The sequence below is a fragment of the Manis javanica genome, chromosome 10 (genome assembly GCF_040802235.1).
Source record: "Manis javanica isolate MJ-LG chromosome 10, MJ_LKY, whole genome shotgun sequence".
Taxonomy (NCBI): domain Eukaryota; kingdom Metazoa; phylum Chordata; class Mammalia; order Pholidota; family Manidae; genus Manis; species Manis javanica.
In genome coordinates, this window is record NC_133165.1 from 60,868,004 (window position 1) to 61,156,361 (window position 288,358).

General features: G+C 40.2%; 1 protein-coding gene, 1 long non-coding RNA gene and 1 pseudogene across 3 annotated transcripts; 2 read left to right on the top strand and 1 right to left on the bottom strand.

The window, feature by feature from the left end:
• Nucleotides 1-8,041: 8,041 nt before the first annotated feature.
• LOC140843741 (uncharacterized) lies at nucleotides 8,042-132,297 on the top strand. Its single transcript, XR_012121755.1, has 3 exons — nucleotides 8,042-8,326; nucleotides 130,527-130,593; nucleotides 131,163-132,297. It is a non-coding gene; the product is annotated as an uncharacterized lncRNA (long non-coding RNA).
• On the top strand, nucleotides 64,167-67,008 carry LOC140844102 (F-box only protein 28 pseudogene; annotated as a pseudogene).
• Nucleotides 132,298-209,928: 77,631 nt separating the features above from the next.
• Nucleotides 209,929-215,494, bottom strand: AVPR1A (arginine vasopressin receptor 1A). Of its 2 annotated transcripts, none has more exons than XM_017668491.3 (2): nucleotides 212,730-215,475; nucleotides 209,929-210,511 (listed from the first exon to the last, which is right to left on the bottom strand). In XM_017668491.3, the coding sequence occupies exons 1-2, from the start codon at nucleotides 213,706-213,708 to the stop codon at nucleotides 210,225-210,227; spliced, it is 1,266 nt and encodes a 421-aa protein (XP_017523980.1). In that variant the 5' UTR covers nucleotides 213,709-215,475; the 3' UTR covers nucleotides 209,929-210,224. The 2 variants fall into 2 exon arrangements, with proteins under 2 accessions (XP_017523980.1, XP_073071665.1); XM_073215564.1 differs by having other exon boundaries at nucleotides 210,282-210,511; nucleotides 212,734-215,494.
• Nucleotides 215,495-288,358: the final 72,864 nt, after the last annotated feature.

Below are 288,358 nucleotides of genomic sequence, written 5' to 3' on the forward strand. Positions count from 1 at the left end.
AGTATTGACTACAGAGGCCCTTCTGCCCTTCTAAGCTCAAGCCCAGAAAATCCTGACACTGATGTTCCTTCTTTACATAGGGGCAGATTTCTTGGGGCAAAGTATTAGTAGGTTTAAAGAACAAGGTTTATCGGAAGAGAGGGAGAGCCCAGGGGGCAGCATGTGTAGGAGGGTTCCCCTTTCTCCACAGCATAGCCAACATTTGTTGTTGTTTGTCTTTTGGATGGCAAAAATTATACACATTTTTAATACATTTTGCAAGTTATTTCTATTACTTCAAAGTGTGGAATGAAAAGACTGGACGGAGACCTAGTTATCATCTTGGGTGGAAGTTTTTCCAACTCTTTTTTTAAGAAGAGAAATTTTTTCCCCAAAAAAGAAGCCCAACAAATAAGAGCAGTGTTTCAGAGGTGTTGGAGACCCATTTCTTTGGGACTCCTCCCCTCCTTGCTCTTGACTTTGGGGCATCCATTGTAGGATGTGGAAGTACTGAATCTTTACTCAAGACAGCCTCAAAGCCAGTAATCTGGAAAACCCTCTCATTTTATAGTCAAGAAAGCTGAATCCAGGAGAGTTTAAATTACTTTTTGATAACTGACACAGTCAACTAGTTGCTAAACTGCAACTAGAACCCAGGTGTCCAACACAACAAACTGACCCTGGTCAGTGTCCACGTCTCTCCTGGAGCAGGCTGCTAGAAGCCAGCCTTTTAAATCTGGGTAAAAAGGTTGTAATCTGCTGCCACCTTTATTGCCCAAAATATTTTTTTTGCCCAATAAATTTTTATTATATAATTTGTTATAGCAGTTAATGAATGTCTATCAAACCACAACCATGGGATTTCTTCTGTTAAAAACAAAACTTCTGATTATTCACTATAGCCAGGATGTGTAAACAACCTAAGTGTCCAGCAGACAAATGGATAAAGCACATATCACATACACACACACATACACACACAGTGGAATATTACTTAGCCATGAAAAATAAGGAAATCCTGCCATTTATAAGAACATGAATGACACTTAAGGACATTTATGCTGAGAGAAATAAGCAAGCAGAGGAAGACAAACACTTCATGGTATCACTTATATGTGCAACCTAAAAATAAATGTCAAACTCATAGAAACATAGTTCAAAAGTGGCCAGGGGCTAGGAGGTGGGGGAACAGGGAGAGGCTGATAAAAAGAAAGAAAGTTTCAGCTATAAGATGAATAAGCTGAGGATCTAATGCAAAAACATGGTTATTATGGTATAAAAAAACATGACACTGTATTATATAAGTGAAATTTGCTAAAGGTAGAACTTAAATGTTCTCACCATATAAAAAATAAATAAATATGGGAGGTGATATATGTGTTCATTAACTAGTTGGGGGGAATTCTTTCACCATGCATACATGTATCAATTCACCACAATATACGTTTTAAATATCTTACCATCTTATATGTCAGTTATACCTCCCTGAAGGTGAAATTTAAAAATTAAAAGAAATCAACAGAATTGCTATTCCACATAACCTATCACTGTGGAGCTCCAATCAAGGAAACACTCTAGTTGTCAAATTTGTGTTATGAACAACTAATAGTGATTTTATATTTTTTTCAATGCTGCATAATTTAGACATATGAATATGAAGTATTTCCTGAAAATAAGAATGTGAGTCTATGAGTCTTGCTCCTAAACCCTGTATACCTCTCTCTGTAACAGTTGCCTACTCAGGATATCATTGATGTAATGTCACAGATGAAATAGGATAGCAATGATGGAAGGAAGCAAGCATGGCCCAAAACTGACATGGTCTGTACAGGCAGTCAGAGCTCAGAGTGGCTGCTGGCTGTAGGTGCACCTGGTTTGTTTTCTACAGTAACTTTATTTTTCTCTCCATTTACATCAACCCTGAATTTAAGATAACCATCTCCTGTTACTGTTCATTTTACTTTGTCCTCAGAAAAAGAAAAGGAGGTAAGGTATTTCCCATACAGTATACAGTGATCAGACCAATTAAATGCAGTAAGGGCCAAGTGATGGATTAGTCATTCATCCCATTATCCCATGTGCATAAACCAAAGTCATAAACATTTAGTAAGTTTTTTGTCATTTATTTTAATGCTTTTCAAATGAGCTAAGGAGAAAAAATTTATGATGTGTTTCTACAGCATTCTGCTTATGAAGGTTCTTTTCATCAATAACTGATTTATTTCTATAATGGGATACCAGTTTACAAAGGACGCTTCACATAATAAATGTGAGGAAGTAAGGTACAAGTCTACAACTGACGAATAACATAGGCAAGAATATAAGCAGTTACTACTGAAAAAAATTGTATGTACTGCATCTGCAAAGAAGAATATAAGGAGGAAAAAAGTGCTAGGTATTTAGGGGAAACAAAGATTTTTAAAAAATCACATAGGACAAATACCATATGACCTCACTTACGTGTGGAATCTTAAAAAGTCAAAAAAAAAGAGCCCAGAGATTCAGAGACTAGATTAGTGGTTGCCAGATGTGGGGGGCAAAATGGGTGAAGGGAGTGAAAAGGTTCAAACTTTCAGTTATAAAATAAATAAGTCATGGAATGACATGTACATCATGGCAACTGTAATTAGTAATACTGTATTGTATATTAGAAAATTCCTAAGAAAGGACATCTTAAAGGTATTCAACATAAAAAATAATCCTATAGCTACATTTGGTGATGAATGTTAACTAGACTGATTATGGTCATTTCACAATCTATATAAATATCCAATCATGTTATAACCTGAAACTAATATAATGTTATATGTCAATTATGCCTTAATAAAAAAATGAATAAACTTAATTTAAATTTTAAAAAGTCACATAGGTTCAAAATTGTACTGTAAAGCAAAGAGCTCCAAAGTTCAGTCTACCACCCACTCGTTAAAAACCCAAATTCCAGTCCAAAGAATTTAGCATCAGCCCCAGGAAGATTACTGTAATAAGATTTAAAGGGTTACTAACATATGGCTATATAACATAAAAATAAATGACTCTATGGCACACTTGCTTGAAGGTTTACTGTAGTAAACCCATTAAATCAAACATTTATTTATTTATGCTTAATATTTATTATTTATACTCCCAATACAAGTGAATTTTCAGTTATCACCAGCAATTTGCTGAAATTGGTAAATTGACCTGGCATTCAGTTACTAAAAATACTTTAACAGAGATAAAATTGTAAGTAAATTTAAATAGTCCACCTGTTTTCCATATTTTATTGCTTTAGCTCTGTCCCAGCTAAGCTTCACTGGATCTCATGTTACACAGCCTGGTTTCTATACATAAGGTGGCTGGAACTCATGGACAGTTTTCTCTCGGTCACAAAGAGCGATCTTACAACTGGCTACACAATTCCTTTGCTGTGACCACCGAATTCAGGTTTATTTCAGTGATTATGTGGCCAATGCATAATGACCAAAGGAAAAAATGTAGAAATGGAAAATACTTGACATGTGTTGGGGAATATTAAACATACATATTAGTGCAATTCACAGTATTTCTTTATGTTGCAAGGCCCACCCACCCCCAGCACCACAGAAGATCCTAGGGATGTCCACAAGAGAAGGTGCTCCTTTATCAGCCTTTTCTAAAGTGAATAAACTGAAAATGGCTCACAAAAAAGATATTAATAACCTCAATCCCCAGGCTTAATACTCAAAGGCCCTCTTTTGTGTTCCCTTCTTTAAAACAATGCAGTTCAAGTCTTCAAGTATGCCTTGATGCCTGTTATGTGTGCTAAACATCGCAGGAAGAAGACTAGGTGGTATGGGGTATAGTCTTCAAATTAAAAAAACTCAGAATTCTGTTGAAGGGATGAGGTGCGTACATGAGCTGTTTCAGCAGGCGGTGATGTGTTGAATAGACACAGCAAGGTCCACAGGTCATGGTGGAGCTGGTCAGTACTAAGAAATCTCAAGGAGATTGGACAGTCTGAGAAGGCCTTCTGAGGAAAGAGGGTTTGGCTGGCCCTTGAAGAAGGGAGCCATCAGGAAAGGTAGAAAAAATAGGAGAGCACGTTCCAGGCTGGGGAATCAGTAACAGCAAATCTACAGAGAGGGTAGCACTCAGATCTCATGAAGAAGAAAACAGGGTACTTTTCTGGAAGACAGAGCACCTGTCAAGGTGTTGATGTGAGGGTAGAAAGTAGGCAGATAGTGAAGGGTCTTCACTGCCACAGTGATGAGTCTGAGCTTCATTTAGTAGGACAGCCAATAAAATAAAATATTAAATTATGTTAATTGTCCCATTTATGATTGAAAAATAGACATAGGTTTGTATCTACATATACAAATGCTCAAAACAAACTAGAATGATACCCAAAAAACTATTATCAGTAATACTATCTCCAGAGTAGGAGGGAGAGTTGGAAAAGATAAAGAGGAACTTTAGCATTTTATTGTAGACAGTTCTGTGTTTCATGGGGCTTTTTTTTGTACAGCAGTTTATATTACTGTATCACCTGCACACTTTTTTATTGATGTATAGTTGACATAATGTTATAATAGTTTCAGAAGTACAACACAGTGACCATGATAAGTGTGTCTGCCTTCTGTCACCACACAAAGTTGCTGCAATATTATTGACCATATTCCTCATGCTGTATCTTTCATCCCTGTGACTTGTTTATTTTATAAGTAGATCCCCTTCATCTATTTCACACATTTTCCCAACTACCCTTCCCTCTGGCAACCACCAGCTTTATGAGTCTCTTTCTGGGCTTTTGTTGATTTGTTTTATTTTTTAGGCTCCACATATAAGTGAGATCACATGATGTTTTTCTCTGACTTATTTCACTTAGCATAATGTCATGAATTAGTGCTTTCATTTTCTTTGGAAAATATTGAGAGGTGAAATTGCTGAATCATGGTATTTGTTTTTAATTTTTTGAAGAACCTCCATACTGCTTTCCATAGTGGGTGCATCAGTTTACATTCCCACCCATAGTGTACAGGGTACCCTTTTCCTCACATCCTTGCCAACACTTGTTATGTCTTCTCTTTTTGATACTTGCCATTCTGACCCATGTGAGGTGATATCTCCCTGTGGTTTTGATTTGCGTTTCCCTGATGATTAGTGGTGCTAAGCATCTTTTCACGTGTCTGTTGGCCATCTGTATGTGTTCTTCAGAAAAATATCCTTACAAATGATCTATCCTGGAGAACATTCCACATGTGTTTGAAAAGAATGTGCATTCTTCTGATTTTAGATGGAATATTCTATAGATAATCTGTTAAATTCATATGGCCTAATGTGTCATTCAAAGTCCCTGTTTCCTTATTAATTTTCTGTCTGGCTGATCTACCCATTGATGCAAGTGGGGTGTTAAAGACCCCTACTGTTATTGTATTAATGCCAATTTCTCTCCTATGTTGGGTTAATATTTATAATGGTTATATCCTCTTGTTGTATTGATCCCTTTATCATTATGTAATGTTCTTTTTTGTCTTGTTACATTCTACATTTTGAAGTCTATTTTGTCTGATATCCCCAACTTTATTTTTACTTCCATTTGCATGGAATATCATTTTCCATCCCTTCATTTTCAGTCTATATGTGTCTTTAGGTCTGAAGTAAGTCTCTTGTAGAAAGCCTACAGGTGGGTCTTGTTTTCAGGCATTCAGTCACCCTATGTCTTTTGACTGGAGCATTAGACCATTTACATCTACAGTAATTATTGCTAGGTATGAATTTACTGCCATTTTCTTAATTGCTTCCTGGTTGTTTTCTAGTTCTCTGCTCCTTTTTTCTTCTCTTGCTCCCTTCCCTGTGATTTGATGGCTCCCTTCAGTGTTGCGCTTGGATCTCTTTCTCTCTACTTTGTGTGTGTGTACCAGAGGGTTTTGGTTTGTGGTTACCATGAGGTTCGCATTATAATATTGACTTTTATGAAAGACTTCAATGCTTTTCTTTTCCTTTTTCTTTTTCGCTGTTTCGCCCACGGGTCTCGGGCTGAATAAATGGAACCCGCGGCGGCCGCGCAGCCGAGCTGGCTGGGGGGCCACCGTGGCCTGGGGGGTCCTGAGCCGTGAGCCCTAAGCAGCCTGCCATTCGAGCGCCGTCCCCCAGCAACGTGAGAGCGTGCGCCGCCAGCGAACAAAGCCTGCCCGCCTCTAGCCCAGGCGCGCTGGGGAAAGGAGTCAGTCTGGCAGAGAGAGCCGCGGAAGCCGCTCGCCCGCCATACAGAGCTCACTGATCTTTCCAAATGGGAGGGGTTTAGAGCAAGCGTCGCTGCACGCAGCCCGCCCACGTTCCGGAGGCCAGGAGCTGGCGCCCTGTCTTCCTCGGCAGCCCCGCCCGCCCCAGAAGCCAGGCAAGTACCGCGGCGCCGGCTCCCTTGACCCGCCGCGATCGCATTCCCCGTTCAGTCCCCACTCGTATCCTTGGGTCGCCTCGGAGGCCTCATCGCCGGTAGGATACGCTGACCCTCCCCAGACCGAGGACGACTTAACTTTGAAAGTTTTTTTTTCTTAAGTCCTAAGTGGGTTCTGTGCCCTTTTCACCTCTTCAAACACCATGGTGCGCGTCCAGCTGCCTCCCTTTAGGCTTTGCTATGAGATGTGCTCTCAGAACTGTTCCCTTTTTCAGTTCCTATTTTTTGGGTCATTTTTCTATTCCTTTTCTTTTTATTTTTTATCTTTTGTGGTATCATTAGTTTACAGTTACATGGGCAACACTGTGGTTACTAGACTACGCCCAGTATCAAGACCCCCCCTCAGCCCCCATTACAGTCACTGTCCATCAGCGTAGTGAGATGCTATAGAGTCACTGCTTGTCTTCTCTGTGTGCTATATGCCATCCACGTGCCCAGCCCCCTACGTCAGGTATGCTGATCCTAATGCCCCTTATTCCCCTTCTCGCTCCCTTCCAACCCACCCTTCCCAGTCCCTTTCCATTTGGTATCTGTTAGTCCATTCTCGGGTTCTGTGAGGCTGCTGCTGTTCTATGCCTTCAGTTTTTTCTCTGTTCTTATGCTCCCCAGACGAGTGAAATCATTTGATACCTGTCTTTCTCTCCCTGGCATATTTCACTGAGCATAATACCCTCTAGGCCCATCCACGTCGTAGCGAATCCATCTTTCAGTTCTTAAAGCTCTAAACTTTAATACAGAATGGGTTTATCAGTATACTTGGTAAATCAGTTCAAATATACCTACTTCAGGTGAGAATACCCCCTGTCTGTTTATTGCAGCACTATTTACAACAGCCAAGATATAGAAGCAACCTAAGTGTCCATCAGGAGATGAATGGATAGAGAAGAGGGGGCACACATATACAAAATGTTACACTATTCAGACATAAGAAGGAAGCAAATCCTACCCTTTGCAAGAACATGGATGGAGCTAGAGGGTATCATGCTCAGTGACATAAGACAGGCAGAGAAAGACAAGTACCAAATGATTTCCCTCATTTTTGGAGTATGAATACAAAACAAATCTGAAGGCACAAAACAGCAGCAGGCTCACAGACCCCAAGAAGCGACTAGCGGTTGCCAAAGGGGAGGGGTATGGCAGGGAGAAGAGGATTCATGGGTATTATGATTGGTGCACATGGTGTGTGTGGGGTCACGGGGAAACAATGTAGCTCAGAGAAGACAAGTACGGACTCCGTGGCATCGTGCTACGCTGATGGACAGCGGCCGGCAAAGGGATATGGGGGGACTCAATAATATGGGTGAATGTAGTACCCACATTGTTTCTCTTGTGAAAACTTCAGAGCAGTGTATATCAATGAAACCTTAATTAAAAATAAAAAAAGAAAAACGTTCATATTATGCCAATTGGTATTTATGAAACACTTCAATGCTTTTCTTTCCCTTTTCCTTTTTCTTTTTTGTTTTCTCGCCAACGGGTCTCGTACTGAGTACCTGGTGCCCGCGGCGGCCGCGCTCTCGAGCTGGCTGGAGGGAGCTCTGTGGCCATGGCGGGGCCTGAGCTGCGAGGCCCGAGCTGCCATTCACGCGCCGTCTCCTGGCAACTTCGGAGCGCGCGCCGCCAGCGCAAAAAGCCCGCCCGCCTCTAGCCAAGGCGCGCTGGCGAAGGGAGAGCGTCTGGCAGAGAGAGCCATGGAAGCCGCTCGACGCCAGACAGAGCTCGCTGATTTTTCTAAATTGGAGGGGTTTTGTTCAAGCTCCGTTCACCGCAGCCCACCCCCGTTCCGGAGGCCAGGAGCCGGCGCACGGCCTTCCACGGAAGCCCCGCCCGCCCGGCAAGCCCCGCCCAGCCGCCTCCCTCGGCCCGCCGCGATCGCATTCCTTCAGTTCCACCTCGTTTCTTCGGGTCCCCTCGGAGGGCTCATTGCAGGTAGGACACGCTGACGCTCCCCAGACGGAGGAGGACTTGACTTTGAAAGTTTCTTTTTCTTAAGTCCTAAGTATGTTCTGTGCCCTTTTCACCTCTTCAAACACCTTGGTGCGCGTCCACGAGCCTCCCTTTAGCCTTTCCTATGAAATGTGCTGCCAGAACTGTTCCCTTCTTTCAGTTCCTTTTCTTGGGTCATTTTTCTATTCGCTTTATTATTAATTTTTATCTTTTCTGGTATCATGAGCAACACTGTGGTTACTAGACTACCCCCATTACCAATTCCCCCCTCATCCCCCATTACACTCACTGTCCATCAGCGTAGTGAGATGCTAGAGTCACTACTTGTCTTCACTGTGTGCTGTACTGCCCTCCCCGAGCCCACCCCTTTACATCCGGTATGCTGATCCTAATGCCCCTTATTTCCCTTCTCACTCACTTACCAGTTCCTTTCCCTTTGGTATCTGTTAGTGCATTCTCGGGTTTTGTGAGGCTGCTGCTGTTTTTTGTCTTCAGTTTTATCTCTGTTCTTATGCTCCATAGATGAGTGAAATCATTTGATACTTGTCCTTCTCTAACTGGCATGTTTCACTGAGCATAATACCCTCTAGCCCCATCCATGTTGTTGAGAATCCTTCTTTCTGTTCTTAAAGCTCTGAACTTTAATACAGAATGGGTTTAGCAGATACTTGGTAAATCACTTAAAATATGCCTGCTTCAGGAGAGAATCCCATCTGTCTGTTTATTGCAGCACTATTTACAACAGCCAAGATATGAAAGCAATCTAAGTGTACATCAGGAGATGAATGGATAGAGAAGAGGTGGAACACATATACAAAATGTTACACTCTTCAGCCATAAGAAGGAAGCAAATCCTACCATTTCAACAACATGGAGGGAGCTAGAGGGTATTACGCTCAGTGAAATAAGACAGGCGGAGAAAGACAAGTACCAAATGATTTCTCTCATTTGTGGACTATGAATACAAAGCAAATCTTAAGGAACAAAACAGCAACAGGCTCAGAGACTCCAAGAAGCGACTAGCGAATACCAAAGGGAAGGGGCATGAAAGGGAAAAGAGGATTCAGGGGAATTCTGATTGGTGCACATGGTGTGTGTGGTGTCATTGGGAAGACAATGCAGCTCAGAGATGACAACAAGGACTTACTGGCATCCAGCTACGCTGATTGACAGCGGCCAGCAATGGGGTATGGGCGGCCTAAATAATATGGGTGAATATAGAACCCACATTGTTTTTGTTGTGAAACCTTCAGAGCAGTGTATATCAACGATACCTTAATGAAAAATAAAAAGGAAAAAAATGTTCATATTATACCAATTAACATTTATGAAAGACTTCAATGCTTTTCTTTCCCTTTTCCCTTTTCTTTTTCGCTGTCTCGCCAACGGGTGTCCTCCTCAGTACCTGGAGCCGGGGTGTCCGTGCTGGCCGAGCTGCGTAATGGTGGGGGGGGGGGGCACCGCGACCTGGGGTTTCCTGAGCCGTGAGCCCCGGGTTAACATTCGCACGCCGTCTCCTAGGAACTTGGGAGCCCGTGCCAACAGCACACAATGCCCACCCGGCTCTAGCCCAGGCACGCAAGCGACCGCAGGCATTCTAGCGGAGAGTGACGCGGAAGTCGCTCGGCCTCTGGCCAGAGCTTGCTGATCTTCCCAAACGGGAGGGGTTTTGAGAAAGCTCTGCTCGGCCGCCGCAGTCCGCCCACGTTCCGGAGGCCAGGAGCCGGCGCCCGGCCTTCCTCGGAAGCCCCGCCCGTCCTGCAAACCCCGCAATCCCCGCCCCGCCGGTTCCCTCATCCCGCCGCGATCGCATACCCCCTTCAGTACCCTCGCGTTTCCTCGGGTCCCCTCGGAGGCCTCATCGCCAGTAAGACACGCTGACCCTCCCCCGACCGAGGAGGACTTGACTTTGAAAGTTTTTTTTTCTCAAGTGCTAAGTGGGTTCTCTGCCTTTTTCACTCCTTCCAGCATCTTGGTGCGCCTCCACCCGCCTCCCTTTAGACTTCGCTATGAGATGTGCTGGCAGAACTGTTCCCTTCTTTCAGTTCCTTTTTTTCGGTCATTTTTCTATTCCTTTTATTTTTAATTTTCACCTTTTTTTGGTCTTATTAAGGTACAGTTACATGAGCAACACGGCGGTTACTAGTCTCCTCCCATTATCAAGTCCACCCCTCAGCCGCCATTACAGTCCCTGACCATCAGCGCAGGGAGATGCTATAGAGTCACTTCTTGTCTACCCTGTGTGCTGTGCTGCCCTCCCCCTGCTCCCCGCCTACATCATGTATGCTGATCCTAATGCCCCTTATTCCCCTTCTCCCTCCCTTCCCACCAACCCTTCCCAGTCCCTTTCCCTTTGGTATTTGTGAGTTCATTCTCGCGTTCTGTGAGTCGGCTGCTGTTTTGCGCATTCAGTTTTTTTTTTTTTTTTTTTTGAGAGGGCATCTCATATTTATTGATCAAATGGTTGTTAACAACAATAAAATTCAGTATAGGGGGGTCAAAGCTCAATGTACAATCATTAATCCATCTCAAGCCTAATTCTCGTCAGTCTCCAATCTTCTGAAGCATAACGAATAAGTTCTTACATGGTGAACGAATTCTTACATAGTGAATAAATTCTTACATGGTGAACAGTACAAGGGCAGTCATTACAGAAACTTTCGGTTTTGATCATGAAATATGACCTATAAACAATCAGGTCAAATATGAATATTTGTTTGATTTTGTACTTGATTTATATGTTGATCCCACATTTCTCCTATTATTATTATTATTTTTATTTTTAGTAAAATGCTGAAGTGGTAGGTAGATGCAAGATAAAGGTAGAAAACATAGTTTAGTGCTGTAAGAGGGCAAATGTAGATGATCAGATGATCAGGTGTGTGCCTATGGACCAAGTATTAATCCAGGCTAGACAAGGGCAGCAAGACATACACGGATGCAGAAGATTTCTCTCAAAGCAGGGGGGGTGAGGTTCTGAGCCTCACCTCTGTTGATCCCCAAATTCTCACCTGATGGCCCCCCTGCAACTGTGCCTGTCTTAGGTTGTTCCTCCATTGAGGAATCTTACCCGTCTCTGGCTAACCAGTCATCTTCCGGGGCCATACAGGGAAATGTAAAGTTGGTAAGTGAGAGAGAAGCCATATTGTTTGCAAAGGTTAGCTTTTTACTTCTTTGCAGATTTATGCCCTGTGGCTTCTCTGCCCAGCACTTGTCTCGAGGTATCTTTACCACCTGGAGGAATTATAATACTCGGTAAATTCGATATGAGGCACGAATTCTATTTAAGGGTTGTAATTAGGAAGAAAGAAGAAAAGCTATAGATGTAGCATATGAAGGAAACTTGGGAGGATTGATTATTTCTTTGACATATCTTCTTGTATAGTACCTTAAGTATGTATAGGTTTTAAACTACTAACTAATTTGCACACACATATTAACATAATAGGAATACGGTGACATAAACAAAGCAAATCTATAATTACCATCCATCTCCAGTGAAGCCAAGAAAACCATTTAGGCACCCTAGGCATTTGTGAAAATTTATCTATGATATGATGGATATTGTCCAACTGTACTTGAACCATCAGACAAATTAAAGCAGCCCATTTCTGGGATCTGTTCACATCCCATATGTTCCTTTAACCATAGATAGTCTATAGTCATGAGATTTTGGAGTGCTACAACTTGCACCCCTCCCAACTCCTGGTTGAGTTCCAACAGTACAGATCCGGTCAAATTCGTTGTCTCACTGTATGCACATGCCAGCCTAGACATCTCCCTCCTCATTCTTATGGCAAGTCCAGGAGACGGTGGGCTGGATGCAGCCACAACCGCAGCATCGTACGGATCCCTGTGGAGGCTTTTGGATGATCATCCCCCGGCACAAGTCCTCCAGAGAGTGCTAATGCCGGAAGCTCCTCCTCATATCGTATCTTAGTTCATTTTCTGGGTATCCAAGCTAGGCCTTGATCTTCTGCGTAGAAACAAACAGACCCTTTGCCCACACTTTGACATGCCCTCTATACCACTGTGCAGAACTCATTGGAGGTCAGCACACAGTAACTGCTTTTTTTTTTTTTTAAATTAAGAGAAAGGAATATTATCAGAAAAGAGTACCTCCATAGCTGATCATCTGACACCCTTTAAGTGATCAACATTAAGGATATTTAAAGCATGCGTTGATCTTAGATTTACCAATAGTTTTATCCTGTTAAGGAGTAATCCCCCTTTTCTTTCTTTCTTTTTTTTTTTTTTTTAAATTTTTAATCTACACTTACATGAAGAATACTATGTTTACTATGCTCTCCCCTATATCAGGTCCCCCCTAACAACCACATTACGGTTACTGTCCATCAGCTTAGCAAAATGTTGTAGAGTCACTACTTGTCCTCTCTGTGTTGTGCAGCCCACCCTCCCCTTTCTCCCTCCCCCCCATGCATGCTAATCTTAATAACCCCCTTCTTCCCCCCCCTTATCCCTCCCTGCCCACCCATCCTCCCCAGTTCCTTTCCCTTTGGTACCTGTTAGTCCATTTTTGGGTTCTGTAATTCCGCTGCTGTTTTGTTCCTTCAGTTTTTCCTTTGTTCCTATACTCCTCAGATGAGTGAAATCATTTGGTATTTCTCTTTCTCCACTTGGCTTATTTCACTGAGCATAATACTCTCCAGCTCCATCCATGTTGCTGCAAATGGTTGGATTTTTCCACTTCTTATGGCTGAGTAGTATTCGATTGTGTATATGTACCACATCTTCTTTATCCATTCATCTACCGATGGACATTTAGGTTGCTTCCAATTCTTGGCTATTGTAAATAGTGCTGTGATAAACATAGGGGTGCATCTGTCTTTCTCAAACTTGATTGCTGCGTTCTTAGGGTAAATTCCTAGGAGTGGAATTCCTGGGTCAAATGGTAGGTCTGTTTTGAGCATTTTGATGAACCTCCATACTGCTTTCCACAATGGTTGAACTAATTTACATTCCCACCAGCAGTGTAGGAGGGTTCCCCTTTCTCCACAGCCTCGCCAACATTTGTTGTTGTTTGTCTTTTGGATGGCAGCTATCCTTACTGGTGTGAGGTGATACCTCATTGTAGTTTTAATTTGCATTTCTCTGATAATTAGCGATGTGGAGCATCTTTTCATGTGTCTCTTGGCCATCTGTATTTCTTTTTTAGAGAACTGTCTGTTCAGTTCTTCTGCCCATTTTTTAATTGGGTTATTTGTTTTTTGTTTGTTGAGGCATGTGAGCTCTTTATATATTTTGGACGTCAAGCCTTAATCGGATCTGTCATTTTCAAATATATTCTCCCATACTGTAGGGTTCCTTTTTGTTCTATTGATGGTGTCTTTAGCTGTACAGAAGCTTTTCAGCTTAATGTAGTCCCACTTGCTCATTTTTGCTGTTGTTTTCCTTGCCCGGGGAGATATGTTCAAGAAGAGGTCACTCATGTTTATGTCTAAGAGGTTTTTGCCTATGTTTTTTTCCAAGAGTTTAATGGTTTCATGACTTACATTCAGTTCTTTGATCCATTTTGAGTTTACCTTTGTATATGGGGTTAGACAATGGTCCAGTTTCATTCTCCTACATGTAGCTGTCCAGTTTTGCCAGCACCATCTGTTGAAGATTCTGTTATTTTGCCATTGTATGTCCATGGCTCCTTTATCAAATATTAATTGACCATATATGTTTGGGTTAATTTCTGGGGTCTCTAATCTGTTCCACTGGTCTGTGGCTCTGTTCTTGTGCCAGTACCAAATTGTCTTTATTACTATGGCTTTGTAATAGAGCTTGAAGTTGGGGAGTGAGATCCCCCCTACTTTATTCTTCTTTTTCAGGATTGCTTTGGCTATTCGGGGTCTTTGGTGTTTCCATATGAATTTTTGAACTATTTGTTCCAATTCATTGAAGAATGTTGCTGGTAATTTCAGAGGGATTGCATCAAATCTGTATATTGCTTTGGGCAGGATGGCCATGAGCATGGGATGAGTTTCCATTTATTAGTGTCCCCTTTAATTTCTCTTAAGAGTGACTTGTAATTTTCAGAGTATAAGTCTTTCACTTCTTTGGTTAGGTTTATTCCTAGGTATTTTATTCTTTTTGATGCAATGGTGAATGGAATTGTTTTCCTGATTTCTCTTTCTATTGATTCATTGTTAGTGTATAGGAAAGCTACAGATTTCTGTGTGTTAATTTTGTATCCGATATCAGTTCTAGTAGTTTTGGAGTGGAGTCTTTAGGGTTTTTTATGTACAGTATCATATCATCTGCAAATAGTGACAGTTTAACTTCTTCTTTACCAATCTGGATTCCTTGTATTTCTTTGTTTTGTCTGATTGCCGTGGCTAGGACCTCCAGTACTATGTTAAATAACAGTGGGGAGAGTGGGCATCCCTGTCTGGTTCCCGATCTCAGTGGAAATGCTTTCAGCTTCTCGCTGGTCAGTATAATGCTGGCTGTGGGTTTATCATATATGGCCTTTATTATGTTGAGGTACTTGCCCTCTATTCCCATTTTGCTAAGAGTTTTTATCATGAATGGATGTTGAATTTTGTCAAATGCTTTTTCAGCATCTATGGAGATGATCATGTGGTTTTTGTCTTTCTTTTTGTTGATGTGGTGGATGATGTTGATGGATTTTCGAATGTTGTACCATCCTTGCATCCCTGGGATGAACCCCACTTGGTCATGGTGTATGATCCTTTTGATATACTGTTGAATTCTGTTTGCTAATATTTTATTGAGTATTTTTGCATCTACATTCATCAGGGATATTGGTTTGTAATTTTCTTCTTTGGTGGGGTCTTTTCCTGGTTTTGGTATTAGGGTGATGTTGGCTTCATAGAATGAGTTTGGGAGTATTCCCTCTTTTTCTATTTTGTGGAACACTTTAAGGAGAATGGGTATTATATCTTCTCTGTGTGTCTGATAAAATTCCGAGGTAAATCCGTCCGGCCCCGGGGTTTTGTTCTTGGGTAGTTTTTTGATTACTGTTTCAATTTCTTTGCTTGTAATTGGTTTGTTTAACTTTTGTGTTTCTTCCTTGGTCAGTCTTGGGAGGTTGTATTTTTCTAGGAAGTTGTCCATTTCTTCTAGGTTTTCCAGCTTGTTGGCATATAGGTTTTCATAGTAGTCTTTAATAATTCTTTGTATTTCTGTGGAGTCTGTCGTGATTTTTCCATTCTCATTTCTGATTATGTTGATTTGTATTGACTCTCTTTTTCTCTTAATAAGTTGGGCTAGAGGCTTATCTATTTTGTTTATTTTCTCAAAGAACCAGCTCTGGGTTTCGTTGATTTTTGCTATTGTTTTATTCTTCTCAATTTTGTTTATTTCTACTCTGATCTTTATTATGTCCCTCCTTCTGCTGACTTTAGGCCTCATTTGTTCTTCTTTTCCCAGTTTTAATAATTGTGATGTTAGACTATTCATTTGGAATTGTTCTTCCTTCTTCAAGTGTGCCTGGATTGCTATATACTTTCCTCTTAAGACTGCTTTCGCTGTATCCCACAGAAGTTGGGGCTTAGTGTTGTTGTTGTCATTTGTTTCTATATATTCCTTGATCTCTATTTTGATTTGTTCATTGATCCATTGATTATTTAGTAGCATGTTGTTAAGCCTCCATGTGTTTGTGAGCCTTTTTGTTTTCTTTGTAGAATTTATTTCTACTTTCATACCTTTGTGGTCTGAAAAATTGGTTGGTAGAATTTCAATATTTTGGAATTTACTGAGGTTCTTTTTGTGAGCTAGTATGTGGTCTATTCTGGAGAATGTTCCATGTGCACTTGAGAAGAATGTATATCCTGTTGCTTTTGGATGTAGAGTTCTATAGATGTCTATTAGGTCCATCTGTTCTATCTGTTGTTCAGTGCCTGTGTGTCTTTACTTATTTTCTGCCCGGTGGATCTATCCTTTGGGGTGAGTGGTGTGTTGAAGTCTCCTACAATGAATGCATTGCAGTCTATTTCCCTCTTTAGTTCTGTTAGTATTTGCTTCACATATGCTGGTGCTCCTGTATTGGGTGCATATATATTTAGAATGGTTATATCCTCTTGTTGGACTGAGCCCTTTATCATTATGTAGTGTCCGTCTTTATCTCTTGTTACTTTCTTTGTTTTGAAGTCTATTTTGTCTGATATTAGTACTGCAACCCCTGCTTTCTTCTCACTGTTGTTTGCCTGAAATATGTTTTTCCATCCCTTGACTTTTTGTCTATGCTTATCTTTGGGTTTAAGGTGAGTTTCTTGTAAGCAGCATATAGATGGGTCTTGCTTTTTTATCCATTCTATTACTCTATGTCTTTTGATTGGTGCATTAAGTCCATTTACATTTAGGGTGACTATTGAGAGATATGTACTCATTGCCATTTCAGGCTTTAGATTCGTGGTTACCAAAGGTTCAAGGTTAGCTTCTTTAGTATCTTACTGCCTAACTTAGCTCGCTTATTGAGCTGTTATATACACTGTCTGGAGATTCTTTTCTTCTCTCCCTTCTTATTCCGCCTCCTTCATTCTTCATATGTTGTGTGTTTTGTTCTGTGCTCTTTTTAGGGGTGCTCCCATCTAGAGCAGTCCCTGTAGGATGCCCTGTAGAGGTGGTTTGTGGGAAGCAAATTCCCTCAGCTTTTGCTTGTCTGGGAATTGTTTGATCCCACCATCATATTTAAATGATAGTCGTGCTGGATACAGTATCCTTGGTTCAAGGCCCTTCTGTTTCATTGCATTAAGTATATCATGCCATTCTCTTCTGGCCTGTAGGGTTTCTGTTGAGAAGTCTGATGTTAGCCTGATTGGTTTTCCTTTATATGTGACCTTTTTCTCTCTAGCTGCCTTTAAAACTCTTTCCTTGTCCTTGATCCTTGCCATTTTAATTACTATGTGTCTTGGTGTTGTCCTCCTTGGATCCTTTCTGTTGGGGGTTCTGTGTAATTCCATGGTCTGTTCGATTATTTCCTCCCCGAGTTTGGGGAAGTTTTCAGCAATTATTTCTTCAAAGACGCTTTCTATCCCTTTTCCTCTTTCTTCCTCTTCTGGTATCCCTATAATACGAATGTTATTCCTTTTGTATTGGTCACATATTTCTCTTAGTGTTGTTTCATTCCTGGAGATCCTTTTATCTCTCTCTATGTCTGCTTCTATATGTTCCTGTTCTCTGGCTTCTATTCCTTCAATGGCCTCTTGCATCTTATCCATTCTGCTTATAAATCCTTCCAGGGATTGTTTCACTTCTGTGATCTCCTTCCTGACATCTGTGATCTCCCTCTGGACTTCATCCCATTGCTCTTGCATTTTTCTCTGCATCTCATCCCATTGCTCTTGCATTTTTCTCTGCATCTCTGTCAGCATATTCATGATTTTTATTTTGAATTCTTTTTCAGGAGCACTGGTTAGGTCTGTCTCCCTCTCAGGTTTTGTCTCTGTGATCTTTGTCCGCCTGTAGTTTTGCCTTTTCATGGTGATAGAGATAGTTTGCAGATCTGGTACAAGTGACCGCTGGAAAAGCTTCCCTTCTTGTTGGTTTGTGGCCTTCTCCTGGGAGAATAGCGACCTCTAGTGGCTTGTGCTGGGCAGCTGTGTGCAGACAGGGCTTCTGCTTCCCGCCCAGTTGCTTTGGGGTTTATCTCCGCTGTTGCTGTGGGCTTTGCCTGGCTAGGGCTGTTCCTCCAAAATGGTGGAGCCCCGTTGGAGGGGGAGCGGCCAGGAGGCTATTTATCTCCGTAAGGGGCCTCTGTGCTCCCTGCTGCCCAGGGGGTTAGAGTGCCCAGAGATCCCCAGATTCCCTGCCTCTGGTCTAAGTGACCTGTCCTGCCCCTTTAAGACTTCCAAAAAGCACTCTCCAAACCAAAACAACAACAGCAACAATGAGAGAGGGAACAGAAAGAAAGAAAAAAAAAAAAAAAAAAGGAAAAAACAAGCGATTTTTTTTTTTTTTTTTTGTCCTCAGGTGCCGGTCCCAGGCACCCGCTCACTGGTCCTGCTGCACTGTCTCCCTAGCACCAGGGTCCATGTCCTTTCAAGGCTTCCAAAAAGCACTCATCCACCGCTCCCGCAGGGAAGGAACTCTTGATATTCTTTGTCCTCAGGCACTGGTCCCAGGCACCCGCTCACCAGTCCTGCCGCCCTGCCTCCCTAGCACCAGGGTCCCTGTCCCTTTAAGGCTTCCAAAAAGCACTCGCCAAAAAGAGAGAAAAAAAGGGGAAAAACGCGCAATTTCTTCCGTCCTCAGGTGCCGGTCTCAGGCACCCACCCACCGGTCCCACAGGGAGAAACGTGGGATATTCTTTGTCCTCAGGTGCCGGTCCCAGGCACCCGCTCACCAGTCCCGCCACCCTGCCTCTCTAGCACTGGGGTCCCCGTCCCTTCAAGGCTTCCAAAAAGCGCTCGCCAAAAAGAGAAAAAAAAAAAAAGGGGAAAAACGCCCGACCTCCTCCGTCCTCAGGCACCGTCCTCAGGCACCCGCCCACGGGTCCCGCAGGGAGAAACGCGGGATATTCTTTGTCCTCCGTCGCCGTTCCCAGGCACCTGCTCACCGGTCCCACCACCCTGCCTCCCCAGCAACGGGGGCCCGTCCCTCTAAGGCTTCCAAAAAGCGCTCGCAAAAAAAAAAAAAAAAAAAAAACCGCTCCGGTTTCTCTCCACCCGCCGGGAGCTGGGGGGAGGGGCGCTCGGGTCCCGCCGGGCCGGGGCTTGTATCTTACCCCCTTCGCAAGGCGCTGGGTTCTTGCAGGCGTGGATGTGGTCTGGATGTTGTCCTGTGTCCTGTGGTCTCTATTTTAGGAAGATTTTTCTTTGTTATATTTTCATAGCTCTATGTGTTTTTGGGAGGAGATTTCCACTGCTCTACTCACACCGCCATCCTGGCTCCGCCCATACACGCTCCTCTCCTCGACCCGCCTAAACTGAGGCGCTTGGGTACCTTCTGGGAAACTGACACGGGAGGTGCAGGGGGTTTCCGGCCGCGAGCGTCCAGGCGGTCTGCGCAGCGGCCCTGTGCATTCAGTTTTATCTGTTCTTATGGTCCGCAGATGAGTGAAATCATTTGATACTTGTCCTTCCCTGTCTTCCATATTTGACTGAGCAAAATACCCTCTAGCCCCATCCTCGTTGTTGCAAATGTTTCTTTCAGTTCTTAAAGCTCTGAACTTTAATACAGTATGAGTTTTGCAGAATACTTGGTAAATCACTTAAAATACACCAGCATCATGTGAGAATAGCATCGGTCTCTTTATTGCAGCACTATTTACAACTACCAAGGTATGGAAGCAACCTAAGGGGCCCTCAGTAGATGAATGGATAGAGAAGAGTTTGCCCATATACCAAATGTTCCACTATTCAACCATAAGAAGGAAACAGATCCTACCATTTGCAACAACGTGGATGGATCTAGAGGGCATTATGCTCAGTGAAATAAGCCAGGCGGAGAACGACATGTACCAAATGATTACCGTCATTTGTGGGCTATTAAACCAAAGCAAATCTGAAGGGACAAAACAGCAGCGGACTCACAGACTCCAAGAAGCAACAAGCGGTTACAAAAGGGGAGGGGTATGGCAGTGAGAAGAGGATTCAGGGGTATTATGACTGGTGCACCTGGTGTGTGTGGGGTCACGGGGAAACAATATCGCTCAGAAAAGACAAGAACGGACTCCGTGGCATCGTGCTATGTTGATGGACAGCGACGGCAATGGGGTACAGAGGGGCTTGATAGTATGGATGAACGTAGTACCCAGATTGAGGGTTTCTTGTGAAACCTTCGGAGCAGTGTATATCAGTGATACCTTAATGAAAAATAAAAAGGAAAACAATGTTCATACTATACCAATTAACATTTATTAAAGACTTCAATGCTTTTCTTTCCCTTTTCCCTTTTTTTTTCGCTGTCTCGCCAACCGGTGTCCTCCTCAGTACCTGGATACGGGGTGGCCGCGCTGGCCGAGCTGGGTGGCGTGTGGTCGGGGGGGTGGCGGGGGTACCGCGGCTTGGGGTTTCCTGAGCCGCGAGCCCCTGGTTACCATTGGCACACAGTCTCCTAGCAACTTGGGAGCGCGCGCCGTCAGCACACAATGCCCACCCGCCTCTAGCCCAGGCACGCAAGCGTCTGCAGCCTTCTAGCGGAGAGAGCCGCGGAAGTCGCTCGGCCGCTGGCCAGAGCTGGCTGATCTTCCCAAACGGGAGATGTTTTGAGAAAATTCTGCTCCACCGCTGATGTCCGCCCACGTTCCGGAGGCCAGGAGCCGGCGCCTGGCCTTCCTTGAAGCCCCGCCCATCCTGCAACCCCCGCAAGCCCCGCCCCGCCGGTTCCCTCAGCCCGCAGAGATCGCATTCCCCTTCAGTACCCACGCGTTTCTTCGGGTCCCCTCGGAGGCCTCATCGCCGGTAAGACACGCTGACCCGCCCCAGACCGAGGAGGACTTGACTTTGAAAGTATTTTTTTTCTCAAGTGCTACGTGGGTTCTCTGCCTTTTTCACTTCTTCAAGCATCTTGGTGCGCCTCCACCTGCATTCCTTTAAACTTTGCTACGAGATGTGCTTCCAGAACTGTTCCCTTCTTTCAGTTCCTTTTTTTCGGTCATTTTTCTATTCCTTTTATTTTTAATTTTTACCCTTTTTTTGGTCTTACTAGGGTACAGTTACATGTGCAACACGGCGGTTACTAATCTCCCCCCATTATCAAGTCCCCCCTCTCAGCCCCCATTACAGTCATTGTCCATCAGCGCAGGGAGATGCTATAGAGTCACTACTTGTCTCCTCTGTGTGCTGTACTGCCCTCCCCATCCTCCCCGCCTACATCATGTATGCTGATCCTAATGCCCCTTATTCCCCTTCTCCCTCCCTTCCCACCAACCCTTCCCAGTCCCTTTCCCTTTGGTATTTGTGAGTTCATTCTCGGGTTCTGTGAGTACGCTGCTGTTATGTGCATTCAGTTTTATGTGTTCTTATGGTCCGCAGATGAGTGAAATCATCTGATACTTGTCCTTCTCTGTCTTCCATATTTGACTGAGCAAAATACCCTCTAGCTCCATCCACGTTGTTGCAAATGTTCCTTTCAGTTCTTAAAGCTCTGAACTTTAATATAGTATGAGTTTAGCAGAATACTGTGTAAATCACTTAAGATACACCACCATCATGTGCGAATACCATCTGTCTGTTTATTGCAGCACTATTTACAACTACCAAGGTATGGAAGTAACCTAAGTGGCCCTCAGTAGATGAATGGATAGAGAAGAGGTTGCCCGTATACAAAATGTTCCACTATTCAGCCATAAGAAGGAAACAGTTCCTACCATTTGCCACAACGTGGATGGGGCTAGAGGGCATTATGCTCAGTGAAATAAGCCAGGAGGAGAAAGTCTTGTACCAAATGATTGCCCTCATTTGCGGACTATTAAATCAAAGCAAATCTGAAGGAACAAAACAGCAGCGGCCTCACAAACACCAAGAAGCGACTACAGGTTACAAGAGGGGAGGATTACCGCAGGGACAAGAGGATTCAGGGGTGTTATGATTGGTGCACCTTTTGTGTGTGGGGTCACGGGGAAACAACGTAGCTCAGAGAAGACAAGAACTGACTCCGTGGCATCGTGCTATGTTGATGGACGGGGATTGCAATGGGGTACAGAGGGGCTTGATAGTATGGGTGAAGGTAGTACTCACATTGAAGGTTTCTTGTGAAACCTTCGGAGCAGTGTATATCAATGATACCTTAATGAAAAATAAAAAGGAAAACAATGTTCATATTATACCAATTAACATTTATGAAAGACTTCAATGCATTTCTTTCACTTTTCCCTTTTCTATTTCGCTGTCTCGCCAACGGGAGTCCTCCTCAGTACCTGGATACGGGGTGGCCTCGCTTGCCGAGCTGGGTGGCGGGGGGTGGGGGAGGCGGGGGTACCGCGGACTGGGGTTTCCTGAGCCACGAGCCCCGGGTTACCATTCGCGCGCCGTCTCCTAGTAACTTGGGAGCGCGCGTCGCCAGCACACAATGCCCACCCGCCTCTAGCCCAGGCACGCAAGCGACCGCAGGCATTCTAGCGTAGAGAGCCGCGGAAGTCGCTGGGTCGCTGGACAGAGGTGGCTGATCTTCCCAAACGGGAGGGGTTTTGAGAAAGCTCTGCTCCGCCGCCGCAGTCCACCCAAGTTCAGGAGGCCAGGAGCCAGCGCCCGCCTTCCTCGGAAGCCCCGCCCGTCCTGCAATCCCCGCAAGCCCCGTCCCTCCGGTTCCCTCAGCCAGCCGCGATCGCATTCCCCCTTCAGTACCCTCGCGTTTCCTCGGGTCCCCTCGGAGGCCTCATCGGCGGTAAGACACGCTGACCCTCCCCAGACTGAGGAGGACTTGACTTTGAAAGTTTTTTTTTTCTCATGGGCTAAGTGGGTTCTCTGCCTTTTTCACTTCTTCAAGCATCTTGGTGCGCCTCCACCTGCCTCCTTTTAGCCTTTGCTATGAGATGTGCTGCCACAACTGTTCCCTTATTTCAGTTCCTTTTTTTCGGTGATTTTTCTATTCGTTTTATTTTTAATTTTTACCTCTTTTTGGTATCATTAGGGTACAGTTACATGAGCAACACGGTGGTTACTAGTCTCCCCCCGTTATCAGGTCCCCCCTTCAGCTCCCATTACAGTCACTGTCCATCAGTGCAGGGAGATGCTATAGAGTCACTAATTGTCTACTCTGTGTGCTGTACTGCCCCCCACTGCTCCACGCCTACATCATGCATTCTGTTCCTAATGCCCCTTATTCCCCTTCTCCCTCCCTTCCCACCAACACTTCCCAGTCCCCTTCCCTTTAGTATTTGTGAGTACATTCTCGGGTTCTGTGAGTCCGCTGCTGTTTTGTGCATTCAGTTTTATCTGTTTATTGCAGCACTATTTACAGCTACCAAGGTATGGAAGCAACCTAAGTGGCCCTCAGTAGATGAATGGATAGAGAAGATGTTGCACATATACAAAATGTTACACTATTCAGCCATAAGAAGGAAACAGAAAGTCTTTTCTCCTAAGTGCTAAGTGGCTTCTATGTCCTTTTCACTTCTTCAACATCTTGGTGGGCGTCCACCTGCCTCCCTTTAGCCTTTGCTATGAGATGTGCTGCCAGAACTGTTCCCTTCTTTCAGGTCCTTTTTTTTTCGGTCATTTTTCTTTTCCTTTTAATTTTAATTTTTCCCTTTTTTTGGTCTCATTAGGGTACAGTTACATGAGCAACACGGCGGTTACTAGTCTCCCCCCATTATTAAGTCCCCCCCCTCATCCCCCATTACAGTCACTGTCCATCAGCGCAGGGAGATGCTATAGAGTCGCTACTTGTCTCCTCTGTGTGCTGTACTGCGCTCCCCGTGCTCCCTGCCTACATCATGTATGCTGATCCTATTTCCCCTTATTCCCCTTCTCCCTCCCTTCCCACCCAGCGTTCCCAGTCCCTTTCCCTTTTGTCTTTGTTAGTTCATTCTCGGGTTCTGTGAGTCGGCTGCTGTTTTGTGCCTTCAGGTTTTTTTGTTCTTATGCTGCACTGAAAGATGGGAACAGTTCTGGCAGCACATCTCATAGGAAAGGCTAAAGGGTGGCAGGTGGACGCGCCCCAAGATGTTTGAAGAAGTGAAAAGGGCACAGAACCCACTTAGCACTTAGGAGAAAAGACTTTCAAAGTCAAGTCCTCCTCGGTCTGGGGAGGGTCAGCGTGTCTTATCGGCGATGAGGCCTCCGAGGGGGCCTGAGGAAACGAGTGGGTCTTAAAGGGGGAATGCGACCGCGGCGGGCTGAGGGAGCCGGTGGGGCGGGGCTTGCGGAGCTATCAGTGCGGCATGGCTTCCGAGGAAGGCCGGGCGCCGGCTCCTGGCCTCGGTATCGGCGGCGGCCTGCGGCGGACAGAGCTTGCTCAAAACCCCTCCCATTTGGGAACATCAGCGAGCTCTGTCCGGCGGCCGAGCGACTTCCGCGTCACTCTCCGCTGGAATCCCTGCCTTCGCTTGTGCGCCTGGGCTAGAGGCGGGTGGGCATTGTGCGCTGACGGCGCGCGCTCCCATGTTGCTAGGAGACGGCGCGCGAATGGTAACCGGGGGCTCACGGCTCAGGCACCCCCAGCCGCCGTTCCCCACCCCCCAGCCAGCTCGGCCAGCGCGGCCACGCCGGCACAAGGTACTCAGGAGGACACCCGTTGGCGAGACAGCGAAAAAGAAAAGGGAAAAGGGAAAGAAAAGCATTGAAGTCTTTCAGAAATGTCAATTGGTATAATATGAACATTTTTTTCCTTTTTATTTTTCATTAAGGTATCATTGATATACACTGCTTGTGAAACCTTCAATGTGGGTACTACCTTCACCCATATTATCAAGCCCCCCTGTACCCCGTTGCCATCGCTGTCCATCAACATAGCAGGATGCCACGGAGTCCGTTCTTGTCTTCTCTGAGCTACATTGTTTCCCCGTGACCCCACACACACCAGGTGCACCAATCATAATACCCCTGAATCCTCTTCTCCCTGCCATACCGCTCCCCTCTGGTAACCGCTAGTCGCTTCTTGGAGTCTGTGAGTCCGCTGCTGGGTTGATCCTTCAGATTTGCTTTGATTTAATAGTCCACACATGAGGGCAATCGTTTCGTATATGTCGTTCTCCGCCTGGCTTATTTCACTGAGCATAATACTCTCTAGCTCCGTCTAGAGGAGCTAGAGGGTATTATGCAAATGGTAGGATCTGTTTCCTTCTTATGGCTGAATAGTGTTGTATTTTGCACATGTGCAATCTCTTCTCTATCCATTCATCTCCTGAGGGACACTTAGGTTGCTTCCATACCTTGGTTGTTGTTCATAATGCTGCAATAAACAGACAGATGGCATTCCCACATGAAGCAGGTATATTTTAAGTGATTTACCAAGTATTCTGCTAAACTCATACTGTATTAAAGTTCAGAGCTTTAAGAACTGAAAGAAAGTTTTGCAGCAACGTGGGTGGAGCTACAGGGTAAATCTGAAGGAATATTTTGCTACATTCCTTATCCTATACATTACATCCCCGTTACTTATTTATTTTACAATTGGAAGTGTGTATTTTTTTTTTCGTGAGGGCATCTCTCAGATTTATTGATCAAATGGTTGTTAACCACAATAAAATTCTGTATAGGGGGATCAATGCTCAATGCACAATCATTAATCCACCCCAAGCCTAATTGTCATCAGTCTCCAATCTTCTGAAGCGTAATGAACAGGTTCTTACATGGGGAACAAATTCTTACATAGTGAATAAGTTCCATGGTGAAGATTACAAGGGCAGTCATCACATAAGCTTTTGGTTTTGATCATGCATTATGAACTATAATCATTCAATTCAAATATGAATATTCATTTAATATTTATACTTGATTTATATGTAGATACCACATTTCTCTATTATTATTTTTTTTAATAAAATGCTGAAGTGGTAGGTAGATACAAGATAAAGGTAGAAAACACAGTTTAGTGTTGTAAGAGAGCAAATGTAGATGATCAGGTGTGTGCCTTTAGACTGTGTTAATTCAAACTAGACAAGGGCAATAAAACATGCACGTATGCAGCCGATTTCTCTCAGAATGGGGGGGGGGAGGTTCTAAGCCTCACATCTGTTGGTCCCCATTTTCTCACCTGATGGCCCCCTGCGACTGTGCCTGTCTTACGTTGTTCCTCCCTTGAGGAAGATGGCTAACCAGTCATCTTCCGGGGCCATACAGGGAAATGTTAAGTTGGTAAGTGAGAGAGAAGCCTTATTGTTTCAAAAGGTTAGCTTTTTACTTCTTTACATATTTTATGCCCTGTGGCTTCTATGCCCAGCATTTGTCTTGAGGTGGCTTTACCACTTGGAAGAATTATGATACTCGGTGAATTCGATATGAGGCATGAATTCTACTTAAGGGTTATAATTAGGAAGGAAGAAGAAAAGTTATAGAAGTAGCAGGCGGAAGAATACCTGGGAAGATTGATTATTTCTTTGACATATCTTCTTGTAGAGTAACTTCAGCATGTATAGGTTTTAAACTACTAATTAAATTGCACACACACATTAACATAATAGGAGTACAGTTATGTAACCAAAGCATACCTGTAATTACCAGCCCTCTCCAGTGAAACCAAGAAAACCAGTTATGTACCACATCTTCTTTATCCATTCATCTATCGATGGACATTTAGGTTGCTTCCAATTCTTGGCTATTTTAAATAGTGCTGTGATAAACATAGGGGTGCATTGGTCTTTCTCATACTTGATTGCTGCATTCTTAGGGTAAATTCCTAGGAGTGCAATTCCTCGGTCAAATGGCAAGTCTATTTTGAGCATTTTGATGTACCTCCATACTGCTTTCCACAATGGTTGAACTAATTTACATTCCCACCAGCAGTGTAGGAGGGTTCCCCTTTCTCCACAGCCTCGCCAACATTTGTTGTTGTTTGTCTTTTGGATGGCAGCCATCCTTACTGGTGTGAGGTGATACTTCATTGTAGTTTTAATTTGCATTTCTCTGATGACAATCGATGTGGAGCATCTTTTCATGTGTCTGTTGGCCAACTGTATTTCTTTTTTGGAGAACCGTCTGTTCAGTTCCTCAGCCCATTTTTTAATTGGGTTATTTGTTTTTTGTTTGTTGAGGCGTGTGAGCTCTTTATACATTCTGGATGTCAAGCCTTTATCGCATGTGTCATTTTCAAATATATTCTCCCATACTGTAGGGTTCCTTTTGGTTCTATTGATGGTGTCTTTTGCTGTACAGAATCTTTTCAGCTTAATATAGTCCCACTTGTTCATTTTTGCTGCTGTTTTCCTTGCCCGGGGAGATATGTTCAAGAAGAGGTCACTCATGTTTATGTCTAAAAGGTTTTTGCCTATGTTTTTTTCCAAGAGTTTAATGGTTTCATGAGTTACATTCAGGTCTTTGATCCATTTTGAGTTTACTTTTGTATATGGGGTTAGACAATGGTCCAATTTCATTCTCCTACATGTAGCTGTCCAATTTTGCCAGCACCGTCTGTTGAAGAGACTGTCATTTCGCCATTGTATGTCCATGGCTCCTTTATCAAATATTAGTTGACCATATATGTCTGGGTTAATGTCTGGATTCTCTAGTCTGTTCCATTGGTCTGTGGCTCTGTTCTTGTGCCAGTACCAAATTGTCTTGATTAGTATGGCTTTATAATAGAGCTTGAAGTTGGGGAGTGAGATCCCCCCTACTTTATTCTTCTTTCTCAGGATTTCTTTGGCTATTCGGAGTCTTTGGTGGTTCCATATGAATTTTTGAAATATTTGTTCCAGTTCATTGAAGAATGTTGCTGGTAGTTTCTTAGGGATTGCATCAAATCTGTATATTGCTTTGGGCAGGATGACCATTTTGACGATATTAAGTCTTCCTAGCCACGAGCATGGGATGCGTTTCCATCTGTTAGTGTCCCCTTTAATTTCTCTTAAGAGTGACTTGTAGTTTTCAGAGTATGTGTCTTTCACTTCTTTGGTTAGGTTTATTCCTAGGTATTTTATTTTTTTTTTGATGCAATTGTGAATGGAGTTGTTTTCCTGATTTCTCTTTCTGTTAGTTTATTGTTAGTGTATAGGAAAGCCACAGATTTCTTTGTTGATTTTGTATAATGCAACTTTGCTGTATTCCGATATCAGTTCTAGTAGTTTTGGGGTGGAGTCTTTAGGGTTTTTTATGTACAGTATCATGTCATCTGCAAATAGTGACAGTTTAACTTCTTCTTTACCAATCTGTATTACTTGTAGTTTTTTGTTTTGTCTGATTGCCGTGGCTAGGACCTCCAGTACTATGTTAAATAACAGTAGGGAGAGTGGGCATCCCTGTCTAGTTCCCGATCTCAGAGGAAAAGCTTTTAGCTTCTCGCTGTTCAATATAATGTTGGCTGTAGGTTTTGCATAGATGGCCTTTCTTATGTTGAGGTACTTGCCCTCTATTCCCATTTTGCTGAGAGTTTTTATCATGAATGGATGTTGAGTTTTGTCAAATGCTTTTTCAGCATCTATGGAGATGATCATGTGTTTTTTGTCTTTCTTTTTGATGATGTGCTGGACGATGTTGATGGATTTTTGAATGTTGTGCCATCCTTGCATCCCTGGGATGAATCCCACTTCGTCATGGTGTACGATCCTTTTGATGTATTTTTGAATCCGGTTTGCTAATATTTTGTTGAGTATTTTTGCATCTACATTCATCAGGGATATTGTTCTGTAGTTTTCTTTTTTGGTGGGGTCTTTGCCTGGTTTTGGTATTAGGGTGATGTTAGCTTCATAAAATGAGTTTGGGAGTATCCCCTCCTCTTCTATTTTTTGGAAAACTTTAAGGAGAATGGGTATTATGTCTTCCCTGTATGTCTGATAAAATTCTGAGGTTAATCCATATGGCCCGGGGGTTTTGTTCTTTGGTAGTTTTTTTATTACCGCTTCTATTTCGTTGCTGGTAATTGGTCTGTTTAGATTTTCTGTTTCTTTCTGGGTCAGTCTTGGAAGATTGTATTTTTCTAGGAAGTTGTGCATTTCTCCTAGGTTTCCCAGCTTGTTAGCATATAGGTTTTCATAGTACTGTCTAATAATTCTTTGTATTTCTGTGGGGTCTGTTGTGATTTTTCCTTTCTTGGTTCTGATACTGTTGATTTGTGTTGACTCTCTTTTCCTCTTAATAAGTTTGGCTAGAGGCTTATCTATTTTGTTTATTTTCTCAAAGAACCAGCTCTTGGTTTCATTGATTTTTGCCATTTTTTTATTCTTCTCAATTTTATTTATTTCTTCTCTGATCTTTACTATGTCCCTTCTTCTACTGACCTTAGGCCTCATTTGTTCTTCTTTTTCCAATTTCAATAATTGTGACATTAGGCCTTTCATTTGGGGTTGATCTTCCTCTTTTAAATATGCTTGGATTGCTATATACTTTCCTTTTAAGATTGCTTTTGCTGTGTCCCACAGAAGTTGGGGCTTAGTGTTGTTGTCGTTTGTTTCCATATATTGCTGGATCTCCATTTTGATTTGGTCATTGATCCATTGATTATTTAAGAGTGTGTTGTTAAGCCTCCATGTGTTTGTGAGCCTTTTTGCTATCTTAGCACAGTTTATTTCTAGTTTTATGCCTTTGTGGTCTGAAAAGTTGGTTGGTAGGATTTCAATTTTTTGGAATTTACTGAGGCTCTTTTTGTGACCTAGTATGTGGTCTATTCTGGAAAATGTTCCATGTGCACTTGAGAAGAATGTGTATCCTGTTGCTTTTGGATGTAGAGTTCTGTAGATGTCTATTAGGTCCATCTGTTCTAGTGTGTTGTTCAATGCCTCTGTGTCCTTACTTATTTTCTGTCTGGTGGATCTGTCCTTTGGAGTGAGTGGTGTGTTGAAGTCTCCTAGAATGAATGCATTGCATTTTATTTCCTCCTTTAGTTCTGTTAATATTTGTTTCAGGTACGTTGGTGCTCCTGTATTGGTTGCATATATATTTATAATGGTTATATCCTCTTGTTGGACTGAGCCCTTTATCATTATGTAATGTCCTTCTTTGTCTTTTGTTACTTTCTTCATTTTGAAGTCTGTTTTGTCTGATACCAGAATTGCAACACCTGCTTTCTTCTCTTTGTTGTTTGCCTGAAATATCTTTTTCCATCCCTTGACTTTAAGTCTGTGCATGTCTTTGGGTTTGAGGTGAGTCTCTTGTAAGCAGCATATGGATGGATCTTGCTTTTTTATCCATTCTATTACTCTGTGTCTTTTGATTGGTGCATTCAGTCCATTTACATTTAGGGTGAATATTGAAAGGTATGAACTTATTGCCATTGCAGGCTTTAAGTTTGTGGTTACCCATGGTTCAGGGTTCGCTTCTTTACTATCTAATTGTCTAACTTAACTCGCTTTCTGAGCTATTATAAACGCGGTCTGATGATTCTTTATTTCTCTCCCTTCTTATTCCTCCTCTTCCCTTCTTCATATGTTGGGTGTTTTGTTCTGTGCTCTTTTTAGGAGTGCTCCCATCTAGAGCAGTCCCTGTAAGATTCCCTGAAGAGGTGGTTTGTGGGAGGCAAATTCCCTCAACTTTTGTTTTTCTGGGAATTGTTTAATTCCTCCTTCATTTTTAAGTGATATTTGTGCTGGATACAGTATCCTTGGTTCGAGGCCCTTCTGTTTCATTGCATTAAATATATCATGCCATTCTCTTCTGGCCTGTAGGGTTTCTGTTGAGAAGTCTGATGATAGCCTGATGGGTTTTCCTTTGTAGGTAACCTTTTTTTTCTCTCTGGCTGCCTTTAATACTTTGTCCTTGTCTTTGATCTTTGCCATTTTAATTATTATGTGTCTTGGTGTTGCCCTCCTTGGATCCCTTGTCATGGGAGTTCTGTGTGCCTCTATGGTCTGAGAGGTCATTTCTTCCCCTAGTTTGGGGAAGTTTTCAGCAATTATTTCTTCAAAAACACTTTCTATCCCTTTTTCTCACTCTTATTCTTCTGGTATTTCTATAATGTATATATTGTTCCTTTTCAATTGGTCACTCAGCTCTCTTAGAATTCTTTTATTGCTGGAGATCCTTTTATCTCTCTCTGCATCAGCCTCTCTGCATTCCTGTTCTCTGTTTTCTAGACCATTAATGGTCTCTTGCATCTCATCCAATCTGTTTTGAAGTCCTTCCAGAGCTTGTTTTATTTCTGTATTCTCCTTCCTTAGTTCTTGCATATTTCTCTGCAAGTCCCATCAGCATGGTTATGACTTTTGTTTTGAATTCTTTTTCAGGAAGACTGGCTAAATCTGTCTCCCCAGGTTCCTTCTCAGGGGAAGATGGAGCAGATGCCGAAGCTGTCTGCGTTAGTCTTGTCTGGATCATATTTTTTTGCCTTTTCATGTTGACAGGTGCTATTGACTCTCACCTGGGAGAGCCAAACTTTTCACTTGCTACTGGCCTTTCTTTACTGGTACAGCTGCGACCCCTAGTGGCTTGTGTTGGGTAATTGCGTGTAGGCTAGGTCTTTATGTCTTGCCCGGCGGAAGTGTAGGAATTTTCCTTTCTGTCTTTCTGTGTGTGTTTTGCCTTAGGCTGTTTCTCTGCTTTTGCAGCGCATGGAGGGGTAATGGATGGTGGGGGAGGGGGGTTGTTTGGCTGTTTACCTCTGTGAGGGGTCTCAGAGCTGTTGCCTGGGTGGTTAGTGCGCCCGGTTGTCCCTGTAATTTCCAGCCACTGGGCTGTGACCTGTGTTGTTTCCGTCTAGCTGTTAAATCCCTGTCCCTTTAAGACTTTAAAAGAGCACTGGCTTTTCTTTGTCACAGAGGCATCAGCTTCGGCACCCGCTCAGAGGTCTTGCTGCCCTATTTCCCTAGTTTCCATCCCTCCACGCATGTACTGTTTCTGCGCTCTGGTGCGGGTGGCTGGGGCTCGGTGTTTAACAGTCCTGGGCTCCCTCTCCCTCCTGCAGGGAGCTAGGGGGAGGTGTGCTGGGGTCCCGCCGGCCAAGGCTTGTATCTTACCCCTTCACCAGTCGCTGGGCTCTCACACGTGTCGATGTAGTCAGGCTGTTGTCCTGTGTCTTCTGGTCTCTCTTTTAGGATTAGTTGTATTTGCTGTATTTTCAAAAATATATATGTTTTTGGGAGGAGATTCCCACTATCCTACTCACACCGCCATGTTGGCTCCACCTCTCATTGTAGTTTTAATTTGCATTTCTCTGATAATTAGCAATGTGGAGCACCTTTTCATCTGTTGGCCATCTGTATTTCTTTTTTGGAGAACTGTCTGTTCAAGTCCTCTGCCCATTTTTTAATTGGATTATTTGTCTTTTTTTTGTTGAGGCATGTGAGCTTTTTATATATTTTGAACGTCAAGCCTTTATCGGATGTGCCATTTTCAAATATATTCTCCCATACTGTAGGGTTCCTTTTTTTTCTATTGATGGTGTCTTTTGCTGTACAGAGCTTTTCAGCTTAATATAGTCCCACTTGTTCATTTTCTCTGTTGTTTTCCTAGCCCGGGGAGATATGTTCAAGAAGAGGTCACTCATGTTTATGTCTAAAAGGCTTTTGCCTATGTTTTTTTCTAAGAGTTTTATGGTTTCAAGACTTACATTCAGGTCTTTGATCCATTTTGAATTTACTTTTGTGTATGGGGTTAGACAATGGTCCAGTTTCATTCTCCTACATGTAGCTGTCCAGTTTTGCCAGCACCATCTGTTGAAAAGACTGTCATTTCAGCATTGTATGTCCATGGCTCCTTTATCAAATATTAGTTGACCATATATGTCTGGGTTAATGTCTGGAGTCTCTAATCTGTTCCACTGGTCTGTGGCTCTGTTCTTGTGACAGTACCAAATTGTCTTGATTACTATGGCTTTGTAGTAGAGCTTGAAGTTGGGGAGTGAGATCCCCCCTACTTTATGTTTCTTTCTCAGGATTGCTTTGGCTATTCGGGGTCTTTGGTGTTTCCATATGAATTTTTGAATTATTTGTTCCAGTTCATTGAAGAATGTTGCTGGTAATTTGATAGGGATTGCATCAAATCTGTATATTGCTTTGGGCAGGATGGCCATTTTGATGATATTAATTCTCCCTAGCCATGAGCATGGGATGAGTTTCCATTTGTTAGTGTCCCCTTTAATTTCTCTTAAGAGTGACTTGTAGTTTTCAGGGTATAGTTCTTTCACTTCTTTGGTTAGGTTTATTCCTAGGTATTTTACTCTTATTGATGCAATTGTGAATGGAATCATTTTCCTGATTTCTCTTTCTATTGGTTCATTGTTAGTGTATAGGAAAGCTACAGATTTCTGTGTGTTAATTTTGTATCCTGCAACTTTGCTGTATTCTGATATCAGTTCTAGTAGTTTTGGGGTGGAGTCTTTAGGGTTTTTTATGTACAGTATCATGTCATCTGCAAATAGTGACAGTTTAACTTCTTTACCAATGTGGATTCCTTGTATTTCTTTGTTTTGTCTGATTGCCATGGCTAGGACCTCCAGTACTATGTTAAATAACAGTGGGGAGAGTGGGCATCCCTGTCTAGTTCCTGATCTCAGAGGAAAAGCTTTCAGCTTCTTGCTGTTCAGTATAATGTTGGCTGTGGGTTTATGATATATGGCCGTTATTCTGTTGAGGTAATTGCCCTCTATTCCCATTTTGCTGAGAGTTTTTATCATGAATGGATGTTGAGTTTTGTCAAATGCTTTTTCAGCATCTATGGAGATGATCATGTGTTTTTTGTCTTTCTTTTTGTTGATGTGGTGGATGATGTTGATGAATTTTTGAATGTTGTACCATCCTTGCATCCCTGGGATGAATCCCACTTGGTCATGGTGTATGATCCTTTTGATATACTGTTGAAATCTGTTTGCTAATATTTTATTGAGTATTTTTGCATCTACATTCATCAGGGATACTGGTCTGTAATTTCTTTTTTTGGTGGGGTCTTTGCCTGGTTTTGGTATTAGGGTGATGTTGGCTTCATAGAATGAGTTTGGGAGTATTCCCTCCTCTTCTATTTTTTGGAACACTTTAAGGAGAATGGGTAGTATGTCTTCTCTGTGTGTCTGATAAAATTCCGAGGGAAATCCATCCGGCACCAGGGTTTTGTTCTTGGGTAGTTTTTTGATTACCATTTCAATTTCTTTGCTCGTAATTGGTTTGTTTAACTTTTGTGTTTCTTCCTTGGTCAGTCTTGGGAGGTTGTATTTTTCTAGGAAGTTGTCCATTTCTCCTAGGTTTTCCATCTTGTTGGCATGTAGGTTTTCATAGTAGTCTTTAATAATTCTTTGTATTTCTGTGAAGTCTGTCATAATTTTTCTATTCTCATTTCTGATTCTGTTAATTTGTGTTGATTCTCTTTTTCTCTTAATAAGTTTGGCTAGAGGCTTATCTATTTTGTTTATTTTCTCAAAGAACCAGCTCTTGGTTTCATTGATTTTTGCTATTGTTTTATTCTTCTCAATTTTATTTATTTCTACTCTGATCTTTATTATGTCCCTCCTTTTGTTCTTCTTCTTCCAGTTTCGATAATTGTGATGTTAGACTATTCATTTGAGATTGTTCTTGCTTCTTCAAGTGTGCCTGGATCGCTATATACTTTCCTCTTAAGACTGCTTTCGCTGCATCCCACAGAAGTTGGGCTTTGTGTTGTTGTTGTCAATTGTTTCTATATATTCCTTGATCTCTATTTTGATTTGTTCATTGATCCATTGATTATTTAGAAGCATGTTGTTAAGCCTCCATGTGTTTGTGACCCTTTTTGTTTTCTTTATAGAATTTATTTCTAGTTTTATACCTTTATGGTCTGAAAAATTGGTTGGTAGAATTTCTATAATTTGGAATTTACTGAGGCTCTTTTTGTGGCTAGTATGTAGTCTATTCTGGAGAATGTTCCATGTGCACTTGTGAAGAATGTATATCCTGTTGCTTTTGGATGTAGAGTTCTATAGATGTCTGTTAGGTCCATCTGTTCTAGTGTGTTGTTCAGTGCCTCTGTGTCCTTACTTATTTTCTGCCTGGTGGATCTATCCTTTGGGGTGAGTGCTGTGTTAAAGTCTCCTAAAATGAATGCATTGCAGTCTATTTCCCTCTTTACTTCTGTTAGTATTTGTTTCACATATGCTGGTGCTCCTGTGTTGGGTGAATATATGTTTAGAATGGTTATATCCTCTTGTTGGACTGAGCCCTTTATCATTATGTAGTGTCCTTCTTTATCTCTTGTTACTTTCTTTGTTTTGAAGTCTATTTTGTCTGATATTAGTAGTGCAACCCCTGCTTTCTTCTCACTGTTGTTTGCCTCAAATATGTTTTTCCATCCCTTGACTTTTAGTCTGTGCATGTCTTTGGGTTTGAGGTTAGTTTCTTGTAAGCAGCATATAGATGGGTCTTGCTTTTTTATCCATTCTATTACTCTGTGTCTTTTGATTGGTGCATTAAGTCCATTTATATTTAGGGTGACTATTGAGAGATATGTACTCATTGCCATTTCAGGCTTTAAATTTGTGGTTACCAAAGGTTCAAGGTTAGCCTCTTTAGTATCTTACTGCCTAACTCAGCTCACTTATTGAGCTGTTATATACACTGTCTGGAGATTCTTTTCTTCTCTCCCTTCTTATTCCTCCTCCTCCTTTCTTCATATGTTGGGTGTTCTGTTCTGTGCTCTTTTTAGGAGTGCTCCCATCTAGAGCTGTCCCTGTAAGATGCCCTGTAGAGGTGGTTTGTGGGAAGCAAATTCCCTCAGCTTTTGCATGTCTGGGAATTGTTTAATCCCGCCATCATATTTAAATGATAGTTGTGCTGGATACACTATCCTTGGTTCAAGGCCCTTCTGTTTCATTGTTTTAAATATATCATGCCATTCTCTTCTGGCCTGTAGGGTTTCTGCTGAGAAGTCTGATGTTAGCCTGATGGGTTTTTCTTTATTGGTGACCTTTTTCTCTCTAGCTGCCTTTAAAACTCTTTCCTTGTCCTTGATCCTTGCCATTTCAATTATTATGTGTCTTGGTGTTGTCCTCCTTGGATCATTTCTGTTGGGGGTTCTGTGTATTTCCGTGATCTGTTTGATTATTTCCTACCCCAGTTTGGGGAAGTTTTCAGAAATTATTTCTTCAAAGACTCTTTCTATCCCTTTTCATCTCTCTTCTTCTTCTGGTACCCTTATAATACAGATATTGTTCCTTTTGGATTGGTCACATAGTTCTCTTAGTATTGTTTTGTTCCTGGAGATCCTTTTATCTCTCTATGTCAACTTGTATACGTTCCTGTTCTCTGATTTCTATTCCTTCAATGGCCTCTTGCATCTTATCCATTATGCTTATAAATCCTTCCAGGGTTTGTTTCACTTCTGTGATCTTCTTCCTGACATCTGTGATCTCCCTCCGGACTTCATCCCATTGCTCTTGCATTTTTCTCTGCATCTCTGTCAGCATGTTCATGATTTTTATTTTGAATTCTTTTTCAGGAAGACTGGTTAGGTCTGTCTCCTTCTCAGGTGTTGACTCTGTGATCTTTGTCTGCCTGTAGTTTTGCCTTTTCATGGTGATAGAGATAGTTTGCAGAGCTGGTATGAGTGACGGCTGGAAGAGCTTTCTTTCTTGTTGCTTTGTGGCCTTCCTCTCCCCCTTCACGAGGTGCTGGGTTCTCGCAGGTGTGGATGTGGTCTGGATGTTGTCCCATGTCCTCTGGTCTCTATTTTAGGAAGGGTTGTCTTTGTTATATTTTCATAATTCTATGTGGTTTTGGGAGGAGATTTCCTCTGCTCTACTCATGCCGCCATCTTTGCTTCGCTCCTGGTTTCATATTTTTATTATTTTTTATTTTTATTTCATTTTTGGATTATTCATTGTTAATGTGTAAAATATAATTGATTTTTATGTGTTGATCTTGCAATGTCGAATTTGGTCAATTAATTTATGAGCTCTAATTGTGTATGTGTGTGGATTTCTTAGGATTTTTTATGTAGAACACCATCTCATTTGTAAACGGAGATAATTTTAATTCTTCTCTCCTAATCTGGATGGTTTTTATTTCTTAATCTTGTGTAATTACCATGTCTAGAACTTCTGGTATACTTAATGGAAGTGGTAAGACTGGATATCCTTGTTTTAGGGAGAAAGCTTTCAGTCTTTCACCATTAGTATAATGTTAGCTGTGGGTTTTTTGTAGATGCCATTTATCAGGTTGAGAGAACTCTCTTCTATTCCTGGTTTATTGAGTGTTTTTATTATGAAAGGGTGTTGGATTTGTCAGAGGCTTTTTCTGTGACTATTGAGGGAATCATTTAATTTTTGTCCTTTATTCTTTTAATGTGGTGTATTACACGTTGATGATTTTCATATGTTGAAACAATCTTATATTCCTTTGATAAATGCCACATGGTCATTTTTAAAAATATAGATTTTATTATTATTCAAGGATAGTGAGGCCAACAGATCAGGACACAATTGCCATTGAAAGGATAGTTTGTTCCTCATATGACCCAAGAAGGGGATCCATGCTATTCTATGGGGTTGGGGAATACAAAGGGGAAATATGGTCAGTCAAGGGTCAGACATAGTGAGGGGAAAATATGTGCAGGAGTCCTGTAGTTTCTGCAGGAAGGAACCAGAAAAGCAGGGTAAGCAGGTTTAGGGCTGGCTCACTGAAGTGATTTCAGTTGGTTCTTGGGTGTACAGGTTGTCTCTAGTTCTCTGGTACCTGGCTGTGGGTGTTTAGGGTAGGAGGATAGTGGCCCAGTGTATGAGAGCCCATGGGTGTCTGATACAGGAAATAGTTGAGGTTTGGATTCTGAGTTGGTTGGCTTGTATATGACAGGAGAACTAGCAATGAGTTGTCTGCTATCTCTAGGATGTGACTTGTTCTGGGAGGGGCAGTCTCTCTGGGGTCAGCATGGCCTTGAATGTCAAAGCATCAGGGTAAAAGGACTTGCTTGAAACAGTTGTGGTGTGTAATTCTTTTAACATGCTGCTGGATTCAATCTGCTAGTGATTTGCTAGGGGTTTTTGCATCTATATTCATAGGGGATATTGGTCTGTGGATTTTGTCTCTTGTGATGTCTTTGGTTCTGGTATTAGCATAACCCTAGCCTGAGATCAGAAAGGTTCCTTCTTTTTTTTGGAATAATTTGTAAAAGATTGATGTTAATTAATCTTTAAAAGTTTGGTACAATTCACCAGCGAAGCCAATTGGTCCTGGGGTTTTGTTTGTGGTGAATTTTTTTACTACTAATTTAGTCTCTTTGTCTGTTAAAGGTCGCTTCAGATTTTCCATTTCTTCTTGAGTTAGTTTCAATACTTGTGTCTTTCCAGGAATCTATCCTTTTCATCTAGATCATCTAATTTATTGGCATACAATTTATAATTTTTGCTTAGATATGCAATATGATGATTTATTAGAAATACAAATATTTGGTCATTCAGATAACCAAAATATTTTTCTCATATATATTTGGTCCTCATCCAAGTTTTCCTGGCTCACAGCTCCCCACAGACCTGGAATTCCCTAAGAGATAAGAGCAATGAGAGTGTATTTTGTTAAAATATTTGGTCTCTTGTCCTCAGTTCCTGGGATCACTTCAGAGCCGTAAAGGTGAAATATAATTCATAACAAGCTCCTTTCCACAACAACTGGTTTTATGTTAATGAAGGTGACATTTGGGAGGCACCTAAGGACAGAAAGCACCCGAGTTTGCCAGGGCAACCAACCATGAGTGGATGGGGGGAACCCTCAGTCTCACACCCATATTTCCAGGAAGGGCAGAGGGGCTAGAGGTTAAGTCAGCCACCAACTGCCAATGATTTAATCAATCCTGCTTAGATAATATAACACCCATAAAAGCCCCAAAGGAGGGGTTTAAGGGAGGTTCCATGTTGGGAGCAAGAATGCCTCCATAGGTTACTGTGCCAGTTACCAAACTCAGTGAGGACAGAAGCTCCTTTGTTTGGGACCTTCATCTGGCTGTTGATTTGTATCCTTTAATATCTTTTGTAATAAACCAGTAATCTAGTTAGTAAATGGGTTTCCTGAGTGCTGAGAATGGCTTTAGTAAATTAATTAAATCCAAGGAGGAGATTTCTGATTCATAGCCAGTTGTTCAGAAACACAGATAACAACCTGGACTTGCAATTAGCACGGGGTCTGGGGGCTGAGGGGTGAAGTCTTGTAGGAGTAAGCCCTTATCCTGTGGAATCTGATGCTATCTCCAGTATCAGCATTGAGCTGAACTGTAGGGCACCCAGCTGGTGTTGGAATACTGCTTGGTGGTGTGAGGAAATCCACCCCCACATTGGAATTGGGTATAGGACCCTTTATGGTACAACTTTACTTCAAAACAGTATTTCATAAAATGATGGAAAACCACATGAAAATCCATTTTAAAGTGCTTGGGGTATCATCTCAAAATAAATCCTACTGTTAGGGAGGCAGAAATACAGATATTAATTGCTCATAGTTGAATCCATCTTTCAGGGTCATTTGGTTATCAGAAACCCACTCAAACTGGCTCATGTGAAAAGATGAGCTATTGTAAGTATGAAAGTATGTTAAAATGGGAATTCCAAACATTAGAGGATATAAAGGGTTAAGGGGTTGAAGATGAAGAAGGCAGCATTTGCAAAAGGTATTTTTCAGAATTGTGCTGTGTGCTTTGTCCCTCCCTCCCCTCAAAGGGTAGAGGTGGGTGGTACCCCATCCTCCCCTCAAGCCTGGGAAGGGGGATTTCAACAGGACTGCCCGAGAGAGCAGGTGGAGGACACTAAGTGGTGACCTGACTCACACGAGCAGATTGAGAGGAAGTTGTTTGGCGGTGAGTCTGCTCTCCTCAAATCTGCTAGGGCAAAGGTGGCAGATACCTCCTGAGGATTAGGGGGCACCATACGGGAGGATGGCAGTGTGGTGCTGGGTTAGGTTCTGTTTAATAGGGCTGTGATTGTGATCTATAACAGGAAATATGTGTTTGGTCTTTGTACTGGGAGTGATCAAAGTGTCTTTGGTTTTCCTAAATAATGTTACTGAGGTAACTTTGGTAAAGACCCTAAATTACCCAAGTATGGGAATGGTTGCCAAAGAAAATAAGCATGTAATTAGAGGGTTGGAACTTTCAGCCCCATCCCCAACCCCACCACCTCTGGAAGAGGAGAGGAGCTGGCGATTGAGATCAGTTACCCCTGGTCAGTGATTCGATCCATCATGCCTACATAATGAAGCCCCCATGAAGATCCCAAAGGACAGGTTTTGGGGAGCGTTGGGTTGGTGAACCCATGAAGGTGCTGAGAGAGTGGAGCACAAAGAGCACATGGGAGTTCTGTGACCCTTCCCACATGAGCTCCACTTCTGTCTGACTGTTCCTGAGTTATATCCTTTAAATGGAAATTTTAGTAACTGAAATGTTTCTCTGAGTTCAGTGAGTTGCTCTAGCAAATTAATTGACCCAAGGAGGAAATGTGGGAACGCTTAATTACATCTTGTTGGTCAGAAGCACAGGTAACGGTTGGGACTTGTGACTGGCATCTGAAGTGGGCTGTCAGGGGAGGGCAGTATAATGGGATTGCCTGTGGGTCTAACATTATATCCAGGTAGATAGTGTCAGAATTGAGACAGTTGCTTGGTGGTATGGAAAATAAACACATATATCAGAAGGCCTATCAGAATAGGAGATGGGGTCGCAGCAGCTAGAAGCTAAAGATGGGCCACAGGATTCTTTGGATCAATGAGAGGAATAATGGGGTCATCCTATTGAGAGATGCATTCATCCGAGTTAGAGGCATTTCAGGAAGGGATGTCTAGCAATGGATTCTTTAAAGAAACCGTAAAATAACGTAAACGCATGTCAAGCTCCCAGACAGGGAGACACCAGTTTTTGATAAGTAAGAACCTTCTTTTCTTTTGCCTTTGCCTCCTGCCACTGCCCTCTCCCCTAACCCTTTAGGAAGCAGAAAGTAGCCAATGAGTGAAAGAGAAGGTAGAGAGAACTAATAAAAAGGCTACAACCATACTTTTCCTAGGGTAGAAGTTTCTATCTGGAGGGAAGGAAGCGTCAAGGACTGAGAAGGGTCTGAGAGTTTATTCTATTTGCAAGTTAGCCTGCCACCATTTCATGGATGCTAGTAGAAAATGAAAGACTTCTGAGCCAGAGACAAAGAACAGTTTACTACTTACAGCAATGGTATTTTTATACCATTTCCCTGAGCCTCAATTCCCACAGGGTGATGCAAAGGGGGCTAGGTTATACCTGCATGTGCAGTGGATTATGCTATAGTAGAGGAACACTACATGTATAGAGAACCTAGATGTTTTTTATGGGCAGTAAACATGCCTGCCCTTTTCTCCAGAGGGAGACAGTATCTTTGTTATACTGGACACCAAAAGTCTGCTCTTTCTTCCTGAGGGGGGTACTATCTCCATCTTCCAAGGCTGTTCACTATACAAAGATACTTGAAAAGATGAGATCGTACAGAATGAAAGAATGGGCCATGTGGCAGGATGGCAGCATGAGTGGAGCAGCGGAACTCTCCTCCCAAAACCACATAGAATTATGAAAATATAACAAAGACAACTCTTTCTAAAATAGAGACCAGAGGACACAGGACAACATCCAGACCACATCCACACCTGCGAGAACCCAGCACCTCACGAAGGGGGAGAGGAAGGCCACAAACCAACAAGAAGGAAAGCTCTTCCAGCTGTCACTCGTACCAGCTCTGCAAACTATCTCTATCACCATGAAAAGGCAAAACTACAGGCAGACAAAGATCACAGAGACAACACCTGAGAAGGAGACAGACCTAACCAGTCCTCCTGAAAAAGAATTCAAAATAAAAATCATGAATATGCTGACAGAGATGCAGAGAAAAATGCAAGAGCAATGGGATGAGATGCAGAGAAAAATGCAAGAGCAATGGGATGAAGTCCAGAGAGAGATCACAGATGTCGGAAGGAGATCACAGAAGTGAAACAATCCCTGGAAGGATTTATAAGCAGAATGGATAAGATGCAAGAGGCCATTGAAGGAATAGAAGCCAGAGAACAGGAATGTATAGAAGCTGACATAGAGAGAGATAAAAGGATCTCCAGGAACGAAACAACACTAAGAGAACTATGTGACCAATCCAAAAGGAATAATATTCATATTATAGGGATACTAGAAGAAGAAGAAAGAGGAAAAGGGATAGAAAGTCTCTTTGAAGAAATAATTTCTGAAAACTTCCCCAAACTGGGGGAGGAAATAATCAAACAGACCACGGAAATACACAGAACCCCCAACAGAAAGGATCCAGGGAGGACAACACCAAGACACATATAATTGAAATGGCAAGGATCAAGGACAAGGAAAGAGTTTTTAAAGGCAGCTAGAGAGAAAAAGTTCAGCTATAAAGGAAAACCGATCAGGCTAACATCAGACTTCTCAACAGAAACCCTACAGGCCAGAAGAGAATGGCATGATATATTTAATGCAATGAAACAGAAGGGCCTTGAACCAAGGATAGTGTATCCAGCACAACTATCATTTAAATATGATGGCGGGATTAAACAATTCCCAGACAAGCAAAAGCTGAGGGAATTTGCTTCCCACAAACCACCTCTACAGGGCATCTTACAGGGACTGCTCTAGATGGGAGCACTCCTAAAAAGAGCACAGAACAAAACATACAACATATGAAGAAAGGAGGAGGAGGAATAAGAAGGGAGAGAAGAAAAGAATCTCCAGACAGTGTATATATAACAGCTCAATAAGCGAGCTGAGTTAGGCAGTAAGATACTAAAGAGGCTAACCTTGAACCTTTGGTAACCACAAATTTAAAGCCTGAAATGGCAATAAGTACATATCTCTCAATAGTCACCCTAAATGTAAATGGACTTAATGCACCAATCAAAAGACACAGAGTAATAGAATAGATAAAAAAAGCAGGACCCATCTATGTGCTGCTTACAAGAAACTCACCTCAAATCCAAAGACATGCACAGACTAAAAGTCAAGGGATGGAAAAACATATTTGAGGCAAACAACAGTGAGAAGAAAGCAGGGGTTGCAGTACTAATATCAGACAAAATAGACTTCAAAACAAAGAAAGTAACAAGAGATAAAGAAGGACACTACATAATGATAAAGGGCTCAGTCCAACAAGAGGATATAACCATTCTAAATATATATGCACCCAACACAGGAGCACCAGCATTTGTGAAACAAATACTAACAGAAGTAAAGAGGGAAATAGACTGCAATGCATTCATCTTAGGAGACTTCAACACACCACTCACCCCAAAGGATAGATCCACCGGGCAGAAAATAAGTAAGGACACAGAGGCATTGAACAACACACTAGAACAGATGGACCTAACAGACATCTATAGAACTCTACATCCAAAAGCAACAGGATATACATTCTTCTCAAGTGCACATGGTGGAACATTCTCCAGAATAGACCACATACTAGATCACAAAAAGAGCCTCGGTAAATTCCAAAATATAGAAATTCTACCAACCAATTTTTCAGACCACAAAGGTATAAACTAGAAATAAATTCTAGAAAGAAAACAAAAAGGGTCACAAACACATGGAGGCTTAACAACATGCTTCTAAATAATCAATGGATCAATGAACAAATCAAAATAGAGATCAAGGAATATATAGAAACAAATGACAACAGCAACACAAAGCCCCAACTTCTGTGGGATGCGGTGAAAGCAGTCTTAGGAGGAAAGTATATAGCGATCCAGGCACACCTGAAGAAGCAAGAACAATCCCAAATGAATAGTCTGACATCACAACTATCGAAACTGGAAAAAGAAGAACAAATGAGGCCTAAAGTCAGCAGAAGGAGGGACATAATAAAGATCAGTGAAGAAATAAACAAAATTGAGAAGAATAAAACAATAGCAAAAATCAATGAAACCAAGAGATCGTTCTTTGAGAAAATAAAAAAAATAGATAAGCCTCTAGCCAAACTTATTAAGAGAAAAAGAGATCAACACAAATCAACAGAATCAGAAATGAGAAGGGAAAAATCACGACAGACCCCACAGAAATACAAAGAATTATTAAAGACTACTATGAAAACCTATATGCTAACAAGCTGGGAAACCTAGGAGAAATGGACAACTTCCTAGAAAAATACAACCTCCCAAGACTGACCAAGGAAGAAACACAAAAGTTAAACAAACCAATTACGAGCAAAGAAATTGAAATGGTAATCAAAAAACTACCCAAGAACAAAACCCTGGTGCCGGATGGATTTCCCTCGGAATTTTATCAGACACACAGAGAAGACATAATACCCATTCTCCTTAAAGTGTTCCAAAAAATAGAAGAGGAAGGAATACTCCCAAACTCATTCTATGAAGCCAACATCACCCTAATACCAAAACCAGGCAAAGACCCCACCAAAAATGAAAATTACAGACCAATATCCTTGATGAATGTAGATGCAAAAATACTCAATAAAATATTAGCAAACAGAATTCAACAGTATATCAAAAGGATCATACACCATGACCAAGTGGGATTCATCCCAGGGATGCAAGGATGGTACAACATTTGAAAATCCATCAATATCATCCACCACATCAACAGAATGAAAGAACGTCAGTGCCTCTCTAGCAAGAAATGCACAAACATAGGAGACCCATGGAGAATCATCCTCCATAGGAAATAGCTATAATTTTGAATGAAGTTGGAAGCTTTGTCTCTAACATGGAATTGGACCACCCACATAGTAAGATTTGAGACTTTTCTTCATCATTTAAATTGACTATAAAATGTTATGTTATATGAAAATGACCAGAAAAGAGACTTTAAATAGGGGCAGGGAAAGAACTCTCCCACCCCAAATAAAATATAAAGGGAGAGCAGGAGAAAAAAAATCTAAGCTTCTTTATAATTCTTTCTTAACAGTTTATGATTGTTTGTTTTTTATTCAAGTATAATTAACATACAATATTTTAGTTTCAAGTATACATCACAGTGATTTGATATTTTTATACATTACAAAATGACCCCCACAATAAGTCTACCATACAAAATTATGACAATGTTATTGACTGTATTTCCTATGCTGTACACTACATCCCCGTGACTTATTTTATAAGTGGAAGTTTGTACCTCTTAATTCCCTTCACTTATTTTCCCTGCCTCCCCAATTACTTCCCCCTCCATTTAAAACCCAACAGTTTATTTCCTGTATTTGTGAATCTGTTTCTGTTTTCTTTTTGCCTTTTAGATTTCACATAAAAGTAAAAGCATACAGTATTTGTCCTTCCCTGTCTTATTTCATTAGCATATTACCTTCTAGGTTCATCCTTGTTGTTGCAAATGGCAAGATTTCATTCTTCTTTATGGCTGAGTAACATTGCATTGTGTATGTATATGTACCACATTTTCTTTATCCTTTCATCTATTGATGGACACTGAAGTTGCTTCCGTATCTTGGCTGTTATAAATAATGCTGCAATGAACAGAAGGGTGCATATATTTTTCAAATTGATGTTTTTGTTTTCTTCTTCTTTGGATAAATACCCAGAAGTGGAATTGCTGGACTGTTTCGTAGTTCTATTTTTAATATTTTGAGGAACCCTCATACTGTTTTCCATAGTGGCTGCAACCAATTTATATTCACACCAACAGTGCACTAGGGTTCCCTATTCTCCACATCCTCACCAACACATTTTTTTCTTGACTGTTATGTTTGGTTAACATATCCATTTCATAAGAATCTGATGAATGATCTTAAAGCCATCTCTGGCCTGGAAATATGGAAGTAAAGTATAGTTAAACCTTCTGTCTATACTTCTGAACTGGACAGGAGAGTTGCAAAGTCTGGATTAAGTAAATCCTATTTTCTCTCTTCTTTCCTTTTCTCTCTCTGTTTGGTCTCTCATTTGTGCTTTTTCTATTTATCTATTTTATTCTACTTTCTGTAAATCAACTTCCTCTGCTTACTCTCATACTTTGCAATTCCCCCACAATCTCAGTGTGTGCACTGCTCTGAATTGCCACTCCCCTGACTCTGGCATGGCCTCTGCATAAGCTTTTAGCTCTAGAGCCCAGTACCATTTGACAATAGTCATTTTGCCTCTTGGTTCAGTTCTCCAGAGAGGGAATCATGTAGTTATTACTCAGCCAGTAGATTAACTTCCCTTAGTCACCTGCCCAGTCTGGCCCAATACTCTGGAGGTGGCACTTGGAGTGGGGTCTGGTGAGGTCATGAGGCAAAAACAAGGCCATAGTAGCTACAAATGTGGGTATGTTCTGAAAAAAGATAGCTGAGGAAGGAGAAGCACCCCAGAGTATACACTTCTAAATCCTGACTTGCATATGATCTGAATTCAGAAGAATTTCCAGGTGTAATACCTATATGATTTGAAATAAAAGTCTGAATTATTTGTTGGCAATGTCTATAAGATTTCAAGGAAATTGTAATTGGATTCTGTAAATACCTGATAATTGGTTGTAAGAGCTTGGTGAGGAGAGCTTAGTTAGGCCAAGCCATCCTGCTCATAGACAAACTAAAACATGTTTAACTGATGGGAGAGAAGCCATCCCTGCTGACAAAGAGCAAATAGCTTAGAGTGATGGGGGGGGACGAATAGCCACCATCCCTAAAATGCATAAATTTTTCAAGGTAGTTTTCCTATTGCGGATTAATTCAATGCCATTGTGCTGTTAATGTTATTTTAATTATTACAGAAATTTAAATGACTCTGCCACCATTTTAAGGGTCACTTAAGATTTTAGTTATTGATATAGAATCTTATATTGGTTTCCAGTATACAACACAGTGGTTCAACCCATGTTATTAAATCATCACCCCCTCTAGTGTGGTTAATATCTGTTAACATATGAAGATGTTACAGAATCATTGGCTGTATTCTCCATGCTATTCTACCATCTCGGTGACCAATTTATATTATGTTTGAGAATTTTTGTGCCCCTTTATCCTACTCCCCCTCTCCACTCACCCACCCCAACCCTTCCCCCATGGTGACCCCCGGTCACTTCTCAGTGTTTATAAAGGCCTGTAGCTTTTTTAAGTGACACAAAGCAATGGTCCTTTTTAACAGAACTAGGGGTAAAGATCAGGCTATGGGTGAAGGAAGAGAATGTGTCAGTTTTGCTATTTCTTTTTAAAACTTTTTTCCTTCTCTGTTTGTAATTGCCATCTATACCTTTATTTTCTGTTATAACAAATCAACCTTGAAGATTGATCTAAAAGAAAAAAAAAAACTTTGGAAAGCTCTTATAAATTTGCAGATGCTGGGTTGTATCTCCCCATTCTCTTTTTTTTTTTTTTTGTAATCCCAGAGAAGACTTCTTCTTATAAGGGGCTATGATTGACATCATTATCATAATTATAAAGAAAATAAACATTCCTTAAAACATAAGAAATCCATTCTCTGGTCAATGCTTTTTGGGTAATGCTTGCCAGAAAAACATTTGTTTTCATGTCTCCCTGAAGAGCCTACAATAAGGTTTTTCAGAGGACTGATGATCAATTATGCAGACACTTTCTAAAATGGTGAAATGTGTATTTAGCATGTATTTTTTCCTGTGGGAGAATTCTTTTGTTGTTTGTTTTTTCTTTCCATGAAAACTTAGCTCCTTCTGTGGCATCATTTTAAGATTACATAAGATCAAGGTGATTGAGGCTATCTTCCACTTTCATGAAGATTTGTTGGCTATTTTGTTTGTTCAGAAGGAGATTCTGTTCTCTGTCCTAGGGCTGACTTTGAAAGGGAAGCTAATCACATAAGTGAAAATAGTCAATTATACTCATTGGCTAAATCCAGTATACTAGTGGTTTCCTCACTGCTCAGCCTGGTTCTGAGACCCCAAATCAAGGGCAGAAATTCTTACAGGATTTTGCTTAGCTCTGGTGTGTATGTGTGTGTGTGAGAGAGAGAGAAAGAGAGAGAGACAGAGAAAGAGACTCTGCTTTTCAGAAAACTGCAGAGTGGGGAACAAAGCTACAAATGTGTAACCTGGCTTATAAACCAACAAATAAGTAAATAAAGATAGTAAAGGGTGCATCTATACACCTCAAATATGGTGAATTACTAATCAGTCCAGCAATGCAAAATGGTACAGACACTTTAAAAAGTCTGGCAATTTCTTAAGCAGTTAAACATACATCTACCATGTAATCCAGCAATTCCACTCCTAGGTGTGTACCTTAGAGGAATAAAAACATATGTCTACACATGCACTGGTTTGCAAACATTCATAGTGGTACTATTAAGAATAGCCTTGAACTGGTATCAACTGAGTGCCCATCAACTGGTAAATGGATCAGCAAAATGTAGGTACACCTATTTAATGGGATAAAAGGAAGTAAACCACTGGCGCATGCAACAACATGCATGATCTCAAAAACAGCAAGCTAGAAGAAATACACCAGATACAAAAAGACTGCTTAAAATATGTCAGTCCGTTCAGGCTGCTACAGCAAAATAAAAGGGATTGGGTGGCTTATAAACAACAGAAATTTTTTTCTCACAGTTAGGAGGGCTGGGAAGTCTAAGATCAGGGTGCCAGCACGGTTAGGGTATAGTGATGGCCCCCTTACTGGTTACAGACCATTGAGTTCTTGTGTCCTTCCCACCGTGGAAGGGGGTGAGGAGCTCTCTGGAGCCTCTTTTGTAAGGGCACCAAGCCCATTCATAAGGGTGGTGTCTCATGAAAACTCAAGCAGTCATTTGTTGGTTGGCTTGTTTATTCATTTTTCTTGGCTCCTTCACCATCAATAGAATCAATTTTGCAGTATGTCTAAGTGTCTGATATGTTGCATTTTTCAGAATGCATGCAAAGAAAGGTTGGGAAATGTCACTTCACTGATGTAAGGATTAGGAAGAGCTTATTTGTTCATTTATTCATATTTTTTTGCCACTAAATTATTCTTTTTCAGAATGCTTATGCTTGGAATCTTTACTATTATTCCACATAGTTTCTTTCTAATACTAGTTACCTTCTTGCCTTCTGGTGTTTTTGAAGTCATATTCTACCCTATCAATGCTTCCAGATAGAGCCATATTTCATTTTGGAAGTTAAAATAAAACATAATCCTCTAAAATTGAGATATGTCTTTGGCCTTATCACCCTCATCTCCCTGATGAAAGGTGACAGCCATAACTTAAATTCTAAATTATTTATAGATGAGGAAACTGAAGTTCAGGAAAGGTAATGGACTAGCTCAATGGCCTGTGGCTGGCCCAGCTGGCACTCCATCCTGCTCTAGGCTGATCCATATGCTCTTTCCACTGTACCCTGCAAGGCATTGCTTCTTCCAGCTCCCTCTAACTGAACAGATTACTCATTTTTTTAAGATGAACTTATTCTTATATGTATGCATTGTTTTGGCCCCAAACTGTAGAACAAAGCAACAAATACAAATTTCTTTTAATGAAGAGAAACTCATCGAAGTACTCAGTGAACAGGGTGATTCTCTGAGTGCTGCGCTGTCATCAGCGAGAAAGAATGATCAGAGCTGTATACCGGAAGCAGGGCCTCATTCTAGCATGGTGGCAGGGCTGCAGCAGGCGTGCGAGGACGGGCATGTCAGGGCCTTCCCCTGACTGCCCGCTGCTTGGTCGCCGTCTGCCACTGCGGTCTGTGCCAGGTACCGGGCTCCCTGGGCCCACACCCACTTTTCTAACACCCTGTGCCCTTGCATGTGGCGCTGTCCGTGCCTCTGCTTCACCTCGTCCCTTCAACCTCTCATTCTTTCTTTGAGTTTCAGTTCTGAGAAACCTTTCCTCCCTTGCGCATGCAGAGTTCATGAGTTTTTCTGCAGTACCCCATGGAATCTTGTATGATTCTCTATGTATCACTTTTCCCTTACTATTGTGTCTATTGACTTGCTGCCCATTTGTATTTGTAGCACTGGGAGCAATGGTGGGCAAACTGTAGGATCCTGAAGGAGCAGATGGATTAATTAAAACCTAAAGCAATGCACTTCGTCATAGGTCCAAAAACATTTATGTGATCCAGTTTTTGAATTGATACTAAATATGCAAAACAGAGTAAGTATTGCTGTCAGAAAACAATCTAGGCATTAAGTGCATAACTGATGCACTTACTAGTTTACTAGTTTGAGGGCACAGAATGTTCACTTTGCCTTTAGTATCAAATGACAATGACTTGTAGACCCCAACTGCTGAGATTAACAAGAAGTTTAGGATTTCTTCAGGTTCTCCTCTTCAGATGTTTCTAAAACTCCATGAATCAGTCTCCTATTTGTCTTTTGTTCCTTGAGCTGAGTTGAACTCAGAAACACCCTTGGAGGTCAGTTTCTCAGGCTCTTGGCCACGGGAGGGACCCTGATTCCTGGCTTCCATTATTTCGGCTACACCACTGGGCTGCTGAGCAAAGAGGTCTGGGTTACCCCGAGGGTTACGAAGTGGTCCCACTATTCTGAAAAATGCCCAGAGCATTTGCCTCCATGCCCCAGATTGCTTATATACCAAAGGAGGATGGTTGTTCCAGTGTAATGCTCCTGCAGGGGTATTCTCCCGCTGAAACTGTCTGGGATCCAAGCATTGCAGTCATGATAGAGCAGACCTTTCAAGTCATACATTTACAACTATGTTTGCAAGGCTCACTCTTGGGACCAGGATGGCCAAGGGAGGAGCAGTTAAAGCATTAGCCACCTGCTTTGCCCAGAGTGAGCTCATCTCCTCAAACCTTGGAAGGCTAATCTGCTCTCCTACCTCTGAAGGCTCAGTTCATGTTCTTGCAAGGCCAGCCAGTGCCATTGGAACTCAGACACATCCCCTGAAACTGGAGGTCTTTGATGAAGAATGGAACTCCTTTAATGAGAGGACTGAGGTTCCTGCTATGGTTCCATAATAACAAGGCCTTTCTGCAGTATGCAAGTAAATGTGAATACAACTCATCACAGCAAGGAAAGCAGCTGGCTTTCTAAAGTCCAGAGTTAGGTGCAGCTGAAGGCAGTGATCTGCTAGCAGCCTGCCCGTTAAAGAGTGGGGTAGGAGCAAGCTCGCTAGTGCATGATCCAGGCCAAGCAGATCAGAGAGTAAGCAGAGAGAAGAGAAGCTCCTTAAATCTTCAAAGAGCGGATGAAGGCTGACTCCAGCACCCAGAGCCTTTGTGACTCCGGAGGAGGGACAATGCTGGTCACGGTGAGTTTGTCAGTGAGATGCCTGCAGCCTTGGGCCCTGGCTGCTCTATCCTATTGTAAGAAAGACTTGACAGTGCTCTAAAAATGCCATGTCTTTTCCTTGTCATTCTCATTTTATAATAAAAACCTTCTTGGAATTACTATGGAAAATATTTACAATGACAAGAATCACTTTTAAACATGAAAATTCCAGGCCTAGGCATATTGATTTCTTAGTATTTTGTAGTAATACCTAATTTTGCAGTAATACCTAATTTGAACATCCAAAGCTGATTACAGGATACTGAAATAACTCATAAAATTTCAGTTAAAAAAATGGATAATTGTTTTTATTATTCCTTATTTGGTCAATAAAGAGACTAAAGATCAGAGAGGCTGCATATGTGAAGTCAAACAGCTGGTAAGTTATGGGCACATGATTTAAATTCACATCTGTGTGACTCAAGTCTGTGTTCTTTCAAACCATCTTAGGCATACTATAAGTATTAAGAAATTAAAATCAAACTGATATATCGAAGAAAAATGTCTAGCTACATGGTTAGAAGCAAATGATTTTTTCCAGATAATGAGAAAAATTAATTCATTATATTATTATAGTCACTGAAGGTCCTATTTTACCAATTATTGTATAAAACCCACGGACAAGATTATCCATATTGCTAATCATCAGGGAAATGCAAATTAAAAGCACAATGAGATATCACCTCACACCAGTTAGGATGGCCAGTATCCAAAAGACAAGAAATAGCAAATGCTGGCGAGAATGCAGAGAAATGGGAACCCTCCTATGCTGTTGGTGAGAATGTCAATTGGTGCAACCATTGTGGAAAGCAATATGGAGGTTCCTCAGAAAACTAAAAACAGAAGTATCATTTGACCCAGTAATTCAACTCCTAGAAATTTACCCAAAGAAAACAAAATCCCTGGTTTGAAAAGGCATAAGTAATCCTATGTTTATCACTGCACTATTTGCAATAGCCAAGATATGGAAGCAGCCTAAGTGTCCATCAGTAGATGAATGGATAAAGAAGAGGTGGTACATATACACAATGGAATATTATTCAGCCATAAAAGGAAAAGAAATCCTCCCATTTGCAACAACATGGATGGATCTAGAGAGTATTATGCTCAATGAAATAAGCCAAACAATGGAGCATAAAAACAAAGCAAAACAGAAGGAACAAAATAGCAGGGAACTCATGGACATGGAGAAAGGATTAGTGGTTACCAAGGGGGAGGGTTTGGAGAAGATGGCGGGTTGGGTGAAGGCGATAAAGGGGCACAGTAATTCACAAGCACAATATAAGTCAGTCACAGAGATGGTACAGCAGAGAGAGTACAGTTAATGATTCCGTAACATCATACTATGTTAGTAACTGCACTAATAATATGGGTAATGGTTGAACCACTGTGTTGTGTATTTGAAACCAACATAAGATTGTGTATCAATGGTACTTAAAAAAAGCAGATAACCCAGAGTTAAACTACATCTTCAGTAATGAGTAAGGCTATGATTTTAGATTCAAAACACTTCATCAACAAAAGAGAAGTGTGAAAAGGGGAAACACACTAAGCATTTCAAAGCATCTTTAGTAGACCTGACTGAAAAAAGAAATAAAAACAGATTTTTTGTTAATTTTTGTCAATAATTAACCATAATAGCTAATATATATCAAGCATTTATATTTGGCAGGCACTGTGTCAGGCTGTGAGGATCTCGTTTAATCCTCATTTGAACCCTCTGCACTGAGAACACTCTTCATCACTAAGACCCTATTTACAGACAGGGAAGGCGGAAGTTACTAGCAGAATCTCACTTAATGGCATGCACTGGTGTGTAGTGAGGCCAGGGTTTGATGCCAAAACCTGCTTTCTCAATTGAAAATTTACTGTAGGAATATATTGGCAATAGAGTCAACTAATATTTGTTATTTACACTTCAAATAAGTTCTTTTTTTCCACACTGAGAATGTGTTGTTACAAACAGTATAGCACCAGGATGCATGCTTAAGATGAAATAAAAATGTCTTTGTTTAATGAACTGTTGTCCCCATCTAACCTCCTTTTTTCCAAATGAAACTGGTGGACCGCTGCTCTTTGTGCATTAATGGAAGCTAAGAAACAAGACTTGGTTTTGAGTAAAAAAGACAAATTAGACATATGCTATTCAGTAATTAGAAGAGAAGAACCTCCAGATACTGCCACCTGAAACTTCCAAGTACAGCAGGGTACCTCGAACATTTCCATATAAAAGACAGGACCAGGGGCTGGAAGCCAATAGCTCCTTTTCTTTGGAGAGAAAAACGGTAGTATTTGCAGGCTGATAAAAATCTGAGCAGGGGAAGAGGGGCCCCTGTGCTTCCTCCAGGCAGAAAATGGTCTGTGACTCTTGCTCTGGGCTCGAGATCTTCCCATATCATGCTGTATGTCTAGAAGATGATGTCACTGGCCTCCAGAGCAAAAGCAACTAAGAGCACCAGTAGAGTTGCATGGCGTGACCGCATCATTTGTGTGTTCTAAATTTGCATTGCTATGGTGTTGGCCACGTGCTCACCTTGTTATGCATTTTTCTGGATGAATAGGGCCGGGTTGACACTGGAGTTTGGGAGCTTCCTAGTTACTAAGAACTACAAGGCAAAACACTGACACAAGAAGCCACATCACACAGGACTTAGGGATGTGAGTTCAAGTACTTCACTGGGATCCCAGTTCCCCTTCTGTGAGGATAATGGTGTTGAAAGGGTTTTTAAAATGAAGATTGGATGTGTTATATATGTAAAGCAATCAGAATAATACACAACTCATGTTAGCTTCACACACACACACACACACACACATACACACACACACACACATTCCAGGCCAATCCAATTCAGTTTCTTAGTGTTCTAGATTTTCATAAAAGAAATGTATCTTTTATGATAGGCCCTTTGTAAGGGCTTAACTCATCCTGACCTGCAACTCTCCTGCCAGCCGCAGCTCTGCCTTCTGTCCCCATCCTGTGTCATCAGGAACAATACAAAGAAAATGTATTTTTCCACCTAAGAGTTTTGTTTTTTTTTACCCTGTCCTTAGTTGTGGGGCTTTTATCTTGGTTTGGTGCCTTTAGCTTTCTAGGCACATTTGTTTTATTAGAACTAGAATTTATTCAGCTCATACCTGCTATATGTTAGACACTGTGTTAAGTGCTCTGCAGACATTATTAGTAATGTGAATAACATAGGCAAAAATCTCTTGAACAGAAACATGAGCAATTTTTTCCTAAACACATCTCCTCGGGCAAGGGAAACAAAAGCAAAAATGAACAAGTGGAACTATATCAAGTTAAAAGCAAAGGACACCATCAGCAGAACAAAAAGGCATACCACAGTATGGGAGAATATATTCATAAACAGCATATCTGATAAGGGGTTAACATCCAAATATATAAAGACCTCACACACCTCAACAGCCAAAAAGCAAATAACCTGATTAAAAAAAGGGCAGAGGATCTGAACAATCTCCAAAAAAGAAATTCAGATGGCAACAGGCACATGAAAAGATGTTCCACGTCGTTAATTATCAAGGAAATGCAAATTAAAAGCACAATGAGATATCATGTCACACCAGTCAGTATGGCCAACATCCAAAAGACAAACAACAACAAATGCTGGCAAGTATGTGGAGAAAGGAGAACCCTCGCACACTGTTGGTGGGAATGTAAATCAGTTCAGCCATTGTGGAAAGCAATGGAAGTTCCTCAAAAAAAGCAAAATAGAAATACCATTTGGCCCAAGAATTCCACTCCTAGGAATTTATCCAGAGAAAGAAGATGCCAGATTCAAAAAGATATATGCACCCCTATGTTGTTCACAGCACTATTTACAATAGCCAAGATATGGAAGTAACCTAAATGTTCATCAGTAGATGAACGGATAAAGAAGATGTGGTACATATACACAATGGAATACTATTCTGCCATAAGAAGAAAACAAATCCTACCATTTGCAACAACATGGATGGAGCTAGAGGGTATTATGCTCAGTGAAATAAGTCAGGCAGAGAAAGACAAATACCATGTGATTTCCCTCATTGTGGAGTATAAGAACAAAGGAAAACTGAAGGAACAAAACAGCAGCAGACTCACAGAGTCTAAGAAGGCACTAGTGGTTGCCAAAGGGGAGGGGTGGGGAGGGAGGAAGGGAGAAGGGGATGGAGGGGCATTATGATTGGCACACCTGGTGTGTGGGGCGAGTCACAGGGAAGACAGTGTAGCAAAGAGAAGACAAGTAGTGACTCTGTAGCATCTTACTATACTGATAGACAGTGATTGCAATGGGGTGTGGGGGGTCTTGATAATATGGGTGAATGTAGTAACCACAATGTTGCTCATGCGAAACCTTCATAAGATTGTATATCAATGATAACTTAATAAAAAAATAGTAATGTGAATAGTATTATGTCCACTTTACCTAAGGAGAAGCCATGGCCCAGACTTAATAAAAACCTAGGAAGAACTGAAAAATAGTAGAACAGGAGTTCGAATTTGGGTTGTCATGACTCCAAGCCCTCTACTCATAGCCACAGAACTGTCTTACCAATCAGCTTTGTTTTGTTCGTGGGCAAAAGATGGAAGTCCCAGCCTAAGCTGGCAGTCTTATAAATACAAACTATGGTGCACAAGGAGAACAAAATAAACATGCCCCTGGATGGCTGTAGCTTATGACCACAACTAGAGACACAGACCAGAGCCCACTTCTCTTTAGTCCAAGCTCAGGAGTGAGGCCAGGAGGTCATCTCCTGGTAAAGGAGTATGCCTTAGAGCACACATTGGCACATTATGGGGGTAACAAAGGCAAGCTGTAGTGCTGCCTCCCAGCCTCTCTAGGCTTACTGGTCAGGAAAGGGGAAAGATTTAGCAGTGAGAGTAAAGGACTGTGCTTTCTTAACCCCATATATCAGCATCTGTGTGCAGCAGAGAGGGAAATTTTGTCATGTTTTCTGGTGGGCATCCAAGGAAACTGGGAAGACTGTCCTCACTCTCAGGAAGAGCAGCTCTTCTTCAGCAGGTCTGAACCAGTACAACAGCCACCGGAGGCCCTGAATACGTGCCCTGTGTCTCAGGCCGCCCTTTCAGGAAAGACCTCTATTATGGGGTAGCTGGTGCTACCTGATTAATATCAAGACTAGCTAGGTGTTTTGAATCTGAGAAGTCTAGGTAAAAATGACCCATCCATTTTTCAAAGTACACATAACTCATTCTTGCATTTTGAAATCTAATTGGTGCTTGAATTCAAACTGTTATTATCAGATTGCATGGGAGAGGTTTGTACATAGAGCTTCAAAATTTAAGCTAATTTATAAAACAGTCTGATAATAAAGTTAAGACAAACATCATTACAAAATGGTTTTTGTTTGGTGGCACTTAAGCCCTAAAAATAATTTTCCCAAGAGCCAGGAATCTTTGTGTATGAAGTATGGCATATGTGCTTTTACATATATTTGATTGGAACCAATAGAATCAAACATTGGCTAGCTTGCTGTGCATGGCAGTCTACAGTGTGCACCCTGAAAATATTTATATCAAGTAGGAATTTCAAAGCACAGGCTCAGGTGTAAGAAATATAATGTTTTTCTCTTTAACTGTGCTTTTATTATGTGAAAACCATAATCTCAGTCATTTTGTGGTTCCGACCTTCCTCCTGGAATTGTATCTAATAATTTCCAGGGAGGCTTATGCAATAAGGTCTGAGGCAGTGGAAGGAGGGAAGGTAGAAGAAATGGACTCTCAGTATCATGGAGGTATCAATGAGTCATCCCCTCTCCCATCTGTCCTTGCATTGATCTATGCTGACAGGGCCTTCCTGTGTATAAGGCCTGGGGCAACTCAACTAGTGTGGGGCAGACAAGCCTAAGATGCAGAATTTCCTTGACTTATGATGGGGTTATGTTCTAATCAACCCATTGCAAGTTGGAAATATCAGATGTCAAAAATTCATTTGATGCACCTAAGCTACTGAACACCGCAGCTGAGCCTAGTCCACCTTGAATGGGTTCAGATCAGTGATATTAGCCTGCAGTTGGGTGAAATCATCTAACACAAAGCCTATTATATAATCAAGTGTTGACTGTTGCATGCAATTTATTGAATACTATACTGAAAGTGAAAAACAGAATAGCTTGCATGGCTACAAGACGGCTGTAAATGCATCAGCTGTTTATCTTTGTGACCACATAGTTGATAGGGAGCTGCCCAGCACCATGAAAGAGTGTTGTGCTGCCTACATTGCTAACCCAGGAAAACACCCACATTCAAGGTATGGTTTCTACTGAATGCACTTTCCTTTGCCCCATTGTAAAATCGAAACGTTGTAAGTCAAACCATTGTAAATGGTGGGCCATTTGTAATTGCAGATGGAAGTAAACTACATAGCTGGCATCTTCTAAGACCTTTGGGATATTATTAAGGACAGACATGTTGAAGTTTAAATTATGAAAAACTTTAAACATATACAAAAATAGACAGCCTTGAGCTCCTATTCATCACCCAGCTACAGGAATCATAAAATATTGCTCCACCTATATCCTCACTACACTAGATTATTTTGAAGGAAATCCAAAACAATATACAATAGCACTGAATTTTAATGATGTTCAGAAAACAGGGGTAAGGAGCAATGTGCTCTGACTTCCTCCTCATTGCCAAACCCAAGGGATGGGCCTGGAGCAGGTTGGTCCCCAGAGAAGCCCCGCCCCCTTCAGGATCGGAGTCTCTGTCTCCCTCAGTGCTGGATTCGAGGTTTGCAGAATCCCCCGGGACGTGGTAATTTTTCAAAATTCCCTGTGATCCACATCTACTTGGGAACCAAATGCACTTACCCCCACCTCAACCTTAACTGTGATGTAGGGCCCCTCTTGCAGGTGTGCCCCTAGGTCACAGCTCTCCCTGCTTCTCTCCTGATGGGCGCCTTCCTGATCGCCTTTTTAAATAGTGGGCAAGTGGGAGGGTGGACGGAGGTGCCGAGGGAGGGAAGATCTGTTCCTTCTCGTGAGTCTGTTGCAAACATCCAGTTTATCCCAGCTCCCCCAAAAATCACAACTGAGAAGAGTCTCTTCACCAGTGTTCTACTTTTGGGTCTCTTGACTCTCCCCAGTAGGCTAGTATTTCTGCAAATGGAATGAAAAATACTGGGAGAAGGGAAGAAAATAACATTTCAAAGATATTGTCCTGCCAAATATTGGTTGAAGGTTCTGTTTCAGAAAATAAGCGAAGCCAGCAGAGCATAACCTTCATAGCCTTGCAAGATGTGACAGGGTAGGGCTGTGGTTCTGCAGTTACACCTGGATTTTTATTACAATTCAAATTATTTTGTGTCTTTTCCTCAGTTTCCTCATTTGTGTAATAGGGATGTTAACACTTTAATGCCATTATTAGGAGGCATTTATGTTAATCCTAGCACTATTTATGTATTAAGCACCTAATAACATGAAGTATTATCACTATTATTACAGATGCTGTGCAAATAAGAATGAATTCTCACTGACGTCACATAAGATTTCCTAGGGAAGGTGGACTCACTTTGGGTCTTGAGTGTGTACGTCTTCTGTAGACAAATATGGGGGTGTGAGGCAGGGAGCACGTTCTGGGTAAAAAGAAATACGTCCAGCAGGGACAATGGCTAAAATCCCTCGTCATGGTCACACAAAATTATTAGCCCCTAAAAATAATATTAACTAAAGATGTGATGGGCTTTTTTTTCTCATATAATGAAGCCCCATCTTTATCATAAAGAAAAGACATTCATAGAAAATATCTAGAGAATGCAGAGAAATAAAACAAGAAAATTAAACTACTTATATCTTCACATATACAATTTTTAATTTTATAAAATTAAAATGTAAAATAGTAAAATATATAGAATCTTAACCATCTTTGAAGTGCATGGTTCAGTTGTGTTAAGTATGTTCACATCGTTGTGCAAAGAGCCTCCAGAACTCTCTTCATTTTTCCCGGCTGAAGCTCTGTACCAGTTACTATTATTAAATACTAGCGCCCCATTCCTCCCTACCCCCAAGCCCCTGGCACCCACCATTCTACTTGTTCTTTCTCCGAATTTGTCTACTCTAGGCACCTCATATAAGTGGAATCATACAGTGTTTGTCTTTTTGTGACTGGATTATTTCGCTTATAATTGGTATTTTACTACAGATTTATCTATTTTTATGTGGAAATGTTTGGATCCACCATCATTTATTTAGCTCTTTCCCCGTGGTAGGATAGTTAGGGGCTTATAATAAAATAAAGCACAATAACACTGCAATTATTATCCTTATAGTAAATATTTAGACACATTCAGTGTTAGTTCTTTAGAATAAAATTTTAAAGTCTATTTGCTGGGTCATAGGATATGCACCATTGGGTTTTCGATAAATACTGCCATCTGCCCTCTAGAAATGTGGTAGCGATTTCTACCCCTATCAGTGGTGAGAGTGCTGGTTTCTTTGTCTCTTTCACTTTCCTTTTTTTCTACAGTTTAAACTGGAACTATTTTGGATCCTTCATCAGTCATTGCTTAAAGCCTAGTGGAGCACAGACTTTGCAGTGGATATTCCAAACACTTCACTTCTCTAGCCCAAAGAGCCAGGGAATCAAACTGGGGGCTTTATGCTTCAAGAAGTTCAAGGCAGTTAACCTAATTCTGCTTAACTATGAAATCTCAGGCTCCTGGTGTAGGATTCTCTCAGTCTTTGAAGGTACAGTTTTCAGTTTTATGCCGAACAACACCTGTTGCTGGGAAAACTCAGCAAAGAATTTGATTCGAGTTAAAATGCCAGAATAAGAGGAAGCAATGTCTATTTCCACAGGAGACACCTGTCAAAAAGAACCAATATACAAATAATCTCCTCGAAATTTGATCTGGGTGGGTGCTTCATCACTTCATTAAGAAAATAAGAGTATGGGCACATTAATTACCTATGCTTAAATTTTTTTAAGTCATGGTATAATTATATTTTCAAATATGCACATACAGGTACTCAATTTTCTTGATTAAATGTCAAGTGGAGATTTAGCACATCCTTGGAGGATTTGCTCGTTATGTCATTTCCTAAACAATCAGGTTTAGAGATTTAGCAAGGTAATAAAAAATTAATAAGCTTGAAGATCAACAAACAAACAAAATGTTGCTTCTGGAAATTCGATTGACTGGAGCATATTATTGAGTGAACTTAACAAAGCAAAAGATACTACGATTCTAAACATGCATCAGGAACGTGCACACACACATACAAAGAAAGATCAGGAAAATGTGGAACAATATTGGTTTGAAAGTCATTTTCTTTGCAATCTGTATGTTGTATTTCTGCAAGGATGGGAATGGATTTGTTCTGGGTTTGATAGTTCTGGACAGTGATTCAGTCTTTAGTCATAACTGGTGATTTTTTTCCCCTTTGGCTAGTCTCTCTCAGTAAGACCTTATTTATGAAATTCCACTTGACTTTTTCTCCTGTCTTCCTCTTTTTATGGTTTGTCACGTGAAGGCAGATTCACTGGCATCAGAAGCTCCCGACTTATGATTAAAGCTGAATATAGGCCAATCCTGGCCTGATTCTGTGTAACGGTAGGGAGGGCAGGGGTGGTTGGGACCTGGAAAGGAACTCAGAACATATATTCCCAATGACAGCGCTTTTGTCTCCATGGGGTGAAACCTGGGACCAAAAAACCCTTACTCACTTTATGTGTAAAGCACAGATATATAGTAAATTTCAGGTGGGTGATGATTAGGGGGAAAATGTCTCAAAAGCCTCAGGGGGAGGGACAGTAATGCAAAAAGGTTGAGAAATAGTGACTTACAGGAATAGCAGTAGTTCTTTACAAGGCACTCAGCTTCCTAGGAATGATGAAATGTAAGAACCCCTGCTCTTAAAGAAATGCTCACCTTTATAGGATCCAGGGATTGTGCTTTGGGGTGGTGATTACAGACTAAGGTTCTCTCAATTTGTTTTCTACTCCCACCTTTCTGGGATTCTCAGTACAGAGAACAGCACAGGATAAAGGTCTGAATGAGAAATGATAGCCTGCTTACATCTGTGAAACTTGAACTGCTTGAAAAACTTGAATTGCTTCAAAATGCTGACCAAAAGGTTTGGGAAGGGAGCTCATAGTCATCACCTTGTATTATGTGTCAGGCATTTGACAGGCTGGCTGATAGTCTACACTGGAGGTAACTCTGAAAGATTGTTTGCAAACATGACTACAGTTATTCCTACAGCTGTGCCCTCTGCAGTGGCACTTTGTGGTGAATCCAGTCAAGGGGAAACCCTGTCTCTCACCCTTGCAAGCGGAGGCCTCAAGAGGCCCATTGCATGCTTTTGCTCTCTTTAGGGATCTCTGCTTCCAGGCTGTGAAGAAGCCTGAGTTAGCCTGATGGAGGATGAGAGACTGGAGCAGAGATAGGACATCCCAGCTGAGGCCATACTGTCATTTAACTGACCCAGCATCGGACCACAGACACAGGAGTAAATCCACCCGAGTAAAGAGCTGCCCAATTGAGCCCAGCCTAAATTGTTGACCCGCAGAACCATGAACTAAATAAATGGTTGGTGCTTTCAGCCACTAACTTTTGGGGTGATTTGTTTATGTGGCAACAGCTAATTCATAGGACAATTCAAATGTTGCATTGACAGGTGTGGGCAAGGACCACCTCCAAACAAACAAAAAGCCCAGGAGCACAGGTTAATAATATTAAAGAACACAAAAACCTACAAGAAAGTGGATGTCACCTCTCCTCACACAGTAAATGTAATGGTCAACTTTGCCTGTCAACGTGGCCAGGTTATAGTGCCCTGTTCTTTGGTCAAGAAAAACAGATGCTACTGTGAAGGTATTTCTAAAAAATGTGATTAACATTAAGCAGGAGACTTGGAGCAAAGCAGATTACCCACCATAAGGTGGGTGGGGCTCATCCAGTTAGTTGAAGGCCATAGAACAGGCTGAGGTCCCCCCGAGGGAAGGATTCTGCCTCTAGATTGCCTTTGGACTCAAGATGCAGCATCAGCTATTTTTGGAAATTCCAGCCTGCTGGGCCACCCTGCAAAGTTTGGACTTGCCAGCACCCACAATTGCACAAACCACTTCCTTAAAATAAGTCTCTCTCTGTGCATCTTATTGGTCCTGTTTCCCTGGAGAACTCTGACTAATATAATAAGAATGAGAATGTTATTTAATTCTCAGGCCATTTGCTTTGTTCAAAACCTAGTTTGGGCCATACTAGCTGGTAGAATCCAAGTACCAAGTTTTTCCTGAGATCTCCCCTACTGTGCTGTTTCACGGAGAGGATCTGGTGCCCAGGGTCAGTGAGGACATGGTTTAGTCTCTGCTCTTTACTTCTATCCCTTGCAGGTCTCTGAGGCCCTCCCACAATGTTAGTGTTGTCTCTGCTCTGGCAGAAAAGTCCTTGGCTGTGGTGTCCCTGAACAGTGTCAGTGAAGGCAAGCATGTTCCTGAATGATTCTGGTGCTGAAACAGACTTAGAGGGGTGTTTGCATATAAATGTGTGTGTGTGTGTGTGTGTGTGTGTGTGCGCACATCATGGTAGGCATGGAAAGGCCCCTCATGAACTCTGCTGGGACATATACTATAATCTCTACACAGTGACACAAGCTTTGCCAGGCCCCAAGGCTCTGCAATGGAGCACCTGATCCTCTCTAATGTCAAGAATTCACTTAAGTCCCTCAAATTGGCTGGCATCCCAGTTCAGTTTTTCTAACATCTTTTCAGTCATGATACTCTTTCTTTAAACCACCATGAAAGTCCAAAATATGAACAGGAGAAAAGTAGAGTGGCTGTGTTGGAATAGGTTAGGAAGTCCACAGTATTTCCTCTTCCTCCCCTCTGGGCAGTTCCTGAGCAGCCCTGTGGAACACCTGGGGCTTTGAGGAACTATTTGAACACTGCTGAAGCTCCAGAGTGGTTGGGTTGAGTCTCCAAACCTACATCTCAGCTTTCTCTAGAAAAGAATGATGCTACACAAAGTGATTTCTGTGGATGCCTCCAATTCAAACATTTCACATGTCAATTTCTTGCCTCTACTAATAATACTAAGCTTAACTGGGTATGGGATACATCTTAGGTACTTCATCTGTGGTTACTACCTCAGTTAATATAATCACCCTGTAGAAGAGATACACTATCCCTATTTTACAGAAGAGAAAATGAAAGTTCAAAGGTAAACAGTAATTGGTGGCAGAACCAGAATATGAAGCCAGGTCTGCGTGGTTCTGACAATGCCCTTTCCTGTCCTGCTCCTCAAGAAGCAAGCAATTCAGGTGAAGGGTCCCTGGAAAGCCAGCTTTGAGTCCTTTCAGAAGCTTTTTGGTTTTGCTGCCATTTTGACCCCTTGGGGCCCATTAGGTGCTTTGTTAGTCATATAACTCAAATGGCTCAAATGCAAATGTCTGAAGTTAGTAAGACTTTTCATTATTACTTACCTTTTATGGGATAGACTTAAGATCATAAAGGAAGGTACTTAACTCTCCCCTAGAAGGGCCTGTATCCTAGAATTAGGTAACTTCATTTACTAAACAATTGGTAGATAGTAATTTCCTGGTTGCCCTGCATTGTACTTGGGCAGCCATTACTGTCCATAAGTCATTTCTGTTTCCTTTTAAACCACAAGATGCCATTTGGAAATATGTTAACATGTCTTTCTCTGCCACAGTGGTTTTCAAAGGATCCTTCTCTACAAATTTCTTTCTGAAAGTCATATGTTTATTTCTTGGTTATATTTCTGGTTACATTGATGAAACACAGACTGAACATGAATACCTTCATTCAACAAGAAAGAAAGTCAGTTTTTTTATCGCAGCTTGATGGAATGACTGTGTGGGGAGATTTAACATAATCCCACCATGATATGGGGCTGCTTCATCGTATTCTTTTCAGAACTCTTCCTTTGAAATACTGCCATATTCGGCTTCTCTTTTATTCTGTTACTCTCCTCCGATAAATACTCCACAGTTTTCATTTCGCTCCACATCATTACTACTCTGAGATAGCTGAGCCTCACACTTGTGGCATCAATTTTATTTTTCCAGTATGAAATGTCAGCAGGTTAAGGGATCAGGCACTCGAGAGCTACACATCTTTTGTAACATGTACTCTCTTATTTAAGGGGCAATATTATAGCAATCTGGAGATGAAAGCAGGCTGTATTTTCCATCTTCTTCAACCCTCTTTTCCATTAATTTTTAGGTTAGGGTGGCCTCACTTCTGTCATGTTTAAAAAGCAGCTGATAGGATAAAACCACCAAGATGGCGGCGGTGGCGGCGGGGGCGGGGCATATGGCTGAGGAAGGAGGCGGTGGCCACAGCGATGGCGGCTCCTCTTCGTCAGTGGGCTCTACCCAGAGACTTCCCCTTCAGCCCCCACCGCAGGCCCCGCAGCCGGGCTCCCAAGCGCCCCCCGCCCCGGCGCTGGCTCCGGACCAGCTGCCACAAAACAACACGCTGGTGGCGCTGCCCATCATAGCCATCGAGAATATCCTCAGCTTTATGTCCTACCACGAAATTAGCCAGGTCCGCCTGGTTTGTAAAAGAATGGATTTGGTTTGCCAGAGAATATTGAATCAGGGATTCTTAAAGTGGAGAGATACCATAATTTATGTCAGAAACAAGTTAAAGCACAACTCCCAAGGAGAGAGTCAGAAAGGAGAAACCATTCATTAGCTCGTCATGCAGACATTCTCGCTGCTGTTGAAACAAGGCTGTCACTTTTAAACATGACTTTTATGAAGTATGTGGATTCCAATCTCTGTTGCTTCATCCCAGGAAAGGTAATTGATGAGATTTATCGCGTGTTGAGATATGTCAATTCTACCAGAGCCCCTCAACGAGCTCATGAAGTACTTCAAGAGTTAAGGGATATTTCCTCCATGGCAATGGAGTACTTTGATGAAAAGATTGTTCCAATTCTGAAGAGAAAGTTACCAGGATCAGATGTATCTGGAAGACTCATGGGCTCTCCTCCAGTTCCAGGACCTTCTGCAGCTCTTCTCCAAGCAGAACCCTTCAAGACAAGAGGTTACCAAACTCCAGCAGCAGGTTAAGACAAATGGTGCTGGTGTGACTGTTCTCAGGCGTGAAATTTCTGAGCTTCTCACCAAAGTGCAAGAAAAGCAGAAGCAGCTTCAATACCAGGACCAGAAACTGCTAGAGCAGACCCAGATCATAGGCGAGCAGAATGCACGCTTGGCAGAGCTGGAACGCAAACTACGAGAAGTAATGGAAAGTGCAGTAGGAAACTCCTCAGGGTCTGGGCAGAATGAAGAGTCTCCTCGGAAGCGGAAAAAGGCAGCAGAAGCCATAGACTCTCTTAGGAAATCTAAACGTCTCCGGGACAGAAAGTAAATTGGAACGTGGTTCAAGCTTCAGAGGAAGACATCTTAGTAGCTTCAGCAGTTACGCGTATCAAGATACTGTGAGCAACCTGGTGTCCCTTAGGCTCCGAGACTTTCAGAACAGAACTTAAACTTGAACTCTCATGGTTGGGACATTCTTTCCCTGCTTTCCTGGTTGAACTGATGCACAGACCTTTTACTTTGCAATAGATTTATACTAACCAGACCTGTCCTATCATGTTTTGAGGAGTTAACTTTTTTTCTGTGCAGGTAATGTTTAAAGTAAGTTTGTTTCTGCATATATGCACATTACATAAGGAAATTAAAGCAGTCTTGACAGACTAGAAGTTAAGTTTAATACAGAAAATGTCCTGTTCACTTGAAAAAAAAAGACCTACTTTTTAAATGGACAGTATCTTGTTTTTTAAAGAAAAAAGTTGGCTTTTTGTTATAAGTGACCTTTGTCTGGAATGTCTGAAGAGTAGTAAATGCTTTTTGGTATTGAAGTAATGGTAACTAAAACAGACTTTCATAGTATTGACTGTAGAAGGGCCTCTACAGTGTTGACTATATATTTTTATAAACTACTGGCAAGGGACTTAACCCAGTTGTTACATACATTTTCAGTTCTCTTCTGGAGCCATGTCCTACATTTGCATGGATAGATGCATGCATTGCCTAGTCTGTCACTTAAAGGCTCTTGCACTGGTATTGACCTTGAACCTCTGTACTTCTCCACTTTTAGAGCAGTGTCTTAGTTTAAGTGCTTAACATCTTCACCACAACAGCTTGCCTCGGGTGTGTGGAAGGGATTTGTTAGTCCATTTGTCCTCCAGTTTCACAGGAATGAGAGAATATTAAAGCCTGTTGATTTATCTGTTCTCTGTAGGGTTCAGGTACACTGGCTAAGTCAGAACCCCAAATTCCAAGGCTCTTTGAATCAGTATTGGACCTCTGATAACTAGTACTATTCCAGAGTACCATGTGCTCACTGATTGATCAAATGTGATTACCAGTGGCAACACAGTTTTGTCATTGAAAGAAATCTCATTGGAGAAATTTGTACAAAAAAAGCATTGTGATCATTGTGTTTCTGGGGGGGTGACCTGAGGGAAGCTTTTTAATATTAACTTCAAGCTTTCCTTATCCTGCAACCTTAAACAAAAGCTTTAGTTTTATTTGCACTCTTGTGCTTGTAACTGGAAAAGCATGTCTTGTACTGTTCAACCTTCTAAGTGGTCACTTCAACAACAAATTATACACAGTGGTTATTTTCCCATTGTATGTGTTTGAGACACTCAACTGATACTGTCTTAGTTTTATTTTAATGTACTAAATTATGTAGTTATTATTTGTTAAATTCTCTTAAACTGTTGCCTTGGGCTACAGTTACTCAAATTTAGGTGTAATTAGAAAACTGTCCTTTTCCAGGTGGGAGTTTGAAATCTAAGGTTTTGGTAAGTACCTTAGTTAAAAGCACAAGGTTACCACCTTTTTTGTCCATTCAACATGACATGGTTATGCATCTCTAGGTTAACCTCACCAAATGGAACTTTTTCTTACCCATTTTTAATATTGTCCTTAGATTTTGAGCAATTCTATGTCTAACTTTGAAACTCCATTTACAATGTAGTATGTTTTCAATGAAAAAACCATAAAATAATATCCAAGTGTTTCATGGTTTGTTGGGAAGGTAATTTTAAAATAAACAATTTCCAAAAACATTTGTCAGCCAAGGTCATCCATAAAAGTCCCCGTCTGGAACTCATTTTCTCAGCAGGTCTCATTTTTATAACCATAGGAATTAGCCATGTTGTCATAATTCTGGAGGAGGCCTACTGAAATACTCATGGCCTTCAATAGCCTGCTTTCCTGGTAATAGGAAGACTTTTTTCAGTAACAGAAATACATTTTTCCTGGTTTACAAAGTATGATCCTTATGTATCAAAGGGATATATAACCTCAGATGATTTCTTTAGCAGTTGTTAATTACTTAAAGTTTCCTGGGTTTCTTTTTAAACTGCATCTAGATACCCTAAACATACCTGTAGTCTCCCATTAGTTAATATATTTGGCTGCATAATAAGCATTCATACTATCAGAAAGTAGATTTCTTGTTTTAAAATCCAGATTTCTACAGTACACCTGTCATCTCCTGTCTGTAAGAGTAGGGGATTGTATCTGTTACTGCATGAATGTTGCATAACAGGAGGAGAGTAAGCTCTATGGTTCAGTGTTTTTTAAGTCTTCAATCTCATTTAGACTATCTGGCTAAAACATGTTAGGATATACTGCCTTGACCAGTTGATAACTGTTAAACTTGCTTTTGAATAGCATAATGGTATTTAAGGTTCAACAAATCACAAGTTATTTTGATCAGCTACAGTTGATATATGCTAGAGGAAAACTGTAAATAAGGTAACTGAGAGAACCATCCTGCCCTGAATTATATATACTCAGTGATTTTAATGCTGTGTGTTAATACTGTTGTTCTAGAACAACCTTTCATAAAATATTCTTGTCCTCTTCCTTGGCTGTTTTTCAAGGAGACCTCTATGTAATGGGCCATTCCCACTGGTACAACACTACAGACAAAGATAGAATGTGAAAAGGCCAGGTAAGAAATGGGAAGGACTGCCCCCCTACCCCTCAGGCCAACAGGACCCTCTGCTTATCTCCCACAGGGACCTGGCTTGGTTTCCACAGACTCTGAAATATGAATTATTTCAGAACATGAGGTTATGGAACCTGTTGTTTTCCAACCTCATCTTGTACAGAGCCTGAAGTTAATGGGATGAACACAAATGTGTTTACAGTAATCATACTGTTTTAAAAACTATTGGGGTGCCATCAGGTCTAAAGCCACTGGTTTTGGAAACAACTTTTTTTTGTAGAAATGTGTTTTTTGGAGTACTGAACTTTACAGGGACTTGCCTTAATCTCTATTTAGTAGTTTCAAGATATATGTGGTATTATTCTACTTGTTAAAATGTTAAAATATTCTATGTAGCCCCAAAGGTGGGTAAAACAGTATAAGTAATGCCTAGATAAATAAGCTAAAAGGTGTCACTACAGCGGATTTTTTAGAGAAAATGGACATATGAACATAGGCTATGTGTAATAAAAATAATGGCACCTTAAGATTGCACTATTTTATATGCCATTTCATAGCCTGCACTTTAATCTCCAAAGAAACAATGTATGATGTCCCAGTTGTTCCTTATTATTAATGAACTTTTTCCTAAGACAGGGCACTTAATTCTATTTTGCTATACTGAATTAGTTTCTTAGAGGGGGATACATTTTTTGAGTTCTCTATTTCCTTAGCCATAATATTTGTAGGATCTAGGAACTCCCTATCTTGTCTGTTTCCAATAGCATATAATTTTAATTTAATGTAATATAAAATCTCATACCTGGTGATCAGCACATTCTTATATCCTGCTCTAAGAATGAGTACCCATTTGTTAACACTTATCAAACCCTCTAAAAATAACATGCTGTAAATAAGACTTGAAGCCAGGAATAAAAGACATTCTGAAAGGAAATGTATAATGCAGTCTCTTGAATGACTGTTTCTAATATAAAATCCGATTTGATATGCCATCCAATTCTTTAACTTGGGATCTATCAGAAGTTCTTTAGTCCACAAAGGTTAATAAATTAAAACTACTTAATAACAAACTTCTATAACCTTCTATCTGAGGTGATCTACTTTCAAAAAATACTAATTTACAAAAGGGAAAACCAATTGACTGCTGCCTGCCATAATTTTACTTTTAATAGCAATATTTATACTTGTGATAAACATGATAGGCTTAAGTAATGTTGGCCTTTTCCAGCTTCCTAAGCATCTCTGTTAACAAATTCTGAAATTCCAAAGTTAAATACAAATTTTTCTCTGGGTCTGAAGAGAGAACCATGAGATTTGGAAACATTGGTAATCTGTTAGGTCCACTGCCAAAGTATACTGATCCATACTCAAGCTATAGCAAAAGTTTAGAGGTGTTTATACTCCTTTATGTGGTACCATGTCTGTTTACTTATGCTCATGAGCATCAATAAACCAGCTTACCTTCTGGGGAAAAAAAAAAAAAGCAGCTGATAGTGGAGTTAGCTGTAGGCTCTTTTGAAAGGAGACTCTTACTCCCCTCCCTTCCTTTTTTTAATGATGGGAAGATTATTTTCTTGGATATCCATAGTGTTTTGTTATTTTAGAGAGAAATAGAAATGAGGCCCTTCTTTGTAAAGGTGTGCCTCTAAAATTGTATTATTCCATAGTTATCAAATAAGTAAGTGGTTTAATTAAAAGACAACTCCAGGTTTTTAAAAATACATATATTTTTCACTTTGAGGTATAATTCATGAATAAAATTACATTTAAAGTGTAAAATGTGATGATTGATATATGTATACATTGTGAAAGGATTCCCACAATAAAGTTAATTAACACATTTATCACCTCAGTTACCTTTTTCCCCCCTTTCTTCTGGTGGGATGCTTAAGTTCTACTGTCTTAGAAAATGGCAATTACACAATACAGTGTTACTAACTGTAGTCACCACATTATATACTAGATCCTCTGACTCCATTCATTTTAAAAATGGAAGTCTGTACCCTTTGATCAACATCTCTGCTTTCTCCCATTCCCCAGCCCCTGGAAACCACCATTATACTCTGTTTCTATGAGGTCAATGATTATTTTTCTTTAGATTCCACATATAGATGATTCTATTCAGTATTTCTCTTTTTCTGCCTGGCTTATTTCACTTAGTATAATTTCCTGCAGATTTATCCATTTTGTTGCAAATGGTGGGATTTCTTTCTTTTTATGGTTGAATAATGTTACATTGTGTGTATATATACCACATCTTCTTTACTCGTCCATCAACAGATATTTAGGTTGTCTCCATTCCTTAGCAATTGTGAATAATGCTGCTATGAACATGCAAGTATAGCTCTCTTCTTGAGCTAACACTTTCATTTACTTTGGATGTATACCCAGAAACAGGGTTTCTGGATTGTATGTCAATTCTACTCTTAAATTCTTGAGGAACCTCAATACTGTTTTCCAAAATTTATTGCATAGGATTACAATGAGAATGAAATATAACAATGTGTGAAGTTTTTCCATTATGAGTGGCACATTGCATGTGATTCATAAGTTTTCTTCATCTGATCTTACATGTACATAGGAAGATTGTGTGGAAATATACCCAATTCTATACCATTTTTACAGTGAAAATGACTTACCTAAAGAAGGTAATCTGAAATATTAGGTCAGAGAATAAATGAATGAAGGGAAAATATCTTGAACCCAGGGAAAGTGAAGTGTTCTGTGAGTGTTTCTTTGGCTAGTCTTTGAAGTGGTCTAATTTGTTACCTAGGGTAGATTTCCAATAAAAGAAAGAGGTTATATAAGTGATTAGAAAGATAATGAATCTTTCTAATCTTCAGGGTATTATACAATATAAAGAAGTAAAAGCAACATTATTTTAATTAGAAGGAGGAGTGTGAATAGAAATAGGCAGAGGATTTGTTTAAAAATATAAATGTAATAACTCTAATATAATAACATAAACTAGTGGTGATTAAGATCAGGACTTTGGAATCACACAGATGTGGGTTCCATCCTAGCTTTTCCATATGCTATGTAACATGCACAGGTAATCAACCTCTAAGATGTAATATCTGTATAACGATAGTAATATCTATGCAGTTGAATCATATGAAATTGCCATTTTGGTAGGTCAAAACCCAACACATACTGGATATTTCATATAATTCAATCTAGTTGTGGGAATAAAAAGATACTATATGAATGTTTAGGACTCCTGGTTTCTGATCCAGTAGGTAAGAAGCTTAGAAGTTGTCACTTCATCCTAATAAGTAAAAACCTGAACAAGCTGAAAAAGCAACAACTTTTCTTAGACCCCATAAGAAAAGTAAGGTCACAGGGCAAACCACTGTCTCCAAAATTGAAGAGACACACAGGTAAATACAGAGTATCATGATTTACCAGAGCAGACACCCACAAACAAAAAACTCTGAGGGAATAAGTGCCAGGGTGGGAAAACCTGAATTATAATTGATGAATTGCCTAAGACAAAAACTCTGGGAATTAACAGCTCAGAGGAGATCCAGTCATAAGGGAGATCCCACATTTTTGTGAGTTTTACTTCCAGAAGTTTGACCTGGTTCTGACAGGGAATATCAGAGGAAAAATCCCTTTATGCTTCTGGCAGGGTGAGGGGAAAAGAACCCATTTCAAAATAAGCCAGAGCATTTTGTTCTTAACAAGTTGGCTCTCAGGTATATAAAGCTGGTTCAACATTTGAAAATTAGTTAATGTAATCCATCAGCAACAGGCTAAAGAAGAAAAAAAGAAAATCAGATGATCATATGAATAGATACAGAAAAGGCATTTGACAAAATCCTATAAAAATACTCATGAAAAAACATTCAGTAAACTAGGAATAGAGGGGAATGTCCTCAACTTGATAAATAATTACCTACAGAGAGGCAGAGCCAAGATGGCAGCGTGAGTAGAACAGTGGGAATCTCCTCCCAAAAACATATATATTTTTGAAAATACAACAAATACAACTAATCCTAAAAGAGAGACCAGAAGACACAGGACAACAGCAAGACCACATCCACACCCACAAGAACCCAGCACCTCACAAAGGGGGTAAGATACAAGCCCCAGCCCGGTGGGACCTGAGTGCCCTTCACCCCAGCTCCTGGTGGGAGGAGAGCAGTTGGAGCAGGGAGGGAAAGGTAGCCCAGGACTGCTAAACACCCAGCCCTAGCCATTGCACCAGAGCGCAGACACAGTGCATGCATGGGGTGCTGGAAACTAGGGAAACAGGATAGCAAGACCATAGAGCAGGTCCCAAAGCCAGCTCCCCTGTGACAAAGAAAAGTGAGGGCTTTTTGAAAGTCTTAAAGGGACAGGGATGCCACAGCTGGACAGAAGATTCCTGGGTCAAAGTCCAGCAGCTAGAAATTCCAGGGAACCCCAGGCACACTAACCCCCTGGGCAACAGCTCTGAGACCCCTCACGGAGGTAAACAGCCAAACAGCCCCCCATCCATTACCCCTCTGGGGCCCCGCCATAGAAGAGCAGCAGCATGAGGCTGGCCAGGCCCACAGCAAGGGAGCTTCCTCCATACTGGCCGCACAAAATACAGAGACCCAGTCTACATGCAATTGCCCAACAGAAGCCACTAGGGGTCGCAGTTGTCCCAGTAAAAAAAAGGCCAGGAGCTAGTGGAAAGCTTGGCCCTCCCAGCTGACAGAAAGTAAATAGCTCACCATTGCACCTATCAACATGAAAAGGCAAAAAAATGTGATCCAGACAAGACTAACCCAGACAGCTTCGGCATCTGCTACATCTTCCCCTGAGAAGGAACCTGGGGAGATAGATTTAACCAGTCTTCCTGAAAAAGAACTCATAACAAAAGTCATAACCATGCTGCTGGACTTGCAGAGAAACATGCAAGATCTAAGGAGGGATAATACAGAAATAAAACAAGCTCTGGAAGGACTTCAAAACAGAATGGATGAGATGCAAGAGACCATTAATGGTCTAGAAAACAGAGAACAGGAATGCAGAGAAGCTGATGCAGAGAGAGATAAAAGGATCTCCAGGAATGAAAGAATTTTAAGAGAAGTGAGTGACCAATCGAAATGGAACAATATCTGCAATATAGGGGTACCAGAAGAAGAAGAGAGAGAAAAAGGGATAGAAAGTCTCTGAAGAAATAATTGCTGAAAACTTCCCCAAACTAAGGGAGGAAATGGCCTCTCAGACCACAGAGGCACACAGAACTCCCATGACAAGCGATCCAAGGAGGGCAACACAAAGACACACAATAATTAAAATGGCAAAGATCAAAGACAAGGACAAAGTATTAAAGGCAGCCAGAGAGAAAAGAAAGGTCACCTACAAAGGAAAACCCATCAGGCTATCATCAGACTTCTCAACAGAAACCCTACAGGCCAGATGAGAATGGCATGATATACTTAATGCAATGAAACAGAAGGGCCTCGAACCAAGATTACTGTATCCAGCATGATTATCATTTAAATATGAAGGAGGGGTTAAACAATTCCCAGACAAGCAAAAGTTGAGGGAATTTGCCTCCCACAAACCACCTCTACAGGGCATCTTACAGGGACTGCTCTAGATGGGAGCACTCCTAGAAAGAGCACAGAACGAAACACCCAACATATGAACAAGGAAGGAGGAGGAATAAGATGGAAGAGAAATAAAGAATCATCAGACCGTGTTTATAATAGCTCAATAAGCAAGAAAAGTTAGACAGTAAGATAGTAAAGAAGCTAACCTTAAACCTTTGGTAACCAAAAACTTAAAGCCTGCAATGGCAATAAGTACATATCTCTCAATAGTCACCCTAAATGTAAATGAACTGAATGCACCAATCAAAAGACACAGAGTAATAGAATGGATAAAAAAGTAAGATCCATCCATATGCTGCTTACAAGAGACTCATCTCAAACCCAAAGACATGCACAGACTTAAAGTCAAGGGATGGAAAAGATATTTCAGGCAAACAACAGAGAGAAAAAAGCAGGTGTTGCAATACTAGTATCAGACAAAATAGACTTCAAAATAAAGAAAGTGACAAAAGATAAAGAAAGACATTACATAATGATAAAGGGCTCCATCCAACAAGAGGATATAGACATTATAAATATATATGCACCCAATACAGGAGCACCAACATATGTGAAACAAATACTAACAGAATTAAAGAGGAAATAGAATGTAATGCATTCGTTCTGGGAGACTTAAGCACACCACTCACTCCAAAGGATAGATCCACCAGACTGAAAATAAGTAAGGACACAGAAGCACTGAACAACACACTAGAACAGATGGACCTAATAGAAATCTACAGAACTCTACATCTAAAAGCAACAGGATACACATTCTTCTCAAGTACACATGGAACATTCTCCAGAATAGACCACATAGTAGGCCACAAAAAGAGCCTCAGTAAATTCCAAAAGATTGAAATCCTACCAACCAACTGTTCAAACCACAAAGGCATAAAACTAGAAATAAACTGTACAAAGATAGCAAAAAGGCTCACAAAAACATGGAGGCTTAACAACACACTCCTAAATAATCAATGGATCAATGACCAAATCAGAATGCAGATCCAGCAATATATGGAAACAATTGACAACAAAAACACAAAGCCCCAACTATTGTGGGATACAGCAAAAGCAGTCTTAAGAGGAAAGTATATAGCAATCCAGGCATATTTAAAAAAGGAACAACAATCCCAAATGAATGTTCTAATGTCACAATTATCGAAATTGGAAAAAGAAGAACAAATGAGGCCTAAGGTCAGCAGAAGAAGGGACATAATAAAGGTCAGAGAAGACATAAATAAAATTGAGAAGAATAAAACAATAGAAAAAATCAATGAAACCAAGAGCTGGTTCTTCGAGAAAATAAACAAAATAGATAAGCCTCTAGCCAGACCTATTAAAAGGAAAAGAGAGTCAACACAAATCAACAGAATCAGAACCGAGAAAGGAAAAATCACAACAGACCCCACAGAAATACAAAGAATTATTAGAGACTACTATGAAAACCTATATGCTAACAAGCTGGGAAACCTAGGAGAAATGCACAATTTCCTAGAAAAATACAACCTTCCAAGACAGACCCAGAAAGAAACAGAAAATCTAAACAGACCAATTACCAGCAACGAAATCGAAGAGGTAATCAAAAAACTACCAAAGAACAAAACCCCCGGGCCAGATAGATTCACCTCGGAATTTTATCAGACATACAGAGAAGACATAATACCCATTCTCCTTAAAGTTTTCCAAAAAATAGAAGAGGAGGGAATACTTCCAAACTCATTCTATGAAGCCAACATCACCCTAACACCAAAACCAGGCAAAGACCCCACCAAAAAAGAAAACTACAGACCAATATCCCTGATGAACGTAGATGCAAAAATACTCAACAAAATATTACCAAGCGAATTCAAAAATACATCAAAAGGATCGTACACTATGACCAAGTGGGATTATCCCAGGGATGCAAGGATGGTACAACATTTCAAAATCCATCAACATCATCCACCACATAAACAAAAAGAAAGACAAAAACCACATGATCATCTCCATAGACACTGAAAAAACATTCGCTAAAATTCAACATCCATTCATGATAAAAACTCTCAACAAAATGGGTATAGAGGGCAAGTACTTCAACATAATAAAGGCTATATCTAATAAACCCACAGCCGACATCATACTGAACAGCGAGAAGCTGAAAGCTTTTCCTCTGCAATCGGGAACAAGACAGGGATGCCCACTATTCCCACTATTATTCAACATAGTACTGGAGGTCCTAGCCATGGCAATTAGACAAAACAAAGAAATACAAGTAATCCAGATTGATAAAGAAGAAGTTAAACTGTCACTATTTGCAGATGACATGATACTGTACATAGAAAACCCTAAAGACTCCACTCTAAAACTACTAGAACTAATATCGGAATTAAGCAAAGTTGCAGGATACAAAATTAACACACAGAAACCTGTGGCTTTCCTATACACTAACAATAAACTAATAGAGAAATCAGGAAGACAATTCCATTCACAATAACATCAAAAAGAATAAAATACCTAGGAATAAACCTAACCAAGGAAGTGAAAGACCTATACCCTGAAAACTATAAGACACTCTTAAGAGAAATTAAAGAGGACACTAACAAATGGAAACTCATCACATGCTCTTGGCTAGGAAGAATTAATATCATCAAAGTGGCCATTCTGCCCAAAGCAATATACAGATTTGATGCAATCCCTTTCAAATTACCTACAGCTTTCTTCAATGAACTGGAACAAATAGTTAAAAAATTCATATGGAAACACCAAAGACCCCGAATAGCTAAAGCAATCCTGAGAAGGAAGAATAAAGTGGGGCATCTCACTCCCCAACTTCAAGCTCTACTACAAAGCCACAGTAATCAGACAATTTGGTACTGACACAAGAACAGAGCCACAGACCAATGGAACAGAATAGAGACTCCAAACATTAACCCAAACATATATGGTCAACTAATATTCGATAAAGAGGCCATGGACATACAATGGGGAAATGATAGTCTCTTCAACAGATGGTGCTGGCAAAACTGGACAGCTACATGTAAGAGAATGAAACTGGATCACTGTCTAACACCATACACAAAAGTAAATTAGAAATGGATCAAATACTTGAATGTAAATCATGAAACTATAAAACTCTTAGAAAAAAACATAGGCAAAAATCTCTTGGACATAAACATGAGTGACCTTTTCTTGAACATATCTCCCCGGGCAAGGGAAACAAATGCAAAAATGAACAAATGGGACTATATCAAGCTGAAAAGCTTCTGTACAGCAAAGGACACCATCAATAGAACAAAAAGGTATCCTACAGTATGGGAGAATATATTCGAAAATGACAGATCCGGTAAAGGGTTGACATCGAAAATATATAAAGAGCTCTCACACCTCAACAAACAAAAAACAAATAACCCAATTAAGAAATGGGCTGAGGAACTGAACAGACGGTTCTCCAAAAAAGAAATACAGTTGGCCAACAGACACATGAAAAGATGCTCCACATCGATTGTCATCAGAGAAATGCAAATTAAAACCACAATGAGATATCATCTCACACCAGTAAGGATGGCCACCATCCAAAAGACAATAAACAACAAATGTTGGCGAGGTTGTGGAGAAAGGGGAACACTCCTACACTGCTGGTGGGAATGTAAATTAGTTCAACCATTGTGGAAAGCAGTATGGAGGTTCCTCAAAATGCTCAAAATAGAAGTACCATTTGACCCAGGAATTCCACTTCTAGGAATTTACCCTAAGAATGCAGCACTCCAGTTTGAAGAAGATAGATGCACCCCTATGTTTATCGCAGCACTGTTTACAATAGCCAAGATATGGAAGCAATCTAAATGTCCATCAGTAGATTAATGGATAAAGAAGATGTACATATACACAATGGAATATTACTCAGCCATAAGAAAAAAACAAATCCTACCATTCGCAACAACATGGATAGAGCTAGTGGGTATTATGCTCAGTGAAATAAGGCAGGTGGAGAAAGACAAATACCAAATGGTTTCACTCATATGTGGAGTATAAGAACAAAAGAAAACTGAAGGAACAAAACAACAGGAGAATCACAGAACCCAAGAATGGACTATAGTTGCCAAAGGGAAAGGGCCTGGGGTTGATGGGTGGGAAGGAAGGGATAAGGGCTGGAAGAAAAGAAAGGGGGCATTACGATTAGCTTGTATAGTGTTGGGGGGGGCACAGGGAGGGCTGTACAGCACAGAGAAGACAAGTAGTGATTTTACAGCATCTTACTATGTTGAAGGACAGTGACTGAACTTGGTGACTAGTAGTGATTTTATAGCATCTTACTATTTTTATGGATAGTGACTGTGAACAGGGATGTGGGGGGAACTTGGTGAAGGGGAGAGCCTAGTAAACATAATGTCTTTCATGTAATTGTAGATTAATGATACCAAAATAAAAATAAAAAATAAATAAAAAATTACCTACAAAAACCCTACAGCTAACATTATATTTAATGATGAGAAACTCAAAGCTTTCCTATTAAAGTCAGGAAGAAGGCGAAGATGTCCTCTTTCACCAGTGGTTTTTTTCTTTTTTTGGTATCATGAATCTACAATTACAGGAGGAACATTATGTTTACTAGGCTCCCCCCTTCACCAATTCCCCCCCACACACCCCATTACAGTCAGTGTCCATCAGCGTAGTAAGATGCTGTAGAATCACTACTTGTCTTCTCTATGCTGTACAGCCCTTCCCGTGCCTCCCCCCACATTATAAATGTTAATCGCAATGCCCCCTTTCTTTTTTCCCCTCCTTATCCCTCCCTTCCCACCCATCCTCCCCAGTCCCTTTTCCTTTGTTAACTGTTAGTCCATTCTTGGGTTCTGTGATTCTGCTGTTGTTCAGTTCCTTCCGTTTTTTCTTTGTTCTTATACTCCACATATGAGTGAAATCATTTGGTACTTGTCTTTGTCCACCTGGCTTATTTCACTGAGCATAATAACCTCTAGCTCCATCCATGTTGTTGCAAATGGTAGGATTTGTTTTCTTCTTATGGCTGAATAATATTTCATTGTGTCTAGGTACCACATCCTCTTTATCCATTCATCTACTGATGGACACTTAGGTTGCTTCCTTTTCTTGGCTATTGTAAATAGTGCAGCAATAAACATAGGGGTGCATCTGTCTTTTTCAAACTGAAGTGCTGCATTCTTAGGGTAAATTTCTAGAAGTAGAATTCCTGGGTCAAATAGTATTTCTATTTTGAGTACTTTGAGGAACCTCCATACCGCTTTCCACAATGGTTGAACTAATTTACATTCCCACCAGCAGTGTAGGAGGGCTCCCCTTTCTCCACAACCTTGCCAACATTTGTTGTTTATTGGCTTTTGGATGGTGGCCATGCTTACTGGTGTGAGGTGATATCTCATTGTGGTTTTAATTTGCATTTCTCTGATGACAAGCGATGGGGAACATCTTTTCCTGTGTCTGTTGGCCATCTGAATTTCTTCTTTAGAGAACTGTCTATTCAGCTCCACTGCCCATTTTTTAATTGGAATATTTGCTTTCTGTTTGTTGAGGTGCATGAGCTCTTTATATATTTTGGATGTCAAGCCTTTATCCAATCTGTCATTTATGAATATATTCTCCCATACCTTTTGTTCTGTTGATGGTGTCCTTTGCTGCACAGAATCTTTTCAGCTTGATATAGTCCCACTTGTTCATTTTTGCTTTTGTTTCTCTTTCCTGTGGAGATATGTTCATGAAGAAGTTGCTCCTGTTTATGTCCAAGAGATTTTTGCCTTTGTTTTTTTCTAAAAGTTTTAAGGTTTCATGACTTACATTCGAATTTACTTTTGTGTATGGAGTTAGACAGTGATCCAGTTTCATTCTCTTACATGTAGCTGTCCAGTTTTGCCAACATCAGCTGTTGAAGAGGCTTTCATTTCCCCATTGTATGTCCATGGCTCCTTTATCGTATATTAATTGACCATATATGTTTGGGTTAATGTCTGGAGTCTCTATTCTGTTCCACTGCTCTGTGGGTCTGTTCTTGTGCCAGTACCAAATTGTCTTGATTACTGTGGCTTTGTAGTAGAGCATGAAGTTGGGGAGTGAGATCACCCCACCACTTTATTCTTCCTTCTCAGGATTGCTTTAGCTATTCAGGGTCTTTGGTGTTCCCATATGAATTTTTTAACTATTTGTTCCAGTTCATTGAAGAGTGCTGTTGGTAATTTGATAGGAATTGCATTGAATCTGTAGATTGCTTTAGGCAAGATGGCCATTTTGACAATATTAATTCTTCCTAGCCAAGAGCAGGCAATGAGTTTCCATTTGTTAGTGTCCTCTTTAATTTCTCTTAAGAGTGTCTTGTAGTTTTCAGGGTATAGGTTTTTCACTTCCTTGGTTAGGTTTATTCCTAGGTATTTTACTCTTTTTGCTGCAATTGTGAATGGGATTGTTTTCCTCATTTCTCTATTAGTTTATTGTTAGTATATAGGAAAGCCACAGATTTCTGTATATTAATTTTGTATCCTGCAACTTTGCTGAATTTTGATATCAGTTCTAGTAGTTTTGGAGTGGAGTCTTTAGGGTTTTTTATGTACAATATCATGTCATCTGCAAAAAATGACAGTTTGACTTCTTTACCAATCTGGATTCTTTGTATTTCTTTCTTTTGTCTAATTACTGTGGCTAGAACCTCTAGTACTGTGTTGAATAGTAGTGGGGAGAGTGGGGATCCCTGTCTTGTTCCCAATCTTAGAGGAAAAGATTTCATCTTCTAACTGTTAACTATGATGTTGGCTGTGGGTTTATTAGATATAGCCTTTATTATGTTGAAGTACTTGCCCTCTATACCCATTTTGTTGAGAGTTTTTATCATGAATGGATGTTGAATTTTGTCAAATGCTTTTTCAGCATCTATGGAGATGATCATGTGGTTTTTGTCCTTCTTTTTGTTGATGTGGTAGATGATGTTAATGGATTTTTGAATGTTGTGCCATCCTTGCATTCCTGAGATGCATCCCACTTGGTCATGGTGTATGATCATCTGGATGTTTTTTTAAATTCGGTTTGCTAATATTTTGTTGAGTATTTTTGCACCTATGTTCGTCAGGGATATTGGTCTGTAGTTTTCTTTTTTGGTGGGGTCTTTGCCTGGTTTTGGTGTTAGAGTGATGTTGGCTTCATAGAATGAGTTTGGAAGTATTCCCTCCTCTTCTATTTTTTGGAAAACTTTAAGGAGAATGGGTATTATGTCTTCTCTGTATGTCTGATAAAATTCCGAGGTGAATCTATCTGGCCCGGGGGTTTTGTTCTTTGGTAGTTTTTTGATTACCTCTTCAATTTCATTGCTGGTAATTGGTCTGTTTAGATTATCTGTTTCTTTCTGGGTCAGTCTTGGAAGGTTGTATTTTTCTAGGAAGTTGTGCATTTCTCCTAGGTTTCCCAGCTTGTTAGAATATAGGTTTTCATAGTAGTCTCTAATAATTCTTTGTATTTCTGTGGGGTCTGTTGTGATTTTTCCTTTCTCGGTTCTGATTCTGTTGATTTGTGTTGACTCTCTTTTCCTCTTAATAGGTCTGGCTAGAGGCTTATCTATTTTGTTTATTTTCTCGAAGAACCAGCTCTTGGTTTCATTGATTTTTTCTATTGTTTTATTCTTCTCAATTTTATTTATGTCTTCTCTGACCTTTATTATGTCCCTTCTTCTGCTGACCTTAGGCCTCATTTGTTCTTCTTTTTCCAATTTCGATAATTGTGACATTAGAACATTCATTTGGGATTGTTGTTCCTTTTTTAAATATGCCTGGATTGCTATATACTTTCCTCTTAAGACTGCTTTTGCTGTATCCCACAATAGTTGGGGCTTTGTGTTGTTGTTGTCAATTGTTTCCATATATTGCTGGATCTGCATTCTGATTTGGTCATTGATCCATTGATTATTTAGGAGCATGTTGTTAAGCCTCCATGTGTTTGTGAGCCTTTTTGCTATCTTTGTACAGTTTATTTCTAGTTTTATGACTCTGTGGTCTGAACAGTTGGTTGGTAGGATTTCAATCTTTTGGAATTTACTGAGGCTCTTTTTGTGGCCTAGTATGTGGTCTATTCTGGAGAATGTTCCATGTGCACTTGAGAAGAATGTGTATCCTGCTGATTTTGGGTGCAGAGTTCTACTGATGTCTATTATTTCCATGTGTTCTAGTGTGCTGTTGTTCAGTGCCTCTGTGTCCTTACTTATTTTCTGTCTAGTGGATATGTCCTTGGGTTGAGTGGTGTGTTGAAGTCTCCTAGAATGAATACATTGCATTCTATTTCCTCCATTAATTCTGTTCACCAGTGCTTTTTAACATTGTATTGGTAGTTTCAGCTAATGCAATAAGTAAATAAATAAAGGTATAAATTGGGAATGAAGAAATAAACTGTCTTCATTCAAAGATGACGTGATCTATGTAGTTAATCCAAAATAACCGACAAAAAAACCAAAAGCTGATATTAATAAGCAGTTATATCAAGGTTGTAAGACAGAGATTAGTATGTAAAAATCAATTGCTTTCCTATATACCAGCAATGAACAAGTGAAATTTTAAACTAAAAACACAATATCATTTACATTAGCATCCCCCAAAATGAAATACTTAGGTAGATATTAAACCAAATATAAACAAGGTCAATATGAGGAAAATTAAAAAATTCTTGGTCAACAAATCAAAGAACTAATGAAATGGAAAGATATTTCATGTTTGTGGACAGGAAGATGCAATATTGCCAAGATCTCAGTTCTTCTCAGTTTGATCTATAGATTCAATTCAAAACCAACAAAAATTTCAGCAAGTTTTTTTTGTGGATATAAGCAAATTGATTCTTCAGTTTCTATAGAGAGGCCAAAACCGCAGAATAGTCAGTGCAGTACTGAAGGAGAAGACTAAAATTGGAGGGTTAACACTACCCAACTTCACGACTTACCATAAAGCTGCAGTAGTCAAGACACCATAGTACTCTGAAAGAAAAGACAAATAGATCAGTGGAACACAATAGAGAGCCCTGAAGAGATCTCACATAAATATAGTAAAGTAATCTTTGACAAAGGAGCAAAGGAAATACAATGGGGTGAAGATTTTCTCCTCAAGAAATGGTAATGAAATGGTGCTAGTTATCCTCATGCAAAAAAATGAATCTAGACCCAGACTTTAGCCCTTTCACAAAAAGTTTAAAGATTGGATGGTGTTTTGTATGTATTGGGAGGACATGTTTGAAAAAAAATGAAAATGGGGGCACAAAAGCAGAGTTAGAAAAATGAAAATTTATGCTGATAAGATCTGGGACAAAGGTATGTAACTTAAGAAAGAAGTGCTGCAACGAATACAAAAAATCCTACAAATGCATGGAGGCTAAATGCCTTGTTTCTAAATAATCAGTGGATCAATGGCCAAATTAAAACAAATCAAAGAATACATGGAGACAAATGAAAACAACAATTCAACAGCCCAAAATCTGTGGGATGCTGCAAAGGCAGTTCTAAGAAGAAAATACATAGCAATATAGGCTTGCCTCAAAAAATAAGAACAATCCCAAATAAACAGTCTAAACTCACAATTAAAGCACCTAGAAAAGGAAGAACTAATGACACCCAAAGTTAGTAGAAGGAAGGACATAATAGAGATAAGAGCAGAGAAAAATAGAAGAGAATAAAACAAAAGAAAAAAAAAACAATGAAACCAGGAGCTGATTCCTTGAGAAAATAAGCAAAATATATAAACTGCTAACCATACTTATCAAGAGAAAAAGAGAGTACACACATAAAACAAATCAGAAATGAAGAAGGAATAATCACAGAGAATACCACAGAAATACAAAGAATTATTAGAGACTATTATGAAACATTATATGACAAAAATTCAACAACCTAGAAGAAATGGACAACTTCCTAGAAAAATACAACTTTCCAAAACTGACCCAGGAGGAAACAGAAAATCTGAACAGACCAATTACCAGCAATGAGATAGACTTGGTAATCAAAAAATTTCCCCCCAAAACAAATGCCAGATCCAGACCACTTCACAGCTGAATTCTACCACATGTATAAAAAAGAGCTAATACACATCCTTCTTAAAGTTTTCCAAAAATTACAAGAGGAGGGAATACTTCCAAACTTATTCTGAGGCCAGCATCACTCTAATACCAAAACCAGACAAATATACTACCAAAAAAGAAAATTATAGGCCAATGTCCCTGATGAACATATATACAAAAATCTTCAACAAAATATTAGCAAACCAAATTTTAAAATACATCAAAAAGATCACCCATCATGACCAAGAGGGATTTATTCAAGGGGTGCAATGACAGCGTAATATTCATATATCAGTTAATATCATACACATTAACAAAATGAAGAACAAAAACCACATGATCATCTCAAAAGATGGTGAAAAAACATTTGACAAAACTCAATGTCCATTGGTGATAAAATCTCTCAACAAAATGGGGATAGAAGGTAAGTACCTCAACATAGTTAAGGCCATAAATGACAAATACACAGCCAACATCATACTTAATAGTGGAAAGCTGAAAGCTTTTCCTCTGAGATCAGGAATGAGACAAGGATGTTTTCTTTTACCACTTTTATTCAACATAGTACTGGAGGTCCTAGCCATGGCTATCACACAAAACAAAGTGATAAAAGGCATCCAGATTGGCAAGGAAGAAGTTAAACTGTCACTATTTGCAGATGACATGATTATACATAGAAAACCCTAAAGACTCCACCCAAAAACTACTAGAACTAATAATGTAATTCAGCAAAGCTGCTGGATACAAAATTAATACACAGAAATCTGTTGCTTTCCTATATACTAAAAACAAACTAGCAGGAAGAGGAATCAGGAAAACAAATCCATTTAAAAGTGCATCAAAGGAAACAAAATACCTAGGAATAACCAAAACCAAGGAGGTGAAAGACCTATACTCTGAAAACTATAAGACACTCATGAGAGAAATTAAAAGAGACACCTATAAATAGAAAAACATCCCATGCTCATGGATAGGAAGAATTAATATTGCCAAAATGGCCATCCTGCCCTAAGCAATTTATGGACTTAATACAATCACTATCAAAATACCAAAAGCATTTTTCAATGAACTAGAACAAATAGTTCTAAACTTCACATGGAGCCAAAAAGACCCTGAATAGCCAAATCCATCCTGAGAAAGAAGAACAAGCTCAGAGGATTATGCTCCCTGACTTCAAGCTCTACTACACAGCTATAATAATCAAAACAGTTTGATACTAGCAAAAGAACAGATCCATAGATCAATGGAACTGAATAGAGAGCCCAGATATAAACCCATGCACATATGGTCAATTAACATATGATAAGTGAACCATGAATATCCAATGGGGAAAAGACAGCCCCTTCAACAACTGGTCTTGGCAAAACTGGACAGCTACATATAAAAGAATGAAACTGGATTATTGTCTAACTCCATACACAAAGTAAAGTTGAAATGGATCAAAGATCTAAATGTAAGTCATGAAATCATAAAACTCATAGAAGAAAACATAGGGAAAAATCTCTTGAACATAAGTATGAGCAATTTTTTCCTGGATACATCTCTTGGGCAAGAGAAACAAACAAACAAAAATGAACAATTGGGACTACATCAAACCAAAAATCTTCTGTACAACAAAGGACACTTTCAGCAGAACAAAAATGCATCCCACAGTTTGGGAGAATATATTTGTAAATGACTCATGTGATAAGGGATTAAAATCCAAAATATATAAAGAACTCACATACCTCAACACCCAAAAAACAAATAGCCTGATTTAAAAAATAGGTGAAGGGCCCAAACACATTTTTCCAAAGAAGAAATATGAATGGCCAATAGGCACTTGAAAAGATGTTCCACATCACTAATCATCAGGGAAATGCAAATTAAAACCACAATGAGATATCACCTCAACGAGTTAGAATAGCCATTATCCAAGAGACAAAAATTTTTAAATGTTGACAAGGATGCAGAGAAATGGGAACCCTCCTACACTGTTGGGGGTAATGTAAACTAGTGCAATGGCTGTGGAAAACAGTATGGAGGTTCCTCAACAAACTAAAAAAGAGAAATACCATTTGGCCCAGTAATTTCAATCCTAGGAATTTACCTGAAGGGAACAAAATCTCTGATTTGAAAAGACATATGCACCCCTATGTTTATCACTGCACTATTTGCAATAGCCAAGATATGGAAGCCACCTAAGTGCCCATCAATAGATGAATGGATAAAGAAGAGGTAGTACATATACACACTGGAATATTATTCAGTCATAAAAAAGAAAGCCTGCCATTTGCAACAACATGGATGGATCTAGAGGGTATTATCCTCAGTGAAATAAGCCAGGTGGAAAAGGACAAATACCATATGATTTCACTTATTTGTGGAGCATAAAAACAAAGCAAAACAGAAGGAGCAAAAGAGCAGAAGACTCCTAGACAATGAGAAGAGACTAGTTGTTACCAGTGGTGTGGTCAGGGGTTGGAGCAGATGGGGGGAGGGTAAGGGAGATAAAGGGGCACAGCAGTTTGCAATCACAATATAAGTTGGTCACAGGGACAATAGTATAGCATGGAGAATATAGTCAGTGATTCTGTAACATCTTTCTACATTGATAGATAATAACTGCACTAGTGGGTGTGAGGATTTAATAATATGGGTAACTGTTGAACCACTTTGTTGTATATTAGAAACTGAGAAGATTGTATATCAATAATACTTAAAAAAAAAAGAAGTGGCGATTAGACATGGAATTAGCAGGCAACAAAAACAACTTTTTGAATATTTGAATGTTCTTTGAGAATTATGTTATCCTAGTTTTACATAGCTTTTCTATGATTATGCCTTTGGAATGCCATATAGGTGAAAGCAAACACTTCCTGAGGTATACAATTCCTGGAAACTCCTTGGGATGTGACATCTGTTAGGTGTGTCCTACACTTAATGTCTGCCTTATCACAAGTACATCCTGATAGTAACAGACTAGATTTCTACAGTGCTCATGTTTATAAACTACTTTGACAATTCTTATCTCCTCATGAGCCAGTGAGATAAACAGGGCATGGATTATCTTATCTATCTTGCAGAATAGAAAAAGAAAACGGAGACATTGAATCATCTATATGCCATAACTAGAGGGCAGTAAGGATTAGAACCTAGATTCTTCTCTCCCAAGCCTAAGCTTATTCAGGATTTTTAAAGGTATCTTGTAATATAAACAAGAATACAGGGAAGAGAGAGTAAAAATGAAAAAAAGGAGGAAGGATAAATGAAAATTGTGATGCTCAATTACATTTTGTATTACTTCCTCTGTCTGAGAACACACTGAATTAAGGCTATAAAAGAAAAAGGAAATATTCAAGTCCTGATCAGTTACTCATGTACAGATATGTAATGTTTGGCTTTTTAAAACCACTTGAGGAAAAAGTAGATAATGGGAAGAGCTTTATATATAATTATAGCTGTGCTTCCTGCAGTAATACCTCTACAGTTAGAGGTCTGACAGCTTTTCCTTTTAGTTGTATAGAAATACAGGCCGAAGTATAGGATTGATTTTTAGAAATGAACATTTACTAATATTGTGAAAAGATTTTACTTTCAAAGTATTTTCAGCATTAACCCTTTCCAACTAAAATCAGCCCTTCTAAGGGACTATTAAATGATAGAGCACTGGATATCTCATCAGGCCAGGTAAGTTCTTGGCCACTGATATCTGGGACATCCTAGACAAAGAACGTCAGCTCACTTTGCCTGAGTTTCCTTTTCTTTAAAGTCAGGGGTTTGAATTAGGGTAGTAGTGCTTGATTCAGGGTGCATGACGAGAACATAGCATTTTACAAAAGCTACGTTGGCCCAACGTTCAGGGATTCTGACTGAATTGATCTGGGTGAATCTTTGTAGGTAATGCTGACACCAAGAACCCCATGTTTAAGAACCACTGGGTTAAGTGGTCCCTGAGATGCCTGTAGCTCTCAGCTTCTAGGATAATGTGGCTCTATTTTCTTTCCCATAGCAAACCAGGAGGTGACATATATCCCCACCTCTTGCCCCCTCCACTCTTAGAATAACTTTCTGCCTGTGCTTGGGGTAGTACTTTTTAAACTTTAGTGGTGAGTATAGTAAATAGCTAGTTAAAAATACATATTCCTAGGAGCCATGCCATGAAACTCTGATGGAGCTGACCTGGGGCATTGCCCAGGAATCTGTATGTTTCCCAAGCACCAAGATGATTCTGAAACTATGGGTTGAGAACCACATTTTAAGAAACATTGTCAAGGTATAATCTGTAACTTCAAGGATGGAGTTTTGTCTGGAAAATCTTTGGGACTCTGGTTCACTGTGGAATACAATTCTCAGCTAAATTATGAAGTAGATGCAGTGACTCAAAACCCTGAGCCTCATAGCTCTGAGCCCTACTCAGGTAGCCAGGAATTCTAACTTTCATCAAAACCTTCTCTGAATAGGTAAGAGAAAGAGGATTGTAATCTAGAATAGATAAATTATTTCTGTAAATAAATAGAAACAGAAACATCATAGTGGAAAAATGGGCAAAAGATAGGAGCAGACAACTCACAGAAGAACAATCCCATGGGGAATAGCATTTATACTATCAGACAAATAAAAAATAATGAAAGAATGAAATATCATTTTTCAACAAATTGGCACAAATTTAAAAAGTCTGATAGTGGCAAGTGACTGTTAGGGAGACTGGTGCTGTCAGGCATTCATGGGGGGAATATAAACTGGATGAGCCAGTTTAGAGGACAAGTTCATAGTATCTATTAAATATGTTTATACCCTACAATGCTAAAAATGTAATTTCATTTATTGGTATTAACCTTAGAAATATTGGAACATAAACAACAATAAGTATGTTCAAGAATTATTTTAAAAGAAGAAAAATGGAAACCACCTAAATGTCCCTAAAGGAGCAAATGTTTAAATAAATTGTGGTATAGTCTTAGTAAATATTATGCAGCAATTAGAAGGAATAAAGTACATCTGTATGGAAGAACGTGGGTAGTCTCAAAGCCTTATTGCTGAGTGAAAAACCTAGCAATAGAATGCTAATCACTGTGGTAATTCGTATGCAAGGTGGCACCATCAATTCTGTCCCTCTGCTCATTCCATTCCTCCAGCAAGGGGTTGAGTCTCTTCCTGCCCTCCTCTTGAATCTGGATTCGCTTTAATAATTTCCTTTACTAATAGCATATGGTAGATGTGATTCTGGGCCTTCTGAGGTTGGGTTTTAAAAAACTTTGCAGCTTCCTCCTACATCTCTTGGAGCTAGTTATTGCACCTCTTGCTTTGGGGAGAAGTCATCTGCTATGGAAGAAGTGCAGTTGTCCTGAGGATGGCATTTGTGGAGAGAGGAAGATGCCAGCCAACTCTGTTCTAGCCATTTTAGCCATCCCAGCCAAGACCACAGCCAAGCAAATGAAGATGCCACTTGGACATCACGTAAGAGGGGTTTGGATTCAGGTAATTAGGTATTTGTAAAAAGGGTGGGAAAAGAGAAGGTAAGGTAAAGGTGACACTAGTGCTCAGGTGTGCCACTAACTTTGAGAGTCAGAAGTTGCAGGAACTGCAGGAATGAATTTGGGATGCCAAAGGAAATGCTTGGAGGTTTGCTGCAAAGCCTCACAGCCACAGATTATCTGCCTACACAGTCTGGGAGTAAGTGTGTCTCCCTTCTGCCTTCTAAACCTTAACTGAGTGCCTCCTATTGGTTAAATTTAATCCAGAATCTTGTTGGCAAAGGTTAGCAGGAAATACAGCATAGAGAATGTAGACAGTTGTGCTCAGTGCCAGTAGAAGAATCTGCTCTGAAAAAAATTGTGAAACACTAGCCTTTTAAAGAGTGTATATTTGAAAATTGCTTCAACTGATAACTCTTTTATGGAGGTGCAGATTTTAAGCCTAAAGTCATAGGAAAAACTAGTAATTTTCAGTATTTATTTTTAAATCTTTTCCCCTTTGCCAGCAAATAGTGATTTGGCAAGACAGACTCTGAAGGGTCCCATGATCCCCAACTTCTGGTATTTTGTATGGTTCCCTATCACTTGTGTGGGTGAGACCTGGAAATTGCTTCTAACTGATAGGGTGAAGGTGATGGAGGGACATGATTATGAGTTAGTGATCATGTTTATGTTACATAAATGTGTGGCTCTGGTCTTGCTGGATTCTCTCTCACCCTAGCTGGCTGCGAGGAAGCAAGTAGCCATGTCAAGGAACCCCATGTGTCAAAAAACTGTAGGCAGGCTGTAGGAGCTTAGGGCAACCTCTGAACAATATCCAGTAAGAGCTCGAAGCTCTCAGGCCTGCAGTCACAAAGACCTGAATGCTGTCAACGATCTTGTGAGTGGGGAGGTGGGTCCTTCCACTGTCGGACCTCCAGATGGGAATGCAGCCCTGAGCAGCACCTCCACCGGAACCTTGTAGGAACCCAACCAGAGGACATTAAGCTAAACCATGCCCAGATTCCTATTCCAGAGAGTGTGAGACAATAAATGTGTTGTTTGAAGGCACTCAGTTTCAGGTATTATTGTCATGTAGCAGTAGAAATCTAATACTGACTTTTTCAGCCTCTGGTTGTGCCTGGCCATTTGTGGATCCATGAACTTTACTGTGCAGTTTCTGTATTTAATTGAACCCCTCTTCTAACACTGGTCACCAAAGTAGATGGATTGGAAGGTGTCAGCCTTAGGTGTGGACAAAATGATTCTTTGACATTTGAAAATAAAACATTTGAATTATTATTTTCTTTATTTCTAAAATTATGAGAAGGAATTTAAGCTTTTAGAATATTCAATATATAGATTGACACTCATATGTTTACTTCCAAGGCCATAGGGTCACAAACTGTGGAGGTGGAGGCAGTACTTTAGAGCAGAGCAGGAGTCCACAGGAAGAGGCTCAAGTGGCTGTCTCCTCTCTTCCCTTTTAGTGCATTGTGACATGACAGGGCAGGGGAATTAGGGATTATTTTATTTAGTTTAAGTAAAATAATCTCCAGTAGACCAGTGGCTTAAAGAGATTTTTACAGAGACTGTAAGAAACTATAAGTTAATACTAACAATGCAAGCGTAAATGATCTACAAGCAAATGGTAGTGCTGACATTTTTATTAGTGTGAACTTCTTTCGCATTATGAGATTAAAAACAGTGACAAGATAATCGTACATAATAATATGCAAAATTATTAAATACATTATTTGAAGTATGGATAGATGCAACTATTACTCCATGATTTTTGTGGGGTTACTTTTCTAACTTCTTCAGCCATTAAAACCAAGTATTCAAAGAAATTCAAACTTTTAAATTACAGTAATCTGAGAAGAAAATTATGTGAGAACAAAAAGCTGTTTTTGGAGCTTTAAAAAGAAAATACAAGGGGCGGAGCCAGGATGGCGGCGTGAGTAGAGCAGTGGAAATCTCCTCCCAAAAACACATAGAGCTATGAAAATATAACAAAGAAAAATCTTCCTAAAATAGAGACCACAGGACACAGGACAACATCCAGACCACATCCACACTGGCAAGAACCCAGCGCCTTGCAAAGGGGGTAAGATACAAGCCCCGGCCCGGCGGGACCCGAGCGCCCCTCCCCCCGGCTCCCGGCGGGTGGAAAGAAACAGGAGCGGTTTTTTTTTTTGGTGAGCACTTTTTGGAAGCCTTAAAGGGATGGGCCCCCGTTGCTAGGGAGGCAGGGTGGCGGGACCGGTGAGCAGGTGCCTGGGAACGGCGACTGAGGACAAAGAATATCCCGCGTTTCTCCCTGCGGGACCGGCGGGAAGGTGCCTGAGACCAGTGCCTGAGGACGGAGGAAATCGCGCGTTTTTCCCCTTTTTTTTTTTTTTTCTCTTTTTGGCGAGCGCTTTTTGGAAGCCTTAAAGGGACAGGGACCCCAGTGCTAGGGAGGCAGGGTGGCGGGACTGCTGAGCGGGTGCCTGGGACCGGTGCCTGAGGACAAAGAATATCCCACGTTTTTCCCTGTGGGACCAGTGGGCGGGTGCCTGAGACCGGCACTTGAGGACAGAGGAAATCGCGCGTTTTTCCCCTTTTTTTTTTCTCTTTTCTGCGAGTGCTTTTTGGAAGCCTAAAAGGGACAGGGACCCCGGTGCTAGGGAGGCAGGGCGGCGGGACTGGTGAGCGGGTGCCTGGGACCGGCACCTGAGGACAAAGAATATCCCGCGTTTTTCCCTGTGGGACCGGTGAGTGGGTGCCTGAGACCGGCACCTGAGGACGGAAGAAATCGCGCGTTTTTCCCCTTTTTTTCTCTCTTTTTAGCGAGTGCTTTTTGGAAGCCTTAAAGGGACAGGGACCCCGGTGCTAGGGAGGCAGGGCGGAGGGACTGGTGAGCGGGTGCCTGGGACCAGTGCCTGAGGACAAAGAATATCGAGCGTTCCTTCCCTGCAGGACCGGTGGGTGGGTGCTTTTTGGAAGCCTTGAAAGGACAGGGACCCTGGTGCTAGGGAGACAGGGCAGCAGGACCAGTGAGCGGGTGCCTGGGACCGGCACCTGAGGAAAAAAAAAAAAATCGCTTGTTTTCTCCTTTTTTTTTTTTTCTTTCTTTCTGTTCCCTCTCTCATTGTTGCTGTTGTTGTTTTGGTTTGGAGAGTGCTTTTTGGAAGTGTTAAAGGGGCAGGACAGGTCACTTAGACCAGAGGCAGGGAATCTGGGGATCTCTGGGCACTCTAACCCCCTGGGCAGCAGGGAGCACAGAGGCCCCTTACAGAGATAAATACCCTCCTGGCCGCTCCCCCTCCAACGGGACTCCACCATTTTGGAGGAACAGCCCCAGCCAGGCCAAGCCCACAGCAACAGCGGAGATAAACCCCAAAGCAACTAGGCAGGAAGCAGAAGCCCTGTCTGTGCACAGTTGCCCAGCACAAGCAACTAGAGGTCGCTAGTCTCCCAGGAAAAGGCTACAAACCAACAAGAAGGGAAGCTCTTCCAGCGGTCACTTGTACCAGCTCTGCAAACTATCTCTATCACCATGAAAAGACAAAACTAGAGGCAAACAAAGATCACAGAGACAACACCTGAGAAGGAGACAGAGCTAACTAGTCTTCCTGAAAAAGAATTCAAAATAAAAATCATGAACATGCTGACTGAGATGCAGAGAAAACTGCAAGAGCAGTGGGATGAAGTCCGGAAGGAGATCACAGATGTCAGGAAAGAGATCACAGAAGTGAAACAATCCCTGGAAGGATTTATAAGCAGAATGGATAAGATGCAAGAGGCCATTGAAGGAATAGAAGCCAGAGAACAGGAACGTATAGAAGCTGACATAGAGAGAGATAAAAGGATCTCCAGGAATGAAACAACACTAAGAGAAATATGTGACCAATACAAAAGGAATAACATTCGTATTATAGGGATACCAGAAGAGGAAGAAAGAGGAAAAGGAATAGAAAGTGTCTTTGAAGAAATAATTGCTGAAAACTTCCCCAAACTGGGGGAGGAAATAATCAAACAGACCATGGAATTACACAGAACCCCCAACAGAAAGGATCAAGGAGGACAACACCAAGACACATAGTAATTAAAATGGCAAGGATCAAGGACAAGGAAAGAGTTTTAAAGGCAGCTAGAGAGAAAAAGGTCACCTATAAAGGAAAACCCATCAGGCTAACATCAGACTTCTCGACAGAAACCCTACAGGCCAAAAGAGAATGGCATGATATACTTAATGCAATGAAACAGAAGGGCCTTGAACCAAGGATACTGTATCCAGCACGACTATCATTTAAATATGATGGTGGGATTAAACAATTCCCAGACAAGCAAAAGCTGAGGCAATTTGCTTCCCACAAACCACCTCTACAGGGCATCCAACAGGGACTGCTCTAGATGGGAGCACCCCTAAAAAGAGCACAGAACAAAACACACAACATATGAAGAATGGAGGAGGAGGAATAAGAAGGGAGAGAAGAAAAGAATCTCCAGACAGTGTATATAACAGCTCAATAAGTGAGCTAAGTTAGGCAGTAAGATGCTAAAGAAGCTAACCTTATACCTTTGGTAACCACGAATCTAAAGCCTGCAATGGCAATAAGTACATATCTCTCAATAGTCACCCTAAATGTAAATGGACTTAATGCACCAATCAAAAGACATAGAGTAATAGAATGGATAAAAAAGCAAGACCCATCTATATGCTGCTTACAAGAAACTCACCTTAAACACAAAGATAAGCATAGACTAAAAGTCAAGGGATGGAAAAACATATTTGAGGCAAACAACAGTGAGAAGAAAGCAGGGGTTGCAGTACTAATATCAGACAAAATAGACTTCAAAACAAAGAAAGTAACAAGAGATAAAGAAGGCCACTACATAATGATAAAGGGCTCAGTCCAACAAGAGCATATAACCATTCTAAATATATATGCACCCAATACAGGAGCACCAGCATATGTGAAGCAAATACTAACAGAACTAAAGAGGGAAATAGACTGCAATGCATTCATTGTAGGAGACTTCAACACACCACTCACCCCAAAGGATAGATCCACCGTGCAGAAAATAAGTAAAGACACACAGGCACTGAACAACACACTAGAACAGATGGACCTAATAGACATCTATAGAACTCTACATCCAAAAGCAACAGGATATACATTCTTCTCAAGTGCACATGGAACATTCTCCAGAATAGACCACATACTAGCTCACAAAAAGAGCCTCAGTAAATTCCAAAATATTGAAATTCTACCAACCAATTTTTCAGACCACAAAGGTATGAAAGTAGAAATAAATTCTACAAAGAAAACAAAAAGGCTCACAAACACATGGAGGCTTAACAACATGCTATTAAATAATCAATGGATCAATGAACAAATCAAAATAGAGATCAAGGAATATATAGAAACAAATGACAACAACACTAAGCCCCAACTTCTGTGGGATGCAGCGAAAGCAGTCTTAAGAGGAAAGTATATAGCAATCCAGGCACACTTGAAGAAGGAAGAACAATCCCAAATGAATAGTCTAACATCACAATTATTAAAACTGGAAAAAGAAGAACAAATGAGGCCTAAAGTCAGCAGAAGGAGGGACATAATAAAGATCAGAGAGGAAATAAACAAAATTGAGAAGAATAAAACAATAGCAAAAATCAACGAAACCAAGAGCTGGTTCTTTGAGAAAATAAACAAAATAGATAAGCCTCTAGCCCAACTCATTAAGAGAAAAAGAGAGTCAACACAAGTCAACATAATCAGAAATGAGAATGGAAAAATCACGACAGACTCCACAGAAATACAAAGAATTATTAAAGACTACTATGAAAACCTATATGCCAACAAGCTGGAAAACCTAGAAGAAATGGACAACTTCCTAGAAAAATACAACCTCCCAAGACTGACCAAGGAAGAAACACAAAAGTTAAACAAACCAATTACAAGCAAAGAAATTGAAACAGTAATCAAAAAACTACCCAAGAACAAAACCCCGGGGCCGGACGGATTTACCTCGGAATTTTATCAGACACACAGAGAAGACATAATACCCTTTCTCCTTAAAGTGTTCCACAAAATAGAAGAAGAGGGAATACTCCCAAACTCATTCTATGAAGCCAACATCACCCTAATACCAAAACCAGGCAAAGACCCCACCAAAAAAGAAAATTACAGACCAATATCCCTGATGAATGTAGATGCAAAAATACTCAATAAAATATTAGCAAACAGAATTCAACAGTATATCAAAAGGATCATACACCATGACCAAGTGAGGTTCATCCCAGGGATGCAAGGATGGTACAACATTCGAAAATCCATCAACATCATCCACCACATCAACAAAAAGAAAGACAAAAACCACATGATCATCTCCATAGATGCTGAAAAAGCATTTGACAAAATTCAACATCCATTCATGATAAAAACTCTCAGCAAAATGGGAATAGAGGGCAAGTACCTCAACATAATAAAGGCCATATATGATAAACCCACAGCCAGCATTATACTGAACAGCGAGAAGCTGAAAGCATTTCCACTGAGATCGGGAACCAGACAGGGATGCCCACTCTCCCCGCTATTATTTAACATAGTACTGGAGGTCCTAGCCACGGCAATCAGACAAAACAAAGAAATACAAGGAATCCAGATTGGTAAAGAAGAAGTTAAACTGTCACTATTTGAAGATGATATGATACTGTACATAAAAAACCCTAAAGACTCCACTCCAAAACTACTAGAACTGATATCGGATTACAGCAAAGTTGCAGGATACAAAATTAACACACAGATATCTGTAGCTTTCCTATACACTAACAACAAATCAATAGAAAGAGAAATCAGGAAAACAATTCCATTCACCATTGCATCAAAAAGAATAAAATACCTAGGAATAAACCTAACCAAAGAAGTGAAAGACTTATACTCTGAAAACTACAAGTCACTCTTAAGAGAAATTAAAGGGGACACTAACAGATGGAAACTCATCCCATGCTCGTGGCTAGGAAGAATTAATATTGTCAAAATGGCCATCCTGCCCAAAGCAATATACAGATTTGATGCAATCCCTCTCAAATTACCAGCAACATTCTTCAATGAATTGGAAGAAATAATTCAAAAATTCATATGGAAACACCAAAGACCCCGAATAGCCAAAGCAATCCTGAAAAAGAATAAAGTAGGGGGGATCTCACTCCCCAACTTCAAGCTCTACTACAAAGCCATAGTAATCAAGACAATTTGGTACTGGCACAAGAACAGAGCCACAGACCAGTGGAACAGATTAGAGACCCCAGAAATTAACCCAAACATATATGGTCAATTAATATTTGATAAAGGAGCCATGGACATACAATGGCAAAATGACAGTCTCTTCAACAGATGGTGCTGGCAAAACTGGACAGCTACATGTAGGAGAATGAAACTGGACCATTGTCTAACCCCATATACAAAGGTAAACTCAAAATGGATCAAAGACCTGAATGTAAGTCATGAAACCATTAAACTCTTGGAAAAAAACATAGGCAAAAACCTCTTAGACATAAACATGAGTGATCTCTTCTTGAACATATCTCCCCGGTCAAGGAAAACAACAGCAAAAATGAGCAAGTGGGACTATATCAAGCTGAAAAGCTTCTGTACAGCGAAAGACACCATCAATAGAACAAAAAGGAACCCTACAGTATGGGAGAATATATTTGAAAATGACAGATCCGATAAAGGCTTGATGTCCAGAATATATAAAGAGCTCACACGCCTCAACAAACAAAAAACAAATAACCCAATTAAAAAATGGGCAGAGGAACTGAACAGACAGTTTTCCAAAAAAGAAATACAGATGGCCAAGAGACACATGAAAAGATGCTCCACATCGCTAATTATCAGTGAAATGCCAATTAAAACTACAATGAGATATCACCTCACACCAGTAAGGATAGCTGCCATCCAAAAGACAAACAACAACAAATGTTGGCGAGGCTGTGGAGAAAGGGGAACCCTCCTACACTGCTGGTGGGAATGTAAATTAGTTCAACCATTGTGGAAAGCAGTATGGAGGTGCATCAAAATGCTCAAAACAGACCTACCATTTGACCCAGGAATTCCACTCCTAGGAATTTACCCTAAGAACGCAGCAATCAAGTTTGAGAAAGACAGATGCACTCCTATGTTTATCGCAGCACTATTTACAATAGCCAAGAATTGGAAGCAACCTAAATGTCCATCGGTAGATGAATAGATAAAGAAGATGTGGTACATATACACAATGGAATACTACTCAGCCATAAGAAGTGGAAAAATCCAACCATTTGCAGCAACATGGATGGAGCTGGAGAGTATTATGCTCAGCGAAATAAGCCAAGCGGAGAAAGAGAAATACCAAATGATTTCACTCATCTGAGGAGTATAGGAACAAAGGAAAAACTGAAGGAACAAAACAGCAGTGGAATTACAGAACCCAAAAATGGACTAACAGGCACCAAAGGGAAAGGAACTGGGGAGGATGGGTGGGCTGGGAGGGATAAGGGGGGGAAGAAGAAGGGGAGTATTAAGATTAGCATGCATGGGGGGGAGGGAGAAAGGGGTGGGTGGGCTGCACAACACAGAGAGGACAAGTAGTGACTCTACAACATTTTGCTAAGCTGATGGACAGTAACCGTAATGGGGTTGTTAGGGGGGACCTGATATAGGGGAGAGCATAATAAACATAGTATTCTTCATGTAAGTGTAGATTAAAAATTAAAAAAAAAAAAAAGAAAGAAAGAAAGAAAAGGGGAATTACTCCTTAACAGGATAAAACTATTGGTAAATCAAAGATCAACGCATGCTTTAAATATCCTTAATGTTGATCACTTAAAGGGTGTCAGATGATCAGCTATGGAGGTACTCTTTTCTGATAATATTCCTTTCTCTTAATTAAAAAAAAAAAAAAAAAGCAGTTACTGTGTGCTGACCTCCAATGAGTTCTGCACAGTGGTATAGAGGGCATGTCAAAGTGTGGGCAAAGGGTCTGTTTGTTTCTACGCAGAAGATCAAGGCCTTTGATACCCAGAAAATGAACTAAGATACGATATGAGGAGGAGCTTCTGGCATCAGCACTCTCTGGAGGACTTGTGCCGGGGGATGATCATCAAAAAGCCTCCACAGGGATCCGGACGATGCTGCGGTTGTGGCTGCATCCAGCCCACCGTCTCCTGGACTTGCCATAAGAAGGAGGAGGGAGATGTCTAGGCTGGCATGTGCATACAGTGAGACAACGAATTTGACCAGATCTGTACTGTTGGAACTCAACCAGGAGTTGGGAGGGGTGCAAGTTGTGGCACTCCAAAATCTCATGACTATAGACTATCTATGGTTAAAAGAACATATGGAATGTGAACAGATCCCAGAAATGGGCTGCTTTAATTTGTCTGATGGTTCAAGTACAGTTGGACAATATCCATCATATCATAGATAAATTTTCACAAATGCCTAGGGTGCCTAAATGGTTTTCTTGTCTTCACTGGAGATGGATGGTAATTATAGATTTGCTTTGTTTATGTCACCATATTCCTATTATGTTAATATGTGTGTACAAATTAGTTAGTAGTTTAAAACCTATACATACTTAAGGTACTCTACAAGAAGATATGTCAAAGAAAGAATCAATCCTCCCAAGTTTCCTTCATATGCTACATCTATAGCTTTTCTTCTTCCTTCCTAATTACAAGCCTTAAATAGAATTCGTGCCTCATATCGAATTTACCGAGTATCATAATTCCTCCAGGTGGTAAAGATACCTCGAGACAAGTGCTGGGCATAGAAGCCACAGGGCATAAATCTGCAAAGTAAAAAGCTAACCTTTGCAAACAATATGGCTTCTCTCTCACTTACCAACTTTACATTTCCCTGTATGGCCCCAGAAGATGACTGGTTAGCCAGAGACGGGTAAGATTCCTCAAGGGAGGAACAACCTAAGACAGGCACAGTCGCAGGGGGGCCATCAGGTGAGAATTTGGGGATCAACAGAGGTGAGGCTCAGAACCTCACCCCCCCTGCTTTGAGAGAAATCTTCTGCATCCGTGGATGTCTTGCTGCCCTTGTCTAGCCTGGATTAATACTTAGTCCATAGGCACACACCTGATCATCTGATCATCTACATTTGCCTTCTTACAGCACTAAACTATGTTTTCTACCTTTATATTGCATCTACCTACCACTTCAGCATTTTATTAAAAATAAAAATAATAATAATAATAGGAGAAATGTGGGATCAACATATAAATCAAGTACAAAAATCAAACGAATATTCATATTTGACCTGAATGTTTATAGGTCATATTGCATGATCAAAACCGAAAGTTTCTGTGATGACTGCCCTTGTACTGTTCACCATGTAAGAATTTATTCACTATGTAATAATTCGTTCACCATGTAAGAACTTGTTCGTTATGCTTCAGAAGATTGGAGACTGACGAGAATTAGGCTTGAGATGGATTAATGATTCTACATTGAGCGTTGACCCCCCTATACTGATTTTTATTGTTGTTAACAACCATTTGATCAATAAATATGAGAGATGCCCTCTCAAAAAAAAAAACAAAAAAAAAACTTGGCACAGCACAACTGTGCTAAATTGCTGATATTCTCCTGATTTTCTTGTAAGAATTAAAGTCAAACCCTTTCCACTGAAAAAAAAAGAAAATACAGAACTATTGGAAATATTTTATCACACCTATCAATCATTTTAAAATTCTATTCATATAGTTTTGAAATGTTCCTAAATGTTTGTAATTTATAAATAAATTGTAAGCATGAATGTGAGATTTCAATAATACTAGTATTACAAAATATTATTATAGGGTGATCAAACATTTTTGTGCCTTTATAAAGGAAATAAGAAATAGAATTACCTAAATGTTATTATTTAATCTTTACTTATTATAATATTTACATATAATTAATATTTATAATATTTATTTTTCTCTTTTGAATATGTTTTGAAATGTAACTAAATATGAACAGTTATGTGTATTTATAATGTGTAAATTAGTATCTGTATATTAGGGATGCATGCTTATATATTTTTGCTTCTGGGCTAATTTGTTCAAAGATTGCTTTAGTGAATAGAAATACCTGGCTGTGTCTAGAATTGAGTAGGTGGGTTTCTCTGATGTTCTTCAAATTTATAATGCAACCAGAGGGTTCTCCAGGTTAGAGCATATGCCCACCATTGTGTATATATGTGTCCTGCAGAATTTATGGGAAAACAAGAACATGAAGCAAATTCAATTTAGCAATTTAATTAGCAAATTCAATTTCTTGATGAACTGTATTCAAGTCTTTGTGGGGTAATAGGGAAGGAACTGGATTCCTGCCCCAAAGGAGAAGGTAAATATATTGAGGGCTGTGTGTTATAAACTGGACTTCAGACCTCAGGCTATTTATATTCTACTATCTGTTGCTTTTTTAGTCTGTAAAAATGAGATAATAATACCTCCCTATGAGACTGGGACCATGGGCTTAGACAGAATAGGATGAGGGCCTCCAGAAAAAGCAAGGCAGGATAATTACAGTCAGAGCAATGTAACTACATGCAAGGAAACTCCCTGCCAAAACCCGGTGTTAAACGCTCTAAAGTCATTCTTCAGCAAGATCAGATAGCATGTTTTTATTATGCTAATCATTTGTAATCATAAGATTCACTTTAGCATGCTAAAAGGCCCAGGCCTATGTGCTGTCTTTCCTCCTTCAGACTTGATGAGGTGACTTGCAATCTAGATAATTAATAATGGCAAGCAAGCCCTGCCATAACAACATAGTAAAAGGCAGGAAGGATTCCACCTTAAAGATAAGATTGCATTTTAACACTCAGGAAGTTAAGAAGCAAGATTTTTAATTTACTCTTTAGCAAACAATACCTCAGCCACCTTAGGGGCTGGGCAGGTGGCCTTGTTTGATATGTTCCCAGACCAAGATGCTGGTATCTCAGGGAAAAATCATCAGAGCAGGAAGTTGCTTGTGTTAAGTTAATTCTAAATATTCAGAGACCACTTAACAAGTCCACACCCCTAAGCTTTTTTTCACATTTTCCCAAATCTTCAACTGCCTATATAACCCCTAGACAATGCATCACTACAGACTCTCTTGTCCCCTCCTGGCATGATCAAGGAGCTCTTCTTCTCACTGTTTCTCTCAATAAAAACCTCTCCCTAGCTCTCCCACCTTGGGTGTTTACTAAGTTCATTCTTCCACTCTGCAAACAACCTCAGCATCACCTATATACCTCAAAAATCATTGTGAAGTTAAAATAATTAAAAGCTGAAAATTTAATGTGGACAAATAATAGAAACTATACTTTAGCTTATAAATAGACATTCTTTTAAAAGCTTTTGTTTGAGTTTTCTTTTTCCTTGCAAATGGAAATAATGATGGTTGGATCTTTGTTTTAAATGCAGACTTACACTATTAGAATTTATGCAGAACCTTAACCTTTTCAGTTTGAAGCTATGTGTAAGGTGGGTGGCAAAGTGGGGAGAGAGACTTCTGCCCATGGGTCAAGGATTCTTCAGGTTTCTTTGGAGAACTTTTACTTCTTTAAAGATTGAGAGTCTCTCTTGCTGCATGTAAATCAATTTATATCTTTCCTTCTAAAAAAGATTGCAAATGGAAAATATTGAATCAGCAGGGATTTACTGACCTCTGATGGCCAGATTTATAACTGCTCCTTTGATCCCCCCACCTATAATTGCAATGGGAAGCTCTCTCTGGAAACTGCTCAATTGTATAGTCTAAAGCAGTCAGAAATCACTGGCCAAGAAGAGGGAAACCACAAGGTATCAATGGGTCAACCTGCTTTTTCCCAAGCTTTTATCTAAAGCAGCCAAGGCTGAGGCTATTAGGTCAGTAGTAATTCACTTAAAATGCTTCAGTATATAAAGCAGTAATGTCAAAATGTGTGCCAGTTTAATCTGCACTCTAGGAATGATTTAAACATTCGAAGTATTTTAATCAGAAATCCAGACTCCATAAAATGGTTCATTAGCATTTGAAAGACTCTTCAGGAATCCACACTAGAGAAATGACTAACTGCAGCTTTTCAAATATTGCTTTCTAAATCTGCAACAGAATTAATTTGCATAAAAGATATTTGAAACAGTTTATTGGGAGAATTGGCAGTATTTGAGATATGTGGTTGGCTAGGAATGTACAGGTTTCTTAGCTCTTGTGTGGATAGGGTATAAGGATCTGGCAATAAAGGTTTGTTTCTGGAGCAGAATTCAATGCAAAATTTGCTTTCATTTTACTGTACCTGGTAGCAAGGTCATGAGGAAGGAAATCTATAGCTTACTTCTAATCTTTGGAAGCATTGAAAACCACCAAAGACAACCTAACAATTGTGAAATGGCTAAATTGCCTTAGGTCAGTTTGCAATGGGGCACCCATTTTATTCCTGAAACTTGACAAATGAAATGATTGTAAAAACTGCTTTGGCAATTTCTTTCACTATGTTTTATACCGTATTTTCTCAGGATAATCTCCTAATTTTTGCTTCAAATCTCACATAATTTATATATGGTTCCACTGAATATGTAGATAAGAGAAATGAACTGGCCCTAATGAATATACTTTCCCAGTAGAGTTATGTTTTAAAGAAAGGTCTAAGGTCAAAGACACTTGATTTAGGGAGTAGTCAAAAGGTGGCATTGTTCTCTGGGTGGCTAAAGATGGCTGGGAGGTTGTTTGGATGTCTTAACAGACACTGCATAACCTAAAGTGTAGTGATCACTTTGTGAACCAGAAGCCTGTGCTATGTTAGTGCCGCTGTTCTGTCAATTTACTAGCAGAAGAGGAACCAGTGACAATGAAGTTGAGATGATGATGTTATTTTTTAAAAAATATGTTGTTGCATATGCATAAATATAGGCTTTAAACATGGACTTGTACCATAGCTCCAAAAAATGGATTTGTGTTGCCTCAAAACCTGCATCTAGTACTCAAAAGTTGGCTTTAAGACCATGTAAGATCTGACCTCAGGCCATCTCTGGACCTTGTTGCCTCTCCTCTCTCCTCACTTTCTCATCTCTGACTGCACTAGACCTGCTTCCGCGTCTCCAGAACTCCCCCTCACACCCCCACGGGGCCTGGCTGTGCCCTTCGCTCCTCTCTTCATCGGGACTCCCAGCATGACCTCATGTGCCGTGTTAGCCTCCATCACTCTCCAGCCTCCTTATCTGCTGCTTCATTTTCTTCACAGCATTTTTCCTGCATACTATGCATTTTCCTGCATTTATCTGTTTATTGTCTCACTAGAAAGTAAGATCTATGAAGGCAGAGAATTTGTCCCAGAGAGAGTAATCAATAAACAGTAATTGAATGAATAAATGACTCTTTCCATGTCAATAATCCATTATCTATATTACTATTAACATTTTTAAGTTGTAAAATAAGACACAAATGCTGAAAGTTACACAGAACACATGTATAGCTTCATTATTGTAAAGCACACACCGTTGTAACTACTTCTGGTAGAGAGGTGGCTTCTGTGGCCCTGTCTGTTCTGCTCCCTGATGGGCCCTCTCCCTGTCCTGATCCCTGTTCCCCATGAAGCAATCACTGTCCTGATTCCTGATTCTTATCATAATTACCTCCTTGTGCTTATTTAGAGTTTTAGCACCCAAGTGTGCATCCCTTGTGTGTTAGTTTAGTCTTTCCTATATTTTTGGCTTCTCTCATTTTCTACTCTATATATTTATTCAGTTTTCATGCTTCCGTTTTTCTTAAAACTTATCCTTTGAAGAACTCAGTCTGTTTCATGTGTAGAATTGCCTGCATTCTGAATTCTGCTGATTGCACACTCTGTTTACTTGAGGGCACCACCGAGTGCAGTTTTCAATAAGTCATAGGCTTTCCAATACCCATGTGCATGGGCTTGGAAGTCAAAACTTGAGATGACTGGAGCCTCAGCTACAGGTTGATAGAGCTTGTGATACACCTGAGTCACAAGCACCCAGATGTGCTGGGTCCAGATTCCTGACACTCAGAAGCTGTGAAATAATAAATGTTTGTTATTTTAAGTCACTAAGATTTGGGGTAATTTGTCATGCAGCAATTGAGAATGAATGCAACTGCTAGGAAATTGAGTAGGTTCGCGGAGTTTAGGTCATCTAAATTCATCCAATTATCCTATCTTAAGCCTCAGTCTTTCCAATCAATATCCTATATGTCCCATAAAGATCCTGGTGAGCCTCTGAATTAAATTTATATTGGTTCTCTTCAGGGTCATATTCCGATTGATTTTCATGTACATGAGCCTGATGGTTTAAGGATATGAGATTTGTTTAGACTAGTCTAAGGAGATTCCTGGTGTTTGGTCCATGTTTCAAAATAAAAATTAAAAATGTTTTTCTAAGCTCTTCGAGACAGTTGTATTACCCACTCCCACATTTACCTGCCAAACAATCTGGTAAACTCTGGCTGAAACAGGCACTTCATTCTAAGAAGCCACTGGTGATAATCTAAGCAACCATTTTGCTAATCCATGAACGACAAATATCTCCTTTTTCCAGAGGGCCCAGCTAATCTGTCTTCAATCCAATCAGATCAAGGTAATCATGTTCCCATTTCTGCCTATTAGGGTCTATTCTTTGCAACTGCTTTGGGTGTCTGTGCTGGTCGTGGTTCCATACAGGCAACAGTAACCAGTCAAGACATTTTAAGTAAAAAGAGATAAAACACAGGGGGTAAAATCCTGGGAACGGCTGGTGGGATGGAAGTCAGGAGGGACACTGGGACAACTGAGTTCAAGATCACAAAACCATTCAGCACCTCCTTTCTCTGGGCTTTGGTAATGACCCCTTTTTGGGCCTAGAAAGGTCATTTCCACTGTCATTTCCACTGTCACTAGCTTCAGAGCGTTTACCCATTTCAATGGTCTTTTTATTCAAACTTTCCGCAGGTTTCCCCAGTTGGAGTGTGCTAGTGTTTCCTACTGATTCACAAAGCTAATCTTGTAGCTACTCTAATAAGCCAAATTCTCTTCAGTATTACAAATGCTTTAAAGAGTAACCAGACTAAGATCAAATCACTGATTACAAATATTTACTCCTGAGCTCCCCACAAAAGTATTAATATTCTTGATGGAAATAAAGTTACTCATGAAGACTGCTACATGTGGCTGCATACCTGGTTCCCTGAACAACTCGGGGGGCAACGTGTACATCAGCGGCTGTGGGAGGTAGACCCTCGAGCTGGGGGTCCACACCCAGCACAGTTGCTTGTGGCAGCCTTGTGTCTACCAGGGAAACATTTTTACTATTCTAAGAGTATGGAGGTCATCCTCTTCAGCAAACTGAGCTAAAAACCCCTAGCACACTGAGGCTGCTGACCAGCCAGAGAATTTTTGGCTTGCTCTTCTGTTTGATTCTTACCTTACAACTGACCAATGTACAATTTTTTCCCTTTAAATTCCATGCCCTCCAGGTAGTGTGTTCTTCCAATATACATGTCCCAGATTCAAGTTGAACACTTTCTAATTCTATCTGATTTGAGTCTGAAAATTCCAACCCAGGTTACATCACCACTTGATTGAAGTAAACTAATCTAGTTATTGCCTGCCTCTTCTCAGTTCTTCCTGTCTGGCTAGGACATAGCCTTAAATCTATCTAAATGTCTGTCTGTGCAACACAACCCCAGGGTGGTTATGAATAAGGGGAGGGTGACACAAAATGAGGCTGAATAGGTGGGTAGATGTCAGACATAGAGAAATGAGCTTCTGAAAGGTGTTTTTTTCTACACAAGATTATCTATATTTTATTTTTTCCATTTTATTGAGGAATAACTGACAAATTGAAATTGTAAGATATTTAAAGTGTACATTGTGATTTGATATATGTTGTGAAAGGAATCGTGTAGTTAATTATCACATCCATCATCTTATATATTTATCTTTTTTATGAGAAAATTTGTATTCTACTCTTAGCAAATTTCAATTTTGTGATACAGTGTTTTCAGCTATAATCCCCATGTTTTACATTAGATCCTCAGACCTTATTCATCCTACAGTTGAAAGTTTGTAGCCTTTAATCAACCTCTTACTATGTCTCCCATCCAGAAGCCACTAGTTTTCTACTCTTGCTTCTAAGAGTTTGACTTAAAACAAAAATTCCACGAATGAGTGGTATCATGTGATATTTGTCTTTATCCTCTGGTTTATTTCACAGAGCATAATAACCTCAAGGTCAACCTATTGTTGCAAGTGGCAGGATTTCCTTTCTTGTGGCTGAATACTATTCCATTGCATGTGTATATGTACATGTACTACATCTATTTTATCCATTTATCCACTGATGGGTACTTGTTTCCGTATGTGCTCCTTGTTAATAATGCCTCAGTTAACATGGGAGTGCAGATATTTCTTCAATGTTCTGTTTTCATTTACTTTGGATAAGTACCTAAAAGGGGATTGTTGAATCATTTAGGAGTTCTATTTTTAACTTTTTGAGAAAACTCCATACTGTTTTCCATAGTGGCTGTACCAATTTACATTCCCACCAACAGCAAGGATTCCCTTTTCTCCACACCCACTTTTAAGCAGGAGGCAGAACTGATTTAATTTGAGTTTTAGAAAGGCCTCTCTGTCTGAGTTACAGGGAATGAAGTAGAAGAGGGCAAATGGATGAATGCAGGGGCAAGTGTAAAAGCCAGTTGCCAGGTCCAGATAGAGACAAAGTGGCTTGGATTAGTGACAGTGGAAATAGAGACAGGTAGATGGATTGGAGAAGGATTTTGAAATAAAATTTATGGAACTTGCTAGTGATAGAGACCGGACAGGAGTACTGCCTTTTTGAATAAGCCCACCCGCCATCTAAGAGAGACCTAGGTTTCATCTTACTTAAGGCTACAAGCATTTTCCAGAGGACATGGCAGCAAGCCACAGGCCCACCTTTTCCCTGATCTGTCCCCTCAAAAGCCTCCCAGAACACCTGGCCATAAAGCCGCTTAGCCTGTAAGAGATGCCTTCTTTGTTCTTCTGGCCAGAACAGAGAGGTCTGTACCTCTCAGGTTTAGCGATAAGCCTGCTTGGACTGTTGAGTTCACGTCCCTTTTTTTTTCCTTTTAGGTAGTGACTGGATCTGGAAAAGGGAGACATAAAGGACAGTCCCTGGAGGTAGCTGGTGGGGGTGGTGGTGATTACTGAGACAGAGGCATACTGATGGTAGGGGTGGTGAGGCAGGGGAGGGAGAGACCAGGGAGCAGGGAGAGACCACAAGTCCAGGGTGAAGTGTCTGTAAGGAAGTTGTTCAAGTGACAGTCTGAAAAAAACACTAGACTTATGGTTTGTGAGGTTGCTAAGGGTAGTTGGAGCAGACATGGAATTTGAAAATTTTTTTAATGCAGTCTTTAGTGAGTGGGGCTGGAGTGGAAGAAGAAAAGGTACAATAAAGGTAAAAAATCATTTATCTATCCATCCATGCTATGTTCACTGAAAGAATATTTACTGAGGGCTTTGTTCCCACCAGATATTTAGGTGCTGAGTAAAGTGCTAAAGTGGTGAATTAGACAAAGTGCCTACCCTCGAAGTTCTTATTCTCAGTAGAAGTAAACACAGAATGTTGAGATTAAATGGCCAGTGCTACTTCAGAAAGAAAGAAACAGATCAAATTTGGCTTTATTTTTATTTTTTTAGACATGTCACATTTATTTTGCTCTTTTCCATTTTTAGTCTAACTTTTCGTAAGTGCTATTGGCTAATACTTCATAAATTTGCTAGTTAATTTCCACAAGACATTTATATTTCTATACACAGAAATACTGATTGATAGTCTTCTTTTATGTATTTTTTCTTGAGTTTTATTAGCATCAAAAGCTCTCTAACAATTACCCAAATAGATGAAGAACTATATCACAAGGAGAGGTATTTTTGTGTGTGTGTGTGAAATTACTTTATAACCCCAAATATGCTACTGAAATATCCTTCATATAGCAGTTTTACAAATGCAATTTAAAAATATTCAGTGAAATTCTCTCTGAAGATTAGGGTAATAAAGCTAAATTCCGTGGACAAGTATGCCTTCCTCAAAAATCTGTTCAGGTTGAAATCATGTCATATATAATTAAAACAAGGAAAATAATCTTGGCAGTAGAAATAGGGTGTCCTTGTTCTAAAACACATTCACATAAGTTTTGGAAAACAAGTCATAATTTCATTGAATACATCTGAGTTGTAAAATTACCTTGTTTAGAAATGTGCACATTTGCAAATAGGAAGTGAAAGTTGGGTTGCTTCAGACCACATAAAATAAAGGAATCCACAACCCCATCTGAAGGTCTTTGTGGATGGGGAGACTTGAGACTTTTAATGTGACAATACTATACTGTTGACTATTGCTGGTAGCTATTAAGTTGTCAATTACATTTGGGTGGAGAGGCATTCATCCTGCCCAGGCAAATCCAAATGCCAAATATTTATTGACTGCTCTGGTGTGCTAGGCACGGAGACAGGGGCTTGGGCTATGAAGATAAAAAGGGCTCAAAAACTCTAAATTCAAAGAGAATATCTTTCCTCTGAACCTGTCTAGCATATCCAACATACATGGGGTCTAACGTGTTACCTGCTGTATGTGGCTGGGAGCTCTCACCCGTGTCTACCCATGCTTATTTAGGAACATCGCTTACTTTTTCGTGTCAGCACCACCGTTTTGTTTGACATTGCTCAAAAGTGAAGGGCCATGTTAACCAATTTCCTAGTATTTTGGATAACTGATGATGAGTCATTGTATCAGTCAGTGTTCATTACAGCAAACAGAAGGGGCTCCTTGTATTTGAATGTAGGGAATTAGCGGGCTCACTCTGTCAAATGGGATAGGGAAGGGCCGGCGGAGAAGCCCCCTGTAAACAATCTCTGTCTGTTACCCTCACGTGGGCGGTCCTTAAGAGCAGGAGACCACTCTGTGTGCTTCCCATCTCCTGCTCAGCATCTGCCTGCAACTGCCACTGGAGAAGGAGGCCTCTCCCCTCCTTTGGAACCTCCCCAAGGCCCCATTCCGATCCTCAGGCCATCTTTCCCAGGCAACACCCTACTTTTACAAGACAGGCTTGACAAATTTCACTGTGCGTTCAACTTTCTTTGTTATCCAGCCAACTTTAGGATCCCTTTACAGTTTTGATTTTCAGATGTTTCAACCCTGAAGCTACAAGAAATAAAAAGTTCTTTCAGGGCAGACCTAAAGGTTCTTGGTTGTCTGAGTGCACTTGGGGATTTAAAGGCTTTTCTTCTGTTAGCTGCAGTGTTATATATCCAGTCAGCTCCATAGCCTTTGTCATCAAACTTTCTACTAGAACAATCTATTTCAACAGTCTTAAGGTCTTTCAACACTTAGCTTTCTATAGACCCTTAATTCCAGGCAAGTAGAAGTGGAAATTTAAGAAATTATTTTCCCACTGCATTTGTACACCAAAAAAATCTCACTTTTTATTAGTAATAGGTTATCACTCCTTTAACTTCTTTCAGATCATAGAATGAATCCTGATTCTCTTCTTTGAAGTTCTGTTTTCCTGAAATTGCTGTCAGTACTGAATGTGCTAAGAGCCAGAGTTTGGTCATTAAAGCAGAAGTCACTCTGTATGTTCCAGCATGAAGGGTTTTTATACAGGGAATTAAAAGACCTACAAACCATCAGAAAGCCTAGGGGATCAGAATCAGAGAAGCCGTTTCTGAGAGTATGTAACTCTGGGGGGAAATGCCAGGGCAAAATACATTTGAAACTGAAATCAGTCAAAGGGAGAAATTAGTGGGAGAAACACATTTATTTCTTACAAGCAGTTGTCCCACATATCTCTCAACCCAGCTGCAGAAGAAGAGAGAACTCCACCCAACCTCTCTGGCCCAGATAAGCCTTAGCTCTCCCCTGTAATTACCTATTGATATGGAGATGACTACTCTCCACCCCTTGGAAACACCTATTGATATGGAGATACACTAAAGCCAGGGGAGAGATTTTGGAAATATTGCAATTTTACCCACAAAGTGTCACCCTAAAGCACTGAAGTGGGTGGATCTTAAGAGTTCATTCAGATGCCAGTGTGAATCTTTTATCTGTTGATTCTCCAAGTGAGGGGGTGGGCCCATAGGCAAAATCTAGCCTGCTGCCTGTTTTTGTACAGTGTGTGAACTAGGAGTAGATTTATAAAAAGAAACCAAAAGCAGAATAATATTTTGCAACATGTGATGATTACATGGAATTCAAATTTCATTGTCCACAAATAAATGTTTATTGGAACAGAGCTATACTCACTTGTTTATACACTGCTTATGGCTGCTTTTGCATTAGAACAGCAGAGTTTAGTAGTTATGACAGAGACTATATGGCCTGCAAAGACTGAAATATTTTCTATCTAGCTCTTCACATAAAAAGTTTTCTGATACCTGGTCTATGCATTGAAAGGGCAAACTCCCAGATTCTATTTCAGTCAATTGGGACCTGTATCCTATTTCAGCCAATCAGGACCTGGATCCTATTTCACCCAATCGGAGCTTAGTCCCTCTCTCCCCTCCAGTCAGCAAGAACACCCACCACTCCTGGACCCTGCCAACTGACCAAAGCCATGACTCATCACCCCCCAACTACCCCCAGGCCCAGCCAATCAGCCAGGGCCACGGCCATCACCCCCCCAAACTGCCCTGGAAACCCATAAAACCTTCGTTCTGGGGAAAATGCGCTCTTTTTCTCTGGCATCTTGCCACTGGGTTGGTGTAGATGAGAGATTGAGCTTGAGCTAGCTCGAATAAAGGCTCTTTGCTTTTGCATCGGTGTTGGCTCCTTGGTGGTCTTCTGGGATTTGTGACTTTGGGCACAAGATTTGGGGGCTCATCCGGGATCCCAGAGACCCCCAGGACTCCCAACCTGGAGGGCCCTATGCCGGCTGGTGAGTGCACTCAGTTATCTGTCTGTCCTTGTCTACGTGTGTCTCACTCTGTCTTTATCTGTGTCTCACTGTTTTTGTTCACGAACAAGCCTGTATAAGCCTGTAGGAGCTCCAATCTGTATCTGGGTCGGCATTGACTTAGGCGGACACGCTGGCAGGTCGCCGACCGGGGGTCTTGGGAGACGTCCCTTACCCCGTCTGAAGTCTGAAGGACGAGGTCCTCATCTGTGAGGAAAGTAGGCTGCCGCTGCAGTCCGACAGGCCCTCAATTTACTTTCAGTTTTGCCTCCGCAGCCGCAGCAGATTCTTCTCTGTAGGTGCCTGTTGTTTGTCATGTTGGTCTTAGTCTTGTTGACAGAAGAAATGGGACAGACTCAGACGACCCCCTTGTCTCTCATTGAAAGGAAAGGAGCGACACACAGCAGCAATTCACCGGAGAATTCCGCTTTATTAGGGAAAGGTGCTGGGTTATATAGGAAGGGGCATAGGGTGATTGTGGTGTTATTTCTACGGGGCTGTTGGCTGTTGGCTAGGTGCTGGGATTGGGAGGGGGGCGAGAGGTGATTGGGCTTCAGGTGGCGCCGGCGGGAACCGAGGACCACGAAGAGAAGCCGGAAGTTTGCCATCTTACTGGTGGGGACCCTTCATTCCCCCCTTTCTCCTCTATGGGGTTGTGGACGTTGCTTTCTCTCTGACTGCTTCTTGCTGAACAGGGGTGGAGAAGGGAGTGAGGGCTTGAGGATTGGGAGGAAAGGGTTGATAGGATTCCCCACAGTAAGGATGAGTAGATGTGGACTTCTTCAGGTTGGAAATCAATGAAGGTTCCCTGTAACCATAGGTCGAGGACCTGTTGATTCCAATGGTGCCAAGAGGATATGGGTGTCAGAAGCCAGGCGTCTGTGGCCATTGTTTCCAGGAACAGTTTCCAGTGGAGAGAGAGGTCCATCTCAGTGTGTGGTGAGGAGGTCACGTGAGGGTGAGGGATCTTCTGTGGCCAGAAGCTGGTAGTTCCTGAGTAAAAGCTGGTTGAAAGCTTGATTAGAGATTTTTCCTACTTGGGATTTGATGAACTTTATTATACAGGGTAAGAAGAGACAGACGAGAAGAATGACTATTATGGGGCCTGCAATGGGCCAGACCCAGGTAAGGAGGGGGTTTGTTAGTATTGAAGAGAATGGGTTGGAATTGGAAGCAGAGTGGAGGCTGGAGGCAAGGTCAGTGAGTTTGGTGATGTCAGTTACTACAATGCCGGATTCATTGATGTAATAGCAGCACTCTTCCCGGAGGAAGACGCAGGTGCCGCCCTTCTTGGCTGTAAGCAGATCTAGGGCCCGCTGGTTTTGAAGGGTGACTTTAGCTAGCAAAGTGACCTGTCTTTGGAGAGAGGCTAGGGAATCGGCAGTGGATGTCAGGGCTCCCTTAAGTTTGGCGTTGAGATCTCTAACTGCCCATAGAGAGTGACCCAAGGCTCCTCCCGAAAACCCTGCCCCAATGGCTGAGGTGATCAAAGAGATACCGACCATGATGGGAAGGAAAGCAGCCCTTTTTGTGCCCAAGGGCAAGGGAGGTTGGAGCTCAAGGAATTCTGCCATGCTGTAAAGTGTAAGCTGTGGGATTAGGGTGACAAGAATGCAGGGTGTATAGGAGTTGAAAGGCAGTGAGTTGAAAAGACTGCCATTACACCAAAAGAAGTGTCCCGGTTGTGTAAAAGTCTTAGAGCCAGAGGTAGGGGTGTAGATAGAGAGGCAGTGAAGTGCGCTGGAGGGGGGTGGAGTTGGGCCTACACAGTGGTGGATGGTGAGATTATCTGCGTATTCTGGTTCCCATAGGGGTATGTCTGCCAGGGGGCGGAGAGGTTGTCTTTCTGCATGGAAAGAGTAGTTGGAAATATTAAGGGGCACGGCGGCCAGCAGTGGGCGCTGTAGTGATGCGCACAAGAAACAATTGGCGGTGTTGAGGGTGTGGTTGAGAAAGATGGTGGTGTCTTGAATGAGCTGTAACCAAGAGTAGGAGGAATAAGAAGATGAAGAGGCGCCATCAAGAATTTGGATAATGACTTTTTCAGAATGTCTGATATCTGATGCAACTTGAGAGATCTGGGAGTGAGAGGGAACATACTCTCGAGAGATATGAAGGGCACCATGGGGAGTCAAGGACCCCCCATAGTAAACTGAGGCTGTGACTCCGGCAGCCCATCGAGAGTCCCAGGGATGAGCTCTCGTTGGGATATTTCATGAAACGGTTGGAGGAGTAATACTGTGGGTACTGGAAGTCACCCATGTAGTGAATGGCGCAAGACCAGTAGGGACATCCCCCGTAGGTGTCTTGCCATCGCTTGCAATAGGCTTGTCTTTGGTCATAGAGGAAGCAGAGGTAGGGAGAATAAAGGTAGCTGTAAGTGAACACTTAGGTGGAGGGAGGAAAGTGGAGGTACAAAGGCTCAGAGCAGCCTTTCAAAGGGCAATCTGATGTGGCAATGAGGGCAGTAACTTTTGTTTGATGCTGTGTGTAAGTCTGCCTGACTTTGAATTGCCATACAAAGGAGGGTGGGGTGGCAGGGAAGACAATAGGAATGAGGGAAAAAAGCGAGAGAACAGTGAAGGAGGAAAAAGTCATGATTTGGGTATGGATGGCAAAGGGGGTGCATGGGAGATGCGGAGCTTCAAGGGATCAGAGGGATGAGGCATGGTAGAGTAGACAGTGTCTTGGGCTGTATCCGAAGGACTCTGGATTGTAACTGATGGGTCTTGGGTGTCCAGAGAAGGTGGGTCTTGGGTATTTGGTTACAACCTGGAGATATGAATCCAAGGGGTGACAGAGTTATCAGGCAGTGAGAGCTTGGCGGCCGAGGGGGTGCAGAGAATAACTGGGTGTGGACCTTCCCATTTTGGGGTGAGAGAGGGCCAATCCTCTGGTGGCTTATAAAACACTAGTTGGCTGGGCTGTAAGACAGCAGGATTTTGGGAGGTGGATGGATCAGGAAGGAGCCAATCCTGCTATTTCCACAATTCAGTGCAGAGGAGAGTGAGTAGTGGAAGGGCCATATTGGGAGGAATTGGTCCTTTGTGGGAAAGGAGCCCCGGGGGTAGAATCAGGCAGCCGTACATGATCTCAAAGGACGACAAGAAGGAAGGTTTCTTTGGGAGGGCTCAAATGTGGAGTAGAGCTAAGGGAAGTAAGCGAACCCAGTCAAGGTGTAGTTCTAGAGATAGTTTGGTCAGGATGTCTTTTAGAGTCCTATTGGCTCTTTCTACTTTTCCCAAAGCTTGTGGTCGATAAGGACAATGTAAATGCCAGGGGAGCGAGAGCGACTTGGAGAGGTTCTGGATAATTTGGGCAGTGAACTCAGGACCGTTATCTGATTGGAGGGAAGTGGGCATCCCGAACCTAGGAAAGATCTGGGTGAGGAGGATAGAGGCAACCGCGGACGCTCGTTTGTTAGTGGTGGGGAAAGCTTCAACCCACCCTGAAAATGTATCTACTAACACGAGTAGGTATCTGGTACGTCATACAGGGGGCATGTTAGTGAAGTCTATTTGCCAATCTGCAGCGGGGACATTACCCCTTGCTTGATGAGCCGGGAAGGGTCGGGCCTTGAGGGGGGTATTAGGGTTAGTGCGTTGGCAGATGGTGCACTTGCAGGTGATTTGGTTAAGTAGGGTTTTGTCTTCAGGAGAGAGAGGAAAAAAAGATTGTAAAAAATGGATCAAGAATTGGGGGCTGGGATGGAACAGATCATGTAAGAGGTGGAAGAGAGACTCTTTGTCCTGGGAGCAGAGGGTGTCTCGTTATAAGGCTAAAACTGCAAGGGCAGATGGATTGTTGTCTGGTGTGTCTTCTAATAGGGCAACTGACCGGGCTACTCTGTTAGCTTTGTTGTTACCTCTTGCAATGGGGGAGTCATCCTTTTGATGTGATTTGCAGTGGACTATGCCTAGTCGGTGTGGGAGTTGTGAAGCCTCTAGAAGTTTATTAATTAAGGCTGAATTAGTTATAGAATTTCCTTTTGTGGTGAGGAGGTCTCGTTCTTTCCATACTGCCGCGTGAGACAAGAGAATGTGGAATACGTACTTGGAGTCAGTGTACAATGTGAGAGACGTGTCCCGGGCCAGAGTGCAAGCTCTGGTGGCTGCAATGAGTTCGGCCTGCTGATTGGTTGTACCAGGGGGTAGGGCTCGTGCCTCAATGACATCTTCGAGGGACACTACTGTGTATCCTGAGTAGTGGGTGCCCTCATGTTTAAAGGAGGACCCATCAGTAAACCAGATGAGGTCGGAGTGTGAGAGGGCTCCTTCGGAGATCGTGGAGTGGCACGGAAGGAAGTTGTGAAGGGCTTCCAGGCAATCATGCGAGGGAGTATGAGGAGAGTAGGGTAGAGGAAGAAGAGTGGCCGGATTCAGGGGCTGGCAGGGGAGGAAAGAAATGTTTGGATTTTGGAGGAAAGAGGATAGTAAGGTCAGGAGCCTGGAGGGAGGGAGAGTCTGTAAACTTTTGTAGGTTAAGAGATCTTTTAGGTGATGTGGGGACAGAATGGTAAGGGGCGGTCCGAATGTTAGTTTATGAGCTTCTTTCTGCAAGAGCTGTCCAGCGGCTAATGCCCATAGGCAGGGGGCCCGTCCCCGAACTGTGGGGTCTAATTGCTTGGAGAGATAAACTACTGGGGCAAAGGATGGGCCATAATATTGGCCTAGGACTCCTAGAGCTTGACTGGACCTCTCATGAATGTATAATGAGAAGGGTTTTGACAAATCAGGGAGATGGAGAGCTGGACCTTCCACAAGGGCTTGATGGAGCTTAATGAAGGAGTGTCAGGGTGAGGATGATAATGGTTCTTCAGGGGGGCCCTTGCTGAGGTCGTATAGGGGTCTTGCCAACAGGGAGAAGTTAGGGATCCATGCTCTAAAATACCCAGCCAGGCCTAGAAAGGAAAGGATTTCTGTCTTGGTTTTGGAAAAGGTGCAGGTCAGAGAGGAGTCATTTTCTGTCTAAGGTAATGGACTTTCTTTGTTGAGACAGAAGGAATCCAAGGTAAGTGATAGAAGGGGAAGAGATTTGAGCTTTGACGGTTGATACCCGGTAACCTCTGGAAGCTAGAAGGTTAAGTAGAGATGCAGTGTCAAGTTGAGACTGTTTCCACGAGGGACTGCAGAGTAGAAGATCATCTACATATTGTAGTAAAGTGGACTCGGGGTGATCATGGTGAAACTGTTTGAGGTCTTGAGCTAGGACTTGTCCAAAAATATGGGGACTATCTCGGAAGCCTTGTGGCAAAACTGTCCAAGTAAGTTGTTCAGAATGTCTTGTGCATGGGTCCGTCCAGGTGAAGGCGAAAAAATCTTGGGAGGAGGGGTCTAGAGGGATAGAAAAAAATGCATCCTTGAGATCTAGGACTGAGAAGTGGGATGCTGAGGCAGGGATCTGCGATAAAAGGGTGTATGGATTTGGAACTAAGGGATGGATAGGGACAACGGCCATGTTGATAAGGCGATGGTCTTGGACAAGGCGGAAAGATCCGTTGGTTTTTTTAACAGCTAATATGGGGGTATTAAATGGGGAGAGAGTGGGTCTGAGGTAATTTTTGTTTAAGAGATCTTGAATGATGGGTTGGAGGCCTAAGAGGGCTGAAGTGGTTAGGGGGTATTGGGCCTGACAGATATACTGAGAGGGGTCACGTAATTTGATAGAAGCAGGGGGACATAGGGCCACAGAGGGGCTTGTAATGTCCCAAACTTTGGGATTTACAGGGTATATGAGGGCGTAACCGGAGCTTTCATTGGGTAGAGGGGGGTTGTCGGCTATGAGGGCCATCAGAAAGGGAGTACTGGGGGCTGTGGGAGTGGATATAGGTATGGAAACGTGGAGGAGGGAAAGGATGTCTCGTCCTAGTAAAGGGATGGGACACTGGGGCATAACTAGGAAGGAGTGGGAGAAAGGTATGGGATTGTCTAGGATTGTGCATAAAAGGAGGGGGGGAGTTTAATGGGAAAATCTGTTTACCTCCTACCCCGACTATAGGAGTAATGGCTGGCGTGGTAGGGCCCCGGTATTCTCGCAAGACTGAGAAGGTGGCTTCTGTATCTAGGAGGAAGGAGATGGGGCAACCATCTACTGTTAAAGTAACCCTGGGCTCCTGTTTGGTGATGGAAATGGTCAGGCGAGAAGCCCCTGGGCCCTGTCAATCTTCTTCTGCCAGCCCACTATGGTGGGCTTAGGATGGGGGTTGTTCGTCCAGCCTTCCCTTCGGGTGGTTGGGCAATCAGACCCCCAGTGGCCCTTTTTGTGGCATCTGGGGCATGGGGTGGTAGGAGATCTGGGGGAGGGGCATGCCCTTGACCAATGTCCCTCTTTACTGCACTTGAAACAAGCTCCTGGGGGGGGCTTGTTTGTAGAGGGGCTCTCAGGTTGTGGTTTTATCAGCTGGGCCAACATCTGGAAATTGGCCTGATCAGCCTTTTGTTTACAGCATTCTTTCTCCTCCTCCTGGTTATGGAAGACTTTAAAGGCCACTGTTAGGATCTCAGTCTGTGGGGTAGCGGGGCCCTGTTCTAACTTTTTGAGTTTAGCTTTAATGTCGGGGTAGCTTTGAGCTAGGAAGTATGTCATAAGGACCTGTCTTCCTTCAGGTGTTTCTGGGTCCAGGCTGGTATGCTGTAATAGGGCTTGAGTGAGTCTGTCTAAGAACTCGGAGGGGGTTTCGTCTCTCTTTTGAATTATGTCTTGGAGCTTTTGAAAATTGACTACTTTACGAGCTGCCTTTTTCAGACCTGCTATTAAGCAGGAGGCAAAAATATCTCGAGAGTGGAGACCCACGGCGGTGTTATAATCCCAGTATGGGTCTTGTTCGGGGACAGCAGTGGGGCCAGGGGGATAGGTGGGGTCAGTCCTGTGGGTTTCAGTACCGTGCGTTTGGGCAAAATCCCAAACTCGTCTACGCTCTTCAGGGAGGAGAGTATTGGCCAGGAGCATGAAAATGTCATGATGCGTGAGGCTGTAAGACTGGAGGGTCCATTGAAACTCCCTGATGTATGTCATGGGATCAGTGGAAAAGTAACCTAGGCGTTTCTCTAGTTGGGCTAAATCTCCTAAGGAGAAAGGGACGTGAACGCGCACGATGCCTTCGGATCCTGCCACTTCCCGGAGGGGGGCGATAATTTTGGGAGGCCCTCGGGACCGGGTCTGAGGGAGACTGAAGGGTTCTGGCTCAGTCTGTGCAGGGGAAACAGGTGATGGGGTCAAAGCCGCGATAATTTTGGGAGGCCCTCGGGACCGAGTCTGAGGGGGCAAAGACGGAGGAGGCTCCTGGAACTTAGTTAGAGGGGAGCTGAAAGGCTCAGGCTCGATCTGCGGGAGGGGGGAGGTGAGGGGGACGGAGGAGGAGGGGGTGAGGTGGGGGAGGAGATGGTGGTGGAGGGAGGGGAGGAGGGGGAAGGGAGAGGACGGGAGGCTTCTGTGGGGGTTGAGGCAGTGGCGACGGCTGCGGTAGAGGAAGGGGGAGGGGCTATTGTAGGAGAAGAAGGGGAAGGGAGAGGATGGGAGCCTTCTGCGGGGAAAGAGGCGGCGTCGGTGGCGGTAGAGGAAGGGGAAGGGGCTGTTGTAGGAGAAGAAGGGGAAGGGAGAGGACAGGAGGCTTCTGCGGGGAAAGAGGCAGCAGTGGCGGTGGTAGAGGAAGGGGTAGGGGCTGTTGTAGGAGAAGAAGGGGAAGGGAGAGGACGGGAGGCTTCCGCCGCGGGGAAAGAGGCAGCGGCAGCGGCAGAGGGTGAAGGGGTTGTAGGAGGGGTAGGGGCCAAAGGGGGAAGTCTGTATGGTGGAGGCTCGTCGGCGGATCAAAGGTAATTGGAGAGGGACTGGGAGTGTGTGGAGGGGAGGGAGACGGCTTGCAGGCTAGGAGAACTTGGGGTGGGGAGCAGGTGGTGCAGAGGCTGGGATTTTGAGCTAGGAGGCAAAAAGCTTCAATATAGGGAATCTCCTTCCATTTTTTCAGGCGCTGGCAGTAGTTAAAGAAATTGCAAGTGATGTTAGGATCAAGAGTTCCCCCTGCAGGCCATTGGTTTTTATTTTCTAGGGGGTATGTCGGCCAATCTTGGGAGCAATATTTACGGAGAAGTTTTGGTTTTATATCAGGCGTCAGGGAGAGGGTAGCCAGATGCTTGAGCAGGCATTCAAGAGGTGAACTTTCAGGGAGGGATGAGGAGGCTCCCATGGCTAAAGGACAGAGAAGGAGACAAACAGGGGAAGATGAACGGAGATCCTCAGACTGGAAGCAGACCGCAAGAAGACAAAGGTTGTCCCCGATGATCCTTGGTGGTCTGCGGAAACTCATACACGAGTCGGAATTTCTTGGGAAGTGTGGGTCGTCACCCAGACTTCCCTAAGAAGGCAGTTTGCCAGAGTCACGAGGTACCTAGCGCTAGGAGTTTTTGGCAGACAGAACAGATTTCAGTGGATGGAACAGAAGGAGGTGGGGGGGAAAAGGGAGCGTTCTCATCTGCAAAGGAGTCACCTCATTTATGGCTGTTGGAGGGGGGCCTGAGGGTCTGCCGCAGCCGTGAAGGCCTGAGGCGGGGATTTATGACTGTCAGAGGAGGGGCCTGAGGGTCCACTGCAGCCGTGAAGGCTTGAGGTGGGGAGAGTTCCCTCCTCGTCCCCGAGCGTCAGGGCCTTGCCGGACGATCACGGTTAGTGGCACTGCGATAGCTCGGAGAAGAGTGGCCCACCCTGGGGAAATTTTGCTTAAAAAGTTTCGGCACTGATGGAAGGGATGGTGAATGCGTTTATGACTATCGGAGGAGGGGCCTGAGGGTCCACCGCAGCCATGAAGGCTTGAGGCTGGGAAGTTCCCTCCTTGTCCCCGAGGGTCAGGGCCTTGCTGGACGATCACAGTCAATGGCACTGTGATAGCTCGGGGAAGAGTGGCCCACTCCGAGGGAAAACTTACCTAAAGGCCAGAGAGGAGTGGTGAGTGTGACGAGCCAGTGCTGGAAAAAGAGGACGAGGGCAAGCTGCTGCTGGTGTCGGGGGGAAGACGGGGCTCAGTTGGGGTGTCCCGTCTCCTGGGTTTCAGCACCAATGAAAGGAAAGGAGCAACACACAGCAGCAATTCACCGGAGAATTCCGCTTTATTAGGGAAAGGTGCTGGGTTATATAGGAAGGGGCATAGGGTGATTGTGGTGTCACTTTTACGGGGCTGGTGGCTGTTGGCTAGGTGCTGGGATTGGGAGGGGGGCGAGAGGTGATTGGGCTTCAGGTGGTGCCGGCAGGAACCGAGGACCCTGAAGAGAAGCCGGAAGTTTGCCATCTTACTGGTGGGGACCCTTCACTCATGACAGACCATTTTTCTCAGACGTTAGGAAGAGAGCTCACAATTTGAGCACAAACGTCAGGAAGGGAAAATTTCATGTTTTCTGCACCTCAGAGTGGCCGTCCTTTAACGTTGACTGGCTGCCGGAGGGAACATTTAATCCAACCACTCTTTTACAGGTTAAAGATATTAGGGGAAGAGCTAACAACCTCAGTGTGGAAGTCCAGAAGGGCCGGTGGCAGACTTTTTGTTCTAGTGAGTAGCCAGTTTTCAATGTCAGATTGCTGCCAGAGGAAACATTATCATTATGTCTCAATCTGTATGTTTGTGTGTCTAAGTGTGTAAATGAAAATATCTTTCTACCTCTGGATGGCATTAATGAAATTGATTTAAAGACAAGCACTTGTGAAAATTGGGCATTCTGAAAACTTCCAGAAAATCTGATAAAAAAATGTTAAGCATTAATACTAATTTGGATTTGCCTGAGGTAGACATGTCCTTGTAGTTATCAGCTGCGTAAGTTTACCTAAGGTCATTTAAGTCGATGTTATCTGCTAAATCTTTTAAGAATAAAATGCTTAAAGGCTTGGCTTTGTCTAATATTCAGTAAAGGTCTTGTAAGTAATCTAGCATAGCTGTTATGAATGAGTGAACTAAGTGAGTGTGCCAGGTGAACACCTTTTTAATTGTGTGTTACCGTGTATATAACTACCTACAGCCTGAGAATCTTTGTGGTAACCTAAAACCTTAAAGTTCTGCTAAGTTAAGAAGATATACTTTATGTTTAGTGAGAGATTGTGCTATAAAGCTCATAGTTACAGAAATTATAAAATGTTCATAAATTTGTTAATCTAAAGAATGCTAGTGTAACCATTTAAAATAGCCTACTTCTCAGTGTTCACTGAAAATTAAAGTTTCTAATGTTTTTAAGTTCTAATTAAAACTACTTAAAGTAATAAAGAAAACATTTCTGTATGCTAAAAGATGTATGTTTTAATAAGAGAAAGTATAAGGAATGGAAATTCGTTCTACATGCTAAAGAATGTGTCTTTTGATAAAAGAAAGTAATTTTGTTCTGAAGTACAGCTGTTTATTTAAAGAGGGAGAATTGAATGTAAAAGGAAGTTGTAGAAAGTTTGTGAAAGAATTGATATGGTCATGCTATATAAAATTAAAGCAAATGAGTCTCAGTATCAAGTACACAGCAAAATTAGAATTTCATTTTCAGTTAAAAAGACAGTTTTCTTAAAGTGTTAGTCTGCCATTAACGATGAAAGATTGCAAAAGGCTTTCTAATTGTTTTATCAAAGAAGTTTATCATGCTTAAAGTCTCAATGAGTTGTCTGAGTATTTAAGAAAATGACATCTTCATATTAAAAAGACTAAAAGCTAAAGTTTGCTAACAACTGTGTAAACTTCTTTATTTGCCTGTGAGGTATTTTGTCATTCTGGTTTAATAGATAAGTATTGCTTCATAGCAACCTATAATACTATTTAAGCAAGTGCCAAATAAACTTTCTTCTGACAACTTCCCAAAATCAAATTCAAAAAGGTACTTTTACCTCTAGTTAACTCTGATATTTTCCAGAGGGCCCCTGGAACATGTCAGAGGAATTTTTTTTCTCATTGGAGAAAGTATTTGACTAATTTGGCTTATTTATCTGATATATACTTACCTGCTTAATTACCTGGAAAGCACTGTCAAAGGGAATGATGCTAAACTTTGTTACTGAATGTTTTTTTGTTACAGAAATATCCGAATTTCCTTATGTCTACTGTCTTGCAGTAAGCTCTCATCAGATCTTTAACCATTGTCATTTGTAAGTCTTTTGCCATTTATAGTCACTGTTTTATTACTCCTACACTAGTAAAGAACTAGATTTCAGCAGAACAGGTATTGGTTACATAGGATTAAGTGAACTAAGGAAGATGGTTTTGTGACTTTTTGTTTCAGATGTTGCTGATAAAGTGTTTTAAGCTTTTTCTCTTAAGCTGACAACAGTTTCATGAATGACAATACCTTTATAAGCAGAATTGAAACTTTATCTTTCTCTCTACCTGATCCCTCCATAATTTAAAAACTCTCAGTGACTATTTTTATATTTCATGGCAGTATGTTTATTTGCATAAGTTCAATAAGAACCTGCTTTCCTTATAAGAGGACCAATTAAAAACACAGGTTATACCACCAAGGCTTTGACTGGAATGTCATACCTGAGAGACACATGCATAAACTCAGGTATGATCAGCTTTAAGGAACTAAGGTTGACTTTATAAAGCCAATGAAGCCCCATCGAAGCCCCTTGGAAGAACTGGCCTGGTAGCTTGCTTACAAAGTTCCCAGCAGCCTTACCAGGTGAGTAAGGAAAGTCACTTCCTGGCAGGTGCAGTAATCTCAGGATGTCTGGGAGAGCTCGAGAAGAGAAGAATTCATCCAAATCTACGGGTACTGCAGGCAAAGCCTGATGGCAAGTCTGGCTTGGCTGTCTGGCCTCAAGAGGCCTTTAAAAGTTCAATCTGAAATTCCTTACAGAAAGTTCCAGCAAAGCATATTTAAAAGAGCCTGTGTAATCAATTGCTCTTCTTGCTTCACTTATGCAAATAATCAAGCCAGCTGTTAATTATTTTCTTAACCTGGTTACTTCTAATAAAAATGAGAGTGATTTTAGAGAAAAGTATTGTTTCAATAACGCAGCCTTATCCATACTAAATCCTAATACTAGTCATTGAGACATAAACTAGATCCAGAATTCCAGCTTCTTCAAAATATCTAGCTATGATTTTCCAGATGTTTTATTTTTCTCCTATCATTGCAATTAAAGTTTTACTATTTCTAGTTCTCATATTCAACCATGCATTCTTAATCTCATCAAGTTTGTCCTTCCAGAATGGAAAGTCCAACTCCAGATGTTGCCACATAACCTAATAACACAATTTGTTTTATCTTGCCTAGAAGCCACAAAACTGCAAATAGTAATAGAAATGAAACCCAGGATAGAAGTGCCAACCTTCCGACGTCCTCTCAACTGACCAGTGATGGAGACCTAGCTGCACCCTTTACTGCGCCCCCTTCTCAGCATGAAGCAGCCAGAGCGGTCATCGCCCCTTTTCCCTAGCAGCAGCTAGGGTCTCCATCTGTAGAGGGGAGAATGAGACAGGGACCATAGGCTTAGACAGAATAAAGTGAGAGCCTCTGGAGAAAATAAGGCAGGATATTTGCAATCAGAGCAATGTAACTACATGCTAGAATCCCCCCTACTAAAACTATGTTGAACATTAAGCTCTAGAATCATTCTTCAGTGAGATCAGTTAATGTTCCCCAGATAAAGAAGAGTAGCACATGTTTTATTATGCTAATCTTTTGTAATCGTGTATAAGATTCACTTTAGCATACTAAAAGGCCCAGGCCTATGTGCTGTCTTCCCTCTTTCAGATCTGACTAGGTAATTTTGCAAGCTGAGCAATTGACTTAGCATGCAGACCCAGCTGTAGATGGCATAGTAAAAGGCAGGATTCTTTACCAAATAGACAATATCTCAGCCCACCTTAGAGGCTGGGCACACAGTCTTTTGATGTGTGCCTGAACCAAGGTGCCAGTGTCCCAGAGAGAAATCAAGGCATGAAATTATCTTTAATATTCAAAAGCACCTTGCCATCCTACTCCTTTTACTAACCCTTGATCCCTGTATCATCAACAGGCTGGTCCAGATTGTCAGAGACCACGTGGGGGCTGTCCAACTGATAGTCCTCCATGCTCAATACAAGCCCCTAGTAATCTTGTTACCTTTAGACCATGTATCCTCAATAAACTGGTAACTTTTACTAAAGATAGAATTAATACAGTCCAGCTAATGGTGCTAAGACAACAGTATCAGCCTTTATCTCCTTACAACTGCAAAACCTTATTAGACCCATGATTGGGCCCCTTCTTAGAATCCAGAGAAAGAGGGAAATGAAAGGGCAAGCTCCCAGATTCTATTTCAGCCAATTGGGACCTGTATCCTATTTCAGCCAATCAGGACCTGGATCCTATTTCACCCAATCGGAGCTTAGTCCCTCTCTCCCCTCCAGTCAGCAAGAACACCCGCCACCCCTGGACCCTGTCAACTGACCAAAGCCATGACTCATCACCCCCCAACTACCCCTAGGCCCAGCCAATCAGCCAGGGCCACAGCCATCACCCCCCCACCCACCAAACCGCCCTGGAAACCCATAAAACCTTTGTTCTGGGGAAAAGGCGCTCTTTTTCTCCGGCATCTTGCCACTGCGTTGGTGTAGATGCGAGACTGAGCTCGAGCTAGCTCGAATAAAGGCTCTTTGCTTTTGCATTGGTGTTGGCTCCTTGGTGGTCTTCTGGGATTCGTGACTTTGGGGAAAACATGCATCAGACTGCAACTACTTCTGGCAATAGTGAAAAATAAATGAAAAATAAAGAAACTCCTCTCTCTCTCTGGCCTTCCAAGTCACATGATAATGCCTCTCACTGGCAAATCCTCAGAATCAAATGGGGAAAGCAGTTGTGGGAGATGTGACTCTTGGGCTGTCCTCTGGACTGCAGAGAAGCAGTAGCACTGAGCTGACAACAAACAATTGAGAAGTCGCAATATGGTTTTGGTGGTCCCCAAACCCGTTTTTAGGTTAAATGATTAGCTGGAAGGACTCAGAACTCAGAAAAGTTATTACCCTCACTCTGCGGTTTAGTACAGAAAAGGAATATAGATTAAAAGCAACAAAGGTAAAAGACTTAAAAGGCAGATTCCAGGAGAGGGACCAGACATGAGCTTCCAAATGTCTTCTCCCAAGAGAGTTATACAGACAGTGATTAATTGTCCCAGCAATGATGTATCACTAAACATATGAAATATTGTTTTTCATGGAAAACTCACCCAAACCTTCTCTGGGCTTTTTAATGGGGGTTGGTCACATCAGTATGGCTGATCACCCATGTGGCTGACTGTATTTACTCAGTCTCTAGCGCCTCCAGAAGTCAAGCTATACCACATGGTGCATGCACCCATCAGAAATAATGTTGTTAGCATAAACTGTCTGGAGTGGCCCAAGGATACTCTTATTAGGCAGGGTATTTCCCAGTCTTAGATGTCTTCTTCCAGGAGTCAGTCAAGGATCAAATTGTTCTTTAGAATGTGCAGGGTTTGAATAACCCAGGTCCACTGAGTTAATCCTTTATTGCACACATAGACTCACTGAAATTTGTTTTACTTATTTTTTTTGGAATATAGTTGATATACAATATTATATTGGTTTCAGATGTACAACATAGTGACTCAATAATTATATACATTGCTAAATCTTCACCACGGTAAGTATAATTACCTCCTGATACTATGCCAAGATATTACAGTATTATTGGTTATATTCACTATGTTTTACTTCCATTCCTATGGCTAATTTATTTTATAATTTAAAGTTTGTACCTCTTTAGCCCCTTCACCTATTTCACCCATCCTCCCCCAACCCCCATGGTAACCAACAGTCTATTGTTGGTATTTATGGGTCTGTTTCTTTATTGTTTGTTTGTTTGTTTTTTAGATTCCATGTATAACTGAAATCATATGGTATTTGCTTTTGTTTCCCTTGCCTGGGAAGACATATGCAGAAAAAGACTTACTCATTCTGCCATTCAAGAGATTCCTGCCTGTGTTTTCTTATAAGTGTTTTATGTTTTTATGTCTTACATTTAGGTTTTTAATTCATTACTTTTGTGTATGGTGTAAAACAGTGATCTAGTTTAATCTCTTGTGTGCAGCTGTTTTGTTTTCCCAACACCATTTATTGAAGAGACTCCTTTCCCCATTGTATATCCTTGCCTCCTTTGTCATATATTAATTGACTACATATACATGAGTTTATTTCTGGGCTTTCTATTCTGTTCCATCAATCTATGTGTCTTTTCTTGGGCCAGTACTATGCTTTTCTAATCACTGTAGCTTTGTAGTATAGCTTGAAATCAGGGAGTGTGATACCACCAGCTTTGTTCTTCTTTCTCAAGACTGATTTGTCTATTTGGGGTCTTTTGTGGTTCCATATAAATTTTAGGAGTATTTGTTCTAGTTCATTAAAAAATGCTGTTGCTATTTTGCTGGGGATTGCCTTGAATGTGTGAATTGCTTTGGGCAGGATGGCCATTTTGAGAAATTAATTCTTCCTATCCATGAACATGGGACAGATTTCCATTTATTTGTGTCTTCTTCAGTTTCTTCCATCAGTGTCTTGTAGTTTTCAGAGTATAGGTCTTTCACCTCTTTGGCTGAGTTTTTTCCTACATATTTTATTCTTTTTGAAGGAATTGTAAATGGAATTGTTTTCTTGATTTCTTTTTCTGCTAGTTCATTATTAGCATATGGAAAGGTAACAGATTTCTGTATACTGATTTTGTATCTTGAAACTTTACTAAATTCATTTATTAGTTCTAACAGTGTTTTGGCAGTCTTTAGGGTTTTATATATATAGTATCATATCATCTGCAAGTGACAATTTTACTTCTTCCTTACCAATTGGATACATTTTTTTCCTTTTTCTTGTCTGATTGTTGTGGCTAGGGCTTCCAGTACTATGGTGAATAAAAGTGGCAAGAGTAGGCATCCTTGTCTTGTTCCTGATCTTAGAGGAAAAGCTTTCAGCTTTTCACCATTGAGTATGATAGCTGTGGGTTTGTCATGTATGGCTTTTATTATGTTGACGTTATATTCCCTCTATACTCACTCTGTTGAGAGTTTTTAGCATGAATGGATGTTGAATTTTGTCAAATGCTTTTTCAGCATTTATTGAGATGATCACATGGTTTTAATCTTTACTTTTGTTTAATGTGGTTTATCACATTGATTGATTTGCTGATATTGTACCATCCTTGCATCTCCTGATTAAATCCCACTTGGTGAATGATCCTTTTGATGTATTTTTAAGTTCAGTTTGCTAATATTTTGTTGAGGATTTTTGCAGCTATATTCATCAGGGATATTGCTCTATAATTTTCTTTTTGTGTAATGTCTTTAGACTCACCACAACTTGGACCTGAGGGAACCTCAGAGATTATCTGATTAAACCTCCTTTTTTTGTAGACAAGAAAAGAGGTTTTGGAATCAAATAGATGTGGATTTAAATTCCAGTTTCACTACTTAAAAGCTGTGAGGTCATGGAAAAATTATTTAATTTCCCTGAGCTTTTTTCTCAGATTATTAATAGAGTCAAAGTAAGAACTAAGTGAGAACTTGCAAAAATGCTTAAGTCAGACTAGTGGTCAAAACACAGTAGGTATAAAAGCAATAATTATTTTACATTTATTCAAAAATCTCATTGAAAGCCTACTACCATACTGATGTAAGTGGAAGAAATAGTTGCTTCTTGTTAAAAATAAGAACTTTGATTACACTAGCACCAGGGAAAATTTTATAGCAGTAGAGATATTTGGAAAATGCCCAGAAGTCCTCTCTGAGAGTGAAGAGTGAGGATCTTCAGGGTTTGGTATGCAATGAAATGGATAAATAGTTCTGCAGAATAATGAAATGAAAAGGCAGTGGGATAGGAAGGAAAGAGAAGGAAAGAAGACTGGAATCAAAGGTAAAGATGAGAAGTTCAAAATATTTCTTGAGAAACTGGTTGGTAGCAGAGTGTTAAAAGCTTTCAATTCTATGTGAATGAATTTTCCAAGGTTGTAGAGTTAGTTAATGGGTGCACTAGGACAGAGATCTTTCTAGAAACCCACACTGCTTCTCTAAGAACCGAAATTTTTATTCCAAGCACCTTCAATATGAAATTATACCTTGAGATATTAAACAGTGTATACAACCCTTTTGTTAACATTTGTGATTCTCAGAAGCCATTCACTGAATATCTGGGGGTAATGTTGTATTTCAAATAGTTAATTAAATATTTACTTGCTTGCAGTTAAGTTTCAGAGAAGGCTTGTGGGAAAATAGTGAGGAACCGAAGTATCATGGATATTGTAAGAGAAAACAAAATAGTGCTTCACACTTGGCTACTTTCAGTGTTTTGTAATAAGCAACCAAAGTTTCTTAAACTTACTGTTATTCTTTTGAATTGATAAATGCCCATGGTCTTGTCCAGCTGACATTTTTATATACTGATAGGGAATTATACAACTTAGTCTTTGGGAACTAGCAAAGCCTGAATTTTGCAAGTGTTGATATCTAACATGTGACACATCAGCTGAAATTCATTTTAGTCATGTATCTAGAGAGACAGTCCAAGCCAAAGAACACATACAATAAAGGAATGGAGACGTTTTGAAAGCATTTTCTTTTCCTCATTTTCTGTTTGTGATGTGGGCAGTTCTGGCCCCTGCTGGGTGTGCCTGGAGCTTCCACTGGGCCAGGCTTTCAGTGCTCACAGCCTAAGAAGTAGGTCCAAATTAACAGCAGAGCAAACCCAACAGTAAGTTAGTCCCCGTATTTCAAACTTTCTTCCTTAGGGTTTCCCATTCCATCTTTCCAGGCACTTAACTCTAACCTGTTGCTGCTACAGACGTCCGTGATTGTGGAGCCATAACCCTGGTCAAATCTTCTTTTGTTTGTTTGTCAAAGGTTTGGGTTTATAGATTACAAACCCAAACCTTTTCATCTTTATTAGTATTCTATATCTCTTGCCACAGCTACATGGTGAATCGACTCTACTCTGCTTGAATTTGGGCTTAGCCATGAGATTAGTTTTGGCCAATGGGATGTCAGCAGATGTAATACAAGCAGGGGTTTGAAGTATGCTTATGTGGTTAGATTTGCCTTGTACCACTCAGGTACATGCCATGGAAAGAACAGGGTCCAGTTGATCCTCCAGTCTGGGGAAGATGAGTTGGACAGACCTGGATGCAACTTTCACTTGGACTGAAGCCCAAGCTCACCTCACATCAGCCCCCACAGCTGACCTGCACACATGCACAAGAATATGTGATTGTTGTTTTAAGCTACTGAGTTTTGGGGTGTTCTATTACACGGCTTTGCAGTAAGTACTGACTGTTACCATAGGCAATGTCAGGACACGTAGGAGAAACGGCAGGAAAAGATGACGGGACAGCGCAGTGTCCTGAACACCATTCATTGGGGTGCTGGTTTTATTGTTGAGTAAGGAAGCAGCCCACGGGTGACTGACAGTACAACATTTGGCTTATGGTTTACCACTTATTATCTTTGGACTTGAACTTTTGAATCTGAAAACTGAAGATAATAGTGAGTATCTTTAGGGCTCATGTGAGTATACAAATAATGTCAAGCATCTGGGTTCAATAAATGGGAAATAGCATCATCATCATCACCATCATATTCACTAGTAGTTGGATCAGCATCAGAAATAAGAGTAACCCTGATCTCATCTGTTACATCCTTTCACCTCTTCCCGAGATCGGTGTGGCATTTTCTCATGGGATTCTTGTAACATCTATGAAGAAATACCATGATAAAGGAAAGCACTCATGGAATAGTTGTTTGAGATTTTTTGCTGAAATTTAAGATTAGTTTTCCTTTTTCTTAGTCCTATCATATATTTCTATTTACCCTGAGCTTGAATGAAAAAGGAAGATAGAAGCAGCTTAGGGAAGACCCTCTTTGTCCAAAAGAGAGAGGCTCAGGACCACATATCCCAGGCTAATGAAGATCTGGAGGCAGGTGGGCTAAGTTTATAAGAAAATTAATAAATACAGGGTTGTATAATGAGAAAAAGATTTAGACCTGTGTTCATGGACTTTCTGGGGAATGTCAGTGGTAAGTTGTAGTGTGTATCTTTGAAAGCACATGGAAATTTTACCCTTTTTCTGGTTTGCCAAACATCAGTAATGGTAAAAAGCCACAGGAAGCCTGGAAAGGGAGCTCTGGGGGAGAGGAATTGCTGAGAGAGTGTTTGGGTTTTGCAGTGAGTGGAGGGAAAATGGATTAAGTCAGAAACAAAGGGCAGTGGCAAGAGGAGAAGACACTGTCCAGGCCTGGGGCTTTTCCTGGAATAAGTAAAATCTGCAGGATAGGGGGCATGACTTCTTCCCTTTCTCTTACTCTTACTCTTCTACCTCCCTTTTCCTCCACGGGGCCCATCCAGAGGACAGACAGCACTCGCCAAGGAACTGGGACATGAGAGATGGTGATCTCCCTCTCCACGCTGTTTCACTGGGAAAACGGATTTGATTTCCAAACAACCAACTTGGAGGCTTCCTATTTGTCTTTACTTCACCCTTTGAGAATAGGGAGCTGCCCGGTACTTTGAGAGAGCTTAGCTTGGGGTAGCCAAGAAGGGGCTGCAGGCTGTCCTTATACAAAGGGAAAGCTCTCCTACTGAGGCAGCTGTCTTCACCAGCAGTGGGGTCACATTTGTTAGCTATGTCCACAAAATTAGTGAGGCTCCAGTAGCCTTTTTTTTTTCTTTTGCAGGGACTAAAGAATCCCCTTGGAGTGGGTTCATCTCTTGGAACCACTAACTTGACTTGGAAAGGCAGAGGTGAGGGGTAATTCTGAGAATGTTGTGTTGTTGTTATGTGGCCCTGCCCTTCACCCAGTCCTTATGGACTAAGTGGGATCCAGTAGGGTGGAGTGGTGACGATGGTGTATCATCAGTGAAACCTGGGGGAGCCATTTTCAAAAACTCTGTTAGACTTCAGGGTACCAGGATATATGCCTTGGTGCTTCATATCATTCTCCCAAATCAGTTTTGGCACCTATGGGGCTCCATTGTGACACTGATTGGGGACAGTGCCTAGAAGCTATGGCAGTGGTATCTGGTAGAACACTATGGTTCCTGGAGGACACTGTGAGGTGAGGGGTTTAAATTGTCAGGATGCTGGGGCAGAGGGAAGAAACTGGGCAATTTAAGGGCAGCTAAATGGCTAGTACACTTCATTTGTTATTGGCAGGTGGAATTCTTCAGGGGGCTGGAGTCCCACAGGGGAAGGCAGGAAAAGAGCAAGTAAAAAGATATATATTTGACAGCCAAACACTATAGATAGATTCTATCATTGAATCCTCACAACAACCTTGTGAATTGCATACTGATTTGTCCCCATTTCCCAGATAAGACTTCTGAGGAAGATGCAATTGGAGAAAATTGTCCAGAGTCCTTGGTCAGCCCATGAAGGATGCAGGCTTAAAACTCAAGCCATCTATTCTGGAAGTCTCACTTCCAGTCATTGCCTCCTGTCTGTCCTCTTGTCTGTGAGAGATGGAAACTCTAAGGTCAAACACTCATTAGGTGTGGCCCGCTTGCTCTGATGGCTTATGGGGTTGGGAACCCCCTGTTTCACACTGGGGCCCGAGGCGGAATCAAGAATATTCCCAGCACAGTGCATGCATGTTTTAACATTAACTACCTTTGAAGGTATTCTAATTATCTGTGGCCATTTAATCGTTTTTAAAGACACTTTCCTCAGGGAATAAGCATTACACTGAGGCACGCAGTAACACAATAAAGAGCATGCTTTGTGTCTGTAACTTTTTTTTGACTGTGGAAGTCTTAGAATAACAGACATAATTTTCCCATCCTTAACTTTTTCCAGATGGCGAGATATCAGTGGTTAGGGAATAGGTAGAGAGTTGACTGACCTCTTAAGTTAATAAAATGAGATGTGTGGGGTAAAAAACCCAGTTGGCATTACATTGCGTGCATAGTTTTAAATTTTCTTTGATGAAAAGATCTTGATAGAAGATGGGTTTTTGTTTTTGTTTTTTAAATTGCCCTTCTTTAGCAAAATGTAAATTTGGTATAGTTGTGTAAGTTTCTAATATTTAAAAAATTCTCATGGTTGTAAGAATAGAAATAGGTTAGCATAAGCATAGCCATCTTAAAGGCCTAGAAGCCATTTTCTGAGTATGTGACTTAGAAAGAAAAACTGGAACTGGGTAAGGCCTTGAAAAACAAGCTAATCATGAGCACCAGGTGGTGGGCAGCTGTGGCCTTTAGTCAGCTAACCTTGGTCAACTAATCCTACATACCAAGCTTATCATGCAGAACCTCCCTGACAATTGAGGAGTGGTCTTATCTTGCTCCTGCCTAACCCCAGGATGTATGTCTTGCAAGAATAATGTGCAGCTATGGAAAATTACTATGAGTTAAGTGTTTTGAAAATGCTATATAAACCCTTGGCTTTGAGTGCTCGGGGTTCTTGTTCAGACCTGCTGCGTCGGGCTGACTTGGACCCCAGCTAGCTGGCTGAATAAAGACTTTGCTTGAATTTACATCTCTATGCCTGTGTAGTTTGTTCTGTGGAGAGGCCTCGGAAGCCCGGACCCTAACATTTGGGGGCTCGTCCAGGATACGAGTGGCTTCCCTGAGAACAAAGGGCAGTGTAATTCGAGGGTCGCCCCCTCGTGTCTGCATAAATCCATTATAAAGCGGGAGTCACCATCCCGTGTATGGTCTCGGGTTAGTGGTCCCGAGTGAGGAAGTCCGGGCTGGTAGTCCCGGCCCCCAGGTTAGCGACCCTGGGTAAAAGCCCAGGTAACCAATCCTGGCCCTAGGGTCCGAGTGACTCGGCCTTAGGAAGGCAAATCCGATCGGCAGAACACTGGCGCCCGAGGAGGAAAAGATCAAGCTCATCACCCTGCGGCAGTCCGAGTGGACACCCTTCAGGAGAATTACGAGAGTTTTTGAGGACCCTGAAAGTGGTGAGTGTGGTGCACACCAGAGTGAGAGAAGGACCAGTCCGAACGAGTGCGATCAGATGTGGTGTGTGTGCTTGGTGTTATCATTGACTGTTTTACTGTGTTTTGGTTTCGGTTTATATTTTTTTGCGCTTCTCATTTTAAGTTTCCTTGTTCTAAGGTTCTCCTGCTCTCTCCGTTCCTCCTTTCTGCCACTACATCATTCCCCGCGGGCACGGGTCGGGCAATTAAGAACCATTAGGGTGCCCGCCGCTAGAAGACTCCCATGATAGGATAAGGGGGCCACAGCCGCGAATCCCAGATAAATTCGCGTCCCCCGTGGAAGGAAAACTGTGCAACAACAGGCACTCATTCACAAGCACATACAACAGTCATTTTGTTTGAAGTGGCATCTTCATCCTTCGCCTTTGTCTCCCTCATATTCTTTTTCCTTCTTCTTTCTCACCATGGGACAGACTCAGATGACCCCCTAAGTGTGTAAATGAATATATCTTTCTACCTCCGGATGGTATTAATGAAATTGATTTAAAGACAAGCGCTTGTGAAAATTGAGTATTCTAAAACTTCCAGAAAACCTGATAAAAAAGTGTTAAGCATTAATGCTAATTTGAGTTTGCCTAAGGCGGCCATGTTTTGGTAGTTGTCAGCTGCCTGAGTTTACCTAGAGTCATTTGAGTCATGTTATCTGCTAAATCTTTTAAGAATAGAATGCTTAGAAGCTTGGCTTTGTCTAATGTTCAGTGGGGGTCTTGTGAGTAGGCTAGCGTAGTTGTTGCAGGTAGGTGAGCTGGATAAGTGTGGCAAGTGAACACCTTTTTAATTGTGTGTTGCAGTGTGTATGCCTACCTGCAGCCTGAGAATCTTTGTAGTAACTTAAAGCCTTAGAGTTTTGTTAAGTTGAGAAGATGTGCTCTGTGTTTGCTGGGAGATTGTGCTATGAAGCTCATGGTTGCAGAAATTGTAGAATGTGTTTGTAAGTTTGTCAGTCTAAAGAAAACATTTCTCTATACTAAAAGATGTATGTTTTAATAAGAAAAAGTATAAAGAATGAAAACTCTTCTGCATGCTAAAGAATGTGTTTTGTGATAAAAGAAAGTAACTTTGTTCTAAAGTACAGCTATTTATTTTAAGAGAGAAAACAGGGTGGTGCCTTTTGTTGTGGAAGATCCGCTCAGCCTGTTGCTTTGGGGGGAGGGTCAAGATGTTTAGAGATAAGGTGAGATAAACCCAGTCAAGCCGCAGGCAAGCCCAGGCATAATTCTCACCGGTTTATGTGCTTGGGCCCATGGGGCAAATGAAGAATAAATTACTATATTCTTACAGATATAGTCGTGCCTAGTGAAATTAAAGCAAGTGAGTCTTGATATCAAGTGCACAGCAAAATTAGAATCTCGTTTCCAGTTAAACAGTTTTCTTTAACTATTAGTCTGCTCTTAATGTTGAAAGATCAAAGCAGTTTCTCATTCTTAAAGTCTCTGTGAGTTGCCATGAAATCGTAATATAAAAAAGACTAAAAGCTAAAGTTTGTTAACAACTGTATAACCTTTATTTGCCTTTGAAATATTTTGTTATTGAAAATGATTCCATGGCCTGAGAAATTGAATTATTTATTCCATATATTTTTTTTTGAGAGGGCATCTCTCATATTTATTGATCAAATGGTTGTTAACAACAATAAAATTCAGTATAGGGGGGTCAATGCTCAATGTACAATCATTAATCCATCTCAAGCCTAATTCTCGTCAGTGTCCAATCTTCTGAAGTATAACAAACAAGTTCTTACATGGTGAACGAATTCTTGCACAGTGAATAAATTCTTACATGGTGAACAGTACAAGGGCATTCATCACAGAAACTTTCGGTTTTGATCATGCATTATGACCTATAAACAATCAGGTCAAATATGAATATTCGTTTGATTTTTGTACTTGATTTATATGTTGATCCCACATTTCTCCTATTATTATTATTATTTTTATTTTTAATAAATGCTGAAGTGGTAGGTAGATGCAAGATAAAGGTAGAAAACATAGTTTAGTGCTGTAAGAGGGCAAATGTAGATGATCAGATGATCAGGTGTGTGCCTATGGACCAAGTATTAATCCAGGCTAGACAAGGGCAGCAAGACATCCACGGATGCAGAAGATTTCTCTCAAAGCAGGGGGGGTGAGGTTCTGAGCCTCACCTCTGTTGATCCCCAAATTCTCACCTGATTGCCCCCCTATGACTGTGCCTGTCTTAGGTTGTTCCTCCCTTGAGGAATCTTACCCGTCTCTGGCTAACCAGTCATCTTCCGGGGCCATACAGGGAAATGTAAAGTTGGTAAGTGAGAGAGAAGCCATATTGTTTGCAAAGGTTAGCTTTTTACTTCTTTGCAGATTTATGCCCTGTGGCTTCTCTGCCCAGCACTTGTCTCGAGGTATCTTTACCACCTGGAGGAATTATGATACTTGGTAAATTCGATATGAGGAACGAATTCTATTTACGGGTTGTAATTAGGAAGGAAGAAGAAAAGCTATAGAGGTAGCATATGAAGGAAACATGGGAGGATTGATTATTTCTTTGACATATCTTGTTGTAGAGTATCTTAAGTATGTATAGGTTTTAAACTACTAACTAATTTGCACACACATATTAACATAATAGGAATATGGTGACATAAACAAAGCAAATCTATAATTACCATCCATCTCCAGTGAAGCAAAGAAAACCATTTAGGCACCCTAGGCATTTGTGAAAATTTATCTATGATATGATGGATATTGTCCAACTGTACTTGAACCATCAGACAAATTAAAGCAGCCCATTTCTGGGATCTGTTCACATCCCATATGTTCTTTTAACCATAGATAGTCTATAGTCATGAGATTTTGGAGTGCTACAACTTGCACCCCTCCCAACTCCTGGTTGAGTTCCAACAGTACATTCAAACAGTACAGGTCAAATTCGTTGTCTCACTGTATGCACATGCCAGCCTAGACATCTCCCTCCTCATTCCTATGGCAAGTCCAGGAGACGGTGGGCTGGATGCAGCTACAACCGCAGCATCGTCCGGATCCCTGTGGAGGCTTTTTGATGATCATCCCCCGGCACAAGTCCCCCAGACAGTGCTGATGCCGGAAGCTCCTCCTCATATCGTATCTTAGTTCATTTTCTGGGTATCCAAGCTAGGCCTTGATCTTCTGCATAGAAACAAACAGACCCTTTGCCCACACATTGACATGCCCTCTATACCACTGTGCAGAACTCACTGGAGGTCAGCGCACAATAACTGCTTTTTTTTTTTTTTTCAATTAAGAGAAAGGAATATTATCAGAAAAAAGTACCTCCATAGCTGATCATCTGACACCCTTTAAGTGATCAACATTAAGGATATTTAAAGCATGCGTTGATCTTTGATTTACCAAAAGTTTTATCCTGTTAAGGAGTAATCCCCCTTTTCTTTCTTTCTTTCTTTTTTTTTTTTTTTTTAATTTTTAATCTACACTTACATGAAGAATACTATGTTTACTATGCTCTCCCCTATATCAGGTCCCCCCTAACAACCACATTATGGTTACTGTCCATCAGCTTAGCAAAATGTTGTAGAGTCACTACTTGTCCTCTCTGTGTTGTGCAGCCCACCCTTCCCTTTCTCCCTCCCCCCTATGCATGCTAATCTTAATACCCCTCTTCTTCTTCCCCCCTCTTATCCCTCCCTGCCCACCCATCCTCCCCAGTTCCTTTCCCTTTGGTACCTGTTAGTCCACTTTTGGGTTCTGTAATTCCACTGCTGTTTTGTTCCTTCAGTTTTTCCTTTGTTCCTATACTCCTCAGATGAGTGAAATCATTTGGTATTTCTCTTTCTCCGCTTGGCTTATTTCACTGAGCATAATACTCTCCAGCTCCATCCATGTTGCTGCAAATGGTTGGATTTTTCCACTTCTTATGGCTGAGTAGTATTCCATTGTGTATATGTACCACATCTTCTTTATCCATTCATCTACCGATGGACATTTAGGTTGCTTCCAATTCTTGGCTATTGTAAATAGTGCTACGATAAACATAGGGGTGCATCTGTCTTTCTCAAACTTGATGGGGGCGTTCTTAGGGTAAATTCCTAGGAGTGGAATTCCTGGGTCAAATGGTAGGTCTGTTTTGAGCATTTTGACGCACCTCCATACTGCTTTCCACAATGGTTGAACTAATTTACATTCCCACCAGCAGTGTAGGAGGGTTCCCCTTTCTCCATAGCCTCGCCAACATTTGTTGTTGTTTGTCTTTTGGATGGCAGCTATCCTTACTGGTGTGAGGTGATACCTCATTGTAGTTTTAATTTGCATTTCTCTGATAATTAGTGATGTGGAGCATCTTTTCATGTGTCTCTTGGCCATCTATATTTCTTTTTTGGAGAACTTTCTGTTCAGTTCCTCTGCCCATTTTTGAATTGGGTTATTTGTTTTTTGTTCGTTGAGGTGTGTGAGCTCTTTATATATTCTGGACGTCAAGCCTTTATCGGATCTGTCATTTTCAAATATATTCTCCCATACTGTAGGGTTCCTTTTTGTTCTATTGATGGTGTATTTCGCTGTACAGAAGCTTTTCAGCTTAATGTAGTACCACTTGTTCATTTTTGCTGTTGTTTTCCTTGCCCGGGGAGATATGTTCAAGAAGAGATCACTCATGTTTATGTCTAAGAGGTTTTTGCCTATGTTTTTTTCCAAGAGTTTAATGGTTTCATGACTTACATTCAGGTCTTTGATCCATTTTGAGTTTACCTTTGTATATGGGGTTAGACAATGGTCCAGTTTCATTCTCCTACATGTAGCTGTCCAGTTTTGCCAGCACCATCTGTTGAAGAGACTGTCATTTTGCCATTGTATGTCCATGGCTCCTTTATCAAATATTAATTGACCATATATGTTTGGGTTAATTTCTGGGGTCTCTAATCTGTTCCACTGGTCTGTGGCTCTGTTCTTGTGCCAGTACCAAATTGTCTTGATTACTATGGCTTTGTAGTAGAGCTTGAAGTTGGGGAGTGAGATCCCCCCTACTTTATTCTTCTTTTTCAGGATTGCTTTGGCTATTCGGGGTCTTTGGTGTTTCCATATGAATTTTTGAATTATTTCTTCCAATTCATTGAAGAATGTTGCTGGTAATTTGAGAGGGATTACATCAAATCTGTATATTGCTTTGGGCAGGATGGCCATTTTGACGATATTAATTCTTCCTAGCCATGAGCATGGGATGACTTTCCACTTATTAGTGTCCCCTTTAATTTCTCTTAAGAGTGACTTGTAGTTTTCAGAGTATAAGTCTTTCACTTCTTTGGTTAGGTTTATTCCTAGGTATTTTATTCTTTTTGACGCAATGGTGAATGGAATTGTTTTCCTGATTTCTCTTTCTATTGATTCGTTGTTAGTGAATAGGAAAGCTACAGATTTCTGTGTGTTAATTTTGTATCCTGCAACTTTGCTGTATTCCGATATCAGTTCTAGTAGTTTTGGAGTGGAGTCTTTAGGGTTTTTTATGTACAGTATCATATCATCTTCAAATAGTGACAGTTTAACTTCTTCTTTACCAATCTGAATTCCTTGTATTTCTTTGTTTTGTCTGATTGCTGTGGCTAGGACCTCCAGTACTATGTTAAATAACAGTGGGGAGAGTGGGCATCCCTGTCTGGTTCCCGATCTCAGAGGAAATGCTTTCAGTATAATGCTGGCTGTGGGTTTATCATATATGGCCTTTATTATGTTGAGGTACTTGCCCTCTATTCCCATTTTGCTGAGAGTTTTTATCATGAATGGATGTTGAATTTTGTCAAATGCTTTTTCAGCATCTATGGAGATGATCATGTGGTTTTTGTCTTTCTTTTTGTTGATGTGGTGGATGATGTTGATGGATTTTCGAATGTTGTACCATCCTTGCATCCCTGGGATGAACCTCACTTGGTCATGGTGTATGATCCTTTTGATATACTGTTGAATTCTGTTTGCTAATATTTTATTGAGTATTTTTGCATCTACGTTCATCAGGGATATTGGTTTGTAATTTTCTTCTTTGGTTGCGTCTTTGCCTGATTTTGGTATTAGGGTGATGTTGGCTTCATAGAATGAGTTTGGGAGTATTCCCTCTTCTTCTATTTTGTGGAACACTTTAAGGAGAATGGGTATTATGTCTTCTCTGTGTGTCTGATAAAATTCCGAGGTAAATCCGTCCTGCCCCAGGGTTTTGTTCTTGGGTAATTTTTTGATTACTGTTTCAATTTCTTTGCTTGTAATTGGTTTGTTTAACTTTTGTGTTTCTTCCTTGGTCAGTCTTGGGAGGTTGTATTTTTCTAGGAAGTTGTCCATTTCTTCTAGGTTTTCCAGCTTGTTGGCATATAGGTTTTCATAGTAGTCTTTAATAATTCTTTGTATTTCTGAGGAGTCTGTCGTGATTTTTCCATTCTCATTTCTGATTGTGTTGATTTGTGTTCACTCTCTTTTTCTCTTAATAAGTTGGGCTAGAGGCTTATCTATTTTGTTTATTTTCTCAAAGAACCAGCTCTTGGTTTCGTTGATTTTTGCTATTGTTTTATTCTTCTCAATTTTGTTTATTTCTTCTCTGATCTTTATCATGTCCCTCCTTCTGCTGACTTTAGGCCTCATTTGTTCTTCTTTTTCCAGTTTTAATAATTGTGATGTTAGACTATTCATTTGGGATTGTTCCTCCTTCTTCAAGTGTGCCTGGATTGCTATATACTTTCCTCTTAAGACTGCTTTCGCTGCATCCCACAGAAGTTGGGGCTTAGTGTTGTTGTTGTCATTTGTTTCTATATATTCCTTGATCTCTATTTTGATTTGTTCATTGATCCATTGATTATTTAGTAGCATGTTGTTAAGCCTCCATGTGTTTGTGAGCCTTTTTGTTTTCTTTGTAGAATTTATTTCTACTTTCATACCTTTGTGGTCTGAAAAATTGGTTGGTAGAATTTCAATATTTTGGAATTTACTGAGGCTCTTTTTGTGAGCTAGTATGTGGTCTATTCTGGAGAATGTTCCATGTGCACTTGAGAAGAATGTATATCCTGTTGCTTTTGGATGTAGAGGTCTATAGATGTCTATTAGGTCCATCTGTTCTAGTTTGTTGTTCAGTGCCTGTGTGTCTTTACTTATTTTCTGCCCGGTGGATCTATCCTTTGGGGTGAGTGGTGTGTTGAAGTCTCCTACAATGAATGCATTGCAGTCTATTTCCCTCTTTAGTTCTGTTAGTATTTGCTTCACATATGCTGGTGCTCCTGTATTGGGTGCATATATATTTAGAATGGTTATATCCTCTTGTTGGACTGAGCCCTTTATCATTATGTAGTATCCTTCTTTATCTCTTGTTACTTTCTTTGTTTTGAAGTCTATTTTGTCTGATATTAGTACTGCAACCCCTGCTTTCTTCTCACTGTTGTTTGCCTCAAATATGTTTTTCCATCCCTTGACTTTTAGTCTATGCTTATCTTTGGGTTTAAGGTGAGTTTCTTGTAAGCAGCATATAGATGGGTCTTGATTTTTTATCCATTCTATTACTCTATGTCTTTTGATTGGTGCATTAAGTCCATTTACATTTAGGGTGACTATTGAGAGATATGTACTTATTGCCATTGCAGGCTTTAGATTCGTGGTTACCAAAGGTTCAAGGTTAGCTTCTTTAGTATCTTACTGCCTAACTTAGCTCGCTTATTGAGCTGTTATATACACTGTCTGGAGATTCTTTTCTTCTCTCCCTTCTTATTCCTCCTCCTCCATTCTTCATATGTTGTGTGTTTTGTTCTGTGCTCTTTTTAGGGGTGCTCCCATCTAGAGCAGTCCCTGTAGGATGCCGTGTAGAGGTGGTTTGTGGGAAGCAAATTCCCTCAGCTTTTGCTTGTCTGGGAATTATTTAATCCCGCCATCATATTTAAATGATAGTCGTGCTGGATACAGTATCCTTGGTTCAAGGCCCTTCTGTTTCATTGCATTAAGTATATCATGCCATTCTCTTCTGGCCTGTAGGGTTTCTGTCGAGAAGTCTGATGTTAGCCTGATGGGTTTTCCTTTATAGGTGACCTTTTTCTCTCTAGCTGCCTTTAAAACTCTTTCCTTGTCCTTGATCCTTGCCATTTTAATTACTATGTGTCTTGGTGTTGTCCTCCTTGGATCCTTTCTGTTGGGAGTTCTGTGTAATTCCAAGATCAGTTCGATTATTTCCTCCCCCAGTTTGGGGAAGTTTTCAGCAATTATTTCTTCAAAGAGACTTTCTATTCCTTTTCCTCTTTCTTCCTCTTCTGGTATCCCTATAATACGAATATTATTCCTTTTGTATTGGTCACATATTTCTCTTAGTGTTGTTTCATTCCTGGAGATCCTTTTATCTCTCTCCATGTCAGCTTCTATACGTTCCTGTTCTCTGGCTTCTATTCCTTCAATGGCCTCTTGCATCTTATCCATTCTGCTTATAAATCCTTCCAGGGATTGTTTCACTTCTGTGATCTCTTTCCTGACATCTGTGATCTCCTTCCGGACTTCATCCCACTGCTCTTGCATTTTTCTCTGCATCTCATCCCACTGCTCTTGCATTTTTCTCTGCATCTCATCCCATTGCTCTTGCATTTTTCTCTGCATCTCCGTCAGCATGTTCATGACTTTTATTTTGAATTCTTTTTCAGGAGGACTGGTTAGGTCTGTCTCCCTCTCAGGTGTTGTCTCTGTGATCTTTGTCCGCCTGTAGTTTTGCCTTTTCATGGTGGTGATAGAGATAGTTTGCAGATCTGGTACAAGTGACCGCTGGAAAAGCTTCCCTTCTTGTTGGTTTGTGGCCTTCTCCTGGGAGAATAGCGACCTCTAGTGGCTTGTGCTGGGCAGCTGTGCGCAGACAGGGCTTCTGCTTCCTGCCCAGTTGCTTTGGGGTTTATCTCCGCTGTTGCTGTGGGCTTGGCCTGGCTGGGGCTGTTCCTCCAAAATGGTGGAGCCCCGTTGGAGGGGGAGTGGCCGGGAGGCTATTTATCTCCATAAGGGGCCTCTGTGCTCCCTGCTGCCCAGGGGGTTAGAGTGCCCAGAGATCCCCAGATTCCCTGCCTCTGGTCTAAGTGACCTGTCCTGCCCCTTTAACACTTCCAAAAAGCACTCTCCAAACCAAAACAACAACAGCAGCAATGAGAGAGGGAACAGAAAGGAAAAAAAAAAGGAAAAAACAAGCGATTTTTTTTTTTTTTTTTGTCCTCAGGTGCCGGTCTCAGGCACCTGCTCACTGGTCCTGCTGCCCTGTCTCCCTAGCACCAGGGTCCCTGTCCTTTCAAGGCTTCCAAAAAGCACCCACCCACCGGTCCCGCAGGGAAGGAACGCTCAATATTCTTTGTCCTCAGGCGCTGGTCCCAGGCACCCGCTCACCAGTCCCGCCGCCCTGCCTCCCTAGCACCAGGGTCCCTATCCCTTTAAGGCTTCCAAAAACACTCGCCAAAAAGAGAGAAAAAAAGGGGAAAAATGCGCGATTTCCTCCGTCCTCAGGTGCCGGTCTCAGGCACCCGCCCACCAGTCCCACAGGGAAAAATGCGCGGTATTCTTTATCCTCAGGCACCGGTCCCAGGCACCCGCTCACCAGTCCCGCCGCCCTGCCTCCCTAGCAACGGGGGCCTGTCCCTTTAAATCTTCCAAAAAGCACTTGCCAAAAAAAAACCGCTCCGGTTTCTTTCCACCCGCCAGAAGCCGGGGGAGGGGTGCTCGGTTCCCGCCGGGCCGGGGCTTTTATCTTACCCCCTTCGCAAGGCGCTGGGTTCTTGCAGGTGTGGATGTGGTCTGGATGTTGTCCTGTGTCCTGTGGTCTCTATTTTAGGAAGATTTTTCTTTGGTATATTTTCATAGCTCTATGTGTTTTTGGGAGGAGATTTCCACTGCTCTACTCACGCCGCCATCCTGGCTCTGCCCCTCCCATATATTTTTATAAGTGGAAAAATCTCTAACCAACAAATGATTAAAGTTGTTACTGATTATTTGTTTTCTTAATTTATCCTAAGCAGAATGGTAACAAAGCTTTTTTCAGCTGATTAAATGCACTTAGTTAACAAACCAAAAGTTATTCTTAAAAATTAAACTGTAGAATCTGGACAAGATGATGTTTTTCCTAGAAAAACAAGTTTCACTGTAAAAGTTTAAATGGACAAACGTGTGACCACTTTTGAGAAAAGTTGTAATAGATTTTTTTTGACAACCACCAGGTCTTGTTTAATTTATATGCCGTATGTTTAAAAAACAAAACAAAACATGGGGGACTCTCCATATTTTTTAATGCAAATGATCTTAGAGCTTTTAATATAATTTGCATAGCAGCTTATATCTACTATTAAAGAGTAAAACATTCTTGAAGCTTTCAGAGAAGACCTGTAGACTTAAGCACTTTCTCTGCTTTTTTTTGTATCTGGTCTTGGACACTTATGCTAAATTCAAAAAAGTGCTTTTACCTCTAGTTAACTCTGATATTTTCCAGAGGGCCCCTGGAACATGTCAGAAGAATTTTTTCTCATTAGAAAAAGTATTTGACTAATTTGGCTTATTTATCTGATATATTTATATATTTACCAGGAAAGCACTGTCAAAGAGAATGATGCTAAACTTTGTTACTGAATGTTTTATATTACAGAAATATCAGAATTTCCTTATGTCAACTGTTTTACAGTAAGCTCTCATCAGATCTTTAACCATTGTCATTTGTAAGTCTTTTGTCATTTATAGTATTATCCCTAAACTGGTAAAGAACTGGATTTCAGCAGAACAGGTATTAGTTACATAAGATTACATAAACTAAAGAAAATGATTTTGTGTCTTTTTGTTTCAAATGTTGCTGATAAAGTGTTTTAACCTTGTTCTCTTAAACTGACAACAGTTTAATAAATGACTATCTTTATGAGCAGAATTGAAACATCCTTCTCTCTACCTGATCCCTCCAGAGTTTAAAAACTTTCAGTGATGGTTTTTGTATTTCATGGCAGTATGTTTATTTGCACGTGTTCAATGAGAATCTGCTTTCCTTGTGAGAAGACTACTTAAGAACACTGGTTATACTGCCAAGGCTTTGACTGGAATGTCATACCTGAGAGACATGTGCATGGACTCGGATGTGAACAACTTTAAGGAACTAAGATTGACTTTATAAAGCCAACAAAGCCCCTTGGAAGAACTGGCCTGGTACCTTGCTTACAGAGTTCCCAGCAGCCTTACCAGGTGAGTAAAGAAGGTCACTTCCTGGCAGGTGCAGAGACCTCGAGAAGAGAAGAATTCATCCAAATCTACGGGTACTGCAGGCAAAGCCTGATGGCAAGTCTGGCTTGGCTGTCTGGCCTCGAGAGGCCTTTAAAAGTTCAATCTGAAATTCCTTACAGAAAGTTCCAGCAAAGCATATTTAAAAGAGCCTGTGTAATCAATTGCTCTTCTTGCTTCACTTATGCAAATAATCAAGCCAGCTGTTAATTATTTTCTTAACCTGGTTACTTCTAATAAAAATGAGAGTGATTTTAGAGAAAAGTATTGTTTCAATAACGGCAGCCTCCTTCCAGAATAGAAAATCCAACTCCAGATGTTGCTACATAACCTAATAACACAATTTGTTTTATCTTGCCTAGAAGCCACAAAACTGCAAATAGTAATAGAAATGAAACCCAGAATAGAAGCACCAGCCTTCTGAGGCCCTCTCAACTGACCAGTGATGGAGACCTAGCTGCACCCTTTACTGTGCCCCCTTCTCAGCATGAAGCAGCCAGAGCGGTCATCGCTCCTTTTCCCTAACAGCAGCTAGAGTCCCTATCTGTAGAAGAGAGAATGAGACAAAGACCAAGACTCACTTTATCCTCTGTAAGTAGGCAAAGAACCTGCATTGAGAGAGTTCCTAAAACTTACACCTCCCTCTGCAACAGGACAGAAGTAATCAGCACCACCCCAGCTTATTCTAACAAGTAGTAGGCCCGCCAAACTGGAGTCACTCCATGTGTGTTACCTTTATCAAAGAACGCATTAGCACCATGCAAATCATAGTGTTGAGACAGAACTATCAGAGTGTTAACCAAACAGATGACCCCAAATTTCATGATTGAAATAGATACAAGAAGAGGGGAATGTAAGAATAGAAATAGGTTAGCATAAGCATAGCCATCTTAAAGGTCTAGAAGCCATTTTCTGAGTATGTGACTTAGAAAGAAAAACTGGAACTGGGTAAGGCCTTGAAAAACAAGCTGATCATGAGCACCAGGTGGTGGGCAGCTGTGGCCTTTAGTCAGCTAACCTTGGTCAGCTAATCCTACATACCAAGCTTATCGTGCAGAACCTCCCTGACAATTGAGGAGTGGTCTTATCTTGCTCCTGCCTAACCCCAGGATGTATGTCTTGCAAGAATAATGTGCAGCTGTGGAAAATTACTATGAGTTAAGTGTTTTGAAAATGCTATATAAACCCTTGGCTTTGAGTGCTCGGAGTCCTTGTTGAGACCCGCTGCGTCGGGCTGACTTGGACCCCAACTAGCTGGCTGAATAAAGACTTTGCTTGAATTTACACCTCTATGCCTGTGTAGTTTGTTCTCTGGAGAGGCCTCGGAAGCCCAGACCCTAACAATGGTCTGCAAGTTGAACAGTCTGAGAACTACTGCTATAAACAAAGGAGCTGTTGAAGGAATTTGGCCTTGGGATGTCATAGCTGGATTAACATTTTGAACAATTTCTTCAGCTGTGTGGAGTGAATTAGACCAGATGCAGGAAGGCCATTTATGAGATTAATGTCCTAATCTAGGTCAGTGATAATGAAGACCGACTGTAGGAAACAGATTTAAAAATACAGGATCAAATCAGCAGGAGTTGGTGACTGGACACAGGAATGAGGGAAAGGGCTGAATGTCACTGTTCCGTGGCACACCACATCACTTTCATTGTTTATCATTTTAACACATTCACATCTTCTACACCCCCCACCTCAGCTCCTATAAAAAGCTGAAATCAGCAGTCAGCTCAGACAGGGCTTGGCTTCAAGGGCAACCATAAACCTTTGGCTATTGAAGGGAAAAGTGATTCTAACCTTGGATCTGATTGGAGCAGCTTGTGCAATCACACTGCTTTGACCACTGAAACACGAACAGCACCCTGAGGGTCAGCTGGGTGTTCTGTTCTCTGGGAGAGGTTTCCCTGTGTGTCAAAACCGTCACTTAGTAGAGGAGCTAAAATTCAAATTGCAGATCTTCTGATCCAAGCTTGCATTAAGCTCCTCAGAAAGGAATTGTAAAGGAGTGCAGAGAGCATTAAGAGTCAGGAAAAAGAACTAATAAAATTTAGCTAAACCTTAACAGCAGACCATTCTGGAATAGTAAGAGATTCAATGTTAAAACTTAGAGAGAGACCAGATCAAAGGAAGAGAGAGCGAGAGGCCAGCCAAGGGCTATTTGCCTCCTAGTTTACTAAATCCCCATGGTTTACAACCCTGGTATCCACCCTGGCAGGGCCCTTGCTTATTTTTATACTGCTTCTCACTTTAGGTCCCTGTATCTTAAACCGGCTAATAGCCTTTGTTAGGGAAAGAGTGAGTGCTGTTCAGGTGCTAATGCTGAGACCGCAGTATCATTCACTCACACAGCAGGAAGAAACAAACATTCCATGATTGGAATGGTCAAAGGAAAGTGGGGAAATGTAGAATCTAAGCATTAGTAAGATTAGTAAATTAGCATAAGCATAGCCATCTTAGAAACCTAGAAACCATTTTCTGAGAGTGTGACTCAGAGGAAAAAAAAAAAACAAAACAAAAACCCTGGGCCTGGGTAAGGCCTTGAAAAACAAGTTAATCATGAGCACCGGGTGGTGGGCAGCTGTGACCCTTGGTCAGCTAACCTTGGTCAGTTAATCTTACATACCAAGCTTATCGTGCAGAACCTCCCTAACCATTGAGGAGTAGTCTTACCCTGCCCTTGCTTAACCCCAGGATATATGTCTTGCAAGAATAATGTATAGTTATAGAAAATTGCTATGAGTTAAGTGCTTTGAAATTGCTATATAAACCCTTGGCTCTGAGTGCTCGGGGTCCTTGTTGAGACCCGCTGCGTCAGGCTGACTTGGACCCCAGCTAGCTGGCTGAATAAAGACTTTGCTTGAATTTACATCTCTATGCCTGTGTAGTTTGTTCTCTGGAGAAGCCTCGGAAGCGTGGACCCTAACATTTGGGGGCTCGTCCGGGATTCAAGCGGCTTCCCTGAGAACAAAGGACAGCTGGAGGCAAGGTCTAATTGTCCAGATGGGGCAGTGTAATTCGAGGGTCGCCCCCTCGTCTCTGCATAAATCCATTATAAAGCGGGAGTTGCCATCCCGTGTATGATCTCGGGTTAGTGGTCCCGAGTGAGGAAGTCCGGGCTGGTAGTCCCGGCCCCCAGGTTAGCGACCCTGGGTAAAAGTCCAGGTAACCAATCCTGGCCCTAGGGTCCGAGTGACTCGGCCTTAGGAAGGCAAATCCGATCGGCAGAAAACTGGCGCCCGAGGAGGAAAAGATCAAGCTCATCACCCTGCGGCAGTCTGAGTGGACGCCCTTCAGGAGAATTACGAGAGTTTTTGAGGACCCTGAAAGTGGTGAGTGTGGTGCGCACCAGAGTGAGAGAAGGACCAGTCCGAACGAGTGCGATCAGATGTGGTGTGTGTGTTTGGTGTTATCATTGATTGTTTTACTGTGTTTTGGTTTTGGTTTATATTTCTTTTTGCACTTCTCATTTTAAGTTTCCTTGTTCTAAGATTCTCCTGCTCTCTCCGTTCCTCCTTTCTGCCACTACATCATTCCCCGCGGGCACGGGTCGGGCAATTAAGAGCCATTAGGGCGCCCGCCGCTAGAAGACTCCCGTGACAGGATAAGGGGGTCACAGCCACGAATCCCAGATAAATTCGCGTGTATGATCTCGCGTCCCCCGCGGAAGAAAAACTGTGCAATGACAGGCACTCGTTCACAAGCACATACAACAGTCATTTTGTTTGAAGTGGCATCTTCATCCTTCGCCTTTGTCTCCCTCATATTCTTTTTCCTTCTTCTTTCTCACCATGGGTCAGACTCAGGCTACTCCTAAGAGTCTGATCCTCTCCCATTTCCCCAAGGTCAAGGAACAGGCCTTAAGTATGAGCCTTGGCATCAAGAAGGGTAAGCTCGACACCTTTTGCTCAGTCGAGTGGCCTTCCTTCGGAGTAGGCTGGCCGGCCCAGGGGTCTCTTTCTTTGGACCTTATTGGCAAGATCAAAGCCATTATCTCCCGGCCAGGTCCTGAGGGCCACCCTGACCAACTTCCCTATATTCTTGTCTGGGAAAATTTGGCCGAGAATCTCCCTTCCTGGTTGAAGCCCTTTATGGTGGAGAAACCTCATACTGACCCACAAAAGACCTCCGTCCTAGTTGCCCAGGAAAAATCAAAGCCCTCTGATCGCAGGGCCAGAAATCCTGTGTGCCAAAGTGCGCCACCTGTCCTCCCCGACAGTTCTCCTCTTTACCCCCTCCCGCTGATTGAGCAGCCACCCCCGTATGCAGAGGAGAGGGGTGAAGCTGCCGGGGGGATAGAAAATGCGGCTAGGGAACCCAGCGGGAACCAGGCGGCTGCAGCTTCCCCAGATTCTTCAGCAGAGGGAGGCGGGAGGCCGGAAAGAGCTTCCTCACACTCCCCCACCCTGGCCCCACGCTGGGCGCCAGGTAGAACTGGAGGAATGCAGCTAAGGTCTCGAGGGGCCAGGGAACAAGAAGGGGAGGCTCCCTCCTCCACCTCAGAAGGAGCAGTGCCGGTTCTGCCTGTGCGTGCCATCGGTACCGGCATTGCTCAGCAATATCAATATTGGCCCTTTTCATCTAGTGACCTTTATAATTGGAGGACTCAGAATCCTCCCTTCTCAGAGGACCCCAAGTGTCTTATAGGTTTAGTGGAGTCCATTATGTTTACCCATCATCCCACATGGGACGACTGCCAGCAATTACTCCACACTCTCTTCACAACGGAAGAACGAGAGCGTATCCTCAATGAAGCCAGGAAAAATGTCCTCGGAGAAAATGGAAGACCCACTACCCTCCAGCCCATCATCGACGAGGCGTTCCCACTTACGCGCCCAGATTGGGACTTCAGAACTGCAGAAGGTAGGGAGCATCTCTGGGTCTACCGCCAGACTCTGATGACCAGTCTCCAGGCGGCCGCCAGACGGCCCACTAATTTAGCTAAGGTAAAAACTATTGTTCAGGGGGAAATGGAAAGCCCAGCCACGTATCTGGAAAGGCTGTTTGATGCTTACCGGCAGTATACCCCCATAAACCCGGAAGCAGAGGAACATAGGTCAGCTGTAGTCCTCTCATTCATCAACCAGGCAGCCCCCGATAACCGGAGAAAACTCCACAAGGGGGAGGACCTAGGGGAGATCTCTATTAGAGAGCTGCTGCAGCAGGCAGAGAAGGTCTTCAATGCTAGAGAAACTCCGGAAGATAGAGAAGAAAGGCTGAGGAAAGAGAAATGGGTAATGCAGGAGAAAAATAGGAAGGAAGACAGAGAATTTCAGAAAAGGGAGAACAAGAAGCAGAGGGAGGAGATGGCCAGGATATTCCTGGCCGGGGGGAAGGAGGGCCCTAGGCCACCTCAAGGAACAGGACCCCGTCAATCCCAACTAGGACAAGATCAGTGCGCCCTGTGTAAGAAATATGGACATTGGAAGAGGGAGTGACCCCAAAGGAGGGAACAAGGGAGAGGGAACCCTGTTAAGACCCTGCATCTAGGAGAGGAGGATTGACGGGGACGGGGCTCGGCACCCCTCCCCGAGTCCTGGGTAACCCTGTGCGTGGAGGGGACTCCCATTGGGTTTATGGTAGATACTGGGGCACAGTATTCAGTTCTCAACCAGGCCCACGGCCCCCTAAACCCAGGACGCACAAGTATAGTCCAGGGAGCGACAGGGTCCAGGAAATGTGCCTGGACTACTAACAGAAAAGTGGACCTAAGAAGGCATCAGGTCTCTCACTCATTCCTGGTCGTACCCGAAAGCCCCGCACCGTTGCTGGGCAGAGACTTATTAACCAAGGTCGGGGCTCGCATTCATTTTGAACCCGAAGGGATAAAAATCATGGACAAAGAAGGGCAGCCCCTACAACCAGCGCATGTGTTAACTCTTTCCCTGGCCGATGAACATCGTCTGTTTCAGGCGGATCAAGAAAAGGGAGGCCGGGGAGAGATAGACTCTTGGGTACAGAAGTTCCCTTCCGCATGGGCCGAGACCAGAGGAATTGGTCTCGCTAAACACCTATCCCCGGTCGTTGTTCAACTCAAAGCCGCAGCTCTACGCATCCGGGTCCGGCAATATCCAATGCCAGAAGAGGCTAGGAAAGGGATAGCACCCCATATCCATAGACTGTTAGAGACAGGAATCCTTAAGACCTGCCAATCTGCATGGAATACGCCTCTGCTTCCAGTGAGGAAGCCTGGCAGTAAAGATTATAGGCCAGTGCAAGACTTGCGGAAAGTCAATGAGAGGGTAGAAGACATCCATCCTACAGTGCCTAACCCTTACACCTTACTCAGCCACCTGCCACCCACGCATGTGTGGTATACTACTCTGGACCTGAAAGATGCCTTCTTTAGTATTCCACTCTCTGAAGTTAGTCAGCCTTTGTTTGCCTTTGAGTGGCAAGAGCCAGGGGGAGGAAGAAAAGGTCAGCTTACCTGGACTAGACTGCCTCAGGGCTTCAAGAACTCTCCCACCTTATTCAATGAAGCCCTAAGCCAGGACTTGGAGCCCTTTTGCAGGAGCCACCCCCACGTGACGTTGTTGCAGTATGTAGATGACCTGTTGCTGGCCACAGAAACCCGTGAAGAGTGCGAAGAAGCCACGGGGAACTTGCTGGCTGAACTAGGTGAACTGGGATATCGAGCCAGCGCCAAGAAAGCCCACATCTGTCAGAGGTCAGTAGTCTACTTGGGGTACACAATATCTAATGGGGCCAGGTGGCTAACACAGGCCATGAAGCAAACTGTCCTGGCTATCCCCATCCCTTCCTCACCCCAGGGAGTGAGAGAATTTCTTGGCTCAGCCGGGTTTTGCAGGCTCTGGATTCCAGGGTACGCAGAAATAGCCCGACCACTATATGAAGCAACCAAAGAAGGGCCGGGCTGGCAATGGACGCAGGAACAAGAGGCGTTTGACAGACTAAAAGAAGCTCTCCTCCGGGCCCCCGCCCTATCTCTGCCAGACCCAGAAAAACCCTTTATCCTGTTTGTAGATGAAAAGAAGGGAGTGGCTAAAGGAGTTCTGGCTCAGCAGCTGGGCCCGTGGAAGAGACCTGTGGCTTATTTGTCCAAGCGGCTAGACCCAGTGGCCTCCGGGTGGCCACCTTGTCTGCGTATCCTAGCAGCCATCGCTCTACTGGTAAAAGAGGCAGACAAGCTGACTTTTGGCCAAAATCTGAGAATAACAGCCCCACATACCGTGGAGGGGATCCTCAAGCATCCTCCGGGAAAATGAATGACGAACGCAAGACTCACCCACTATCAAGGGCTCCTACTAGATTCTCCCCAAATCGCCTTCTCTGACCCGGTAACCCTAAATCCTGCCACCCTTCTGCCGGACCCAGATCTGAGGACCCCCATCCATGACTGTAGAGATATCCTTTCCGAAATTATCCAGGTGCGAGCAGACCTGAAAGACAGACCGTTACTGAACTGTGAGCTAAATTGGTATACGGATGGGAGCAGCTTTGTGCAGGAGGGGGTCAGGAGAGCAGGGGCAGCAGTAGTAACGCACGATGGGGGAGTTGTCTGGAGCACAGCTCTGCCCCCTGGCACCTCAGCACAGAAGGCGGAACTTATTGCTCTCGCTGAGGCCCTGGAAAGAGCAGAAGGAAAGCGGGCCAACGTTTACACAGATAGCAGATACGCCTTTGGCACTCTCCATGTCCATGGTGCCATCTACTGAGAAAGAGGATTCCGTTCCGTGGAAGGGAAGGGACTGAGGAATCTGCAAGAAGTCCAAAGACTATTAGCTGCTGTTGAAAAACCTAAAGCGGTAGCAGTTATACATATACCGGGCCACCAATCAAAGAAGACACCCGAGGCCATCGGCAACAGCCATGCAGATGCAGAACCTAAGAGGGCAGCCCTCTCGGACTCTCTTGTGCTTGCGGCCCTCGAAATACCCATACCTGAACTGCCCGCACTGCCGCCCAAACCTGAGTATTCCCCTCAAGATCTTGAGTGGATTAGGAAACAAGTCCCGGGGGAAGTGTTTGGAGAGGGACATTGGGGTAGGGACCAGGAGGGTAGATTGATCTTGCCAGAAGCATTAGGACAGTACCTGCTTGCTAATCTGCATAAGTCCACCCATCTAGGTGGAAAAAAACTGCTCAGCCTTTTCCAGTCTGCGCAGTTGGTGTTTCCCCACCAGAATGAGGTGACTCGCTAGATCATGAAAGAATGCAGTAGCTGTGCAATGCTAAGACCAGCCCCAAGAGGGCTGCACCCAGCAGGTACCTGGGAAAGGGGGAGGGCTCCAGGGAGGAATTGGGAAATAGACTTCACCGAAATGAAACCAGGGAAGTATGGATACAGGTATTTGCTAGTTATGGTAGATACTTTCTCTGGGTGGGTGGAGGCGTTTCCAACCAAGCATGAGACTAGCCAGGTAGTAGCAAAAAGATTAATTGAAGAAATCATCCCCAGATATGGGGTCCCTGAAGCAATAGGTTCCGATAACGGCCCGGCTTTCGTTAGCAAAGTCCTGCAAGGACTAGCCCTAGCTTTGGGAGTAGATTGGAAGTTACATTGTGCTTATAACCCACAAAGCTCTGGGCAGGTAGAGAGAATGAATCGGACCTTGAAAGAGACCCTTTCTAAATTGGTATTGGAGACTGGTGGGGACTGGGTGACTCTCCTTCCCTTAGCCATCTTCCGCGCTTGGAACTCCCCCTATGTACATGGTTTAACTCCATTTGAGATAATGTATGGGGCCCCTCCACCTATAACTCGACGAGTGCAGCTTCCCGATGCAGAGGACCCAGCCCCCGACTATCTGAATGTGTTGCAAGTTCTTGCTAAAGTGCAGCAAGAAATCTGGCCCCTGATCAGAGCATATTATGAGGGCGGGAAAATTCCGAGCCCGGAACATGGCATAGTCCCAGGGGATATAGTATGGGTCAAAAGACATCAAGTGAAGACTCTCGAGCCCAGGTGGAAAGGACCTTATGTTGTATTGTTTACCACCCCCACTGCTCTCAAGGTTGATGGTATCGCTCCCTGGGTACACCACACCCACGTTCGGAAGGTCCTGCCTCATAAAGACCCAGGGGCCCATAAAGAAAAGTGGAAGGTGCAGCAGCATCCTGCCAATCCCCTAAAACTACACTTAAGCTGAAGATGAAAGAGATCCTGCTAATAAGCTCCTTAGTATGGATCTTCACGGGAGCCACATCTGTGGGGATCAGAGGCACCAACCCCCATCAACCAAGGAACCTGACCTGGATGCTGATTGATAGTGACAATGGGGAAGTCATCAACTCCACACAACACAGTGCGCCAATCGGAACCTGGTGGCCTGACCTGTATTTCTGCTTTCAACAGATCAACCCCGTTTACCGATCCATCCCTCCAAATTTGGCTCGCTCCCATGGGTTTTATGCTTGCCCAGGAACAGGTAAAGGAAGGCACTGTGGCGGGGGCATGACTTCTTTTGTGCCAGCTGGGACTGTGTAACCTCGAACGATGGGGATTGGAGATGGACAGTTACAAAAATCGATTCTGTCAAATTTACTTATGTCAACAAGGGCATCCCTCGTCACCAGCCTATGACCCTTTACAAAACCAAGGCTTGTGACAAAACGGACCAGGATTGGGTAAGAGTTCAATTCACCGAGACGGGCAAAAACACTGAGGTATCGCACTGGATAAATGGACTAGCGTGGGGAATAGTGTATTATAAATATGGGGGGCATGCTGGCTCGACCCTCATCATTAAATTAACCGTGTCAACTCCCACCGCTGCCGTAGGTCCCAACTCGGTTATAAATCCCCAGAGACCTTCAATCCAGGACAAGGGCCTGAGCAAAAAGGATGAGAAAATGCCGACCAGAACGCTTGCTCCAGAGCCCACGAGAGGACCGAGTCCATCGACCTCTGAGTTATGGGCCCAGCACACCCCCTCCGGGTTAGATAATCCCATGTGGGAAATGGTGCAGGCAGTTGTAGAGACTCTTAACCACACCACTTCCTCCCTCACCGATCCCTGTTGGCTATGCTACCCAGGTTCACCCCCCTTCTATGAGGCAATCAGGATAAATGGCTCCTACACTATCAACAACTCCCATCCCACTTACTGGGACGGGAGACCGTGGGGACTTACAATCGCTCAAGTCTCAGTCGTTGGTACGTGTGTAGGCACAGTCCCGACGACCCAGAGCCAGTTATGCTCCTCCTATAATAACACTACATGGGAGCAGGGAAAGTGGATTATATCCTCCTCAGGCTGGTGGCTCTGCTCAAAGACAGGCCTCACTCCAGCCCTATCCACCTCTATGTTCAATGCTAACAGTGAGTTTTGTGTGCTGGTGGCCCTTCTACCTCGCCTAATGTATCATTCTCATGAATCTCTCCTTTCTTATTGGGAAGAAAGGCTGAGCCCCCACCAGAGCAAGAGGGAGGTTGTTACCGCCCTGACCATTGGGACCCTCTTCACCCTAGGGATGGCAGGGGCAAGCACGGGGGTTGCAGCCCTTGTAACTCGAGAAAAGGGGCTCACAGCCCTGAGGCTGGCAATCGACAGAGACCTAGAACAACTCCAACAGACAATATCAGACCTAGAGCAATCCCTCACCTCCTTGTCCGAGGTGGTCCTACAGAACCGAAGAGGCCTGGACCTCTTGTTCTTAAAGGAAGGTGGGTTATACGCAGCCTTAAGAGAAGAGTGCTGTTTCTATGTAGACAAAACAGGTGCAGTCAGAGATTCCTTGGCCAAACTAAAAAAAGATTTAGAGAAGAGGCATAAAGAATATGAAAGTAGCGAAGGCTGGTTTGAGTCTTGGTTCAAATACAAGCCTTGGTTTGCTACTCTTCTCTCGGCCGTTGCGGGGCCGCTCGTCATCCTGCTGTTGCTGTTTACGATTGGCCCGTGCATAATTAACAGGCTTGTTAAGTTTGTGCAGGAAATAATTGACACTGTCCAACTCTTAGTCCTTCGTCAAAGGTATCAGGACCCAGATGCCGCTGTGGAAGATTCCACAGTCTAATCAAGAAAAGGGGGGAAATGTAAAGGAGTGCAGAGAGCATTAAGAGTCAGGAAAAAGAACTAATAAAACTTAGCTAAACCTTAACAGCAGACCATTCCGGAATACTAAGAGATTCAATGTCTAAACTTAGAGAGAGACCAGATCAAAGGAAGAGAGAGCGAGAGGCCAGCCAAGGGCTATTTGCATCCTAGTTTACTAAATCCCCATGGTTTACAACCCTGATATCCACCCTGGCAGGGCCCTTGCTTATTTTATACTGCTTCTCACTTTAGGTCCCTGTATCTTAAACCGGCTAATAGCCTTCTTTGTTAGGGAAAGAGTGAGTGCTGTTCAGGTGCTAATGCTGAGACGGCAGTATCATTCACTCACACAGCAGGAAGAAACAAACGTTCCATGATTGGAATGGTCAAAGGAAAGTGGGGAAATGTAGAATCTAAGCATTAGTAAGATTAGTAAATTAGCATAAGCATAGCCATCTTAGAAACCTAGAAACCATTTTCTGAGAGTGTGACTCAGAGGAAAAAAAAAAAAAAACAAACAAAAACCCTGGGCCTGGGTAAGGCCTTGAAAAACAAGTTAATCATGAGCACCGGGTGGTGGGCAGCTGTGACCCTTGGTCAGCTAACCTTGGTCAGTGAATCTTACATACCAAGCTTATCGTGCAGAACCTCCCTAACCATTGAGGAGTAGTCTTACCCTGCCCTTGCTTAACCCCAGGATATATGTCTTGCAAGAATAATGTATAGTTATAGAAAATTGCTATGAGTTAAGTGCTTTGAAATTGCTATATAAACCCTTGGCTCTGAGTGCTCGGGGTCCTTGTTGAGACCCACTGCGTCAGGCTGACTTGGACCCCAGCTAGCTGGCTGAATAAAGACTTTGCTTGAATTTACATCTCTATGCCTGTGTAGTTTGTTCTCTGGAGAAGCCTCGGAAGCGTGGACCCTAACAGAATATTACAAGTTAAAATACTGAGACCTTCTGATTAGGACCCGGCAGAAGATAGAGCAGAGTCCCCAGGAGGACTGCTGGGAAAAGATTTGCTGAAAGATTGTAAAACAGTACAAGGCCACATCCCTGAGTTTTGATTCTATCTGGCCCTGACAGAAGAGTATGCTATAAATGCGGAAAACACTCGGTCAGAAATGGACTTGGGCTTTGGAAGGCTGCATCATACAATGGAAGTTAACTGACAGGAACAGGGTGGAAATAAGATGGAGCGAGAAAGCTGTTGAAGATGAGGTTGCTGAAAGGTCTTGTTCTTAAGTGAATGGCAGGTCTTTTAATTCAATGGCCCATAGTTAAACTGAAACATTAAATAATCATTCTTAACAGTTGCCATTTAAGGAGCTTGAGGCAGAATTGTGTTAGTCTCTCTGAAATAATTCCACATTATCATCTTAAAATGCTTAATACTGCTAAGGGGCAACAGGAGATAAGTGACTTTCAGTTACATTAACTTTCGGTAAGCAGTGGGCTTAGAGGAAACTAGTTGATAAAATTATATAGAACATCAGGGACACAGTGAGCACCGCTACTCTGAAGGATTTTGTGCTCTGGGGGCAGTGCACGTCATTTATTGCCTGGCACCATTGATTCCCTTTCTTCTGTCCTTCTAATGTACCCCAGTTTTTCTTTGAGGAACCACTGTTTCCTCTATTGGGTAGCAGCCCTGTAGCTTGGGTGCAGGTGACCCCACCTCCAGCTGCCAATCCCTAGCAGGTAATCTCATCTCTCATGCCTTGGGGATTGGCTGAGGGACCTCAGGTTTAAGCCAACCACTGCAGAATTTTCTCCTGGCTGGAGGACAGTCCACTCTCTGTGAGGCTCAGAACTCTGCCCTGGGCTGCAGACCTGCTCCCTGATGAAACCAGGTGCACTACCTGCCTCCGCTCTGGAGTTTCTAGTTTCATGACCCCATAAATGCCCTCTGTTGTGTGCACTTCGTTGATTGACAGGTTGGTCTCTCATTTGCGTGCGGATGCAGGGAGTGAAGGGAAGTGTGAAGTTTGGTTCTGTGTCTTTACATTTACACAAGAAATATAAGTCTTGGTACTTTATACTTAAGCTTAATTGTGGAGTGACTACATTTCTTCCCTTACCCTTTTCTGGCAGGTAATACTAGCAAGAGAAGGACTTTCTTTTCTGTTCTTCCTTTTCCCCCCTTTCTAGCTCTCTCCCTCAGGCTCTGTTGAAGGAAACCTGAGATGGTATGTTCTGCCTGAGCGAGCAGGAGGAAGATGATGGGAACTCTGAGGGGGGACATGGGGGGAAAATAATCAAAACTCCTGCTGATTCCTTCCTGAGACGGAAAGCCCTGCACAAGGCTTCCCCTGAGTGTTAAGACATTTTATGTACTTGTAGTAAGAGGTTGGTGCTTGAGTTTAAGGCTTGTCTATGAATGGGGTTCTGATGAGCAGAAACATGCCTGGCTGATTAGCGGGCTGGGTCTGCCAGGGGGTCTGAGCACAAAGGACTGGCAAATCTCCTGGGGGAGATCTCGTTTTGGGGAATGCCAGGAGGGAAACTTTATACAGTGGACAAAACCTTAATTTTTAGAGCAATGATTCAGAGTAGAGCTGAAGTGGACTCACATGCGGTTCCTCAGACAAAAAAGGAGGGCTGTGGCTAATAAAATGAAAGATGCTTAAAAAGAGGAGGTGACCTGGAAGGCTGGGGGGACAGAGAAAGAAGGGGAAAGACTGTAGCTGGCAGCAGCAGCCCTCGCATGCTGGCTTCGGCCCCATCCACATGAGCTTGGGTGCGTTCTGAGTTCCTGGCATGGCCACTCCAGCCCAGTCAGGGTCATGACCTCTGGAGAGCCGACAGTTAGTTTAAAAAAGCAGCAACCCCAGGTGCATGACAAAATGAAAGATCAGCTAACAGAGAAGATATAGCTAGTAAGAATCCCCTGGACAGAAAGGCTGCCATTTCATATGAAATGACTAGTTCTTCAAACATTAACAAGGTATCAAAACTGCCTTCACCAGAAAAAAAAGCAGGGGAAAAGCTATTATTGCTCTCTTGCACAAAATAACACTGATTTGATGGGTTTGTAGAAGAATACCAACCAGTTCTTTTCTTAAAAGAAATTCTATGTCAAGGAAAAATGAGTCAAATGTGAAATTACCTTGATGCAGTGGTAACCCCCCAGTACACTTCGGGCCAGCCAGCCAGAGGCCATAGAACAGAAAATCTCACAGACTAAGTTGAGATGCTCAAGTCACATATTTTATTGGATCAATATAAAACATACAGAGGAGCAAGGGAAAAGAGATAGGGGCTAGGTTTACAGACTTAGGATGGAGTAGAAAGCCCACACTACCGGATCCTGTGTTATGTCACACAATTGTTCCCTTGTCCTCGCTTTCCCTCCTTTCTTCCCTCTCTCCCTCTTCCTTCCCCTACCATCTCTCCCTCACTCTCTCTGTTGCACCAGTTTTCCCTAATGATGGCGTGGTTACAAAGACTAGATCTGAGTTCAAAACAGGTGGGTTTTGCAAGCTCAAAGTGTCTGGAGCCAAAACACACTGTTGACACAGGGACAAAGACGCCTGAGCACAGCCTTAGCTTGCCAAGTGGTTTGCTGGGCAGCTGTGAGCTTCATCTCCTGGGTAGAGTGTGTGCAAAGCCAGGATGGAGCCAGAGGCTGGCCAACTTAGAGATGGCATGTCAGTCTGATGGGGGCTGGGTTGGTGCCTTATGATTTGGTCCTCCCATCATTTTCTCTTTATAAGTAAACTCTCGAGTGTTCCATCTTATAAAAAATCATATACTTCATTCTTTCTATCTTTAACATGTCTTCCTGATTGCAAACTGTGAATGCTGAACAATACATCTTGTGAATTCTGCTCATCTCTCCCAAGCCACTTGCTTACTCACTATTTTTAGCACATCGTGTGATTTTCATCCACCCTACTTGCTTTGTCTTGTCAGCTACAGTAGAGCTGAATATTCTCCATTAATAGCAAACACACATTACAGAATGGAAACTTTGCCTGCCTCACCCAGAGAGCGTATCATCATTCTCACCATCACCTACATTTCAGCAAAAGAACTGAGCAAAATAAACTAAAATATGCTTTGTATCCTTTAGCATCTTAGAAATGGAGATTACTACTCTGCTGCTGTCATCTTTTTTTGAGTGTTTACTCTCTGCTAGATGTGTGACATATATTATCTTATCTTCACAATGAACCTGTGAGGGAGGTATTGTTATATCAAGTCTACAGAAAAGACAGCTAAGGCTTGAAGAAGGAAGGTGGCCGGTTAGGGTCAAGTGCATAGGGATAGTGGAGCAATGAAGGGAGCCCAAGACTCCCTGATCCCCAAACTGTTCTTCTGGCCATTGGACTAGGCTCCTCCACTGCCGGAGTCCCCTCAGGGACCCCCAACATCCCGCTCTGAAGTGCCCCCTCCCTTTCCCTGTCCCACCACCTGTGGGTGCTTCTGTTCTAGCAGTGACCTCCAGCATGGCTTATTCTTCATGAATTCATCACAAATAATGATGTGGCATTAACATTCAAGTCCTATATGAGGCAATTAAAGAGGATTACCAATTTAAAAATGAATCAAATATCCAAATGGCACATTTGGTCGCACAGTAGATGTAAATGGGTTGTGAAGACAATGTGTCAGAAAGAATGGCCAGCTAGCAAACTGTGTTCAATTAGCAAAGGAAAAAGTGTAGTTGGAGAGAGGTAGCTTTATATTCATGGAGGACCGCACTCAAGAGTTAAAGAAAATAGCTATACTTCTTCGAGTGTGATTATGAGTCAGATACTGTTTGTAAAAGGAAAAGAAGGGGCACAAACTCAACCATCCAAGCAGGTTTATTGCTAAACCTGAGAGGGACCTCTGTTCTGGTGAGCAGAGCAAAGAAGGCATCTCTTACAGGCTAAGAGGCTTTTTATGGCTGGGTTTTTTGGCTGACTTTTGAGGGCACAGGTCAGGGAAAAGGTAGGCTTGTGGCTTGCTGATGTGTCCTCCAGAAAATGCTTGTAGCCTATGTAAATGAAACCTGGGTCTCTCTGAGATGGCAGGTGGGCTTCTTAAAATGGCGGTACACCTCCTGTCTGGGCTCTGTCAGTAAGTAAATTATTTCAAGTCACACAACTGCAGGCATACACAGAAGGAAAATGAGGCACAGGCTGATTAATAATGGGCTCCAAGTCACTCATCTAAGAAGCAGTGATCCCAGGTGGTCCCTGCTCTTTTTTACTACCAACCTTCACAAGGTGGCACGCATGGAAGGAAGAAGGTGGTGGCTAAATGGGAAGTCTGAGGTCTTTAAAAATTTTTTTGTTGTTGTTTTTTGTTTCACAGAGGAGCAAGTGGAAGCCTTTGAAAATGGAATATATGAAACCAGAATTATGAATCCTACTAAGAAGAAAAGTGCCTTTGGATAAATTGGAAGCAACCTTTGTTTCTCTAAATTTATCCAAGTATAATATAGTACACTTTCTATGCCCTAAAATGTTACAATGCCTTGAAGGGGGTTTATAAAGGACATTGGTTGGATTTATCAAGCTAAAGACAAACATCTCCAAGCAGGTTAATATTTGTTAAGTGTTCTGAGCTTTCTCACCTATGATCCAAGGAGATAAGAACAGTCAAGGATATACAGCATATACATTCTCATTGTTTAAAAATACAAATCATAATTTCTTTGTATCTGTGAACACTGCATTTTGTAATATGTGATATGTAACTCAAATAATTAGAAAGTGTCAAAAATATGACTAGACTAGAAGTAGAAATATTTCATCAGCTGAACATATTGTCAATCATTTTAGATCTCTAACTATTCTAATTGAATTCACTGGCACTTCTTATTGTTTCCTTTGCCTGCCTTGAATTACATTTTTCTCCACTGATGATAATATCTTGGTTTAACTTCTGAAGGCCGGGGTAGTTGTTATAACTAATAGCTCCATAAGGCCACTGTGTCTGATAAGTTTAAATTAAATAAAGACACATCTGACCATTTCCAAATCTAAGTTACCTTCTTCCACGCATCTCAAAGCGAGCTGCTGGCAGAACGACGGTAATAACTGAAGTGGCGACAGTGTAGGACAGCTGTCGTGAACTTGCCTCCACACAAAACTAGTTCTGCAGCAGCTAATGTCTGTCAAAGACAATGACCATATCTTGATTATTGTACATAATGCTGCAGTAACATAGGAGTGCAAATATCTTTTCAAATAATGTGTTTGTTTTCTTCAGGTAAATACCCAGAAGTGGAATTACTGGGTTATATGGTATTTATGTTTTTAGTGTTTTAAGGAAACTTCACTCTGTTTTCCATACCTGCTGTACCATTTCACATTCTCACCAACAGTGCTTTGAGGGTCACCTTTTCTCCAGATTCTCGCCAATACTTGTTATTTCTTGTCTTCTTGACTAGTATGAGGTGATACTTCCTCATGGTTTTGATTTGCATTTCCCTGGTGATTAGTGATGTGGAGGATCTTTTCATGTGCCTTTTGGCCATCTGTATGTCTTCGTTGAATCTTCTGTCCATTTTTTAGTGAGATTATTCGGGTTTTTTTTTTTTGGTGTTATATGAGTTCTTCATATGTTTTGGATATTATCCCCTTATCAGATATATAATTTGCCAATATTTTCTCCCATTCATTATGTTGCTCTTTTTGTTTTGCTGATGCTTTCCTTTGCTGAATAGAAGCTTTTCAGTCTTATGTAGTCCCACTTGTTTATTTTTGCTTTTGTTCCCCTTGCCTGGGGAGAGAGATCCCAAAAAAATTTGCTAGTGTCTATGTCCAAGAGTTTACTGCCTGTATTTTCTTTTGGGAGTTTTATGGTTTCAGTTCTTATGATTAGGTCTTCAATCCATTTTGAGTTTATTTTTGCTTATGGTGTAAGACAGTGGTGGTCCAGTCGTTAAATCTTATTGTACTATTCTTGCCAGGAATAATGACTGCATATACCTGATGACCAGTGTTCAGAGGACTGGCATGGAGCCGCGAGCCCATTGACCCTGGTATTCCAAATTCTATGCCCGACTCAAGCCCAGTCATGAGGAGCTGCATGGTGTGGTCCTATGGACCTGTACTCACTAGGATGCTGTGCTCTCACATCTTGATGGGCTTTTAGACTGCCTTGGGATGGTCATTCTTAAATTTATAACCCACTCCTACTTCCCAGCTTGCATGCAGCTTATTCAGCCACTCTGACTCTGGTGTCAGCAGCAGAAACCAGGGGACTCTGCTTCATAATCTCTTGGTCTAAGTGGCTACCTGCTGCTTTGGAAATAGCCCCTCTGACTGGTCATTTACAATGGGGTGGGTTGGGGGCAAAGGGATGTTCATGGAACAGTGGTCCATCACTTCCTCAGTATCTCCTCAAAGGACTTCCCTCCTGGATGTTGCCCAGTTTCCTAAATATCTCTTCCCACAATCCTCCTCTTGGTTTCCTTCTACTGTCCTCATGGTTCAATTAGCGAAGTTTGAAGGCAGTGTGTGGAGTTGATGGTAGTATTATATCAGTGTTGTTCTTGTGATTTTGATGGCTATATTTGGCTATGTAGGAGACTGTCTTTGTTTTTCGGAAATACGCATTTAAATATTGATGAATAATGGAGCATCATTTTTGAAATTTGCTCTCTGAAATGCTTCAGAGAAAAAAATCACACGCACACACATGTAGGGAGAAAGAAAGAAGAGAATAATAAGCAAATGTGATAAAATGTTAGTAGCTGTGGAATGGGCAAGGCTTATGTAGAGAAATGTTTTGTATTTTTCTTTCAACTTTTCTGCAGTTCAAATTGTTTTAAAATAAAGAATTAAAAGAGCCCATTGGGAACTCCTCCAAAAAAAGGAAAGATATAAATGATACAACATAAGATTGGAGGAAAAACATTAGCAAACATTTCACACACAAGGATTTACATGTAACCAGTAAAGCCATGGTGACGTACATATTTCGTGTCATTCACAGTCCTGTCAAGGCCACAGCGAGGCATAATTTTGTATCCTTTTAACTGCCCAAAATTTAAAAATCAGAAAAAATCAAGTGTTAAGATTTAGTTTCAAACGATCCACTATACATTTCTAGAGGAAGTGTAATTTGCTGGTGTCACTCTGAACAACTTGTCATTATCTCCAAATGTTAAATGTTTGCATACCCTGTGACCTAGCAGTTCTATTCTAGGTGTATGCTAAGAAAATCTGTAATACGTATTACAGAATATATACAAAATCTGTAATACACACATACACACACAAACACACACACACACACACACACACACCCCACACCTGGGGACAGGTACAGCATGCTTTTAGCAGTACTATTTACAATAGGAAAAACTTTTGGTAACCTGAATGCCCATCAATGGAATTGGGAAATGAACTCTGGGTGTAGACTTATCTTGATACCTATTACACAGATTTGGCCTGTAGTTTATTGTAAAAAAAAAAAAAAAAAAAAAAAAAGAAATGTTATACTTATACACTAAAATATAAGCCCCATGAAGATAGAGATATTTTTTTGTGCGTGTGTGTGTGTTTACTATTGTATTTCAAGGGTCTAGAAGAGTGCTTGGTACATAGAAGACAATCAGTAGATAACATCTACCAATAAATAATATTGAATGAAAGAAAACCTCTATTGGCCAACGTTGAAGGGCAACATTGCAGTAACATGAGTGTCCAGTGGGTGGAGCCCATGTTGCATTTTGTTGACACAAAGACAAAGCAAAAATTCAAACATTTTTTGATGAATGTTTCCATATCCTTGGGTAAATTTTAGGTAGTTCTGAGGGAACTCTAATAAATTTTTAGATTTCCTTTGAAGTATATTAATTGACACCAAACTTCAACCTTCTTAGTTTGGTATTTATTTGAATTTATTAACAACTTTCTAACAGAAAATTAAATAATTTGTTTTTCTTGTGCTAATGTCAAGTGAGAAGTTATTATTCCTCTCTTCAAAATTTATCTGGATTGCTAAATTTATTGCACTTACTTCTGGGTAAAAAAGTTAAAGTTGATAAACAATGAGGAAAATCTAGTTAAAATAAAAAGAGAGGTCAAATGCAGTAAAGAATATATTGTGAACTTAACAATATTATATGAAATGAAAAAGAAAGATACCTGACCCCCATCAAATCAGCATGATACAAAGATATCATGCATGGTACTATGTTGACATCTTCTGAAGGATCACAGAATCAAAGTAATTTTCCCTGTCACATAGTCAAAGAGGCCTGGCATTCATGTAAATGCAGCATGTTTGAACTAAAAAATTTGATTTATTTGGTTTTCTTTCTTGAATCTGTTAACTAGATGTTCATCTTCACAGGGCTCTGTACATCTGCCAGTTGGGCCTATTTCTGTCCCCTTCCCTCTGGAAACCTTCCACTGTGTATTCTGAATACAGGTTCTGTGATCTGCAAAATTTGCAGGCCATCCACTTTTTCTCTGAATATTCTTTTTACTTTTCTGCCCAGTGGAAAGCTGACTCTTACATGAGGACCTGGCTCCCCTGCAGCTCTCTCACAGGCTGCCATCCTTCAGGGTCATCTTGCCAGTGGGACTGGAGGGGCGGGAGGCACCTGCCAGCTCCTTATTGCCATCCTCCACCATCCTCCCTTCACCACCCACACTCCAGCTCTGATGGTCCTTGCCATCAGACTGTTCTACAACCCCTGCTTGCTGCAGGCCACTACCCCCAGTCCCACCTCCTCACTTCTTTAATATTTTTAGCTCCTGGCACACTGCCATTTTCTTCTTTCATTCCTGTGACAATTTTTGGCTATTTCAGTGTCCAGATAAATGATCCTATCAACACCCTGTGCTTTGGTCCCTTAACCTCCTCTTTTGCCGGGGTTTTGTCCTTTTCTTTGCCTCTGTCTTAACTCCCACGGTCATATTCTTGCCCTGTGGTTTAACAAAGTTACCAAAAAGAACATTTCTACTTTACACTCAGTTTCAGGCACCTGCTTTCCTACCATGGCATCCTGTCTTTCTAGCTCAGTCTCTCTGATACCCTTTTACCACTTTTATGATCTGACCTTTAATGATCTGACCACCTCTTCTCCTTTTTTCACCTGCTCTTGTGACCTCATTTTTTACAGCCTTTCTGGTCTAGCTTCCATCCCCTGGCTTCATCCTTCATCACAGGTGCCTGGAAAACCCCAATCTTAGTTGAATCTGATTCTCTGCCTACTCCATGCCTGCTTCCTTGCAGCTGAATATGGCTGGATAAAAACCTGCAGCCATGATTACTGGGCTCACAGGAAAATGATCCCCATTAACCTCAAGTGGACCTTCCTGTTGCCCAGCAGTTCCTACTTCATCTCCTATTCCTTCTCCCACTTTTCTAGACCAGTGTTTTTCAGATAGTGTGTTAAAAAAAAAATCAAACAGATTAGAACAGAATAGAAGTTAACAGTTTAATAAGGGCAAATATTTCATAAAATACTTGTTTCAGTATATGAGTATGTACACTTACATATGCATGTGTGCCTGGTTGGGATGTAAAATGTACTTTGTTTAAAAGAGTTCAAGAAACACTGTCTTAGACAATTATTTCACATCTTCTTTTTTCTCAAACTTTCATCACTTCCTTAATCTCCTCACTTTCATCTAATGACCCTGCTTCCTATTTACTAAGTAATTAGGAGGAATTAGAAGAGCATTTCAGCACCTGCCAGCCTGGCTTGTGCCCATTTGCTGTGTCCCTCCCCGTGTTACTGTCTGTACCCCCGTCTAAGCCCAGTCCTTGCGCTTTTCTTTCTCAGGTCCCACCCATTCTCAGCTTTTCATAGACATTGCTTATCAATTATCTAGTAATTAGTCAGAACCTTATTCATGTTCTTTCCAATGCATCATCAATTTTGCCCTCTCTGCTAGATCATTCTTAATACCAAACATTCTGCAACAGCTCCCATCTTACAAACAAATATCAAAGCCAAGCAAAACTTTTGGTGATCCTCCCCTAACTACTGTGTCACTTCTCTGTTCCCCTTTCCAGCAAAACTCCTTTAAAAGGTCGCTTACATGTGCTGCCCCTGAGAACTCTGCCCCCTTTTCCATGTGTCCTTACTTCAGTAAGACTTTTACTTCCACAGTTCTGCCAAAACCTTTTTATCAGGGTCATCAGTGGCCTCTGCTTTCCTACATCCAAAGAGCTTTCCTGAGAGAGATGGCCCTCTCCTCCTAGAAACACTTCCCCTACTTAATTTTCAGGATGCCAGACTCTGCATTCCTGGACTCCCCCAACTTCATCTCCCACCTCACAGGTCATTCCTTGTGAATGCTGGAATGCCCGTGTTGGAGTTGGCATGCCCAGGGTCTCAGTCCTTCGGCCTCTTCTCTTATTTATTTATACTTATCCCTTAGAGATTTCATCTAGTCTCATGGCATTTATATAAAAATAGCATTTATATAAATAGCATTCATATACCGATGATCCTCAAATTTATAGAGCGCAGACCTTTCCCCTGAAATTCCAACTCATGTATCCAACTGCCTCCTCAATTCTCCATTTGGGTGCTTAGTAGGCTTCTCAAACTGAAACTGAATGCCTGCCCTGCTCCTCCTATAGTCTCCCCTGTACCAGTTAACAGAAACCCAATACTTCTCATTGCTCAGGGCAAAAATCTTAGTGTCAGCTTTGGTTTCTCTTTCTGTTATACACTCCGTCTAATTGATATCTCCAACTCCCATTGGCTCTATCTTCAAAATCTAGTCTGAACTCAGCCACCTCTCATTACCGCCACAGTTTCTGCCCTGAACCAAGCCACTCTGTGCAGTAGGCCCCGGGGAGATAAACATGGAAAGGCATATTTGGTTGGATTTATCAGATCAGTAATTAGAATTTAGCAGATTAGAGTCATAATAAAGGTATAATCCCTGTAGGGCAAGACATGGAGTTGGGAAAAACTTAGTAAATAAAGTGACATTTGGTCCAGATCTTGAAGAATGAGTAGAAGTTAGCCAGGTGAATACAACTAAGTGGGTTTCAGGCAGAGGAGGTAGGCCTAAAACTTCTCAAAAAGAATCAAGTCTTAAAAAATTAGAGTCAAAGTTCATATTCTTAAGGGGCTTAATGTCTTTTAAGGAGTGATATGATTAAAAAAACAGGCCGGAAGACCAGAAAGAATGTATTTGACCTTCCTGAAAATGTCCACTCAAGATGTGTCTAAATAGTAAATAAAATAATAAACTTGTAACAATTAATTAGCAGATTTAAAATACTTGCATTCACAGTCACAAAATGGGTCTATCAATGTGACAAAGCTCTGGCGTGGAAATCCATTTTTCCCTTACACCTTTCTGTTTCAGATAATGAAGAGTCTTCTTTCTGGTTGAAAGTCAGTCTCCCACCTTAGTCCCTGGATCACTTTGTCCCGGTCATTTACTCACTCATTTAGTCATTTAGCCAGTGTTCAGTACCTGTGTGTCAGGGGCTGTGCTAACACTGAGGGAGAAGAAAGGAAATCGACACAATCCCAGACACCAGTCGTTTTTAGTGAGCATCTCTTTGTCTTCTTCCTCTGTGTTTCTTCTCCCCAGTTCCTCACATGCTCACCACACTCCTATCCTAGTATAATATTTCCTATGACCATGGACCCATCATTTCTTCTCCCTGCCCACCTCCAATATTCCCCAATTTCTTTTCTCCTCTTCTCACTCAGGTTTTTCTTTAAGGGTCATCCTACACTCACTGACTCCCCTCCCTCCCATGCCTTTCACTTATCAGTCCTGAAATTTGGCTTCAGCCCCCATCATCCCACTGAATTCTTCCTGCCCTCATAAACATCAGCCCAACGACATTCATCTTGCCAAACTCAATGACTTTCTTGTGCTTATCTTTTTGGACTATTCAGCTGCAATTTTCACTCTTGATTTCTGTTTCTTTCAAACTTTACACCCTTGACTTTCACGAACTACTCATCCTCGTTATGCAACTTCCTCCTGCTTCCTCTAATGGTCTGCCCGGGGCAAAAATCTTAGTGTCAACCTTGGTTTCTCTTTCTCCTCTTTGGGACTCTGAGCTCTGTTCTTGGTCCTTAGCTTCCTCTGCATATATTCTCCTCAAGCAATGTCATCAGCTCTTATGGCCTTAGGTTGCCCACTCTTATCATAAGAGCCTGGGCTGTATTCCAAGCTGCCAGCTGCACATATTTGCTTATTTATCAAACTTCTAAAGCTTATAGTGACTTGAGATCCCCCAGATATCTAAACATTACATGTTGTAACTGGAACTCATTTTCTTCCCCATCCCACGTCAAACCTGCTCCTTCTCCACCGTCTCATTGCTTTCCTCTCTCCCCCAATTCTGTCATCACCAAGGATGTTGGTTCTATGGCTGTGTATTTCCTGAATTGATCCCCTCCCCTCCATCTATATCACTGTGGTACCTCGCTCCTGTCCTTGACAGGGTTTGGCCTGTGCCATGCTGTCTCACACCTGTGTGCCTTTACTTACCTTTGCCTGAATTGCCCTTTCTTAAACTGATAGACTTACTCATGCCTCAACATTTGCTTGAGAACCACCTTCTCTAGGAAGTCTTTTCTGAACTGTGCAAAATTTTATCTTACTATATTCAACTTATTTTACTGCATTCACTTTAAAAAATAAGTATTTTCTACTTATGTGTTATTTTTACCTGATTATACAGTAAGTTCTGTGAAGACAAGGACCATGCTGTATTCATCTTTGTTCTCTTAGTACTAAAACAGTGCCTGGCATAGAGTAGTCTATGGAACCTAAGGGTAGCTCAGATTTCCCCCCGCTGTTGCAATATACAAGGTTTAGTACACAGTGTATGTTTGGCCTTTTCCACTCACTAAACAAACACGGGCTGAGTGCTTCCTGTGCATGGACACTGTGGAACCATCACAGTGTGCCCTGAGAACTGCAAGTGGGTTAAATATGGCCAGGGCATGGGGCTGGGGGAAGGGCAGGGGGAGGGACAGAACTGGAGAAGTAATCCAGGCCAGATCACCAAGGGCCACATGCACAACGGCTTTTTGCTCCCAAAGAGTATTCTATGTCAGAGTGAAAAAGGATGATGAGGGCAAGATTGGAAGCAGAGAAGTCTTTCCTAGAAGCAAATTTATTATTTAGGTCACACCTCATTATGGTGTGTCTCACTTTCCAATAGCACTGTTGCATTAAAGTATGTACTGAATTGTATTTATGCATGTATTCATTCCATAAGCCTCAATAGTTGACTATTAGGAGCCACATATTATTTATATTATGGTATCCTAGGAATCTGAGGGTAATAGACACAGTCCTTGCCTCAAAGAACTTGTGGTCTGGTGGTGGAACTGGACACAGGAATGGACAATGTTACTTGGTATCAGGGCTGTGGGAGGTGAGAGCAGGTTGCCTGCGGAGTGCAGGAGGGGATTCTTCGAGGGAGTCGGGGGAGCCCAGAGAAGGCCGTCTGGAGCAGTCTTCAGCTCTGAGCTGAGAAGGATGAGTGGGAATTAGCCTCTCAAATAAGCTGGAGGCCTGTCAGGCAGTGGGAACAATTTGTTCAGTGACTCAAGTGAGACAGCTGAGTTTTTAGTGGCTGTCTCATCATGCAAGTCGGGGTAGGACCAGGAATGAGGTAGAAGAGGTGAGCAGGCAGGCCACGTTAAAGTTTCAATTTTATCTTCTCATGGAAGAAAGTGCAATTCTGACCCACTTTCATTAATGAATTAGGTCGAACAAGGTAGTCACTGTGCTACATGTTTAAGAAACTGAAATGTAAATAGCAGTAAGATAAATCAACAAAATCATCAGGGCCTTCTGGTGGAAATAATCTTAGAGAAGAAAGGTTAGTGAGTCTTTCTCTAGTCACCGAGCCATGGTTCTTGGTTGGGATCTGTCTCTGGCTCACACTCAATAACTGAATCCAAGAAATCCTGCCATTTCCCAGGGGGCCTATAGTTCCTGTAATAACTCCTCTCCTGACATTTTCTGGATATGATAAACATTCTAGTCCCATATTTACATATTTGTAAGTCAAAAATTTCCTTCAGAGATTTTGACTTGTGCTTCCAGATCAGCAGGCAGTGTGTCCTCAAGGCGAGGTGATGACTGGCTTGGTGAAGAAAGTGCGGAGGTCTCTAGCAGTGTCCTGTCCTGGCTACAGGACTGTCGTCTGCTGTATGAGCAGACTTGGTCAAAGTTTTTTTTTCTCCAAATTCCAGAAGAGCTTGGGTTCATTAGGATACTGTATAATGTGTTTTGAAACAAAATACTTACAGTTGACCCTTGAAAAACATGGCTTTGGAACTGTGGAGGTCCACTTATATGTGGATTTTTTTCAATAGATACATTGGAAAAGTTTTTGGAGATTTGTGTCAGTTTGAAAAAACATTTTCTTTCTGCTAGCTTATACTATATGGTATATGTAACATACAAATCATGTGAATTGACTATTTATGTTATCGGTAAGGCTCCCAGTCAACAGTAGGCTATTATTAGTAAGTTTCTGGAGAGTCAAAAGTTAGATGTGGATTTTTGACTACGCAAGGTTTGGCACCCCTAACTCCCACATTGTTAAAGAGTCAGCTGTACTCACCTAACAGAGGTGGCCAGAGTGTCGCTATGGATCACATTACCCCTGTTGTGGACTAACAGACATGATCCTGTCAGAGAAGGATAAGAAAAGAATATAGTTTTAGATTTTCATAGATGAGCAACATCCTGAAGGTGATGTTATTTTCTGTACTGGGTTTCAAGGTTGTTGTGAACTAGAACATGTTCTTTTGATATGGAAGTAACACTACCAGTTTCCTAGTCATGGGTGGGTGTCTTTTCTTACACTAGTTTTATGTTTAGGACTGAGGACAAAGTCAAGCAGCTTCCTTTGCCACAGGTTGATATTTTGTATGCCTCCAGAATTACCAAATATCCCATTAAAGATCACTATTGTAAAAGCAGCAGAAGTCTTCAATTAAGTGATTGAAAACGAATTATAAGCATAATGAGTACCTGGTTTCTTTTTTACAACTCTACTCCTTAAAACAATAGAAAACACTATTTACCACTATCAAGCAGGACATAATAGCCATATATTTAAAACTTGGAATAGTTTATCAATGGGAAAGTTAATTTAAAAAATAATTAGCTGGAACAATGTGTCCTGGTTTACCCAGGATGCCAGCATTGAAATTCCTAACCCCCAGAAAACTCCTCCCCACTCTTTATTTTTGTTTTCTGTAGAACCTGGAGAAGGGGCTCGTTCTATGTTTGTTGGCAGTGAAGGGAGCTGAGGTTTGTTGGGTACCTGTTCTGTAGTAACCAGGTGCTCAGATGTCTTACACATTTATACTGCTTCATCCCCACAGTAACCCTGCAAAGTAGGTGCTCCCATGGCCCAAAGAAGCTGGAATGCAGAGGGATGCAGAAACATTCCCAGCATGACAGGGCTAGCAAGTGGCAGGGAAGGGTTCAGCTCCAAGTGTTTCTTGAGCTAATGTCTGCATTCTTTCCACCATACCCCTCTCATTAGTAGGCTTGATTATTTCTGAACCCTAAGTCGCAATTTGATTTTCTAGGGTCTTGGGAAAATGTTTCTAAATGGGGGAAGTGGGAACATAATTTCTAGCTTAACAGTCTATTGCAGTTGAGTTCTGGTTAGAAAGTTTCCAAGATCAGAATCTTTTGGAGTAAACTCTCTGCACTTCCTTGCTTGTCTTCCCAGTACGGGAAGAGAACCTACAAAACACTAGAGCAACCTATCCTACTGTAAGCAGTACCAAACTCAAGGTGACTTTGGGAATCCGTGTTCACCAGGGCCCCAGAGGCCATAGTTGGAGTGTATCAGATTCCATTTATTCCAACATTCTCCTACAATTCCATCTAGCTCTCCAGGTGAGAGAGTAATATTTGTATTTTTCAGTATGTCTTGGCTCATTAGAATGAACCATCTGATGTAGAAGATACATTCATTAACAGCAAAATTATATTAGAGATGTCTCATTATGTTAGAAATGCTATTATCTGTCTTAGCTCACTTGTAATAGGACAGAGCAGAGTAACTGAAAATAGTCCTTCAGTCATGGGAGAGGCCCGGGGGATTGGAAGTTAGGAGAATGACATAATGGAGGAGGAAATCACTGAATGTAACTATAGGGTCTGGAATGCAACTAAAAATAGGCTAAATGTTTCTAAAGACTGGAATTGAAGTCAGAGCAGGCACAGTAATGCTTCTCTAGAAGTGGCACTTGTACAAATGCCAATGAAAAAACTAGAGGGCCAAAATGTGCTTGTTGTCATTTATTAAACGAGCATGCCTTGTCAAAGAAACAAATTTGCTTGCTAAAGTAAGTTATTTAAGAATAACAATATCTCTCCAAAGTTTAGAGAGATTTATAGATAACTATTTAGACAGGATAAAAAGAATAAAGCTGCAGTGAGTATAATTCTAACATATGTGTGACAAATTCTTCATGTAATAAGAATACTTTTTAGCATCTAGCAAATCATTTAGTTTATTGGACATGTAAAGAAGAATAATATTTTGTGTCACCACTTGTGCTCCAGTGACAAAGTAAGACGTGAGCAGATTCTGGCTGCACTGACCTATTGTTCCTAATCTCACGGTCAGGTTTTAGAAAACAAACAAGGAGTCTGGGGTTTATTAATCTTCACTAAGGGCTACCGGAACTTTAAGGGCCTCAAAAATCATGTCATGGGGTACCACATTAGACAATTCAGTCTAAAGAGAGAATTCAGGGAATGTGGAACTCATCTTGAAATGATAGGGAATAAGGCATAAACATTTTTTTAAATCATTTAAAACTCTACAAACTACTGGCTCATGGGTTGTGCTAAAACCAAGGTGGCCTGAATTTGCAGGTGGAAGACAGAGTGTAGGTTTCCTAAATAGCAAAGGCATAGATAATTGGGATCTTGAGTGGAAGTTACAGGGAGATGGATTTCAACTTCATTGTAAGGCAGAACGCAGGCTGCTCCAAAATTGAATAGGCTGCAAGATGGGAGAGTGAGTTTTTCAGAAACAGCTAGTTTATATGTATGTGTTCATTCATTCATTCACTCGACAGATAATTACTAGTGCCTACCTTGTGTCAGGCACTGTTCTAAATTCTGGATACATAGTTATAGCCAAGAAAGCAACGTCCCTAATCTCCTGGAGCTTACATTCTGGAGTAGGGTTTGACAAACTGTTTCTGTAAAGGGCCAGTAGAAAATTTTAGACTTTGCAAGCCATTTAATCTCTTTGCAACTGCTGCATTTCACCATTGTATTGCAAAAGCAGCCAGAGAAGAGGAGTTGGCAAACTGTGGGCACGTCATCCGCTTTTGTAAATAAAGGCATACTGGAACACAATCACACCCATTCATTTCTGTATCACCCATATACTACTACAGCAGCGTAGTTGTGACAGAGAACTGTCTGCCCTGTAAAGCCTAAAGGATGCAGCTTACTTTCTATAGAAAGCATCTGCCGATCCCAGTCACAGAAAATATACAAACGATTGTGATTGTGTTCTAACAGGACTTTATTTATGGACACCAAAATCTAATTTTATGTAATTTTCATGTGGCACAAAATATCCTTCAAATTATTTTTCAATCATTTAAAACTGTAAAAAAACTGTAAAAACTACCCTTAGCTCATAGGTCATACGAAAACCAAAGTGGACTAAGTGTCACACTATATGGCCTATTGGTCATAGATTGCCAGTCCCTATTCTAGAGGATTTGAGTGACCTCACATGTCTTGACTAGTGCTGTTTTCACTGGTGAGTCTAACTTCATGTATGCTGATAATTACAAATTTCACCATTATGCTAATTAAAAAAATGTCTTATTGATCAAAGAAGGTCACCAGCATGCTTATAATAGTTATCTCTGGAGTGTGGGGCCTTTTTGATAAAATTCTAGCTGCCTCCCTTGCCCCTTCCTACCATTCAGTGTGAAATGCTGATTAGAGCATCTGAATGTGCCAGGGTTGTATGCTAGTCTACCTAATACATAATATCATACTGTATATGCAAAAGTATTTTAAAGTAAATTACAGCGATCACAACACAACAAATGCAGAGTCATTTAACTGTTTTTTGCTTCCTGCTCTCCTTCTAGGTTTTTGGGACTACTTTGCATAATGAAAAAGACCTGTGACTCCCAAACAAAAGAGCCATCCATGTGAGACACTGTATTTAGAAGCTGGCTGTAATTTTTCTCCCCCCTTCCCCAAACCCCCAAATAGCAATTTTTCCTTCATGTCGCCCATCAAAACAAATTCCTCATAGTCTTACAGAAAAAAAGTGCAGGTATTTGACTAGATGTTTGACTGAAGTGATTAGTAAGTTCAATTTTAAATGGTTGATCTAATAACCACTTTTAGGTACCACCTGAATATTTTATTCTGAAATAATATTTTTTTTTTCTAGAATCAGTATTTTTTTGACCAATGTGCTGCTTCTATATCAAAATTCTCTGAGTCACACCATAAAATATCCTTTTATCCTGTCCTTACTGATGGCCTTTCCTCCAGCCACTTTTCATTCAGTTGTTAAAAGAGATCACAGGTCTCTTCTGTTTTTAAAAATCTTTTTCCTGCTCTTTGATGCACTAATAGATTTAACTTTAAAAACTGAAATTACTTTTGCATAATAAAATCAATCCTCCATTGCCACTTGATAGATTGTTTCTCACTGTGTGCCTGTTTCGCCAGTGGATTTGCTAATGCTGCTTCTAGTGCCGCTTTTGAGGAGCTAAAGCCAGTAGATGTCTGGTTAAGAAAGCAAATGCCATAATTTATTGCTGGAAACTCCCGATGAGGGGCAATTAGGACGCTCAGTAGACTCGGCAATGATCTAACGATTGGGATGACCTTAAACTAAATCGTTTAAAGCAGCATTGTCTTGGCCTGACTGACTCACTTACTTGCTTTGGAATTAAAACAAATGTGTGTTTGTGAAATAAAGGATGGGACTGGGATTTGTACTGACTGGCTGCTTGCTGTTCTCTGCCAGGAAGCTTGCTGGAGAATAGCCGAGTCACCTTGACCAAAGGGGCTCTCGCTTTATGTGCCCCAACCCTTATCTAAAAGTCCTTCACGGTAAAACTTGTCATTTTTCATGTGAGATTTCATTGGCAAAAGTTTATTTGTGTAAGTTACATACTATAAGAACACAAAGTCGGTGTTCACTGCAAACGGATGCTAAAACCACTTTCCTCCCCACTTCCTTCCTACAGAAAGGATATTTAGTGTTGAAAGAGGAAAGACAACTTCTGTTTTGGAGTCATGGACACAAATCCTCTAACAATGCTGTTGACCCTGGGGCGTGGACAAGTGAGGATAGTGATGTCATAATTTATAAGCGCTGATTAGAGTTACCACATCCACTGGGATCCGCGGTGCACAGGCTTCAGTTGCCTTGGCCCACTACTGGGAGGTTGCATATACTTTGGCCAAATCCAATCCTGGTTAAATTCTCCTCTCCCCAACTCTGCTGGGATCCCGGCACCTGACTGTCAGAGGGAAAAGCACATAATCAGGAGAACTGGAGTCATCGTCCTTTCACTGCACTGACCCCAAGGTGGCCCTTAAGACTCTTGGGCAACTCAACAGCCATTCTTTCTTTTGTTCACCCTCCTCCAGTTTCAGACTATTTTCACATACCCAAGGGGGGCACTGAGAAGTGTTTATGAGTGTGTGTGGGGTGACTTGCGGGGGGGTGGCGGGGGGACATAAATCACCAGGGCTGGTTTAGAAGGGGTCACGGCCTGCAATCAAATGCAGTGTCCAAATGTTTTCCAGTCTCTAGTCTTTAAAAAAGACCTCAGAGACCAAAGCCTTCAAAAGGTGATGGTACATAGAAATTGGCTTTGAAAAAAATATAGTAATAAAATAGAGAATAAAAATTAGTACAATAGCCCTTTAAAGAAAGATTAAAAAACAGCAGCCAGCCCTAAAACTTAATAAGTAATTTCAATATAGAATTTTTACAATATAATATTCTTACCATTGCTTTACAAAACTTCAAAATACATAGATAGCATTATAGCAAAGTGAAGTATTTTAAAAACAATCTTTATTAGTAAAATTATAGGAGATCTCTGAATCTTAAATGTTCTCATAAGTATGGCATGTTACATATTTGTAAATGTTTGTACTGTCTTTGAAGTAGCTGCAGTGTATATTAAGCTTGAAATATTAAAATAGGTATTTCAGCCTTTTCCAATAAAAAAAGATGTATATAAAAGTTGGCTAAGGTGTTCCAAATCCTTTTCAAAGGAATTAATGATTCAGTAGGGGATCGTGAGTTCACAGAGATCTTTAAATCTAATCACTATTTTTTTAAATGGTATCCAAATAAAATTAGTATTTCCAAATTAATATCTTAAGCCTGTTTTATCTCCAAATGTTGCAATGTGAGACCTGAAAATAATCAGCAATCAAGATTATTTTTAAATGTTGTTGATCTCATGATAGTCCTTCTAACTTCTTAATTTTCTTGCAGCAAGTTATATACCCCATTTACCATTTCAAATATATCTAAAAAATACCATATCTAATTATTTAAAATTTAGTATTTAATTTTTTGATTCTTTGAACTAGAAAATTCTATGGTAGTATCTAATAATGAAAATATTTTGTTAACCAATTTCCTATATAAAGCCATTTTATTTCCATGTGTAGATAATTATATTAAAATGCTTCTTTGTTGCCAATGCTCAATTTATAAACTAGTCTATTATTCAAGGGATTACTCTTAATTTAATAACACTTTCAACAACATTCTTTTATTTGTGAAGACTTCTACAAAGATTCTTGCTGACTAAGCCTTGTTGATAAATATGTAATTCAATGCTAAAGTACTCTGGTCCTCCTTTTTGTAAAGGTTAAAACTCACATTGCCAACCAGTTATAGTTGTGCATCTTTACACAAGTAATGAAATTGGATAAAAGGGTTTTCTTTCATAAAATAATTTTAATTGTTCTGATATCAGCAATTGCTTTCTAGCTAAGGTCCATTTGAAAATGTTAACTCTGACTTTTTTCTTCATATGATACTTACATATGCAAGCAATAAAACTTCATTCTATTTTATCCATTTGTAAAACAAATTTGCCCAATTGTTATTCATTACACAGCTGATTTTTTGTATCTTTCACATCTCATTGATTCTTCTCCAAACAATATTATTGCTCAACAAAAGAGAAGAAATGATTTCTTTTGTATTCTTTTTGTTAAACCATAAACTCTTCTATAGCTGTTAAGGTTTTTTTCTTTGATATTATTTGGCTTACTAGGTTTTATGATTCTGTTATTCTAAAAGAAATGCTATCTTTTTATTTATTTTATTTTTTCATAAAATTCTTTTATTGAAATATAGTTGATATACAATATTATATTGGTTTCAAGTATGCAATATAGTAGGTCAACAGTTACACTGTTAAATCCTCATTCCAACTAGTGTAGTTACTGTCTGTCAACATAGAAAGATGTTACAGAACTATTGACTATATTCTCTATGCTGTACTTTCATCCCCGTGACTAATTTATGCTATGATTGAGATTTTGTGACTCTTTATCCCCCTCACCTATTTCACCCACCTACCCTAACCCCCTTTCTCATAGTAACCACCTGTGATTTCTTAGTGTTTATGTGTCTATCACTGTTTTGTTCATTTTGTTTTGTTTTGTTTTGTTTTTTAGATTCCACATATAAGTGAAGTCATATAGTATTTGTCTTTCTCCACCTGGCTGATTTCACTTAGCATAATATCTCTAGGTTCATCCATGTTGCTGTAAATGTCAGGATTTCTTTCTCTTTTCTGGCTAAATAATATTACACTGTGTATATATACCACATTTTCTTTACCCATTAATCTATTGATGGACACTTTGGTTGCTTCCATATCTTGGCTGTTGTAAATAATGTGGCAATAAACATAGGAGTGCATATATCTTTTCAAATAAGGGATTCTGTTTTCTTTAGGTAAATTCCTAGAAGTGGAGTTACTGGGTCCTTGTAAGAATTTAAAACAGTTTATTTAATCTTGTTTAATTCATTTCTCCCTTAGAAAAACATTAGCAGAGTAGATACTGATAAATGTTTACTTGTGGTTGAAACCATAAAACTCAATTTCAGTTTACAATGAAATACTATTGAAATTTAAAAATCATATTGGATATTATAAAATATGGGCTTAAAAGTGTATTCATATCCATATGATATGTATATGACAGCTACAAATTCAGACTGAAGGAATGCGATGTGTTTCAAAAAAAATAAATGGTGCTGCCACTGAAGAAGTAGTTTTCTGACAAATGTTGAACAAACTTAGCAAACTTTCCAACCAGAAACTACAATCTTCCTTTGACTTTCATTGTAGTTTATCTTCCTATAAAATTCACTGTTCATTAATACTGCAGAACAGCTTCTCACCAGACTGAGGTCATGTTTAACAGGGTTCCCAGCGGCAGTTACCTTTTCCTGCCTTTCTGTACTGTCCTCTTCGGAAGGCACTCATATGTGCAGAACCCCACTGAAGGAGTGCGGAGTTGTGTTCCACCTCCTGGAGGCACAATATCTACATAGGTAATTTGGAATTCTTCTGCACTGGAGATTTGTCCCCTCCCCCACTTATTTATTCAATCATTTATTTATATTAGTACAGACTCATGGATATTGTTTTATATTCTGGCTTATAATGCAGTAACTGTTCTGTTGCTCTCCTGTGTCCCTTTGACATATCAGTTAATCAACCCATTAATATCGGTTGGTGTTTTTATTTTCATTGTTTTTTTCAGCACTTCCTTACTTTCTGGCACTACAAGATGCTCCAGGCTTATCTTCTGTATGTCTTGCCTCAATCCTTAGACATTTATCCAAGGAGGCCTTGTTGTTTCTAATGGTATTAGAAACAAAGATCTGGGTGCTAGGTATACTTGCTGCTTTCTGGTATGTCATTGCTTCTAGGCCCACTCAGCTAATAGGACAAGGAAATATATGCATATATACTAACCTGGGAACACATTTTTGTATGTATTGATATTAAGATGAACATGAGTTCACACTGATGGCTCCAATTCTAATCTATTACCAGATAGGTCACTATAGCTTCCTCTGCTTGTTTACCTGTGAATTCCCACTCCAAAAGTGAGAAACCAGGCTCCCACAGTCTGCACCCGTTTACTTAACTGTTTAATCTCAGAATATATGCAAGGTGTCCCCTGCTATCCAAAAGCAGAGTGTTCTATGAGACCTTTTGCAAGCCCAAAGCGAAGAAGCAGTTACCATCTTGTAAAAGTGAAAAGCAGATTTGTTTTGGTTAGCAAAAACAGCTACTAACATGGGTTTTTTGAAAAAGCAAAGTGGTGAACTTTCAGCAAGCAGGGGAGGTCTTCAGAGTGACTTGAGAATTGTTAACCCATACACCCACAGGAAACTACTCTATCAATTAATGTATACTCTCATGTGCACCGAAGTTCCTTTCATCTTTAGTATGACAGACTCCATTCAGCTCCACAGTTATTTCGGTCAGCATCTTTTCTTCCTCATCCCTTTCAGTGAACGTGTTTCATACATTCATAATACAATCTGTCACATTCTGCATTACATCCACGGATTCCGCCAACCTTCTCAATGATTTTTTTTAGAAGTTGCATACCAAGGTTCAAACTTTGTACTATAAAGCTCTGAGTTTTGACAAATGTATAATGTCACATACACAAAATTACAGTATCAACTAAATAGTTTCACTATCCTAACACACTCTCTGTGCTCCACCTTCTCAATCCTTCTCCCCAACCTTAAATTCCTGGCAAGCCCTGATCTTTTTACCATTGCCAGAGTTTTGTCTTTTCTAGAACACCATATAGTTGGAATCATTCAGTATCCTCTTTCCCAACTGGCTTCATTCACATGGTGTTACCCATTTAATATTCATCCATATCTTTTTGACACCAGCACGTTTGTTAGTGTTGGAAATATGATTTATCATTGATGAAATGAGTGCTGTGTAAGATATGTGATTGGTTAGAAAGCTTATACATACGCCCCACTCCCTGCCCCCTGAGACTGTACAAGGAGAAAACGGGAAAGAGGAGAGAAGAATAGGAGTTGAAAACTTTTTTACTCTTGTATAAAGGCGGCTGGAGAAAGGGGAATATCTCTTTAGGAATTGTATCAGTTGTACTCATTGTTGTATTCTGAGTATTTAGAACAATGCCGAGAATATAGTAGCTCTTCATGTCTGTTGAATGAATGAATGAGTGTTAATAACCCACTGATTTCAGGTGTTAGAAAAAGAATTAAGTGCAATGTTATTTATATTGGTTTCTGTTTTTTTCGTACTAGTCAAAAACTGGATTAAGAGAATAGGGTGTGCAGTCACAGAATTTTTTCACCAAATGAATAGAATTGTTACATATTATTTATAATTCTGAGTTGTGGGTATGTAGAGTTTAAAACTTTCTTCCTCTAAATTAAGGAAATTAGTTGTTTCCCCTATTACTCACATATATCAAAATTCTCAGAGAATTAGGATCCTTCATCAAGTACATTTGGGGATACCATATAAACTGTATTACTGTATTACTACTGTATAGCTTCCAGTAGTAATTTATGTTTATTGTTCTTTCTAACTTTCTCCCTTCCCCTGTTTCTTCTACTAATTTAAACAATAGTCAACTTTGTGCTTCACTGGCTTGGGAGAGGGGGCATGTGGTAGGACAGAAAATAGAAATAAGTCTGTAAATCTTTAAATGTTGGTCCAGAAGCTTAAAGGCAGCTGGAGAAAGGGGAATGCAGTAGGGTGCAAACAATTTTCTAACAATAGTTCCCTACAGAGAAAAAGCCAGGAAACCCTGACTTGGGACATTCGTTGGTTTATACTTCCACCCTGGCCAATATCAAACTATCAAGGTCAAGTCTATGTGCTTGCAAAATTCCTGAATATCTAATGATTGCCTCTCATGAGCTGGTCTGATTCCAGGATTCCACTCTTCTCATCCCTACCTCTCCCCCTCCAGCCCAGGTAACAGGGATTCCCAAAGCTGGGCAGAAGAGGAAAGGAATAGGAACACCTGAGAAATCATTCCTGGCACAGCTAGGCAGAAAAGCCTTTGCCCAGCTTCATGAAACATTCCTGGGTCTCACCTGAGCAAGAGAAGAGACTAATGTACAATTCAATATCAATTGGTGTGTATTGATGACCTGGGGCTACAGGGGCTAGATATGTGTCATTCACCATCCCAGCCCATACTCCTTACATACAAGCCTTAATACTTGCTGAGATCCAAAATATGTCCCAGCTCTAAAGAGTAGGGAGAAATCCCAGGAAAATCTGAGAGTATGTTTTCCCCTTGAGATGGAGAGAGTGGAAGCTTGGTGTAATACAGTAAGTTGTATTCTAGAGTATTCTCTTTGTAAAGGGAACTGGAGTCAACCCAATAACAACTACATATTTTATTTTAGAAGTTTCACAATCACCATATTACTGATTGAGATAGCCCTGCAATAAAAAACTTGTTTAACTTTTTTTATGTGAGCATTTCACAATCTTGAACTGACATAAAATGAAATATATATATATATGGCACCATTTAGCATCCTAAAGAAACAAATTTTGGGAAACACTGTTATATATTTTTTCAGTCTTGCTCTGTATATGGAAATATGAACAATTAAAATAGAGATTGTCATGTACATATTATTTCAAAACTTTCTTTTATGTTTGACATATGTTACTACATCCCTTTTATTTTTTTAATGGAATATCTTCTTGCCTTTAAAACATTTCTGGGAAAATTTGCAAGCAAACTGTAGAGTTAACGACATGATGAATGCTCTTCCTTAATCCCTTCACACAGATCATAACAGAGACTTGGAAATAGTTCCTTGGCTGTCCCAATAGGGCATCAAAAGAAAAACTGAACAGGTCAGCAAGTGCTCAGCTAAACAGAAGCTGCTTATTACAGGAGAAGCCCTAGGAGAGAGGTTTCTAGTTGGTAGATAGGGGTTTATTGGTAGATTTTAAGGACTTTCTTAAAAATATATCTAAGTAGTTGCTTCTGTCCCATCTCCCATTTCTTCTTGTTGGTTGAGATTCCAGAAAAAGGGGGAAAATGATTGGGCATATTATCCCCACACACCAACACAGACATATAAGTGCCCTGAGCTCTTGTGCTTATTCTCTCTCTCTCTCTCATACACACATACACACACACATACACACATTCTTGTCTTTATGGAAAGAATTATATCTTTTGAGGTTTGCTTTAAAAAAATTGCCAGTTGTATCAACTTTTATTCAAGTGTATCAACTTTTCCATAGTAGAAAGAGAACTGTAGAAAGAGATTAAGAGTTGCATTAACTGTAGAAAGAGATTAAGAAAGCCTCTGCAGTCCATTGCTACTATTATACCACATTCAAGACACATTTTAAACTCAAATTTCCCCAATAATGCTCTAAAAATAAAGCAGTACAATTAATAAATATCTTAGAAAGGAAACTGACTTCTGAATCTTTGGAATTTGCTCTAGTTCTTTGCTAGAAGTGTGGTAACTATCTACTTCATTTCCCCGATGAGAAACAGACTGCTGGCTTAGCCAAGAAAACAAGAAAAAAGTATCTAAAGTAGGTATTCGAATTGGCAGCTCCATAGAGGGTTACTCCAAATTCTCCAGGGTTGTGACTAAGTAACTTAAATTTATCTCAAGTGACATGAGATCACCTCCATCTCAGTGCATATTGACATAACTGTGTTGCCTTCTTCTTTTGAAAGTTAGGGCCTGATGGAAAGTCAAAATCTTATTAAATCCAGAGGTGTTAAATCACTTTAACCTTGCCCAGGTGAAAACAAATTTAATCAAGGGTGTTTCATATTAGTTTCATAGGCTGCAAAAACCATCTCTTCCTTGCTTTTCTTTAGGAACTGCTGAATATAGGTCCAAACACTCACTGGCACTCTACTTATGATGATGTAAATTGTAGACACAGGTTTACTTTTTTGATAAAGTCACGAGATCCTAGAACTGGAAGGGACATTTTACAAACAAACAGGCAAAACCAACTTAACAAAAAAACTTGTCTATTTACAAAGTGAAATACATTTTCGAAATTGTCCAGGGAAAAGAAATTCTAAAACCTTCCTCAGTAATCATTGGGTTGTGACAAGTCGAGAACTATGTAAGTCAGCAACATACAGATTGCTTTAAAAAACACTAATTCATGTTTATAGCCTTGGATTTTTCTTTCCTGCATTACCACAAAACTCCAACCCTCACTGATTTTTTCTTTACCTGCACTTAGCTAGGAATGAATATTTATCATGACTTTCTGCTTTTGTCAGGATTCCTAAAAAAATACCCAGAAATATAGCAAAAATGAATAGTTCTTTCTTGTCTCTTTTTTACTGTACTTTATCATCATGGATTATATGATATTAAGTTATCCATTCATTCATCCATCTAGTCATTCATTTATTCACTTAAACAAGTAAACAATTATTGACCGACCTTTATATGCCAGACATGACATTGAAACAGGCATAGGAAAAGGCAAAAAATTTTAATTTATGGTGTCAAGCGCAATAATATGTCTGTCATTATGCTCTGAAGATAGAGGGAAGAAAACAATAATGAATCACCGGATTCTTGGATATAAACTCTGAACAAGGAGTTAGAGGTCACCTGTCCCAATTCTCTCATTTTATAGATCAGGAAACAAAAGCCCAGAAATGTGACTTGCTGAACATGATACAATTGTTACAGTAACAAAGGCGTTTATGTCCATCGTTAATGGGATGCTTAATTAATTCTCAAAACACAGAGGCAGTTAATATCAGCCCCACTTTACAAATGAAGAAACTAAACTCAGAAAGATGAAGCTCATCCAAATAATCATGCTATTAGTAAATGACAGACCTGAGGTTCAGACTGATCTCTGAAACGTCAGTTGTTATAACTGGAGCACTATCACCTAACATCTAGTCCATGGCGTTTTTCTCGTCTAAGCTAATACCCCATATTGTAGAATACCTAATTTAATCTGAATTTATACCCCCCAAATATGAAAGCATCAAAGTGATTCAAATTTTACCCTACAAGTAAAAAATACTCCAAAATTCCTTATCAGAATTAGTCTACTAGTGAAATGGGTTAGAGTCAAATTTCTAGTTGATGTTTGAGGCTGGGTGTGATTTTCTTTGAAAACAGAGCACCCAGAAAGGAAACATTAGGCTCTTCAAAGGCATTATCTTTCTTTCCCAGTTTTTGGATGCACTACTTCTATTTTGGAAAACAGTGGAAGATAATTTTCTCAATTCTCAGTGAGGACAAGCTGTTCTTCTCTAGAATGGCTGTTTTGGTTTTAGCTTATGAACACTGTGAATCTTGTAAATGATCATATTCTGTCTTTGCCAGGAAACTGCAAATGTGAGGCCACCTCTGTGAGCTGTACAGGATGGGGTGGCACAAAGTCCCAGGGCTGATCTTACCCCAGGCCTTATTTTATTTATGAAATGATTTCCCCATCATTTAAAAAAAATTATTTGGTAGTATGTGGGTTTGTCTGAGCAACCTTAAGTCCTTTAGAGAATTAAATGAAGTATAAATAAAAAATGTTTGCTTTTTTTCCTGAATGGCACTTCACCTATTTATTACTAGGACTTGGAAAAAATCTTCATATATAAGGAAAATGGCACAGTGAATAGAGTCATAACAGCAAGTTATTTAATTTCTGGACAGCAGACCTGTAAATCTTTCTGCACTGATTAAATCAACAGAGTAATTGGTATAGCCTAGGGGAATTTCCTGACAGAAAGGTCCACATTCTATCTAAAATACAGGCTGTATTGTATAGTGGGTAAGAGTATGAAGCTGGTGTAAAGCTGACCTGCATTTCATTCCCTGCTATACCACTGACGGTGAGACTTCAGGAAAGTTCTCTATCATTCTTCATTCTTGCTTTTTCTGTCAGCAAAATGGGCTAATAATTGTACCTGCTTGATACGGTTGCAGAGAGAATTAAGTGAGATCGTGCATGTAAGATGCTTGATCTGTGGTAAATCTCAGTCCAGGTTAGTCTATTGCTATCATTATGATATACCTGTCTGACACGTGCCACAAAGTTCATGGACAAAGTGGCTGGCTGGAATCCTAAATGCTGTTTGGGATGGAAGGCCCCAGAATGTATCATAGGGTAGCTGGGAGTAAGATTTCTGAGGGCAAACTGAGGGCATGGTGCAGTAGTCCAGTGGGAACAAGGTGATCAAAAACATACTCCATTTCACACTTTGTCTATCTAGGTCATACCTTATATTTGATAATGTATACACATTCATATTTGTGAATAAGAGTAATAATTAAGCTAAGAAGTGTTTTCTCAAACAAAAAATCTAGTTGGACCTTAAGAGCCACAGTGCGCAGGTCTGCCAGCCAGGACAGCTTCAGGCTCAAGGACGCAGGACAATGCACGGTAAGGGAAGACCCCTGCCTGATGTGTCATTGCCCACCTAAGAGAGCAGAGGCTTACTTTCCTCATCACGTGGCACCCAGAGGCAGCAGCCGCAGGGCTGGTTTGAGAGCCCAGTGGTGCCAGAGCCCTAGACAGGTGCCTGCCGCATTCTGTTGGCCCCAGGGGACTGATGGTCAGCAGGTGACGGGGCAGCGCCAAGCAGGATGTTGTAAAACAATTGAATCCAAAGGTGGGAAGCAGGAGGCAGCATGGTGTGGAGGGCTTCTGCTCCTTCATCTCCCTTATCATTTCCAGAAAGCCACAAATGCATCTCTTACATCTCAGCTGCCAAGACTGGACACATGGGATTACCTGATTTGAGGAGGAGCCATCTTCCTTGAGATCAAGGGACTTTGCCTGACGCCCACACAGTCTTATCCTGTTCCCACATGAAGATGACAGCTGTCATCAGTTTTCTTGAGTCCAGTCCTGAGTAAGCCATTTACCTAAGGAATTGAAATGGGATTCTTTGAGTAAGGTCTTTGTTTTAACTTAATTTCTTCAATCCGTACACAGCTAGTGCAAATCCAGTCCTGTCCTAGATGTAGGGATTAAAAATGAACCCCATCATAGTCCCTGCTTTATAATTAGATGGATTTATGTTATTTTCTGTCTTCATTATGTGGTAACTTTCTTTAGGGCCAGAATTTCCTGGTTCAGAACAGTTAAGACTACCTAATTAGCTAGTAGAGAGAACTATAGACAGATAAGGTGGGAACAAGAGATTCCTCATGCAAATGGATGTTGTTCTGAACAGTAAAAACAGTTTTTTTTAAATTAAGGTATTATGGATATACACTCTTATGAGGGTCTCACATGAAAAACAATGTGGTTACTACATTCACCCATATTATCAAGTCCCCCCATACCCCATTGCAGTCACTGCCCATCAGCATAGTAAGATGCCACAGTCACTATTTGCCTTCTCTGTGCGATATTGTCGTCCCCATGACCCCACACACACCATGTGTGCCAATCATAATACTCCTCAATCCCTTTCTCCCTCCCTCCTCCCCCACCCTCCCACACCCCTTCCCTTTGGTAACCGCTAGACCCTTCTTGGAGTCTGTGAGTCTGCTGCTGTTTTGTTCCTTCAGGTAAACTGCTTAGCTTTATTCCAAGAATAAAGTCCTCTGTTTAATTAACCAATTACAGAAGTGTCCTCCAAGACCGTCTATAAAATATGCTTTTGGAAATATGCAGCCTTTTAAAATGTAATGTTGTCTCCTATGGAATGTCACTTTTGATTCTGAAACATTGTAGGTTAATTGATTGTTACGGGTAACAGTGTTCAGATTGGTGTTTATAATTTTTGAAGTTACATAAAGTCTTCCCTTCTTCCTCTTACTTTTGTACAAGAACCTCAAAAGCTTTTATATTTGTATCTGTTCCATGCGGTCAAAGGAACATTTAATAAATCAATAGCTTAAAACAATGCATAAAAGTGACTTTTGTTTTAATAATGTGAAACAACTGGAAAGCTAGGTTATAACCATATATAGGCAAGCCTAAGACCGCATGAACATATCCTAGCCCTCAGCACTGATGGCCATCAGAATAAAGGAAAGGTCAGGGTAAAGAGGGTTTCGCCTAGGAAAGCCACATGGGGGGGTGGGAGGGATGCAATTATTGGACTTCAGTGAGTAGAAATAGGGAAGGACACTAGCTAGAGTGTTCTAGGAATTAGGATAGAATCAGGGAGCATTTTCTTACATTGAGAGCTAGAAGTAAATCTGAAGAGACTGTGACTAGTGCAATGTCCTTTCCATCTGTCTTTATTGTGTTAATTCTTGCTTACCCTTCAAAAGGCAGTTTAGCCCTATGGCCTCCAGAATGCTTTCTTTGATGGCTAATACTTGATTTCACACCTACTTTTGGGCTTCCTAGCTAGGCTGCATCTACGTTCTTCTCACTTATGATTTACTATTTGCATAAATATCCCAGTGCCTGATTGTACGTCCATGTATTTCACTCTTTGTAAAGCCACAGTCAATGTTTTATTCATCAATGCTAATTCCAGTTCACTGAATTGAAGGGTTTCAAATGCCATGGAGATAATTTGGGCTTAATTTGAGAGTTGAGTGAGTCATTATAATTCTTGAGCTGAAAAGCAGTATGATTGCAGGGGTATTTTAGAAATACTAGATTTTGAACAGTGGGCAATCTGGATTAGGAAGGGAAGGTACTAGAAACAGGGAGAGAGCAGAGGAAGCTGTCACAACATCAGTAACATAAATAATAATGCCTTATATGTATTATGATGTTATTTTGTGAAAGATGCTTTAGGTATGATTTCTTGGAAATCTAAGCATTTAGTTCTAAGTATATTAACCCTGTGAGCAAGTATTGTTTGTCTCAGTTTAAGGAAGAGGGTACTTGGAAAGGGTGATGACTTGGCCAACATCAAACAGAGGAAAGAGAAGAATTTAAACCTCTCCATGTCTGAGTTTGGGATTAGTTGTGTTCTGTGCTGGGGAGGTGACAGAGGCTTTATCTAGATGTTGGCAGTGTTGTGGAGAGAAAGGACACCTGCAAAACCATGAGACTAATAAACATGCAGAACGAGATTAGCAACCCCAAGGGCCCAGAGAAAGATTCTCCTCTTAGAAACCTGGGAAGCAGAAGCATTAATGGCTGAACCCATTACATAAAAATAACACAAGCTTGTGGATTACGTTAAGGCAAAGATTTCCTAGGTATGTGTACTGGTTTGTGATAAAAACACTGAACATTTTGTTTTTATCATTTACTATGACTCTACAGGGTCAAAGTCAAGCATAATAGCACCTATGGAAGGTTTCAAGCAACTTGGGTTCTAAGCAGTTTTTTCATCTACAACAGACTTTTCAAATGTCCCAGGGAAATGTTTTTGATCCTACGTCTTGTGTCTATGACAGTATTACCAATATTTATTTCCTTAAAGGTAGAGATGAAACTTTTTTCTTCTGAGATCCCTCTGGAATATCTTTAAAGTCACAGTCAGTATCTTGTTCTTCTTTGTTAATTGCAGTTCCCTGAACCCAAGGACACTGAATGCTAGGAGATAGTTTCAGCTCAGTTTGGAAGCCAAAAGGGAATTGTAAATATCAGATTCAAAGATCAGTGTTTGAGCAGTGAACAGTGCAGGTTAAGAAGTGCAGGTGATAAAAATAGGAAGACAAGAGACCTTACATGAATGGGAGAGCTCGACACCTGATGTCAGAGAAGAGGACAAAAAGAACTTGGAGATTTGGCCGGGGCCACAGAAGTCCAGTCAGCTTCAGCTCACCCCAGCAGAGAGAGCTATTTCCTCTCTGACCTTCACACTGACCTTGCTAGAACCTAGGCAAGCTAAAATGTGGATGTCTTGGGAGAGCTGGACTTGTTTTCACACTGTCTCTGCAAGGCTCTCATCTGAAACACATTTGGGGGTGGAGTGTGAAACAGAATAAGTCAGAAATATAGTTGGCTTTGGAGCTTAATTGCATCACTTGGTCATTTCCTTCCAGGGTTTTCTCTGGCACAGCCCTTCTCTTCCTTGCTAATCCCCAAAGTTTATCTCCCACTCAGTACCTGCCATAACAGCTGGCGATGGTCACTACCAAACTCCATGAAACTTGAAATATCATTCTCGGTGAACATGCTGGGTCAGGGTTGAGTAGAAAGAACAGAATGTTTAGCCAGATGTTTTTCTCTTATCAATTTATAATTGTTAATGAAGTCTTTATCTTCATTCTGAGCTAGATGGAAGATTACACCTGAAATTCAGCTACAGGTGAAGGATATTGTCACATCGTTGATTCTTTCCACCCCATCACTGTAACCTTCACTTTTTTATGATAGAAGAGGGGGTTGGAGTAGGCTTGGTCTTTAAGAAAATGAATAGGATTTGATAAAATTAAATCTATACACCTAGCACAAATCAAATATTTGGTCTAGAAAATCATCTGCAACATGATTGATTTCACACCCACACTTTTTGGTTCCTAGGTTTCCTCTATGTTCTTTTCCACAGACTGCTGACACATAGCAGTGTTCATATCTTTAAGCGGGGTGCCCTATAGCTAGTGCTGGGACCTCTATAAAGGGTTGTGGAAAGCACAGCTGGTGCTAGTATTTCTGAGGGGGGAAGGGAGTGCTTCATAACTAGTAGCCTGACCTCTGTGAGGTGCCCTGTGACTGGTACTTAGACCACTGGTGGAGGTGTGGTGTTCTGGGCAGTACTGAAAGCATCTGGCATCTGGAGGTGAGGCTGTCTTCCACAGCTGAAGGGACACCTACTGGTGCCTCCTATTAGAGAATCCAATCTAACAGGCACCACCTTGGCAAAGGAGTCTGAGAAATGTAGATTGCAGACCTCAGCCCCAGCATCATGGAGCAGAGTACAGAGTACAGAAGCAGGATCTCAGGGCTGAGATACAAATCAAGTAGGAACATGGTGGGCAGGACTGGAGTCCGGATTCAGATCACAGAAACTGATTGAATCTTTTCAGATCAGTTAACAAAGGAGACAGAGAGAGATTGACTCGTGAAGTTGACGATATACCAAGCATTGGAGAAGATAATAGAGCAAATGGAATTCTCATACTTTTGCTAGTGAGAGGATAAATTGGCATAGCCACACTGGAAACCTGTATCATAGCTTCTAGTAAAGCTAAACATACATATACCCTATGACCTAAAAAATCCCACTCATAGGAATACACCCAAGAGAAATGAACCTGATCTTCTGAGCTCGGGTTCTGAGTCAGCTGTCCAGGTACAACCAAGTAACTTTCTGCACAGCTAGCTACTGAGCCATGTCAAAATATTTAGTTGCTGATTAATCCAGTTAGAAGCAGGGAAGCAATAAAACTCTCTCTTTTTGTCTAGTAGTCTTTTATTAATTTTAATAGCCTCACAATGGATTACTCTGGGTTTTTATACTACATAATTACATTGGGAGCAAATTATGATAATTTTATATCCTCTCTTTGTACCTTTGTTTCTATTACACATTTTACTGCTTTTTGAAAACTTTTAGAATAACATTAAATAGCAACAGTTATAAAAGAAATTCTTATTGGTCCTGATGACAAACAGACTGTCTCTAATTGCAACCCTTAGTATGAGATTGAAAGTCTTTGTTTAGAGGCAGAATGGCATAGTGCTGCAAGTGAAGCCTCTGCAGCCTCATTGGTGCCTTCAAATCCTGGCTGTGATCTTCCTCAAGGTGAAAATTAGGCAACATTCTTAGTGCACAATGGTTCCAGAATTATTGCTTTATTTTATCAATGCCTTTTTGACATATTCAACATGTGCTAATAATTCAGAACAATAACAATGTACTTGTTTAAAAATATTCAACTACAGTAGTTTCCCTTATCTGTGGTTTCAGATGCCCAAGGTCAACCACAGTCAAGAAGCAGATGATCCTCTTGATGTTCTGTCAGAAAGTCAATAGAAGCCTAACACTGCATCGCAAAGCTTACATCATTCACCTCACTTCACTTCACATCATCACAAGAAGAAGGGTAAGTACAGTACAATAACATTTTTAGAAAGAGACTACATTCACATACCTTTCATTACAATATATTGTTTAATTGTTCTATTTCATTATTTTTGTTCATTGTCTCTTACTGTGCCTGATTTATAAATTAAGCTTTATCATTTGTATCTAAGTATAAGAAAAATAATAGTATATGCAGGGTTTAGTACTTTCTGTGTCTTTAGGCATCCTCTGGGGGTTTTGGTGTATATCCCCTGCAGATAAGAGGGAACTACTATGCTGAAGTATAGTACTTCAGAGATATGGCTGGATATGTGTAGCATGGGGCTCCAGAAAGACAGAACAAGTAGATATTGGAATGTATTATTCTCCAAATTCACAAATATTCTCCTTTTCATAGTGTGGGTAAAATTGTAATATTTCTAGAATATCTCACCTGGCTTTAGTAAATCTGCATATCAATAGGCATTTAGAGGTGGAAAGAAGTATGGTTTTAGTGCATTTGCATCATTCCTCAGGGGTGGAGAGAAGTTCATCTCCATATCAATGGGTAATTACCTGGGCAAGGAGGGCTTATCTGTTCCCAAGAGGAGAGAGGAGGGCTGGTTTTGCTTCTGCTGGAGCAGAAAAGAGAGACAGCCCTGGACTGCAGTTTGTGAGCAATAAATAGATTTTAAACTTTATTTCTCCCTTTGACTGATTTCGGTTTTTAGAAGTATTTTGCCCCGGGATTTCCTCTCCCCAGACTTACGAATAGGTATTCCCATTCCCCTGAGGGTCTCATCCCATCCCAGACTTAAATGCCATCTGTATGCTAATGACTCCCCAGTTTTTGCCTCCACCCTGACCATAATCCTTTCCAGATTCATGTATCAAATTCCCTAGTAGATATTCTTTTTATTCCTGGTATTGGCCAGAATGTCTGTAATATTACAATATTTGGTATGATATGTGTGATTTGAAATAGGATCTTTGTTAAGAGGCAGACTAGCATAGAGTCTCAAGTGTTATATCTAAATGTGTGATAAATAGCTCAATTTTAACATGTCCAAAACTGAACTCATGACTTCCAAACCTGCTCTGTTCTTTCACTTGCTCAGATCGAAAAACTGGGTCATCCATGACTCCTCTCTTTCTCTCATATCTTCATCCAATCCATTAACAAGCCAATCAATTTTACATTCAAAATTTACCTAGGACCCCACCATTTTGCACAGCCTCCTCCACTACCATCCCAGCCTGAGCTGTCATCTGTCGTCTGGCTCTTTTGCAAAAGCTTCCTTACTGCTCTCACCATTGCAGTCATTGTTTCTATATGGTCTATGCCCAACACAACTGTCGGAACCATCCTGTAAAACCCACATTAGAGTTTGCTGTTCTTCTGCCCCAAATCCTCCACTTTAAGCCAAATAAACCCCAAGTCCTCCTCAGGTTCACCAGAGCCCCACTGCCACACCACCTGCTGCCCCTGATGCCATCACACACTACTCTGTCTCACTCATTCCCTGCCATCCTCCTGCTCCTTGCTGACCATCACTTTCCTGTGATGATGCCTTTGGCCTGTTGCTTTCTCTACCTACAACATTCATCACTTAGATGTCCACAAGACTCCCTCACTATCCTCAGGTCTCTCTATGTAAGATAACATCTTATCGAAGAGCCTTTCCCGCTCATGCTATATGAAATGGTCTTTGTGCTCTACTGGGGAACTCGTTGCTTCCTGTCCATTATCTCTGCATGATTTTTCTCATTAGCACTTAGTTTCACTTGCCACCTTTTTTTTGTTGTTGCTTATTGTTTGTCTTGTTCACTAATGTACCTCTGGTGCCTAGAAAACTCTCCAGCTTCTGGTAGGTATTCAATAAATATTTGTTAATTGAATGAATGCTGTAATTATATGAGGACAATATATAATGCATTTGCAGTTAACAATACAAGAAGGATCTGAAAAGGGGTGAAAACTAGTATATATCATGTGTCTCTTGGGTATAAGCCCTATGCTTAAAAGTTTATGTAGAGCTTCTGAGGTGGGGAACTTATTCAGAGTTAGAGATTTAACTCTGTTCAGGGGTTGGATTGATACATTGATGGAATGATTTCAGAAATGGTCACAAAAATAGAACAATTTATCTAGTCCACAACAGCCTTAGACACTTTATTTTTATTTTATTTTTATTTATTTACTTTTTAAATTTTATTTTGGTATCATTAATCTACAATTACATGAAGGACATTATGTTTACTAGGCTCCCCCTTCACCAAGTTCCCCCCACATCCCCGTTCACAGTCACTGTCCATCAACATAATAAGACACTGTAAAATCACTACTTGTCTTCTTTGTGTTGCACAGCCCTCCCGGTGCCCCCTCCCCCTCCATACATGCTAATAGTAATGCCCCCTTTCTTTTTTTCCTGCCCTTACCCCTCCCTTCCCACCCATCCTCCCCAGTCCCTTTCCCTTTGGTAACTATTAGTCCATTCTTAGGTTCTGTGCTTCTGCTGCTGTTTTGTTCCTTCAGTTTTCTTTTTGTCTTATACTCCACATATGAGTGAAATCATTTGGTACTTGTCTTTCTCCGCTTGGCTTATTTCACTGAGCATAATGCCCTCTAGCCCCATCCATGTTGTTGCAACTGGTAGGATCTGTTTTTTTCTTATGGCTGAGTAATATTCCATTGTGTATATGTACCACATCTTCTTTATCCATTCATCTACTGATGGACATTTAGGTTGCTTCCATATCTTGGCTATTGTAAATAGTGCTGCGATAAACATAGGAGTGCATCTGTCTTTTTAAACTGGAGTGCTGCATTCTTACGGTAAATTCCTAGAAGTGGAATTCCTGGGTCAAATGGTATTTCTATTTTGAGCATTTTGAGGAACCTCCATACTGTGTTCCACAATGGTTGAACTAATTTACATTCCCACCAGCAGTGTAGGAGGGTTCCCCGTTCTCCACAACCTCACCAATATTTGTTGTTGATTGTCTTTTCGATGATGGCGATCCTTACTGGTGTGAGGTGATATCTCATTGTGGTTTTAATTTGCATTTCTCTGATGACAAGCGATGTGGAGCATCTTTTCATGTGTCTGTTGGCCATCTGAATTTCTTCTTTAGAGAACTGTCTATTCAGCTCCTCTGCCCATTTTTTAATTGGATTATTTGCTTTTTGTTTGTTGAGGTGTGTGAGCTTTTTATATATTTTGGATGTCAGCCCTTTTTTGGATCTGTCATTTATGAATATATTCTCCCATACTGTAGGATACATTTTTGTTATTTTCATGGTGTCCTTTACTCTACAGAAGCTTTTTAGCTTGATACAGTCCCACTTGTTCATTTTTGCTTTTGTTTCCCTTGCCAGGGGAGATATGTTCATGAAGAAGTCACTCATGCTTATGTCCATGAGATTTTTGCCTATGTTTTTTTCTAACAGTTTTATGGTTTCATGACTTACATTCAGGTCTTTGATCCATTTCGAATTTACTTTCATGTTTGGGGTTAGACAGTGATCCAGTTTCATTCTCTTACATGTAGCTGTCCAGTTTTGCCAGCACCATCTGTTGAAGAGACTGTCATTTCTCCATTGTATGTCCATGGCTCCTTTATTGTATATTAATTGACCATATATGTTTGGGTTGATGTTTGGAGTCTCTATTCTGTTCCACTGGTCTGTGGCAATGTTCTTGTGCCAATACCAGATTGTCTTGATTACTGTGGCTTTGTAGTAGAGCTTGAAGTTGGGGAGCAAGATCCTCCCCACTTTATTCTTCCTTCTCAGGATTGCTTTGGCTATTCGGAGTCTTTGGTGGTTCCATGTGAATTTTTGAACTATTTGTTCTAGTTCAATAAAGAATGCTTTTGGTAATTTGATAGGGATTGCATCAAATCTGTATATTGCTTTGGGCAGGATGGCCATTTTGACAATATTAATTCTTCCTAGCCAAGAGCATGGGATGAGTTTCCATTTGTTAGTGTCCTCTTTAATTTCTCTTAAGAGTGTCTTGTAGTTTTCAGGGTATAGTTCTTTCACTTCCTTGGTTAGGTTTAATCCTAGGTATTTCATTCTTTTTGATGCTATTGTGAATGGAATTGTTTTCCTGATTCTCTTTTTATTAGTTCATTGTTGGTGTATAGGAAAGCCACAGATTTCTGTGTGTTAATTTTGTGTCCTGCAACTTTGCTGAATTCCAATATTAGTTCTAGTAGCTTTAGAGTGGAGTCTTTAGGGTTTTTTATGTACAATATCATGTCATCTGCAAATAGTGACAATTTGACTTCTTTACCAATCTGGATTCCTTGTATTTCTTTGTTTTGTCTGATTGCTTTGGCTAGGACCTCCAGTACTATGTTGAATAACAGTGAGGAGATCTTGTTCCCGATCTCAGAGGAAAAGCTTTCAGCCTCTCGCTCTTCAGTATGATGTTAGCTGTGGATTTATCATGTATGACATTTATTATGTTGAGGTACTTGCCCTCTATGCCCATTTTGTTGAGAGTTTTTATCACGAATGGATGTTGAATTTTGTCGAATGCTTTTTCAGCAACTATGGAGATGATCATGTGGTTTTTGTCCTTTTTGTTGATGTGGTGGATGATGTTGATGGATTTTCGAATGTTGTACCATCCTTGCATCCCTGGGATGAATCCCACTTGGTTATGGTGTACGATCCTTTTGATGTATTTTTGAATTCGCTTGGTAATACTTTGTTGAGTATTTTTGCATCTACGTTCATCAGGGATATTGGTCTGTAGTTTTCTCTTTTGGTGGGGTCTTTGCCTGGTTTTGGTATTAGGGTGATGTTGGGCTTCATAGAATGAGTTTGGGAGTATTCCCTCCTCTTCTATTTTTTGGAAAACTTTAAGGAGAATGGGTATTATGTCTTCTCTGTATGTCTGATAAAATTCCAAAGTAAATCCATCTGGCCCGGGGATTTTGTTCTTAGGTAGTATTTTGATTACCGCTTCAATTTTGTTGCTGGTAATTGGTCTGTTTAGATTTTCTGTTTCTTTCTGGGTCAGTCTTGGAAGGTTGTATTTTTCTAGGAAGTTGTGCATTTCTCCTAGGTTTCCCAGCTTGTTAGCATATAGGTTTTCATAGTACTCTCTAATAATTCTTTGTATTTCTGTGGGGTCCGTCGTGATTTTTCCTTTCTCATTTCTGATTCTGTTGATTTGTGTTGACTCTCTTTTCCTCTTAATAGGTCTGGCTAGAGGCTTATCTATTTTGTTTATTTTCTCAAAGAACCAGCTCTTGGTTTCATTGATTTTTTCTATTGTTTTATTCTTCTCAATTTTATTTATTTCTTCTCTGATCTTTATTATGTCCCTCTGCTAACCTTAGGCCTCATTTGTTCTTCTTTTTCCAATTTTGATAATTGTGACATTAGACTATTCATTTGGGATTGTTCTTCCTTCTTTATATATTCCTGGATTGCTATATACTTTCCTCTTAAGACTGCTTTTGCTGTGTCCCACAGAAGTTGGGGCTTTTTGTTGTTGTTGTCATTTGTTTCCATATATTGCTGGATGTCCATTTTAATTTGGTCGTTGATCCATTGATTATTTAGGAGCATGTTGTTAAGCCTCCATGTGTTTGTGGGCCTTTTGCTTTCTTTCTAGTTTTATACCTTTGTGGTCTGAAAAGTTGGTTGGTAGGATTTCAATCTTTCAGAATTTACTGAGGCTCTTTTTGTGGCCTAGTATGTGGTCTATTTGGGAGAATATTCCATGTGCACTTGAGAAGAATTTGTATCCTGTTGCTTTTGGATGTAGAGTTCTGTAGATATCTATTAGGTCCGTCTGTTCTAGTGTGTTGTTCAGTGCTTCTGTGTCCTTACTTATTTTCTGTCTGGTGGATCTGTCCTTTGGAGTGAGTGGTGTGTTAAAGTCTCCCAAAATGAATCTATTGCATTCTATTTTCTCCTTTAATTCTGTTAGCATTTGTTTCACATATATTGGTGCTCCTATGTTGGGTGCATATATGTTTATAATGGTTAAATCCTCTTGTTGGACTGAACCCTTTATCATTTTATAATATCCTTCTTTATCTCTTGTTACTTTCTTTGTTTTGAAGTCTATTTTGTCTGATACTAGTATTGCAACACCTGATTTTTTCTCTCTGTTGTTTGCATGGAATATCTTTCTCCATCCCTTGACTTTTAATCTGTGCATGTCTTTGGGTTTGAGGTGAGTCTCCTGTAAGCAGCATATAGATGGGTCTTGCTTTTTTATCCATTCTATTACTCTGTGTCTTTTGATTGGTGCATTCAGTCCATTACATTTAGGGTGATTATTGAAAGATATGTACTTATTGCCATTGCAGGCTTTAAGTTTGTGGTTACCAAAGGTTCAAGGTTAACTTCTTTACTATCTTAAAGTCTAACTCAACTCGCTTGTTGAACTATTATAAACACTGTCTGATGATTCTTTATTTCTCTCCCTTCTTATTCCTCCTCCTCCATTCTTCATATGTTGGGTGTTTTGTTCTGTACTCTTTTTAGGAGTGCTCCCATCTAGAGCAGTCCCTCTAAGATACCCTGTAGAGGTGGTTTATGGGAGGCAAATTCCCTGAACTTTTGCTTGTCTGGGAATTGTTTAATCCCTCCTTCATATTTAAATGATAATCGTGCTGGATACAGTATCCTTGGTTCGAGGCCCTTCTGTTTCATTGCATTAAATATATCATGCCATTTTCTTCTGGTCTGTAAGGTTTCTGTTGAGGAGTCTGATGATACCCTGATGGGTTTTCCTTTGTAGGTGACCTTTGTTCTCTCTCTCTCTGCCTTTAATACTCTGTCCTTGTCCTTGATCTTTGCCATTTTAATTATTATGTGTCTTGGTGTTGCCCTCCTTTTGTTCCTTCTGTTGGGAGTTCTGTGTACTTCTGTAGTCTGAGCAACTATTTCCTCCCCCAGTTTGGGGAAGTTCTCAGCAATTATTTCTTCAAGTTCACTTTATATCCCTTTTTCTCTCTCTTCTTCTTCTGGTACCCCTATAATGTGGCTATTGTTCCTTTTGGATTGGTCACACAATTCTCTTTATATTGTTTCATTCCTGGAGATCCTTTTATCTCTCACTGCATCAGCTTCTATGCCTTCCTGTTCTGTGGTTTCTATTCAATCAATGGCCTCTTGCATCTTATCCATTCTGCTTATAAATGCTTCCAGAGATTGTTTCACTTCTGTAATCTCCCTCCAGACATCATACCTTAGCTCTTGCGTATTTCTCTGCAGCTCTGTCAGCATGTTTATGATTTTTATTTTGAATTCTTTTCCAGGGAGACTGGTTAGTCCACCTCCTTCTTAGGTGTTGTCTCTGTGATTTTTGTCTGTCTCATATTTTGCCTTTTCATGGTGATAGAGATAGTTTGCGGAGCTGGGGCAAGTGATGGCTGTGAGAACGTCCCTTCTTGTTGGTTTGTGACCTTCCTCTCCTGGGAGAACAGTGACTTCTAGCGGCTTGTGCTGGGCAGCTGTGCGCAGACAGGCCCCCTGGTTCTTTCCCAGCCACTGTGTAGTTTAGCTCTGCAGTTGCTGTGGGGGTGGCCTGCCTCAGACTGCTACTCTGATATGGCGGAGCCATGTCAGAGGGGAAATGGCCAAGAGGCTGTTTATCTCTGTGAGGGGCCTCCAAGCTGCCCTGCTGCACAGGGGGTTAGGGTGCCCCAAGTTCCCTGGGATTCCCAGCTGCTGGGCTAAGTGTCATGGGACACTCCCGTCCAGCTGTGGGGTCCCTGTCCTTTTAAGACTTTCAAAAAGCACTCGCTTTTCTTTGTTCCTGGGGTGCCAGCCATGGGGACCCACTCACAGATCTTACTATTCTGTTTCTCTAGTTTCCAGCACCCCACACATGCACTGTGTGTCTGTGCTCTGATGCAGATGGCTAGGGCTGGGTGTTTAGCAGTCCTCGGCTCCCTCTCCCTCCCTACTCTGACTCCTCTCCTCCCACTGGGAGCTGGGGTGAGAGGCACTCGGGTTCCGCCGGGCCAGGGCTTGTATCTTACCCCCTTCATAAGGTGCTGGGTTCTTGCAGGTGTGGATGTAGTCTGGCTGTTGTCCTGTGTCTTCTGGTCTCTCTTTTAGGGAGAGTTGTATTTGTTGTATTTTCAAAAATATATGTGGTTTTGGGAGGAGATTTCCGCTGCTCTACTCATGCCACCATCTTGGCTCCACTCTCTAGATACTTTAAATAAGGAGGAAAGCCACCCATTTCATTCATGAGGAAAAAAATTAACATGTTAATACTTCATTGGAGAGGTGACATATATTGAAGTGCGATCAGTTGCATAACTGTTTCTCTGAGCACATTTTGGTAGAAGAAAGGGAAATACAGACCAGAGAAGCTGGGGGCCCCAGTAGCAGTCTGCCCTTTCTTCTGAAACAGCACTTCTCACTGGTAAGAGTAAACAAAAGTCACGTGGGCCTGATTTTAAAATCTTGCTCTGTATTTGGTGCCTTTATGACCTTTTGCAAATTTCTCTGAATCTCAGTTTCCTAACTTAAATAATAAGCTTTTCCTAAGTATTAAGGGTGAAACTTGAATGGTAATCCTCAGGAAAGTATCCATCAGATTTAGAAAATGGATAACGAATAAAAGCTATTTTTTCTTATTCCCTGGGGCTAGATTCTATTTCATAAGGATATTAGACACATGTGAAAGCATGAGAGCTGCATGTCAATAATTAGAGGAAAAAGATCCAAATTTCCATGATCAAAGAGATCCTTAATGTTTAACTTCCCTGGATGAGCATTGACTTCCCATATATTCTAAATGTTTTACTGTGGTGTCATTCAAATATATGCTTTCAGCACCTCTTGAGTCTTTGTGAAGCTTATTACTTACAGCCAGGGTCCAGTTTGAGGACTCTAAAGTCCTCTTTTTCCTCCCTGAGTGATCTGAGGCTCCTCCAACCCTGCTGACTGCAAGGCAATGCTTGGAGGGGGCCTTTGGGTCATAGGGAGAACTCACGTGAGAAGGAAAGCCTGCAACTTATGTATCATGGAGCCCAGGGCTCTGGCTGCCCAGATGCTTGTTCATGAGGATGCCCCTTTTTTCTTCCCCAGTGGAGTTCTTATAAGAAATTACCATCTTCTTCATAAGTTCCAATTTTTTAGTCTTATTTGCTCCATCATAATGATATAACACTGATTGTTGAAATAACTAAAATATTGATATAACCATATTGGTAATGTGGGGAGGAAAGGTAAAGGAGAACATGCTGAATCTCTCACATTATAACAGGAAGTCAATAAACAACTTAAATAAATCCACAGATTAAAGAATAACTGTATTATATCATTCAAAAGTATGGAGGTACTTACCTCTGGGAAACTGAATTATTTTTTACCACCTTACTATCATTTGATTTTTAAAATTATATGCATGCATTACATTGTTAAAATAGGGAACAATTTAAGTGGAACAGCATAATCAGTATAAACATAGTAAAGGTAAAGATGTGCAGTTACCAGGCAGAATATTTTCAATAGTTGACTGATGCCCCCATGAGATGACCATCCCCAAATACTATGGGAATACAGCTTAGTCATCGTGGCTGTGGAAGTGACCTGTGATGGAAGATACTCAAGTGTCTCTCTTAGGGGTTTAGGGGATTAGCCTTTATGAGATGGATTGTGATCATAGGGCAGTTAGGGAAAATCTCTACTAGATAAAATCTCTTGTTTAGTCAGAAACATAGGCTCCTTTCCTAAAGTTGCCTTTACTTAAGGCTCTGAGTTCCCAGGTCCATTCTCTTTTTCTTCATTGGCGGTCTGGGATCTGGTAACTACAAATGGAAATCCCAAAGGCAACATTCTGGTACAAGCAGAGTAAGGTACCTCAGAGACCACTTCCCATGAAGTGACCTGACTGGCCAGTTTGATTTTTTACCTTTCCATTTCAGAGGCTGCATATTGCAGATATGGGACTGATCTGGGAGGAAACCTTGAAAATGGATAGGTGATACTTTTTGTCACCATCTTACAAAAAGCCCCCAAGACCCTCTAAGGCCTCACTCCTCAAACTGTGGTGCACAGACCAGTGGGCCTACCATCACTGCAGAGGCTGTTGGAAATCCAGAATCTTATAATCCTAGTGAATCAGAATCCAGTGAGTCCACATTTGCATTTGAATTAAGTTCCCCAGGTTATTAGCACATTAGAGTTTGACAAGCACTGACCTGAACAAGCAGGGTGCAGAGACAGGCAGGCTGATGAGATCTGTGTGAACAAGTGTTAAAAGGCCAAGCTGGAAGGAGCTGATATCCAGGTACAAGTGGGCTGGAGCCAGTCTGGGTAGCAGGAGCTAATGAGTATAAGAAAGAAATGCCTTAAGGAGTAGGCAGGCCATCATGATGTGGTGACATTAATTCTGATGCCAGTTACTGGGAAGCAGAAAGAATTTTCAGATTAAGAAATGAAATGTTCTAGTTTAGAGACTTGTATTTAGCTCCAGCATCCTACCCCCGACTCGGCCCAAAGCTGGATGGCAAATAGGAAAGGCATGCACAAGATAGCAGGAAAAAGGCATCCTTGTCAAGGTTAAAGAAGTTACAGCTGATGAGAAATCATTTCTCCCCTCTTCCTGAAATGTTCAGAGACATACTTTCTGAGTTTGAATAAGACAGAAAATAACACCTAATTAAACCTAAAATATTCAGAAAAAAACATTAAAATTCATAACATCTAGTGATAGGTATCCCTTCATCTATCATTTACCAATAGAGCGGCTGCCCTAGTCACATACTTCTAATTTCTACAGAGAAATTCATTAATCAAAATATTTTAAATGGTAAAGGCTAATTTTAGTAGCTCCTTACCCTAATGAAGATATAAATCATATTAATATTTTAGTTTCCAGACCTCCCAAACTTTTAATATCTCCTGGAATGTCAGTGCTGGCCGTGGAAATCAGAGACTCATACTCCCAGACTGAAAACAGGAAATGCAGTGAATGATCTGGAACAAATTAACTCTGACATGCTTAGCCCATGTTTGACACAGAATTATACTTTATTCACCTGCTCGAAACATTCACTCCCACACTGTATATGTAATTGCCCATTGACTGTATCTTAAAGATTTCTCTATATATTACAGATTAAAGTCCCCTGTCTTTATTGAATAGTTTATGTATTTGCTTAAAGAAATTACCAGTTCTGTTTTGGTAAGGAGGGCATTTTTTTTAAAAATCACTAGGGGCTGATTTTATAGTCATCTAAACTGTAACCATCTTATTGAACTTTCTTCAGAATTTTTACCAGGTAAATTTTAATTTTAATAGAAATGCTGAAAAAAAGACATCTATGCACATTTACAAAAAATTGCAAAGGGCAGATTTTCCTCTTATATCTTTCTCATTAGGGGCCCTGTTCTCATCCCAAACAGCTTAACCATTTACCTGCACTGTTTCAGGTCAAGGGTATTTGTATGCAGAAGTAAATGCTGTTGCTACAGAATGAAGCAATGAAGGATAATCTTCAGTTAGAATGCCCTCAAAGTGTTAACATGTTTTTTTTGTTTGTTTTTTTTTTTTAGAGGGGTAAGAATCTTATTCAAGCTCTTTGTTACCTCCAAATACAGTCTTTGAATTCTATGGGTTTTCCAAAGTCTCTCACTGATTATACATTGTTCTTTTGCCTTTAAGAGCTCCTAAAGAGTAAACATTTTTTGCATGTTCTGGGCCCTGAATTTCTCATTGACAGGCTATAGGACCCGAGGAGCAAGATGCATTGCTCACATTCCACAGATGCAGAAGAACCCTGTTCCTTTGAATAATTTGGTGCAATTGCCTAAAAGTTGAGCCACAGCTGAAAAGTGGAGACAGGTAAATAGAGAATGCTTTAAAGTTGGTGTAAAGAGGGCAAGGAGAAATAAGAAGGGGTATAAATGCTCCTAGCAGAGTTTATGACAAATGTCTGGGCCCAGGTGAAAGGCTAAGTGTGACAGAACTTTTTTTCTTATGTTTCCATTGGCTTTAACATATCTCAGTGGTTTTTTAAACTTGTTTTATATGTTTTACAGTAAAGTAGTAAGTAGCTAAGCTGGAGCAAAGATCTAGGCCAGGGCATTAAGGACACAGAGAATATTAAACTATGCCACACAAAACTATAGAGACAGTAAAAAGATCAGTGGTTTCCAGGTGTTGCAGTAGAAGAGGCATGAATAAGCAGAGCACAGAGAGTTTTTCGGTCAGTGAAACTAGTCTGTGAGATACTGTAATGGTGGACACAGTTCATTATACATTTGTACCCCACCAAGAGTGAATTCTAATATTTACTGTAGACTCTAGGTGGTAATGATGTGTCTGTGTAGGTGCATGGATTGTCACCAAGGTACCACTCTGGTGGGGAATGTTGATAATGGGTGAGGCTGTGTATGTGTAGGAGCAGAGGATGTATGGGAAATCTCTGTACCATCCACTCAATTTTGCTGTGAATATAAAACTCTCAAAAAATAAAGTCTATTAAACACACACACATTTCACATTAGGTGATACCTTTGCTTTATGCTTAGCTGCTATGGAAAGGAATGTTGCACAATTCGAACTTGAACAAAAATACATGCAATAATCCAAAAGCAACAGAGAAACCCAGTCACCAGATTGGCTTCCCTCTAAGAGATGATCTTGTAACTGTGCACCTATGGGAATAGAGGGTAATCCAACATAAAGAAACATCAATTGTGCATAAGTTAAACGAAGGGCAAATCTAAATTATTTAGATACCCTATATGTGTTTCACAACTAGTATAAGAGAAATGAAGAAAAATAAGTTATTTTAGAAGCTCAGTGCAGTCTGAACTCTTTAGGAAAAACAACATTCCTTTGGGGGGATGAGAATGGGTCTTTTGCTTGAGAAAACACCTTAAACACTATGTGCTATCGTGAAAGGTGTAGTCTAAGTGAGAGTGTGTTAGACAAACACAAGCAAATACTTCTACAAAATAAGGTGGAAGAAATATTAGTTTCTGGCAGTGGGATAAACAAGGGTTTAGGGTCTTGGTAGAGAGAGGAGGCTTGGCCAAGGTGGCAGCCAGCAAGGTCCTAAGGGGAAGAGTGATGAGAGACTAATCCACCTGGAAGGGATAGTCGTGGGCCTTTAGGACAGCACATAGGAATCATTGTCCCTTCTGAAGCATAAGCCCCCACGTGAGCTTCCATTCTTCAGGGAACATCATCACATAAGGCAGCCATGAGTGTGAACTAGTGAGCTGTTCATGGAGAGTTAACGGAAGCAGGAGCCCATAAAAATCTTCAGGATGCTGCTTTGATCTCCAGAGAGGCACAGACTTTGCATATTGCATGAGATAAGACTAATAGGTCTTTTGGGGGTTGGGGTATTAAAGAAACGATGAGCACAGAGAACTAACAGATTGAAGCATCCGTCAAGACAGCAGATACTTAGGCAACACAAGTTTGTGGGATGTGCTTGCAGTCAAACGTGGATACTTTGGGAAACCATGGGACCTGGTATTTGGGGAGGAGGATAAACAAACACTTTGATTTAAGTTCTGCTAAATTTCTTTTCCATAGAAGCCAAGCATAAACCAATTGTATCACCTAATGTGAAATATATGTGTGTATTTAATAGACTTTATTTTTTGAGAGCAGTTCTGTATTCACAGCAAGATTGAGTGGACAGTACAAAGAATTCCCATGTATCTTCTGCTCCTGCAGTAGGGACAAATACCTATGACTGTAGTGGTGACAAAGACTTTCTTTTAAGATTATTTTGAATTTGAATGTGTAAATTCATTTTTTTCAACCAAGATGATATTACTTAGGCTCCCCAGATTCATTAAAGTGACCCTCCCAAGATCATTTAGCTATCGGTGGTGGAAAACCTGGGGCTCCTGATTCCCTGGTATGGTATTTCTTTTCTCTGTACTCTGCTTTTTCTTATAATTAAAGCTTCTCACTTTTAAACACTCATGATGTTTAACATTTGGATTACTGTTTATACCACATTTGGAGTATCTGCATTAATTCCATTAATTAAGCAGCTACTATCAACAGCACCTACTATATGAAGATGCAAAGATGGAAAGGGCAGACCTTCTAAAGGTAAACATGATAATCACGGAGAAGACAGAGCAGTTAACTAACGTTGTAAATCATTTTGATATGTGTCAAAGGGAAGTCATGTAGAGGGCATTTGGGAGGCAGAAGGGAAGAAACACAACTCTAGATATTAAGAAGGGATAAAGATAGAGAATGAATGAATGAATAAATTCTACACCAGCACATTTCTTATGAGTCTTTCCTGGTATATAATGCCACTATTATTTGAGAATAATCTGATTTGTAGGACCTTGTGAAGTCATGCTTTGGTAGAAATCCATTTATTATTAAGCATGTATAAGTCTTTAAAAATAACAGTGAGTTTTAAAATAACAGTATTTTAAAATAGAGACTTCAAATTCCCTTTCTTCCATTCTGGGCATTTACTGCTTCAAGAGTTTAAGCCAAATCCAAAATAAGCTTTTTAGTCTATGCTATTAGGGTTTAACTCATAAAAGAAATGTTACAGCATAAATTGAAAGTTAATATAATTTGAATTTATTAGCCCACAGGGTAAAGAATTCCAATTTTAAAGACTCTTAAATGGAAAGAGTCTTGATCTATGAGGCCTGACGTCATCTTTTTATTTTATTTCTAGAGATTTACTTCTAGAAATAAACAGAGATGACATTTTTAGGGTAGGAAGACACACATGACCTCAGTTAATCTGATTTTGTTTGTTTTAATATGGACTATAACAAAATGATTTGTTTTCGTGATTATAGTTTATTAAAAAGGAAGTTACAAAGTTTCACCTGTTCTTGCTACAGTAATATAGTACAAACATGAACATTTTTGTGCTCAGATATAAACCTATTCATAAAAGTAGATACTTCTTTTCTCAAAATCTACATAATTAACTTGAAATACATTTCATTATTAAACTAGATTATAATAATTATTTCAAGTAAATTTGATACTTTTATTTATCTATAGAATCAAGCCAATGCACAGTAAAACTGAGGAATAAATACACCAGTTATTTCAATATACTATCACAAGCCTTTTCTGTAAAGGACCAGATATTAGATACAATCACAAACATCTCAACATCCATCAAAACCAGAACCATACATTTGTCTCAAGAAATGTATAGCATTTAAGCTCTACATATTACATATTAATCTTCTATATAGCACAATAAACTATCCATAATAACCAATAGAACAATTGAAAAAGCAGTTCCAAAAATGGCATACAAAATATACATTAATTCCTAATAAGTTTGTTATGATAATGAGCTAACACATCATAGCATATATTAACTGAGAAACTCTGTGATAGTAATATGACTACTTTCATATGTGGAAATGCTCATTATTTTATATTAATAATAATTTTTTCATTATTCTGATATTGTTATCAGGTTTTAGTCTCAGATTTCCTTTTCTGGATTTGCTAATTTGACTGTAGAATATGAAAATATTTAATTCACTGTATAACACTTTGTTTTTATTTAGAATATGAATCAATGTAAAAAGATACAATATAAAAAACATGTATGTATGTGTATATTATATATATACACACACACACATATATAGATATATAGGAAAGAAAAAATAAAAATAACATCTAATTTTTAGCCATAGTATATATTTTTGATACTGATTTACTATAGGTCACATATGTTTTTTCATTCATAATAATTTTAATGTACCTAAAAATTGAGTCAGAATAGGTGTATTCTTAAAATGCTTATTATGTGCAAAGGAGTAATGCAAGTTATGTGATTTACTCATTTAGGCTGTTTTGGACACTTAAAGGAAATAACTCTTGTTATCAATAGTCCTTAAATTTTTGTTCAAATTGGCTGAGGCGAAATTGTAATCAAGAATGATTCTCTAATATTTACTGTCCTATGTTACTTATGATTCAAGACCTGCACACCCAGGATTAACATCCCAGATGGCTCTGCTCTGCCCTTGGCTTACTCTAAATACAGCTGTTGCCTCTAGTATCGAATCTGTAAGGACCTAGTTTACATAGCTTTCAAGGAGCCTAGTGTTTGATATTTGGGGTGAAGGATTTGGCTCAGTTTCTCCCTAACAGCTTCACGTTATGCTTTAATGGTAGAGTCAAACTCTGAAACTGTAATTTAAAGCCCCAACTGTCCAATTACATTATAAAAATATAGGCTTTAGAGTCTGAAAAATATGAAACTTTAACCTAGTTGGATTACTTTACTTGCATAGTAACAGATTAAAGTTGTTTCTTAATCATCAGTAGCTGTCCATTCTCAGCACTGTAATAAGCTTGGGAGGGTACCTCATGCTATTAAGACTCCTTGTTTTTTCCTCTTTAAAAACTACACCCTTCCCTCAGTCATGGCATAAGAGTTTGATGGTGATGGGAATTCCGTATGTGGCACAAGTATATAATTAACCAAAGAATTTCCCTAATTTCATTCACAATTATTTCTACACTGTAAAAACACATGTCCAAATAGTAACTCATTAAGCACTTAACATGTATTTAAAATGTTTCTTTTTCATCCTGTTTTATTTATCAAATTCCCAGTAAACAATACCATCACCATTTTTCCCTGCCTGTGGATTGTTTATTATATTCCCCATATCCACACAGATACATTAATACCATGTACTTACCGGATGTTCACAGAGATAACTGCAAAATAAACGAAGGTGATGCAAGACATTTATCCTTGACTGTGGGCCTTCATTTGGGGTAATATCTCTGGTCTTCTCTTTGGGTAAGGAAGGAAAATCTTCCCTTCCCAGCACATTCTTCTTCCTTACCACCTATAGTCTCCTTTCTTCTAAAATAGGCAGGTAGGACTTTTCCAATTTGGAATTTTGTTTTGGGACGAATGAGTGCCATTTCTGGGTACACAACGTTAAGAAAGATAAGCTTCTCAGCCTAAACTGTAGAGAATAAGGCCATATACTTGCCTAGCGCAGAGCTAGCACTCAGCTCTCTGACCCTTTTTCTACTATCTTGTATCCTGATGCATTTAAAAGGAGAAAACAGAGCTGGATAGGTTGACATGCACCTTACTTGAGAGATGTTCCTAGGAGTAAGATTCAAACGTAATTGTTTTATGTGGGGGTACATGTCAACATTTTGAAACAATCTGTACAAAAATCATGGGGTTATTGGGATTTGAATTATCAAAAAAATAGGCCCATCTTGTTTCAACCCAAAGGCTTTAATTTTTGAACTGTCAAAGAGAAGTTATCAAAAGGGCAGTGTTACAGAGGGCAGGGTTCCTGAGATGCAGCTCTGACTCAATGAAGAACGGATACTTGATGGTGCATACGGTGCCTTGTAGTGCCCTTTAAGAGACATATTCACTATTGTAAAAAATCAGAATTCTAAAAACCTAAGGGCTTGATCTCTACAAAATATTTGCAAACATTTTTTAGGCATAACAGTCCAGGAGTAAAAGGCCTGAGAGTCTGGAAATGCAATAGAATAAAGAGGAGGGAAGTTGATGGTTCCAGGTTCTCCCACTGCCCTCTAGTCCTCAATTTCTTATCTACAAAGTTTAAATAAAAAATAAATAATAATAATTAAAATAACTTAAAAAATTTTTTTAAAGAACTTCCTCCAAGTGATGCAAAATGTTTATGATGTATCCTCAGATCATTGCATGGTCTCTAAAAGGGAGCTAGGCAAAATAGCTTGAGAAAAACCAAAGAGTTTCATTAATAAAAAATACTGTAACAAGAGCAAGTAGTGTTGTAATTCATCTCTGAATTACATTTAGAAATGAAATAAACTGATGCTTTCCACTGGCTTTGATCTATACCTGCATTCAAAGGAAATCAAGTTCTGTCTTGAAACTGGAAAATGCTGGTTAGGCGAAAGGCTTGATCGCTGCTGGCGATGCTTTCCAGTGAATCAGCAGAGCTGTATTTAAATTTTAGGATTTTATATCCCAGACATGAAGCTGACAAATTCTAGTTAATGAAAAGTAAACAGGAAAGTGCTGTGCAATTTTGAGGCCCCAAGACTATAATAAAAGCAACTGCTAGCATTCGTATGGCTCTTGAGAGTTTATGATCTTTTCACACTCTTGATTTCATTTAGTCCTGACAACAGCCTAGTGAGGTGTTATGAACTCCATTGTACAGCCAAGGGAATGGAGGCTTCATGTGTTTTTAACTAACTTGCCTAAAGTCATGCATTTAATAATAAAGGAAACTGGACTAGGTGCTGAACATTTTTCTTTCCATCTCAAAACACCATCCTGCCTCAGCCCTGTCTTTCTCCTCATATGAAACTGTTATATGGGTGGGAGATGGGAAGGAAAGACCAAGTTATTTTTAGTTAAATGTAAGGGGACCTTCTAGATCCTGAGTCACTCTTTAGGAGATACTCTTATCTATCCCAAACATGAATTAATGATCACATTAATATCCAGCCTAACATAGGACACCTTATAATTCAGGTCAAAACATGTTTACAATGTTCTGGAGAAAGTCTATTTAGTACCTTGGTTAATGTATTTCCACTCTTCTAATAAAAGTGAGTATTCCTCATATAAACCTGCTTTGAAACTACCTTTCGGTGGGAAAAAACAAAGATATTGGCTGGTTGACAACATTTTCTCTAACCTTCAGCATCTTAGCACACAACCCATAAAACATGACGAACTTATAGGAGGGAATTTACAGGTGATTTATAGCTTTTCACAAAAGTTCCTCTTTGCACTCTGAACCGGGCACCCCCTCTTCCGTATGCCTCAGGTACTCATGCCCCTCCAAGGCACTATCCTGTCTCTTAGCCACTGTTTGAGGCGGCATTTTCTGATGCACAAAGTGATTTTATTGGATGTAAACAGTTCTCGAAGTGTCTTCTAAATCCTTTCGAACGCTAAAACTAGAGATGATCTATCTTGCTTTGTTTGGAAATAATACCCCTACATTATTTGGCTTCTAAACCAGTCAAGCTTTAGTTTTATCAGAAATAAAAAGAAAAGAAACCAACAACAAAATATAAAGCCAGGGTGGTTATGAATTTTCCTTTAGTAATATAACTTCTGTTCTATTGGGATGTATATCTGGGAAGTATGCCCGCAGATCTTAGTGTATTTTTATTAACATTCCAATAAAACAGTTCATAACTTTTGGTCTCAGCAATGTGAAAATGCAACTAGAAACACAGTCTTGTACCTAATAAGCTGATTTACGCTTATCTCAAGTAAGTTCATTTGTATTCATGATTTCCATGTAGCTTCAGTCGTTGGGCCAAAAAGTCCATTACAAGAGTCAGGCTGCATAAATGTGTGGTTCAGGTTGAAACAGGAATGAATTTAATGGACTTGGAAGATTTAGGCGAGTCCTTCCAAGCACCCATACTGTTTGTCAGGCTGCGGTTGTTAGTGTAAGAAGTCTGTTTTCTGCTCAGGCTGTCAGAATCTTCTTGGTTGAATGTTTGCTTCGTGTTTTGACAGCATGGGAAGCTTTGGACACAGTCTTGCAGGAGATGGCCACTAAAAAACATATATATCCAGGGATTGCAGCAACTATTCAGGGAAGCCAGTAATGCAGTGATGGTAGTTGCCGGGCTTTCTGACTCTATGGAAAACATAAGGGAAAATTATTTAAATAGTCAAATCCAAGTAACTGAGCACTGGATAACTTATTTTCTATTGACTAATGAAAATGGGGGAAAAGTTATGGGTTAATAAGGAAATATTTTGTTTATCAATCAGAAAAATGGAAGTTGCTTGGTTGAAAATAGTTTCATAAGCAAGATGCCTTGAAATATAGTTTAAACCACCATTAAGATATTTAACTAGAATGAGTAAAAGAAAGTAGACTTTTAAGAGGTTAAGAATATTCACTTATTAAAAAAATTTTTATATCCCATATACTAGCACTAGCTTATGCTAATGGACACAGAACTTATAGAATGGCTGTAATTTCAGTGAAATTTCAAGAGTTTTTAGGTACACATACCAATTATGCTCATCTTAGTAACTCAGGAAAATGTGTGATATTATGGACCATGTTTAGTAGTTTTAAATTATTAAATATTAAACATTTTTGTAAGAAAACTATATGGAAGGAGACAGTAGAAACAGGTCTCTGCCGGATGCAATCATTAGTTGTTTTTCTATGGTTAACTAGAAATTTCTTTGGGTTTTAAAGTTAACTATCTTTGGTTGTGGTTTGCACCATGAAATTATATTATTAAGAACAGCTGAATTAGGAAATGCCAACAGGTTTTTAAATATTTTATGTTAATTTGTAATGGTAAACTACATAAATATAACTTTCACAGATCTACTGCACTGATAATATACTTTTACTAAAGATAAGAAAATCAGCAAGCACTGACTTTCCCTTGATTATTAAATATAAACCTGAGTCTTCTCACTCTTGTTACAACACAGTAAATTACAGGTTGTTTAATAGTGCTAAGATGCTACTATTATAATCATGATCCGTGGTGAAGACTGTATTCAGAAGGAATGGAAATCACTAACAAACCCATGCACAAGTGAAGAAGTTTTTAGTAGTAGTGTCTAAATCCTGAGAAAGCAATAATTAGAATGAATTTTTTATTTGAATAGCAATAATTAAGAGGTCACTAAGATCAAGCAACACAGGAAATGGCAAACCAAAAATACAATGTTACAGTGTTTTTTCATTATTAGTAATATTATAGCCATGCAAGAATTTTTGTTTGAATTAAAATCACTTCAAATGTTTTATTTGCACATATAACTTCCAAAATATATTACATCTGTTCCCTATTCCAGCCCCAAGTATCAAAGGAGACAGTTCCCAGATACCTAGTCCCCAATTACAGTTGTTGTTGGTGATATTCCTGTAATATATTTGATTTGAAAAAGTTTTTTTCTTATCAAAAAGAAATTGTTAAAGACACAATATTAAATAATGCTTTTTTGGGGGGTAAATTCTTATGAAGTTAGTTTTCTAGTTTGTGAAGGAATTAAAATCAAACAAGCTAGTAGGTGTTTTCAATAAACTACTGGAAGGGTTATGTAGAGAGGTATATAGCTGTCAGGTCAAATTAGTGCTGAAAGACCAATGAATTACTCTAATATATTTAGAGTTTATCAATAATCCTGCTTTAAAATACCAGGGGGGGAAAAAGTGTTAAAGTAATTGTTAGAAAAAAATTAAAGGATTATGATAAATGGGATACTAGCTAAATGCAAATCAGAATTGACTTCTTAAGTATCTGTCTTCAGAAAAATATGTCCATTTTACCCTTGTCCTTGGGGTATTTCTACAAAAATTTTCTATTAATTGTGATACTTTTCACAAACTAGCAAAAAGTAATTCTTTCAGTAGAAATATCTCCCTGAATCCAAAAGACTTGAATGTTGAGAGCGGAGTATTAACACAGTGGTTAATGATGTGGAAAAAAGGTAATTATCCTGTTTTGTCGTGTGGCTGATGCTAGAGCGCCGTTTCTGGATTTGCGGTTTTAGGAGCATTGTGCGCTACAAATGCAGATTCCTGGGGCCCATTCCAGGTCTACTGCACCAACATGTCTGAGGTGGAGCCCCCAGGAGTTTGCCTTTCTGATATATTCACCCAAAGTATGATTCTTATGCACGCAGAAGTTTAAGAACTTATTTATGAAAAGAACCTCTCTCCCTTCTCCCTCCTCTGTCATCTGTCCTCTCTCTCTGTCTCTGTCTGTCTGCCTCTCTGTTTCTCTCTCTCTCTCTCCCTCCCTCTCTCTCTCTCTCTCTCTCACACACACACACACAGCCCCATCCCTGCACCTTCTTCCACTGTCTGTCCCGGCACCTACCGACCCAGTTGAAGTTCTCATCCCAGACAGACCACATCTGGATGACGGAGAAGGGCGCCCAGCAAACTATGTAAACCGTCACGATCACGAAAGTCATCTTCACTGTGCGGATCTTGGCCCGGGAAACGGTCTTCACGCTGCTGATGCACGGGGCACGAAGGATGCCCTTGCGGAAGGCGTCCCCCGCGCCGTCGGCGCCCTCGTTCTGGCGCGACACGGTCTTTCTGCGGACGTTGCGCCAGATGTGGTAACAGATGAAGCCGTAGCAGGTTCCCAGAATGACCATGGGCGCCACGAAAATGCTGCCGGTCATCCAGGTCACGTAGGCACGGGGACCCCAGGGCTGGATGAAGGTGGCCCAGCAGTCGTTGGCTTTGGTGACGTTGTTCACCTCCACCATGGAGAAGACCAGGTACTGCGGCACGCTCAGCACGAAGCTCAGCACCCAGGCGGCAGCTATCATGAGGCGCGAACGGCGCGTCGGCTGCTGCAGGGTCTTCAGCGGGTGGCACACAGCGATGTAGCGATCGACGGTCATGACCACCAGCATGTAGGCCGACACGAACATGGCGAACACCTGCAGGTGCTTCACGACGCGGCACAGCCCGTCGGGTCCGCGGAAACGATAGGTGATGTCCCAGCACAGCTGCGGCAGTACCTGGAAGAAAGCGACGGCCAGGTCGGCCAGGCTGAGGTGGCGGATGAAGAGGTGCATGCGCGACGTCTTGCGAGGCGTGCGGTGCAGTGCCAGCAGCACGCTGCTGTTACCCAGCACTGTCGCCACGAAGGTCACGGTCAGGACGGCGATCTCTAGTTTGGCCACCCCTTCGTTGCGCACGTCCTCCTGCGGGCCGCCGCCTTCCCCGGGCGCCTCCGCTTCCCGGCTGGTGTTGACACCGCTGACGGTCAGAGGCCACCATGGGCTGGAGTTGCCCTCCGGCCCCGCGCGGGGTCCTACGGAGAGACGCACGCGATCCATGCAGCGCGCGCACGGCGTCCTCCGAAGCCCGCTCCCTCCCGCCTCGGCTGCTGCGGGCCCCTTGCCGGATGCTCGCTCTCCTTCCCGCTTCTGCGGGCTTCCCCGGGCGCAGCGTCCCACCCGCCAACTGAGCTGCTCTGTCCAGTCGCCGGCCCCTTTGCCGGCTCTGTCCTGTCCTGGGCGAACCTGGGGAGTTGCGCTCCGAGCCTCTGAAATCACTGGGCTCCGAACTCAATTATTTATGTGGGGTTTGTTTCCCCAGAACGGTTTCCCTCTCGCCCCAGTGGCTGGAAACTGCTCGGTGCCTACTCTCCCCACCTCCTTTTCCTCCTCCCCCCACCCCCTGGGGGTTGGTTTTTTTTTTCCCCGTCCCTACGTCGACGACTTGTCCTCTTTGCATCAGTGCTGCAGGGGTGGGTCTGGAAGACTCGCGGATTCCTCGGCATAATAGGCGGGATCATGGTGCTTTCCTGTTTTACTCTTCAAAAACCTGGAGAATGGACGTGTCATGCCTTTTCTGGGCTCACCACCATTTCCATAAGGCTCTCTCAAGAGTCACCATAACCTCGCATTTGACTTGAACACTCGGACGGGGCGGTGCGGGGAAATCCCAAGCCCACCCTCCGGGAGCGCGCTCTCGCACCTGAACTTGGCGCGCAGCGCAGCCCTTGCAGCCGGCCCCCCGCTCCTCAGCTAACCGGCCCACCCCGGGCCGCCGGTCTGGCTCATTTCATTCCCAGAGCAGCTTGGCTCCAGGAATTTCATCTCACTCCGCCCCGCTCCTGCCCTCCCCCTCCGAAGGGTAACGACTGAGTGACTTAAAAGGCGCTCTTTCCAGTCAAGTCTTGATGCCTGTATGTTTCCCTGCCTACGTTTGCGGGCTGGAAGGACGCACTCACGCGTCCCACTGCCGCGCTCGTGTCCTTGGGTGTATGGACAGCGAGTGAAAGGAACATCTCCCGGTTTTCCAGGGTTCTTTTGAGGGAGAGGCGGACTGGGGAGGTTTCTCTAAACTGGATTCTTTGGGTTTTCTCCGGGAGAAGCTTGATTCCCACAGCGGGGATGGGCGGGAGTTGGGCCACCGTAGTCCGTGGGGACTTCATCTGGTTATTGCTGAGTGGTGGGGAGCATGCCTTTGCACGCACGAAGCAACTGTGGAGAGCAGCCACCCAGGCAGCGCAGTCCAGGGCTCGGCAGCGACAACCCGCCGGGCTGCTGCGCTCGCGGGTGGGGAAGAGGCCCTCTCAAGAGAGACGGGAAAGACTGCCTACCTATTAATCAGCCACCTTGCACAACTGGAGCCTGGCTGCCCGGCCGAGGCGAGGCAGAAATGCACTGTGCGTGAGCTCCGCGCTTCACCTTTGGGAAAGACACTTCAGACCAAGCAAGGGGGAGCTGTTCTCAGGCTGTATTACCAAAGAAACAGCGACAACAGCAGCCAGTTGTCGTATAAGGTTTTCTAAGATACACGAACATGACTTTTTGGCAAGAACGCTTGTGTATTGTGGCCGTGGTGTAAGTTTGATTGTCTCAGAAAGTACCTGTGAAAGGCAAAAAAAATCAAAGTATTTTCTGAAGTGCGGTTCTCAGTGACAATTCCTCTTTGCTTCCAGTTCAGTCCAAGGTTGTCACATGAAGAGCTGAACTTGGCCTCTGGAGTCCTGCGTCCCTGTGGCTGTATAATCCTAGGAATGTACATCTTAAAAACTTCTGGGTAATGGAAGGTATTGATAGGTTTTCTGTGAAAAAAGAATTCCATAGTTATATACATTGGGGGGAGTGCCGCGTGTGCATCCCATCCTCTCCTGGAGATTTATAAATAAATGAACCTCTGAGAAATCTGTTTAACTTTGTCAGTGTTTCCCAAAGCTATTTGACCATGAAAAACCCCCATCCTTTTATTTTCCCCAAGAAACCGTGATGAACATGTCATAGGACAATGGATACAGCTTGAAGAACACAGAGTAAAGGTAGTTGGAGTTCTAGAATGCTCAGGGACCACCACTGAACTTAAGAAGTTGGGAGTTTGAATCAAGTTTAACCTACTCTCTAAGGGCACGGATGCTCAATATAAATGCACACATTTGGTTTATCATATTACCTTATTAACAGCTTTATAGCTGCTATTCAATATGTCCTGCCTCTTTCTTTAAACTGCTTTCTCGCCTTTTCTTAGGGTGAAAATGGAAGAAACTGGGTATTTGCAGAAGCATTCATTTTACTTGTATAGCCTATAATGACTCCTTTCCTTTCCCTTCCATTACAAATTAATGACATTGTTGTTCCAGGGCTGTTATCTGCTATTCATACCATTCTAGCAAATAAACAAATACCTGCAGCATATCATTGGGCTAGGTCTTAAGCTGGATGCAAAGAAGTAAGTAATGATCACTGACATTTATTAAACACTTTGTGATGTAAGCTTTACAAATATTACTTCATTTCCTCACAGTAACCCTACAAGGGTTGTATTCTTATTATTTCATTTTCCATTTATGGAAATAGAGGCACAGAGAGGATACATAACATAACCAGCCTCAGATGACACATATGGCCAGTAGTAGAACCAGGATTTGAACAGAAGCAGTTGACTCCAGCAGAGTTTAGTTTTAACTATTACACTCTTCTGCCACCTATGAGCTTCCTATTCCTGGATTTTACAGTCTCACATGGGTTACTTGTTTGATTATTTAACATTTCATCTCTGTGTGATATGTTCTCCTCTAAGGCTAGGAGATTCTGTGGGATCTTCACTGGTTATTCTATATCTCTAGTTTCTGCTTCAGCAAAAAAGCACAGGACAATAGTAGTAATAGTAGTAATAATAATAAATAATATTAACATTTACCTACACTGGGTAAGCTCTTAATTCAGGAGCTAAGAACTTTAAATTCATTATTTCATTTAATCTTTAAAATAACATTTAAAATAAGCTGCATATAGAAATACACTATTCTATAGAATACACAAAAACAGAAAAAATACATCTGTTTTCAGATGAATAAGACAAAGGTTAGAGAGGTTAAGCTTAACCAAAGTTGCAAGGCTCCATGTACCTGAGCTGAATCAGACATTGTCCATTGAAGTCCAGCCTAGGTTCTAACCACTATGTTCTACTGCCTCCTGTATACATCACAAGCACTTAACACATATTTGCAGAAAGAATTAACAAAGGTTGTCATAAAAACTGATTTTTGAGTGCAAAAGGAATGTAAAATTCATAATGTGCTTGGTGACTGGGTGAATTGGGGAAGAGTTCTTGAGGAGACACCTTTGAGCAACTAAGTCTCTCTAGTATCTCCATTAAAATGAAAGTCAGTATTTATGTCTGGATGGGTCTTAAGTAGGTCTAGTCATCCTTCTGTCTCATGACTCCGAGTCAGTTAAGTGTATTTAATTTTTAAAAGTTACCCAGTGAAGTAGCATATATTCAAAGTACTGAGAGGAAAAAATTTCCAACTATGAATATGCTACCCAGCAAGGTTATTATTCAGAATTAAAGTAGAAACTTAGAGTTTTAGCAAAAGCTAAAGGAGTTCATCACCACTACACAGGTATTACAAGAAGCATTAAAGGGACTTCTTTGATCTGAAAAGAAAAAGTACTAACTAGTAACAAGGAAACTTAAGAAAGTAAAAATCTCACTGGTAAAGGCAAATAGATAACAAAGGTGATAGAATAATCACTAAAATTAGTATGAAGGTTAGAAGACAAAAGTACTGAAATTAACTGTGAATAACAATAATTAAGGGATACACAAAATAAAAAGATGTAAACTATGACATCAAAAAGATAATATGTTAAAGGGACTAAATTAAAGATTTTTTGAGACTTTTTTGTTGGAATATAGTTGATTACAATATTATATTGTTTTCAAATGTACAACATAGTGATTTGATAATTATATGTATTACTAAATGCTTACCATAGTAAGTGTAGTTACCTCTGCTGCCATACCAAGATATTACAGTACTATTGGTTATGTTCTCTGTACTGTATTTTCATTCCTGTGGCCAATTTATTTTATAATTTGAAGTTTGTACCTCCTTATCTACTTCACCTATTTCACCCATCTGCTACCTCATTCCCCTATGGAACCAAAAGTCTGTTCTCAGTATTTCTGCATTAATTTCTTTTCAGTTTGTTTTATTTTTTAGATTCCATATATAAATGAAATCATATGGCATTTGTTTTTCTCTATCTGAATTATTTCACTTAGCATGATATCCCCTAGGTGCATTCATATTTTTGCAAATGGCAAGATTTCATTCTTTTTTGTGGCTGAGTAGTATTCCATTGTGTAAATGTACCGCATCTTCTTTACCCATTCATCTATTGATGGACAATTGGGTTACTTCCACACCTTGGCTATTGTAAATTAGGCTGCAATGAACATAGGTATGCATATACCTTTTCAAATCAGTGATTTTGTTTTCTTGTGGTAAATTTCCACAAGTGAAATTGCTGGGTCATGTTATTTCTATTTTTAGTTTTTTGAAGAACCTCCATATTGTTTTCCACATGCACCAATTACATTTCCACCAGCAGTGTAGGAGGCGTTACTTTTCTCGATATCTTCATCATTTGTTACTTCTTGTTTTTTGGGCAGAAGCTATTCTGACTGGTGTGAGGTGATACCTCATTGTGGGGGCCCGACCTACAGCTGAGGCTGAGCACCACTCTAGCTGGACAACGCCCTAAAGATGGCGCCTGCTTCCTGCTCACCACCCTTTCCCCTCTTCCCTGTTGGGGATTGGCCCAGCAGACTTCCGTACCCGTGCACAGCTCGTGCTGCCCACTTAGAGTGGTGCGTGATACCTATCCGCTTAAAGGTCACGCATGATACTGTCCCGGATTGGTTGGGTGACTGAATATAAGGGAGCCCGCCGGGAGGGAGAAGAGCTGCCTGACAACTGCTGTAACCACCGTGGGAGATTAAACAATAAAGCCTAGAGAAGAATCAAAAAAAAAAAAAAATTGGTTGGGTGACTGAATATAAGGGAGCCCACCGGGAGGGAGAAGAGGTCCCCCGACAACTGCTGTAACCGCCGCGAGAGATTAGACAATAAAGCCTAGAGAAGAATTAAGACCTTGGGCGTGTTGCTTCGGTCCCTGAAGGGTCGCGACAAGTAGTGCCGAACCCCGGGAATCGCTAAACCTTGTCGCGACCTGATCTGCTGACCCTTGCGCCTGCCAATGAAGTAGAGCTTGTAACTCTTCAGGAACGTCGCTGGACGCCATTTGGTCGGCTGGCCAGACTGGGAGAGGGAACCGAGGAGGGTGAGTGGATCGGCGAGCAAACTGAAAGTATACGTGACAGGGCAGACAGCAGGCAGTTGCGGTGGGTGTTTATGTGTAGTGTATGTGTCCTGTTAGTGTTTATAATATATGGAATGAGGAGGCGCCAGTGAAGGTTTGCAGAGCGGCAACGAAATAAAAAGGTTCGCAGAGTGGCGACGAAATCAAAAGGTTCGCGGAATTAGCGACGTAGTCCATCTAAATCATAACTAGGATACTTGCCCCTTTAGAGAGAGGATGGGGATGGAGGCCTCTAGGCTTAGGGCCGAGGAACCTCTGAAAGCGCTCCTTAGAGCTAATGGAACCCCTTTGAAAGCGAAGACTGCCAGGGCATTCCTGAACACTATAGAGAATCATGCCCCATGGTTCTTAGATGAAGGAAAAATCACCAGCCCTTTATGGGACAGGCTGGGGGATGACCTACACTGGGCAGACAAGAGGGAGCCCCTTCCACCAGGGACAATCCCTATTTGGGGTCGAGTAAAAAATTGCCTGAAGGGACAGAAGCCAAGCTGCCGAGAGGCCATCCAAGAGGGGGAGGAAATATTAGAGGAAGTACGAGAAGAGCGTGCCTTCGCAAAGGCATCGGAAGGGGGATCTGAACAGGGACTGCCATCTGATGAGGATGAAGATGGGGAACTTTCAGGGGATGAGCTAGAGAACAGGTTTAATAGCAGAGTTAAACTAACCACAGAGACTTTTTACAGTGAGCAGTCTAATGCCATAATGAAAAAACAGGGGTACGCGGGCACTAGAGGACTAGGGAAGGATCTCCAAGGGAAAGAACAACCAATCCTTTTAGCAGGGAGACCGCCCAAAGGGCCCGGAGGACCAGGATTGGGTTTTTCTTTGGGGCTACTGAGGGAAAACAGCCTATAGAAATAACATGGCAGTCAAAAAGGCCCGTGTGGGTACCTCAGTGGCCCCTTACCAAAGAAAAGGAAGCAGCCCACACTTTAGTACAAGAACAGATGGCAGCTGGTCACCTCCAGCCCTCTACCTAGCCATGGAACACACGTATTTTTGTAATTAGGAAAAAGTCTGGCAAGTAGAGATTACTCCATAATCTCAGGGCAGTGAACAGACAGATGGAGTTTATGGGACCTGTACAATTAGGCCTTCCTCTCCCTGTGGCCCTGCCCAGAGGATGGAATTCAATAGTGATAGATATCAAAGACTGTTTCTTCTCCATCCTGCTTCACCCCAGAGACTGTCAAAGGTTTATTGCCACAGGGCATGGCTAATAGCCCCACCATGTGTATGTAAAGAAGGACTTACAAACTGTCAGGAAATAGTTTCCCCTGATAATCATCTATCATTATATGGATGACATCCTTTTGTGTCATGAGGGCAGCAAGGAGCTAGAGACAACCCTCAGGGTCAGGGTATGGTGGAACGCACCCACCTCACCCTCAAGAATGCCTTATATAAACAAAAAGGGGGAATAGGAGAAGACTTTAGATCCCCCAGAGACAAATTAAACATCATATTATTCATTTTAAACTTTTTAACACTGGACAAAAATGGCCGCAGTGCAGCAGAGTGGCACGGCCAACAATCCAATCCAAAACACATGCCTAAAGTTTTGTGGAAGGATGTGTTGGAAGGAACATGGAAAGGCCCGGACCCAGTGATAATCTGGACCCGAGGCTCGGTTTGTGTTTTTCCACAGGACCAGCAGAACCCCGTTTGGGTGCCTGAATGTCTGATACGCAGAGTGGAAAACCCCGGAGCAGAGGTACAAGATGATCGCACTGCTTCTGCTCCTGCCGTGGATCCTACAGCAGGTGACGGCGGAGCCGAGCTGCAACTGCAGCCACCGCCGCGCTGACTATCACCATTCCTACGGCAGAGACGCTGAATGGTCTGTCCCAGGCCACTGCCTCGGCAATGACAATGCAGAACGTCATCAACGGCTGTGGGCTGTGTCCATTCTTTTACGGGGGTGTATTACTGGTATTCCTTTTCATAATTATTCTAAAGCTGCCAACTTGTCCAGACAGTTAGGCAAGATGTTAAACGCCACCAAAGCCTGGTCAGATGTAGGTGTCATAGGAATATTGCTGTTCCATACAAAAAACAGCAACGGGGAGAACGGAAGGTCCTGTTGCAGGCCATGGCAGCACTAGAGGAAGGCATCTCCCCTAGAGTATGGCTTAATATGCTGAATCAGTAGTCAAGGACGGGTAAGATTGGGAGCTGCGCATATCAACCTAAGACAGGGTGCAGACCTAAGCTGTCTGTTGCCTGAGGATGGGTAAGAATGCCGCAGACTCCAGACGACCTAAGACAGGCATGATCCTGACAGCCCTTTGGTTATAAAACAATAAAGGGGGAGATGTGGGGGCCTGGCCTACGGCTGAGGCTGAGCCCCACTCTAGCTGGACAACGCCCTAAAGATGGCGCCTGCTTCCTGCTCACCACCCTTTCCCCTCTTCCCTGTTGGGGATTGGCCCAGCAGACTTCCGTACCCGTGCACAGCTCGTGCTGCCCGCTTAGAGTGGCGCGTGACACCTATCCGCTTAAAGGTCACGCATGATACTGTCCCGGATTGGTTGGGTGACTGAATATAAGGGAGCCTGCCAGGAGGGAGAAGAGCTGCCCGACAACTGCTGTAACCGCCGTGGGAGATTAAACAATAAAGCCTAGAGAAGAATAAAAAAAAAAAAAAAATTGGTTGGGTGACTGAATATAAGGGAGCCCACCGGGAGGGAGAAGAGGTCCCCCGACAACTGCTGTAACCGCCGCGAGAGATTAGACAATAAAGCCTAGAGAAGAATCAAGACCTTGGGCATGTTGCTTCAGTCCCTGAAGGGTCACGACACCTCATTATGGTTTTGATTTTCACTTCCCTGATGATTGGTGTTGTTGAGCCTCTTTTCATGTGCCTATTGGCCAGAATCTTAATGTATTCGGAAAAATTTCTGTTCAGGTCTTCTGCCCATTTTTAAATTGGGTTATTTGGTTTTTTGGTGTTCAGTTGTATAATTTCTTCATACATATTTTGGATGTTAACCCCTTATTGAATATATCATTTACTAATATAGTCTCCCATATAGTAGGTTGCCTTTTGGTTTTGTTGATGGTTTCCTTTGCTGTGCAGAAGCTTTTTAGTTTGATGTAGTCCCACTTGTTTATTTTTATTTTTGTTTTCCTTGCTTCGGGAGACATATCTAGAAAAGAATTACTCATGCTCATGTTCAAGATCTTTACCTATGTTTTATTCTAAGAGTTTTATGGTTCCATGTCTTACATTTAGGTCTTTAAATGTAGAGTTTTGAGAATATGTTTAAACTTAAATTGCTAACAACTTAAATTGAGTGTTATATATTCAAGCTGTTATATGTAAACCTCATGGTAACTACAAATCAAAAATCTATCTATAGTAGATAAACAAAAGATAGTGAGAAAGGAATCTAAAAATGTATTAAAGAAAGTCACCAAATCACAAGAGCACAGAGCAAAAAAAGAAGAAAAGAACAGAGAGAAACTACAAAAAAGCCAAAATACATTTAAGAAAATGGCAATAAATACATACCTATCAATAATTATCTTAAATACAAATGGATTTTAATCAAAAGATATAGAGTGGGTAAATGGATTAAAAAACAAGATCCATCTATATGTTGCCTGCAGGAGACTCACTTCAGATGTAAGGATGTATAGACTGAAAGTGAAGGAATGGAAAAAGATACCCAGGCAAATAGAAGCAAAAAGAAAGCTGATATAGCTATAGTTACATCAGACAAAATATTTTTGTCTGATTTTAAAACAATGACTATAATAAAAGACAAGAAGGGTACTACATAAAAATAACAGAGCCAATTTAACAAAAGGAGAAAATATTTATAAATATATATGCACCCAACATTAGAGCACCTAAATATATAAAGCAAATATTAGCATATCTAAAGGGAGAAATTAATAACAATGCAATAATAATAAGGGATTTAATACCCCACTTACATCAATAGATAGATCATTCATGCAGAAAATCAATTAGGAAACATCAGCCTTAAATGACAAATTAAACCAGATGGACTTAATAGATACACACAGAATTTTCCATCCAAAAACAGTGGAATACACATTCTTCTCAAGTGCACATGAGAGATTCTCCAGAATAGATAATATGTTAAACCACAAAACAAGTCTCAATAAATTTACAATTGAAATCATATTAAGCATCTTCTCTGACAACAAAGGAATGAAACTAGAAATCAATTACAGAAATTAAACTGGGAAAAACACAAGTTTATGTGGATATTAAACAACATGCTACTGAACAACCAATGGGTTGATGAGGAAGCCAAAGAGGAAATTTTAAAAAATGCCTTGAGATAAATTAAAATAAAAATACCACATACTAAAATCTATAGGATGCAACCAAGCAGTTCTAACAGGGAAGTTCATAGCAATACAGGCCTCCTCAAGAAACAAGAAAAATCTCAAATAATCTAATTTTAAACCTAAAGGAACTAGAAAAAGAACTAAAGAACTGATGAAGCCCAAAGTTAGTAGAAGGAAGGAAATAATAAAGACAAGAGCAGAAATAAATGAAACAGAGAGTAATAAGACACTAGAAAAGATCTGTGAAACTAAGAACTGGTTCTTTAAAGAGATAAACAAAATTGACAAACTTTTAGCTAGATTCACCAAGAGAGAAAGGCCTCAAATAAATAAAATCAGAAATACAAAAGAAGTTACACTGATACCACAGAAATATAAAAGATCATAAGAGACCATTATACATGAACAAATTGAACAACCTGGAAGAAATGGATAAACTCCTAGAAATGTACAATTTTCCAAGACTAAATCATGAACAAATAGAAAATCTGAATAGATTATATACTGTAAGGGGATTGAATAAGTAATCAGAAGCCTCCTAATAAACAAAATTCCAGGACCAGACAACTTCATTAGTGAATTCAACCAAACATTCACAGATCCTTTAATATATATCCTCCTCAAACTCTTCAAAAAAATTGAAGAGGGAGAACTTCCAAACTCATTTTACAAGACCAGCATTGTTCTGATACCAAAACTAGACACCAGAAAAAAAGAAAATTAAAGGCCAATATTCCTGGTGAAAATAGATGCAAGAATTCTCAACAAAATATTAACAAACCAAATTCAACAATCCATTGAAAAGATCATACTCCATGTCAAATGGGATTTATTCCAGGGATGCAAGGATGGTTCAACATTCACAAACCAGTGTGATATGCCACATAACAAAATGAAGGATAAAAACCATATGATCATGTCAATTGATGCAGAAAATGCATTTCACAAAATACATCCATTTATGATAAAAATCTCAGCAAAATGAGTATAGAGGGAATGTACATCAACATAATAAAAGCCATGTATTAACAAACCCACAGCTAACATACTCAATGGTGAAAGTTGAAAGTTTCTTCTCTAAGATCAGGAACAAGACAAAGATGCATGCTCTCACCATAGTATTGGGAATTCTAGCCACAGCGATTAGGCAAGAAAAAGAAATAGAAGGCACCAAACTGGAAAGGAAGAAATGAAACTGTCACTATTTGTAGATGACATGACATTACATAAAACTGTAAAGACTGTTAAAACTGTTAGAGTTAATAAATGAATTCAGTAAAGTTGCAGGATACAACATCAATATACAGAAATCTGTTGAGTTTCTACATACTAATAACAAACTATCAGAAAGAGAAAAAAATTCCATTTAGAATGACATCAAAAAGAATAAAATACCTAGGAATAAATTCAACCAAGAAGGTGGTGAAAGCCCTGTACACTGAAAACTACAAGACACTGATAAAAGAAATTGAAGAAAAGACAAATAAATGGAAAGAGAGTTCATGTTCATGGACTGGAAGAATTAACATTGTTAAATTGTCCGCACTGCCCAAAGCAATCTACAGATTCAATGCAATCCTTATCAAAATTCCAATGGCATTTTTCACTGAATTAGAATCACGAATTCTATGTTTGTGTGGAACCATGCACACATAAAAAAAGTAACCAAAGCAATCTTGAGAAACAAAGCTGGAGATATCATGCTCCTTGATTTGAAACTATCCTGCAAAACAATAGCAATCAAGTGCTACTGGCATAAAAACTGACACATAGATCACAGAATACAGAGATCAGAAATAAAACCACACATATATAGTCAATTAACTTACAGCAAAGGAGCCAGGAATATACAATGGAAATAGACAGTCTCTTCAATAAATGGTACTGGGAGAACTGGACAGCTATGTGCAAAAGAATGAAACTAGACCACTATCTTCTACCATACACAAAAATTAATTCAAACAAGGTTAAATACCTGAATGTTAGACCTGAACACATAAAAATCCTAGAAGAAAACAGGTGGTAAGCTTCTTGACATCTTTCTTGCTGTTGAATTTTTAGATTTGACTCCAAAAGAAAAGGCGACAAAGGCAAAAATACTGCCCACTACTACTGGAACTCCTCCTGTTTTAGTCACCAGTAATATATATTCCATTAGGTGACTATATATCCTGGAGCGTTATGCCATCAGATAGCCCTTCTCCCTCTCCCTCTTACCAGACAGGGTTCTGAATAAACTCAAGAAGGGACCATCAGTGAAATTACATCATTTGCACACTTACACTAATTCAGCAGTATATCCCAGACAGAGAAGAGGAAACCTAGGAATATAGAGCTGTGAACACTATCTGTCATTCTACTTGCTGAGCATATGCCCTGAACTAAGGATCAAATGGGGAAAATGAGTTTTTCTTTTCTATGTTTGGCTCAGTTCCCATGTATCTTTCATTTTAAAATATTGAGTGTGATCCAGTGTTTAAGGATATTGATTGCTCATACAACTTTAGCCCCCCAGGCACAAGCCAGCCATTTTCTAGCATGCAACAGTAATCTCTCACAATGCTAGAAGAGACACTGACTGTGTTAGACTTATATAGAGAGGTTATTTCCACCTCTAGGAAGCCTTTCTTAGAGAATTTTCACAGGTCATTTGCATATACAGTTCTAAGGGTTTTTTTGCTAATTTTAGGACCATACCTAGTGTCAGATCAAACTTCCCTGAACTAATGTGCAGTCAGGATTCTTAACTGTCTCTGAAAATGTTAGTGGGGCATTTATATAATTCCTATAAGGAGCAAAACCTCTGTTTTTGAGGTAGAAGCTAACAGTGGGGCCACAACTGAGCCCCTTTATGCCTATTTCCTTATTTGTCCTGCTGTTTTGTTTTCAGGTGAAGTGGCTGCAGCATTTACTCTTTCAAGTCAACTTCATCTGCCTTGAAGTGTGTGGGAATTTTCCCCTGATTCTTGCCAATGCTTGATTCTTTCCCCTTGATTTCCAGAATAGTCATGGATTTTTGCATTTTTGTGTATCTATATGTGCATTTTAAAGGGGATTTAGAAGTAAGAATATTGGGGAATTTTAGCTGAATATTTTCTAAAATAGTAAGCTTTTTGATACACTTTCCACATAGTTGTCTCCACAAGAAGAGCATTTTCTTTAAACATAGTCAAATGTTAAGATTACCATTATGTTATGGCAAATATTTTCCTAGGTTAATCCTGATTATTTCTTGCATGTTTTGATGCTGAGAATCCTACCCATTTTAAACATCCTTATTTTCCTACAATTCTGGCATCTTCCAAATTCCCACCCTTTTTGAGATCCTGACATAGTATATTTAAGCAAAAAGGTAACTAATGCCATTTGGTGCTGGTGTTAAAACTCAGAACTTCATGTCTCATAAGAAACTGATCTTGGGAAGGTATGTCATTTTATATACTTGCAATAAGTATTTTGGTGCATGGAGTTTTTGTCTTACTCTGCTTTTTATCTCTAGGAAATTGCAAGTCACACCACCTCCTCCTCATAAGACTCTGTTTGTCAAACTAAACCATGAAAACAGAAAGCTGTTTTGACAAAACAGTACTACAGAAAGTCAGCATTAAATTAATTGTTGTCTCTCCTGGAGACTCTCTTCATAGCACATTATTTTACTAAAATGTTCTATCTTTTTAAAAGTGAGATGCTGTTAATATTTCATGAGAAGTAAATAGTACAGTGAGTTTCTACTTCAAGGAGACTATTGTCAAATATTTCCTCTACTCTTTCTCTGGGAAACAGAAAAAAAATGTATACATGGAATGAAAAGAATATTGCCTAAGAATCTTGTTTCTGATTTTCAATGAAATGTTCTAGCATCTTTGAACATTGGCAAAAAAGATGTACTTTCTGTTGTTCTCCTGAAGGTAATAAATGAAGTTTGAGAATAAGAATGACTGAAGGAAGATTGTCCTGCTTATGAGTGAGTTTTCTTCAATCTGCTTACTGCTTCAAAACTAGTAACATAATTGGAGCCAAATTGGTGAAATGAGTCCCATACATAATCCTCCTGACAAGGACCCAGATACAGTAAATTCAGTAGGTGATCTATTTCCTTGTTTAATAGGAAAATAATACAGCAGAAGAACTACCATAATTATAGATTAACAGGACAGTCAAGCTGGTAAAACAGCACAAATGGAATGTATCACTTACTGGACTGACAGAATTACCAGTCAGCAATGTGTTGAGAAAACAATGAAACAATGCTTTCCACACACTGAGAGAAAATATTTGTCATTCTGAAGCTTATATGAAGCTATATAATTTTTGGAGTACATTAATGACATTCTCACATACACAAACTTTTAGAGAGTTTCTACCCACGTCCTTCCCCACAAAACTTACAAGTACTTCAGCAGGAAAAAAAGTAAACTCTCAAGAAGAAAACACAACTGTAACTCTGGGGGGGAAATATTTTCCCAGCTGGGGGCAAAATAGCTTTGAAATCAACATCAGTCAAAGGGAGAAATAAAGTGGGAGAAACCCATTTATTGCCTACAAGCAGTGTCCACTTCTGCTTGCCCATGTCTCTTGTGACCTGACTGCAAAAAGGGGCCCCACCCAACCTCTCTGTTCCAGATATGTCCTCCCTCCCCTTTGTAACTACCTATTGATATGGGAATGAACTACTTCTCTCCACCCCTTTGAAACATCTATTGATGTGGAGATGCACTAAGGCCAGATGAAAGATTCTGGAAATATTGCAATTTCACTCACAACAACAAACTTACTAAAGAAGTCAGTAAATTTGAATAATCATTGTCTGTAAAATAATGTCAAACTTATGCTTATGTGTTTAATAAAAAAGGTAAAGTAGTATTCTGAAAACCAAAATAATTACAAGAGATGAGGTCTTCAATACCTTTGATGGGCTAAAGTGTAATCAGATTTAGAAGGAGATCAGAAATGTGGAATAAATTTAGATGTTTTTGTCATAGGAAGAATTTCTAAAGTAGTCTCCCAAAGATGTCCTGTCTTAATTTCTGCAAGCTGTGAATATGCTGAGTTATCACTCCTGTCATTATGTTAAATGGTAGTGTTAATCTCAAAGCAGGGAGATTATCTAAATTGGGCCTGATTAATCACATGGGACCTTAATTTCAGAGAGCTTTTTCTAGTTGGCAGGAGAGGAGGAAGCCAGAGAGATTAGAGGTGCAAGGGGGTTCAGTGTGCTGTTACTGGCTTAAAGACACAGAGAGCCACATGAGAAGCAAAGTGAGCAGTTTCTAGAAACAGAGGGAAATCCCCACTGGCAGCCAGCAAGGAAACGGGGACCTCAGTTACACAACTGCAAGGAACTGAAATCAGCCAACAACCTGAAGGAGGGCGGATGCAGGTTCTTCCCTAGGACCTCCAAACAAGAGCCCAGCCTCGTCAATTTTGGCCTTGTGAAACCCTAAGCAGAAAAACCAGTTGGGCCATGCCAGACTTCTGACCTACAAGAACTGGGAGTTACTGTGTTACATTAAGTCATCACATTTGTGGTAATTTGTTATTCAGCAATAGAAAATTAATCCATTTTTAGAGTTTTTTTAAATAATAAGTGTGCTTGTTAAAAATCAAGGAAATCAATAAAAAGGAAAAAACCTGTAACTTCAAAATTAGCTGAAGGCAGATATGGAATGTAGTGAACTTTATCAACCCAACAAAAGTCTGGGAAGAAATAAAAATTCATAAAGAAAACTTAGGAGATACAAAATAAATAGAAATACAATAGTAGGAGGAAAATCCAAGTAAATTAGCCTGTGAGAGATTAAGTAGGTAACAATTCAATGATATGAGATACATGTTTAATAAGTTAGACCTAATTAATAGATCAAACCTATATTTTAGAACAGAAAATATGCCCTCTTTTCACATGCCCAATCTCTTCTGAGGCTTGGGATCCCCTTCCAAGCTGCTCAGTTGTTGGCAGGGTTCATTTCCATGTGGCTATATGGCTGCAGTCTCAGTTCCTACAGGCCTCCCTCAGAATCTTGTTATATGGCCTCTTCATTTCCCAACATGATGTCTTTCTTCAGCAAGCCTGATAGTGCCTGCTGCTGCTTCTTATCCTTTCTAAGGGGTATTTTTATTTCCCTGATTTTTATCTGATCATCTGATTTTTATCTTCCTTTTGATTAACTCAGTCAACTGATTAGGAACTTTAATTACGCATGCAAAATCTCTTCTGCACATAATATAAAATGATCACAGAATAGATATTGTATCATATTCACATGTCCTGCCCACACTCAAGGAAAGGAGATTATAGGAGAGACAGTATAGACTAGGGGATTGAATCTTGGTGAGGCATTTTAAGATTCTTTCTACGAAATTTCATTTTCATTTATTTTCTTCATTGTTTTTCCTCTTTGCAATTTCACATTTCTTTAATTTTCCCTCTTATAGTTATTGTTCCTTTCTTTTGCTTACATTGAGTAAGTAAGCTTTTACTTGGCTCTTCACGAATTGGAAGCTTAGGTCATTGACGTAAGACTTTCTTTTCTTATGTAGGCATTTAATGCTCTAAGTTTACCCCCATGTGTATCTTTAGTAGCATCCCACAAATAGTGTGTTGGACTTTCATTTTCTTGTAGTTCAAAATATGCTTTCTAATTCCCTTTCTGAGTCCTTCAAAGTAAATGAACATTGCGTTATTTGAAAGTGTGTTGCCGAATTTCCAAATACTTGAGGCTTTTCCAGATTTTTCTGTTAAGGATTTCTAATATAATTCCATATTGGTTCTGAAACATACTTTGCATAATTTGAATTCTTTTACATTTATTGAATCTTTTTTGTAGCCCATATATTATCTATATTGGTGAATTCTGTATACAGCTGAAAAGAACCACCATCTGTTGTTGGGTGCACTGTTCTATAAATGTCCATCACGTTAGGGTGGTTAATAGTATTCTTTTAGGCTTCAACATCCTCATTGATTTTCTATCTACTTGTTCCATCAGTTATTGAGAAAGGGGTATTGAAATCTTCTATAAGTGTGGTCTGTTTATCCTGGGAGGTCTATCAGTTTTCACTTCATGTATTTTGAACCTCTATTATTTTTAATCAAGAAGAATTGTTTGGAAACATTTTCATTTGAAATATGTTTTCTAGCTTCAGTGTCTAGACAGTAATTTTTTCTCATATTTTTGTTTTATAAAGCAAAGATCAGATTGTGTAAAAGAGATAATTTGTGAAGCAGATGGAGAATTTTTGTTCTTTGTATATATAAAAAAATGCATAAAATATGTTGAGCCAGTAAAGGACATTAAAGAGTGACCTCATATGGGAGAGTATGGTGTCACAACATTAAATAATAAAGCATATTTCAAGGAGGGAGTTGTCAAATATCTTATGCTACAGCATGATCATGATTAGGATTACAAATGTCCTTTGGATTTAGTGTTAGGCAGATAATTGATGGCTTATGTGAAAGCTAATTTGGTAAATAACAAAGGTGGAATCCAGTGTGAATTCTCCTGAGGAGTGAGTGAAGGGGAGAAAATAATGACAACTAGTACACAGGGTCTCTGTGAGGAATCACATATCATATGCAACGTACTTAGTAGAATGATTAGAATACACCAGGTCCTTAATAAATGGTGGCTGTTATTATATTACTGTCATCATCATTATCATTATTTTAGTTAGGGGCTTTCAGCCATTAAATTGGGATCAACTGGAAGAAAGTCAAGAAGTCTAGTAATAATCATAGCTAATATTATTAAACACTCACACTGCAGGAATTATTCTACATTCCTTATATATATTAACTCCTTTACACAAAACCATGTGATGTAAGTAGTGTTACTATTTCCATTTCATAGAGAGAAAATTGAAATACACATAAGCAGCTTACCCAAGGTCACACATGCACAGCTAGTAAGAGGCTGGGAGTATGGTCACATGGCTTGAAGTAAAAGTAAAAACGTGACCATTTACAAATTCTATAACTTTGACAAAGTATTTATCTCTTTAGCCCTTTAAATCCAAGATAGATACAGGTAAACTATTTACCTGTATCTATCTTCATGATTGAGTGGAATAATGCATGTTATCCTTTAGTAGGTTAATAAAATGTAGCTATTATTATCTCAGTCATATCTTATAAATATCCACATGGTTATCATTTCTTTTTTATTTCATTTATTAATTTTTTGAGAGTGCATCTCTCATATTTATTGATCAAATGGTTGTTAACAATAATAAAATTCGGTATAGGGGACTCATGCACAATCATTAATCAACCCCAAGCCTAACTCTCAACAGTCTCCAATCTTCTGAAGCATAACGAACAAGTTCTTACATGGTGAACAAGTTCTTACATAGTGCAAAGTTCTTACATGGTGAACAGTGCAAGGGCAGTCATATCACAGAGACTTTCAGTTTTGATCACGCATCATGAACTATAAACAATCAAGTCAGATATGATTATTCATTTGATTTTTATACTTGATTTATATGTGAATCACACATTTCTCCCTTTTTTTTTTTGAATAAAATGCTGAAGTGGTAGGTAGATGCAAGATAAAGATAGAAAACATAATTTAGTGCTGTAAGAGGGCAAGTGTAGATGATCAGGTCTGTGCCTATAGACTAAGTATTAATCCAAGCTAGACAAGGGGAACAAAACATCCACAGATGCAGAAGATTTCTCTCAAAACAGGGTGGGGTGAGGTTCTAAGCCTCACCTTTGTTGATCCCCAATTTCTCACCTGATGACCCCCCTGCAATTGTGCCTGTCTTAGGTTGTGCCTCCCTTGAGGAATCTTACCCATCTCTGGCTAACCAGTCATCTTCCGGGGCCATACAGGGAAATGTAAAGTTGGTAAGTGAGAGAGAAGCAATATTCTTTGAAAAGGTTAGCTTTTTACTTCTTTGCAGATTTATGCCCTGTGGCCTCTATGCCCAGCATTTGTCTTGAGGTATCTTTACCACTTGGAAGAATTGCGATACTTGGTAATTTTCAATATGAGGCACGAATTCTACTAAAGGGCCATAATTAGGAAAGAAGAAAAGCTATAGAAGCAGCAGATGGAAGAAAATATGGGAAGATTGATTATTTGTTTGACATAACTTCTTGTAGAGTAATATCAGCATGTATAGGTTTTAACAAACTACTAATTAATTTGTGTACACACATTAACAGAATAGGAATACAGATACATAACAAAAGCAGACCTACAATTACCAGCCATATCCAGTGAAACCAAGAAAACCAGTTAGGTACCCTAGGCATTTGTGAAAACTTATCAATAATATGATGGATATTGTCTAACTGAATTTGAATAGTTGGAGAAAAATCAGACAAATTAAAACAACACATTACTGGGAAGTGTTCACATCCCATATGTTCTTTTAACAGTAGATAGTCTATAGTCGCACAATTTTGGAGCACTGCAACTTGCACTTCTCCTAATTCTTGGTTGAGTTCCGACAATATAGAACCAGTCAAATTTGTTGTTTTACTGTATGCACAGGTCAGCTTAGATATCTCCTTCAGGTTAGAAACTTTCACGATCTTCAGGTGCGCCAGCCCCCTGGCTGGCTATGCAGCTCCAAGGCCCCCCACTGTGATACACAGCCTGCTGTGCCCTCCTGGCCAACCTGCACCTGGCTCACATACCAGCAAACCCTGCCCTGGTGTCAGGCCAGCTAGAGGGAAGCCCCACCTACAGCAACTACAAACCAAAGCATAGAGGCTTATACCTGTGTGCTCGGCCCACTGATTCTGGCAGTGGAGACAGGCATAGCAGCCAGGAAGCAGGAAACAGTTCTTCCCATCCCCCAGGCACCAACGCCACTCCCCTGCAACCACCAACATTACTCTAGGGGCTGAGCAGCTCCAGAGAGTAGAACTTCTGGACACCAGAGGGTGCCACATACAAATATGAAACATCAAAGGAACCTGGTTTAAAACAAAATCACAAATACACCAGACAAAGAGTCAAATGAAATCGACCTCATGAATCTTCCTGAAAGAGATTTCAAAATAAAAATAATAAACATGCTCATGGAGGTACAGAAAAATATTCAAGAACTCAGAAATGAATTCTGGTCAGAGATCCAATCATTAGGGAACACAGTATTAGAAATGAAACATACAATGGATGGTTTTAAAAGCAGATTAAATATGGTGGAGGAGATGATAAATGAAATAGAAATTAGAGAAGAGGAATACAAAGAAGCTGAGGCACAGAGAGAAAAAAGGATCTCTAAAAATGAAAGAATATTGAGAGAACTGTGTGACCAATCCAAACAGAACAATATTCACATTATAGGAGTACCAGAAAAAGAGAGAGAAAAAGGGATAGGAAGTGTCTTTGAGGAGGTAATTGCTGAAAAATTCCCCAATCTGGGGAACGAGATAGTCTCTCAGGCCATGGAGATCCACAGACCTCCCAACACAAGGGACCCAAGGAAGACAACACCAAGACATAGTAATTAAAATGGCAAAGATCAAACATAAGGACAGACTGTTAAAAGCAGCCAGAGAGAGAAATAAGATCACATACAAAGGAAAGTCCATCAGGCTATCATTAGACTTCTCAGCAGAAACCTTACAGAAGGGAGTGGCATGATATATTTAATGCAGTGAAGCAGAAGAGCCTCGAACCAAGAATATTTTATCCAGCAAGATTATCATTTAAATTTGAAGGAGGGATTAAACAATTTCCAGATAAGCAAAAGCTGAGAGAATTTACTTCCCACAAACCATCTCTACAGTATATTTTGGAGGGACTGCTATAAATGGAGAATAAATTTAAGATAGGCATATGATCCCATTCAACATAGTTTGTGATATTTATTTTCACAGTGGCAACAAGTCCCTTTCTCAGATATTTACACAAAGGAAATGTGCTTTTTCAATACCTAGAACCTCGTATGCTATGGTCTACTCTAAAACATATCTCATTTATTCACACTCCCCCAATGTGTAAATATTTAGATAATTATTATTATCCCCATTAACAAATGAGAAAACTGAAGTTCAGTTGTTGAAGGACTAGCCTAAGATCACACAACCAGGAAGTGACAGGACTATTTCTCTACTGCACATTTTTCCACTCAACAATGCTATTTCCATAACATTTCTATAGGGGTTACTGCAATAAATGGCAGGGAGGTTGGGGGTGAGGTGAGCATTGTTTCTCTGAGAAAACAATGGGTTAGATCAAAATCTGAACTTCCCAACAGGTGTTCCTAGGTGAGGCTCATTGCTCAGAGGGTTCTGCATTCTATTCCTGGGAAAGAGGTAAACAGCCCTGTTAAATTAAATCCAGTCCAGGCTGCCACCCACCTCACACAAACCTTGAGCAAAGGGATGAACACCCTCTTGTCCCAACTTGCCCACCACACTGAATGGAAATGTTACATTGCTACAGAACAGATATTCAAAGAAATTTGAAGAGCAGTTTTCATTCCACATGCTGACATTAAATAAATGTTTTTGCTTATTAAATTTATTATTTTTACTTAAGAAATAGCTCAAATAACTGGTACTCTGGTGAACAAAATATGTGCTGTAATGTAATGCAGATGTTTACATTTCTATCAGTTGCAATTGAAAATGTACAACAGAGAACATTGTTTATTAACTATTTTACTATGTTATTGTAAATAACATTGTTATTTAACTATAGTTAATAGTTTATTAACGATTATAATTTTGTGATTTCTTCCCCCTGGCAGGATTGTTCTGAAAGGTTCAAGAGAGACATGATAATCTTTAAAAATGCCTTCAGTTATTTGTGTATTATCCAAAGATGAAATGCTTGGATTTTGCTTAAGATCTGTCATGAATACCAATAGCTTCTGTTTTTTAGCATAATTGGGCAGTTGTAGAGAAATTATGCACAACTTCTTGTTTCAGTTGCTATTGTGTAATTCAATTACAAATTGAACTAAAAGCAAGTCAAGTATAATATTTTGTTAATAATGGATATTCCGATAAAAGTTTTAATTTGTTGCCAGTGCAGGCAAAACGTTTCAATCTCAATGAAGTAAAGCACTCTAAAAATATTGTCACCTATCATTGCCATTACCAGGGAAAATTGGCTAAGGGCACTATTTTGAATAAATTACATTTACAGGAATGCACAAGGCTCCATGCCCACACTTTTGATCTCACAAAATTATTTTCTTTCTGTGTAGGAGCTTCTCTGTTAGAAAGCAAAAACTATGAAAACTAACAGGCTGTGTGAATGCTGTTCTAAAGACCCGGGGGGTAGTGAATAGTAATAATGCCTGGATTTTTTGAGCATTTCATGATTCATGAAGTACGTCCTACACACATTTCTATATTTTATTCTCTCAATAGCCCAGTGCAGTGGGTAGCTTTTATGCAAAATGTCCTACTTCTATGCAGAGTTATTATCAGTCTTATTTTTAATAAGGTTATTAACAGATTTAGCATTGACATATAGTCAGGCAGCCTGAGATTCCAGGTGGGCGCTTCTGATCCCCTTTTTTGTGGCTGTACTTGCAGAAGAAAAGGCTCATAGTCATGTTATCACAGCAGCAAGTGTTATTTATAGGAAGCTGTGTGTCAGACACCATGTTGGTGCCAGAGAAAGATTTAATATCATTTAATTCTCACAATCACCCTGCAAAGCAGACATTATTATTTCCATTTTACAACTGTGGAAACTAAGACTCAATGACATATTTAATGGAGTGCCCAAGGTCACAAAACTTATAAATGACAGAGCATAAATCTAATTCCAGGTCTATCTGATTCTCAGGCTTGTTTTTTTCCATTGTTTTTTGAGCTCTCTTATCTATTATTAGCTATTACTATTAATGCTATTACTTTGTTTAATTTTTTCTTAACATTTTAGCCCTTTGACATTTAACTATTTCTTTTTCATGTTTTTAAAATCTTTTTATTGAAGTAAAGTTGATATACAATATTATATTGATTTCAATTATACAACACAGTGATTCAACAGTTACACACTTTAGCATGATTTTTTTAAAGCAAAAGAACAATATTCTTAAATAAATTTAACAATTTTTTTTTCTTTGGAGATGCATTGACTTTTCCTCCTTTAGAGTTACCACATTTCTTGCAGACTGTCCTCCAGATTTAAGCATTTCCTTTAAAGGTTTAAGACGTTGGTCTAGAGAGAATTTACTCCCAAAACTTAATGAACACTAAGCTTGAAAAGCTATATTCCTTTTATTTTTTTATGTTACTCTCTTTAATTACTTTTCTCTAATTTTAAATTTTAAAATTTTACCTAATGTCCAAAAAGGCAGGCAAGGAAGATTGTGGTAAAAGTGACAGTAACTGGAAGGTTGGAGATGTCTACCACCAGCTCCCCACTAGCTCTTCGATTAGATGCTATACATCCCTTTTAATATTGATGCAATAATTATTTTTTTAAAAGATCTTTTATTTAGAATTCCTAGAATACCCATAGGTTTAAAAGAGTTCCCAGGGCAATGAGCACTCTCACCATGTGTATTAGACTTAATGCAAACCTGGGTTCCAGTTATAATTACTGTGTAAAAAGGCACCCAGTTTTGTGGTGTAAAACAGCAACCATTTTATTTCACTCTCGGATTCTGTGGATCAAGTGCAGAGAGTAAAAAGCAGGCCTGAGCTATGTCTGTTTCACAAGGTTGAGGTCTCAGTTGAGAAGACTTAACACTGGGACTAGAATCATCTAAAGACTCACTTATTCATGTTTTTTCATTTTTCAGGCCCCTGGGACTTACTATTTCTCTACTTTATTTTCTTTGGCAGCAACCTGCCTACTTCTTTGGTCTATTCCAGGTGACTAAATTCCAAGTGTGCCCATAGATTCTATGTAAAGTCACACGATCTCAAACATATCTTCAGTTTTTGATGAAAATTTGTCCAGCTATTTTGTAACCAGAAGTATGACTGCCTTTAAAAATATTTTTAAAAAACAGAGCTAGTTCATTCTGTAGGAAGAAATTTTCCTAAGACTGGGGACTTTTGAATAGCTTATGCCCACTTGAACTGTTAGAACTTCTAGAAAAGCTGACTTCTTTACCCTTTGGTATGTTTTGGTCCTTCTGAGAAAGTTCTCATAAACATCAGGAGAAGCTAAAGTCAAATTTCCTCAAACTTAGGTTTATCTGTTAATTGAGGAACATTATTTTGGGAATATTGTGGATTTTTGAAGAATGGATTGATCAACCTTCAGAGCTAAAGCTGTGATGATAATTATTCTAATTTTACATTGTATATGTCTATGAGAGACTCAGCCACAATGCCCCTAAGTGAGATCTGGCACAACATTGCACAAGATGACTGATGTTATTTTCATCCAGCTCTGTGACGCACTTCTTCCAAGCCACCCACTGAGTAAGTGCATAGATCCCGTGTTGAAACTGCCCCCATTCATTTCCAGACCTCACTTTCCCTATTGATAGTTCTTTAGCATCTTCTTCTAAGTCACTATTGCAGACTACTTGGTCATCAAGTCATCTTGCCATATCTCCTCTTTCCAAATATAGCCTAGATCTGAGATGTCAAATAGTTGGCACACAGGATGCCACCCCTTCATCCTATCCCAAAGCACACTCTGCTGTTAGATCCCTGCACTCTTTCCAGCTTACCTCAGACCTGCCCTGTTGTGTCTCAACCTAACATTCAAGGAAGTGACTAAACTGCATGGAGATGGCACACGAAATAATTCCTGTTTGCCCAAGCAGACCTGGATTATGCCAAATCTTGAACAGCACGGATCTGACCTGTCACACTTGGCTGAGCTTTCAAACCTGAAGCTTCATGCCCAGGCCAATGGCTGGACGATCTCTTTTTGGTCAACACTGGAGGATAGTCTCACAATTTTCCAGCTTGGGCTCTAGAGATTGTTTTTTTTTGGTTCTACATAGATTTCCTGGTAATCTTATGTGTAATTTACCTTATACTTGTAGCTGTCCTAATTGTGTATATGGTGTGTGCTTAGATTTCTGGTAACCTTTGGATGATCTTTTAATCTTTGTCATAAATAAAAATTACATCAATTTTGGAGATAATGTAGGTGGAGGACTTGAAGGCTGGGGTTGGCCATTCCCATAGGGACAAATGTTTTCTTTATATAGAACAATTCCTTAGCAAATAACTTATAAATAGAATCTGGTGGTGCTGAATTGTGGTGCAGAAATGTTCAAGCTAGAAATTTTACTTTTACTTCTGCTATTTGAGCTGTTATAAGCTATGGAGTAAAAATAATGCATTGTAGTTATTGAACATAAATAGCAGGAGCTACTGTAGTAAGGGGTTTGCATACATTATCTTACTTAATCCTCACAAATGCAATGAGATGGGTTAACCACCATTTCACAATTGAGGTTGTAGATCTCAGAGAAATTAAAGAAATTGCTCAAAACGCAGAGCTAGTAGGAGCCCTGTTCAGATTTCAATTTGGGGTTTTCTTTTACCCAAAGACTGTGCCGTTATTCCCTCCACTAACTTGCCCTCGATGTAGCAACTCCCTCCATGTTTGCTGTCTGCCTTTCAGTGGATAGTCTGGTCTAGGTAGAGAACATTTTTTTCTTTGATATATTCTTGCCTTGTCTATCACAGAGGCAATTTATCCACATAATTAGACAGGGCTGTGGGAGCACAAGTCTTTCGAATTTCAGCAATAACTCTTGACTTTCTGAGGATCTCTTGAGATTCTGTTTCCTGGGCTTTAAAAGAGACATTTGCCTTTCATTGAACAATTGTTAACAAATTAAAAACTGTTTTATGTGCTCTAGTGGGGAAATTCAAGTTTCACCTTCTAGGTTCTTCTGATTTAACTGAGACTTTTAGTGAGGAAAAATATGCACTGGTTAAGTAAGCCAGACAACTCTAGAGATGGGCCACACAAGATCTTATAAAATTTAAATCTTGTTATAAATCTCATATTGCCTTCACAAAAGTCTCAATTAGGGCCTCATGGGAAGATATACTGGATTTTGCAATCAATTTTGGAAATAAGGATATATTCCAGTGCACAATAACCACAATAGAAAATAAAACTAGTACTTAAACATTGTCTTTGTTTTAATAAAACACATTTAACATTAGTTAAAATATAATTTATGTGGTCAGTGATGGGGCTTAGAGGAAAATACAGTTTGTGGCTTAGATTAAAATACAGCATTTTAATCATTGAAAAAAATCTGACTGAAACTACAACCAAAGAGTCCAAAATAACAAATACGTTGAAATACAACTGCTGTGAACAGTAGAAAAACAAAGAGGATATATTTATTCCCAGAATGAGCTAGGATATCATAACTTACTTTTCAAATCTAATAAGTGAATCAGTACATACATAGGAGAATATTTACAAGTTTTTACTATGAAAACATAAAAATATTTTAATTAACAAAGGTAACGAGTTAACTTGAAGTATTATACATATTGACAGTGGTTTAAAATTAATAAAGTTTATTGTAATATCATTTGAAATAGACCAATTGTTTGTAACTTCTTCCCAATTTTTACTTCATATTTTAAAGGATAAAAACACATTATTTGATATTCTATTTCCTGGGTCATCTTGTAGGACATGGAAATCCATGAAAATAGGGTCCACCTCTTAAGTCATCTTTGTTTCCCTAAATTCTAAATAAATGCTGTAAAATAATTATTTTACTATTTCTTTCCTTTTTTTCATGCCAAAGAAACAAAGAAGGGGAACTTTCTAAAAATAGTGGTGGTTGTAATGATTAAATGCCTGAGAAGACAAAATGAGAATAGAAACATATTTGGAGGTGTGGATTTCACATTTAGGAGCATGACTATTTTTGGCTAATTTTTGTTTGTTTATTTTGTTTTCTGTGGGTCTTATGCTTTCCAATTACTACTTAAAACTGGAATTCTTATATCAAGAATTTTCTTTGAGTTTCTCAAACTAAGTAAAAATGTAAGTGAGTTTTAGGAGATCAGTGATTACTTTTCATCCTCCCTTGTCTTCAAAAGTAATTGAGAGAGAGTACTAGAGTCAGATATATGGAAAACAAAATATTAGTTTGTTTGCATATCAATATAATTGATACATCTTAGATTAGAGGATGTGGCTCAGGTGCTCAGTCCCAGTGGGCTGAGTGCGCCCTGTTCAAGGGGGAGACACGTCCAAAACAGAAAGATCCGAGAATGAGTGAGACAAGCAATGGACATTCCTCTTCTCTTCAGAAAGAGTCCGAGTATGGGAATGGGGATCAGTCACGGGCACAACTGTTTCTCATGGAAACACAAAACCCAGAGGAATGCAATCATCTTTATCCTAATTTAACTGGACATAATGTCGCTCCAAAATGCTCCACCTGCTGCAGGTGAGAATCTTAACCTGACTAATCCCGGGTAAAACAGTCAATTCTAGTTTACAATTTAATTGCTTAGTCCAGTGCCTATTAATCCCTACACGTGCCTGCATTTCTCTTCTTCGCCACTTCTGTTCAGAATAGTCCTCAGGGGCTTCTGTACTTTTCTGATATCAGTAGAAAACCATCTGTCACGACATCCTGCTGGCTTCACCTGAGGAGTGGCACAAATTGTCAGGAAAAGTTATCCAAGACTTCAAAAGAGGCTCAAAGGATGTCCTTTGAGCAGAACAGTAGGCGTTGTCATGGTGTGCACCTGAAATAGACTTTCTCTTGACTAGCCAACTTCATAGCTCTGAGTTATTTGTACCTTAAGATGAAATTAAATATACATGCTCCCTTTCCTGTCACTGTTTGCATTTAAAGTCTTTAACCAGTTGTGGAAAGGAAACTTTGTCATATGGTAGGAGGCTTTCAAGCATCATCAGCCAAGTGAGTGGGAGGTGAGAAAACATTGGCTAGTCGCCTAAAACCACAGGCCCTCCCCCCTTACACTGCTGTGGGAAAGGTCAGCTCTAGGGAAGGAAAGTCATACAAGGCCTTGAAGGTTACACATTTAATATATGCTTTCATGTGTTATTTCTTTCTATAGAGTTGATGATATGCCTAACAAAAAATGATTTTACTTAATGATAGTTAAAAGAAAAAAGAAAACTTGTAGGGAGCTGACAATAATGTAAGCGATGCTTGCCTAAAACAATGAAATGAATTTTGTCCAACAGAAATGCAGTTGATTTCTGCCATATAGAAAAAATATCTCCAGTTGCATTTTGTGGTCCCATAAGTTCAGTCAATCTTGTGTCTATTAGCAAATTCAGTTCAGCATTCCTGACTGCCTATATATTACTCTTTAAATTCTCCTCTGAATGGATTTTAACATCTTTCCAGTTTCCTGCTTAATTACTAAGTTGAATAAAACTTTAACATGGGTTCATTTTACATGGGCATGAGACTCATGATTTTATCTTTAAAAATGTGTACATTTGCAGCCCTGTGTGGTCTTGCCCATGTGACTCTTTGCTGCATCCCCTGCTGAGCTCCATAGCTTTCCTGGCTGGTCCTCTGTCCTCCTGTCACAGGCAAGGTGATGGCTCCTGGGCTGGAGCGAGGGAGGGACACTCATGGTCTACTTGCTTTGGTTCCTCTCCTCTCTTGTGGACACTGCTCATCCCCTCAGACTTGCTTGGATCCACCTCTGTCCCTGGCTTGACGGTTCACCCTGAAGTCTCTACTGTGGAGTTTCCTACCCTCCATTGTGAAGACTGACTGCCTGGCCTTCTTCTTTTCCCTTTGGTCCACAAAGATGTCTTCTTCCTCCTCTGTCTTCATAGGGAGTCAAGCATGGTAGGCTAGCTCAGATTCCTCTTTGCTTAGACACACTGTAATATCATACATACTCATTTGCTCTCACCCTATGTCTAATGCCAGTCTATAAAGACTTTTCCTTCCATAATTCCAAGCAGGAAATGGGATACAACCATCTTCTACTTTTGAATTCCGAATATATCTAGGAATTTCTATTTCCTCCTCCCTATAGTTTCAAACTTATAATGTGGTGGGCAAAAAGGAAGGCCCTTCACTAAGTTCTAGCTTTCTTGATCTTTTCTCCAAACCCTTCCCAACTCCTCCCTGCTACCTAGGAAGGGTCCTTATTAGGCAGGAAAACTCTTCTTCAGTCTTACAGTCAGAATCCTTTCCCACTCTGTGATCCACGGTATAAGTTCTGTTTCCTATATCAACCAGGCTTGGCTCTTGAAATGCAAACACAGGGTTCAGAATATCTAAAAACCTCTTCTTTTTCAACATCTTGGCATTCACAAATCAAACATTCTTTGGATTTTACACTACTTATGGTATGAACTTAGCTCTATTTTAAAATTCAAAGCTAAACAGTGTCTTACTTCAGGATAGATTGGTACCTCCGCTCTCCATTCCTGCCCTTATTCCCTTTCCCCTATACACACAAAGCAATGAAGTATGCTTTCTACGATAGGGGGAGAGCTGCAGCAGCCTGGAAGAGCTAGGAATTAGAAAGAATACGCCAGTTAGTATTTTCAAGGGTTTCTGCATGCATCATTACTTGTACGTTATGAGGTAGTATTAATGCACTTTCTTCTAATTGTTGCTTTAACTGCATCTCAAAAACCATCCTTTTGAACTTCATATGAGTTGTATAAAAGTGCTATTAATACATGCCTGATAATAAAATGAACTATGAAGCCTCCTATCTGGTCCTTCATCCTTCTTTGAATTTTGATTCAGATGACACAAAACATTAATGTTCTTTTTGCAAATAATAAGTTGAACTCTCTCAGAGGATAAAACTTAAATATAATCCTATCTTCAGATGTCTAACTAAATGGATGAAAAGTATAAATCTCTTATAAATGATGTTATTCTTCCCAGTGTTTTCTTATTAAGAACCACAGAAGGGCTTCTCTTTTAGGAGTGTTTTCGATATTTTAATACGTTTTATGAAATTGCTTAAGCCAATATTTACCAGCTTTTCAACACCCCCAAGGTGCTTAGAAACCTGATATTTACCCATTAGTAGAATTCCTTCAGGACAGTGATTTCCATGGGAAGGAAAAATGAGGAAGCATAGAATTTCTGGAGAAGTGTAGAGAGAAAGTATTATGAGGTTTTGTGTAGTTTGAAAATGACTCAAGTATTTCTGAAACTCCTCCCACACACTCTTATTGGTGGAGCAGTCCACCCACCCAAGATTTACACAGTTTTGTGGAAGTACTTTCAATCCTTCATCTTAGTACATGTCGTGCTAAACAAAACTTTAAAAGCTGCAGCCTTTAAGAAAATTTGCTTTTAATTAAAAGCAACCCAACATTTTTAAAAGCCCTTACATTCCTCTTTCCCCCTGACATTTGAAATTCTCAACAGAATCTTTTCTGAAGCATTTAAATAAACAGCCAATATTATGAGAGTATTTTATATTTCGGGAAGTTTTAATAAATGAGAAGCACAGAACAAACTGGAGTAAAGATATTTATTCATCTATTGCTACTCATTTTGTTTCCCTTTCTCCTCTTCTTTCTTCTATTTGTCTTCTGCCTGAGTTCAGTGTCTAATGGAAATACCATTCTGATTTAAGACTCTATTTTAATGAAATATATTTTAAACTTTTTTTTTGTAAAGAAGGAAAATGCCTTCAGAGGCCAGATAACTTATTTTTCTTTTGAGGTATAGAGCAGTAGGAAGTGAAGAAAATTTATTTAATTAAGTCCATGTCTTCCTTAAGAGCATTTAGATAAAAGTAAAAAAGTCACACTGTGGTGATGAAATGAAGCAAGTGTACAAGGACATCATTTTCAGCCTCATTAGAGCATACACTCAAAAAATACCCCAATGCTTCTGAATTTCCTTATTGCCAGAATAGCTCCTACTTTTGTTGTACTGTCTCCTGCTGCTCTGAGCAGCATTTCTTAAAATTCAGTGCTATGCTTATTCAGTTATAATGGTCCCCTGAGCTTTGGGCTGGGAATATTTTGACTTGATTCCTTCTGTGCTTGCAATAAAGGACTAATTTGCACTATATAAACTTTCATATGCCGTGTCTCTATATATTTCATTGAGCCATTAATCAAACATTGGAAAATCTGATTTCTTATTGTAATGTCAATATTTTTAAATTCTTCTCTCCCCTCTCTGTTTCTTAAACATGTAGTCAGCTTTGTTATTTAATGGCAGTCTCTTCTCATAGAATTAAACTTTCAGCTCATCTCTGATGATTACTCAGGAGTGAATTGATTGGCTGCAGCAGGATTTCGGCACAAAGTTGGCACAACCGAATGTCCTTCTCAAGTGCAGCTCATTCCTGTCCACTTGCCTTCAAGCCTACTGGTCTTATTAGAGCACTGGTCTAACAGGAAAGAATTGCAAGTGGTTGGTATGAAGAAAGGAGATTTGATTTTGGATTACCTACTGAAACTTTATTTTAACTTTTCCTTTTGGAGTTTTCCCACATGAAATTATTTCATTTACTGTGTGGTTTGGTTGCTTCTAAGTTGACTGTATTCCATTCTTAGATGCCTCCTTGAATCAATGGACAAATTTGATCCCAAGAAATTTAATTTTAGTTCAGTCTGAGTAGCCTTCCCTTTTAGAACTACTAGATATCTGAAAGGTTAGAACTTTTCATAACTCCTCTTTTGGCATTACCAACCAGTTAGGTAATTATACCTGCTTTTTTATTCAGCGAGATCTTGTTTGAATCCTGTTTCTTGTTGATTTTTTAAGCAAGACCCTAACCTCTTTGCAAAATAGGAACGCTAATACCAATTCGTAAGAACTGTAGAAAGGTCTGGCAATAACCCCGGCATAGAAAGGTGTTTTCAAAAAAGACTGTGTCCTTCCAATCCCCTATTTTAAATTAGTGTCATTACTCTTCCATCCCCATTATGTGGGGATGCAGCAGTCAGGATAAGCCAGGTTATGCTAAAGTAACAACCTTCAAATCTCAGGGGCTTAAAACAATCAAGATTTAGTTCTTATTCATGCCACTGTCTTATCATGGATAGTTGCAGCTTTACTCCATGTCTTCCCCATTTAGGGACCCAGATGATAGGGGCTCTGTGACCTGGAATGTCACAGTCACTGCAGTGAGGAGAAGAGAAGATGGAGAATCATGCACAAGGTCTTATACAATTTTGCTCAGAAGTTACACACATCACTTTCATGACATTTTATTGACTGTAGCTAGCTTCATGGTCAGCCATGCCTCACCTAAGAGGGCAGGAAAGCAGAAGATTTTCATCTACCAGGAGATGGCAAAGGAGCTACATAAACTCTAAAGCAGCACTGATGTCTATCATCAAGCATTTTCTTGTTCATCTTTCTGAGATCAAAAATGAGATCTCCCTTTACTGGCACTTTTGTTCTCTTGATGCTATGTATGTCCTGATTTGTAAATGACATAAAATGAAGCCAGGGTCTATAACTCTGCTATTTATATTCTTCCTTGAAATTATTTGATGGGATGTGAGGTGAAAAGTTGGCCTTGTCTCTGCAGATAGCCTTCTAGATATTTGGCCACTTGCCCACCCAAAACACTGAAAGAAAGTGGGAAAGAAGGAAAGAGCAGTTGGAGAGTAAGAAAATCAAAAGTGCCAGTGCTCTAGAAAGTGCCATGGAAAATATCTGATTTTTTTCTTAATCAGAGAAGTAATACAGTGAAGATACATAGAAAAATACCTCAATAGGTATAAACTGGTCCTTTATGTTCATCCTATGCATGGGATTATTTTCAAAGAAGTTCAGTCTGTCAGTAAGAATTAAATAAATATTTTAATTTTGCCTCTGGAATTTACAGAACAATTAAAGGGTCTAATTCAAACTCTATAGGAACATTTCTCCTTTTCCAAAATTATCACATATTCAGCCATTCTTAACATTTTCATTCAACAAAACTCTAAACTTTGTGCATGAAACTTTTCCTCTCTCTCCTTTCTCTATATCTCATCATCATTATGGATATCATCTGAACCTTTGTAGATATATATATAGTTTTCTTTCATTTTTGCCCCTTATGAAATGAAATTTTGAACAACAAAGATCAATGTATTAGTTAGGGTAGCATAGGCTATGCTGTGTGGTGACACAAAAACCCTGACACCTCACTGGCTGCACACAAGCATTTATTTCTTGCTAATACAAAGGCCAGTTCAAGTTGGGCAGCTTTCCTCCAAGCAATGGCGCAGAGGCCCAGGCTGCTTTCACCAAGGGACTCCTTGGAATCTTCAACTCCCAGGCTTAGCTAAAGAACTAAAGCAAATAATCCTAAATTTGCATTCAACTACAAAATACCCCATATAGTCCAAGCAATCTTGAGAAAGAAGAACAAAGTGGGGGCTATCATACTCCCTGATTTCAAATTATACTACAAAGCTACAGTAACCAAAACTGCATAGTACTGGCACAAAAACAGACACGTAGACCAATAGAGTCCAGAAATAAACCAATGCTTATATGGCCAATTAGTATATGACAAAGGAGGTAAAAATATATAATGGGGAAAAGACAATCTTTCCAATAAATGGTGTTGGGAAAATTAAACATCTACAGGCAAAAGAATGAAACTGGATCACTATCTTAGACCGTATCAAAAATAAACTCAAAATGGATTGAAGACCTAAATATAAGACCCAAAACCATAAAACTCCTCAAAGAAAACATAGGCCATAAACTCATGAACATTGGCATGAACAATTTTTTTATGGATACATCTCCCCAGGCAAGAGAAACAAAAGGAAAAATAAGTAAGTGGCACTACAACAAACAAAAGGCTTCTGCACAGCAAAGGAAACCATCAACACAACAAGAAAGCAACCTACATATGGGAGAATACAACTACTGTATGACCCATACTTCCACTTCTGGATATTTATCCAAAGAAAACAAAATCACTAATTCAAAAAGATTTATGTACCCCTGTGTTTATTGCAACATTATTCATACTAACCAAGATGTGGAAGCAACCTAAGAGTCCATTAATAGAAGAATGGATACAGATGTGGTAGATATATACAGTGGAATATTACCCATAAAATCCTGCCATTTGTGACAACACGCATGGACCTAGAGGGTATTATACCAAATGAAATAAGAGAGACAGAGAAAGACAAACACCATATAATTTCACTGACATGTGGAATCTAAAACAAATAAATAAACAAAACAGAAATAGACTCATAAATACAGAGAACAAACTGGTTGTTGCCATGTTGGGGGAGGAGTTGGGAGCAATTGGTGAAGGAAATTTTTTTTAAAATGGAGAGAGAGGGAGAGAGAAGTCAAGATTGTTTTTAGCAGCCCAAGATTCATATCCTATCATCTTGGCAATACCAGTGAAAAGAGCATATTTCCCAGTAGACCTAATAGAAAATTCCCAGGGAGAATTCTGTTCAGGCTGGATCATATACTCATCTTTAAACCAATCATAGTAGACAATAGAATGGGGTTCTATGATTGGGTTGGCCTGGTTAAATATCAATCCCGGTGGGCAGAGAAATGAATGAAGACAGGCTTGTGTACAACATCCCTCCCAGAAAATAATTATTCTGTTTCTAGAAAAGAGGGTGAGGATGTTAAGCTGGCAAACAAAACAGGTGTTCACTTCACAAATTAAAACTTACCTGTTGAGCACAGATTTATAATAGATGGTTGAATTTTATCCAGGCCTTTCTTTGCATAAAAGACTGAAGAGAGAAAAGACATATTGACTTCACTTTTTTTTTCAAAATAATTCCTAGTGATTTTTACTATATATGCTAGTTCATTAAATCTAATGAAAGAAATCCCTATATTATGAAGATTTTGTTTCAGTAATAACCGATAAATGTTTCTTGAATGAAGTACCCAGCACCTGTAATGAATGTTGAATATTCTATTGTTGAAAGTTTCTATGGTTTCAGAAATTTGAGGACAAGAATCTCACAGCTGGTCATCAGTAAGCCACCTGCTATTCACATCCAGAATGCCTAACACTCACATGTAAGTGGATATAGAGCCATAACTGGAAAGAGCTGGCCTTGCTAGAAGGGTATGAATACAGCCTGTTGTCTTCAGGTGGCAATTAATGCATGTCAAGAACCGAGAGTTAAAGAGGGGAAAATGAGCATAGAATTCTCCAACAGACTGGTTCTTAACCTTTTTGGGGGATGAAAAATGTTCTATGAAGTTGATTAAACCTATTGGACTTCTCCTTGAAAAATGCAAATGCACAAAGTTTTGTTACAATTTCAGGAGACTCTAGACCTCTGGTAGCCATTCCTGAAGGACCATAGATTACAGCTTCCAGATCTGGGCTGTCTAACAGAAAGACACAGGAAAGACTGATGTGTTGAGAGTAGGTTGAGGCAATGCAGAAGAGGCACCTCTTGGTCTTGCGTACTCCAAAGCAGTTCTAGAAAAGTTTTACCTGTTAGTCTAGGGAATTTGTTTAAGTTAACTATGAGTGTTCAGTGGGGCAGAAGCTCAGAATGTGTCCAGAAGCTCATGTGTCCAAGATAGACCAAGTTAACAGTTTCCACAGAGAAGCCTAGTTTTATAGGAATGTGGTGAATTCAAGTGGCAGATTTTTAAATGGTGTAATTCTTTTTATTTTCCTCATACTGAGAGAAAAGGCATATGTCCCCCCTACTTGAATCTAGGTGGGCTCCATGACAGTTTTGACCAAAAAATACAGCAGACGTGATGCTGTCAAGTTTCAGACCCAGAATTGAAGAGACAGACAGTTCCCACTTCGTTTTCCTTGGAACACTCTTGGGGGTCACTCTTCTATAAGATATCTTACCATCCTGAGGCCACCATGCTGTGAGACATCCAGCACACATGGGGAGGCCAGAGAGGACAAAATGAAGAGTGGAGAGGGAGAGGGGCTGAGTGAGGAGCACCAAGCCACCACACGTGTGAGTGAGGAAACCATCTTGTGCTTGGGATCCTCCAGCCTCAGCCACACCATGCAACCCTGTGCGGACTGGGCACAAGCTATCTGCAGAGTCTTCCCAGTATTCCAGGCCCACAAGATTGTGAGCAAGATAACACTGTTGTTCAGAGTTAATAGTTTTAAACAATAATAGATCACCAAAACAGCCCAAATCATGGTACACCTGTGAAAGAACTTATGTGCATTTATAGTTTATTCCAGCATTGATGTGAAGAGGAAATTTCACATAGATCACTGAACATTTTGGTTTTGCATACTAAAAGCCTATGTACATCACTTCCTGGAAAACATGAATCCAAACATCTTAACCCCAGTCATGCGCAGTTAGTGGCCATGAGTCTCGATAATACATCCTCCCTACAGTGATTCCAGATGTGTCATCCCTACATGAGGAGGATGACGCTTCCAGCCATGTTGTCATTTGACTAATTGGATTCATCAGTTTTATATGGACCCACTGTGTGTGACACTGTGAAGAATATAAAAGACAGTGTACTGTCCCGTTTGCAAAGGATTTATCTCTCTACCACTTAAGAGAAACAAAGCATAGAAACCTAATGCAGTTAGGGAAAACAAGCAACTTCTAAAATGTGTGGGTTGGTAATAAGCACTTGGTATATAAGAAATAGAGACAATGGGTACCATAGTAATAATAAAAATAATATTTATATGAATTATAATTAAAGGCTTGGGATGAGGAACAGATGTGCAATGAGACTTGAAAGGAGAGGATTGATGCAGGGAAAGAGCTTTCTAGTTAGAACTCTGTACAAAAAATACTGACTTTGGGACAGTTTTATACATAGAGATAAAGTTGATTATGTTTCTTTGAGTTACATCTCTTCTAAAACACTTTCTTTTTGGCATGAAAATTGTAGCTTATTTATCTTAATCATTATAAAAGAAGGAAACAGATTCCTCCAAGTTTCATATTTCAAATGATTAGTCTGAAATGTTAACAACAGTTATTCCCCTCTTGAAATTTCTAAAAAACTTGGCATCTATTTTGTTTCCACCAATCTTAACATGTTCTCCTTAAGTTTAATTGATTTGGAGAAATTCTAGGATATTCTGCAAACTACTGCTTCTCTTTGAGCTCCCAAGCTTCTACTTTCTTTTATCATTTATTAACTCAATAATGTTTCATGAGCATCTATTCACTACTGGCCTTTTATATGAACTCTCCTGGTTGTGCTTATGTGTCAACTCTAATACATTACTTTAAAGAGGAATTTATGGATTAAGAAAAAACTCATTAAATATAGCATCTCTGAATTTTTTGCTAATACAGTATTGCCTTTTCTTAGTTCATTGTCTACTGGCTATATTCCAGGGCAATCTCAGGCAAACCACCAACTCTCCAGTCCTCTCTGGGCATTGATTCCATCATCTGAAACTGAGGACACAGATGAGCTAAAACATTGCTTCAAGATCAAATATGCAAGATAAATTGAATTTTGGAAAATCAAATAATTAAATCAAGTACATAAATTACTCTCTAGGAGAACCCTGTTGTAAATCCTTCTGTGAAATGAATCTTCTTTTTTATAAAAATCAGTTCTTTAATATTGTCCAACTTTTTTTTCTTTTTATATGCAAGGGCAGAGAATCGTGATGATGAATGAGAGGGGTAAACTAGGAAAGTTGTCAAGACAGAAACTCAACTGCAGGGAAGGCATTGGCATCAGAATTTGGCCACAAGGTTAAAGCTGGATAATAGCCAGGGTAACTTTGTTAAGAGTTTATCCAAAAAAGTCTTACTGAACTTACCATGTTCAAAACACTGCATAAGAAGCTGGGGATAGAGGAGGTCCTGCCATCAGGCAGCTTACGGTCCAGTCAGTGAGACAGATATTAAGGGTGGGAGAAAGAACGGGAAGTGGAAATTTTTGAGAAAGGGAAGGGGAAGGATCATGGGTGAGAACAAGTGGAGAGCAGGTGCGGCTGCAGCAGTGTGTCGGGACGAGGCTGGGGACGTAAGCAGGGGTAAATCACACCACATTGTAGGTTACATTAAAAATATATTGGGTTTTATCTACAAGAAAGGAAAATAGCTGGAGGAATTTTAACAAGGGAGAGACATAATAATAGATGTGTCTTTTAAAAAGATTATTCTGGCTGTTATGGGCAAATGGATGGAGGAGGAAGAGAATAAGTGGACAAATGCCAAGTAGGAGACCATTGCCGATGGTGAGGTAGGTGGCGGCTAGAGCACAGGGGGGCAGAAGAAATACAGAGGCATAGTCTTGGGGATGAGTTTGGGGGTGCTAGCATAATGAAGTTTACATCTCTGCTGCCTGGGATTGAGATCACCCCTGACCACCCACGTGTGTGCCTAGCCCCAGGCATGTGGGGCGGAGGGCAGCAGAGCCTGAGGACAGGCTCACAGGAGCTTCTGGATGAGACACTTTCTTTACAAATGAGGGAGCTCAGGGGTAGGCAGACTATATGTCTTCTTTGAGCCCCATGAATGATAAGAGGCAAAGTTAGGTCAAAAACCTGAATCCAATATGGCATTCTGCCCACCATGGCCAGCTACGGCTCCCCCAGCCTTCCCCGCCTCACCAGATCCTCTTTGTTCATAGAGCTGAGGTTTTGGTGCATGTCCTAGATTCTAGATACACATGGCTAACCCAAATTTTCCTCAGTCTATATAACTTATTAAGCAGTTGGTAACTTTCAGTTCTACAGTTAATTTGGGAGAATTACTCCAGCAAATAATTCTATCAAGCCATGTCTGGGGCCAGAAAGTTGCTATATAAAGCCAAGGCAAATTGTTTTTCTATGTGAGAAGGTGACATTTTCCCCTATTACACTCAGATGCTTCTTATTGTTATTAGGCCATACACTGCTGTGAGTGGGAATACACAGATAAGGGGGGGAAAGTTATCTATTGGTTGTTCAGAAGGAAGATTGTAATAACTTTCCCTTCTCTTCTGAGATGCAGGCGAGAAAGTAATGAAATAAAGAATCAGCTGGGAGATAATGTTGAATGAAAATGGAAAGTTAATTCCAGTAGAAGTTCTTTCTGAAAGAAGGAGATTAAACTATACAGAGTATAGCTTTAAAATAAATATGTGGGCTTTTCTTTCAATACAGGAGCCATTATGGAAGAATCAATCTACTTTTTAAGAGTAGTTATTTGTATATAAGCATATAAGCATGTGGTTAGATGTTTAGGCTGGCCCAGAACCATGCTTTCTCATTGCCAGATAATCATTTCAGACATCATTTGCCTGTTTTATTTCTTCAGAATTTCTAAATAAATTGAATGCACTGGTTGAGGAAATATATACCTAATTTGTTTCTATTGACCAATTTAGGTAATTCGTCATTAGAACTAAATTCCAAGTAAAGATATAAGTTATTTGTTGCTTTGATTAAATAGGAATTTTGCTCTTGGCATGTTTACTTAAAGACTTACTTCTGTTTATTGTCCATGGCAACCACAATGATGTCCTACAAAGACATCTATCTGTGGGGATAATGGGAACACTGGGGAATGACGTGGATCAGCTGAGGAGCCAATAGTTCTAGGCTCTCATCCTACCTCTGACTTCGGGGCTGTGACTTTGGCCAATACTTTGCTGAGGATGCACTTCAGTTCTCTTGTAAAAATCAGAAGTTTCTTGCCTGTCCAACTCAGTGTGGCAAAGGACAAATTGATAGTGTAGTTCAACTCCCCCAAAATAAAAAAGTCTCTGCATATAGCACAAATAAGACAAGTAGTGACTCTATAGCATCTTGCTATACTGATGGACAGTAACTGCAGTGGGATGTGGAGGGGACTTGATAACATGGGTGAATGTAGTAACCACAATATTGCTCATGTGAAACCTTCATAAGATACCTTATATCTTGGATCCTAAGGAATCAATGATACCTTAATAACAAAAAAAATTCTACTGCACACTTATATTGATACTAGAGGCGGTGGTGGAACTTTGAGCTGCTTAATACCTGGCATGTAGTTCCTAGCATAGAGCCTCATATGTTACAAACCTAAAATAAGTATTTGCTGACTCCTTGAAAAAGAGCTCAAAAGGAATTTCTAGAACTAGAAGGCAACTGAATACTTTTATTCAGCCTAATTATTTCCCAGCCACCAAAATAGACACTTTGAGAAACTTTAGTGTGTTGCTTTCACACATAATATCCTTTGAGGCAATGTCAGGCAATCCATGTTGCCATCAGGTAAAGGACATTCTCTCAACATAGAAATCCTCATGTCACAGGCCACATAGCCATATGGATGATCTGTAGGTTAAGAATAAAGCACCAGACTTTCCTAATGTAGTAATACTTAAAACACCTTACAGAATAATTTCATGAATGTGAACATTTAAGGAACCAAAGAGACTAGTACTTTATTCTCAACTATAAAAAAAATTATGCATTTATTATGACCATGTGTTTGTGCTTTCTATAGAGAGTAACTACATGGCCCGCTAATTCAGTTTTCTAGTGATGTTCCACATCCCAATGGCAGATTTTTGGTGCTACTCAATCACTTATTAAGGCTGTCCTCTTACATCACTGGGATTTTTCACCTTCTTATAAACTTTCCTGCCATGAATTGTTACCACACGACATTATTACCAAAGTGAGTTTGGTAAACAACTGTATCCTGAAGTTTGATTTTGGCTACTTCTGCCTTGTGTGTCTCAGCCTTACCTGATTCCTCTCAAACTCCAAAATTTGCAAGGTTGTAAGAAGTGGTGTTCTGTCTGTAATAGCCGAAGCCAGTTGGGATTTCTAAAGCTCCTATCTGTCCAGCATGCCAAAGGTTAAGAGACAGTTTACCTGGGGTGCCATCAGGCAAGTGATTCTCAGTGCTGCTGCATATTAGAATCACCTGGAAAGCTTTTGAAACTACAGATGCTTATCACTGGGGTTGAGAACCAGAGTCATAATGGACCCACTCCAAGGACATGTCCTCAGGACAGGGCTCCTGAGCTGCAGAGGGAGATGAGCCCTTTTTTTTTTATTCTGTGTACATTTTCCTCATTCTACTTCCTCCCCTGCCCCACCAGGTTTTTTGCAGATGGAGAGCACAATCCTAATATTTGCCTCTGTGTAGATGTGTTTCCTTTGGGGGCAGAGGAGAGAGGATGGTGGTAGAAAGGGTGTTGGGTGAGGAGGAACAATACTATGGTAGCTAGGCTGAAGTCTGTCATGGAATAGGGAGACGGAGCTGGGGAGCAAAGGCCACCTGGGGTGGAGGAGGCCACCTAGTCATGGGCTGCACTGGGGAAGCCTTGGAAATGGTTCTCTTAAAACTTCCACATGGCCCTGGGCAGATCATTACTTGGAACTTTGCAACCTGAAACACAACAGCTGCCTGGAGTTGTAGGAACAACATTAGGAGAGTTTCAGATGCAAGTGAGTACCCAGCTCCTGAATCAGCCAATCTCATCCCTTGTACTTCCTGCCACACTCCAGTAAGGCCTTTAACGTTTTGAAAGAGTGCAATGAGTGGGTAAAAGCAGAGGAAGCTTCTCTGAGGGAAAACCACCTCCCATACCTGGCCAGGTAACAACCCCAGGGTGGATCAACAACACCTATGCCTAGCTCTCCCACCCTCCTGCCAGCCTGAGTGGCTGATACCCCCAAAATGAGTTTCTCAGGAATAACAACCAGACATATGAAGAACACAACCACTTTATGAAAGAGATAATAAACTAAGGATTTACGCTATATGAGACAGGGTTACTGAAACAGACTGAACAAAAATTTGAAATAAACATAATAAATTTCCTCCAAGCTATAAGAGAAACAGGAATATGCAAAAGCCAACTGGAAATAATGGGTATGAAAAACATTAGAGATTAAAAACTGAAAAGATGGGCTAAGTATTTAAAAGAATATAGTTCAAATATATGAATGAGTCAGTCAAACATTTTTCTCCCAAAGGGCATCAAAAGGAAAAAGGAGAAGATATTTCCTTAAAGAAGAGTTAACAGACGTGGTGCTGAAAGAATTACGAAGATCTGTATATTATAGTATAGGAAATATATAAGAAATTAAGAGCCAAACATTTCCTAAATAAAATGAGTTAGAAAAACAACCCCCATAAAGAGATTATTATGAAACTAGAAACCATCAAAGAGAACCTTCTTAAAGCTTCCAAAAAGAGCAAAACACTTACAAAGAGAACAGAATAACATTGATATAAAACTCTGGAAAAGAGACATAGGAAAAAGGAAAATAACAGAGTAATATTTTCTAGCTGCTGAAAAAGAAAAGCTTTGAACTTAGAATTTTATATCTGGTTCATAACTTAAGTGTGAATTCCTGTAAAGATATTCTCAGATACAGAAGCCTCAGAAGGTCTTCCATGCAAACTTAAAAGCATTTATCTTTTATGACAGCAGAGGGAGAAATTAATTTAGGAGAAACCTGGGCAATATAAGGGAGAGAGAAGATGAATAAAAAATTCATGAAGATTATAGAAAAAATTTCATGAAACAGAGGCCACAAAATATATTCATGACTTTCCAGAACTATCAATAAGACAGAAGAGACTGGAGGTGGGGACAGACCAAGCATGCTAAGTCACTGTCTTCCTTGAGGTGAAGATTGAAGTATTAAGTTTAAGAAATTGATCTTGAAACATGTAGAAGAAAACTTTATCCCTCCAAAGGAAGGTAGGAAAGGAGAAAACATTATAGAGAAATTGAAAATAAAAAATAATATGGTAGAAATAATTCTGACATAATGGTAATAGTGCCAAGTACAAATAATGGTTTAAAACACAGAGGGTTTCAGATAAAACATTAAATAAAGGACCAGCAGTTATAATGTGTACTTAAGACAAAAGGTTATAGAACACTGGAGTACACAGAATGAAAAGAGACATATCACAAAAATATGAGTAGCAATTTTATGTGAGAGAAAGTAAAATTGAAAGGACTAAAAAAAAACATGAAAAATGGAGACATTAAATAATAATTAAAAGGATAAGAATACATAAAATCATTAACATACCCTAAATACTTCAGTCATATCTACTAGGAGATAAAATAATTATTATAGTTAAGATTTCAACAAATTTCTCTTAGAAATTAATAAGCAATCTGATGAAATATAACCAAAGACAGAAAATGTTTGAAGAATACATTGAATTTTGAATATAAGATCTATGTAGGCATTGATATATTTTTGTTTGTTTTTGTGCACATGTGGAAAAATCACAAAAAAAATGAACTATAAACCACAAGGGATGTAAAAATAACATCCAAAAGGTTAACATTACACAGATTATATTCTCTACAGCTCAATAAAATTAGAATTTAGTAACAAAAGGGTAGTTAATAAAATCCCACAAGTCTGAAAGCCAAAAACTAAATAAAACAGAAAAAAACCCCATAATATGTGGACATTTGAGTTAAAGAAGAAATCATTAGAGAAATGATGAAATATTTAGAATCAAATGACAAAATAGTACATGTCAAACTGTGTGGGACAGAACTAGAGCAGTGCTGAGCAGAAAAATTATAAAGCTCTTAATAATTCTTTGAAAGGATTCATAAGATGAATAAATATCTTGCAATACTAGTCAACTAAAAAAGACAATGCAAATAAAAAATACAGAGTGAAAAGATGAAATAACTAGACAAAAAACCAAATGTCTAAAATTTAATTCCAAGTATAGACATCCATTTGCCAATAAGTATTTTATAGCTCAGATGAAATACATAAATTCATAGAAAAATGAAAAAGTCTTAATTTTTCAATAATTAACAATTTTAACTCAAAATAAATTTCCACCATATTTTTGAGGAATTCAACAAACACCTTCTAAAAATTATGTGGAAGAATAAAGGTTCATGAAAAGTTAATTTTGAAAATAAAGGATAAGTGCAGAGGTTTATCCATGAAAGGACAGTGTAAAGTCAAGTCATAGGAATAAAAACAGTATGGTACTAGTTCAGGCATAGACAAGTAAACTAACGGACCAGAATGGATAGCTCACAAATGGTTCCATGCATATGATAGAAAAGCAGATAGGAAAATGAACTAAAGATATGAGGAGATACTTTGCAAGAGGGAAATAGCTAACACGTACACAAACAAATGCTCAAACTCAATAGTAATCAGAAAAATGCATATTTAGATCTCTGTGAAATATCACTTTATTCCCACTTGAATGGTAAAAATTAGAATGTGGATGATACCAAATGTTGTTCAAGAGGTGGATAGATAGGAATGCCCTGCCCTGTTAGTGGAAGTGTAAATGGTTACAGCTTGTCTGGAAAGAAATATCATAGAAATAAAACATGCTTATGCTCTAAAACCCAGTAATTACCCTCGTGAGGTGTATGTCAGAGGAAATCGTGCACAGGTTCACATAAAGAGACCTGCAAGAATGTCTGCGCTCATGATGCTTGTGGCAGTAGGGAGAGGAGGGCCCGGTTGTTGCTTTCCATGGCAGTACGGATCAATGGGTCATAGTAGAGGCACACTGCAAGGTATTATGCAGTAGTTAGAAGCACCACATGCATGAACAGCCAAATTGATCTTAAAAACTGTGTTAATACAGTAAAATGCTGAAGAGATTTATAGCTCAATGTTATCAATGTATATTTAAACATGCACCCAACTACATAATCCACTAGGATACATAAATATTTGGAGACATGTACCAAATATTTTATAATACAAGTCTATATAAGGAAAGGAATGAAAGTGGTGTTTGAGAGCAAAGGTGAGATTTATATTAAAATGAAATAGAGGATCTCATTTAGGCTGATAATATTGTACTAGGAACAGTGGTGTATGAGTGACTACTGAGTAATAAAGCTCTGTGCGTAAGGTACAAAAACTGAGCTCAGAGAGAGAGAGAAATTTACACACTTGCATTTACTAATGGGTGTCTTATCTGTGCTATAAATGCCATACATAAGTACACATGGCTCTCTCTGTCTCTGGTCTGAGCAAGGTGATTATATCTTTATACCCTGTAGTCAACAGGATATTAGAAAGTTTCTAAATTTGAGTTAGGTTTTCAAAACCAAAGTCACATGCTCTACACCAGCTCCACCAAAGCTCCACAATGATTATCATTAGCTACCAACAAAGTGGTATTTTGATCCCCACTATCCAGAATCTATTGAGAACCACTCACTAGAGACATGACAAGTGTTAGGGTATTCCTGGGATTTCCAGCTAAACACTTTAAAAATCCCACCTTGGTAATGAATCCGAAGTGTGCCAGATAGTTTGCATTATGAATTTTACCTACTTTATCATTTTAAATTGTCAGCAAAACCTTCAGTCAATAAGAACATAATTGATTGTCTTATCCAGGACTCTTGATATCAAGCAACAGAAATAAGCCCTGGCCGACTTAGTAAAAAAGGAATTTATTGAAAGTATATGAAGGAGGCTAGAGAACAAGATTCTGACAGTGAGCAGGTGCCATTGGCGTCTGGGTGGCAGAAAACATGAAGGAAATCCTGGCTGGGGGCTGTCCTTAGCACGACAGCCAGATACCATTGCTGCAAAAAGTCACTTCACCCAGCCCTGGGTGACCCTGCCCTGAACTGGACTCTGTGTCCTTCGGCATGTGCTTGAGATCTAAGCTGTGCTGGGAACACACAGCGGTTGAGCTCGGCCACCAGGAATGTGAGAACAAGCATCATTATCCTTTAATTTCTGTGGCACAAACTAACACCAAGATGGATGCAAGGTGAACATTCTCATGAACAGGAAGGGGAGTTTGGAAGCGAGTCAGCCACAAAACCAGCAAAACTCAAATGCACCAGACAGAGAAGGCGAAGTCATCTGTCAAAGACACAAAGCAGTAGGTGACAGAAGTGGGTTTCAAGTCTGCTCTCTTTCTAGTGTACTGTGTTGCCTTCTACATGTGATGATGATAGAAATGAATCAAAAACATTGAAAAATCCCTCAAAATCAAAATATATTAGAATAAAAGCTGCTGTTAGATTAAATGTTTTCTAGTGTAGCCCTCCCTCCCAAAGCTTTCCCCATGCTCCATTGCCATCCTGTGAGACCCAACAACCTCTTTAATAGAAATTATATTCTCTATATATGGTTTTTTGTTGAAGTATAGTTGATATACAATCTTATAGTGGTTTCAAATATGCAGCACAGTTGTTCAACATTTACCCGTATTATTAAATCCTCACCCCCATGAGTATGGTTACTATCTGTCAACATAAGAAGATGTTACAGAACCACTGACTGTATTCTCCAGGCTGTACTACATGACTGACTCATACTATGTTGAGAATTTCTGTGTCCCTTTATCCCCCTCACCCTCCCCATGCACCCCCACCAAACTTGTCCCTCATGGTAACCACCAGTCACTTCTCAGTGTCTGTGAGTCTACTGCTATTTTGCTCATCTTCTTTAGTTTAATAGCACTTACTTTCATAGTATTACTTTACACTTTGCACATGATATTCCAATGAATGTTTACACACACTTCATTCCCATTAGTCTGCCAAATCTTCAAGGGCAATGATCAACCATTATTTATTTATGTATTATCTAACCGGACACATGTTAAGCACTCCAGGAAAGTCTGTTGGAATTAACACATTAATAAATGAAGAAAGGAAGAATGACTATAGAAAACCACCTTGACTTAAAGATTGGGGCACTAAGCCATTAGCCCTTGAAAAGAGGGTAAGAAGAAGCCCATGCAGATCTATGTGAGACCTGAAACTAAAAATAAATAAAATTTTATTGTTTTTGCTTGAGTTCATCTGGGAAAACAATTTGCCCTTTGCTCTCTGTCTTGGTAAATAAAAAGTCTAACAAGGACAGTTGCAAGGCACTTTAAATGATATGGAAAAGATCCTATCACCTGAGCTGTTGTGAAAATATGGCTCCATGAGCAGATAAGGCTTGAGCTCAGTGGGCTGGGAGCCAAAAGCCACTGAACATGCAAATAGTTTCTCAAGTCAATCCACACAGACTCTCTGTAAGAAGCAACTTTTATCAAGGACACTGTGCAGCCTTCAGTTATTTGAAAATCTGCCAAAGCCTAAAATTTAAATAAGTTCAAACAATCTGCCAGGCATTAACTGACTAAGTCAACAATACTTGGAGGAAAATGTAAATGATCAAGGAAATGTCAGGTTTTTTCCCTATACATTTTCTCCCCACATTAGGTAAAAATGAATTTTGATTCAAATGAAGTACAAGGAAATTTTTCACTCAAGCCTAGTGGATAGTATTTGTTGGAGTCAGAATTGCTACTTTAAACAAAAATGTGTTCTTTGAGTATCACAGTATGAAAGATACCTGGGGAAAATTCTTCATTTGTCAAGAACACTTCAAACAGAATCACACTCAATGAACATAACTAGAAAAATACTAAAGTAAGATAAGCAAAAATAGCAGCAGGGCTGTCCATTACCAAGGAATATAAAATTCCAGAAAATCACTTGTAGTCTCAGACTTAATTTTTTAATATAATGAAGAGAAAATTACACCAGGAGGTGAGATATTGGTAATGAAGCTTCCTTTCCTTCCATTTGCCTTTATTCAAGTCAGAACTTAACCAACCCTGTCTTTTACTAGAAAATGAATAATGAGTATTTTAAAAAGTACTTTTGGCACATAAAAACAGAGTAATGGATGAGTGGAGGCAATTTCCTATGTTTGGCTCAGAACTTCTTGTTCTATTCTAATGTTCACTTCCCTTTTGGAATTCTAAAAAAGAGCTGTACATATTGTTTACAGTACTTCGCCAGTTTGGGTCCTACTGTAGTTGTAAAAGCTTCACAGAGAGCATTTGGTAATAAAAAATGGAGATGGATTGGTTATTTGTGAAATGACATTGTCCTGTTTTATAAAGGGGTCTGTAATGGATTCGCAGGAGGGTTTTTTAATCAAATAAAGTTTGTCTTTCATCTATTCCTTCACTAATGCATCCATCCTCATTTCACTATCAATCTAACAGATATGGGACTTTGATTATGTATACATAATCATATAATCATATATATATGGCTTTAATTATGTGCAAGGCATTGTACACACAATGAGGGGTACCAAAAGATGGGGGTGCAGAGGCAGTGACATATTTTGGTAGCTACAAGCATGGCCTCTGGAGGGGAGTGCCTTCATTCAGACCTCCACGAGCTGTGGAGCCTTTAACAAGTTCCTTAATCTGTCTATGCTTCAGTTTCTTCACCTGTAAAATAATTCCTCATAGGCTGTTGTGAGGATGAAATAGGTTAACATATTTGAAGGCCCTCTCACATGTATGAGGCACCATTACTCCCTGGAGTATCTTAAATACTTTGCCAGAGTTTTTGCCTTTAGAGAACTCTGATAAAGGGGTTTATATCAAGGGTAGATTAATTTTAAAGGGTAAAAATAATGAACTAGATCCTTTATCACACTTCTTCCAGGGCAGGCATTCTGTAATTCACAGGTCTCTCTCTTCCCCAGACCTTCTCCAGCTCCTCCCAACCGGGAGTCTCAGGCCCCTGGTCTCTGACTCAGGCCTGACCAGCGCCACGGAGAATGAAATCTCAAGGCAGGCTTCCCAGGTTCTGCCTGGTAAGTGACAGAGAAGGGCATTTGGCCTCTGCCTAAGCTTTACCCTCTTTCCAGTTTGGCTCAGTGGCCCAGACTGAACTTCTGCCTTCGTTTTCTGGTGGACACCCTTCTTCACTGGAATGGAAGTTCCCATCAGAGTGGCTTTTCCTTCAGCCATCTCTTGGCTCTCAGCCCTGAGAAGGCTGAACCCTGCCACCTGTGCCCTCAGCCTCAGACTAGGTTCTGCTGTACACAGATAACATCCTGAAATCACTGGCCTCTGCTATTCCTGCTGAGAAATGATTTCCATTTCCATGGCCCACACGCTGGACAGGAGCCCCATGCTACCAACACCAGGCAGGACAGTCCCCTGGGAAGACTGGGGATGGACATTTAGCAACATGCTTCAGCAGCATTCCTGCTGGCTTGGCTGCTCTCCTCAGCCTTGTCTCAGGACTACTGCACAATGACAGTCCCCTGCCATGTATGCTGAAACTTCATCTTATCAGACTTTTAAAAACAGGTAAATCATGTTGGGCTAAAATCATTGATCCTTTAGAAATTAAATATGCCACGTGAAAGAGGATGGATTCAAAAGTTCATGACCAGCTCAACAAATTAAATCCAAGAAATAAAATTTAACACAGGTATTGAATATCTGGTCTTTCACTTGAGAAGGAAAAACCCAAGTGCATAAGTACAGGGTAAGGGAGATGCCTGTTAACAACATGTATGAAGAATTTTGAAATTTCATTGGCCAAGAATTTTAATGCCAGGTTGGAGTGTGATTGTATGGTTGGTTGTATAATAATTCCCCAGAGATTTCCCAGTCCTAACCCTTGAAACTGGTGAATGCTCCCTTACATGGCAAAAGAAACTTTACAGATGTGATTAAGTTAAGGATTTTGAGATGGGGAAATTATCCTGGATTACTCAGGTCGGCCTTAAATGTAATTCTTTTAAGAAGTATCCTTATAAGGAAACAGAGGGAGATTTGCCTGTTAGAAGAGGGAAAACATGATGTGACAACACAAGCAGGAGGAGAAAAGCAATGTGGCATGAGGAGGGTGTCACTAGCTAAAGAACGCAGCTTCCAAAGGCCAGAAAAGGGGTTCCCCCCTAGAGGTCTCCAGAAGGAACAAACCTGACCAACGTTTCACCCCCATAACTCATTCTGGACCTCTGCAACTACAAGAGAATACATTTGTGTCATTTCAAGCCGCTACATTTGTGGCAATTTGTTGCAGCAAAAACACTAATATGGACTCAAATTCTGTTCCAGCTGGATCACATCTGAATTAATAAAGTCCATTGCATATCAGGAAGGATGCAAGTTTATTGGAGTAATGGAGACTTATAAAGAAACTCCAAGCCATATTATGAGAGGAATGTTGGAAATATTTGTTTCTACTTAAGAAGCAGTGAGGACTTGAGATTTCAAATATGTGGACAGTCAGCATGTGGAATAGGAATTAATTTGTCCTGAATGTCCCTAAATGATAGAACTAGTTTAACAGTTTTTAGTTTTATATTTACTTGCATGATTATCTGCTTAATGTGTTTCTCCTCCACTGTTCTCTGCATTTCATGATGGCAGAGATTAGATTTGGTCTAACAGAACTAGGAGCCATGCATAATGGAACAGAATTTGTAATCCTCAGTGGGAGTTAGGGTGCAAGATAAATTGTTATAACAAAGAGATTGAAATAACAGTGGCTTGAACAGGAGAGAAATTTTTCTTCTAAAACTCTCACAGGGGAGGCAAGCACCCCAGGGCTGGGAAGGTCCCAGGTGTCTCCCTACTTGCTGCTCTGCCATGTCCTCACATGTTGTTCTTGACCAGATGGTTGATGCTGGCTCACCTGCAGTCAGCAGGAAGGGTAACGTGGCAGGCAGCTATCTCATCACAAAGTGGCACTAAAATTGCCACATCACTTCCATTCACATATCATTGTCCAAACCCAGTTACCGTGTTCACACCAAACTGCAAGGAAGGGTGTAAAATATCTCGGTAAGGCTGGTGGGGATTGTAAGATAAATTCTAACCAAAATAAGCAGGTGATGAGAGGCAACAAAAGGCCAGGCAGTTTATTTGAGCTCAATCCCGGGCGAGGTTCACCATTCTGCACAGACACAGGCTAGAGAAGTCTCGCCCAGCAGAGCAGGCAGTGAGTTTTTAAAGAAGGTAGGGGGAGGAAGAGCATAGATTTACAGCGGCGCGAGGATTGGCTAGCCTAAGGCACATTTTTCAGGTTGGGAGGGGGATGTGCTTCCCCCTCCCCCCAGTGCCTTCAACCTTACATTCCAGCCTTTTGGTTAAAATGGGCACCGACTCCATCTGGCTACTTCCAGCTGAGGAGGGGTGGCACGGGTAGGGTTGAGACTGGTGGGAGGCCAGGGGAGGCTTGGAGGGAAGGGGCGAGTACTGATGTACCCACATGGTCTTGTGCACTTTTACTTTCCAACCTCCCTATCGGTGACTGGAGGTTCTAGTAGATATGTTGTCTTTGTCTCTCAGGAGAGATATATCTAGCATGATCACCCAGGCTTTGCCCTGTTTAGTACTGTTGTCCGGACGATGAGAGACAGACTGAGGCTTGTTTGTAGCAGGCAGCCTGGACGAAAAAATGGAAAGACGAGCATTGGGCAGGACAAGGGGGTATATTTCTTACATGCTCACCCTTCCCTCCAGTACCTCCAGCCTTACAGGGATGTGCCTGTTTGAAGTGGGGGGAGTTTACTACCCGAAGGAAAAAGAAAAGACTGGGTAATGAGGCACAACTAGCAGTCTTTTCTCCAGCACAGAAGTTGTAATTAAAATGAAAGAGATGTGTAGTCTCCTCTTCACTTATTTTAGCTTCTCCCTCTCTCTCCCTAAATGTTTCCTTTCTTTCTTTCTCAGCCCTGGGGCAGGTAATATGTAGGTGATGTATAGGTTACTTTTACTCACTAATTCTCATTGCTCTTCATGAAACCAAAACTGATATTCTCCTTTTCTATTACAGGAATTAAAAATATACATATATACATACCAAATTGACTGTCACCATTAGATGTATTTAAACCATGTAAATTACAATAATTAGTTCATATTATTTTCATTATTTTACCATTATGAACCTAGATTCATTGGTACAGTTTTTTGAAAAGTGATTCTGTTCCATTGTGGGCAGAGTTGTTACTTGGAGGTATTCTGGTAAACCATGCAACTTGTTACTATGCTGATATATGGAATCAGTGATGAACTTTCTACCAGATATTCTAACTGGCAGCAATTATCATGGAATCCATCTATAATGTACTTATTTATAACTATGCTAAACAAAATGGAGATGATAAGCAGAGGTTTATGATGGATGAATTTTGAGTGACCTGCTTTTGGAAGAATTCTGCATTTTGAACTTTTGGAGAAATGATTTTACACATAAAGTTGTAGTGGTAAATTCAGAACCCCTCTACAGTCCATTTTTTTAGCTCTAGCCTTCAAATATATCCCCAATCTAGCTCCTTTTGACCACCTCCACTGCTTCCATATTCTATTCCACAGCATATTCATCTTTAACCTGGGTCAGTACAGAAACCTTCTACTTGTCCCTCTGATTCTATCCCTTTCTCCCTATAGTCTATTTTGTATATAGTAGCCAAAGTGATCATTTAAAAATCTATATCAGACCAGGCCCCTCCAGTATCTTCCCATTTTACTTAGAATAAAATCTGAAGTCCTTGCCATGGTCTGCAAAGTTCTATCATACTATTTATCAATTGCTACATGACAAATTATTCCCCAAATTTACTCTTTAAACAATAATAACCATTTATTACCTCACATGGTTTCTGCAAGTCAGGGTATTGAGGGGCTTGGCTGCATGGGTCCAAATTTAGAATCTCTCATGAGTGTAGTCAAGGTGTGAGCTGAACTTATGTGGCTGCCGAGTTACAGTCGGCCACTGGGCTCAGCTCCCCCACGTGGACCTCTCCTTGGGACTGTTAATGTCTTAACCATGTGACAACTGACTTTCCCCAGACAATGAGCAACTGTGAGCAAGGCAGATCCCCGATGTCTTATTGGAAGTCATACATCATTATTTCTACAACATTCTGTTGGCTACATAGATCCCTGTTTTAGACATGGGAAAGAACAGCACCTCAGTGTGGTTTTCGGAGATGGGTGTTAGTGGGGCTACCCTGAAGGCCACCTTGCTGATGTCATCTCCCACGGCTCTCTTCTTTACTCCACTTCCCACCGGCCTCTCTGCTCTTTCTCAAACATGCTGTATGCATCCTCCCCTCAGGTCTAGCATGAAACTGTTCCAACAGCCAGGACCACTCTTTCTGCAAATATCCATGTGGCTCTCTCCCTCTCTTTATTCAGGTTTTTGCTCATAGGGAAACCTTATCACAGGCCCTTTTCCTGACTAGTCTTATGAAAAATAATTTTAAAAACAGCCTCACTACCAGTTAAGTTTTTTAGCCTATAATTTACATTATAAACCTCTCACCACCTAACATACTATATATTTATTCATTATCTGTTTCTTTCCCTGTGAATAGGGACCTGGGTCCCTACCGTATCCCCAGTGCCTGACAAGTGCTTGTGTATATAGGTGCCCACTAGGTATTTTTGTGTGAATGAATGATGAATGAATTCTATATAACATGGAAATAAATTTCTAAGACTATAGCCAGAAAGAGCATTCTTCCAATTTACTCTTGATGGCATGGTGAGTATTGCCTAATTTAGGAATATAGACAAAGAAGACTTCTATCAAATCACTGAATAAATTTAAGGAGACACTTAGCTTCAGATAAGGAAGATTAAGTAGAAGCCTACATGGGAAATGTAATGGGACAAGAATTACAAATGCTTTATTTTGGTCTATGATTATTTCTTCTTTACATGGGAACAGGATTTACAGTGTCAATGAATTATTTAATTATGTTTAGGGAATTATTCACAATGTAACAATAAAAAAGTTAGAAAATTCAGCAATATGAACAATATCTTATAAAGCATAGATGATGTTTAACTTTTCCCATAACTTCACAATGATAAGTAAATTATATAATTGTGATGAAGAAAATATCTGGCCAGAGAATAAGGGTTCCCCATGCAAGGGCCAAGAGAACAGAGCATGTGTCACCTGCATTATTAGTGGCTATTTGATGTTTGAAGAAGTTATAGCATTTGTCTCCTCTAATTAACCTTTTATTGAGCCTCTCAAGTTCTTTTCAAGAAAGTTTGTTGTATGTGGTTTAAGTGATTTTACATCAGCCCCAAAAGAAAATGTTCCTGAGGATATCCTGGAATTACATATGCATGCTCTTTTTATCCCTCTTTAAAAAATCTGCAATACTGGGTAAATTGAAGTTATCACACTTTTCTCTGACATTCTAAGCCTCATTTTAGTCTGAGGAGCATTTGAAATGATTTTGAACATTGTACTAGCCTGGGAGAGACATAAGGGAGATGTTTGGAAACCTCTGCTCAGTTTACAAAACATTAGGTTACTTGGTCATGTGCCTTGTTGCTCTATATCCCTTGAATTTACCTGTTGTTCATAGAAAAGCTTAGGGCCAATTTGAAGCAAGTAGAAGTTAGGAATTTTATTTCTATGAAGCAGTTAAATTGAAGTAATTTCCTTGTGTTTTCATCTAAAAAACATTATGTCACTAGCTAATATATCTTTGGACACCACTGAAATTTCATCCTGAAGAGACAGTCTCACCCAGCAGGGAGGTGGTTGAAGTGGTACTCATTTACACCAGACACCTTGGTTGTACCATAACCTCAAAAAATTAAAAAAACAAGCAAGGAAAAAAAGGGAGAGAAAAGAAAAAGGAAGGCAGGAGGAAGAATGGACACGAGAGAAAGAGAATTCCATGTAATGAGAAAAGCTCCCTCAGAATTGTGGAAGTCTAGTCCGTCTTAGATTTTACATGGACTTCACTGAAGAGGCACTCACCTCATAATGTAGGACTTTGCTAAAGACCCCAAGGACCTGGTGCGAATCAAACTACAGAATGTATTATAATACTTCTAATTTCTCAGGTCTGAACATCTTAGTTTTTCCTTAGGAGGTTTTCCTCCTTTAATATTCCCTGGTTAAGGCCTTAAGGAAAATGCAATCACAAATGATAGGAAAAACTATTTACAGACTTACAAATAGAAGCTTCTTTATATAGGACATTTTAGAGGAAGTAATTTATGACTGAATTTTACATACTATTGTTGATATAAACTGAGTATCTGTGTTCCCCTAAACTTATTCATATTTAATCCCCAGTGTGATGGTATTTGGAGATGGGGCCTTTGAAAGACAATTAACTTTAAATGAGGTCATGAGGGTGGAGCCCCCAGGATGGGATTAGTGGCCTTATAAGAAGAGGGAGACTAGCCCCCTCTCCCGCCTCATGTGGAAACAGCAGTCATGTGCAAGCCAGGAAGAGGTCCTTTCCAGGCAATGACTCTGCCAGCACCTTAGTTGTGTACTTCCCAGCCTCTAGAACTGTGAGAAATTAATGTTTCTTGTTTAAGACCTCAGTCTGTAGTATTTTGTTACAGTGGCCTGAGCTAAGATGAGGTTCTTTGACAGTGCCTGTAGGATATTTGAAAAACACCATTTGTGTCTCTGTATCTCCAATAGTGGCAAGAATTCAACAAAGTGAAATAGAAATTATCCTTTAATAACCTTACAGGTTCTTATTTTATAAGGTCCTCATAAACTTAAAAACAAAACAGTCTTTAACACAGAACAGGGGCACAATTCTCCAGAGTGATTTAAATTTAAATTCAAATTTAAAAATTACCTATGGAATGCAATCCCTGTTATTAATGCCAATAATAGCCATTGTCATTTACAGAATGCTCATGTATGTGCAGAATTTTAATCCTTCGAAATCCCTTTATCACTGAGTTATTTTCTAAGATGAGTGGGTGATGTATCTGAATCGCATTGGTGGGATTTTTTAAATGCTGTGTATAGCTTCCCTCCAGGACTATATACACCTGCCAGTTTCCATCATTCCATATGAGATTTCTGTTCTGGTGGTCCACCAAAAAGGTGTCAGATCTCTTGGTGTGTTGGGGTGGAAAAAACCAAAGAAGCTGCTGCTTTTGTTCCATCTGTTGCAGCACAGCTGTTGTGATTAGGTTGTTAAGGAGTATGTGTCCAGCCAGTTGTGTCCTATGGGAACATGCTTTAGTGTTGAGAGCACAGATACCGTGAGTCCGAAGACACAGGTGAATGGCAATACAATGTAAACACCAAGCTGATCTCTTGTTCTTAAAAACAGCTGGACTACTTCACCTTACCATCAGTTTATCTAGCCCAGAAAATAGAAATTAATTTTTAGACTGGTCTTACAAAACCCAAATATCATGCAAAAATAGTTCATATGATGCATTCCACAGTCAACTAAAATGACACCCTTTGGCATTCAATGTCAACAGGGTCCTTCTTGATCACAGCCTGAACTGAAAGTTAATCTCTTTTTGCAAACTGTGTACTTATACTCCCCTAGGTAATTTCAGAATATATCCTCTACTTTTGCTACCAAGTGGCAATATATGTAAACCCTGTATCCTCAGAATCTCCTCTAACCTGATTCTAATTAAACTACGGGGCCTCCTGGATATAATTATTTACTCATTGATACTTTCTTCTCAAATTATTTGTAATTTTAAAAATAATTATAGCTTATGAGTATATGTTCTATGCTCATTTATTTACATTTGTAATCTCAATGTATCATCACCATAACAGCCCCTGAAAATGTACTGAGTTTCAGATAACAAGAGACAGAAATGAGATTCACATATGTCTGAAAGACTCCAATGCCAGGGTATTTCACAACAATATGGCTATTGCAATCAACTCCTCTCTGTTCTAAGGGGAAAGGTGTTTGCCAATTCTAAATCTGTCAATAGTCTATCAACAATGGATTGCTAATAGTGCTACTTCTAGAGCCAAATAATTATCAATCACAGAAGTTCTAACGTAACAGTAAGTACCAGGTATTATGGGATATATGAGTTGTATCTTCTAACAGATGGATTCAGAGAAGAAAAAAATGAAGAGTTTCAAGTCTTTCCATAGCATCTCAGTTTTCACCAGGGATTCCTATCACAACCACTGTTGAATCACATCATCAAAAATGTGAATATACAAAAGAAAGGAAAAAATATGTCAAGAAAGGATGAGTGGAGAGGTCCAATCTGGAGGGAAACATGACCCAAGAAACAAAAAAAAAGTTTCCCACAGGTGCTTCATGCTCTGGAATAAATGAAGGAAAGCCAAAATCAATTGAATGAACATTCAAATAATAGTAACTGATGGGTTCAAGACAGCTACCCCAAAGTATGGCATCATGGCATACTGAATTTTTTAAGATGAAGGAATTTCAGAAAATGGTAGAAACAGGAAAGTTACTCTGACATTCCCCCCCACCCTTCTCTCCTGCAATAGGCATTAAAACCCTCATGTGAGAGGTGCCCTCCCCCTGTCAGGAGGAAAGGAGCATCCTTATCTCCAAAGGTCAGGGACACCTAGAAGAATCACAAAGAGGCCTTTGCTAAGTTTCCCCCAGTTTAGTAACTACCTCATACTTTTTGACCACCTGTCATATTCCTCCATGACTATCTACTCTTCATGAAACCTAGCATAAGCCTCAGTTCTGTTTCTTTGGGTCTTCATTTCCTGATGAAGGCTCCCATGTCATGTAAAATTTATTTTAAGTGAGTTTGTATGCTTTTCTCTTATTAATGGGTCTGTCAGTTTGATTTTCAGACCCAGCCAGGAACCCTAAGTGGGTACTGGAAAACTTTTTTCTCCCTTGCAATACGAAACAACAGAATGAGATAAGAAGAACCATGTAGATCTAAGGAAAAATATAAGGATGAAGCCAACATTATATAACCAATACAAATTAGAAACAATAAAGCAAAATATGTAGCTAAAAATTCACTGATTGATATGAAAGAAAGCCTTCAGTGTATAAAAATGAAAAAGACCATAAGATTAAGGAAACAGATGAAAAAATAATAAATGTACAGGACAGAGAAGGAAGAACCAAAACAGGATACAAAATCAATATACAGAAATCTGTTGTTTATATACACAAATAATGAACTAGCAGAAAAAGAAATCAAGAAAACAAATCCATTTACAATTCCATCAAAAAGAATAAAATATCTAGGAATAAACCTAACCAAAGAGGTGAAAAACCTGTACTCTGAAAACTATAAGACACTGGTGAAAGAAATTGAAGAAGACACAAATAAATGGAAATCTGCCCCATGCTCATGATTAGGAAGAATTAATTTTGTCAAAATGGCTATCCTTCCTGAAGCAACTTACAGATTCAATGCAATCCCTATCAAAATACCAATGGCATTTTCCAATGAACTAGAGCAAAGAATTCTAAAATGTATATGGAAGCACAAAAGACCCCAAATAGCCAAGACTATCCTGAGAAAGAAGAATAAACCTGGGAGTATCACACTCTCTGATTTCAAGCTATACTACAATGCTACAGTGATTAGAAAAGCATAGTACTGGCACAAGAAACTCACACAGATCAATGGAATAGAATAGAGAACCCAGAAATAAACCCATACATATATGGTCAATTAATATATGACAAAGTAGTCATGAATATACAATGAGGAAAAGATAATCTCTTCAGTAAATGATTTTGGGAAAACTGGATAACTACATACAAAAGAATAAAACAGATCACTTTCTTACACCATACACAAAAGTAAACTCTAAGTGGACTAAAGACCTAAATGTAAGATATGAAACCATGAAACTCTTAGAAGAAAGCATAGGCAAGACTCTTGTGAACATAAGCATAAGTAATATTTTTCTGAATACATCTCTTCAGGCAAGGAAAACAAAAGCAAAGATAAGTAAGTGGGACTACGTCAAACTAGAAAGCTTCTGCCCAGCAAAGGAAACCATCAATAAAGCAAAAAGGCAACCTACTGCGTGGGAGAATATATTGGCAAATGATATATCCAACATCTAAAAATATATAAAGAACTCATACAACTCAACACCAAAAAGCAAAAACTCCAATTAAAAAATGGGTAGATGACCCAAAGAGACATTTTTCCAAAGAAGACATATAGATGGCCGATGGACACATGAAAAGATGCTCCATATCCCTAATCATTGGGGAAATGCAAATCAAAACCACAATAAGTTATCACCTCACACCAGTTAGGATGGCCATTATTGAAAAGACAAGAACAACAAATGTTGGCAAGGATGTGGAGAAAAGGGAACCCTCCTACACTGTTGGTAGGAATGTAAATTGGTCCAGCCATTGTAGAAAACACTATGGAGGTTCCTCAAAAAACTAAAAATAGAAATACCATATGCAAGCAGTTCCACTTCTGGGTATATTACCCAAAGACAATAAAATCACTAATTCAAAAATATATATGCACACCTGTGTTCATTGCAGCATTTTTTACAAGAGCCATGATAAGGAATCAACCCAAGTACCCATCAATAGATGAATGTATAAGGAAAAGGTAGTACATATAGACAATGGAATATTATGCAGCCATAGAAAGAATTAAATTTTTCCATTTACAACAGGGTGGATGGACCTAGAGGGTATCATGTAAATGGGATAAGTCAGACAGAGAAAGACAAATACCATATGATTTCAGTTATATGTAGAATCTAAAACAAATAAACAGAAAAGAAATAGACCCATAAATACTGACAGCAGACTGTTAGTTACCATAGTGAATGGGATATGGAGATGAGTGAAGTGGGTGAAGGGGATAAAGAGGTACCAACTTCAAATTATAAAATAAATTAGCCATAGTAGTGGAAGTACAACATAGAGAATATAACCAATAATACTGTAATATCTTGGTAAGATAAAAGAGTAACTACAGTTAGTGTGGTGAGCATTAGGAATGTATATAATTATTGACTCACTATGTTATACATCTGAAATCAATATAACATTGTATATCAACCATATTCCAATTTAAAACATTTTTAGAAAGAACAATGAAACAAAGTTTGGGAAGTATCTTCCACAAAGGGAAGATAAAATATTCAAAGATATGATACAAGAAAATGCATCTGCAACAAGGGAAAATTTTAATTTTTAGACTTAAAACTTATCTTTGGGGAAAAAGATAAAGTTTCTAATCTTCACAGTTAAAAAATATCAGAGCCAACATACCAGGAAACTGCCTACCCCACAAAAAGAGGACATAATATTAATACCAGGAATGTTTCAGTTCAAGACAAAAAGCTTTAAAGAAGATGAAAAAGAGAATGTTATAATGATAGAAGGTACAATTTATAATGAAGATTAAATCTTATGAATATTTGTGAAGTGACATTATCAGAACTATTAAGGCAAAACTGCAGGAAAAACTATAGTGAATATATATACAAATCAAGTAGACAAAATATAAGTAAAGATATAAAGAATCCGTATAACAAAATTAATAAAAGAAATGGCTTATATATTATATGGACATGGATGTATGTGTACCCATTTTCTAAGAACTGTTTTTGCCTGATCCCATTCATTCCATTTTCATTCTATTTCGTAAATATTCTGTAATTTGAATGCTGACTTTCATTATGAATGAGATTATTTAAGAGAGGGGATTTTTTATATTGTTTTTAATATCACTTGTTAATTAAGATCAGGAGTTATACAGTACTTTGCACTGTATTTAAGAAATTATTGAGGTAGTCTTTTTTGGACTAGTTTATGATTACTATTATATGTATACAAATTCCCTGATGAATTATCCACACCCATATCTATAAAATATCAAAGATTATGTTCCAAAACATTATATAAGGAAATATGTCTCCTTATACATAAATATTTGTAACATTTCCCTTATCAATTACATATACACATGGAAGGCTATAACCTGAAAATACAGAATAACCATTTTCTATTCATTATGTTTCCAGTTTATAAAAATGGATCATAAATTAGGCCACAATAATAGCTCAATAATAGCTGGAATTTCCATGTATTACAAAGTTCAGTCTCTGATTAACTTAAAATACAAAATTTTATGAAAAATATACAAATACAAAATAAACATAAAATCGGAGTTGCATTGCAGAATATTTAGAAAATAATGAGAATGAAATAGAATCAATAAAATGAAGCTAAAGCAGTGCTTTTAGGATATATATGTAATATAGAATTTATCTATAAATAAATTATGTAACACATAATATATAAGTATATAATATATAATAAGTTATATATATACATCTTACATATTTACATATACACAGAAAAATTCTAGACTAAATAAATTGACTGAAGACAGTTCTCTGGAGAGAACAATCCCTGAAACAGTAAAATACATTAGCTGCAGCTAATCCCAATGAAGAATAAAGGAAAGAAAGCATAAGCATACAAAATTAGAGATGAAATTGAGTTCATAGTCAGTGTGGTAGATTAAAAAGGCCACATACTCTTAGCCACCTCTTCCATCAATGGAACAGTCCAAGTTTTCTCAAGCATGGAGTTCTAGCTTGGCCACATGACTTGCTCTGTTCAGTGGAACATCAGTAATGTGTATGTTTGGGAGTTAGGGGTGACCAGGGGGTAGGGGTTAGGGCTTGTGCTTTGGGGCTTGCCTTCTTGGAACCCTGAGACAACCATAATGTGGGGAACTCAGGATAACCTATTAGAGGATGGAAAGCCATGACAGGGTGACTGCAGTGTCCCAGTGGGCAGCCAGCACGAATTAGCAGATAATGTGAATCCATTTGGGCCCTTTCCTCCCTTTGAGCTGTCAGATGTGATCCCAGGAGAGACCAGCAGATTGCTAATCCCCAGAATCGTGAATGCTAAACTATTGTTTTAAAACATTAAATTAAACTGCAGAGATATAAAGGACATTCAAATACTCATTAGAAAATACTGTGCTCAACTTCATGAAAATTAATTTGATAAATGGCATAAAATAGTTCAGAAATGAAGGCAAATTCATTTTGGCATTTGATGTATGATAAGGTTGAAATCTCATGTCCATGGTAAAACACAAATTACTCAATAAAGGCTGTGAGAGCAAAAGCCTAACCATTTGGGGAAAAAATTAACTGATTCTCACTTCTTGCAAACATTTTCAGATGACTCAAATATTAAAGTAGACATATGAAGTTGTAAAATTATTAAAACAGGCAACTCTTCACATACTAGATTGGAGAAGGCGTTTCTGAGTGAGACAAAAATCTAGATGCTGCAGAGGATAAGATGGGAAAATTTGACCACATGATAATTAAAATTTTTCCTGACCATTAAGGGGAAAATAGCCATAAATCACAAAGGGGAAAACAGTAAGTATTAATTGCCTTAACTGCAGCAAATTTCTTTAACAAAGGAAAAGTAGAGAGCTTTACAAATCAATAAACATAAACAGGTAGAAGAATGGGCAAAAGATAAATGAGTTCACACCAAACAAATACAAATGTGTATATATATATATATGACATGTTTCTCAACTCATTCATAATTAAGAAATACTAGTAAATAATGTGGTTTTGTAAAAAAGAATGATAATAACAATTGCTAGCAAGAATGTGGAGAATCAGGCCTATTCATGTAATGTTCATAGGATCACTTTGGAGAATAATTTTGCCCATCTCTCAAAATTCTTTGCTCTTAGATCCAATAATTCAGCTTCCAGAAACCAAAACTCAATGGGCATACAAAGATACTGCATAAGGATGTTAACTGTAAAACATTGGGAATATCTAAATGCTCATCAAAATTAAATCAGTTAAATAAAGTATACCCATACATAGGAATTCATGAAAAATAATTAGGTAAAAAAAGCATTTATACATTATACCAATATTTTTTAGAGACAATTTACATGTCAGCAACCAGAGAACAGCTTCATTCTTTTTAGAGTTATCAACTATCCATTCATATGAATAATCTTTATTACATATATTTACAGGTATAACTATATTTATTCATCTATCTATGCTTAGTACACAGAAAATTTCAGAATAGGTAAAGGAAAACTCACTTTTCATTATATATTGTTTTGAGCTGTTTAAAAAATTTTAACCTTATTTATGAATATTTTAGTTGCATAATAAAAGGAAATAACTTACTGCTTGTCTGTCGCAATGTGTAATGATGAGCTTACACAAATCTTCTTGACTACAAAACACCATATGTCATAGGGACACCCAGTGCTTAATATTCAACACTTACACATGGTATTATTAATATACATTGGCAAAGCATTACTTGCTGTGATCATGGAGGCCATTGAGGCCCACAGTGAGCTCTTTCTAGGAGCCCCTTGAGGATTTCCCACCCTTTCTTACCATCAGGTCGGTAGACACAGTAGACTTCTTGCTTATGACATTAGGGCCCAGAAGACTGTACAAGCTTTGGCTACTGTCATAGCATACCGCAAGCTACACTGCCAGCTTGAGTGGAAATTTTTATGGTCAGAGTCTCCTCAATCCACTTCCTCAAGATGAATGATTTGTATTATTGACTGCATAATATTCCTAATGCACCAACATGGGGTATAAAGGGGAGTGTCACAGATGAACAAAACCCAACTAGGAGACAGGGTTGTTCCTGGCTTTTGGTTTGTTCACCTGACTACTTCAAATATGGGATGCTTCTTGAGAAGAGAACAAATTTTGCTATCTTCTCTTCCACAATCCTTACCCAAGAGGGAACAAAGCGTGCTCCTAGTGACCACCAGATCAGCGTTATGGAATCTGAATAAATAAAGCTTTCCAAGTTGGAATTTCAAAATCAGAGCCATGCAGGGTACAGAAATGGCTTTTAAGTACAAACTTCAGTGAGGGCATAGGGGACATAGAAAAAAAATCAGTAATTTCAAAGATAGTTCACACAAACTGAAACATGACACAGATTTAAGATTGAGGGGAAAAACTTTGTGTCTTATTTTGAAATCATGTTTAATTTTTAATGTAAAGTTCATATTGTGTTAAATTAGGACTTAGATCTCTGGCAAGTGCAGAAGGTGATGGAATAAAGCACTCTTAAAAAGCAGCATACCTTTGAATGAATTAGGTCATTGAAGGTTATCAAAGCTTGCATTAGGTTAGGTTAGGGTGGTGTTAGGGTAAACATTTACCACACTTGTTGCCCAAACATATTTTGGAGCCCACATCAAACAAGATGGATATTTCAAATGACTAGCTAAGATGACCAGAAATAGGTGAAGTTAATGATTATGCAAATTTGAACTTTGGTTTTCCAGAGGTGAAAAAATAAATTTCAGTACCTGTCTCTCTCCAGCCTATTTTAGTCTCTACTGTTTGGCTAAGAATTCTTAATTATCTATTTATTTTTTAAAAACCACTTCTCACATACTGAAAACTCACAATTAGTTTTATTATATTGTTTGGTGTTGGTTTAAGTCTTTTTTTTTTTTTAAGAAAAAGAAAGTGTACAATTTCATATTTGGTGACAAAGTTATACTGGAAGTTAATTGAAAATTTTTCTGCCATCTATCTCCAAATGACTGGTGGTCAAAGATGATTGAATGGGCATCTTTGGCATTATAGGGCATTTACAAATTCAGGTACACTTAGCGATAAGAAACAAAGTACGTGAACAAATTTTGTGCAATCTTGGAAGATGACCTGAAAACCTAATGTAATAGGATTAAAATAAAATAATAAACATCCTATTATAGTAATATTCTCCTTTCCTATCGTCTACAATCTTTATAATTACCTCTCAGCTTCATCTAACATAAATTTGAAGTGATTGAGAAATTATTTGAATATTCTGAAAGATCTTGATCATCTATAGATTCTTGAAGGGATGCAAAGCTATTTGACTTGATCTTAAAAAAAATAGATCCTGCTGGTAGAGAAGCAGGAACTAGTTTTGAAATTTGAAGCTGTGGCTGCCACAGGTCCTTACCTTTTATGGCATCTATTTCTCAGTGAGATACAAACACTTTTTTCTTGATTCCCCCCAAAACTGTTCATGCAGTTTTCCCAAGGAAAGTACTCAAATGATTAAGGGGAGCAAGCAAATTACAGGTAAGACAAAAAAGACATCATGGGAAAGAATTTTCAGGACAAAGTACTGTTTCTCCATGTTTATAAGGGTGCACATTTTTCTCAGCTCTGTACATATACCAGAAGAAGGTAATATTCTAGATGCAAGTACTGATGCAAACATCTGAATAATGAGCTCTACAGTAAGACCTTGTGCTAGTTCTCTGAAAAGTCACCAGAAATGTCAGAACAGATCTTTTGTATTTTGCAATGCATCAAGGAACAGATTGATTAAAGATTTTCCAAGGCAAAAAATCTGTGTGTCATAAAACCAAGAGGACTTAATAATTCACTGTCATGTTAAGCCATGTTAAGTCAAGGAGTAAGTCTGACCTAAATTCTTCTTATTCAGAGTCTACTTATCCTCCTTTGTGTCCCCTGCTGGTCTCAAGTGGAGCGGGTTATTTCCCTGAGGCACTTCACTTATTGTCAGCCTCTGTTTATAACTTGACATAGAAACCACTTTTTACAAGCAGTTAAGTGACTGTTGGTAAGGGGGTTTTGAGCTGCCACAATACACTGTAAAATTACTGCCATCAAGCCGTTAGCTAATAATTCCTGGAGAATAGCTACCCTTTCTGTTTAAGAAACTCAACTGCATAGCTTCAAGTAGCATGTATTGTGGCCTGCATGTATCACTTTCTGTTTTCTTCTCTAAGGCAGTGATGAATAGGATGCGGTGAGCTGTTTTATCATTTGCTGGGAGAGGTTGGTTCAGTTTATCAGGGATGAAAATCCATCCGAGGCATGGCACCAAATATGTTGGGGGAGCGTTGTGTATTTCCTTGGTCCTTGTCTCCGCCGCAACAAAGAATTGAAGGGCAGAGACACAGTAGTGAAGCAGAGTAAAAGTTTTATTTAAAGTTACTTAGAGAAAAAGTACAGGCAACCTCAGAGAGAGAGGAGCAGCAGCACCCAGAAAGGTTGAAAAGAGAGAGAAAGTTTAAAGTTAAAAGTTTACACACTTAGAAAATGTGGTGACCTCAGAGAGAAAAGTGCCCTGAAAGGTTGAGGGTTCCCCCTTTTAAGGATTCTTCAGGAATGTGACTAAGGGCTGAGGGTGCAGACTTATTAAGTGGTCTCTGAATATTTAGGATTAACTTAGCACAAGGAATTCCTGCTCTGATTTCTCCCTGGGATACTGAGGGCTTGGTCTGGGAGCATATCAAACAAGACCACCTGCCCAGCCCCCAAGGTGGGCTGAGGTATTGTCTGTTTGCTAAAGAGTAGTTAAGAATATTCTCAACTTCCTGGGAATTAAAATGCAATCTTATTTTTAAGATGGAATCCTTCCTGCCTTTTACTCTGTTGTTCACGCCTGGGCCTGCATGCTAAATTAGTTGCCTTGGTTGCAAACTACTTGATTAGGGCTGAAAGAGAAAAAAACAGCATATAGGTAAAATTAAAAAATAAGCTGGACCTGCATGATTAACACAATAAAGACATGGGCTAGGCTGAGGTACCCTTCTTTATCTAGGGAATATTCAAACATTCCAGGCCAAGTTGCTCCTGGCTTTTTGAGTTTTAGCTGATTAACTCTGGGTCTTTTTAGTAGGCTTTTTCCTGGCATTATTCTCTTTCCACCCCACTCACATCTATTTTCCTGCCTAACAATAGGAAGAGCCACTTGCTAGGTGTTTAAATGGGATTCCCCCCACTGGAAAAATGTATGGAGCCCTTAAGACTTCTCATGTAATACGACTGGTCCCCTGCTTCCCTCATGGTGAAGAGCCTTAGGGACTGTTTCTCTTTAACCAGGTCATGCCTAGTATCATGCAAACCACATTTTAGTATCCAAAGACAACCAGGCTTATTTTGGTGCATTTAGTTCCCACTTTTTCAAAAGTTTTTTATTGTTATGAAACAGTTATTATACTACATATTTCTATCTATGTATGTAATTTTTTACCCTGTCTTTTGCAATTTTTAATTTGAAATAATTTGACAGTTGTTTCTTGTTAACATACAAGAAAAGTAGCAATAAAGAAATTAGGCATGATATCTAGCATCTGAAGTTATTTTATACAGTAAAACAGCTTTAGGGAAATGTTTTTCGGGTTTTAACATAAACATGACAACTTGGGGATCCTGTTGAAGGGAAGATTCTGGATTTAGTACTGCTGGGTTGGAGATGTCAGATCAAATCCTGCACTTCTAACACACTCCCAAATGATGCTAATGACACTGGTCTTAGGACCACATTCTGAGTCGCAGGACTTTAGATAAAGTCCTTTCACTACTACAATTAACTACAAAATCAGGAAAACCTAATTTCTTTTTGTCCGTAAGATTCTGGGCAGTGTCACTGGATTTCAGGAGGATGCTTGTCAAATTCTTGATTCTTTTTGGAATAATGGAGATGGCATGAGGGGTGAGGCAAAGGTGAGGGGAGAGGGTGGTTGGAAGAACTCATAACTGGTGGGCCGAACCCAAACAATTGTTATGGAGGCATTGATGTTTCTATGAAGGTTTCTAGAATTCTCACTGAAGGATCCATCTTTGATTCTATCCAGTTCAAAAGTTAATAATGATCTGGGTAAGAACAAGGATGAAATTGTTATAAAATCTGCAGTTAAGATAAGCGGGGAGGAAATTCAAGACAATAAATGATGTTGGGTGAGCAAGTGCCCTGTAAACCACAAAGGGTGATTCAAATGACTTAGTGTTTTAGTGTATATTTGGAGATTAAGAAATTTTTAACTATAGTTATAAAAAAATATCCAAATGATCTTGGTAGGGATAAATTCCCATGAAAAAAAAATGTAATCAGGGTAAATATAGGCCTTCCAGCTGGATGGTGTATGTGGAAAGAATGACGCACCAGCAGTAAGGGGCTCTGTGCCTTTCTGGCCCCAGCTCTGCCCATATCTAGTTGTGTGGTAATTAGCAGGTCACTTCCCCATTTTGGACCTCAGTTCTGTAAATTCTGTAATTCAGTAAGCATAAATGATGGAGGCATGACTTCCCCCACAGTTCATGTGAGAGAGACCGGAGAGTTTTAGTTGACAGAGCTCTGAGTCTATAAGGCTGTTTTGTGCTTTTGATGAGACCTGAATAGAAGGTAATCTCAGAAGAATATTGGGCAGAACTCTCTGAAGTGCATCAGAACTGTGATGTGGGGGCCATAAAAGCTAGTGTGATCTCAAGAAAGAACCAGAAAAGTACAAAGGCAGAGTTGAGAGTGAAGGGGAAGATAATCCTTCCTTAACCTGCCCTGACTCAACCAGTCCCAAATTTTGGCTGCACTACACTTTTAAAGACTAGATGGTAGTGAAGGAAATAGATTCTGTCCTTTGAAGAAAGGATGAAAACAATCTGAAGGCTTCAGAACAAAAAAGATTTGGTTGTGGTGTGTGTGAGTGTATATGTGAGAAAGGGGGAGGAAGAGGAAGAAAAAGGGTGGATGGAATGTTTCATGCTCTATTTTCAAATATTTGAAGGCTATTTGTACAGGTAGGATTCATTTTGTCCTTTGTGAACCTGGACAACTACACTAGAATTCTGTAGTTGGAAAGCTTAAAGGAAATAATTTCAGGTGCACCTAAGGAGCCATCGATAGCAGAGTGTGCAAAAGTGAACAGGAGGCAGCAAATTCTCAGTCGTTCGTGGACATTTAATTAGAGCCTGGGACTATCGCGGAGTCATTGAAGCATTGGACTGATCAGGTTCTTGTTTTGTTCATTCATTCACCCATTCATTCACCCATTCATTTGTGTGAATTAAGACTGCATTTATGAGAGGGGTGTAATAGGAAAAAGAACTGTTTTCACAATTTCAGTCCACTTTACTTAGTTGAAAGGACAACAATACCACAAAGGTAGTAAATTATTGTGGCTTGTTAAATTTATCCCGTAAAAATGATGAATGCTGGATAGTTTTTCATAAAAAGTAGCTTTGAGTTTTGTGGAAATTCTGGGTGAGTGACTGTGTTGCTTATTAGCTGCAACCTGTTAAAATTCAACTGAAGTCCATAAATGTAAATAGAGAGACAGGTACTGGGGAAAGTACCAGGGGATTATTGCCCAATAAAGTGTTTCTGAAGATGAGCAATCCAACCACAGACCCTTTTTCTCATACGTAGTAGAAGGGAGGTAGTAGATATTAGAATTGTATGAGGAAAAGAATGAATTACAAAGAAACTCCAAAAGTGTGCATCATATCTTTTCACATGTGATTATTCTTTATGGCATTGAGTTGAAAGTTCAGAGGATATTCTTAATCTCTCAAAAAAATGTTTGCTAAATTAATAATCCTTTTTCCATTAGGCCTAGCGTATGTACAGTCTGCTAATTTTGGGTTAGCTGCTTTAAAAAGATAAGCAGGGATTACTTCTTTTAGTTTAACTATCAAATAATCCCTCAAAACTTTTAAATCAGTTTGCTTTTCTGCTAGAGCAAAGGAACTGCATAAATTTAAAAAATAACCCAGTGACTCCAAACAGGAACAGTGATGCTGGACTAGGTTTCAGGTTTGTTTTTTGTTTTCTTTGAAAAACATCTAATTTCATACAGTAACTTTTACAAAGTCATGTTAAAAAGAAACCACAAAAGAGTCACAGACTTTTTTTCCAGTGGCATGTGTGAATGTGTGAAATACATACACAGAAGAGGGCATTTAATGCATATGCATGCATACTCTAGAGCATCTCTGTCCTGTACAACTTTCTGCAATGATGAGATGTCCTATATCCTTGCTTTCCAATAAGGCAGCTACTAGCCAAACATGGTTATTGTGCATTTGAAATGTGACTTGTACAAATGAAGAAAAAAATCAGACACTTAAGAGATAAACCTGTCAAAAGATGGGGTAAGCCGCATACACAGGAAACTGCCAAACATTACTGAGAGAAATGAAAAGATAAGCCACAGACTGGGATAAAGTATTTGCAGAGCATGTATAATGATAAAGGACTTGCATTCTGAATATGAAGAAGTCTCAAAACTCAAAAGTAATATGATTTATTAATAAATTGGGCAAAATGTTTGGACAAACATGTCACCAAAGAAGATATGTTGGGTATCAAATGAGCACATGGAAAGATGCACTTCACTATACAAGTGGGAAATGCAAATTACAACCATAATGAAATATCCTTACACACCACTTGAATGGTTAGAATTAAAAAGACTGACCACACCAAGTTTTGGTGAGGATGTGGAGAAACTTGCATGTACAACTGATGAGAATGTAAAATAGTGCAACTGCTGTGGAAAGCAGCTTGGCAGCCTCTTAACAGGATAAGCATGAATCTCCCACACAATACAGTCAGTTCACTTCTAGATTTTTACCCAAGAGTAGTGAAAGCAAATGCTCATGTAGTGACTTGTACGTGAATGTTCATAGAAGCTTTATTATAGCTCAAAATTGGAAAAAATTCAAATACTCATCAACAGGTAAATGAATAAACAAGTTGTAGAGTATCCATGCAAGAGAACATGATTGAATAATTTTTTAAAATGAACTATGTAACTCTGTGTGTGTGTGTGTGTGTGTACGTTCCCAGCCTGGGGTAAATAATCTTTGAAACTGAAATCAGTCAAAGGGAGAAATAAAGTGGGAGAAACCCATTTATTGCTTACAAGCAGTCATCTACTTCTGCTCACCCATGTCTCTCATGACCCAGCTGCAAAAGCACCCCACCAAACCTCTCTGGTTCAGGTGTGTGGGATTATTTTTCTCTGTCCCCTTTGTAATCACCAATTAATATGGAGATGGACTACTTCTCTCCAGCCCTTGGAAACAACTATTGATATGGAGATGCACTAAGGCACACAAGAGATTCTGGAAATATTGAAATTTTACCTACAAAGTATTAATACATATACTTATTTGAATTAATTTTAAAATAATTACATTACATGGAGAGAAAAATGCATACAAAAAATAATACACACTATTATGTCAAGCACTTAAGAAACTGCTGGGACAGCACAGAAAGGGGAAGAGATGCAAAAGAGAGCAGCTAATGCTGCAAGCATTGTGTTCAGACTAGCATAGGAAGCAGAAAGGACAAAGAGGACAGAGAAAATAGGTTAAATAGATGATTGCTGCCCCTTCTTGGTATTTTTCTCAGTCCACCTTAAATGTCACTCCTTGCCCTCCCTCTGTGAACTCTTTTCTGATTCTGCCAAACCTCACTCCAAGTAATCTCTACTTAGAACTCACAATGTGTGGTCAGGTAAATTGTACATATGACCCAATGTTAAAAGTTTGTTATTTAAATGAGTTGTATGCCATCCACATTTTACTAGAGTACAAAGTACTTGAGGGCAATATCTGAATGAGATTCACTTCTCTGTGCTACAGAACTTCACACCGTGCCTGCGTCCCCACAGCATCTGTTAAATGTCATTCTATTTGGAGTAATGGGTTCAGTATTCACCAGATGGTTAATGCTTAGCAAATATTCAAAATTCACCAAATGATCCCTCTTTCCATTACACTGTGAAGCATTCCGAGGCAATCTGATGTTTCTGTGTATAAGGGGAGGTCTGGGGAGTAGGGACAAGGAAAGTTTATGGTTTGCACAAAATATCATTTTAACCTGTATACCCTTTCACAACACATCACAAAATCATTTCCAAGTTAGTTTTGCCAGTTAGGAATCTGAAATTTCCTTGTTTGGGCACTTCCCAACCTTGATGCTTAAAAGCTATTGGAATGCACTTTCAAACTTAAATAACATTGTTTTTCCTTTGATTCATTGCTTCCATAAACAGTGTTAAATACAGAATTATAAATATGAATCAGTTATGTAAGCTTCAGGGCTTCCCCTTCAAGAACTACACTGCTATTTGATTGCCTTGTTGGCAGCCCCATATTAACCCTTAGCTCTCTATTACTTAATTAGAATGAGTTTCTCTTCCCCCACATTTTTACTGAAATTAATTTATTCTAAAAAGATATTGCAGACTCAACCTCACTACATTTAAAGATTAATAATAAATGATCTAGCTACATACTTATTTTTATCTTGGAAAATCTGAATTGAGATTTTTTGTTATATCAGTAGTTGTAACAGAATTTTGTTACAAACTTTTCTATAGTTAAAATGAAAAACTCATCTTTTGTATATATTAAAAAGTGCCAACTAAAAATGTAGCTCATTTTATACATGGCAGTTTTAGAAAAATGTGAAAGAATTTGCATTTAAAAACTTATGGACACTTTTCAAGGTAAAACCAAACATGCAAATACTGTACAAGAAGAAAAATAAATCAGTGTATCCTTTATAAAGGACACTTTGTAAATTAGCTTAAGGGTAATTTACTTACAGATTATTTGAAAAACTAACAAGTAAGTTTGTGCTCTGAGGGTTAAATGATACAATTAACCAAGAATTGATCATGGTGCACATTTGCAAACTCTTCTTAAATACATTGCATAAATACTAGGCCAAATAAGGTAGTAATCAGTCTGAATGTGGTAAACTATTTAAGGGAAGAATATCTCAATCAGAAGAAAACTACATATCAATTGAAGCACGAGAAATTGTAGCCAAAAAGGCACAACTGGTGCTGCCTACCCAGACATTTTCCAAAGAAAAAGTTACCGTGACCCAAGAGTAAAAATCTGTCCATATCCTTTTATTTATGTCAGAATAATTCATTGAACACCCACTATGTGCCAGCAATTGTTCGGGTTCTGCAAGTTCAATAGTGGGGAAAAAAAACAAAAAAAAGCAGATTCACTAATCTGTGGTTTCATAGAGTTTACAGTCTAATGGTGGGCATGAAAACTTTTCATTCATACAATTCCTCATGTTCTGAATCCAAGCACACCATTTAACCTTCCAGGTTTAAACCTGATTTCCAGGTAGTTTATCCATGAGAAAGCGAAAACTAGCTTGGTTATCCAGGTATCCTTGACACCTTCATTTCTACATTGGAAGAGCTACAGATTTTTGAGCTGCTAGTAGTGAGCTGATCCCAATCCCTGTCTAACTGATCTCAAAGCCCATTAATGATGTATTATTTAACAACCCGATGAATGACAATGACTGTATCTTTATAATAGTTGTTTTCAGGGAATTAAGGAGTGAGTTTCTTTAAGAGTCACTTAGAAAACTTGTTTTCTCAACTACCTGAATCTTTTCTCTTCCACTTCTTTATCACTGTGATAGCTTTTTAGAAGTTTACATTCATGAATACTGCAGTCAATAGACAGAACCTCAATTTTTTTTAGAATATATATATTTTTTATTTTGGTATTATTAACCTACAATTACATGAGCAACATTATGGTTTCTAGACTCCCCCCATCATTAAGTCCCCACCACATACCCCATTATAGTCACTGTCCATCAGCGTAGTAAGATGCTGTAGAATCACTACGTGTGTTCTCTGTGTTGTACTGCCTTCCCTGTACCCACCTCCCCACAATACAGAGCTTCATTTTTTAAAAGCACCTCCTGTGAATTAGACACTGGGCTAAGCACTTTGCGTTATCATAATCATACATATACAGAACTTAGTATGTGCCAGGCACACTATTCTAAGCACTTTACACCTGTTGATTGGTTTAAGCTTCAAAACAACCTGGTGAGGGGGGTGGTAACTTTTGCTATTCACCCTTTCTGGTTGAATAAACTGAGCCTTAGAAAATTAAGTCATTCAACCAATGTCACAGAACTAGTAAATAGTAGGATTTGAACCCAAACAATTCTGATTCCTGCTCTTTACCACTGTGCTGCCCTGCCTCTTGTTATAATGTCATAACAGTTCATAAATTAGCCATTATTCTCCATATCACAGATAGGGAAATGGAACCATAAAGAGATGAGAAAACCTCTTCAAATGTGATATTAACAAATTGTGAAGATGGTATTTGAACCAAAGTAAGTTTTTATCCAGAGCATTTATTTAGTATTCTTTTCTATTATCATGTGAATCAGGTCAGTTTGTCAACTTTTCCAAGTAAAATAAAACTCTGGGCACTGATAATATTAAGTCTTTGGACTTGCAAAGCTGTGGATTATATGGAATTCATACTTATACTTTGGAGCATTGAGTGCATTCTCAAAACAACTTTGTAAATTTCAGTATTTTTATTGTCATTACTGGTGTGTTATTAATAATGAAATCATCTGGTAGCTTCCTACTTTAACTACATATTCTTTATAGCTCAATACTAAGCTCTCTTGTTTTTCTACTACTGGAAAGGTGCTTATCCATAACTTTTAAATATTACATGTTTTAAAATTTCTCAAAGTAAAGGAAAAGGAAAAGATTTAGTATTCTAGCCATTACAGAGCTATAGCTCAGGATTGGTCTGTAGAAAACAATTAAGAAACTGGGCAAAACATAGGAAACAACTATTTTTGAACATTCAACAATAGGCAATGTAGAACTGTGATACAGAAGAAAAGGGAAACAAATGGGGTGAGATTTACCATTGCCCAGGCTTTCTGCTTGGAGGCAATTTCTGGATTGCACTGCAGGGACAGGAAATGCATACAGAGCCTGGTTGTCACCTTTGAGATGAGAGATTGGTGTTTGGGGATGCTGAGGTGGCTATCATTCATGGGGAGAGTGGCCAAGAGCAGGGAAATACACCGAGAGTGTCAGTAGTCTGCATAGGGGACCCCTTGAGCCTTTGGCTTAAAGTCAGGCTGTGCATGCATGGAGGGAACTCCACTGGCGTAGGTAAGAACATTTTCAGGGAAAGAATTTAACTGAGGAGCTGTAGTCTAAACAATTTCCAGATTAACACTAGGCAGGAATCATTCAAGTTCCCACCAGATATAGTAGAGAAACTTTTTTGAATCAATACGCTGGACAGTAGGTCTCTCGGATTTATTTATCTTGTATAACCAATACTTTGTACCCTAAAACCACCCAATTCCTCCCTCCTTCCACATGCTGGCAGCCACCATTCCACTCTCTGCTTCCATGAGATAGAACTACTTTAGACTCATCACATAAGTGGTACCATGCAGCATTTGTCCTCCTGTCTTAGGTTTATTTAACTAAGCATAATGTTGTCCTCATCCATGTTGTCACAAATTTCAGGATTCTGTCTTATTTCAAGGCTGAATAACATTACATTTATAGAGAGAGACCACATTTCCTTTATCCATTCATGTATTGATGTACATTTCCATTGCTTCTGTGTCTTGGTGATTGTGAGTAATGCTGCAATAAACATAGGAGTTTCTCTTCAAGATCCTGATTTTAATTCCTATGAATATATACTCTGAAGTAGGATTGCTGGGTTGTATTGTAGTTCCATTTTTAGTGTTTTAGGTAACCACCATACTGTTTTCCATAGTGGCTGCACCAATTTACATTCCCACCAACATTTCAAGTTTCTCCATAACTTCACCAACATTTGCTAACTTGTTTTTTTGGTAATAGCCATCCTTACAGTTATGAGGTGATACCTCATTGTGGTTTTGATTTGCATTTCCCTGATGATTAGTGATGTTGAGCATCTTTTCATGTACCAGCTGGGCCTTTGTATGTCTTCTTTGGAGATATTTCTTTTCAGTTCCTTTGCCATTTTTTAATCATGTTTTTTGTTTGTTTTTTGCTCTTTGGTCATAGGAGTTCCTTAC

Bases quoted from the DNA above. Each gene is read 5' to 3' on its own strand.
- AVPR1A (XM_017668491.3), bottom strand. From the start codon at position 213,708: ATGGATCGCGTGCGTCTCTCCGTAGGACCCCGCGCGGGGCCGGAGGGC. The intron at 210,512-212,729 runs GTAGGTGCCGGG...TGTTTTCCATAG, and splicing joins TGAGAACTTCAACTGGGTCG to AGTCAGAAAGCCCGGCAACT.